At 37.1% G+C, this 243793-nt stretch overlaps 3 protein-coding genes and 3 long non-coding RNA genes across 8 annotated transcripts in view; all 6 read left to right on the top strand.

Annotated features, from left to right (window-relative positions):
- Positions 1–7736: 7736 nt before the first annotated feature.
- Positions 7737–106090, top strand: LOC132157949 (regulating synaptic membrane exocytosis protein 2-like). Its single transcript, XM_059567192.1, has 24 exons — positions 7737–8534; positions 15878–16071; positions 20685–20804; positions 22723–22822; positions 22995–23118; positions 23648–23694; positions 23830–23942; positions 26935–27065; positions 27975–28146; positions 28506–28659; positions 31956–32024; positions 33745–33880; positions 34676–34741; positions 39474–39662; positions 41262–41371; positions 42517–42549; positions 58056–58187; positions 61189–61393; positions 76385–76602; positions 100631–100772; positions 102743–102855; positions 102997–103098; positions 103177–103316; positions 103644–106090. The coding sequence occupies exons 1-24, from the start codon at positions 7811–7813 to the stop codon at positions 103857–103859; spliced, it is 3750 nt and encodes a 1249-aa protein (XP_059423175.1). The 5' UTR covers positions 7737–7810; the 3' UTR covers positions 103860–106090.
- A 413-nt stretch (positions 106091–106503) lies between these two features.
- On the top strand, positions 106504–114512 carry LOC132157842 (dendritic cell-specific transmembrane protein). Its single transcript, XM_059567109.1, has 4 exons — positions 106504–106668; positions 107558–108628; positions 109068–109400; positions 114287–114512. Exons 2-4 carry the CDS (start codon positions 107570–107572, stop codon positions 114344–114346), a joined length of 1452 nt encoding a protein of 483 aa, XP_059423092.1. The 5' UTR covers positions 106504–106668; positions 107558–107569; the 3' UTR covers positions 114347–114512.
- Positions 114513–121390: 6878 nt separating this feature from the next.
- Positions 121391–122477, top strand: LOC132157841 (uncharacterized). Its single transcript, XR_009437630.1, has 4 exons — positions 121391–121492; positions 121595–121738; positions 121922–122035; positions 122146–122477. It is a non-coding gene; the product is annotated as an uncharacterized LOC132157841 (long non-coding RNA).
- A 23712-nt stretch (positions 122478–146189) lies between these two features.
- LOC132157840 (uncharacterized) lies at positions 146190–148892 on the top strand. The gene is made up of 3 exons (XR_009437629.1): positions 146190–146281; positions 147793–148246; positions 148340–148892. It is a non-coding gene; the product is annotated as an uncharacterized LOC132157840 (long non-coding RNA).
- A 12625-nt stretch (positions 148893–161517) lies between these two features.
- Positions 161518–185272, top strand: LOC132157838 (uncharacterized). 2 transcript variants are annotated; one of them, XR_009437628.1, is made up of 5 exons: positions 161518–161862; positions 165233–165772; positions 171971–172055; positions 185092–185117; positions 185210–185272. It is a non-coding gene; the product is annotated as an uncharacterized LOC132157838 (long non-coding RNA). The 2 variants fall into 2 exon arrangements; XR_009437627.1 differs by lacking the exon at positions 161518–161862 and adding an exon at positions 164182–164516.
- Positions 185273–196331: 11059 nt separating this feature from the next.
- The window catches only part of LOC132158829 (zinc finger protein ZFPM2-like), a 152508-nt gene continuing 105046 nt past the window's right edge, over positions 196332–243793 (top strand). The window contains exons 1-3 of one of the 2 annotated variants that reach the window (XM_059568413.1): positions 196332–196560; positions 234633–234791; positions 243558–243659. In XM_059568413.1, the coding sequence (XP_059424396.1) occupies positions 196521–196560; positions 234633–234791; positions 243558–243659 (301 nt within the window). In that variant the 5' untranslated portion in view covers positions 196332–196520. The remainder of the gene's footprint in view (positions 196561–234632; positions 234792–243557; positions 243660–243793) is intronic. The other variant, XM_059568414.1, reaches the window with a different exon arrangement.

Here is a 243793-nt window from a genome sequence, read left to right as displayed (position 1 = left end):
CATTTAATTTGATGTTTTACATCTAATTAAAAATGGAAATCCAGTTATTCTACGACTTCAGCGATTGTTGTCATAGTTGCTCATTTTACTGAAGTTTTATAATAATAATGCTATGCATTTTATTTAATTTTTTAATTTTTATATTATTTTATTTAAATCCTACTTTTATAATACCATGGTTCTAAGGACATTTTATTTTATTCTATTTTTATTTTATAGCATTTTATTTTATTTTAAAACATTTTATTTTAATATTTAATAATGTTATCAAATTATATTTAAAAAATACAAAGTGTTTTTATGTGCATTATTTTATAATTGTTTCCCTCAGAATTGTCAGTTTACTGAAGTAAAACGAGTTGCTAGTGGTTTCATGTTGACTTAAAAATCACATAAATCCAATGAAATCAAAATCCAGTTATTTTAATCCTCCATCTATTAATTTTTGTTTTCCAAGTGTCATAATTGCTTATGTCCATTTTCTAAAAGCTATCAAGTGTGGTTTAACTGGGCTATGACTAAATATTGGTTATTTTAACTTCCTGCTTTAGGAAATACATCAAGAAAAGAAACATATTTCTTAATCCAACTCAAAGGGTCTTTATTGTACTTAGGCCTATGAAACATGTTTTATTTCAGACTTGAACTAGCATGTGTCCTGTTGTGTGTGTGAAAGTGTCTTGTTGGTGAGCTGTGGAAGGAGAGAGGCGTTCCCCAGCCTACACTGATTCTCCTGCTTTATTCTTCAGGGGTTTGGCCTATTTTACACTCAGCTAGAGCTTCACGAGAGCAGGCCTGCTTGGCCTGAATGCTGCTGTTTGAAAGGATATGGGGTAAATGTGGCAGGAACACATGGCTGTCTGCATCGTGTTTGGAGGGGGGCGTCGATGACGTTCACAGGCGGGATGCAGTGCTGTGCTTCTTCCTGTGTCTGCCTGTTCTGAAACGATACACAGCGTGCTGGCCATGAGTGCCAGTGTTCTACCAACTGTTCTGCTGGGAGAATATTATATTTATTATTATATAGGCCTATCTAGTGGAGGTGTACTATGGTATCCTTTCACATACATGTTTACCTGTTATGGTAGTATACCATTTTATTATTTTTAAACAAATTCAATTAATTTCATTTTATTTTTGTTTTGTTTTATTTTATTGAAAATAATACCATGTTTTTTAGATGCATGTATCTTATTTTTATTTGTATTTACAATATTTTATATGCAGTACATTGGAAGCTGCATTTATTGAACTCCAATCATAAAAATACCATGGTTTTAATCATAATACTATGGTTTTCAGATACATTTATTTTATTTTTATCTGTATTTATATTTTATATGATTTGTATATAAACAAATATTTTACTGAAGTCCTACCATAAAACGACTTTGATTTTTAGGGATATTTTTAAAATGTCTATTTAAAGTTTTTATTTCAATCATTTTTTTTTCTCCTTGTTATTTTTAATCATACCATGAAAAAACAATGCTTTTCAATTGATTTGGTACTATGACAATGCCATGTTTGTTTGTTCATTAATTCTTTATACATATTTGGTACGTGTAGAGTACTATGGCAGTATACAATTTTTTTATTATTATTATTATTTTAATTAAAGTCCTTTATTTATTTATTTATTTATTCTTTTTTTAAATCATGTCATGAAAATACAGTGTTCTTTAGTATATTTAGTACTATGACAATACCATGTTGGTTTTATTTATTTACATTCATTTGAAAGCATACTATGATAATAACATGTTTTTGGTGCATGTATCATTCTTACAGTTACCATAGTATGAGATTAAGATAATCATTTAGTACCTGATTACAGTGTATAAAAATACCACGGTATTACTGTGGAGTGCCATCACTGTATTCAATGTAAGTTTGCTTCAGTTTAGAAAGGCTTGAGTGGAGAAGAGCACCTCTGTTTTTGATATTGTTTAGTGTGTCCATAAACAGAAAGACTTTCAGTGTAGTAGTTTCTGTTCGGATGTTGACATTTTCTGGACATGTTTGCCTAAAGCTATTACATGTTCCAGCGGAAATATATTTACAAAGATAATCATCTTTGTCTTAAAAAACAAAACAAAAAAACAATCAGGATGTATGAGCACAAATTGGTGATTTGTTTGGTTAGAGAGTGCTGTTTTGTTCTGGCACACAGTTACACCAGATTAAATAAAAATCCTCTAGCAGAATGTGCACCAATCAGCGGCGATCTGAAGCATGTAATGCTGCCCCTGTCCCATAGAAACATCTCCACCTCTGCTCACAGGTCATCCTCTCAACCTGTTTCAGCCCCGCCCTGGGCTCCGGGCCCCAGCATGCCTTGCGGCTGCTTATAAGTCAGTGGGCGCTATGATATCACTCACATCTGAGAGAAGGGCATTCGTGAAATTCTTCAACACATTTTAGTCAGTGTTATCTGGGATTTACATGAGCGCAGTGAGGGAAGATTTGATTTGTGTACAGACAACGAGAGGATTCTAATGCTGTTAGAGGATTGAATTAGGGTTTTTTTTTTTTTTTGTAGTATCAGTTTGTGTGGCCTCATTTCAGTAAGGTTGTGGCTGACTGTTGAAGGTAGGTATAACAATTCTCTGTTTTCTTTCGTTTAAAGCCGGGAACCCGGAGGCCGTAATTTTGTGTTGATTGCGTCGTTCTCACACTCTTGCTCATTATGGACACTCAAGTTCTTTTGCTCTCACACCACATTAAGGCCTTGGTGTTATTTTTATGTATTTCTTCTGAAATGGCTTAAAATAGTTTCGTGTCATTTAGGGATGGGGATTTTGATCATTTTGCCTATGCAGATAAATCAATCATCAGTACTCGAATAGCCATTGATGCCCTGGACTGAAAATCAGCATGTACAATTTGGAACCCGAACATAATATCTAAATATTATTCAATTGGTATAAAATTTGACAAATAATAAATGCAATTATAAACACTGAATAAATTGAAAAAAAAAGAATAAACACAAGGGAAATATACATTATCGGTAAAAATTCAGCTTTGAAGTTACAGGAATAAATTACATTTTAAAATATATTTTAATAAAAAACAGTTATTTTAAATATTATTTAAACATATTAATATTTCACAATTTTACTGTTTTTGCTGTACTTTGAAACAATTAAATGCAGGCTTGGTGAGCAGAAGAGATTTATATTGTGAATATATATATATATATATATATATATATATATATATATATATATATATATATATATATATATATATATATATATAAATTAAGATATCTAAAAAAAATTCTAAAATAAAATGTACCTAAAATCCATGGTATTAAAAATGAAATGAAAGAAATGTTTATTTATTTATTAATTTACATTTTTATTTTTTACATTATCCACAGTTCACAATCTTCAGTATTTATCTGCATATATTTTACTATTTTACATTTTAATACTTGAATAATGCCACACAGGATGTTTTGTGACTCTACAAGAAGGTTTTGTGACTCAAATGGATCATTTAATCAGAGGTTAATTGAAACGATTAACTGAAGCATTACCATTTGATATGATTCATTGAATTGAATTGAACTAACTCTAGCATGATGGTAATCGTTCATATACAGAAGTACCATACATAGTGCAGAAGATACTCTACATAGTGCTAATCTCCATACCAAAGTACTACCACAGTACTTTTTTAAGGGGAAGCCAGAGATTATATAGTTTTTTTTTTTCTTCTGTGGAGTAGGCTTTGACTTGCCTTAGCAGATATGCTATATTTAAGAGTGTTTTTATTGCAGTGAAGTTTGGTTCCATATTGACTAGACAGTGTTAGCGTGCTGAATAATCTGTCTTTGAAAAATATGTGTGCAGAGCTTTTTCCCAGTATTACACACTAAACTACAGCTAGCATTGTTAAAAATCTCATGTAAGTGGGTCAGTTGGTAGTGACACTTCCTCTAACCCTCTCTTTCTGTATCCGCACAGCTTTCAGATTCTGGAAGAGACACTGGTTAGCTGCAGTACTAATCATGCTAGGGATAAAAATAAAATGCAGTAGGTTAGTGTGCAGATAGGAATAATGCTGTGTGGTATGTGACCTGTGTCTGTCCACCTGCACACTTAACACAGATGCTCTGCCCAGCTGTGCTGCTATCAGTGCTTTAGCATAGAGCAGGTGGCGTTAGCGATTAAATGAGCATCTAGTGCAGTTTATTTCCTAAACTGGTGTGTGATGTAATGCATTGCAAGTATTTTATTTCATTTTAGTTTTCATTTAAACTTTTTTATGGGGTTTTTTTGGTGTTGTGTGTGTGTGTGTGTGTGTAGCTAATCTAAAGTTGGCACTTGTGGTATTGGTTTATATCGGCTGTATTTACTGTCATATATTAGGTTCATACATTTAAAAACTGCTGTTCATAACACAGTCCCAAACACAAACAGGCGTCTGCTGCACTGGATTTGTGAATGGTGCACAACTGTCAGGCTGCTGTTGAATAATGCAACAGGAACACGGCGAATATAGTAACGCGGAAGAGACGATCATTAATCAGTCAGTGCATGTACACGCTCAAATACAGCTCACAGATCGCTCCAGACCCTTGAACAGCACACTACTGACCACAGCACCCTGCAGAATAGAGAGACAGAGAGCTGTTGTTGAACTGGAGCGTTTGTGTTGCAAGTACACTAGCTTCATATGCTATTCAAAAGAACATTCAGTATGTTAAAGTTTGATGTGATATTTGTTGTGATTTGATATTTGCATCACAGGGGAAATATTTTTCTTAGATTTATTGCTCAGAAGTTGCTGTTTTATAGTTGAGCTTTATAGTTATATTTGTTTCATTTCATGCATCAGCATTTTCCTAAAATTGAGAAATAAAAAAAAATTACAATTAAGGACATATAGTAATAGTAGTAATAGTTTAGAAAAAAAAATGAATGTGGAAAGTGTAGCTCAGATTATTTGAAAACAATATGATCACATTGAGACTTTTCTTCCATTATTTAATATTTTATGGATTCATATATTCATTATTTAATTTATAAAAAATATTGATGAGGCAAGTTTGAATTTATCTGATGACAAAGTTTGGGTTTACATTGAGACTGCTCAGATGAATTGTTTTCGAAAGAATTCAATGAGAATTGTTTGAATTCATATTGAGGTTTGAGAAGAATTTGATGAGACATTTTTGAAGTTATATTGAGATTAAGCTCAGATTAATCAATTTAAGAATTTGATGAGGAATGTATAAATTCCTATTGAGACTTTGCTCAGATTATATTTGATTTGAGAAGAACTTGAAACACTTTTGAGTTCATGTTGAGACTTTGCTCAGACTGTTTTCAAAAGGTTTTGATGATAAATGTTTGCGATCATATTGAAATTTTATACTTGGGTACTTTTTGTATTGGACTTTTGCAGACATTAAAGAATGTACATGTTGTTTTTCAACTCTAGGAAATGTCATGTACTGTTGTGTAGGAGAAGCAATTAGAAATAAAAGAAATAAAAGATTTCTCATTTATGATACTGTTTCAGAGAATGGAAGCTCTTGTTGTGGCAGAAGGTGTGTGTAATACAGTACACGTTTGTGTACATGTACACTAACAAGGGAACATCTGTAGTCTAACAATTAACCATCTAATCCACAAACGTGTACTGTATTACACACACCTTCTGCCACATGTGTTAGTGTGCTGTGAAGTCGTATGGACAGAGATCTCAAACACACATATAGGGGAGCAGTGGATGGCTCTAAACTTTACCCTTCAATAAAGACACGATTTTTTCTCCAGCATCTCTCTGGGCTTCCCATGAGCCAAAGCCTCTTATTCTCTCTGAAGATGAAACTCATATGCCAGGGACACTGGTCTCATTTGTCTTCTCCGACACATACAGCCGGCACTGTTGTAACCACATTAGTGGCAGGTTATTTTGGTAAAAACAACACGAGTTTTAAAATGAGATGTTGCTTGTTTTTAAAAAAGAACAGTTTACATTTGTTACAGGGTTTTGATGCTGTTTTTGAAAGATTGAATATTGTTAATAGCTTGAAGTCTATGTAATGACTTTAATGCAAATGTGAAAGCTTGTTTACAAACCATTTTTTATCATGTAATCCAAAGTATTACAAGAAACTGCACACTGAACTTGGAAAAAATTTAGGATGGGTCTTGATTTGTCCATCTGGATTTGGATATTGAATATTGAAAATTTGTGGTGGTCTTAAAAGTGGATTAAAAAAATTTAAGAGAAACTTTTTTTTTTAATACTAGAAATTGTAGATCATTCATTTACTTATGCACAATAAGCCTAGAAATCGGTCAGTTTAAACAAGATTGACCCATGCCTTATTGCTTAAAAGTTGAAGATCCAACTCTGTGCATGTTCTGTACGACCCCCTTTCCATGAAACATGTTTTATTTTACCGTTCCGGTTTTAAATCAAGTAGAAACCTTTTTTTTATTTTTTTTTTATGCTAATTAAAAAATATATATTTTATAACTGCTTTGTTTTTAGTTTGTGTTTATGTAAGTCTTGTATTATTCCAACTCAGTTTTTGCCATGAAGACAGCCTTAGATGCTGACATGGCAATACAAATAAACAACTACTAATGTTTTGATATTCTGGTTATCAGGGTTATTAAAATTAAAACCACAACAAACTTGTTGACCCTAATCTTAAAAAAGGCTGGTTTTAGTTGAACTTGAAATAACTAAGACCGAAATAAAAATTAATAGAAATAATACGCCCATAAAGTCCACTCAGGAAAGTCTTGGAAGTACAGTTGGCAACATGTAATACGAGGATATGCAATGCTAGAGCCTTTATGCAATGGTTTTTTATGTAAGCAAGGTTGAATCATCCAATCAATGACACTGGTTTAGGAATGTACAGTGTGAAACTCTTTTCCCCTACTATGGTAGTCAAAGGCTACCAGCAACTGTTCCACCAAAGATTAAAACGTAAAAACTCTGTCATTAATTACTCACACTCATGTCGTTCTAAAGTGTAAGACCTTTGTTCATCTTTGGAACACAAATTAAGATATTTTTGATGAAATCTGAGAGCTTTCTGACCCTCCATAGGCACCAACGCAACCACCACATTCCAGGCCCAGAAAGGTTGTATTAAAATAGTATTTGGTTCAACCTTAATTTTATGAAGCTATGAGAATACTATGACAGCAGCACCACATACATGGGTGTTACTCTCACGAACATGCAGCGGAGAATGACACAGACGAGAAGAAATGGTTGAATAAAGTTATTATTTTAGTTTTCTTTACTCACAAGAGTATTCTTGTAGCTTCATAAAATTTACGGTTGAACCCCTGATGCCACATGGATTATTTTAACCATGTCCTTACTACCTTTATGTGCCTTGATCGTGGTAAATTGTGTTCCGAAGATAAATGAAAGTCTTACGGATTTGGAACGAAATGAGGGTGAGTAATTAATAACAGAATTTTCATTTTTGGGTGAACTACCCCTTTTAGGGTATGAACATCAAATGTCAATATTTATTTTTGGGTGAAGTGCATTATGAGCAGTTAGAAATGTTAAACAAGATACCAGGATTTTGAATGACCCACGATTAACCATTTCAAGTGTGAAAAGCCCTAAGGTTGATTATATGTGTCATTGTGTTCTGAAATATGTCTGCAATTCATATAGCAATGAAGTATTTCTGTGTTCATGGCTCTACTATTTTTTCTTTCTTTCTGACACAACCAGGGATCCAAACCAAAAATACGACCAAAGGGAGGAGAAGGCGGAGCGTTCGCAGTATGCCCCAGGGGAGGGCGGCATGCCACGATCGCCGTCTGACTACGGGGCCGGAGACCGCCAGTGTCGGGGAGGCTACGGCCGCTCCTATGAGGACGCAGAGGTAGCACGGAGTGCGTTCCGCGCTCGACGGGGCGGTTGGCACTCTCAGGAAGAGTATCCACCCGAACCCGGCTTCCTGGCTGATGGCCCACCCCTCAGCGAGCACGAGCTTCAGCGGCAGCGGCAGGAGGAGTACCAGAACCGCTACCGCAGTGACCCGAACCTGGCCCGCTACCCGGTCAAACCCCAACCTTACGAGGAACAGATGCGCATGCACGCCGAGGTTTCGCGTTTCAGGCATGAACGGCGACACAGCGATGTCTCCCTGGCGTACACAGAGATGGAGGAGCCCTTGGGGCCCCTGCGGGGTCCCCCCTACTCCCCGGGTCCCGGACACACCCACTGGAGGTCCAACCACAGTCCACCCAGCGTGGACTCCCTCTACAGGCAGCAGCACCTGGATCCTGTCTCGGCCGTAAGGAAGAGTAAAAGAGAAAAGATGGAGAGCATGTTGCGGAATGACTCGCTCAGTTCTGACCAATCAGAGTCCGTCAGGCCGCCGCCGCCCAAACCTCACAAGACCAAGAGGGGCGGCAAAATGAGGCAGGTGTCCCTGAGCAGCTCAGAGGAGGAACTGGCCACTACACCGGAGTACACCAGCTGTGAGGACGTGGAGATCGAGAGTGAGTCTGTGAGCGAAAAAGGTAATGCAGCTTTTTCATAATTGATATACTATGTACGTACACTACCATTCAAATGTTTGGGGTTGGTAAGATTTAATAGTGTTTTTGAAAGAAGTCTTTTGTGCTCACAAAGGCTATGTTTATTTGATTCAAAAAATACAGTAAAGCAGTAATATTGTGTTTATATTTTTGATATTTCAAAATCTATTTGAAATATTTTGAAATTAAATTTATTTCTGTGATGGCAAAGGCAAAATTTCAGTAGCCGTTACTCCAGATTTCAGTGTCACACAATCCTTCAGAAATCATACAAATGTGCTAAAGAGACATTTATTATTATTATCAATGTTGTTGCTGACAGTGTGGAAACTGATAGATTTTTTTTAAGGATTTTTTTAATAATTAGAAAGAACAACATTTGTTTGTAACGTTATTTCTTTTGTAACATTATTATTATTTACTGTAACTTTTCATCTTCAATTAATGAAAAGCATTGCTGAATGAAAATATTAATAAAAAAAAATACATTTTACTGACCCCATATGTTTGAACTGTAGTGAATGTTAATGCATTGAAGCTGTATTGCTATCAGTTTGAAGCTTTTGCTAATATTTTTTTATGGAAGTAACAAGATTATGAATACTTTCAGAATAATATTTTTTATGCTGATAACCTCTAATTGATGCTGATGTTTCACAGTGTGCGTGTGTGAATGGCTTGTGTGTGTAGTCAGGGAGTGTTAGTAGAAAGGACTCCTTTCAAAAGGAGTCATTGTGTGTGATTATTGATTATTTTATTGGTTGTTTAAAATAACTTGTTAATTATGCTCCAACAGTGGTGTTCATTTACAGTATGTATGACTTGTGTGAGTTGCTTTCTACTTCTGTATATATGTGTGTGTGTGTGTTGTGTTCTCTCGATTGTCATCCAATGACAGATATTGCTGGGTCTTGGCTCCCTAAGATCAGATGTAATGGGCTGTGTTACATAACAGAGGAATAACGTGTAAAAAAGAGAGACTGAGAGAGGAAAGAGAGAAAATGATAGAGAAGCAAGGAATAGAGATGATTTTGTATTCTGATAAATGTTAAGATAAAGATTAATATTAAAGGTGCACTTATTTATCTAGTTTTAAACCCAAAGAAATTAGTAAGGCAATGAGTATTAAGATCACATGACTAGCCGAATACTACTTTTTGTCACTTAAATGTCAGTAAACCCCCTATTATTACATTATTAGACAATTTCTCTGTTTTTTTTTTCAAATGCACTTTAATGTATGTATATGTGCCTTCTGTTTGGCAGTTTCCTTTCATATAGCGATACAGTTGTTATATCCATTCAACTCTTTTTGTTCTGAATTGCGGGCAAAAATACATTGTAACAAGCTTGGTGTAATGTATCCAAAAAGGCAAGATTAGAAAAATGTTGATTACACGTTTTTCCTGGTACTGCAACGTATTGGACTATTTTATGACATGCATATGATATGCATTTTTGCATATTAGATTGTGAGTTTTGAAGTTGCGTGATTGAGTCTGGATGATGGAGGCGGGATGGAGAACTGCATTGAGAACAAATGCCCGAGCCACTTATATAAGCATCCCGAGGACAAAACCCAGCGTACAGCTCTACATTATTGATGTTCCACTTTTCCAGGTTTCATAGCCACACTTATAACCAGAGGAGAGGAGTAACGCTCTCTCTGAAGGTCAGGTGGGTTTTAGGGAGGAGGGGAGAGCACATCAGGCCAGATAAGACTGCCTTTCCCGTCAGCTTTATCGCACATGAAAGCCGAGCACAGTGGAGATACGGCACAGGGATAGTAGCGTTTCTGCATGATAACAACCAGACAATCAGTCATTGTACTGGATTTCATCATTGTAATATTAGTTCAGCTGATTTAAATACACACAGTTATGGTGTGTGTATTTTTTGTTTGTTGTAATGTTAAAATACTCTCTTCTATTTCAGTGTAATGTGCTAGTTCAATAACCACAAGTAGGCTGATTGCCCTGAAAAGTGTAAACAGTGGTGCTTTCAAAACATTTATTTTGTTTGTTTGATTGGCTAGGTATAGCAACAGTGGATCAGCCAATGGTGCAAATTTGAGGCGGAGCTACCTGTCTGTGTGACCAATAGCAGATGGACAGAGTAATTTTGGTTTAAAATTTGACTTGAAACAAACTATGCCTAACTGATGTGAATTATTATTGATTATATAACCCCCCCCCCCCCCTCCCCCCAATTTTCTAAGGCTTATCCCATTTCTACTGGTCTCCGCTGAACTCATGTAAAAATACACTCCTTTTCAAAAGTTTTTTATTTTTATTTGTTTTTTTATACTTTTATTACAATTATTTCAATTAAATGCTGTCCTTTTGAACTTTCTAATCACCAAAGAATCCTGTAAAAAAAATCTTAATCTTTCTACAAAAATAATAAGCAGCACAACTGTTTTCAACGCTGATAAAAATAAGAAATGTTTCTTGTGCAGCAAATCAGCCTATTAGAAAAATTTCTGAACGATCATGTGACAATGAAGACTGGAGTAATGATGCTGAAAATTCAGCTTTGACATCACAGGACTAAATTATATTTAAAAAAATATTAAACTAGAATACAGCTATTGTAGTAATAGTTCACAATATTACAGGTTTTACTGTAATAAAAAAAAAATGCAGCCTTGGGAAACAAAAAAGCCTTCTTTTAAAAAGGACCTTTTGACCCCTTTTGAACGACACCTTTTGTACAGTAGTGTACAATTTTATGATTATTGCTTATTCAGACATCTCGCTTGATGCACTGTTTTGCATACTGTATAATATAGTATGGAAGTACGCATATTCTGAGGCAGTGAGAGCTGGGTTTGGAAAGTACCACAATGATGCAACCTTCCAGTATAGTATATTAAATTAGGTAGGAAAGAATTTTAACGCTTTTTTAAATAATCACTTTGGACATCTGATGTTTTGGACACTAGTTCAGATCAACTTGAACTGGTTATTCTTTTTTGATTTGTTAAAGCAGACTAGCAGACAGTTTATATTTCAGTCTTCCTTATTGCAGGTTTTGACATTATTTGTTTTGCTGTCTGACTGTGAGGATCAGATGTAATGAGGTGAAAGCAGGTTACCATGGCATCCGCTTGGCTGCAGGCCTGTTTTCGGATCAGGATAAGCCACTGTGATTGGCTCTCGGCTCACTCTGCATTCAGACCTGCTCTCAAAGCAGCCATAAAACCTTGTACGATTCATGGCAAATTATGTAATGGACAAAACATTTGGGGTGGAGCTTTCCCCAATGACACATTACAGATATAATTACTGTCAACTATGCATTTGATTCATGTCTCCTGCTCTTTAAACTGTCAGCAGAAACACCCTGAAATGGGATGGCCTACACTAAAGCTTTGTAAAAACGTTAATGTGCAGTAGGAGACCCTCATGTGATTTAGTGTAGTGTTCTTTCTCTATTTGTTCTTCTCTCTATTGATCAGCAGATGTGCAGACAGAACTGGAGAAAAGGTTTGAAGGAGTCGGTCAGGGTTACATTCATGTTTCAGTACTCTGTGTTCTTAGCAGACCTAGTAATTAAAGAGACATGTGCATCAATATATTACCCATCATTATACAGATTTACAGGATTAACAGGTTTATCTATCATGGGTGTAGAAAGAACTATAATATTTTATTAATGTTTTAATGAAATGAAAAAAGTAAATAATAATATTTTTTAGTAAATAATTATGACTAAAAATTATTTGATTGTAATTATTTGCATAGGAACCATTGTTAAAATTGCACTTTTAAAATGAGCAAAATATAGCACATTAAAATTCATAATTATTAGAAATGTATATATTTTTTTGACTAAAAATGTTGACAGTAGTGAACTGGGTAGGGCATATAGAGCATGCAAATGAATGACATTCATTCATTGTGAATCTCCCATTTCCATGTCATGCCAAAGGGGAACCGATCAGATCGCATCTTCAGTTTTAGGCAATGCTGTCCTGTTTGGAACCTTCATGGAGACAAATATCAATATTCATTTTATGATTGCACGCAATGTCACTCTCTGTGGTCTGTGTCTCTCCCTGTTCTCCTGTCCCCTTCACTTGTAGTAAAAACAGCATCAATAATTAATGATCCAATTAATAGTTTACACTGGGTTTTTATTGAGTTGTCAGAGTGATGGAGAACCATGCGCTAGCGGCCTGGGAGCTGTGCCCAGGCCTGAATCAGCACTTCCGCCTTCTGCCGAGATCGTGAGAGCGAGAGAGAAATAGATCCCAGAACGTAGCCACAAAGACAACTTCGCTTACGCTTTTACTAGAGAAAGAGAGAGAGAGAGAGAGAGAGAGAGAGAGAGAGAGAGAGAGAGAACACAGCAGTGCTCCAGGAGAATAGCGTGGTGATAGTGGACATTTGGGACACAGATAAGTGGAGTGTGAATGTGCACTGGAATAATTGTAGCTGCTGTTATTGTTTGGTCCCAGGTTAATTGGGCCACTTTTGTCATTGAGATACATGGAAAAACATGGCCTAATTCGATTACCTGGTTTCACCAAATAGTTCACCCAAAACTGAACATTCTGTCATCATTTACTCACCCTTATGTTCCAAACCTGTATGTATTTCTTTCTTCTGTTGAACACAAAAGAAAATATTTTGAAGAATTTTGGTAATCAGACAGTTGCTTTTATCTATATTATGGAAGTCAATGGCTATACCAGCAACTGTTTGATTCCAAATTTGTTTCAAAAGAACTTATTTTGTGTTTAACAGAAGAATGAAACTCATGCATGTTTGGAACAACGTAAGGTGAATAAACAATGACATCAGGTTCTAAATAGTCAAATGGGATGAAATACTTTTATTTAACTAATATATGTATATATATATATATATATATATATATATATATATATATATATATATATATATATATATATATATATATATATTAGGGGTGTAACGGTACGTGTATTCGTTTCGGTACAGGGCTTTCGGTACGGTGCACGTGTGTACCGAATGACCGAATGCAATATTTTGTGTGCGGAACATATACATTTTCGTGTTTCCAAACGAACATATTAAGTGGCGGAAGTCCCTGCAGCTGATTCTAAGGCCGGTGTCACACTGGCTGCGTGGCGTGAGCGTGGCGTTTCTGCTCTGTGTCAGTTGCGTGACGGCTGCCTCGCGTTTTCTGTGTCCTTACACACAAGAATCGTGCCTGACGCGGCGCTGCTCCTTTTGTAGGTGACATAGAGGGAGACCACCGACAGACCAGGATCTTGTCTTCACGACAACACTATCTATACTTAATGTTGAGCATAAATGAAAGTGAAAGTGAAAGTGACGTGACATTCAGCCAAGTATGGTGACCCATACTCAGAATTTGTGCTCTGCATTTAACCCATCCGAAGTGCACACACACAGAGCAGTGATAACACACACACATACTGTGAACACACACCCGGAGCAGTGGGCAGCCATTTATGCTGCGGCGCCCGGGGAGCAGTTGGGGGTTCGGTGCCTTGCTCAAGGGCACCTAAGTCATGGTATTGAATGTGGAGAGAGAATGTACTCATACATGTACTCCCCCCACCTACAATTCCTGCCGACTCAAGACTCGAACTCACAACCTTTCGATTGCCAGTCCGACTCTCTAACCATTAGGCCACGACTTCCCCCTTTGTATATAAAGCCTACTGATAAAGGACACCGTCAACAGTATTGACGGCAAAATAGACTATGTTTGACAGGTGCAATATGCCAGTGTGTCACCGGCCTAAGGTTTTCAAAAGGCATCACGCGAGTGTGAACATCACTACAACTAGGAAAAAAACGATTGTAATTCAAACGCAGCTCCTGTTGGCATTTAAAGGGACCTTTGCTCTTAATTCCGATCGGGCCAACGCAATAACGAAATCTGAGTAGGTCTAAAAACTGAAACAGTTGATGCTGCACTTTACACTTTGGAAAAGTTATATTTTTAAAATATGAGCAGGCCTACAAGACTGCTGCATGATTGCTTGCTCTTTTCATCTGATGTTTAAGACTTGTCTAGCTGATCCTATCAGATTTAAACTGAGCACTAGTATAAACTAGAGCAGACAAGATGTTTTCATATACCTATTGCATGGTATTTGATGATGTCATATTTGCTTAATTAAAACTAATTCTATTAAAACAATATTTAAATAAAGCTAAAATAATATAGAGATTTTAAATATTAGCTATTAAAAACTTAAAACCAAAATTAGAAATAATGAAAATTACGAACTGAAATAAAATACAATAAACACACTAACTAATACAAGGACTAAAGCACATAACAAAGTTGCTAAAATTGAAAACCGAAAATATAAAAATACAAGATAAAATATCCAAATATAAATAAAAAATATATCTTTTTTATCTGTTTTCTAAGCTACTAAAATAGCACTGTTGATAATATATCTGTTATTACATTTAGATGTATGCTGTATCCAATCAAGGCATACTGTATGTGATTTTATATTCGGACAATGTCATATTTGATCTGATCAAGCACTTTGTTATATTTAATGGTTTTATATCTGATTATAAAGTCATATCGGTTGGCGTCATATTTGATGATGCCATTTCCAGTGCCATTTAGTGTTATACCAGATGATGTTATATCTGTCCAAATACAGGAACGCAGTTCAGAGATTTTAAACTGAAGCCAAGTCAGGCCGCTCAAACTTGTGTGTGTGTGTGTGTTTCCTTCAAATTAAGCGTATTACAGCCCAGTCCCAATATCTTTTCAGATCTTATTAGTCAGACGTAGAAGATAGCGACTTCAGCCAAGTTTTTCCATTTGACCTCTTCTGTAGTTTTCTTCCAGTTAGCAGGGGCAAGTCGTTGGTTTTCTTGCTCCTTGCCGGAATTGTCATAGTTAAGCCTCATAAATATGGCTATGAGCATAACAATTAGTGTTTAGTAAGTGTGAATGTAAGTATGAGTGTGACTAACGCGTTTAACAGTATGACTGAGTGAATTTAGTGTATCTTTTCCCCACGTCTATGTTTTCTTGTGTCCTCACAAACTACTTCTGCTGTCTGCTGTATGTGTGTGTGCTGTGACTGTGTGTGTGTGGCACTCGCAGGAGATTTGGATGGCCACTGGTGGGATCATACAACGTGGCATAGCAGCGATGCTTCCTCCATGTCTTTGGTGAGACATGCGGAGCCTAATGTCCCACCTCTTTCTCTCTCTTTCTCACTCTTCTCTCTCTCTGTCTCTCTCTCTCTGTCACTCTTTGTCATTTCATGGTTCTTTTGATTTATTTTCACTTCTGCACGTTTTTTTTCTGTTTTTATCCCATGTCTGTAGGGGACAGTCAAAGGGGAAAAAGACAAACTTTTGAGCAGTCACACACCTTATCTGAGGGCCAAAAGAAAATGGTGCGCTTTGGGGGCCACTCTTTGGAAGAAGATGCTGAGTGGTGTGAACCCCAGGTTAAAGACTCGGGGGTTGATACATGCAGTAGCACTACCCTAAACGAGGAGCATAGCCATAGTGAGAAGGTACTGGGACCTCTCTAGCCTGCACTGGTTTGATTTCAATTGATCTTGTTTTGTTTACTTCATTTTGTTCCATTTTCACATGGTCTTTGTTTCGATGTCGCTAATATTAGGTCAGATCTTCTTTTTGAAAGTTACAGGGATAGTTCACCCACCCCGCCCCCCCTCCCCCAAAAAAGAAAAATTCTGTGTAGTTCCAAACCTATTTGACTTTATTTTTTCCTCTGTGGAGTACAACAAGTGATATTTTTGAAGATATCCAAGCTGCTATTTTCCATAAAATAAAAACAGACAGTGACCAAGAGCTGTCAGTTTTCTAAAAAGAAAATAAAAGTTTGACTTTTATGCAATATTTCATTATATGGAAAGAGCTTTATGGACATTCTCCTTTTGTGTTCTGTGGAAGGGAAAAGTTGAACAATTTTGATTGAACTATCCCTTTTTTAAGTTGTAAAAAGTTTTCCTGAGTTTTTCATTTCTGTTCTTCTGTGGCAGTAGCTGGGGAGCCTCTTGCTTGCTCTGTTATAATTTGCTTCTTAGCTGCAGCTGCCGTAGTTGACATACAGTAGCAGCGAATCACTCCACCATGTGACTGTGTGTTCTGTCATGGCACTTAGAGAATGTGGGTTCCCCCGTCAGCTGCATGCCCTCTCAGCCTCGTGTTTTATTGCTGTGTTAGTGGCCCCGTTAGCTGTGGTAGGGCCCCGGGCCCCAGACCCCTCACTGGTTCCCCCCTCTCCCACACACTCACGCTCCAGGAGACTCGCTCCGAAACACACGCTCACTCGCTCAGAGACGGCCAGCTAGAATTCGTTTTGCCACAAAGTTTGTTTTTCTTTTTTCCCTTTCCACTGTCATATTCCTTTGCTCTCCATGTTATGGGTCACTGGTTTCCACTGTTTGTGTTCGTGAGCCTTTCTGTGCTGTTCTCCTCACTTTCAGTTTGAACATCATCTGTTTCTTCTTTCATTACTGTGGCTTGTGTTTGCTGGATGTGGTGCTGGGGTTCGGCTGTGGTGATGGAAGCGGGATCTGTCCGCCGGGGGGGCTTTTCTCTGCATGTGATGGGTGCATGTCACTCCCTCGAGATCACACAAACTCTACACCACCTAGAGCCAAAAAATAATATTTATGAAGCATTTATGAATGCTCTGGATTCAGTACGTGTTAAGCTCTCCTAACCTAATTTTGGCCATTTTGTAAAAATGCGCTAACATTCAAGAAATTCATACTTTTGTTCACCAAGGATGCATTAAATTGATTAAAAGTGACAGTTAGGAGATTTATAAGCTTTCAAGATTTCTATTTCAAATAAACACTGTTCCGAAGATTCCTGAACAATCCCAGATTCCATAAAAACTGAAATATTGCACAGCAGTTGTCAACACTGATAATAATAAAATGTTTCTGGATAAAAAAAAAATAATAATAATAAAAAAAAAAAAAAAAAAAAAATATATATATATATATATATATATATATAGGCATATTAGAATGATTTCTGAAGGAACATGTGACACTGGAGAAGACTGGAGTAACAATGCTGAAAATTCAGCTTTGTCATAGGAATAAATACATTTTTATATATATTAATGCAGAAAATTTCCAAATATGCTAATAAAGACTTATAAAGTACAATTTACCAGAAAATACCATTTCAGTCATTTTACTTACATTTCCACAATTAATTCAATGTGTTACTTGCCTTTTTTAATATTTGTAAAATTTCTTATCAATTTCAGTGTACAACCCGAATTCCGGAAAAGTTGGGACGTTTTTTAAATTTTAATAAAATGAAAACTAAAGGAATTTCAAATCACACGAGCCACTATTTTATTCACAATAGAACATAGATAACGTAGCAAATGTTTAAACTGAGAAATTTTACACTTTTATCCACTTAATTAGCTCATTTGAAATTTAATGCCTGCTACAGGTCTCAAAAAAGTTGGCACGGGGGCAACAAATGGCTAAAAAAGCAAGCAGTTTTGAAAAGATTCAGCTGGGAGAACATCTAGTGATTAATTAAGTTAATTGATATCAGGTCTGTAACATGATTAGCTATAAAAGCTTTGTCTTAGAGAAGCAGAGTCTCTCAGAAGTAAAGATGGGCAGAGGCTCTCCAATCTGTGAAAGACTGCGTAAAAAAATTGTGGAAAACTTTAAAAACAATGTTCCTCAACGTCAAATTGCAAAGGCTTTGCAAATCTCATCATCTACAGTGCATAACATCATCAAAAGATTCAGAGAAACTGGAGAAATCTCTGTGCGTAAGGGACAAGGCCGGAGACCTTTATTGGATGCCCGTGGTCTTCGGGCTCTCAGACGACACTGCATCACTCATCGGCATGATTGTGTCAATGACATTACTAAATGGGCCCAGGAATACTTTCAGAAACCACTGTCGGTAAACACAATCCGCCGTGCCATCAGCAGATGCCAACTAAAGCTCTATCATGCAAAAAGGAAGCCATATGTGAACATGGTCCAGAAGCGCCGTCGTGTCCTGTGGGCCAAGGCTCATTTAAAATGGACTATTTCAAAGTGGAATAGTGTTTTATGGTCAGACGAGTCCAAATTTGACATTCTTGTTGGAAATCACGGACGCCGTGTCCTCCGGGCTAAAGAGGAGGGAGACCTTCCAGCATGTTATCAGCGTTCAGTTCAAAAGCCAGCATCTCTGATGGAATGGGGGTGCATAAGTGCATACGGTATGGGCAGCTTGCATGTTTTGGAAGGCTCTGTGAATGCTGAAAGTTATATAAAGGTTTTAGAGCAAAATATGCTTCCCTCCAAACAACGTCTATTTCAGGGAAGGCCTTGTTTATTTCAGCAGGACAATGCAAAACCACATACTGCAGCTATAACAACAGCATGGCTTCGTCGTAGAAGAGTCCGGGTGCTAACCTGGCCTGCCTGCAGTCCAGATCTTTCACCTATAGAGAACATTTGGCGCATCATTAAACGAAAAATACGTCAAAGATGACCACGAACTCTTCAACAGCTGGAAATCTATATAAGGCAAGAATGGGACCAAATTCCAACAGCAAAACTCCAGCAACTCATAGCCTCAATGCCCAGACGTCTTCAAACTGTTTTGAAAAGAAAAGGAGATGCTACACCATGGTAAACATGCCCCGTCCCAACTATTTTGAGACCTGTAGCAGAAATCAAAATTGAAATGAGCTCATTTTGTGCATAAAATTGTAAACTTTCTCAGTTTAAACATTTGCTATGTTATCTATGTTCTATTGTGAATAAAATATTGGCTCATGTGATTTGAAAGTCTTTTAGTTTTCATTTTATTAAAATTTAAAAAACGTCCCAACTTTTCCGGAATTCGGGTTGTAGTTAATTTCTAATAAATGCAGCCTTGGTGTGCATAAGAAACAAAAACATAAAAAAATTACCCCAAACTGGTGAATGCTACATTAAGTATAAATGACTTCCACATGAAATTTATGGGGCAAGGCATTACACCATTACTGTTTATAAAGTATAACCACTTTGAACATTATATATGTAAAGTGATTGCAATGCGAAAGTCGTTCAGTTTTTTGCATTACAATATAAAACCTTTTTAGCAGTATTTGTTCAACAATTAAGGATTTTGTCACATTTTTACATGAAGCAAACTGTGTCCACAGGAATAACGCCAGTAACATGTAACAGAATTTCATTCATGTAGAAATGTCATCTCACCAATGAAAGGACAATTTAGACAACTTTATAGCTCAGAAAATATAATATAATATAATATATATAATCACTTTAGCAAGAATGCAAGCTTTACGATTTTGCTTTTAAACCATCTGGAATGCCTTGCCCCATAGACCTCCATTATATTTTTTTCTACTGTAAGCATTTTGGTATTTTTGTACCATCTGAAGGACGATTCAAAATTATTTTCTGTAAGTGACAGTATGTCATAGATGTTGTCCGTATAGCTTAACTTTTGAACCCAGATCACTAATATAAATCTGTTTGAGCATTATTATAATTGAGGCATTAATTGAATTTAAAAACATTTAACAATTTTAACTTGCAAAACATGCATTTTAAGACTAAGATTAATAGACATTTTAAACAAAACTAAGAATTTTTAAGAATTTTCAAAAAAGAAAATTCTGTCATCATTTACTCATTTTTAAGATTTGACAGCGGGAGAAATTCAGCTTCTAATAGTGACTGACATTTCAGTTTGTTCCTCATGCTAAGCTATCATATCACTTCAGAAGACTTGGAATAGAGCACATAGTCGCTTGGATATGGACCACTTTGCACTCTAGTTTCCGGTTTGGCCATATGACTCATCAGCAGACTGCCACTATTTTCGATTTAATTTTGTTGTATAGAAAACATCTCCTTACATGATTCACGGAAAGCAGAAATGACATGAGTAAATGATGAGAGAATTTTCATTTTAGGGAGAGCTAATCCCTTAAGCCTCTAAGAAACATTATTTGCTTTGTCCCAGATGTGTGGCTTGAAACACCTGCAATCACAACAGAGTTTGTGCGATAAATCAGATGAAATCATCTCGGCCTTCCCCGCACCAGCACTGGCAGCTTTCTGTGTGTTCTGGAATGATGTTTGTTGTGGTTTTGACCTGACAGCACCCGGTCACATGGCAGCCCTCCAAAGATGGAGATCGACTGATCGGCAGAATCCTGCTCAACAAGCGCATGAAGGACGGCAGCGTTCCCCGCGACTCTGGAGCTCTTCTGGGACTGAAAGTGAGTCGCTTCTCCTTCCTGTGTGGGCATGATCTTTATATGATTTCGCATATGGCTGTTTAGTTGTAATAATGGCAGTAAGTCATTCCTGCTTTAGTAGTTCACCCAAAAATGTAAATTTACAGAAATTTTCAAAGATGTAGATGAGCTTGTTTCATCATTGGAACAGATTTAGAGAAATTTAGCATCACATCACTTGCTCACCAGCAGACCCTCTGCAGTGAATGGGTGCCGTCAGAATGAAAGTCCAAACAGCTGATAAAAGCATCCTAGTAATCCACAAGTTATCCACTACACTCCAGTCCATCAATTACCATCTTGTGTGATTGTTAAAAAAAAAAAGCCCTCTATCCATAATATTGCTTTCTCTGGTGAAATATTTGCCTCATCTGAATCAGGACAGAAATATGCACAAATCAAGCACTGTTTACATGCAAAAACAGCCCAAAGCAGCTCCAATCAAATCTGTTGATGTGTCAGTGAAGACACAGACTCATCTTGGATGGCCTGAGGGTAGGTATATTTTTTAAAGCTTTTTTTCCATTAACTATTCCTTTAATACAAATTCTATTGATAACATTTATGTTAATTACTATAGATTTTTTTTTATAATTTCCTACCATTTTTATAAAGCAGAAATATCCATTGTGGGTCTTCTAGAGAAATTAAACATGGCCATGGATTGTAAAGCGTTAATATCATAAAAGTTAAGTTGATTTTATTTTGTTTTTATTTTTACATAAAACTGAAGTCAATGTGAAGCATGTTCATAACCCATTTTACTTCAGTAATCTGAGTAAAACAATTTTAAAAGTGGATTAAGTTATTTAAAAATTATAAATTATGAACGAACATTTTATTACTTGCCATAATGAGCACTGATAAAATAAGGTCAGAAATATTCCATTCATTTCAGTGATTTATTTTTCCACTATAAAGAACCTTTTGTGCAGTCAGGGTTCTTTGAATGTTAAAAGTTCTTCACAGATCCATCAATGCCAATAAAAAACTTTATTTTTAAGAGTGAATGCATATTACTTTTAACAAATGTGAACCGAGAAAGTATAAAGTTTAATAGTAATTTATTGTTGTCATTAAAAGAGCAAAAAAAAAAAGCTCTTGCACTGGAAGTAAACAGAGCTGTGCACTTCCAGAAATGCAAAGCTTGTATTTGTTGTTAAAGCACTTTCACATGGATTGTTCAGCGGAGTGGAGAGAAACATAGAATCATTACTGATAACAAACTTTCTGAATGGCTGACTGTGTGTCAGCTCAGTGCTACCGTGTGCATTATATTCGTTACCAGCAGCAGTTTGTCAAACACACATACACACACACACACACACACACACACACACACACACACACACACACACACACACACACACTCACAATCACCCTCGGCTCCATTCCACTCATTATGTAAAGCCGTCTTTATCCAGGAGGCAGCTCGTAATCTTCTTTGTATGTTTGCATTGGGCTGCCATTAGTGGGGATTTGATTTGTATGATGCTCACAGAGCGATTGGTCACGTGGTTTATGGAATAGACCTCCAGGCCTTTTCAAACAGTCGTTTCTTTCAAAAGCATGGACAGAAATAACATGCACACCCTCGAAAGTCTCACTTTTTATTGTTCAGTGTAAACTTGTGCAGTTTATTTTGAAACCGATTATTCTTTCTGAACTCTAGGTCCTAAACAAAATCAGACATGAATAAAAAAGCCAAGAACTATTAAATATGTTTGACTTTTGTAGCTTATTTTAACATGAAGCTCTATGGTCGTGATACTTACAATGCCAGTAAAATTTCATTGCCATTTCTTGGTAGAAATGTTGGCACAACAGCAAAAACTAATATGCTGTAGTTTCAGCATGACTAGTTCATTATCTAAACATTTTACTTTTTTTTTTTTTACAGGTGGTTGGAGGAAAGATGACAGAGTCCAGGCGACTTTGTGCATTCATCACCAAAGTAAGGAAAGGGAGTTTAGCGGATACAGTTGGGCATCTCAGACCAGGTACATGCTATGTTTCAGTATTTCATATACTACCATTCAGCAGTTTGGGGTTGGCACATTTTTTTCAAAGGCTTTGGAAAGAAAACAGAATTGGCCCAAATTTTTTCATGGTAGTCTGACAGTTTGTTGAGTGTTTGATAACAGAGTTTTAAGTGATTTTCTTGTTTCATAGGTGACCAAGTCCTTGAGTGGAACGGCCGAAAGTTACAAGGAGCCACATTTAAAGAAGTTTACAATATCATTTTAGAATCAAAGCCAGAGCCTCAGGTGGAACTAGTGGTCTCACGACCCATTGGGTACGGCGTCCTCTACAGTGTTCTTCAGTGTAACGTGAAATGAACAGAAATAACATTTACAAATATTCAGTTACTGTGAATACAAAAGATCCAACAGATGCCTCTAATATAGAAGATTATGCTGATACCGTTAAAAAAGACAAACTTAAAACCTCCTTTTTAATTGAAAAGAAAATATGAAATATAATTGCAAACTTGACATATGGCTTCTGATGAATAACAACAAAGTGATGCAATGTTTTATTGGGTTCATAACATTAATAGTGGACCCCAGGAAAAAAATATAAAACATGTCTGATTTGAACCTTTAGAGTACTTGCTGGCTCAGATGAACAAGCAAACAAAACTGCTGCCCTCAGTTTAGCCCTCCTAATCACCCTAATTGTAATTGTAAAGAGCGTATGACCAAGTGAACTCTCTTTAGATTGTGAATTTGGGCTGCTGCCACAAACTTCACACCAAGACTAATGTGGCGCTCAGGGTCATTGAAGCACATGTCATTGATTTCTCTGTGCCCCTGTCATTGCAGCGATATCCCCAGGATACCAGAAAGCACACACGCACAACTGGAGTCCAGTGAGTACATTTTCTCAGTCTAGCGTGTATAAACGATGAGATTCTGTGAGACATTAATGAGACATTTCAGCAGCTCTTTGAAAGAATCTCTTATTAATTTGGAGTTGTTCTACTTCACGCTGAATCTCTTCTAAGGTTCGAGTTCATTTGAGTCTCAGAAGATGGAGCGCCCCTCCATATCCGTCACGTCTCCCATGAGCCCCGGAGTGCTGCGGGATGCCCCTCAGTACTTATCGGGACAGCTTACAGTAAGTAAACACATCTTTGCAGGGGATAGAAAGTGTTTTGATCAGTATGTATTTGGATGAAGAGTAGCAATAAGTTTCCCAAAAGCTTGTGGAACCAAACCACATTTCCATCATTCATAAAATATATAGATAAAGTGAAGTGACATGACAGGTGGCCAAGTTTGGTGACCCATACTCGGAATTAGTGCTCTGCGGTGGGCAGCCATTTATGCTGCGGCGCCCGGGGAGCAGTTGCTCAAAGGGACCTCAGTCGTGGTACTGAAGGTGGGTGAGAGCGCTGTACATTCATTTGCCCTACTGACAATCCCTGCAGGTATGAGCCTTGAACCCACAACCTTTGGGTTACAAATCCAACTTTCGAACCATTAGGCCACGTTTTCCCCCCAAAAAGGGCTTACATTGCTTACACATATAATTTGCATACCATGTGCTTTAATTTGGTGTACTAACTTCTTATCTTCATCAAATTCTCAGACTTTTCCATTTCATTTCACTTAAATGGCTTTGAACAGAGATGAAGCATTGGATCAGCAATCAGCAGAAGCTGCATAGTCTCCTCAAACCTGATCAGGTTACAGTCAGGCCTCATGTAGCCCATTATGTCTGTGTGTAAAGATACCCAGGATGCTTGTAGAACATGATGAACTCTGGTGTAAAGTGCACAAGCTGGTTGATTTAAGCACAACAAATGAAGTGTGGGTTATTCCCTAGATGAAAAAAATCAATGAATTCCACGAATGGCGGACCAAAATGGGATTTTCCAGTGGCTAATACCGTTATCTAGAAAGCAGGGGTGGCTAATGATAGAGGATATATGTATAGATAGATGGATGGATGGGTAGTTTTGGGTCAATACCACTAATCTCAAAATGAATTGTGTATTATTTATATTAATAAAAAAAAATGTTTTCTCATATTCTTGTTCTATATCTCTCCAAATTTGATAATTTCTAACACTATATGGTGTGTATGTGTTTGTGTGTTAAATAAAAATCTTGTCACTTTGTATTTTGCTGAGCGGGAGATTCAATGTAAACAGCCATGTTGTCCATGAAGAGATGGCCCAATGCGACTTTTTAGAAGAAAAGACATGACATGTCTGTCTGTCTTTTAAAACAATACTAATTTTTTACAACCCTCTACCCTCTAGAACCAAGTTAGAGGGTTGTGGGACGCTCTTTGGGAAACTGCTCTAGACAATGCACAGGAAGTATTCAATCCTAAGAGTCTTGAGCATTGATCACTAATTTCCCAATCTCTGAGCAAGAGATTGTATCCAAGTGAAAATACGAAAAATAAATAAAAATGTTCCAGTGCAGTATGTTCCATAGCCATTGTCTTTGGATTGAATCTCCTTTCGGCTTTCTTAGTGTTGCATTAACAACTGGTATTGTCATTTCAGGTTTTAGTTTTATTGCATTTCTCTTCATTGTTGTTTTTCATTCACTTTACGTACCCAGAGCCAAAGCCTTAGTAGAAGAATTGAGCCTTTTAACCCTAGAGTTCAGGTAATCGTTGCTGTCTATAAATACACTTCTCTTCTATTGCTTTAATTCATTTAATGCACAGTAGAAAAATGACTGCATTTCCAAAACAGTTTATTATCTCAGTTTGAGCATTCAAAGACTTCTTTACCTATTCATTTGGTGTTGCTGTTTTAAGCATATTTTATCTGAATGTAAGGCATAAATCATATGCATGCAATGAATTAGCACAAAAATATTTTAAGAGACACCCGAGTGTTGGCAGATGTGGAGTAATGACTCTAACTCTGTGAGACGTTCACCTGCAGTGTTTGCCCCGGCAGACGAGTACTGTGTCTCTTTAAATGTTTAGTGATTGCTGAGTTTGTCAGGACATAAAATTTGATTCTTTTTCCATGTAACATGAAACTGCATTGAATCCTGATACTCATCCATACCGTTTAGAAAGAAGTGATTCAGAGTACTTTCATTCCTTTGCTGACTGTTTCAAAAACTATTGTTTATTTCACATGTAATTATACTAAATCGGTACTAACATTGCTGGTAGTTTCATGTTGCAGTTAAAAGGATATGTTAAAGGTACTGTAAGTAATTGTACGTTTAAAATATTACTGCTAAGTGAAAAAATATATAATTTTTATACATAAAATATACAGCCTGTCAGAAATCTAGCAAATCAGAAAGTCTCTCTGCCTGTCAGTCATTTTGACATCATGGTGGCTGACATGTTTTTGGAGAGTGGAGTTGGATAAAGGGCTATTTCAGTTGCAATTTCACAGCACCTTTAACAATCCCTGTTTTACTTGTTTTTATTTGTTCTTCAGGGATGTATTAAATAAGCAAATTGTACCTACAGTACTTGTAACAGCAAACATGATGTGAATGATTTTAAGATTGTAGCAAAAAATCAAAAAACAAATGCATTGTAAATGTCAACATTATATCTATAGCTCTTCACATATCCAATGGTTTTCAGACCTTTTCCCTCAGCAATATTGCAGATTTTCTATTTTGGGCAACATTATTTTCCTTAATGCACAGCAACCTCTGGTCCTTTTGGGGATTTTTGTAATGGTACAGTTTGTTTGACTTAGCTCTCCTTGTAACACTTTGCCTTGTTTGCATTTTTACATAAAATATGGAACGTCCTTCATTGCATGTGTTACTCTGCGGCCTGAGACATTTGTAGGCATTTACTTTATAGAAAGAGTTATGTACCTATTACTACAACCAAGTATGGCCTCCGGCTTAGAAGATCTAGCATTTTGTTTGTTGTTTGTGTTGTTTCTGTGTGTGTTTGACTTCTAAGTATTTTTCTGTCTTTTCCATACTTGTCTGACAACCAAGCTTGGTCTGTCACGCATCTTAGCATGTGCAATACTCTATGATACAATGCATATCAAACTCTCTTTTCTTAATGTGTTTAAATGAAGCAGCAGATGATGTGAAGCTTGAGAACACAAGTCCCTCTTCATCTCATGCAGGCTGTGATTTTTGTCCCCCTGCAGGTCAAACTTTGGTATGACAAAGTCGGCCATCAGCTTATCGTCACCATACTGGGGGCAAAGGACCTGCCTTCAAGAGAAGACGGCCGACCACGCAATCCTTACGTGAAGATCTACTTCCTCCCTGACAGAAGGTGAGATTAGGGCAGTAATGCCAATAAGACTCTGTGCAAGACAAAAAAAAAACCATGGTCTTGTCATCAAACAGTTCAATATGGCTGTGTTCAGAATGGCACACCTTAATCACACTATTTTAGCTGTATTTAATATGTATATTGTGCACAGTTTCTATATTATGACCTTTTTGGCAAAATGTGCCGTATACAAAATACACTGAAATATCAATGCAGTTGTAGTATTATTTGTATGTTATTACACTTGTTATTAATAATAATATTTTTAGCTTTTATTTGAATGAGTTTCATTTATATATATATATTATATATATATATATATCAGTTCTAGATTTTTGTTTGTTTTTAATTATAACTATTTAGGTTTTATTTTGTAGGTTTAATTAATTTTTATTTCAGTTTTGGTGTTAGTTTGTATTTATTTCCAGTTAGTAACTTAATGCTTGAGCTTCAATTTTTTGTTGTTTTCCAAGGCAACATTTCTAATATTTATATTTTATTTAATTTCAGTAATATTTAAGTTAATACTTATATATATATATTAATATATAAGTATTAATACTTATTATATATATATATATATTAATATATATATATATATAATTAACAATAATAACCCTGTGGGATGCTATGTCCCACCATGCAATGATAAAAAATGTAACTTTTTTTTTTTTTACTCTCAATATGATTTGACTGCCAAGATAACATTTTAATAAAAAATCGGAGCAGTATGCAGCAAGCACTATGCTAGTATTCCTTTCTGAGAGCAGTCTATAAGTAGATCTTACATGTCTCGCTTAACATTCCCATATTCCCATGGTATTCTTCAGCTTGTTGAGTTCAGTGTTTGTTCACGGGTTCTTTTACCATGATGGTAAATAAAAACAGTTTGAATAATTGTTTCTCCAGTGACAAAAGCAAAAGAAGAACAAAAACTGTAAAGAAATCACTAGAGCCCAAATGGAACCAGACCTTTATGTATTCCCCCGTCCACCGGCGGGAGTTCAGGGAACGCATGCTGGAGATCACGCTGTGGGACCAGGCTCGGGTGCGAGAGGAGGAGAGTGAGTTCTTGGGAGAGGTGAGGACAAAATGAATCATCAGTCAAGTTTATGCTTCTTCTGCCAGTTGATCACTTCTTTTTTTTTTGCGTGCTATTTAGTGACATATAATTCTAAATTGATCTTGCTACAATATTAGATCTAACTAGTGACAGTTAAGTTCACAAAATAGTATGCTTAAATAATTATAATAGTAATACTAATATTATTTATATATATTCTAATGCGTATTGTGTTATTGTTGTAGTTAACTTTTAAATCACACAGTCACGTTAATAATCTTACCTTTAGAGGTTCAGTGACATGCATTGAATTTGTTTTCGGGATAAAGTGGATATGTCGTCATGCATTTAAATGTGAAGCAAATGTTTGTGTGTAGATCCTTATAGAGCTGGAAACAGCACTGCTGGACGATGAGCCACACTGGTATAAGCTACAAACACATGATGTCTCATCGGTACCCCTGCCCAAGAGCTCCCCCTGCCTTCAGAGACGAGCGCTGCATGGAGACAGTCCCACACGCAGACTGCAGAGTATGTCTCTCTCTCTATCTCCCTCTATCTCTCTGTTTTGGGTTTTGGGTGAACGATTCCCTCACTGATTATATTTTTTTGTCTAGTTTTCTTAAAGATGTATGTGATTAGTTTTGCGATTCTTCCTTGTCAGAACTTGTATGACAGCATTTACGCAAAGATATTAAAAAAGTATCTATGATTTGAACTTCAGTAGCCAAAACAGAGGACATTTTCAGAATGAATAAACAAATGAAAACAGCTTATGTTTCATGCTTTCATAGAGTACTGTATGTTTCAGGCCTAAGATCACACACATTCATAAGTGCTCAGTCATCTGAGCTGAAATCTGAAACACTACAGCTGTTGGTTTAAGCAATTGTGTCCTGCATTCATTGTTTTCTATCTTGACCTGGTTATTTCTGCAGCCAAAGGCCCGTTTGTGTACAGCTCAGGTAATGACTGCTGCATGCTCAGGCTGATCCTCTGGGTTTCACCGTGTGTTTTTATACTGGATCCACCCTGCTGTCCCTCTCACTCCCGTCAAACACCGAAACAAACACTGACCAAAGTGGACCATGTCCTCACACTGCCACCCTTTCCCACAGTGCCCTCTGAGTCTCCCCAATGCTGCTGTTTTTCCCTCTTTGTTGCAGATCAGTTCGATCTCTTTATATGAAATGTAGTGAACACAGGCTTCTGTTTACTGTTATCATTACTTCTAGAAGGGCTGGATGGTATGAGGAAAATTCATATACAACATTATTCATTTTACGTTATGTTAATGGTCACAATATAATTATTTTGGATAGAAATTAAACAATTAAAAAATGTCTATAAACTACAGTTCAAAAGCTTGTGCTCGGTGAGATTTATTTTTATTTTGTAATGTTTTTGAAAGAAGTCTCTTATGCTCACCAAGGCTACATTTATTTAATTAAACATTTAGTAAAAACTGTAATATTATGAGACATTATTCTATTTTAAGAGCTGTTTTCTATTTGAGTATATTTTGAAATATAATTTTTTCTTCAGTGTCATATGATCCCTCAGAAATCATTCTAACATGCTGATACTGCTGAAGAAATATTTCTTATTGTAAGAAAATTCTTATTATTATATTGAAAACAGTTATGCTTTTTATTATTTTTATGGAAACCATGATACTTTTTTCAAGATTCCATGATAAATATAAAGAGGAAAGGATAAAGTTTTTCTGTCAGTTTTAATCAATTTAATTTAACCCTCACTGACCTCAGACTTTTGAACAAAAGAGTTAATTAATTTATCATGTGTTAATTTATTTTTTATTTTTTACTATATACTGGAAGTTGATGGCACAAACCAAAATGTATCATTATTCATTACAAATTAACATGAGCTATTTAGTTCTCGTAATTTCAACTTTATTTCTCTTAACTTAATTTATATTTATACATCAGAAATACAAAATGATATCTCACAATGTGACTATTTCCTTTTTTTTACTTTATCTTATAAATGCATAAATACACATACATGCACATAAGACAGTGAAAACGTATTTCTTTCATCACTCCTTTTGTCAACATTTTTTTGTGCAAATATATATTCTGATGCATAAATAATGGTCAGAGAAAACACTACAATTTTCTGTCATTCTAGGGCAACCCAGTCCTAATTTGTAGTTTTCCCTCCATTTGTAGTTACTAATTCTGCATAGCTGTGATAAATAATATAATATCTAATATCCCGCCTTTGTGTGCAATGCCTTTGAATTAGTTTAGTTTCTTCTCTTTTAAGAGTGAGTTTTCTTGGTTTTTGGTTGCTGTGTTGGTTTTGTACTTGCAGCACCTGTTTTTAAGCATTCAAAGAGACAGAAGCAAAGGAAAATCCTCACAAATCATGTTCACTCCGGTAATTTTCTCTTCACTGACAGCAGTTAGCTAATCGTTTTGAAAAGTGTCACTAAAGAGCCATCTTTTTTAATATGTTCCGACATAATTAGGATATTATGAAGACATCCCTTACAAAGATTTAACAGGAACTGGTTCAACTGGATGATGGGTGGTTATTAAAAATGCAGATTTTGCACTTACTTTAAGCTTCTGACATTGATGCATTGCACTACATAAGAAAAGTCTTATGTGTGTAACCCTAACAAATCAGTAAGACAGGTCACAAGAAAACCTCAAGTGATCCTTTCTAAGTTTGTGAATCTCTTTTGACACTTCGGTGTACGTGTGTTTGATTTAGTGATTTAAAGAGACTGATTTATAGACCAGAGAGCTGAAGGAGAAAAGAGGACAGGCGAATGAAATGAGAGCAGGTTTATTGCTGGCTTGTCAAGGGTCTGTTTGGTGGGCGAGCGCAGGCTGGGTGTCCGTTCTGGTTGTAGTTGTGTGAATGGCGCTCGGCAGATTAGCTTTCATTCTTGATCTGAACTGAGTGATGGAGCGGCCGCTTCAGAGTGTCAAACTCGGCAAACGTCAGCGTTTTGTTCCTCGTTCGGTTTGTTCCTCGTGACTGAAGCGAAGGGAGAAGAAGATCCATTTTCTCATGTAATACAAAGCTCAGTCTGGCTCATTCTTGTTTTGTGGGTTTGGAAGAGAGAGAGATGTCTGACTGACATGTTCGTTTATCTGTAAGTAGTCTGAAATAGACTTTTCCAGTGCAGAGAGCTTCTTTACCACTTTTTATGAACGTCACAGAGGAAGATGAATGAACAGCAGTGTTTGTCAGTTGTGGTTAAGCAGTTACGTTGCAGCTGCCTACCTAGACCGCGATTCAGGGCATCAGGAATGTTATACCAGTGTTGTTCTAAAGACATAAAAAACTAAACTATTAAATCCAATTTTAACTAATTGAAGTAATGCTGATGTAAAATAAAAATAAAAAATATTAGGTGGAAAAACAAACAATAATTTGAAGTATACTGAAATTACAAAACAATTACGAAATTAAAAAATATATTAAATGAAAACAGAAAATATAAAAAGAGTAAAAAGAATTAGATTATGACAATTATAATGACAACTAATGTCAACTATAAATATAGTTTTTCTTTCATTCTTTATATTTCATCCATTTCTTGAAAAGAGCTGGTAAAAATAGTTCTGTTTAGTTAAATAATAATTACAAAAACGTTTAAATAGAAATATTAACCAATACTTGGTTACAAAAAATGTATTATTTTATTTATTGATTGTTTGATTTGTCTATTTGTGTAGGCCGTAGATAGAAAGCTCATGAGATTTTGTTAGGTTTATAGTGCAAAACTAATCAAATGCTACACCACATGATCCGGTCATGACACCTGTCTCTCTGTGTGTCTGTAGGGTCTCAGAGGATCAGCGACAGTGAGTTCTCAGACTATGACTGTGAGGATGGTGTTGGCGTCGTGTCAGGTAAGATGTTAGCAGGAACATGGTGAAAGTGCCACCGTCTGACAGAGGTGATGAAGACGTTAACTGCTAAATGAGTTTAAAATAAGTCACTATTTGCCTATGAAAACAAACATTATATACTGTATATATATATATATATATATATATATATATATAAAATAGACATTTTAACATTTTGGTATTAATAAATACTACAATAGTATATAAATAATACAAAAATAAGATTACATATTATATACTTAAAATATATATATAAGAAGATACTGCATACTCTGTACCACACAATATATACTGTATACTTTAAAAAAATATTTTGCAATTTATAAAAAAATATATAGTCCCATTGTGTCCAATTATCATCTCATTGTCATGTCTTACTTGCATTTTTAATCCACTTTTGCAGTTAAATTGATTAAATCAAAATGTAAAACATCTTTCTCATAAATTCAATAATGTCCTGCTGTGCACAGTATGAAGTATGGTAGTATGTTACACGTAGATATCTTCACAACTTAGCCTAATACTGGTGCTAAAATGTTCATCTGTACGGGCATCTCAGATGGGAAGGGAAAGCCTAAACAAACACACACACACACACACACACACACACACACACACACACACACACACACACACACACACACACACACACACACACACACATCCACACACATCCACACACCCTTTTTAAAATTCCAGGCATGCTCTTTGTGATAGAGGGACACCCCCGCCCCCCCCCCACCCCGCCATTTAGACTCTCTCTCTCTCTCTCTCATTGATTTTGGCTCCGTCTCTGGGCCGGTTGTAAAGTGCTGATGCAGTGCTTTCCGCCGGGAGGAGAAGATTAACATTCAGAGGAATTATAGATCGCTGCTTTCCCTTCATGCGCTGTGCCGCTGTTGTTGTTTTCTGGCCCGTGTGTCTAGCAGCCGTTCATTTATTGCAGCATGATGCACCGGTGCTGATGCAGTCTCTGCGCTGGAGCATGCCGAGGTCACATTCAGACACTACAGTATGTGTGTGACAGACCAAACCAATGTTACTTGTACGAAGTAAAATTACAAGGGGTACAGTAAAAAAAAAAATTCAGTAAATTGATCTAAAACGTTCTTTTGAACTTTGCATCTATCAAAGAGTCCTGAAAAATGCGTCATGATTTCCACAAAAATATATTGAGCAGAACAACTGTTTTCAACATTGTTAATAATAATTTCTGTTTCTTGAGTAGCAAATCAGCATATTCAAATAATTTCATGTAACACTGAAGACTGGAGTAATGATGCTTAAAAAATTGCTTCACATGAATAAATTAAATAAAAAATAAATGAAAAACTATTGTTTTGAATTGTAAAATACATTTATTGTACATTGATTAAATACATGCAGCCTTGATATGCTTAATAGACTTAATTCAAATACATTTTTAATGGTAGTGTATCATTATGCTACCTTTCAAGATAACTAGTTATGAGTATATTTTAATAAGAATTTTAGATTTTTATGATCATTTCCATCAGAAGTGTCCATGGTGTTGAATAGATAATCTAGTTTGATTAAATATTTTTGCTTGAAGGACTTTATTAAAGCATGTAAAAAAAAAGGGTTTAGTTAAGTAAAGGGTTTAACAGTTTTGCATTAGTCACTCAAAATGAAGTACACATGTAGTATATATTATTAGTGCACAATTGTTCATTAATTCTTTCCCTTTGGTTCGTTACAGACTATAGAAACGGCAGGGACCTCCAGAGCTCCACCCTCTCTGTGCCTGAGCAGGTCTTATCATCCAATCACTGCTCTCGGTCAGCTGACATCAACCGAGCACGCTCACGGTCTCCCAGCATGCCCCCTTCTCAGAGGTAAGACAGATCTGAACCTTCTCTGTTCGTAAACATCTGAATCACTGTTAAGCAGTTTCGGTTTACCATTCACATTTGATTCAAGAATCCAACAACACACAAGATCTAGTGTAACAACAGCGTGTTTGTATCACTGAATCAACAACAATGATCCTGCAGGTAGTAAAAGGTTATTTAGGTTGTTTGTTTGTTTGTTTGTTTTTTAATAAGCCAGCAAGCATTGCCATTATTATTTTTATTATTTTACTTTTTGTAGCGGTTTTCACCTTCACCGGGCAAGTTCGCTTGTTTATTGTTGTTTGTTTATTGTTTAATATTTTATATTTATTTAAGTTTGTTTGTTTAGTAAAGAGTTTGTTTAGTTCCTAATAAACAATTAGGAGCTTTCTTTCGTTCTTTCTTTCTTTCTTTCTTTCTTTCTTTCTTTCTTTCTTTCTTTCTTTCTTTCTTTCTATCTATCTATCTATCTATCTATCTATCTATCTATCTATCTATCTATCTATCTATCTATCTATCTATCTATCTGATTTATTTGATTGCTTGATTGTTTACCTTGGTTTTAATAAAGTGCAAGGAAATCCTGTTTTATTTATTGGGATTATCATAACACTCGTTTAAAATGATCTTTGTTCTTGATACAGCTAAAACTGTGAGTGTTGTTGTCATTGAACAGTAACCACATTTCTTCCACGTGAAAAGTTTGGGTTCATCCCATCATCAGCATCCTCTCTCTTCCCTCAAATCTCTTCATCTCTCTTTTGAAAATCCACGTCTATTCTCTCCATCTGCCTGCAGTCATTTTCTCACCTTACCTCGAACCCGACACAGTCAGCCTCATGACAGTCAGCTGGAGGAACTCAGGTAGAGCCATTGCTGCCAGTGTCTGTCCTCATTAAAGGGATAGTTAATTTTCAAATTAAATTTTGGTATGTTTTAGCTTACCTCAAGGACATCCAAGATGTAGGTTTCTCTGTTTCCTCAGTATTTCCCATTTTGATATTTTTAGGTCCAACCGTTCTTGTCTGTGACTCACATAATGGATGTCTATGGTCACCACCTCAAAGAGCATGCAAAGAGGAGTCAAAATTAAACAATTCCCCATCGTAAGTACACATTGATGACCTAAGACACGAAACGAGCGGATTGTGTAAGAAAACGAACAGTATTTATATCGTTTTTACCTCTTGTACACAACCACGTCCAACTGATCTGAGTTCGCGAGTGCTTCCCGATGTGACGTGCACGCGCGCTCTGGCTTTAGTCTGCGCAAGCGCGGAAAGCGCCGGAAGCGATCTCTCGCACGTGTACATCACTCATTGTTTACACTTACTGCCTATGGTTTACACAGATTTCGGAAGTATTACCTTTCACTGTGAAGATCTAAACATATTTAGACGTACAGGAAATTGCAATGGAAGACGATTTCAATATATCCATAGACAACGTTGAATTTTTTTCATAACCATATTTATTTGAAACAGAATACACAGATCAAGTACTCAGGAGTGATCCGCTGTAGCAACACGTCTTCAAGCCTCAGAGACAGAGATCTCTTCAAAATTGGTGGTGTTTTAGTAGCAAGTGTTGTGAGATGCCAACAGAAGTAGAGAGCATATGTTGTCACGAATGGAACAACTACAAGATGACGACGAGGACATTAACAGTATAACATCACACGCCTGCCTGACTGAAGATCCTGAGTTTTCTCCGCTGTTGAGACGCAGCGTTTTGCACGTTGTGTTTAGTTTGCCACGTATAAACTGGAGGCGACGTCCAATGCCAGAGGGACCCAATGGCACGCTGTCAATAGAGTGAGTAATGTGTTGTATTTTTATTAGAAACGCAACGATTATAGGGTGCATTATAAACATTAATTTATTACAATTACTGCATTATATTTCAGACAGTGCAGATTGAAAGTGTAGCGTGTGGTAAACAATGAGTGATGTGCATGCGCGAGACATCACATCCGGGGCTTTCCGCGCTTGCGCAGACTAAAGCCAGAGCGCGCGTGCACGTCATATCAGGAAGCACTCGCGAACTCAGATCAGTTGGACGTGGTTGTGTACATAAGGGAAAAAATATATAAATACTGTTCGTTTTCTTACACAAACCGCTCGTTTCTTGTATTAGGTCATCAATGTGTACTTATGATGGGGAATTGTTTAATTTTGACTCCTCTTTGCATGCTCTTTGAGGTGGTGACCATAGACATCCATTATGTGAGTCACAGACAAGAACGGTTGGACCTAAAAATATCAAAATGGGAAATACTGAGGAAACAAAGAAACCTACATCTTGGATGTCCTTGACGTAAGCTAAAACATACCAAAATTTAATTTGAAAGTGAACTATCCCTTTAACCTCCTGCTGAGAGCCTCCACTAACACATCAGTGTTTCTCAAACCCTGACTTCCTCTGAACGAATCCAGGTTTTCAGTACAATACATTTATAAGCATGACATTATAAGATGCAACCAGTTTGATACTATTTTGTTGAAAACCTGAATTCATGAGGGTCTCTGACATTGAGAAACTTGAATCCGCACAACCTCATGTTGGCTTAATGTCAATGCTGGTATAAATGCATAATACAAAATTCGGTGCACAAAATTGTATGTATATTTAAGTTATAAATAAGTTTGTTACTTGACATATTGTGGATGCAGCATCATGCAAAATCAAATATTTTTGTTTGCCAATGCCACTACGAAAATTCTGATTTTTTTTCACGTATTTTATCACTTGTGATTATTAATTTATTCTACAAATTATTTTTTTCACAAGACATGCAATATAAAAATAGCACTCCTCATGGGTGAATCAATTTTATTTATTTCAATATTTTAAATGATAATACTGTTATAATTACTACTTTTCTTAATTGAATGAGTTGTGTCTGTAATTGAAAATAAATTATTATAGCTTAAAGCACACAAAAAAAAACATTTCAGAAATAATTTTATAAAAATGTGAAACATTATTATTATTATTATTATTAAATTAATGTAGTATTATTATTAGTAGTAGTCATATTACTGCTGGATGTTAATAATATAATTGACTTTATTTTAATAATTAATTTTCATTATTAAATGAATTTTAATTACAAATATTTAAAAACTATTTTCCAGACTTTTTTCATGTGTGAAAAAAATAGCTTTGCGCACATCAAATCAACAGGTCATCAGTGACTCATTACTGTCGACACAAGGTTGTCACTGGAATGACTGGAAAGCTAGGAAACACCCTCTCTCCTAATGTACACAGCTCCTGCAAAAAGAGTTGGAAAATATATTCACCATAGATTCTGTCTTTGTAAGAATGGTGAGATACTGTATGCCTTTGACTCATTCTTAAAGCCCCATTTTCATTCTCTCATAAGGTCATCATAAAGAAACTGAGCACTTACTTTTACAGCTAGCTCATGCTTTGTTTTAACAAAGTGAGAAATTATGGAAAATGGAATTCATAAATACAGTACTTCACTACCTTAAGCTTATTAATGGAATCGTAGTTTCGCTTTGTGTGTGTAGTCTCTAACATGGTGTTTAGTGTGAAAAGTTGTTCAGCATGTGTTATTCACTATAATGTACATTGATATGGATTTTTTTTCAATTATTTACTTTTGATAAAACACTATAACAAAGATGTGTTGTGTTGATGTGACGTTTTTAACTTCAAAGAGTTGCCTCTATCTAAAATACGAGTCCTCTATTAGTAATATTGCTTTTCTCCAGCGAAAACGTTTTCTCATCTGAAGCAGGAAAGAAATATGCACAGATCAATCACTGTTTACAAGTGAAAACAGATCAAATTAGTTCTTCAGAAATGACATTAAACAAACATTTCAGTGGATTTTGATGTGGAAGAACATCAGAGGATGGACTTTTTTTCACTGGAAGAAGTATTATTATGGATTATGCATATTTTGTCCACAAGTGACAGCTCAAAGTTAAAATGCCTTATTAATGATGGATTTGTTATAAAAATAGAAAGCTTTTAACTTTACAAGATGTTAATTGTGGGACTGGAATTACTGTGATGTTTTAATCAGCTGTTTGGACTCTCATTCTGACGGCACCCATTCACTGCAGAGGATCTATTGTCGATCAAGTGATACAATGTTAAATTACTCCATATCTGGTCTGAAACAAACTTATCTACATCTTGGTTGGCCTGTGAATGGATTTTCATTGTTGTGTGAATTGTTCCTTTAAACCCTGATGGTGTGTGTACTGCACACTCTGAATGGTTTATGTGGTCAGTTCCAAATATTTGCATCTTTTTGGGATCCGTGGCAGTAGTGTGTGTTCCATCAGTCAGCAGGTGGTGGTCAGGTTACCGCGTCCTGCTAGGATGGCCCATCATAGAGGCGTACAGTGACATGGAGGGGTATACCGTTGCTGCAGCATATTTGGGTCAGCCATTTATGGCCTGTCTAAAATGTCGACAGCCTTTTAGTTTCAAGATGAAGACATTATATGGGATGATATCCAACACCGAGAGCATCCCTGCTGCTGTCATGAGCTGGGCCAATTTCATTACCATAAAAAATAAAAACAAATATGAAAAAAAAAAATATATATATATATATATTACAGGCTTTTTTACAGGGTCACTTTATTTATCTCAATGTATTATTAATAAATCAGTGTTTTGATGCTGGACAACTTTTCAGACACTACACGTCTTTTTGTGTCATCTTGTGTATTAGTATGTTATACTGTGCCAAATGTTTTAAGCAGTGTTGGTTTCCCATTAATTTTCTCCATAGGGATTTAAAACAAACAAACAAACAAAAACTCACATTTCACTGCTGGTTATATATGCTATATATCTGCAGGTCTTTATGTTCCCTAAAAATCCTTATTTTTTCCTTCCACAAATGAAGGCAGACTTCTCATGTTATGTCATTTTGCTTCTTAAGTAAATACCACTTATTTTAAGAATCTTCAAACATTTGCACTGGAAACAAGACAAGAATACCGATGAAGAACATATTTGGAAATCTGTGCTCTGCATTTCATTATTGACATATTGTGCTGCATTCGATTTCTTCCTTAAATGTTCTTTACTTGGCCTTAAAACATCTTAAAAAGTCTTTACTTTACCTTCATAAAACCTGCAGAAATCCTGTGAAATATTTAACATTATCTGTAAAAAAAATAAATAAAAAAATCTCTCTGAGTAAAATGGATGGGATTTTACCTTCTGTAAAAATGTGGGAATAATCTTAGAGTGATCTTTCCTTCCTCAGTTTTTAATAACAATTCATTCATTTCTTCTCTTTCTTTATTTTTATGCTTCCATGATCTGAGTGCTGCAAAATGTGTGATTTTGAATTTCTGAACTTAATTATGCTTTTCTAATGTGTCTTTCAGTCTTATTAAATCATGTAGCATATCACTGTACAGAACCATCGGTTTAGACTCATATATTGGTTGCTTCCAAGTGCCAAAGACGACACAACTTTACCATGAGCTGTTAGAGTCTCTCAGTGCTTTCCCAGAATGCCATGCGGTGTTCTGAGACTCAACCGACCTCACCTACACTAAACATCGCCCTGTTTCCCCGCATCACGTTTCTCCAGGAATTACGGCTCGCCAGACAGGCACGAGTATCACCACAGGTCCCGTTCTGCAGACCAGCGGTCCGCACTGGAGCGGCCCATGTACAGTCGCTCTCGCTCCACGGAGCGGCCACCTGACGGCCCCCACATGAGGTCATCAATGCCCTCCCTGTCAGGACACTCCGCTCCACCCTCCCCTGCCTTATCGAGGTGACCCAGATCAAAGCAGACGCTCACCCCGCAAACCAGACCTGAAACTAATCAAACAAAACATCCTTCATGTGCTAACAAAGACTCCCTGCATCCATCCAACCAACCGACCCTTTGATTTGATTTATTTGTTGTCCTCTTTGCAGCCGTGCTGTTGTATCTGCTCCATCTCATCTCTGTAGATGCACCAGATACTCTTCATTTCTTTTTAATGATTTGTTTTATAGCAAAACGCATACCAGTTGTACTTTCAGTGAGTGGTGTGGAATGTTCATTGGTTGTTATCCCTATACTGTGATATTTAACTCACCCCCCCCCCCCCCTTTTGGTTGTTTTTGTCTCGAATCCTAATGTTTTGTTTGTTTTGGGTGATGGCAGAGAAAAACGCACACTTCTCTTGCAGCATCACTGTGGAAGAGTCACCTTCATGTGCCAAAGCATCAAGCATTTTGTCATATGTAGTAAATGTACATGCTAATGAATATTTGAGCAGTGTTGCAAATTGTTAAACTAAAGAATAAGCCTATATAAACTACATATAACACTACATATAACGTTTGGAATAAAATGGCAGACCAAATGGATTATATCAGATGCTGGTTTTCTATAGTCATTTGAACAATATTACAATACAAATTACAAAAAGTCATTACAGTATCAATTTAGTTTTTATTAAAGGTGTTTTTATTAAAAAAGACTAAATAAAATAAAATAAAATATATATATATATTGTTCGAAATTGTAAGCTTTTTTTTTTTAGAAAGAAAATAATCAGCAAGGACACATTAAATAGATAAAAAGTGACAGTAAAGATATTAATAGTGTTACTAATGATTTTTCTTTTAAATAAATGCAGTTGTTGAGTTGAGTTATGCTGCTAATAAATTACATTTTAAAATATATTTCAATGAAAAAGAGTTATTGTAAATTGTAATTATATTTTATAATATATTTTTGATTAAATAAATCTGGCCTTGATAAGCATAAGAGACTCCTTTAACAAACGTTACCTATCTTAATATTTTGAATAGTGTTAATCTTAGTATCATTACATTATATACTATAATACTGCATATTTTGAGGAATTTACTATTCACTAATTTACTTAATTTACTAAGACAGTGATATTTAATACTTCAATCAAAATCATCTTTATTAATTAACTAACCGTATATATAGTGTTATGTGATTATGAAATCATTTTGTTTTAGTTTATACAAAATGCTGATGGAAATCCATGATGTTTGTTTACTGTTATTTTAATCCTCAGCATCATTCAAATGGAAGTGCATGATATTACAGCACATGTATATGTGAAATATCATATATATGACTGACTAAACCACTCCTTTTCAGCACATGCTTTTTAACCCTATTTATTTATAAAGTATTGTAATATGAGTTATATTTTAGTTTGCTGATTCTTCATAAATCAACTCTGAAGTCTCCTTATGCCTTTTTTTTATGTTCTATTAAGCTACTTTGTGTTGATTAGAAGTTTCTTGCTAGCACTGTCACTGTTTGAATAGCGTTAAGGTACATGTAAATAACAACCATAATAAAGGGGATTTATTTATTTATTTATGTTTTGTCTACTAGGGCACATCCTCGTGGAGGATCGGTTCAGACCAGCCCCACCGGGACCCCCGTGAACAGCAGGAGAGGACGACAGCTCCCACAACTGCCTCCAAAAGGGACGCTGGAAAGAAGTAAGTCTGTTTTTCTGTGCAGCTTCTTTTTTGTTGGCTATTGCTCATGCTGAGATGTTTATTTGAGAGGTGGGATTGCAGAATGACTGACTCTGCAAATGTTGTGCTTTGCTATAGTTACAGTCAGCAATGCATCATATCCCAGTTACAGACTGTTTTAGAAAGAAAAACTTGGCTAAAAAGCACTGATGTATTTTCTGTTGAAGTAAGATAATAATTAAAATATTTACCAATTTTTAGCATTAGGTAACTACTTAGGTTAACATTAACATTAATCTTAAATGAAAGATACGTCTCAGGCATCTTTATTAATGTTAATTTCAGTATTGACTTATATATCATTAAAATCAAAAGGTTCTCTTAATCTCTTAATATTATTTAATGGACCCAAGGTACTTGAACAATAGTTCTTTTTTCTCTCTTTTTTTACATTAAATGAGCTTAATAAATATTTTCAGTTAATGTTAGTTAAAAAACTAACAGTTAATGGTGGCACCTTATTATAAAGTGTAACTTAAACAGTTAAAGTATGCGGACATATTTTTTTGTCAGCAGTTTTACAAATGGTTACAAATAAATAAATCTCTGTTTCATGTACAACTTAAAAAAATCAACAGACAATGACTTCAAGCCAAATAAATAATAATAATTATATAATATAATATATATATATATATATATATATATATATATATATATATATATATATATATATATATATATATATCAACTTTTGATTTAATTTCTGCACAGAAAATCTAATTGTATGAGTTTCTTTCTAATAAATAGGCAAATTTCTTGGAATCAGTGTTGTTAACATTTAAATAAATGGGTAAATATGATGATACATTTTGTTTTCCCCCACGGGTGGGCGGAGCCTCCTTGATGATTGACTGTTGAACTGGTGTGTCAAGTAGGAGTCTACAAATTGTCATTTCACGTGTCAAAAAATTATTATCATTCTTTTTAGGAATCGTTATGCATTATCACAACAGTGCTCTGTTTCATTAGCCCACTGGCTGAATATGACACAGTTTGTGCTGTTGTTATATTTGAGTGCGGACGACACACATGATCATGTAAATGACATGTGTGGTTGAGTTGCATGTGCGCTCTGATGTTTCCCTCTCTCATTCCTCTCTCAGAAGATGGAGATGAAGAACTTGAGCCTTGTCCAGGTGTGTAACACGTCTGTGAAGGTTTAATCTGTCAGAAGGAGCTTCTGATTGAATTAAACATAACTGCAATGGTCTTGAGCAGGCATTTCCTCTATAGACTTGTCTAAAATTTGTCTTTTTAGAAGTGAATTCCATCTCTATTTTGGACACAACAAATGCTCCATCAGAGTTTTCTCTGAGAGGTTATGAAGCCAGGTCCATTGTAAACTCTTCATGTTTAAATGTGAATGTAGACAGGTAGTTTTTGGTTTTTCCTTTGTCTTCCTGTAGCAGTGACTGTGTAATGTTGTGATAAAGGATTTTCAAAATGTGTTTTTGTTTTCCCAGTGACCTTTGTGTTGTTTTAGAAGCAGTCACAGTATCTGTCTTGTCCAATCATTGTTTGATTTTTAAGATGTGCTGTTCTATTTTGCTAATATCATTTTGAATTATTGCTGCAAAACAGGGATTTCCGGAAACATTTATTTTCATCATCAATGTCGAAAACAGTTCCGTTTATTATTTTTGTGGAAACTGTAATACATTTTTTTCATAATGAATTGGTGGCTAGAATGTTAAAAGAACAACTATTTGAAATATAAATCTTTTGTAACATTATAAAAGTCTTTACTGTCACTTTTTATTAGTTTATCGCATCCTTGATGAATAGAAGTATAATGTACTTTTCTTTAAATAAAAAACTGACTCCAAATGGTACTGTATATTATAGAGATCTAGTACAGAAAACCCTAAACCGGCCCATGAGACCTGAGTAATGTTATGTAGTCAGTTTATACATAGCTTTAGATTTGTGTCATATTTAGATTTGCAAATGAAAAATTAGTTGTAGAGACCAACACAAACAGACATGTTTCCAACCGATCGCACTTCCTCCACTCCCATCTGCCACATCCGTCGTATTTCTCACAAGATCTGGTCTGTTAGGAGTGTGTGTGTGTGTGTCTGCCACTTTCCCAGCATCCATCTCTGCTTTCTGTCCAACTGGTGTTTACACTACATCAGCTGTTTGAAGTACTCTCATCTCTCTTTTTTTTCATATGACACTCAGAATGATTTATTAGAAGTCTGACTTGTATTTTGTGCATTTGTGGGAATTTTTGCAGTGTTTTTACTCCACTGATCCTGTTGTTGTGTTAAAGCTTATGAAATGAGGGCGAACGGCCCAGCGGTTAACGGCAGGAAAGGCAAGTCTCTCCAGGCGTGTGTTTGCAGTGTAGCTAAGCAGTATTTTCCTCTTCATCTTCTTTTCCTCACCTTCAGGGCCTCGTATTTATATTATGATATATTTTTTAAATATATCAAATAATCACAATGTGTTTACATTTTAAAGTCTGAAATATGAGAAATCAAAATTGACCACATTTTCTTTCTTAATTTGCAAATCTAGTGCATACCAAAAACAAAAAATGTGAGTTTAGGGGTGGAGTTCATTAATTTCAATTTTTCTGTTATATTGAATAGCAAATGTTTAATAATTGTTCCTCGTGTTAATTTATGGAGTTTTTACCTATCACCCAGTCCTTACATCTTTAAAATGTCTTTTCTTTACTCAAAACTGAAGGATTGACGTGTCACAGATCTTTGCACGAGTTCTGCATGGATGAGTCGGTTTCTAGGTTTTTCTCTGTCTCTTTCTAGGTCAGTCTCTCCCTCTTCACGACTCTCATATATTCTCTCTTGTGTGGGTTGTCATTGTTTTAATGCATTTTGCTGTGAATAATGAGGGATATTTATAGAGAGATTGTGTTGAATTAAATTGATCTAGCTTGTGTCTGGATAAGTGTTGTGCACTATAGCTAGTGACTTATACTCTAAATAAATTTAAAACACTGTTCTGCTTAAAGTCATTTTGCAATGTTTCTTTACTTTAGATGTTATAGAATTATATATTTTAATAAATGTAAATCCGTGGTTCTTCTGACCGCATTGATTTGTAGGACGCAGTTCTGTGGTTTAACCAGCAGATGACGCACAATCATGTGTTGAGAGGAGCTGTTCGCTGCATTAGTGCTGAAATTAGAAAATTACTCTCTCTACCTCTTCATCCTTTTGATTTATTTTACAAAGCCAACTTAATGCAAAAACGAAATACAGAAGAATAACGTCTGCAGACTATATTTCAGGAACAAACATTGATATATGAAAAAATATTTGAATGTTTAATCAGTCTTAATGTATTGCATTAGACACAAAATAAATAAGAAATGTCAGAAACACACTTCTTAATGAAACTAAAGGAATACAAAGTGTCACATTTAGATTTTCAAGCCTGATTTAGCTGTTAGTGTTCAGATATATTTGTCCACTGTAACTGCACAATGGGGGAATTACAATCCTCAGTTTGTCTGGCACACGTCAAGCCATATGCTAAAGCTGCCTGTGTCTCTGTGTCAATGGCCTGCATGGTAAGAGGTGACATGGGAGGACCAGCAGAGCTCAGTGGTCAGTACTGGTCACTCATCTAACGGCCATCAGGAGGAGACGCACATCACTGCTCAGACAGGTTTGACCTCTGACCTCTCTGATCTTGACCCTGTCTGCTCTTTCCGCTCTTTCTCTGAATGATTTTGAGCTTTGGCTTTAAGTCTCTGGATGAATAAGGGCAGTGCACGTGAAGTTAATGAGGAAGGTGAAAGTCAGTTGACCATTTGATGCTCATGGCACACAAACTGACAAGATCTGACTGAAATCCTCAGTTTCAGTCTGATTTTCTTTATCTACACGCAAATTTTAACAAGATTTTCCGTAAAGACACTGACACTGCTGTCTATTTGTTTGAATTCTTCGATTTTTCCACACCAGTCTGTTATTGTAATATCAAGTATTTTTGATAAACTCATTGGAAATGATGCATTAAAGAAAACACACACTGTTTTAATTTAACTAAAGTTAGTCAAGCTATTTATGTTTAGTTTTTTGATCATCTTTAACTATTGAAATTTCTCAATTATATATATTGTTCATTCATAAACATGCAGTCATAAATCATCTTTGAAAGAATCCTTAAATTTCTTAACCAAGTCAGTTTTTATTTGATCAAAATTACATTAAAAACAGTAATATTGTGAAATATTATCATTTTCTGTTTTAATGCATTTTAAAATGTAATTGTAATATGAAAATATTGAAAATATTATGTCCTATTCTGTTAAATTATAAAAAAATCTTTAATGCATTTTTACAAAAAACCTGACCTGGAATGGTAATGTTTCTTTCTAAGAATTAATATATATATATATAGTAAATATAATATATATATACTTTTTTTTTTTAAATGCAGCGATGTGCATTCGATTAGTATACATTTTATGTTCCTTTTGCTCTGAATAAATTGTTATTATTATTGTTAAATTTTTTAAAACGCTTAGCTTGCAATTCACATTTAACCAGTCACAGATAAGTAGACACACGCTCTTTGTGTGAATTTTCATTGTCCATTCACATTGTACAACCCGAATTCCGGAAAAGTTGGGACGTTTTTTAAATTTTAATAAAATGAAAACTAAAAGACTTTCAAATCACATGAGCCAATATTTTATTCACAATAGAACATAGATAACATAGCAAATGTTTAAACTGAGAAAGTTTACAATTTTATGCACAAAATGAGCTCATTTCAATTTTGATTTCTGCTACAGGTCTCAAAATAGTTGGGACGGGGCATGTTTACCATGGTGTAGCATCTCCTTTTCTTTTCAAAACAGTTTGAAGACGTCTGGGCATTGAGGCTATGAGTTGCTGGATTTTTGCTGTTGGAATTTGGTCCCATTCTTACCTTATATAGATTTCCAGCTGCTGAAGAGTTCGTGGTCATCTTTGACGTATTTTTCGTTTAATGATGCACCAAATGTTCTCTATAGGTGAAAGATCTGGACTGCAGGCAGGCCAGGTTAGCACCCGGACTCTTCTACGATGAAGCCATGCTGTTGTTATAGCTGCAGTATGTGGTTTTGCATTGTCCTGCTGAAATAAACAATGCCTTCCCTGAAATAGACGTTGTTTGGAGGGAAGCATATGTTGCTCTAAAACCTTTATATACCTTTCAGCATTCACAGAGCCTTCCAAAACATGCAAGCTGCCCATACCGTATGCACTTATGCACCCCCATACCATCAGAGATGCTGGCTTTTGAACTGAACGCTGATAACATGCTGGAAGGTCTCCCTCCTCTTTAGCCCGGAGGACACGGCGTCCGTGATTTCCAACAAGAATGTCAAATTTGGACTCATCTGACCATAAAACACTATTCCACTTTGAAATAGTCCATTTTAAATGAGCCTTGGCCCACAGGACACGACGGCGCTTCTGGACCATGTTCACATATGGCTTCCTTTTTGCATGATAGAGCTTTAGTTGGCATCTGCTGATGGCACGGCGGATTGTGTTTACCGACAGTGGTTTCTGAAAGTATTCCTTGGCCCATTTAGTAATGTCATTGACACAATCATGCCGATGAGTGATGCAGTGTCGTCTGAGAGCCCGAAGACCACGGGCATCCAATAAAGGTCTCCGGCCTTGTCCCTTACGCACAGAGATTTCTCCAGTTTCTCTGAATCTTTTGATGATGTTATGCACTGTAGATGATGAGATTTGCAAAGCCTTTGCAATTTGACGTTGAGGAACATTGTTTTTAAAGTTTTCCACAATTTTTTTATGCAGTCTTTCACAGATTGGAGAGCCTCTGCCCATCTTTACTTCTGAGAGACTCTGCTTCTCTAAGACAAAGCTTTTATAGCTAATCATGTTACAGACCTGATATCAATTAACTTAATTAATCACTAGATGTTCTCCCAGCTGAATCTTTTCAAAACTGCTTGCTTTTTTAGCCATTTGTTGCCCCCGTGCCAATATTTTTGAGACCTGTAGCAGGCATTAAATTTTAAATGAGCTAATTAAGTGGATAAAAGTGTAAAATTTCTCAGTTTAAACATTTGCTACGTTATCTATGTTCTATTGTGAATAAAATATTAGCTGATGAGATTTGAAATTCCTTTAGTTTTCATTTTATTAAAATTTAAAAAACGTCCCAACTTTTCCGGAATTCGGGTTGTACAATCAGAACATTCAAATAAAAAACTAAAACAATTTAAACAGTGTCTTTTTAAATAGAGATGTTCATCTCCACTTTGTGCACAAAGCTTATGGAAATTATAGAGCTGCGTATGATGAATATAGCTTCAGACAAATGTATTAATGTGTTGAATGTATTACTGAGCTAAACATAAATGAGACGACGGTGATACAAGCATCAGTGACAAAGCAGAACAATGTTATTCTTGCTCTGAGGATCTTGTTCCAGAATAGCTTTCTGATAAGATGGTTGCGTGTGTGTGTGTGTGTTTGGGGAGGTTAATAGGGTCCGGTTAATGAATGTCCCATCAGTGCAGCCGTCTGTGTGGAATGGCATCATCTTGAGGATGATTAATGCATAAGAAATGTGCTTGGGTACACAAGATCATGCACGCAGGGTTGTGGCATGATTAATGTCGCGGCGAATCAAAGCACGGCTCGAGAAAACAATGAAGAACTGAGAAAAAATGAGCCGTATCAGCAGATTGTGTTCCCTGTGAAGAGACAGATAAAGAATTTGAATATTGAGAGGAGGAGGGTGTCCAATTAGTGCAAAAAAGTGGCCTTAGACGCCAGCGCCATTATATAAGATACTACACGCGCACTGAACAAATGATCTAAACGAGGATGCTGGGATATCTGTGATCAGGACCAGACTGAAGGATCATTAGGACACCTTACTCCAGTGCCTGATTCAGAGATGATGTTCTGACTACATTCTTAAAAAAGGTTCCAAAATCAGGTTCCCTTTCAAGGGAACTTCGAACTGCGTCCTCTGAGGGGACACTATGGGGAACACCTCGTCGTGACCCGTGTCTGAAGCATACTTTGAAAAACGCCAACGTGTTGGCCGGCGACAGCCTCTGACGTCACTACCAGCGCGACTATAAATACGCGCCCGTAGGACCCGTCACTATCTTCTTCGTCTTCAGTTGACTGTTTTGTTTGAAGCGTGCATCTGAGAAACGACCAAAACGGTAAGAGCGATCTATTACTGTTTTCATCATGGCTTCCACTAGCAAGGCGTTTAGACAGTGTGTGCATCCGTGTCAGCGTTATCTGACACCCGATGACACGCACACTCTTTGCGTCTCTTGTTTGGGCGAAGAGCACGCGCGCGATGTCCTTGAGGGGGCGGTCTGCGTGCACTGCGAGCGTTTCTCTCTGAGAAAGCTCCACTCTCGTTTGTCTCTCTTTTCGAGGAAAGAGGGACAGCCATCTGGATCCCGCGGCTCAGGTCCCGCCGTTGCCGAGGCACGGAGGAGAATGAGCTCGTGGGGATCACAAATGGATCTCGCTGAGGAGTGTAGAGAGGGACCTTCCTTTTCACACTCTCTGGCGGCGAACGAGAGCGAACTTCGGGAGGCAGATGTGGTATCATTAACCCATTCTGACACTGAAGTTAGTGCTCTGCTGGGTTCTACCCAGGAAGAGCAGGAGATGTCTGAGAGTGGTGAAGAAGCTGAGGCTGAGCCTTCTCAATCCTCCTGTCCCGCGTATGAGGAGCTGTTAGAGGTTATGGATCGCGCCACGGCAAAATTAGATTTGCCATGGAAGCGTGCCAGCAAGGTGGCGCCACGAGGTCGCCTTGCTGAGCGGTACTTGTCTGACCATAGCCCTCCAGCCCAGGTGAGCCTTCCATTCTTGCCTGACTTACATGCAGAAGTCGAAAAGGAATGGAAGAGGCCGTTTTCCTCTCGCATCCACCGGTTTCAGCATACGAGCTATGCTAATATCGAGGGCTTGCATGAGAACGGCTATGAGAGGATGCCCCCTGTAGAAGAGACGCTGGCTTGCTATCTCTCTGTGGGGCAAACATCCTCTCTTAAATCTCCCGCTTTGCCATCTAAGCCCCTCCAAGATACATCCCGCTTAAATGGCAGGTCATACGCGGCAGCCGGTCAGGCTGTGGCTTCACTGCACACGATGGCGGTGCTCCAGGCCTACCAGGCTGACCTGCTGAAGGACCTGGATACAGGTGAGGGCCTTTCACCTGACCAGGTAGCCGAGCTGCGCCGCACCACAGACCTCTCTCTCCGAGCTACCAAGCAGGCCGCCTCCGCCATGGGCAGGTCTATGGCGGCCATGGTGGTGACGGAGAGACATCTGTGGGTGAACCTGGCTGACATCGGGAAGGAAGAAAGGGGGTTTCTTCTCGATGCTTCGGTCTCGCCTTCTGAGCTTTTTGGTACCTCCATCGAGATGGTGGTCGGGAAGTTCAGGGAGGCAAGGGCGCGCTCAGCGGCCTTTAAATCCTTCATTCCACGAAGGTCCAGGTCCGAGCCCGAGCAACTCAGGGGTCCTGGCTCATCTCGATCTGAGGGTCGTAGAGGGGCGCAGAAGGCTAGTGTTGCGGCTCGCGCTCCTCCCCCGCCTAAGGGCAGGGGCAAGAGGAACCGCGGGTCACGGAGCGGTAAGCAGGGTCTGAGGGACGTGATTCGGACGAGGCAGCGTCCTCGCCCGGGTCAGAGCGGTAGTATGACCTAGTAGCTCCGGATGTTTTTAACCTCTGTTTTTAACCTCTGTTTTTTGTCCTCCCCTGCCTAATTCCCCTGTAGCCACCAGCTTCCACCTGATCGAGGTTAGGTGGACGGTGCTGGTGGTTATATGTCTACTAACAATCTCTGTGAGTTTCCTTACAGTAGCTAGGTGGCCAAAGAATTGGCACAGCACTGCAGGGAATTCCATAGATGTCCGGCTAGAGGACGCAGTGTCTCGTTCCCTCTCAGGGAACCATGGTTACATTCGTAACCTGAGACGTTCCCTTTCAAGGGAACTTCGAACTGCGTCCTCTGAGGGGCCGCCTGGCGAGGTGATGCTCCCCTCGCCTAGAAAAGAGGGTTGGAGCTCACCGCTCCCGTGCGATCCAGCGCCTCTGCGATGCTTGGGAACCTCTCTGTACACACGCTTGCCTGTGTACTTTCTCAAAGCCACATAATGGTCAGTGTGCACGTTAACGCTTTGCGCACTGTCTGAAATCCACGTAAAGTGGTAAGTGTGCACGCAAGACTCTGCGCACTTTCTGAAATCCACATAAAGTGGTAAGTGTGCACGCAAGACTCTGCGCACTTTTCTAAAATCCTGTATGGTAAGGGTTACGCGCTCCGCTTCGTTCCCTTTCTTGGGATGATTCGCCCCCGGTGTTCCTTGGGCTTCATCCAACCAGTGTGTATTTGTTATGCACCTCAAGCATCGCTTCCCTCAACATGAGGGGCTGGGTGGTCTCCCTGGAGATTTGGCTCCCACATACTGTGCGTCTCCACTAAATAGCATATTGTGGTTTTCAGATAGTAGGCTTCACCAGGTCTCTCTGAAGGTGAGCTCCCACGTTCGGTGGTCGCCAGGTAGTAGGCCTCACCAGGCCTCCCTGGAGATTTAGCTCCCACATACTATGCGTTTCCACGGAATAGCATGTTGTGGCTTTTTTCAGATAGTAGGCTTCACCAGGTCTCTCTGAAGACGAGCTCCCACATACTGTGGTTGCCAGGTAGTAGGCCTCACCAGGCCTCCCTGGAGATTTAGCTCCCACATATTGTGCGTTCCACTAAATAGCACATTGTGGTTTTCAGATAGTAGGCTTCATCAGGTCTCTCTGAAGACGAGCTCCCACATACTGTGGTTGCCAGGTGGTAGGCCTCACCAGGCCTCCCTGGAGATTTAGCTCCCACATATTGTGCGTTCCACTAAATAGCACATTGTGGTTTTCAGATAGTAGGCTTCATCAGGTCTCTCTGAAGACGAGCTCCCACATACTGTGGTTGCCAGGTGGTAGGCCTCACCAGGCCTCCCTGGAGATTTAGCTCCCACATACTGTGCGTTTCATAAAGAAAATACGAGCTCCCGCGATTTGTGGTTGTCAGGTGGTAGGCCTCACCAAGCCTCCCTGGAGTTGAGTTCCATATTGCTTTCAGTTTCCACTGAGGTGGTTATCTGGTAACAGATAGTAAGCCTCTCTAGGCCTCTCTGTAGATGAACTCCCACATATTGTGGTTATCAGGTAGCAGGCTTCACAGGCCTCTCTGAATGTGAGCTCCCACATACTGTGGTTGTCAGGTAACCTTTCAGTACACACGCTTGCCTGTGTACTTTCTCAAATCCACGTAAAGTGGTAAGTGTGCACGCAAGACTCTGCGCACTTTCTGAAATCCACGTGAAGTGGTAAGTGTGCACGCAAGACTCTGCGCACTTTCTAAAATCCTGTATGGTAAGGGTTACGCGCTCCGCTTCGTTCCCTTTCTCGGGGATGATTCGCCCCGGTGTTCCTTGGGCTTCATCCAACCGGTGTGTACTTATTGTACACCCCAAGCCCCCTCAACTTGGGGGGGCTGTGTGGGCAATTCTCGGGTAGTTCAGCAGCACCCCCCTTTTCTGAAAGGGTCACCTATGAGCATGCTGCTCGGAGCTCGGAGTCTTCCTCTCTTGGGAGACTGATTCCCGGTTCTTCAGAGCGCTCCAGTACCACATACTGTTTGAGACGCTCTGTGAGAGCAGGCATCCTGCTGAGGCAGGGGCTGAGGCCTCCAATTGCTCTGCTCCCGGGCCATTCTTCTACGAGCTGCTCTGACAGAGTCCCACGAGAACCCCTCCTTAGAACAGTATTTTAAATCCATGTTATGGTAAGTGTGCACGGGAGTCTTTGCGCACTTTCTAAAATCCACATTGTGGTAAGTTCGCACGCTAGTCTCTGCGTTCTTTCTAAAATCCCTAGATGGTAAGGGCTTCGCGCTGCTGCTTCGTGCCCTTTTCTTGAGTTGGTTTAAGCCCCGTTCATCTTGGGCACCACTCCACCTAGGTATCCTCGGATACCTATCTAGAACAGGGCGCCGCTACTAGAGTGCTGTAGGGACAGCCCTTTCGGCAGGTTTTTGCGAAAGCTAGCAGTAGCCCCTGTGTGACAGGCAAAGACTTGGTAGAGGGAAGTGCCAGGCTCTTAGCCGTATCCCTTTAAAGGAATCTCCGTGATTCCAAGCCTTTAGCTCTACCCCGGGCCAAGGCCCTACAGGATAAGTTGGGTATGTAGCTTAGGCCTTTGGCCGTAAGGGATAATGTCATAAGGCAGCCGTCAGACCGTCCCAGGGGCGACTCCCGGTGAAGAGAAAAGCGGTAGAGTTGGTACTTAGTGTTTGCCATGATTCTGGTCTGCACTCCCCTCAGCATGGCGGCGTGGGTATACTGTTCCCCATAGTGTCCCCTCAGAGGACGCAGTTCGAAGTTCCCTTGAAAGGGAACGTCTCAGGTTACGAATGTAACCATGGTTCCCTGAGAGGGAACGAGACACTGCGTCCTCTAGCTCCCTGCCATGCTTCGGACGCAAGCTTCACGAAGAAGATAGTGACGGGTCCTACGGGCGCGTATTTATAGTCGCGCTGGTAGTGACGTCAGAGGCTGTCGCCGGCCAACACGTTGGCGTTTTTCAAAGTATGCTTCAGACACGGGTCACGACGAGGTGTTCCCCATAGTGTCCCCTCAGAGGACGCAGTGTCTCGTTCCCTCTCAGGGAACCATGGTTACATTCGTAACCTGAGACGTTTTCCCAGTGTGAAGAATTTCACATTTTTGATTCCTCAAAGAACCTTTCAGAGAGCAGTTCTTAAAAGAACCGTTATTTTCTAAGTGTGAAGAACATTTAAGAATCTTTTTCTACTATAAGAACTTTTTATGTAATGGGAAGTTTCCATGAATGCTAAAGGTTCTTCACTAATATAGAACCTTTTTTTTTGTAGTCCCTTAGTGATAATAACTAAATTACAGTGTCAGATATATATATCATTTTTATCAAAGTGTCTAAAGCAGGGTCAGTAATGGTCCAAGAACTCGTGGCCACCAATGACAAAACTGCTGTGAGGCACAAAAGTTTGGGGTTGATATGATTTTGAAGTCTCTGTTCACCAAGGCTGCATTTATGTGATCAAAAATGCAGCATAAGCAGTAATATTGTGAAATAATATTACAATATTTAAAATAAAATGTTTCTATTTTTATATATTTTCAAATGTAATTTATTCCTGTGATTCAAAATGAATTTTCAGCGTCAGTCTTTAGTGTCACGTGATCCTTCAGAAATTGTTCTAATATGCTGATTTGCTGCTCAGGAAACATTTTTATTATAAGTGTTGAAAGTAGTTATTCCACGTTATATTTCTATGGGAAAATGGTCATGCAAGTCTGTACTGTCAGTGTTGATCAATTTAGTTAGGCCTTGCGGAATAAAAGTTTTAATTCCTTAAAAAAAAAAAAACTCTTACTGACCCCAAAACTAAACCACTCAGGACCATGAGTTACAGCAGTTTTACATTTTTAAAACACTGCCTTAAACAAATTAACTGCCTGAAAATTACTGTGAGACTTGAAATCACCTGGAGTTTGATCATTTTGTGCAATAAGTGGTTGTTGTTCTTTTACTTGGATATACAGTAGTGTATCTGTGAGGGTTATGTTTAGCATCCATATGCTCCTAAAAACACATGTGACTGGTGTCAGGACCTGGTTTTATCAAATGAAGGTTATTTCTCTTCACCACTCCTCTCTCTTCTATCCTCCTTTCTTTCCACAGGTCTTTTTATTCATTCCTGTCTGCATGCTCTATTAACATTCCTCTAGTGTTTCAGGGTTTGTTTTGAAGCAGGACTGGCTGCTCTTTGTGTTTTCCCTCTTTCTTTTCCCTCTTCTTTAATGATCTTTTCTCTTTGTATCGTGAAACTTGAAACTTTTGCTTGTGGTTTTATCTGCTTGTCATGTGTTGTGTTTCCCTGTTTTTTTTTCTTTTTCTGTTTTTGTTGTTGTTGATGATGTTTTCCCTCCCGTGTGTTTTTGCCCCTGATTTCTCGTCCCTTTTTTTTCTGCGCACCTCCTCTCACACCCCTCTCCTCTGTCTGTCTGTCCATTTTTGTGATGTGACCCCCTCACTCCCCCCCTCCCAGAAGGCACGGACTTCCCCAGTCGGAAAAACTCAGGTCTGTCCTTTCTTCTGCTTTGCTTTTCTCGTCTTCCTCCACGTCGTGTCCCAGCTCCTCTCTGTTTGTCGCACTCCCGTTCAGGAACAATTCACCCAAAAATGAAACTTGATATATAAGCTAGAGAATCTTAGACTAGTTAATGACTAGTTTGGACCAGTTAGAAACCATCAGAAACTATTCTGGATGTCCCAGCAGGTCAAGCTACAGTGTGCGCATAAACAATCAATATATGCTTAATCTCACAGAGAGTTTGTTTCTGCCATTGGAAAAAAAATAAAAAATATAAATTTTAACTCACAATTCTGATTTGTGATATTTGTGTGATATATACTTGCAAGTGCACACAATTTAGCATTTTTATTTTACAGTTCTGAGAAAACAAGTCAGATTTGCGGGACATAAACTTGTAGTTGCAAGTTATAATGTCAGAATTATGAGATACAAACTTGCAAATATGATATTTTTTCTTGCAATTATAAGTTTATACCTCACAAATCTTACTTTTTTTTTTGGAATTGTGACTTTATATCCAACAATTCCTACTCATTTTCTCTGAATTTTGAGTCATAAAGACACATTCTGAGGAAAAAAGCTCTCCATTCTGATATTTTCTTTAAGACTCACAGTTCTGACTGTGTAACTTAAAATTGCTAGAATGCATTTCTGAGAAAAAAAAGTCAGAATTGCATGATGCAACCTTGCAATTGCAATTAAAAAAAATTGAATTAATTTAAGTTAATGAGATTTGGGCAATGTCATAGCAGAATAGCTTATCAATTAGAATATACTATTGTATATGTTGTGTATATAGAGCTGGACATTGTGAGACTCGACCTCTACCATTTTGCACTGCAGTACACACAGTTAAATATATTCGTTTTGCACGTAGTAATGAGTGTAAAAACTATAGAGGAGTAAATGCTGGGACTGTGCTTGAAAAGTGAACACCATCTCTTTCTGCTGTTTGGTTGCCAGTAAGGCTTTATAAATCCATCGCTCCTTCTCTCTGCCCTTTTTTATGTGTATTTTATTCAGCTCGTTCCTTTTTTGCAAATCATAGGAATTGCTGTTTGTTGTGAAGCTCATGAGCTTTTTTTATCAGCTTCAGTCATAATCTTGTGCGATTATGATCATGTGTGTGCATTCATATTTTTTCAAAATGGTGATGTTCTTCGAATGAAAAAAATACTTCTTCAGCAACCTTGATTCTGGAATTGTTTCTCCAGTCATGTTCTCCATAGGGTAATTTTTTTTTTTACATCAGATAAAAGGTATAAGACTGTATATGTAATGTCTTTTAAAAGGCACTGAAACATTGTTAATGACATAATTAAATCAAGCATTGTACCCAAAAACAATATATTTGCAAATTATTGCAAAATATCCCTTTATTCTCTACCATTCAAAGGTTTGGGATCAGCAAGATTTTCAATTATTTTTAAAAAGAGGTATTTTATGCTGACTAAAGCTTCATTTGTTTGATCAAAAATATAATAAAAAAGTGAACAATTATTAAAATTTAAAGTAACTGTTTTCTGTTTAATGTATTCTAAAAATGTTATTTATTCCTGTGATCCAAAGCTGCATTTTCAGCATCATTGCTACAGTATTTAGTGTGTACAGTATTTAGTTAGATTTTTTTTTATTAGGCCCCGTCTTTTAAACGGTATTGCAAATAGATGAATGACAGCTGTTTGAGAATTTTTTCATTTGTAATGTTTTATGGCAGTGGATGATGCTTAACTTTTTTCCATAGTAACAGTGCCTTTTTTTGATTGGTGGATCTCTCCTCAGAATGAAAGATTGGTAATTTTGCTATTTAATGTTATTTTATGTAAATGAAATTGAATCACACTATATTATTGTTTAAAATGAATTTCTCTATGGAGAAAAGGAATTGGATTTTGTATCCTGATTGTTGCGTACAGTTCTTGGTTATGGCTTGAGCTAATGAAGCTGGCTTCATGACAGCATAAGTGATGATATATCACATCATGGTTATTTTCAGAAGGTGTTCATGTCAATTTCAGTTTCATTTGCATCCACTTTCATCCTTTTTTATTAGTGTGCTTGTTTTTTTTCTATACCATCTCTCTTTGAACAACTTAGTTTAGATAATGAGGTGTGTTGTATGGTTTAGGCATTGCGGATCTCTAAACTTTTGTATATGGGTTGACTTAGGGCAAGATTTCCCAGGATTCAAAGTGTTCTGAAAGCACTTTCAGCTGTGAAATTGGCATTAAACTTAAAAAAAAAAAACACAGTGCATGTATGAACTTCACTATAGCGCTGCAATTAAATCCAATTAATCTAATGATTCTGAGAGCACTAATCATTGGGTAATTTGCTGAAGAGCACAATTGCTATTGGAAAGAGAAAATTGCTATTGACATTTACTGCACCTGCACTAACAAAGACAGATGCAGTTTACTTCACACGGCTCAAAGCCACAAACTAATTCAGTTCTTTGCTTGTGCAAACAGGCTGCTTAGTTGTAGCTTGTTGCCTTGCGGTCGTAAAGTTTTTTTATGAATAAACATCAAATTGTGCTATTAGTTTTAGTATCACAGAGACTCTGGCAAGTAAGGAACCTCCCTTGAAACTGTATAGTAACATGCAGAAAACCACAAACAGCCTTGTAACAGCTTAGAATACTCTCGTGGCCATAATAACATGCTAAAAACTTGGTATTACGAGCTCTTCCTGTGTCTATTTGCCTCTTTAAGATGAATCACCTGAGGTATTGCCCAAATTGTAAGTCACTTTGGATAAAAGCATCTGCTGAATGAATAAATGTAAAGGTAAAAACAGACCAAACATGCTACAGTCTCCCTAGCCACCACAGAACAATGCTAAAAACATTTAGAACACTATGTGTTTAGTACTAAATTATACTAAACTACAGCATTTGGTTTAATTGGACATTGAACATGCACTTAATTTATTGCTACGATTTACTAATAGTAACTTTAACTTTTTACTATTTAGATGATGTGAAGTGTGTGTCAGGTTTATGACTTTTGTAAGTTCATTACACAATCAAACTTCAGCTCTCATAAAAGTACTAAAAAGATCAGTTAGCTTCTTAATTATTAAACCTCTGTAACTTGCTACAGTTTATACATATATATTTTTTTCTACTCTGTCCTGCATGATTTAGAATATGCCAGTGTGTGAAGAAATTTACACATAATTATTTAAATTTTTGATGGGTAGTTTGGTATTAAACCAACAGATGTCTCATATGTTCACATTTCAGAAACATTTGCTGCATTGTATGAAACTCCTCATGAGAAACGTTAGCTAGCTCTGTTAGTTCAGTGTTGTAGATTATGGGAAAGATTTCTGTATTAAATCATTCCACATTGTTTAAACACTTCATTGGTGAACAGGTTAACAGATCAGATCCCATCTTGCCTCACCAACATCACAAGGCACTTCCAAACACGCAAACTCATTGGCATCTGCTGTGCTCCATAGGTGCTATGGATGTGGAGGAACGAACGCGGCAGATGAAGCTGAAGATGAACAAGTATAAACAGGGAACTGGCTCGGATTCAAGGCTGGAACAGGACTATCACAAGGCAAGTAAAAGATGTCTACCGAAAAACAGTTCAGAACATTTTAAATGAGTAAATATGGTTATCACTCATTTAACAAATTTGTTTGTTTTCATGCTTTATAGTCATAATATTTGTATTTTGAATAAATGTATTAGTTGTATTCACGCTACATGAGATCATCACAGTTAAATAATATTCCTCGTTTCTTGAATAATGTAATATTTAATAATAATATTAATAATAATTTTATTCTATTTTTTTATTTAAATGTTCTATAATAAATTGTAATCTTAATAAAGATGGGGTCATTTTTGTTTCATTTGTTGATTTGTTGATTTTTGATTGAGCACTTTTTCAGCCATTCACATTGCTTATTTGAATTGAAGTGATCATAGATTAAACATGATGTTTGTTTGGCGACCCACTTCCAGCATTTGTGAAATTTTTATACTGTAGACCTATATACTGTAGTCTTCCGGGTTTGTGGTCTCTGCTCAGTATATACATTAGTATTTGTGTACACTGGACATTGTACTGTGATTCAGCTCCATATATTGCTATATCGCCTTCCCTTTGTATCCTTTTAAGCGTGTGGTATGAAAAGCATTGTACAGGCCCATGAGTTCTGCAGAAACTTATTAAAAACAGATTAAGACTTTGTTTGTTTGCTCTGTCTGATAGAGGCACCATTGAGGACATAATGTTTATAATCATCATAGTGAGCAATAGGCACCTTAAATAAATATGTTACATAAGACACTACAATACCTTTCCATGTCTGTCCAAGACAGAATTACCAAGAAAGCCTTAGTATAAACACAGTGGCTTTTCGTTTTAATGATGCTTGTTGTTCTTTTTAGGGTACTTTTTGTACAAAAAATAAATAAATAAATAAAAACCTTATTTGACCCATTTATTCGATGTTTTTATCAAATTATGCTATTAGTATTTAATGCTTTCTCAATGCAACTTAATTTAACTTCAAGGTAAACATTTTATCAGTTCCATGCATTCCCTGGGAATCAAACCCATGCTGTATTTTTTTTTAGCTTAAAGCATGCTCATTATTTATTTTTTGTATTTATTATTAATAATAATAATAATAATAATAATAATAATAATAAATTATTTATGTATTTATTTTTAAAATATATTTTATTATTATTAGTATTATTATTATTATGTATTGTTTTTTGTATCTATTTATATGAATTTGTTTTTCATTTAATGTTTATTTTTTTTATTTAATCAAAATTTATATTTGTTTGTTTTTATTTATATTATTTGAATTTTATTTATTTACAATGTATTATTATTATTATTTTATTATTATTAATTGACATAACATCATTATTGTTTATTCATTATTATTGTTTTTGTTATTATTGTCTAAGTTATTTCTTTGTATGAATTTTCAGTTCAACTTGCATGGAAGTAATGCATAAAAAATAATGATAGCTTCAATATACCAAACAAAAATCCTACCATCATTCTTCCCATTTGCCAGATAATTGAAAACAGAGATGTATAAAGTACTAGAGACCCAGACTTGAGTAAAAGTACAAGTGCTCTATCAAAAAAATTACTTGAGTAGAAGTTGAAGTGCTCTTTAAGCACCACACTTAAGTAGAAGTACTAAAGTATTCAACATTTTTTGTACTTAAGTATTGCAAGTAGTCTATTTGAAAATTTACTACTCAAGTACTTAAAGTAAAAGTACAAGTATTGTGTTATGTAGTTATTAAAGAAAGTAGTCAAAAGTTTGAACATATTGTTTTTACTATTTCAAATTATTAACCTAAAGGACAATCACAATTCCTTTGACTGTAACTTTTTGTAAACAAAAAACAGATTAAAGGGTTAGTTCGCCCAATTTGCAAAATTGTGTCATTAATAACTTACCCTCATGTTGTTTCAAACCCGTAAGACCTCCGTTTATTTTTGGAACACAGTTTAAGATATTTTAGATTTAGTCCGAGAGCTCTCAGTCCCTCCATGTAACCGGATCTTTTTGAAACAGTTCACCAAATCGAACTGAATCGTTTTAAACGGTTCGCGTCTCCAATACGCATTAATCCACAAATGACTTCAGCTGTTAACTTGTTTAATGTGGCTGACACTCCCTCTGAGTTAAAACAAACCAATATCCCAGAGTAATGCATGCACTCAAACAGTACACTGACTGAACTGCTGTGAAGAGAGAACTGAAGATGAACACTGAGCCGAGCCAGATAACGAACAACAGACTGACTCGTTCACGAGTCAAGAACACTGATCTATATATATAACTTATATTATAGATCAGTGGTCAAGAACTGTTTCTGTCAGACGTGTCCGATTCGAGAACCGAGGAGCTGATGATACTGCGCATGTGTGATTCAGCGTGAAGCAGACCGACACACAGAGCGTCTGAACTGAACTGATTCTTTTGGTGATTGATTCTGAACTGATTCTGTGCTAATGTTATGAGCGCTGGTAAACCGAAGGCTTGCAGTCAACGCCAATGACGCCATTACGTCGAGCGCAAAAGAACCGGTGAACTGTTTTCTTCAACCGGTTTATTGAAGCAAACTGTCAGAAAGAACTACTGGTGATTCGAAAACCGATGCAACCGGTTCTTGACACGTGAACGAGTCATTATCTGGCTCGGCTCGGTGTTCATCTCTCAATTCACAGCAGTTCAGTCAGCAGGCGTAGTGTTCTTAATCGCTTGATTCGCTCGACAATGATGTGCCAGCTTCATCAAACCTGCCATCTACAGTTCTGTTTGTAATGGAATGATTCGTAAAATTTTTATAATTGTAACGAGTAACGATGCGGCACATTAAAAAAATATCGGAGTAAAAGTATTAAACTCATCGAAAATATGTACTGAAGTAAAAGTGGAAGTAGGAGAAAAAATTAATACTCTAGTAAAGTACAGATACCGCCTTTTAGTACTTAAGTACAGTAGTGAAGTAGTTCTACTTCGTTACTATACATCTCTGATTTAAAATGAAAGCGCCACTTGGCCTATAACACCTTTGTGTTTTCTGTTTGTTGTCTGTAAGCATCTGACGGCATGTGTTGTGTTGTGTTTGCTCTGCAGTGTTCAGGCAGGGATCCTCAGCGGGGAGAAAACCTCTCGGCCAAGTCTTCGGACAGTGATGTTAGCGACGTGTCCGCTGTGTCGAGAACCAGCAGTGCGTCTCGATTCAGCAGCATGAGCTACATCTCTGTCCAATCCGAACGGCCGCGAGGCAGCCACAAGATCAGGTGAGACGGCCTCTTCTCAAGTCAGGATCACTGTCAAACCTATGTGTCACAGTTCAGTCCGGGATCAGTTCACAGCAAGGGCTCCAAAACGGTGTTCTTTGAGGCCACGTACATACTGCTACGTTTTTGGAGTGACAACCGCAGTTTTTTGCAGTAGTGAATTCCTCATGTTTTGGCTTCTCCTGACTGTAAACAAGAAACATGGATGTTAATAGTTTAGCTTGTTTGGTGTTCTGGACCAAACTATTGTCAAAGTCTGGAAAACAGTGTTTTTTCTGCACTATTTATTACATATTATAGTATTTCTTAATATTCTGAATTAGCTTTTATCTTATATTTTCAGTTTTTATTTTCATTTTAGTTTTGTTTATGTGATTTTCTCCTTTTTATTATTATTTTTTTATATATAGATGCTTCTATTTAGCTTTAATTTATTTTTATTTCAGTTCTAGTTTTAGTAATTTTAGCTCTTACTACTTTATTTAGGTGACATTTCTATTTAGTTAAAGTTTCCACTTTAGTTGAATATTGAAAATCATATTTTATTATTATTATTCTGTAATTAATTACTCACCCTGATGAAGCTTTCTAATCCTGTATAGACAGTAATGCAACAACCATGTTCAAGGCCCAGAAAGGTAGTAAATTGTTGAATAAATTCGTTATTTGTGTTTTCTTTGTGCAAAAAAAGTTTTCTCATAGCTTCATAAAATTACAGTTGAACTCCTGATCTCATATTGAATATTTTAAGCATGTCCGTTCTACCTTCCTGAGCCTTGAACGTGTTAGTTGCATAGCTGTCTATAGAGGGCCAGAAAGCTCTTGGATTTCATAAAAAAAAAATTTGGAATTACATGAGGGTTAGTATTTAATGACAGAATTTTATTTTTTGGGTGAATTATCCCTATAACTTATAAATGAGAATGCAAACAGGATGGAGAATTTAAATGTAAGGAAGTTAAGTAATTCATATTGCATGTAATATTGAATGTACGTTTGCCAGCAAAGTTTGAAGGTTCATAAAATCATGTTTGTGAAGTAATCAGAATTTATTTCTAGATAACAAATACTTAAAGATTATAACACAAAACAGTTTTTTCTATCATTCAGACAGCCTCTTTCAATTTAAGTGGGCACTTCTTGTCCAGAATATTAGTCAGGCTACACGAATATTGAATACTGCATACAGATATTGTTGGCTCTGTAATGAATTGCTTATTATTTTCTTCATTTGTAATTCACTTGATATACAGTAAGCTTCTGCTAAATTGGTATCCAAAATTGCATTTGGATCAAGATGCATCTCATATCTGAATCATCCAGCTGTATATTTGGTTATAAAATGAGGTTATCACTCCTATAAATACCTGCTGTGTGCAGAACAGGATTAAGCACTCATTAAAGGAGTGTGGATCAAATTCAGCAGCAAGTGTGTACATGGCCTGAGAGAAACAGCAGCTCTGTAGGCTTCATCATTATTTGGGTCTGAGGGCGTTCAGGATTGGGTTCAGTTTAGGACAGTTTGGCACCAAATCAGTGTAGGCTGTCTGAAATTATCTATACTTTTTAAATGTAATATGTACTTCCTTTCAAATGTTTGGGGTCAGTACATGTTTTATTTAAAGAAATTAATACTTTTATTAAGCAAGCATGCATTAAATTTATCAAAATTGACAGGAAAGACATTGTTAAATTGTTACAGAAGATTTTTTTAATATTGTTTTCTATTTCCACAAATATATTAAGCAGCCATTGTTTTAAACATTGAGCAGGAAACTAGCATATTCGAATGATTTCTGAAGGACCCTGCGAAACTGAAGACTGGAGTAATGATGTTGAAAATGTAGATTTGCATCACAGGAATAAATTAAATGTTAAAATATATTGTTATTTTAAATTGTAATAATATTTCACGTTATTATTGTTTTTACTGTATTTTTGACCAAAAAAAAATTAAGCCTTGGTAAGCATAACAGTTTTCTTAAAAACACATTGTACTGACATCAAACGTTTGCACGGTAGTGTACTTTCATATCATTTCTGTCTGTCGTTCAACATTTTCATAATTCGCTCCATGTCAATAAACACAGTTACTTTTACTGAAATACTAGCAAATAATCACCAGCAAACTAGAGGTGAATATTTCAGTTCTGCAAGCTTTAAAACATATTTTTGTTCTGTTTTATGTGCATACTGTCTGACTTCTGTTGTTTTTACTGTTTGCATTGCGTTATTTTGTTGTGTTTTCATTCATTCATTTTGACTTTACAGTTTACATTCAGGTAGTGTTGACACTTGTTTTCACTGTGCTTCATTTTTGTTCTGCATGCTGCTTACGCGTCTGCTTCTGTCGGCCACGCCCACAGCAATGCAGTGCAGGGGCGGAGCCTCTCCAGGGAGGGGGAGGAGTCAGTTGGGGAGGCAGTACAGGAAGAAGCAAGATTAAAGGAGGACAAAGGGAGGAAGAGAGCAGGGGGGAGGGAGGGAAAACTGAGGAGACAGACAGAGAGTGTAGACAGAGAGGATGCAGAGCTGGAGGAGGAGTCTGAAGAGGGCGTGGCCCAGAGGACGGTCTCAGAGACGGACCTCAGGTAAACTATAGACATGGCAACCAGCTGTATCTTATACCATAACTACAAGATATTCCATTAGTATACACATTTCAAGTTTTACCCTTAAAGTGATAGAAATATATATATATTTAACATATTTGTCAAAGTACTATTACTTTTATTCATTTAAGTATTAGTTTTTTTATTCATTTATTTATTTATTTTTCATTTATTTATTTATTAAGTCATTAGTTTAAAAACTGGTAAATGAAAAAAACAAAATATTTACAAACATTACATCCAGTGTTATTTTAGTGTCATTGTAGTACTATTATAGTTTTTACTAATATTTGAGTTATTTTTATTTTTCAATATTATATTTTAATTTTAAATGTTTAGTAACTCTAACTGTTTAGTCATTTTATTAGTGTGTGTTTTTTTATTAGGTCACTATAGTTTTTTTTTTTTTTTTTGGTTATTTTAGTTCATCAATTTAAACTAAATAAAAATTTGAAATGTTGCATTGGCTAATTGTAGCTATTTTTATTTATTCCTTATTTACTTTATCTCAAAGAAAGAAATGTTTTTCTTAAGGTTTTAGTTTTAGTTCTCATCGATCCACAACCAATCCTTTGAATATAATAGTATTCAGAACAGAACAGGAAGTATAACATGAACATAATTTGTAATGGCATTCATCATAAACAACATTTATTATAAATTAATGAATTTATTTAAAGCAAAACTGAAACCGAAAACTTTAAAACAACAACATTATTATTATTATTATTATTATTATTATTATTATTATAAAGAAGAGATCTTTATCTATATTTGTATTAAAAAAAAATACTTCAGGGCATATTTAGGATGAGAACCAAACATAAAATAGTTCAGTGCTGTCATGCAGTGTTGGGAATAGGGAATTGGACAGTTGTAGAGTTGGGAATTGGGTAATTAAGTCAAGGATACCTTTTTCATTGGAGGATGACCTAAATAATAATAATGTATTCCAGATATAACCTGGACTAAAGCTGCCAACTCCAGTCCAGTGAAATGAGTGTATAGATACAGTAGGTGGCAAGCCATGGTGATCTGCTCATGATGAATGAATCAGTCCTGTGCTAGTGCTGCTTATGTGTGTTTAATGTCTGTATGGCATTTTTATGTGCTGCTGTCTGATTTGTGATGGCTTTATTTAAGGTTTATTAAGAACATAAAATGTTTTATTTCAATGTCCCCAGACCTTCTAAAAGCCCTTTTACCAATATAAAGGCCTCCATTCAGAGACAGCTTCACACTCTTTTGACACTATTACGAATGACAATGACCTTATATCATGACAATCAAGCAGTTCTTGATTCTATAAGTTATTCAGTTACATTTTGTATTTGATTTGATTTGAATTGATTTTATAGCCATTCTCATTAAAAACAAAAACAGTATTTTGATATACTATGATTTTTAGTGTGTAATGGATAAACCTTAATAATCATCGGGAAGAAGGAGGTGGGAACCGGCAGACAATCAACTGATATTTAAGAATGACAAAAAATACAAAACAGCACATCAGCCCCTCACGGACGACTTACGCGCACAAATAAAAAGCAAAACACAAACTAAAACACAGGCCTGGTCCTCTCTCATCCTTCACTGTCGTCGCTCCAGTTTTATATCCTTCCATCTCCTGCGTGGGACCCGAGACCGGTGGGTCGAACAGGTGTCGTTCATCTCCAATCACTCCACCGGCCTCGCTCCTGTTCCCTGTTCCTTCTCTCGGCCCCGCCCCACTCGTCACATAGTGTTATTATTATATTACAGTAAAAATGCTATATTGTATATGCTGTAAAATGCTTTTTAATTGCTTTTTGCAGTGCTGTTTTAGTATTGAGAAACTATTGTAATTTGTAGTTTTTTTTGTATTTTGTATTTTTGTATATAGATAAAGCTATTTTAAAGTTTAGTTGTAGTATATTATAAATTTAGTTGTTTTTGTATATATTTTAAGTTTAGTAAAAATTTAATAAATTCTGGTGTTTTTGTAAATTTAAGAAGTTTCTGTTTGTTATATATACAAATATATTATACAATAATTTTTTATTTAATTTTTAGTTGTTTTAGTACATCAAGGTAAACTAAATAAAATAAATAGAAAGAAATGCTGCCTTTTATAAAATACAAAAGTTTGTCTCATAGTTCACATCCTTCTCTTCACTCTCTGATGCAGAAGTCTCCAAACTCGTCCTTTCTAATCATCCTACTACTTGTCCGCTTGATCCTATTCCATCTCATCTCCTTCAAGCCATTTCTCCTGCAGTTGTACCTGCACTCACTCACATCTTTAACATATCCCTCCACACTGAGGGAAAAACTTCCCTCATCATTTAGACAGACTTGTATAACTCCACTACTTAAGAAACCTAGCCTCAAACCATCTCTTTTAGAGAACTACAGACCAAAAAAAACACTTGAACGAGCTGTGTTCAACCAAGTCTCTGCCTTTCTCAAACAACAACCTCCTTGACCGCAACCAATCTGGATTCAGAAGTGGACATTCAACTGAGACTTGCTCTCAGTTGTTGAAGCTCTAAGACTAGCAAGAGCGGAATCCAAATCTTCAAAACTTATCTTGCTTGATCTATCCGCTGCTTTTGACACTGTTAACCACCAGATCCTATGGTCAACCCTATTTACAAAGAGCATCTCAGGAACTGCACTCCAGTGGTTTGAGTCTTACCTATCAGATAGGTCCTTCAAAGTATCTTGGAGAGGCGAGGTGTCCAAGTTGCAACATCTAACTACCGGGGTGCCTCAGGGCTCAGTTCTTGGACAACTTCGATTGTGAATTGGTTTTGGTAGTTACTGGGGGTAGGTCTTGATAAGCCTAGGGCTTCTACCTATTCCTTTTCAAACATGTTGATTTTTATGCTATAATTTATTTATTTATTTAATTTAGGTTTTTATTTGGATATTTCTTACGCATTGCTGTCATTTTTTAATTGTTTGAAATAAAAATGTCATTCCTTCATTCACATGGCTCTGCACCCCTTTACCTAAATTCATTACTTCAGACTCCTGTGCTCTCTAGAAGTTTGTGTTCTGCAAGTGAACGTTGCTTGATTGTGCCATCCCAAAGAAGCACAAAGTCGGACTTTTAAATTAAATGTTCCCTCCTGGTGGAATGACCTCCCTGAGTCCTTAGCCATCTTCAAGAATCGGCTTAAAACACAGCTCTTCCATCTTTATTTGACCCTCTAACTTTAACACTCACTATTCTAACTCTATTCTTAAAAAAAAAAAAAAATCTAACTACCTTTCTAATATTTTTGTATTCTATCTATTTTCTTTTCATTTATTATGCAATTATAAAAAAGACTTCTAACACTAGTTCACTCTATACTTTTTCTATTCTATCTGTTTTCTTTTTATTTATTATATTATGTAAAAGCCCTTGCTATGTGTACTGCGTTTAAGCTAACTTTGTTATAGAACTTATATATCATTGCTCTTTTGTTGTTTTTGATTGCTTCTGTTGTCCTCATTTGTAAGTCGCTTTGGATAAAAGCGTCTGCTAAATGAATAAATGTAATGTAGTTCATGTTTATTTGATTTCAAGTAAGTTTTCATTTTTGGTACTCTAATGTAAATTATTTTTTTACTTAATTATAAACAAAATAAAGGTAATAGAATACATATTTAAATATTCAAATAATGTATATATATATATATATATATATATATATATATATATATTTTTTTTGCATTTACATAATCAATAAAATAAGCTTAATTTTAATGAAATAATATCAATAATGCCACAGCTTCATTTACTTCATACAGAATATAATATCCGCTTTTTTTATTTCAGGTCTTGTTAGAGTCACTCATGTATGTAGCAGGGCTCAATCAGTCCAGCTCTTTGTGTTCATGTTTAACTTCTCTCTCAGGCCGTATTTGTGGTATTTCTGAGCTCATGTTCATCATCTCTCAGTGTTTACACTGCACTTGTCATCTGGGCCTCTGAGCGATGCATTAGACTCTGATCGAGTTTGTAATGAGGGAGGTAGGAACACAATTTTCTTTGTTAATAAGTGACTGGAAGTGTACACAGACCTTTGAAGCATATCGTTAATCATATTGCATTAAATGAACACAGACCGGACACAGATTGTGTATAAGGAACAGTGATTTAGCTGAAGAGGCAAAAAGTGTTTGCCTTTGATGTCATGCGTTCTTCAGGTGATCTTTCTATCTGTCCGTGTCTATTGAGGCGTGATGGATAAGGCAATACGTGCTTTGAGAAAACAGGAAGTGATGTAAACAGCTTTGCATTGATGATGTTGGAAGAGCCACAGGCATTGTCTGCCTCATTAGGTGACTTGTGTAATATATAAGAGACATGTGTTCTGGTGCCTGTGGTTTTCTGTGGGCTAGTTATGCAATTTCATGACTAATATACACATATGAAACTTGAAGGTGGAAAAAAAGAAGGAAAACAAAGCCATAAAGAGGTTACTTAGCATTGCCTTACAAGGCATCAAGAGCCTTTGAGGTTTGTGAGCAGTCGCTGAAGCATGAGTTCACAGCACACAGACGGTCATGAGATCTCTTATTGGTTTCCATTGTTTTTTGTGGTATTATTAGACTTTAGTCAGACAATTTCAAATCAGCGATTTCAGTGTCAAAAGCAGAAGCCCTTTATTGCAAAAATCATTTTCAGAATCAGTTACTTAGTCGTGTTTACAGTAAAAATGTTCAGTATAAGCATCCTTTAAATTAGATAAATGCACTTGATTAGCAAAAATGTCTGGCATAAACTTGTTTTCAGATAATATATGAAGAGTTAATTTGCAAAAACAGCTAACTGTTTTTTAACCATTTTCAAAAATCATGTTTTTTTTTTGTGCATTCCAATTAATCTCAATCAAACTACTTTTGGGTTATTTTGATTTGATAAAAAAAAATAATAATTAAATTAGCTAACTAACACAATATAGATTTTTGAACATTAAAAAAATTGAATTATCTGTATATATACAATTATCTGTATTAATCCTCCTTAATTTAATACCTTCATCCACTAATAAAATAATTAATTATTAAACGTGGAAAAAAACTAATTAACAAGCATTTTATGCATTTAACATTTCAAATATGAAGATTATTTAAGACATGGGTAACACTTTACACTAGGGTCTATCAGTTAAATTTAGTTACCAAGCAATGCATTTGTTACAGTATTTATTAATATTTGTTAACATTAGTTAATAAAAATACAACTGTTAATTTCAATAAGGTTAAAATGCAACTTTTGATTTTAATAATGTTAAATGTTGAAATTTACATGGACAATGAAAAATGTAAAACTTACAATGTATTTATTAATCTTAGTTCATTAGTTTGTTTGCTAATGTAGTTCAATAATGTTATCATTGTGGCCGAACTGAATGCACACATTGGTTTTAAATATTCTATCTTGAATATTCAAAGCCAGTGTCTGCATTCAATTCTGCCATTTTTTGTTTTCTTTCCATATAGCCTACAGTTTGCAATAATTGGATATTTAAAAAGCCAGTTTTTCAGTTACTTTGTAATTTTTCAACTCGACTCAAAGTTGATGAGGTGAGTGGGCTGTAGTTGCTTTGATGGAAGAAAAATTATAGGATTTATATCTGGTCAGATGGCATAATTATGTGTTATTTTAAATGTTTTTTATATACTTAATTGCTGCATTAAACTAACTCTAACTCTTTTTTTAATGAATGTATGTTAATGATAAAGTTAACATCCCATTGCTATTTCACATTCAACACCATCATTAATGTGAAACTGAAGCTTCTGTGATAATGTGATCAGATAATGCTGACTTTCTGCTCTGTATTAAATCATTAGCATCTCATTTTCAGAAATGTCAAGTAGAAAGTGTCTGAATAAGCTTTGAGAGGATGCTGTAGACACTTTCCATCTAAGAAAGTCCAGCATGAGAAAAGACAAATACTGTAGTCTCTACCACACTTTCAGAATTTGCCATTTTTGATTGGGACTGGAAGTTGATGATGGGACTAAATTTCATTAGCATCGCCTACAGCGGTTTAGCACTGCGTCACATTTCATTTAAAGGTCAGCTCTCTTATAGCGCTGTTCTGAAAACTTCTGAGCTTCTAAGGGAGCATCTTAACATAAACATGTAGATATTTTCTTTGTCTTCTGAGAAACATCAAAGTATCTTCTGTAGCTTCTAAAGGATAATACTAACTGAAAAAAGATATATTTAAAATAAGAGAAATTTACACATCTTCAACTTGTGCAAAAGTTTTTTGCTATTAGAGCAATATGTTTCCCTCTGGCATTGGGTTAAAATATGTAAATGTTTATTAGTACCTTTCATTAGGCTTTTTTGTTGTTGTTGTTATTTGTTTGTTTTTGTTGTTTTTTTTCTTCTTCCCCTGAGCTTGTAATTTTTTTATTCTAATTTTTTTTATGATGTATAGAGAATAGTATGTATGTAGCTTTTGTGTCAATTACACCAACATAAGGCCTTAATATACTACTTATGTTGGAAAGCTTACATTTTAGAATTAAACTTAGAACCTTATATTTGTGTTATTTACTTGACTTTTTAGAATTTTAATCTTCATAATCGTGAACTGGGTTTGCTGACAGATCAGACCTTTATACATTTTCTATGTAGGCTATCCTTTAGGAGAGGGTATGTGATAGTTAACACAACTTTTACTAGATTTTGTGTATAATAAAACAAGGTTTTTTCCCCACTGTTTGTAAGATGAAGACTACTTGTCAACATCTTTACAACCATCACGTTTCCACCATGTCAGTGTCAAAAATAACTATAGTGTGTTGATAGAATACTGTATTAGTGCACAGCTCAAAGGCAGATTTTATGTTATTAAGGCCATCTGAGCTCTTGAGTATTCATTTTGAAAAGAGTATGTATTAATAGTGGTGACGGTTGAATTTGATGCCATAACTGAATTTGGAGTTCTTAATAGGCCACATTAATTTAGACACAATTAATTGAACCGCCAAGGACCCAGGGCATCGTTTCCATAGAAACTGATTTTCTGCATCACCTCCTCTATATAAATTCAAGGACAGTGATGGTGACCACATTCTTTTGTCTTTTTGTAATCATATCTGTTGTGTTATTATTATGCGTTCACACAGGTCGCACGCTTCAGACATTGTGCGAGTACCATCTCAAATTAAAATATGAAATGAAAATGAAAATATGAAAGTATGTTGCGAATTTAAAGACATGGTTGCATTTTCTTAAAGTTACGCAGTGCATAGCTATCATAGAAAAGTGATGCAATGCCATGAACCTGTAAAAATAAATCCTAAAACTATGCACATTCCTTCAAAGAGAGAGGAGGTTTTATGCTTACTCGGGTTTAGCACTTTAGAGGTCCAAATCTGAGGCGTAGAATGGCTCTAATTCAAGAAAATGGACCCGAGCCACCGCATGCACACAAAAAAATAGCGCACAGGTTTTGTTTGGTGTAAAGGAACATCAAGGCCTAGATGAAAATGCATTTAGCAAAATCTGCATGAATAAAAGGAACAGTCTGTTCAGCTGTGGGAGCAAAAACATCCCCGGAGAGACACTGCGACGCTCCAAGTTCATTTGCCTGAGGGATGGTCTTATCTGCCAAGACCTCCTGATAGACCATCAGGAGAAGCTTTGGATGGAGACTTTGGCCTTTGGTAGAGAGATGTCCAGTTTGGCTGAAGCTGTGATGTCCTTTTGTGACCATCATATGATCCTGGTGTAATTCAGTGGCAAATGGTCTCACTGACAGTGATGCTCATCTGACCTTCTGAGTTAAATGAGTTGAGCTGATATTGTCACCAGGCTGTAGTTGAAAAGCTATGGCTCTGTTCCAAATCCTAGTAAGCTACCTTGCTGCTGTACTGTTTACACAGGCATTTTTGACATTTTTATTTTTTTCTTTAATTTAATTTAATTAACCAACCAGGTAAGGCCAACATTTCAATATAGTTATGCTCAAGAATTCAGAGATTCAAATCAAAGCACTTATATCTTCTATCACATCCATTCACATACAGTATACTGTACACTGTTGCATCTGGAAGTGTGAATGACCATTCTTCAAAATATCACCTCAGGTACTGCTCTGGACTGACCAGCTTTTCAGAAGGCCTCTTAATCGCAGAGAGAGTTTTCTAGAGCAGACCAGATTCAAACACACCAAAGTGCCTGAAGCCATCAAGGCATTAGTAGTCCTCCAGTAAACGACCTGCACAGACCTGCACAATGATCTGGTACAGATAGTGTGTGACTTCTCTTTACACTGCCACAGACCATGTGACCCATTTGTTCCTCTGGTCACAGCGGGTTTAAGTTTAGAAGCATTTAAAAAAAAAAGAGATGAAATTCCAGTTAAATCTATGATCTACAGTTGTGATGAAATGCAAAATGGAGAAATGCTTATTTTTTTTTGTTTGTTTTTTTGCTTCTAGAAACTCTCTACACAATTAATAAAAATGAACTTCTGAAACATGTCTGGAGCAATGCCTAGGCAATTATTATGAAGTATAATCATTCAAGAAGACTTGGCCGTTTATATCCAGATGGATGTGCAGCTTTAAGAAGTTACTGTTAGGAGACACATTCTCTTTCTCAGACTTTGGTGCTTTTGACCTGTGGTCTGGTTTTCAAACTGCAGATAAAGTATTACCACATAATGTTCTGATCGTCTTTGTGAATTTGTTTACAAACATTTGCAAGGATAATTCCCCGGCCAATCTGTCAATCATATGGTGAGACATAATCCAGAAAGACAGATGTGTATTGTCATCACAGCAGCATGAAGGATTTTGTAAATTGGCGTCCAGCGTTAATCTCCAGCTGGGTTTTGTGTTGGTCACAGCTCTCTATGAGCCGTTCTCATTACAGTGATGAGAGGAAGGTAATGGCCATCTGAAGCCCTGTGGCAGCACGGCGCTTCTCTCCGTGACAATGTGAGAGCCTGCCAACCTCTCACGAGCGGCACTGCTGGAGGGAGCTGTGTGCATGATAAATATAGTGTCTGGCAGCATCAATCAGTCAATACAACAGTATCTCTTCGAGCCGTGATTAACTCTTAGACTGTTGTGTTGGGTTGTGATTTTCCCTAGAGACTCGTATCAGCCAGAAACATACACATTTGACAACAGCTGACCTCAGATTGAAAACTGACTCTACAAAATAAATTTTTTGGGCTATAGTTTGCTATTACGACTTAGTAGCAGCTTTGTCGATGTAGCTCGTACATGCATTTTGTAATGAAGTCTCTGTCCTAAAACCTTTGAATGATACAAATGATAATTTTAGAGTATCTTTGGGAGGCTGTTCTGTGTCTGTGCTCTGTTTCTATGTACAACACCAGCGGTGTTACTTGTAACTAAAACTGTTATTTTGTATTATTATTATTATTATTATTGAAATAAATTTGAAATTATAAATGTATGATGAGGAACTTGAAAATTAGAAATGTTGGCAACTAATTAAAATACAATTCATTTAAGTACTAAAATTAAGATAAACTGAATGAAATAAAAAGGTCAGTTAAATTAAAATATATTAAATATAAAATATAAAAACTGAAAATATAAAACTAACAGCTAATTAAAAATATTAATAAATTCTATAACAGTATGTATCTGTTACTAAAAATGTAATTGTAAAAACTAATTGTAAAATTAATAAAAGAAAACTTAAACATAATGAGAAATTTTGAATCGGTAACTAACTGAAATAAAATGTTTAAGTACTAAAAACAAACTGAAATAAAAAAGCTACAAAGAAACGTTTTATAGAAAAGTACATAAAATTACTATAACTAAAAATATAAAACTGACAGAAAGAAATGCAAAACGTAATGTAATGCGTTACGTTCCATAAAAAGTAACTAAGTAACACAATTGGTTACTATTCTATGGAGTAACACATTATTGTAATGCATTATTTTTAAAAATAATTTTCCCCAGCTAGCATGCTAGACACTAAATTTTTGACTGTTGCAAATCATATCACAGTTTTTCAGCATCTCATACTGTAAGCATCACATTTTTAAAACGCTGTATCACATTAAAAGAAGTTCCATTTTTTAAATGTCAAAGAGAAGAAGGATAACTACTTTCTTAAAGAAGGAATTGAGATATGAAATAGATTTCATATGTGTTTTATTTGGTGTGATTTCTCAATGTATTGATGGGGTTAAATGGGAGCTCAGCTCACTGTTGTAGAGAGTGTAGTGATGATCTATACAAATACTATTTCTCATGAAATATATCGGTGCCAAATATTACAGGATCCAAGATGACTAGATTACAGACAGCTCGATGTGGCTCGGCTGTATTTGAGCAGAATGGGTTGTTGGATAGGGCTGTATTTTGAAAAGGCTAATTGCAGTAATTAAAGAACATGTCGTCAGAGCTCATCGATTTGTTGCATGTTTCTATGGCTGTAATTGCATTGATGATGAAGAAGAAGAGCAGACCTACGGCTGCACGTGTATCATTTAAACACATTTATAACCATTAAGATTTCATTAGGATCCTTTGCCCAGGAAGTCATTTGTCTTTTCGCTTCATGACTCGCTCACAGCCACGCGAGATGCTAATTTAATCTTTTTACACGTGTCCTAATTTTTTATTATTTTGTCCTGCTGAAAAATGAAGTAGACTAGCCTAGTAGCTATAAATGTATTTTCAACATGGAAAATTTTTATTTTATTTATTTGTTTGTTTATTTTTGTAAAATTACATCTATACCTGTGCATACTACAGTATGTATTTCTAATGCTGCTTATTCCATAAATATTACTTTGTTAGCAACATGCTAACGTCAGACTCTTGTGCAGCAAGAGTGATTATTAATTATTTTTTAATTGAGAAATTCAATGTAGTAATCTACTGTATAAACCACTCCATTTTCCATTTTTTATATATATATATACACACACAGTACAGACCAAAAGTTTGGACATACCTTCTCATTCAAAGAGTTTTCTTTATTTTCATGACTATGAAAATTGTAGATTCACACTGAAGGCATCAAGGGCTATTTGACCAAGAAGGAGAGTGATGGGGTGCTGCGCCAGATGACCTGGCCTCCACAGTCACCGGACCTGAACCCAATCCAGATGGTTTAGGGGTGAGCTTGACCGCAGACTGAAGGCAAAAGGGCCAACAAGTGCTAAGCATCTCTCTGGGAACTCCTTCAAGACTGTTGGAAGACCATTTCAGGTGACTACCTCTTGAAGCTCATCAAGAGAATGCCAAGAGTGTGCAAAGCAGTAATCAAAGCAAAAGGTGGCTACTTTGAAGAACCTAGAATATGACATATTTTCAGTTGTTTCACACTTTTTTGTTATGTATATAATTCCATATATAATTCCACATGTGTTAATTCATAGTTTTGATGCCTTCAGTGTGAATCTACAATTTTCATAGTCATGAAAATAAAGAAAACTCTTTGAATGAGAAGCTGTGTCCAAACTTTTGGTCTGTACTATATATATATATATATATATTTATATTTATTTTTTTGTCAGTCATGTAAAGTAGTTTTGATGGCCTGATTGTATGTACCTAGTGTACTGTTTACTGCATACTATTATAAAATCCTTGAAACAAAATACACTTTAGAACTTTAGATACATTTTTTTAGAAGTAGCTCTGCAGATTCTGATAAAGAAGTCTTATGCATTGTCGATATGCTTATCGATATTTATTTTAACTGCATTTAAACTGGGAAAATAATATAAAATACTCATGACATTATAATTTTTGGTGTGTATGTTTTTAAGTAGTGTGAATAATAGTATGTGGACCATGGGAGATGTAATTTCTTTAACTTTTAACTAGTTGTTTTTGTGCGTTTTGTTGTTGTTGTTGTTGTTTTATTCTTGGTGTTCTCTTTGGCTTTTAAGCTCCAAGGCCTTGCAATCCACTTTTCACTTTATGTTCGATTTCAAAGGACAGTAAGTTTGCGTCATGACTCATGAGCACAAACACTATTGAGAGAACTAGCGACAGTTGTTTAACTTTGTAGATAGATGCCCTGTTATTAGTTGAATATACCCTGTTCTATATTTTACTCAGTTTACCTTTGTTAGACTACTAAAACAGAACATGTAAAACATCAGGCCAATCCCCAAATTTTACTGTGAAGCACCTTAATCTGATTGGAGGCCTAAACCCTTTAACCTTTGACCTTATTCTGACCTGAATCTCTGCTCCCCTTCACCCTCCACTTTCCTAACTCTCTCCTTTCTCTCCTCCATCATTCATCCATCCATCCATCCACCCATCCATCCTCTACTCTTCCCCTCCGCTGCTCCTCCTCCTCTCTTCACATCTGTCCTCCACGGGCCACCACTGACAGTGAATTTACGTCTAAAATGAAAAACAGGCAAGTGGGAACGGAGGCCGGGGGCAACATGACCAAGAGCACCAGCATCGGCGGGGACATGTGCAGTCTGGAGAAGACCGATGGCAGCCAGTCGGACACGGCCGTGAGCCTGGTGGGAACCGTTGACAAGAAACGGCGCTCCAGCATCGGCGCCAAGATGGCAGCAGTCGTGGGGTTGAGCCGAAAGAGCCGCAGTGCCTCGCAGCTCGGCCATACAGGTAGGAGTCCAATAATCTCTGTCCGTTTCATGTTTGTCTCGAACTCAGCGTCCTTTATGTTCCTTTATGTTCTTCTCGACCCTTTAATGAACGTACTTTTCTTTCGTCAGCTCTAACAACCTAACAACTTTTATTTAAACAGCCTGTTTCTCAAAAGTGTAAATCGGGTCGGACCAAGACAGAGGACCGTCGAGTATTTGAGACCCTCTGTTTCACACCCTTCTTTCTTTCTGTTGCCATTGCTCTGAAGTGACAGAAGTTTTTTATTTCAGTCGAGTGTAAAAATTAATGAATATCCAGCTGCTTAAAGTTTGCATCGTTGTTTTATTTGGGCTAAAGTAACATGGTATTACCATATTTTTTGGACATGTACTTTTGTAATATCATGTCTTTGGACATTTATCATTGCAATACTTTGTTATTCTTTAAATACATAAAATATAATAATTTAGTATTATGGGATATTTCAAAATGCTATGATATTACTGTAGTACATGTCCAAAGACATGGTATTTGTACATTTTATTAAAGTTATACCAGTTATACCAGTTAAAGTTATTGATGATGTACATAAAGTTTGAATATTTTTTTTAGCTGTGGTAGAGGGTTGTTTTATTATGATTGCTTTATTTGAAAAGGCTGGTTGTTGGTGCATGGTTTTTGATTGGAAACAGATTTAAGGTGTTCATGTTGCTCACACATTTTTCATTGCTGGTTGAAGCTGGTACTTTTTAGGTTCAAACCCTTGAAGGAGCCATCAATGAAGCATCACTGCTGCACTCTTGATGATTTTTTTATTCTCAGGTACTGCAGTCTGAAGCGTATCACTCAGCAAACACATCCTCAACCCTTCTAGCACAGCATGCATTTACCCTTACAAAAGTAACTGAATACAATGATACATTGACATATATACCATGGTACTGAATTCCACTTATGTGGCACTCTAATAGACTTCCAAAAATACCATAATACTATTGTGGTGCACGTCCATGTTTTAATACTTTTTTGGAATATTTATTCTCTTTTCACTATATACACTGTTCACACAAAAAGTACTATGGTATTACCTTGTGCTCTGGAAATACTATAGTATACTTTGAAGTACCTTGATCTACAATGTAAATTCCATGTTGTATGAATATGATCATGCAGTCTCATGTTCATCTTAAACTTTTATTCATCAGTGATGCATTAAATTGGTTTAAAGTGGCAAGTTACCATGGTATCACCAGAGGGCTTTTTTTTAGGAAATAAAGGGTTCATTCAATTTTGGTAGTTCACAGAGGTTCTTAGGGACCATTAGATTTATTTTATAGATTACTGATTTCTCTTTACAGCAAAGACTTTATTTTGTCCCATATTCTGTCTGTCTAGAGTTTGCATGGTTTTCTATAATTGAGGAGTGTGAGCACATTTATCTCATCTGTCGCAATCAATGAGCGGCTGATAAAAACACTCTTTTTAAAATGTGGCTCTGTTTATCCAGAGGTCAGTGGTTTTCTCTAGCCTCTAATCATCTCATTGGCCAGCACTGGCTATCTGAAGTCTGAATGGTGGCGTGCAGGTAGATCACATGCCATGAAGAAATGAACACAGCCCATCAGGCAGCTCGTGCTCAGCGTGCACATGGCAGGTGGTCGCAGTGTGTTTATAATAAGTTGGGCTGGTTGCCAGGGGCCGTAGCACTTTGTCGTGTCTCAGGGGGGGTGTTGTGTCTTCTGCTTGTCTGTGATGTCTTTGAGCATCCTTCCATCAGCAGTCTCTGCTTGCAAAAAATGAGGACGAAAACACAGACCACAGTTGGTCTTTTTTTATCTGGAGGAAATTTGGCAACCTAGTATTTGTTTTTTTGTTTTGTTCCAAAGCTGATATGTGCTATATTTTTCAATGCTAAAATGCTTTTTTTCAAAATCTCTAAAATGAGTAAAAGTCCTTATTGTTCATTACCATTAGACCTGTTCCCTTTCAAGGGAACTTCGAACTGCGTCCTCTGAGGGGACACTATGGGGAACACCTCGTCGTGACCCGTGTCTGAAGCATACTTTGAAAAAAGCCAACGTGTTGGCCGGCGACAGCCTCTGACGTCACTACCAGCGCGACTATAAATACGCACCCGTAGGACCCGTCACTATCTTCTTCGTCTTCAGTTGACTGTTTTGTTTGAAGCGTGCATCTGAGAAACGACCAAAACGGTAAGAGCGATCTATTACTGTTTTCATCATGGCTTCCACTAGCAAGGCGTTTAGACAGTGTGTGCATCCGTGTCAGCTTTATCTGACACCCGATGACACACACACTCTTTGCGTCTCTTGTTTGAGCTAAGAGCACGCGCGCGATGTCCTTGAGGGGGCGGTCTGCGTGCACTGCGAGCGTTTCTCTCTGAGAAAGCTCCACTCTCGTTTGTCTCTCTTTTCGAGGAAAGAGGGACAGCCATCTGGATCCTGCGGCTCAGGTCCCGCCGTTGCCGAGGCACGGAGGAGAATGAGCTCGTGGGGATCACAAATGGATCTCGCTGAGGAGTGTACAGAGGGACCTTCCCTTTCACACTCTCCGGCGGCGAACGAGAGCGAACTTCGGGAGGCAGATGGGGTATCATTAACCCATTCTGACACTGAAGTTAGTGCTCTGCTGGGTTCTACCCAGGAAGAGCAGGAGATGTCTGAGAGTGGTGAAGAAGCTGAGGCTGAGCCTTCTCAATCCTCCTGTCCCGCGTATGAGGAGCTGTTAGAGGTTATGGATCGCGCCACGGCAAAATTAGATTTGCCATGGAAGCGTGCCAGTATGGTGGCGCCACGAGGTCGCCTCGCTGAGCGGTACTTGTCTGACCATAGCCCTCCAGCCCAGGTGAGCCTTCCATTCTTGCCTGACTTACATGCAGAAGTCGAAAAGGAATGGAAGAGGCCGTTTTCCTCTCGCATCCACCGGTTTCAGCATACGAGCTATGCTGATATCGAGGGCTTGCATGAGAACGGCTATGAGAGGATGCCCCCTGTAGAAGAGAGGCTTGCTATCTCTCTGTGGGGCAAACGTCCTCTCTTAAATCTCCCGCTTTGCCATCTAAGCCCCTCCAAGATACATCCCGCTTAAATGGCAGGTCATACGCGGCAGCTGGTCAGGCTGTGGCTTCACTGCACACAATGGCGGTGCTCCAGGCCTACCAGGCTGACCTGCTGAAGGACCTGGATACAGGTGAGGGCCTTTCACCTGACCAGGTAGCCGAGCTGCGCCGCACCACAGACCTCTCTCTCCGAGCTACCAAGCAGGCCGCCTCCGCCATGGGCAGGTCTATGGCGGCCATGGTGGTGACGGAGAGACATCTGTGGGTGAACCTGGCTGACATCGGGGAGGAAGAAAGGGGGTTTCTTCTCGATGCTCCGGTCTCACCTTCTGAGCTTTTTGGTACCTCCGTCGAGATGGTGGTCGGGAAGTTCAGGGAGGCAAGGGCGCGCTCAGCGGCCTTTAAATCCTTCATTCCACGAAGGTCCAGGTCAGAGCCCGAGCAACTCAGGGGTCCTGGCCCATCTCGATCTGAGGGTCTTAGAGGGGCGCAGAAGGCTAGTGTTGCGGCTCGCGCTCCTCCCCCGCCTAAGGGCAGGGGCAAGAGGAACCGCGGGTCACGGAGCGGTAAGCAGGGTCTGAGGGACGTGATTCGGACGAGGCAGCGTCCTCGCCCGGGTCAGAGCAATAGGATGACCTAGTAGCTCCGGATGTTTTTAACCTCTGTTTTTAACCTCTGTTTTTTGTCCTCCCCTGCCTAATTCCCCTGTAGCCACCAGCTTTCCACCTGATCGAGGTTTGGTGGACGGTCTGCTTGTGGTTATATGTCTACTAACAATCTCTGTGAGTTTCCTTTACAGTAGCTAGGTGGCCAAAGAATTGGCACAGCACTGCAGGGAATTCCATAGATGTCCGGCCAGGCCACCTTGAGGGGCCGCCTGGCCGCTTGGCGCATTCGGGGAGGTGGTGGTTATGGCAAGAAGCTCTGTATTTACTGCCTCAGGTGATGCTCCCCTCGCCTAGAAAAGAGGGTTGGAGCTCACCGCTCCCGTGCGATCCAGCGCATCTGCGATGCTTGGGAACCTCTCTGTACACACGCTTGCCTGTGTACTTTCTCAAAGCCACATAGTGGTCAGTGTGCGCGTTAACGCTTTGCGCACTGTCTGAAATCCACGTAAAGTGGTAAGTGTGCACGCAAGACTCTGCGCACTTTCTGAAATCCACGTAAAGTGGTAAGTGTGCACGCAAGACTCTGCGCACTTTCTAAAATCCTGTATAGTAAGGGTTACGCGCTCCGCTTCGTTCCCTTTCTTGGGATGATTCGCCCCCGGTGTTCCTTGGGCTTCATCCAACCAGTGTGCATTTGTTATGCACCTCAAGCATCGCTTCCCTCAACATGAGGGGCTGGGTGGACTCCCACATATTGTGGTTATCAGGTGGTAGGCTTCATCAGGCCTCCCTGATGGTGAGCTCCCACATACGGTGGTTGCCAGGTAGTAGGCCTCACCAGGCCTCCCTGGAGATTTGGCTCCCACATATTGTGCGTCTCCACTAAATAGCATATTGTGGTCCTTTCAGATAGTAGGCTTCACCAGGTCTCTCTGAAGGTGAGCTCCCACGTTCTGTGGTTGCCAGGTAGTAGGCCTCACCAGGCCTCCCTGGAGATTTAGCTCCCACATACTATGCGTTTCCACGGGGTAGCATATTGTGTTTTTTTCAGATAGTAGGCTTCATCAGGTCTCTCTGAAGATGAGCTCCCACTTACAGCGGTTGCCAGGTAGTAGGCCTCACCAGGCCTCCCTGGAGATTTAGCTCCCACATACTGTGCGTCTCCTCTCTATAGCATATTGTGGTTTTCAGATAGTAGGCTTCACCAGGTCTCTCTGAAGGTGAGCTCCCATGTTCGGTGGTCGCCAGGTAGTAGGCCTCACAAGGCCTCCGTGGAGATTTAGCTCCCACATACTATGCATTTCCACGGAATAGCATGTTGTGGCTTTTTCAGATAGTAGGCTTCACCAGGTCTCTCTGAAGACGAGCTCCCACATACTGTGGTTGCCAGGTAGTAGGCCTCACCAGGCCTCCCTGGAGATTTAGCTCCCACAGGCTATGCGTTTCCACGGAATAGCATATTGTGGCTTTTTCAGATAGTAGGCTTCACCAGGTCTCTCTGAAGACGAGCTCCCACATACTGTGGTTGCCAGGTAGTAGGCCTCACCAGGCCTCCCTGGAGATTTAGCTCCCACATACTATGCGTTTCTACGGAATAGCACATTGTGGTTTTCAGATAGTAGGCTTCATCAGGTCTCTCTGAAGACGAGCTCCCACATACTGTGGTTGCCAGGTAGTAGGCCTCACCAGGCCTCCCTGGAGATTTAGCTCCCACATATTGTGCGTTCCACTAAATAGCACATTGTGGTTTTCAGATAGTAGGCTTCATCAGGTCTCTCTGAAGACGAGCTCCCACATACTGTGGTTGCCAGGTAGTAGGCCTCACCAGGCCTCCCTGGAGATTTAGCTCCCACATACTGTGCGCTTCCTAAAAAACGAGCTCCCACAATTTGTGGTTGTCAGGTAGTAGGCCTCACCAGGCCTCCCTGGAGTCGAGTTCCATATTGCTTTCAGTTTCCACTGAGGTGGTTATCTGGTGACAGATAGTAGGCCTCTCTAGGCCTCTCTGTAGGTGAACTCCCACATATTGTGGTTATCAGGTAGCAGGCTTCACAGGCCTCTCTGCATGTGAGCTCCCATATACTGTGGTTGTCAGGTAACCTTTCAGTACACACGCTTGCCTGTGTACTTTCTCAAATCCACATGGTGGTCAGTGTGCACGTTAACGCTTTGCGCACTGTCTGAAATCCACGTAAAGTGGTAAGTGTGCACGCAAGTCTCTGCGCACTTTCTGAAATCCACGTAAAGTGGTAAGTGTGCACGCAAGACTCTGCGCACTTTCTAAAATCATGTATGGTAAGGGTTACGTGCTCCGCTTCGTTCCCTTTCTTGGGATGATTCGCCCCGCTGTTCCTTGGGCTTCATCCAACCGGTGTGTACTTATTGTACACCCCAAGCCCCCTCAACTTGGGGGGGGCTGTGTGGGCAATTCTCGGGTAGTTCAGCAGCGCTCCCCTTTTCTGAAAGGGTCACCTATGAGCATGCTGCTCGGAGCTCGGAGTCTTCCTCTCTTGGGAGACTGATTCCCGGTTCTTCAGAGCGCTCCAGTACCACATACTGTTTGAGACGCTCTGTGAGAGCAGGCATCCTGCTGAGGCAGGGGCTGAGGCCTCCAATTGCTCTGCTCCCGGGCCATTCTTCTACGAGCTGCTCTGACAGAGTTCCACGAGAACCCCTCCTTAGAACAGTATTTGTAAATCCATGTTATGGTAAGTGTGCACGGGAGTCTTTGCGCACTTTCTGAAATCCACATTGTGGTAAGTTCGCACGCTAGTCTCTGCGTTCTTTCTAAAATCCCTAGATGGTAAGGGCTTCGCGCTGCTGCTTCGTGCCCTTTCTTGAGTTGGTTTAAGCCCCGTTCATCTTGGGCACCACTCCACCTAGGTATCCTCGGATACCTATCTAGAACAGGGCGCCGCTACTAGAGTGCTGTGGGGACAGCCCTTTCGGCAGGTTTTGCGAAAGCTAGCAGTAGCCCCTGTGTGACAGGCAAAGACTTGGTAGAGGAAAGTGCCAGGCTCTTAGCCGTATCCCTTTAAAGGAATCTCTGTGATTCCAAGCCTTTAGCTCTACCCCGGGCCAGGGCCCTACAGGATAAGTTGGGTATGTAGCTTAGGCCTTTGGCCGTAAGGGATAATGTCATAAGGCAGCCGTCAGACCGTCCCAGGGGCGACTCCCGGTGAAGAGAAAAGCAGTAGAGTTGGTACTTAGTGTTTGCCATGATTCTGGTCTGCACTCCCCTCAGCATGGCGGCGTGGGTATACTGTTCCCCATAGTGTCCCCTCAGAGGACGCAGTTCGAAGTTCCCTTGAAAGGGAACGTCTCAGGTTACGAATGTAACCATGGTTCCCTCAGAGGGAACGAGACACTGCGTCCTCTAGCTCCCTGCCATGCTTCGGACGCAAGCTTCACGAAGAAGATAGTGACGGGTCCTACGGGCGCGTATTTATAGTCACGCTGGTAGTGACGTCAGAGGCTGTCGCTGGCCAACACGTTGGCGTTTTTCAAAGTATGCTTCAGACACGGGTCACGACGAGGTGTTCCCCATAGTGTCCCCTCAGAGGACGCAGTGTCTCGTTCCCTCTCAGGGAACCATGGTTACATTCGTAACCTGAGACGTTCTTCTTCTGGTTAACCAGAAAAATTTTAAATAAGGCTTCATGCCCAAAAGGTTGCTGATCCCTGGTATTTAGTATCCAAATTGTAAATTAAATTCTTACGGAAAACCGGAATATCAGAAAAAATCTGCGAAAACAGTTTTAATAATTTTTGTGTCAGTTTTAGTTAAAAAATTATAATTGAGCATCGGAGCATTATTTGAGATCTTACGATGATACTGATACGATGATGATACTTACGATTTCTTCTGTGTGTGTGCACATATATACCATTTTTTTATACCATTATTTAATTCATATCTTGTTTGCATCTATAATTTTTTATGCAATGTGATATAATTTATTAAACAGCTATTCACAACTAAGTATATGTAACAAAGCTAGAGACAATACAGATCAGACAGATTTTCTTCTGTTTTGGAGTCGATACTGAGAATTCTAACCGACCATGTGAGAAATGGATGTTCATTTTGAAGTCCGGTGTGCTGTTTTATTTGGTGCTTTAGAGAGCCTCCTGTTCAGTGTCACACTCAATACAGTGGCACGCTTTCACCAACTACAGGAAATCAGTTCTGGCTGAGATGTGCAGCTCTGAACAACACCGGCTCACGAGATGTGAATCATAGAACATATCAATTTTTCAGGCAGAGCTTTTAGGCGGTTTGTGTGTGCAGGCGATTGAAATCCCTGGCCTGTTTCTCAAAGAGAATCTGACTCTCCGGCTGCTTCCTGCTCCACTTTGTTGTGCTTAATTCAGAAAGCCTGACAGCATCCTTGAGAGGACATACTGCACAGATACACGCTTTAAAAAGAGGTTATTCTAGGCTTTCACTGGGTAAAAAAAAGAAAAGGATTTTGTGTGTTTGAAATGCGGTTGCACACACTGGACAACTAAATATGTCTTTACTGTTGTCTTCTATACATAGTTTAATTCTTTTTCACTATGAAGAGTTATTTCATGGTGCATGCAGATTTAGACACACTGTAGAAAATGCATGTGTCCATTTTTATCTGGAGTTATACTATTTTTACTACTGGCTTAATAATGCAATCATGTTTGCTGGGTTTTGTTTTGTTTTGTTTTGTTTTGTTTTGTTTTGTTTTGTTTTGTTTTGTTTTGTTTTGTTTTGTTTTGTTTTGTTTTGTTTTGTTTTGTTTTGTTTTGTTTTGTTTTGTTTTGTTTTGTTTTGTTTTGTGGGACACCAGGGTCAGTAATAACTTGATACCCAACTTGAAAAAAAAAAAATCAGTGCTTATATTCAGAAATAGTGCAGTAAATTGACCAGTGGTCTTTCTTTGAACTTTCTATTAATCAAATAATCCTGTATCACTGTATCACAAAAATAACTAAACAGCTCAACTGTTTTTAACATTGATAATAATAATAAGATATGTTTCTTGAGCAGCAAATCACCATATTAGAAGGATTTCTGTAGGATCTGACACTGAAGATTCAGCTTTGCCATAACTAATAATAAAAATATACATTTTAATTACATTTTAAAATATATTCAAATAGCAAAGTTATTTTAAATTGTAATAATATTTCACAATAATTAAGTTTTTAATGTATTTTTGATTAAATAAATACAGCTTCTGTGAGCACAAGACTTCTTTCTTCTTTTAAAAAACACAAACAAAAACTTACTGACCCCAAACATTTGAATGGCAGTCTATATATACATTAAATTATTGTTGTCTAACAGTCCAGCTAAAATATCTCAAAATCCACAGGACAGTCACTGTTGATTTAGTGTTGAGCTTGTCTCTAATGGTGCTGTGCAGTGACATTCACATTAGTTATAGTTGTTTTCCATCATACTAGCTGTTCCTGTTTTTTAGTGTATCAGCATCCATGTCCATTTAGTATTTACATGGAAGATTTTTCAGGTTATATTACTGTATCTCAGCACTGTGAGTGTCCATGAGAGACCGCTGAAGTCCTGCAGACCTTTCTAATTAATCTTTGATGACAAGTTCTGCAGGAGAGAGCTTCATGGAGCTAAAGCCTTGTGATTTTATTCATGACCAAGGTGAATCATCACTCTGATTTATGGTGCCCGATTGTTCCTCTGCGTTTAGGAAGTCTGGATTCTCTTGTAATTATACCCAGCGCTCCATGGAGAACCATCTCACATCTAACCTCTGCTGATCTTCCCCTGCCTCCAGATCTGTGTCAGCAAAGAGGCCAGAGCTGCAAGTGCAGATGGAAACACCTGTTGTTCGGTGCTCTCTGAGGATTTTTAAATGGCAAAACACATGCACAAGACTGTTTTTGCTCAGATACGGCTCTTTTATGGCTCATGAGGTCCTAGGGCTGCGTGATAATAGTTCAGCTGATTTTTTGATGTCTTCCGAATTCTTGCACTTTCACATAAGCACAAATCAAAAATGTAATCTTGCATGGTTTATTTAACCTCATTTGGTTTCCTCAAGCTTTATATTCAAACTCCTCGCATAAAATCTGGTACAACAATACGTTTCATTTAAAAGAAAAAACGATGAAATTTCTAGTATTATTATGTTAATTTGTATATTAAAACAACAGCTTGAAACAGTGCAATAATTTGTGTTAATGAACTGAGAGACAGGACTGGCTCTTACCATTTTATTTGAACATAGAATTGCTGTGGAGATTGCTAAACTCCAAATTATGTGATTGCAGGTGTTTTAAGCTCATTGCTTTTTTTCTCAGTGTAGAAAGAGCGTGTGCATATTGCCATATTAAGAAAAAAACATCCATTTAAAAGAAAAGTTCTGGCTGGGTGGATTAAACTCTTAAAATCTGGCAACCACATGCATGAAAGCTTATGAAGGCTTGTTATCAATACAAGATAATGCAAATAAAAAAGAAAGTAGTTTTCAGGATAAATAACCAGCAGGCAAATATTACAGATGATTATGCTTAATGAATCAAGAGCAGCATAAATTGTGAACACAATTAAAATATGATCAATCATGCAGCCCTAGTTCTTAGGTATGTTTAATTTAAGTAAGTCAAGTTTGTTTCAATATAACATTATTGTGGATAGGTCAGCTCTGATTATTTGGTCCTGTAGAAGAAGATAGTAAAAATCTACAGCGGATAAAGCATCTCTTTCTTTCTCTCTTTCTGTCTGTCTGTTTCTCTCTCTCTCTGCAGTGTTATAATAGATTTTCAAAAATCCCACAGGCTCATAATGCATCCTGGGAAAGTTGAAACTGCTGGTGTGCCCATCAGTGTAATCGATGTAATCTCATCCGCATGCCCTCAGCGTTCAGTCCTGGAGCCATTTGAGCTTCCGCGATTCTCATGGAGGGCTCATATGCTACAGGAACTACACATCAGAATATGTTTCCTGGAAAATGATGTGTTTTTTCAATCTAGGTGCCATTGAGGCTAGCGCACACTACAGAATCTCTTTTAATGTTTTTAAGTATACTGCACTCTTATTGCATGCTGTATTACTTATCTATATTCACTCTTAAAAATAAAGGTTATTTTTTGGAATCCATGGTTCCATGAAGAACCCTTAATATCCAATGCACACAAGGTTTTTAAGAACCTTTCATTTTTAACAGTTTCATAACTGTTCACTGAAAGGCTCTTTGGGGGAACAAAAATGGTTTTATTGCATCGCTACAAAATGTTGGAATGTAAAATCTTGAGCATTCCTGATAGGGTATTTGCACTGAAAAATAACAAGGTAACACAACTGTTGTGAATTCGTCCCATTGTCCTTAAATGCGCAGAGGGTTTGGCTTTTAAAGTATTCAAGAGGCATTCGCTTTTCACTGTTTCCAAACACGCACACACGTGCCTGTTTAAAATGACTTTCTTTGAATTACAGCCAGCCTCTTTTTATAGATGATTTTCCATGCTGCATATTTTGCTGAGGATTAATGCGGTGTTGATTTGTAAACAATGTGGTTTGGGAAACAGTCAGTCTGGAAAAATATTGCGCCCACTTGAAAAGCTTCATTGAGTGGACCTTGAAAACCTTTCCCCAGTCTGATTCCAGAGAAATGAGTTTGAGGCAGAGCAGAAGGGACATCTGAAGTAGACGCCATGTAGTCGGCACGGGCAGATGGCGGGTAATGCGGCGTCTTGGCGGCCTGCTTGTTCAAATGAACCAGATTAGGAGCAGATACTACTCTACTTCCCATGAATACAGTCTGCTTTGGTGTCGCATTTTTCGGAAGCATTTGGTAACTTTAGAGGTGGATTTTTGTGTCCTGGCAAAGGTTGTTAATAAACTGTTATCTAAAATAAAATTAAACTAGTATTAATGTTAGAAAAATGCTATTTCTGCTCTTTCAATGGTGAATTCTGGCCTGTCCAATTGAATTGAATTGAATTGAATTTCTTATTAAATTTTATTTGTTATTTATTTGTTATTATTTCTTCAATGTTTCGTTCAAATGGATATAAAATAAATGAGTAAAAGATCAAATGAAATTTACTTCGCCCTTCTGAGGTGACCTGGCTAACAATATTGTTAATGCTAAGCACCTTATTGTTTGTTAAAAAGATCAAATATTAATTGCTTATAAGATATCGTATTTTCGCATTCGGAGCTAGCAGACCTCTGGCACTGTTGAGAGTTGAGAGGAAGTGTGTTTACAAGTCATAAGTAGCGTGAGGTTAAACAGACAAAGAGTTTCAGAAAGACCAGTTTCAGCTTGTAACTTTTGGAGCTCGTCCCCAGCAAAGGGCACTCAAAACTTGACATGGTCAGAACTTTTCAGACTGAGCTGACAGTACAGCACATGAAGCCCGCTGTTTGGTAGAACAAACATTCTGTACTCACAGTGAACATCACAGCAGCTGCTTCTTGACAGCTCCTTCAGAAAGTGTCTCCATATAATCACACACCTCTGACCTTCACATATCTAAAACTGCTGAATGTCATTTTAGATGAGAAATACCTTGTTCTATTTATATTATAGAACATTTTTGTAAGTAAATCATTTATTAATCATGTGGTACATGCAAATATTTCTATTTTGAACCTCTAAAACCAAAGATAGTTTTAGACACAGAACTGGCCTCAAAAACTTAGTTAATCTAATATTTTCAATTGTCATCAGTTACTTACTTTTTTTTACCTTTAATTTAGTTTTATTTGTTTTATTTTTTAATTTATCTTTTAATTTGTATTGTCTCTTTATTTGTTTGGTAGCTTTTTATGTTGACAATAGTATTTTAGTTATTAGTTGGCATACAATATGCCTCAACTAATCAGAACACAAGAAGCAGCCCAAAATATCACAGTAACAAACTTATATTTGCATATCTATTTTCCCGAATACTCTTTTACTGTATTTTGTTACTCATGCCCTCATTTACTGACAGGAATCCATCTACATGATAGTTGTTCATGTTGAACACGGATACAGTATATGGTCTATTTAAAACTGTCCTAAATTGCCGTTAACTTGATTAGACATTTATTAATCACACGAGTTAATACGTTTAATTTTGCAGAAGGCATGTATGGTGAAATGCAGTTGTAGAAAGTAGCACATGAGTATCTTCCTCTGTGACAAACTCGGTTACCTGACACAAAACAGAGTAAGTCACATTCTCTGTAGCCATGGTGATCTGTGCGAACTGCAGCTTTTCCTCTGATCCGATTTTCCACGGCCCCCTCTCACCCCCTCGCTAGATCGTATGCAAATGTACGGCTCTCAGATGGTGGAATGTCGCCCGGCCGCGTTCCGTCGATCCTGGAAATGAGCAAAACTATGTGAAGATGAAGCGGTATTTCATCTTATTCTGAGCTCTGATCTCAGCACTGTGCTTTGGCTTGAGGAGGGTGTAATTGGTCTCAGTGGGGTTTTGTGAGTATGTGTGGCCAGAGATAAGCCGGATCAGTTCTCTTGTAGATCTTGTCTGCTGGACTCGCTGGATGCGCACATTGTTACGTCTCTTCTGCGGACATCATGTTCGCCAGACCCTAAATTTAGTGTGTGGAGAAGGAAAGTTTTATTCAGACTTTGAGAAGTTCTTCCTAAGCAGTTTAATAATGCCGTGTTGTTCTAAATCGGTGGGATCAGGTTAAATGTTTAAAAAAGGGGCAACTATTTTAGTGAGTTCTGAGTTTTGAATTTTATTTGGCACAAAAAAAGACAAAAAGGTTACAGTTTATTTGTCAAGGATAACACAAAGTAATAAAAACCTTTGTAGTCCTTGACTGCAAAATATTACTGTACAAAAAATAACTAAAATAGTTTGAAAATGTTTTTGCTACTTGAAATAAAGCTGAAATAAAATAGAAACATTTTAAAGAAAAAAAAAATTCAAACTAAAAAAAAAATTACATTACTAATATCTACAAAATCGAATATAAGTCCAAAGGTTCAAAAAATTACCAAAATATAAACTAAAATATAAAATAAAAGAAGATAAAGCCAATTCAAAACATGAATCAATACTGTAAACATATTAACATATTAGTAACATATTAGTATAAATAAACATTACATAAACTTTCCATTTCAAAACACAAAACTTGTACTGAACATTGATTTTTTTTTCTCCCTTGCTGGCTTGTTTATTTATTGTATATTTGCATCTTTCTACAGTTCATGAAGAATCACATTTTACATACTGCATGAATGTGTGTTACAGTAACAAAAAAAGTCTGTTTAAATATCAGAGAGATGGTGTAAATGTATCATAAATTTTAAATGATGTTATTAGTGCAAAAATAAACAAAATATAACCACTTTAAATGAATATTAGCACATTTGAAACTAGGAAGGTGTATATGAAGTGCCTGTCATAGGATAAATCCATGTCATGAATAATAATGAGAGAGTGCCTTCTCATAGGATTAGAGTCTCATGAATAATTACGAGACACTGCAGACTCATCGTTGAGTTCAGAATCAGAATAACTAGGATGTGTTATAGTGTTTTGTGGCACTTTAAAGAACCCTTGCCATGGTAACACACTTTTACCAAGACTTAAACAAATAATATTGAGATTTCCAGGTCACACACAATCACACAAGACATTTGAACAATCTAGAAAACTAGTTGTGTGAATGTAATTAGGCCCATTTTCTTTCAATTCATATGGCATATGTTATTTTAGCTTTTTAAGGTCAGCTTATGATTACCGTCATGGTTTATCAGTGATCATTGGTTATAAAGATAAAGATAATGCATATCCGCCAGAGTGTCACCATGGTGACAGAGATGATCAGATGCTGTGCTGCTGTATGAACCAGATCCACAAAGACACAATGTTGACACAATTATGGTCTGACTTATTAAATGAGACATTTTCTTTTGCTGTTTTAGCTCCTGTCAGTTACACATTCTTTTCTATAAGAAATATAAGCTAGATTGTATTGTAACACTGCATATTGTTACATTTTGAAGTTATTATGAAGTCTACTTATAATCTTATTCAAGGTATCTAGCACCAAAAATTTTCATAACCATTTTCAGTCTTTCACTGTACCTTTAAAGAAAATAGTTTGCCCAAAAATGAAAATTAGCTCAAACTTGACTCACCTTCAGACCATCCAAGATGTGAGATGTTTCTTCACCAGAACAGATTTGGAGAAATATAGCATTATATCACTTGCTCACCAATGGATCTACTGCAGTGAATGGGTGCTGTCAGAATGAGAGTCCAAACAGATGATAAAAACATCACAATAATCCAAACCATCACAATCATTTTTGACTGTTTTCACTTGTAAACAGTGCTTGATCTGTGCATATTTGTCTCCTGATTCAGACGAGCCAACTTTTCACTAAAAGTTAATATTATGCAGTATGAAAGCAATATTATAGATAGAGGATTAAATTTAAATCTAAAAGCATGTTAATGATAAATGTTAATGATGCTTTTCATGTCATAAGACCTTAATTAATGGACTGGAGTGGTGTGGATTATTTGTGGATTACTGTGACGTTTTTATAATCTTTTTTTGGACTTATTTTGACGGCACCCATTCACTGCATAGGATCCATAGGTGAGCAAGTGATGCAATGTTAGATTGATCCAAATCTGATCGCATGAAGAAACAAACTCATCTACATCTTATGTATTTAGGGTGATAAAATGTTCTCTTTTTTTTTCTTTTTTTTTGTGAACTGTTCCTTTAAGAATTATGACTGTACTGGTACACTTCTGTCATTCATCGGAAAAGACTGAATTGCTAAAAACGGAAAATACCTTGAAATGTAAATATTAATGTGCTTATGGTGTCAGCTTCCAGAAATGGTCATGGTGGACGTTGAAGAGAAGTTAAATTGATTATTCAGTGAGCATTGCATGTAATAATTTGAGTAATTGAGTAAATGTAATAATTTGAGCATGTAATAGTTAGACTTTTAATAAATTGATTAACATCAGTATGGTGCAACAGTTTTACAAAGGAGGTCCTATTGTGACTCATTGCATTTGGAAATGGAATATTTTTGTAATATGTTCATATATTTTCTGCTCGTGTTGCATCACCTCTGAAATATTTAAGTGCTGCTGTTTTCTCCGTTTTATTTGATGAAATTGTTAAAGAACTTGACGCACACGTCTTAAAGTGAGTCTTTGTTTATTGGGCCTGTTGGCCTTGAGAGAATGTCTCAAGAATGTCTCTGTGTTCAAAGACTCAGCCATAGATGGACTTCCTTATTTCAAAAACAAGCTCATGAGAAATAGTCCAGTGATCCTGTTCCCCATTGACACTCGAGTTACTAAGCAGTTGAGGGGGAAAACCAAACTATCTTCAGCTCTCCTTTCGCACCAGTTCTGGTGATGACCATGTATAGACAATATTATTTTCAATCTCAGCCCTGATTAATCTTTTTACACCTGCATATTCTTTTCCTACATGCTTTCAAACAATTATCTGGATCACAGTCTCAAAGTTGTTTATACAGGCATCCAGTTAGCTGCACAGATGCCAGTTCTTTCGATCTGAGCTGTTAGTAAAGCACTAAAGAGTTTATTCTGTCTCTCTTTCTTTCTCCATCTGTCCACACACTAACAGAGGAAGTGGTCAGCCCTCCATCTGTATCGCCTGTCTCTTGTTTAAACATGTTAAGAGAATGAAAGTGTGAGGTTTATCACTTCTCAGCTGACCGAAAGACATTATATCTATTAAATGTTACTTGATGGTGTTTTCTTGAAATGAAAGTGTTTCCAAAAAAATCTTTGCGACATTTGAAATATGGATATAGAATTTATGTGGTAAAGTTAAACGGAAAAAGAAAATTAAATAAATGTAAAAACTAAACTTTATCAAAATTTTATCGATAAATGGCATTTCTATCAACTATATTAGTAAAAAAAAATTACATTTAAATGTAAAAAAATGTATATCACTTAATATTTTTTCATTAAAAAAAATCCTTGGATGGAAACCTGGCTATATTCTGATCATCAGTGTTGATATTCTGCATAATTTAGTTGGATTTCGGCAGATTTCCAAATCTGCAGTGCTTTCTGAAGAGTTCCTGTGTTAATGATTTTTACATTCTCTGGTGTTGTGTTGGTGATTCTGAGCTGGTGTGGCATGACACAGTCCAGAGATGAAGCCAGGTCTGAGAGCATGTAAACATGCTGTTCAGTAGAAATGTCTATGCGCACACACACTCTGCCTGAGCTGGTCAAAACATCATCAGTCTCACACGCTGTTGCCCCATTTCACGGCCCACCGCCAGGTCATTACATTTTCGTGTTTTTCTTACACTTAAATTCCCGTAATATGAGATGTTTTTATCTCTGAGGCATGAGCGGACTGTTTGTGCTTTCATGGGTTTGTTTTCGTGCGCAAAGTTGAGTGCCAGTTAATTTGAGGTCTTTAAGACTGTATTGATGACCTCAGTTCATCTGAAATTTGTTTTTTTTCAGGTGTTTCGTATGACAATATGTATTGTACATTGTTTTTGATATAAAGATGATTTATACAAACAAATAATCTCATAATATGGGAATGTAAAGAACATTGTAAAAAAATGTCCTTTAAGTTTTTATTTTTATTACATTTTGTTTACTTAAATCACATTTATTATTTTGTTGTCAAAATTCCTGTAATGTGAGAGCTCTCATCTCTCATCATGCATAAGTTTTTTTTTTTTTTTTTTCATGATCAAGTTTAGCAGCAATTAAAAAATGTAAAAAAAATAAAAATAATAACATTTACAATAATATATATATATATATATATATATATATATATATATATATATATATATATATATATATGTATATATATATATATATATATATATATATATATATATGTATATATATATATATATATATATATATATATATATATATATATATATATGTATATATATATATATATATACATGTGTGTGTGTGTGTGTGTACAGATAAATTGTTACCATTTTAGATGTAATTCTATTATCATATTTATTTTCTTACTTTTTTGACAAAATTCAGTGGACAAAAGTTTAGTGCCATTAGAAGAGAATGAAGAATAAAGAGCACAGTTTGGGTATAATGCATGTTTTATGCATTTTATTATGCCACAAAGAATCGTGTGAAATGTAGTTATGCATGACTGTCACAAAATAAATCAACAAAACAAATATTATTTTCTACATTCACAGTTGCAGCTTAGCAAGATCAATACCAGCTTGCTTACGCATCATTCTTTTATTGATAAAGTCATTAACAACAACAGCAAAAAAACTGTATTCTTATGGAAAAAGTGAGTCTGTGTGTGAGCACATGGAAGGTTTCTGCTGTTATCATTTAAAGGACATTGAGTAAACTATTTGGTTGCTTCAAATTCTGAAATTTGTGGTGTAGATAAACTAGTCCCGAGTAACATTTGCTCTTCACCTCAAAGTGGCATTTTAAAAGACAGTGTTTTAAAACCATAGTGCTACACAATTGACATTTGTCCAAATAATAGGACTGTAGGCCAATTGAAGCTCTTGAACCATTTACTGAATGACTGTGACCAACTTCCACAGATGAATAGTTTTTTACAATGGATATTACAGGGGAAAACATTCTGAAGAGGTTTGTTCATTTTAAATGCAATCAATGGAGAGGTTGTTGCACAAAGGACGCTTTGGTACAGCCTGTCCAGAGATATCATCTGGGTTTTTAGTAGTAGTCACTATATTGTAGTTATTGATTGATTGAATACACTGATTCATAAAGTTTTTAGTCTAATCTTTGCTTATTTGAAACCTTATGACTGATTGAGTTGACTTTATTTGGTTTATATTGTAGTTCCTTGCTTTTGGTCTCAGACTGCAGCAATTATTAAGTCATGTTCAGTATTAGCTAAAGTGCTTGCAATAGGGGAGTTTTAGAGATTTATCAGATGTTGGCATGGTTTTCTATGAAGAAACTAGTGGTGGGCCGTTATCGGCGTTAACGTGCTGCGTTCGCCGTTAATCTATTCTCAAAGTTGGGTTGGGAATATTTTAGCGCGGATGTATACCTAGCCGAATCTGTAGGGGGCGAGAACGAGTCTTTAAACATGTGTGTATGCCTACTGTGAAATTACCTCATCAAACGTGACGTGCTAACATGGATGCAGCTAAGATGCCGCCGGGTTTGCTTCAGGGAATTTTTTTTTTTTTTTAAAGAAGCTTCACAATGGAAACCTAGACAAGACGCACGCATGTTTCACACATAATCTGTCTGCAGTGCGTATGCAGTCCGTGTGCGTTACGTATGTGGTGCAGAAGCAGCAAGGACTCATACTCATTGTGCTTTCACACAGGACGCGTTTGCAGTGCGCTACTCTGTACGTGAACGATCGCTGCACTGCTGCAGACGCACAGCTCCTGGAACGCACTGACAGACCGCAACTGCATGTACGCAGGAATCCGTTAACATGGGTGCGTAAAAAAAATACGCAACGCATACACACTGTAGACGGAGTATGTGTGAAACAGGTGTAAGGTTGTTTGCACCTTGTGCAATGTGGAATTCCTTTACAGCTTTCTCAAGCAGTTTGTGATGCATTTTGGAAACAGGAGATGTGTCCCTGGTCTAATGCACCACCTGTCTTGAGAAACCCATTCTCAAAGACTTAACGTTACTTTTAGTCATTATTTTATTTGGGTAGCACACATATTATGAATGCCTTCGACAGAATTCAAATGAGCCATTTTATTCTAGATTAATTCCAAGATTACAGTGAGATTAATCTAGATTAAAAAAAATAATCTATGCCCACCACTAGAAGCAACCCAGGGAAAGTTTTATTTCGTTAGCATACCTCAGGAGAGTTATTTTAGTTTGCTTGTGCTTCATTTAAGTCTCAGATTGTCCCGTTTGTACAGTACATGTGGTTCAATAGAATTGTTGTGTTTGACTTTAGCATTTCAAATGTTGAGAGTTTAAAAAAAAACTATTTCATTCTCTGGCTTTCAATCCTGGTGAGTTTCACAGTCAAAGTCTAGTTTAGACTAGTTCATTCACTGTGCCGTAAATGTCTGCTTCCTTCCTTTTGCTGTATTGTGTTATGAGGATGTTGAGACATCACCTCTGCCCCCTGTGCTGTTTCACGGCTCTAGAAGACTCGTATTTGACAGTGAATCAGTTTAAGAGTGTGTTCTGGCAGGTTTGGGAGTAACGGTACACAGTGTTATGTTCCTTCATGTCTCTTAGAAGAAATTCAGACCTCACAATAAGAGCCATAAACCAATTAAAATGATTCATAATGGACCTGAGTAGTACAAGATACCAGATCACAATAGTGATAGTCAGATATGGAAGACATGGTGTATATATAGTATGTGTGTGTGTATAGAAATATTATGATTTTAAAATGTTTTTAATGTTTTTAAAGTCTCTTATGTCTTAATATCACCAAGGCTGTAAAAACATTGTGAAATATTACAATGTAAAACAACTATAATTTAAAATGCCTTTTATAAAAATGTAATTTATTCCTGTGATGCAATTCTCAGCATCATTACTACTACTTTAGTAGTGTCACATGATCCTTCAGAAATCTATATATATAGAATATATAGAGAGAGAGTTGTTGTTTTTTTTTTTTTAGCAACACCCATTTTATATATTTATAAATCTAGAACAGACTGAAAATCCTGTCATAGAGACTTTGGGTGATTTTGACTTTCAGAACACTACTGAAACCACATAGTGTTGTCCTAGAATACACCCTGGTATCATGGTTGTAAATTTTGCATAATAAAAAAATCTACTATTTTAGCCCCGGTTAGACACCCAGATTCTTGTTTCTCTCTGAACGTGACACCTTAAGTGGCTGTTGGATATGGCTGCTATTCCTGTTTTAACTACGCAAATATTTGCAATTCATTTTGCGGGGATATTTTTCTGGGATAGCAGTGATTCAGCTGTTTCTGTGGCCGGACATCTTCTGTGGTAAACATTTACACTGGGAGATAGTGAAGAGAGAGGTGGAGGCCAGAGATAAAAGATGCACGTCAGCACGGCGAAATAAATCTCGGCTTTTTAAGAGCCGAAAAGAAAGGAGGAATTATCAGCCTGTGTGTGTATGTGTTTAGCACGTGAACTGTGGGTGACTGGCATGTGGACAGTCAGGGCAAGAGATGCTCAGGTTCCTAATGGCCCCTCACACACACACACACACACACACACACATTTGCAGTATCTCTGGGTAAAGCTCATGCGCCTGGAGGAGCATTTGAAGACCTGAGCCACACCGCTGCCTCTGATTGGCCGGGGGAGGATGTAAGAAAGGGAGCCAGGCTCCGCCTCCTCCCCCCTCCTGCACGTGTTAGAAAGGAGATAGCTTGAAGAGAGCCGACAGCTTCACTGCACCGAACGCACACTAATGCTGCATACTCCAGGGAGATCAGTTCATGCAGAACAATCTCCAGCTGAAGAACCCAAAACAAAGCCAGACTTTAAATGTTGTTTAAGAGCGCTCTGCACTCTGAATTCAGCCCATTGTCCGCAGTTTCAGCACCACAGCATCCTCTCCGATCGTACCAGCTGTAAACATGGGCAGGCAAAGCCACGATGCCACATCCACCACGAGCACGGGTGCAGGCAGCACCGGCGGCCGCATGCAGCGCTCCCAGAGCCGCATGAGTCTGTCGGCTTCCTTCGAAGCGCTGGCCGTCTACTTCCCCTGCATGAATTCTTTTGATGAGGAAGATGGAGGTAAGATGTGTCAAATGAGCATCGTGCATGTCAAAGTTGATGCGTTTTGCAGGATATTTGGTGTTATAGAGCATACTAAATGTTTTTAATTCATATTTAATTAGGGTTGTGGTCATTTATGGTTTTGGGTGGAGTTTGCATAAGTAATAGGCAGAACTGTGCATGGCTGTCAGTAGAATATTTATTTATGTGCATAAATTGCTGTATCAGATTTATAGCATTTAATAATCATGCAGTGTGTTTTGATGGTTTAGCAGGAATCAAACATCATTGTGACCTTGAAGGTGTTTGATTTCCTTTCGCAACAGCATCTCTCTCTCTTTCTCCCCCTTCAGTCGCTCTAGAGATTAATATCATTGGAAATATCATGTGACTTTTCATATCTGCTGATCAAATACCTTTTGTGTGATGTGTAGGTGCAACTAGATTTTAGATAATACATAAAAAAATATATAAAAATTATATATATATATAATTTTATTACAATTAAGTACATTTCTCCTAAAATTCTTAGTACCTTAATCAACAAATTGTACTCAAGGTCAATAATTGTAACTTCACTACAGGAATAAATACTGTAATACAGTGTTTTTTTTATATATATAAATCTGCATAAATTAAAGGCAGTATATCATGATGTATAAATTATTTACAAATTAAATTAATGAATTATTATTAAATTTATGTATTTATAATGACTATTTTGAGGGGAAAATTGTTTTATTGTCATGAAGATAGTGTCACATAATTTAATAGAGATTTTTAAAGACATGATCAGAAAACGCGGCTTAATAAATTGACAGTCTAAGCAAAAATAAAAATTATTTCATTATTTGCTCACCTCTCATGTTGTTTTGAACCAGTATGACTGAATTTCTGCTGTGGAACACAAATGAAGATATTTTGAAGAATATTGGTAAACAAACAGATTTTGTTCCCACTGACTTTTATTATATTATATATAATATTTTATTATATTATTATGGAAAAAATGTACAATGCAAGTCAATGGGAACCGAAATCCTTTGGTTACAAACATTCTTCAAAATATCTTCTTTTGTGTTCTGCATAAAAAAGAAGGTCATACAGGTTTTGAACAATGACATGAGATTTGAGTAAATTACATTTTTGGGTGCACTATCGATTTAAGGGTTGTTTGAATTGCATCCTCTGACATTGAGCATCATTGTTTCTCAGATTTACTGTCTCTCGGACAAATTCAACAAGAGCACAACTATGTTTTTGATTGTTATATACTACTGTGCCGTTAATGCAGAAAAGGACAGTCACATCTGCCACTGTTCGTCATCCTCTTGTGATACGTTGCAGAGCCGAAAGCAGAGGCGGATGACATTGAATGAAAAGAAAATCAAGCCTGCCGTATGTGACCTGCAATTGAATGGTTTAATCTCAGCAGCTCAGCCATGTCTGCTTCCTGTAGCCTTCCTTCTCTCTCCTACATATTGAAAATGAGCAGCCCTCACATTACTGCATCATCCTTGTTATTTTTGCATTTGTATTTGGCAGTAAAAAATAACAGGATGTGCATCAATTTTGGATGTCAAGTGAAATAAAGCAAGGATGAGAGGACGTGTTTAACAGAGATTTTAGTCTCAGGTGACTCATGCTTTTATAAAGTGGCACCAACAGCAATACGAGTAAGGGTGAAATTGTAAAATGAATCATAATAATGAGAATAAACTACTGTTTTGCCAAGTAATATAGTCATTACTCTAACTGTAGGGGGTTTATGGGTGGCAGGAAACTTAGGGCATTAATAAAGAAGGAAACTTGGGGCATTAATAAAAAAGGAAACTTAGGGCATTAATAATAAATCTATTGTGTGCTTTCTTTTTCTGCATATATAATATGTGTTTTGTTATAGTCAGCTGTCCAATCTATACTAGGCATAAAGCAACCTTATAAAATGAAAAATGCAAACATGATTAAATAGTGCTTTTCTCCTTTTTGTTATGGTAACTTACAACCATTAATCATACATAAACCGTATATCGTTAAAAGAAAAATGAATAAATAATTAGAATAGTCTCTTGGACAAAATGGCAGAAAGAAATAATGACTGTTTCCGAACAGGTAGTCCTGCTTCAAAATCATACTATTGATTGAACTGAAATGCCATTTTGCCTGTGTTTGCAATCTTTAGGAAGTCAACCAACGGATGTCTTTCTCCTACTTATAGCATGTTAAACTGATAAAGAAAGTATTTTAACATTAAAAACATTATTAGGGTTTTTGCATTTAACATGCACTTCTTTCTTTGTGACGGTTGTGAATTGTTCGGCCCAGAGGATGCAGACACAGGCTGAGGAGTTTGGTCATGTCATGCCTAATACTGGTTCAGTTCACCTGCGTAACCCGTCATGTCAGTTCACCCTGCATCATGATGTCTGAAGGCCAGATATAGATGCAGTGCATCTAAAACAAGAAATTGTTGAATTCATTCCATCCTGTGGGAGCAGAATCACTCGTGTATGGACCTTCATATCAAACCATCTCGATCAACAGCACATCAGCTGTCACATCTGAACCACGTGTCCTTCATCACTCTGCTTGAGAGGTCTTGATATCCTTACTGACAAACTGTCTCTCTTTCTCTCTGTCGCTGTAGAAGCAGGAGGAAAGAAGCTGCGCAGCACCATCCAGAGGAGCACAGAGACGGGACTGGCTGTAGAGATGAGGAGCAGGATGACCAGGCAGGCCAGCCGCGAATCCAATGATGGAAGCATGAACAGCTACAGCTCAGAGGGAAAGTAAGTAAAATAGAACCCTGCCGACAAATGTAATATATATACAGTACAGACCAAAAGTTTGGAAACATTACTATTTTTAAAGTTTTTGAAAGATGTTTCTTCTGCTCATCAAGCCTGCATTTATTTGATCAAAAATACAGAAAAAAACTGTAATATTGTGATATATTATTACAATTTAAAATAATTGTTTTTAAATTTATTATACTTTAAATTATCATTTATTTCTGTGATGCAAAGCTGAATTTTTAGGATCATTTTCACATGATCCTTTAGAAATCATTCTAATATGATGATTCATTATCAAAGTTGGAAACAGTTCTGCTGCTTAATATTTTTTCAAAACGTGATACTTTTTTAGGATACTTTGATGAATAAAAAGTAAAAAAAAAAAAAAAAAAAAAGAAGCTATGTTTTTAAAATATAAATATTTAGTAATAACAATATACACTACTGGTCAGTAATTTGGGGTCAGTAATTTTTTTTTCTTTCTTGTTTTTTAAATAAAATCAATACTTTTATTCAGCAAGGATGTGTTAAATTGATAAAAAGTTATAGTAAAGAAAATATATTATTAGAATATATATTATTAGATTTTTTTTTTTGAATAAATGCAGTTATTTTTAACCTTTTATTCATCAAATATATTAGACAGCAGAACTGTTTCCAACACTCATAATAAATCAGAATATTAGAATGATTTCTAAATGATCATGTGATCGACTGGATGTTATATGTGACACTGAAGGCTGGAGTAATGATGCTGAAAATTCAGCTTTGCATCACAGGAATAAATTATTTTTTTAAAGTATATTCAAATAGAAAACTATTATTTTAAGTTGTAATAATATTTCACAATATTAATGTTTTTTCTGTATTTTTGATCAAATAAATGCAGGCTTGATGAGCAGAAGAAACTTCTTTCAAAAACATTAAAAATAGTAATGTTTCCAAACCTTTGGTCTGTACTGTATATTTAATTTATTATTATTTATTATTTAGTGGCAAATATGTGTATTCATATGTCTGTATGAACTGTATAAAATATTATTAGTATCATTAAAATACATTAATTATATTAATAATTATTATTTTTATTAATTATATTATTAATAATTAATAATGACTTTATGAATATTGTAAAATAATTTACAAATAGTAATAATAATAAATATTGTATATTGTACATATGCTTATTTAAAAAAATGTTAAAATAAATTATCAATAATAATAATAATAATAATAACAATAAATAATTTATTATTATTTGCATGCTATAATTTATATATTAAAATAAATAAATAAATTTCATACTAAAAATGTATACATGTTATAATGTATATATGCATATTTTAAATAATAGTAATGATTATACATTCAACAACATTAGTGACCTGTTGTCATTTACTACAGAAAATAAATTATTTTGAATTCTAACAAAAGTGGCATTGACAGTAACGTCAATTTACAGTGAAAGTCTATGGGTCAGAGCATTGCACCAAATGTTAATAATAATAATAATAATAATAATAATAAACACTGTCACAAAGTATACTGCCACCATAGGACTTAAAAATTCAAATGTGTCAATCCAATCTTTCACCTGCTGCCATATCCATTTAGTAAGCCTATTTCGTAAGCCTGGTAACTTTTACACAAACAAGCAAAAACACCTGTTTACTCTGAAAAGCACCCACTTTACAGGTAGTAATCAGAAGTTAATCTGCTAACAATAGCAGTTCTACTGCAAAAAGAGCAATTTTATAGGTCAAATAAACATTTTTGTAGAGTTGAACAAATAAAACTCCTTTATCGAGCATATAATCTGCACATTTCTGCTTTTCCCATAGATTTCCACTGTTAGTGCTTCACTATTATGCAGAATGTTTTTCTGTGATTATCCACAGCCTGTCACCTGTAACATCATACAATCAAGCTCTACTGTTTATCTAATCAGAACCTTTTCTTCTCAGCCTCATCTTTCCCGGAGTGAGACTTTCTTCTGACAGTCAGTTCAGTGATTTTCTGGATGGACTTGGCCCCGCCCAGCTTGTGGGAAGACAGACTTTAGCCACGCCCCCTATGGGTGAGTTCGTGTTTATTATTGACTTTCTATATACTTCACTCAAGTGCTTGTGTCTCCAGTCACACTCAAGCATTATCCAATATTAAAACGGCAATATTACCCATGTGTGGCTCATATATCCTTGATTTGTTCCATGACTAGGTGACATTCAGATCGGGATGGTGGAAAAGAAAGGAGCCCTAGAGGTAGAGGTCATCCGAGCCAGAGGCCTTGTGGGAAAACCAGGTTCTAAGGCACTGCCAGGTAAGTGCGGTTAAGCTTTCTGATGGTGATTTCTTAGGCACCTGAAAAGTCATCACTCACGATTGAACTCTTCTCCAGCCCCTTATGTAAAGGTGTATCTACTGGAGAACGGCGCCTGCATAGCCAAAAAGAAAACAAAAGTAGCACGAAAAACACTGGACCCTCTTTACCAGCAGCAGCTGTCGTTTGAAGAGACCCCAGGAGGAAAGGTTTTACAGGTGAAATCTCATACTTTTATTTACCAGATTTAGGTCGTTATCTCAAGCTCATTTTGCCAATCTAAAACCTTTATCAATTAGCGGACAAATACTTTTTAATGGCCAATACCAATTTAAAAAGAAAAGATTCCTAATGTCCCTAATTATAATATAAATAAATGATATATATTTTTATATTTAATATATATATATATATATATATATATATATATATATATATATATATATATATATATAAATTTCTGGCCTCTGTCTGTCACTAGTTTCCCAATTATTATTATTAGTGTGACTTGATATTGATGGCTGTTTATTTTCTTTCCATCGTAGATCATTGTGTGGGGAGACTACGGACGTATGGACCACAAATCCTTCATGGGAGCTGCACAGATACTTTTAGATGATCTGGACTTGTCCAACATGGTTATTGGCTGGTTCAAGCTGTTTCCTCCCTCTTCATTGGTCGACCCAACCCTGGCCCCGTTGACCAGAAGAGCTTCCCAGTCGTCCCTCGACAGCGGTTCCGGGCCCTTCGGTCGCTCGTAGCAGTTTCCTGAATTCTAGCGTTATTGTAGCAGCCATTGGGTGGAGTTTGAGATTTGCGACAGGTCCCGCCCCCCCGGTAACACTGCATGCTTGATGTTGTGTGTTCAGAACTCTTCAGAGCTTGTTTCTTAGGGGTGAAAAAAAGCGGTCCTGTTTTTGCTCGCAAAAAAATGGCGCACAAAGAGCAACACCTAGAGGGCAGGGACGAGACGAAGCTGGAAAATGGCCTCCTTAGCCTGAGGAACGTCACCATTCCTGCTTATAGAACCTATTTGAAGCCATTGGAGATGAGTCTGAACTGAGAACTGACACGTCGAGTTCTTCAAAAGCCCTTTTTGAAATGGGGTGAAACCTTCTCTTCGACTTTTGCTTTCCATTTATGTTTCTTTTAATGTTGATGTATTTGTATCTACATGGGCTAACAGTGTTCCTTGGGTCAAGCCATGCCAACAGACCCAGAAATGTACACACAAAACAAGAATATGACGTGGGAATGAGCACCTCACTCCCCAGATATGATTCTGCTAGATCATTACAGAGATGAAATGTAGGTTTGAACATCTTTTTAGATCAAATTGAAGTACTTCTCTTGATACCGTATGAAACCTAAAGAAGAAATAATGAGTTTTCTGTTGCATGGACACAACTTTAGCTGAACTTGAAAAAAGTGAATAGGAAATAATTTTCTCAGACTGCTACTTGCAAAAAAAGACAACAAGATAAAAGAAAAAATGAACCGGATCAGCCATTTTCAACAATTTCTATTATTTTTAAAGATAAATTTCACTAGTGCATGATTTTCAGGGGGAGTGAATGCTACAGCGTGATTAAAAAAACAAAACATGAAACCTGTTTTTTTTTTTGTCCTGTAGACCGTTTATTGGTCTCTCTACTGTATTTTTACAGACAAGCAGATAAATGACAAGCTTAACATTTTATTTACAGTGAAAAATCTGTTCACGTGACAAAGATGAAAAAAATAAATGTCTAGGATTTATTATTGTAAAGGTGTAAGCCTTATGAAGATGTGCAAATTGTACGTTTCTCTACTTCTCCCTTGTCCCAGGGTGAACTCTCTGTACTTCTTGCTTCCGTTGTCAGATTTCCCCCCTGATATTGTTCCAGTTCTCCTTAAAAATTTCATTTTCAGGGCTGTTGGTTTCCCACAGCTCTTGTAGTTTTAGTCTGTATATTGTTTGAAGTTCTTTAGTTTAACAAGCATGTTGAAAAGGGTTTTTGGCAACATGGCTTTGGCACATCTTACAGTAACTCAGCATGTTTTGATAAAGACGATATTTGGAGAGAAAAAAAAGCAGTTTCTTGTACAGTGCATGTCGATGACGATCCTCTCCCCCTCTTCACCCTGAATTGAATTTTAGTGAAAATTAGGCAGTGGTCTCACACGGACCAGAAGGGCAGAATTCTGAATGAACATTCCACCTTGTAAAATCATACTTTGTTGACATATTTAAGGGGAAACCGTGACCAGGGATTTTTATATCTTTACGGAAATATGAGCTGCAGTATTCCTGACAAAAGAGCCCAAAATTTCATGAGATCTTTTTACCGGAGACGGCTGCAGCTCACTGACTTTCGCAGTATTGTGCTGTACAGTTTTCTGAGCATGATGCTGTCTGCAGAGAAATGCACATCGGGACGATGATATTGCCACACAATATAACTTTGGTTTTTATTTCTTCGTTTCAAGAAAGTAGAGGTCATTTAATATATTTTTGTTAGTTTATTTACAAGCCAAGACCTATTTATTTTCTATTTTTTAGTAATAATCGGAGCTTCTTGTATCTGAGAAGTGTTAATAGTTTTAATGCCTGAATGGAAATATACACGGAGACATTATACCTCTTCCTTTGAAAATAAACTTTTCTGATTAATCGTTTTCTCAAGCTTTCAGTCTGTTAATGATTTCTGTGTACGTCTGTCACAATCCACAGAATTTTAATAGCAAACTCTCTAGATATTGTCAAATTTTATGGAAGTGGGATAATGTCTCACGATGTCATTGGTATGTTCTGTTCTAATGCAAATGCCTTCTCTGTAGGTTTTTTTTTTTGTTTCTTTTTTTTCTTTTTTTTTTTTGGTGCAATGTGTTCATGCCAAGGCTATATGTCTTGGTCAAGTATGGTTGAGTACAGAGATTTATGTAAGTTATTTTTCAAATAAAAAAATAAAAAATGGATATTACACTGGAAAATGAGCATTCGCAAACAAAAGCAATGCGTCTCTAATGTTTCTTGACATGACATGAAAAACATACAGTACACACACTCATACACATGCATGCAATACAGCTTTTTACAACTTAAAAAGTGAATAGAAAAAAAATTTGAGAAGGAAAAACTCTTATGTGTTGCAGCATATGTCGATGGTAATTGGTAATGTACAGTGTTTATACAAACATATATACATATATGTGTAATAATAACAATACATTTAAGTTTTTTTATTCAGTTATAGTTGTATTGTAAATGTAATGCTAATTTTGTTCTATTGTTTTGTTTTCCTGTGTTATCAAAATGATCAAGATACTTAGAAAGCAAGCATGCAGCTTTCCACAAACAACTAAATGACATTGTTTATTTGTTTGTTTTTGTTTTCCTGAAAACACATTAATCATAGGGTGGATTTTGCCAGTGCTTTTTCTGTGGTTATGAGTAAGTGCTGAGATGGTGGCTAAAAAGGAAGTGAACAACTGAGGGATAAAATCAGCTTCCTCTTGTTTTACTTTAAAAAGATGAATGCTAGACTGTCACAACACTCGTGAGCTGACAAGACTGCTGACAAATAGAAGGTAGGTTAAACATATATATGTTAAATATATATGAAAAATATGTTATATACCTGCATGAATGTTCAAATCAGAAGATAGGGTGTTTAAGTCATCACAAAGTCAAGCATTATAAGATAGACTAAATTGTATTAACAGTTTCATTGCTGCTTTAGTCAATATAATATCAAATTTAAGTATTGGTGTTTAGTGCTGTCAAATGATTAACCATAATTAATCCATCCAAAATAAAAGTTTTTGTTTACATAATATATGAGTGTGTACTGTGTATATTCTTTTTGCAGGCTAAATATAAATACAAACACATGCATGCATACATTTAAGAAAAATATGCTGTTTATATATTAAATATATATCATATAAATGTATATACATGTGAATATTTTCAAATATATATACTGTATGTGTGTGTATTTATATATGCATAATATATAAACACAGTGCATATATAATGTAAACAAATACTTTGTATTTTGGACGCAATTAATCATTTGATGGCACTATTGGTGTTATATATCTTAAGCCACACTAACAAATAAGATAATAAAACAATTACGTGACATCTGCAAAAACGGAATCCACTTTTTTTGAGCCATTTATTGCAATTGAACTTAGTCTCATCTTGCTGTTTAAACCATAAAATGTCCGTATATTACAATATATCTATTGTTTTATCATCTAAAACCCAACAAATTGATTTTTGTTAAAGATTTTACTTATATGCTTGTGCATAAATCACTTGATATTTTGTCATCTAATGAAATTACATTCAGTTGTTGTTGTTTTTTAGTGTCTAAATACAGTATGTTTGGAGGCCACTATATATCAAAATAATGCAGACATTCTAGGGATAATTAATAATATAGTTATGAAACCCTTTGTGTAATTCTAGGTTAGTGGGACAATGATGATTCAAGCTAAACTGCATCAACTGGCAGAAAGACTACGACGGCTCTGGTCCAGAATATGTGGTCTCTACACAAAAAATGTCACAAAAAGCTGGAAGGAAAAACTTCTCCTCCTGCTGACCTGTTTCACCACCAGTCTCATTCTGAGCATCTTCCTCTTTCTCATCCTCCACTTTTCCTTCAAATGCGTTCAGGAGGTTTCGCTTCCCTTTACTTGTGTTTTTTGTTTAAGCTTAACACCAGCCATGTATTTCTCAGAAAGGATTCGCTGTTTTGGAGCCTTGATTTTGATCTCCCTGGGTATGAAACAAGTGAAGAGCCTTCTTCTCACTTTGGGAACCAGTTCAGTGATTTTCTTCAACATCCAGAACACGTTGCAGAACATGACACTGCTTGCAAAAGGCCTCATCTGCAACTTGGAGGAAAAGTTATTGGATATTAATACAGAACCCCTCGGGAATTATATTAAAATGCTGAAATGGGTGGGAAAGCAACTTAAAAATTACTTTACGAGCTTTCAGTTGGGGAGTTACCATGCAGATTTCAAACTTAAAGCAAAGGTTGACTCCCAAGATTTCAAAATTCACCTCACTGAGGCAGAACAGACTTTAAACCAGACCACGCAAGATGTGTTAGCACTGACCAACGCTTTGTCCTCAATAGGAAAGATACTGTCTCCAACATTAGGTCTTTTATTTCTTGTACTTCTCACTGCTCTATACCTGAGAAGATTCCACGTAGACAAAAAGTACAACAACCAATTCATCACAAAAACTTTCCGTTGTTTTGACGAGAAGCAAAAAGAAGAGGGAAAACAGTATGTCCTTCCACTGACCAAAAGCGAATCGGAACTTTACATAGTGACTCCGTCCATTCGGCCGACGGGTCGGCGGTGGAAAGCCATGCTCAAGTTCAGTCTTCCCATATTCACTCACTGTCTCACCTGGCTGGTGTTTATCAGTCTAGATGCCCTGATTTACTGGCTTATTGTAGTTCTGAGCAAGCGGCTCGGGGAGATGGAGCCACTTCGTGTTCCTGTGGGAATAAAAGTTCAGGTAAACAAAGAAGTTACAGTGTTGTTTTACGGATTCCTGGATATGTTTTTACTTTAATCCTTCGTTTTATCTATATCTAAACTGAATGTGAACAGAACTGTAGCACTTGTTTACGTAATCTGGTTATAGATTACAGAATATAGATATTCTGCAGCAGTGTGAACACAAATATCTCAATTTCTGTAGGTTTAAAGGAATTATTCATGCAGAAATGAAAATGCTGTCTAATTTACTCACCCTCATGTTGTTTTAACAATGTATGAATTTCTTTCTTTGGAACCAAAAAAAAAAAAAAAGGCAATGTTGTTTGGACCACAGCGTTCTGCATTCTGTGTCTTTTGTTGTTGTATTCTACAGAAGGAAGAAAGTCATAGGGTTAGTAATTGATGTCTGAATTTCATCTTATTATTTCCTTTCCATTTATCCTTTGTTTTTAAAGGAGGCCACATTGTTTCTAGGATTACCTGTTGATGAAAATGCAAAAGGGGCAAACTTTTCCTACACGGTGTCTCTGTTTGAGAAGAAGTGTTTGCCTGAACCGGAACTGTGGCTCTATCAGTCTCTGGTTCCTCTGTCTGTCGTCCTGGCCTTGCTGGTTGTTCTGATTCTTCTTTCATCACAGATGGTCCAGCTCAGAGTTGTGCTATCTGAGCAGTTTTTCTCAGATGTCGCAGAGAAAAGAGCTTCCTATCTACATGCAAAAATTTTAAGAAAGCGGTGCAAGTCTAAAGCAGAAGAGCATGATGGAGCTCTGAAGACTTTAGCCATGCAGGTTGGTCACGTGTTTTTTACTAAATATATTCAAACATCCTTAAAACAGAATATATTTTATTGAGTATGCAAGATCTAAAGACTTGTTTTAGGAGAAAATATCATAAATTAAGTTTAAATGTATTTGTGACGAGTGGGGCAGGGCCGAGAGCCGTGAGAACGGAGCGAGGCCGGTGGAGTGATTTGGAAATGAGCGACACCTGCTCCACTCACCGGTCTCAAGTCCCACGGAGGAGATCGGAAGGATACAAAAGAGGAGCGACGGCAGTAAAGGATGAGAGAGGAGCAGGCCTGGTCTTTATTTTGTGTTTGGTTTCTGTTTGTGCACGGCAGTCGTCCGCGAGGGGCTGTCGCGCTGTTTTGGGTTCCCTGTCAAGGGAACTTCGAACTGCGTCCTCTGAGGGGACACTATGGGGAACACCTCGTCGTGACCCGTGTCTGAAGCATACTTTGGAAAACGCCAACGTGTTGGCCGGCGACAGCCTCTGACGTCACTACCAGCGCGACTATAAATACGTGCCTGTAGGACCCGTCAATTATCTTCTTCGTCTTCATTGACTGTTTTGTTTGAAGCATGCATCTGAGAAACGACCAAAACGGTAAGAGCGATCTATTATTATTATCATCATGGCTTCCACTAGAAAGGCGTTTAGACAGTGTGTGCATCCGTGTCAGCGTTATCTGACACCCGATGACACACACACTCTTTGCGTCTCTTGTATGGGCGAAGAGCACGCGCGCGATGTCCTTGAGGGGGCGATCTGCGTGCACTGCGAGCGTTTTTCTGTGGGAAAGCTCCGCTCTCGTTTGTCTCTCTTTTCGAGGAAAGAGGGACAGCCATCTGGATCCCGCGGCTCAGGACCCGCCATTGCTGAGGCACGAAGGAGAATGAGCTTGTGGGGATCACAGGTGGATCTCGCTGAGGAGTGTAGAGAGGGACTTTCCCTCTCACACTCTCCGGCGGCGAACGAGAGTGAACTTCGGGAGGAAGATGCGTTATCATTAACCCATTCTGACACTGAAGTTAGTGCTCTGCTGGGTTCTACCCAGAAAGAGCAGGAGATGTCTGAGAGTGGCGAAGAAGTTGAGGCTGAGCCTTCTCAATCCTCCTGCCCTGCGTATGAGGAGCTGTTAGAGGTTATGGATAGCGCCACGGCAAAATTAGACTTGCCATGGAAGCGTGCCAGAAAAGTGACGCGGCGAGGTCACCTCGATGAGCGTTATTTGTCTGACCATAGCCCTCCAGCCCAGATGAGCCTTCCATTCTTGCCTGACTTGCATGCAGAAGTCGAAAAGGAATGGAAGAGGCCGTTTTCCTCTTGCATCCACCGGTTTCAGCATACGAGCTATGCTAATATCGAGGGCATGCATGAAAACGGCTATGAGAGGATGCCCCCTGTAGAAGAGACGCTGGCTAGCTATTTCTCTGTGGGGGAAACGTCCTCTCTTAAATCTCCCTCTTTGCAATCTAAGCCCCTCCAGGATACATCCCGCTTAAATGGCAGGTCATACGCGGCAGCAGGTCAGGCTGTGGCTTTGTTGCACATGATGGCGGTGCTTCAGGCCTACCAGGCTGACCTGCTGAAGGACCTGGATACAGGCAAGGGCCTTTCACCTGACTAGGTAGCCGAGCTGCGCCGCACCACAGACCTCTCTCTCTGGGCTACCAAGCAGGCCGCCTCCGCCATGGGCAGGTCTATGGCGGCCATGGTGGTAACGGAGAGACATCTGTGGGTGAACCTGGCAGACTTTGGGAGGGAAGAAAGGGGGTTTCTTCTCGATGCTCTGGTCTGGCCTTCTGAGCTTTTCGGTACCTCCGTCGAGATGGTGGTCAAAAAGTTCAGGGAGGCAAGGGCGCGCTCAGCTGCTTTTAAATCTAATTCCCCTGTAGCCACCAGCTCTCCACCCGATCGAGGTTAGGTGGACAGTCTCTCACATAACAGTCTCCTTTCCTGGACCTATGATGTTTTGGTTGGTTCTATGTTCATAGTAACCGCCTTACTGACGGTCCAGACCAGAATAGGGCACCCCGCAAGCGGGACTCCAGTACAGGAGGGTGGGTGAGTACGTAACCCTTGCTTTACCTGTTTATGGATGTTATGTTGCTGGTGGTTATATGTCTACTAACAAACTCTGTTAGTTTCCTTTACAGTGCTCTGGAAATAGCTAGGTGGCCAAGATCACAGGCTTTCGGTAGGCGGCCGCACCGCGTGGGTTCCGCCCCCCCGGGGCGCGACACCCACCGCGGAGTGAGACCCGCGCGTGGGAGGCAAGCGCTCTGTGGTTGTCCATCCCACACCCCCTCCCGAGGAGCCTGGCTGATCATCAGAATTGGCACAGCACTGCTGGGAATTCCATAGATGTCCGGCCAGGTCACGCTGAGGGGCCGCCTGGCCGCTTGGCGCATCCGGGGAGGTGGTGGTTATGGAGTCCTCTGTATGTACTGCCTCAGGTGATGCTCCCCTCGCTTGAGGGTTGGAGCTCACCTCTCCCGTGCGATCCAGCGCCTCTGCGATGCTTGGGAATCTTTCTGTACACACGCTAAGCCTGTGTACTTTCTCAAAACCACATGGTGGTCAGTGTGCACGTGAACACTTTGCACACTGTCTGAAATCCACGTAAGTGGTAAGTGTGCACGCAAGACTTTGCACACTTTCTAAAATCCTGTACGGTAGGGGTTACGCGCTCCACTTCGTTCCCTTTCTTAAGATGATTAGCCCTGGGTTCCATGGGCTTCATTCAACCGGTGTGTATTTGTTATACACCTCAAGCATCACTTCCCTCAACATGAGGGGCTGGGCGGACTCCCCCATATTGTGGTTATCAGGTAGTAGGCTTCATCAGGCCTCTCTGATGGTGAGCTCCCACATACTGTGGTTGCCAGGTAGTAGGCCTCACCAGGCCTCCCTGGAGATTTCAGGTAACCTTTCAGTACACACGCTAAGCCTGTGTACTTTCTCAAAACCACATGGTGGTCAGTGTGCACGTTAACGCTTTGCGCACTGTCTGAAATCCACGTAAAGTGGTAAGTGTGCACGCAAGACTCTGCGCACTTTCTGAAATCCACGTAAAGTGGTAAGTGTGCACGCAAGATTCTGCGCACTTTCTAAAATCCTGTACGGTAAGGGTTACGCGCTCCGCTTCGTTCCCTTTCTTGAGATGATTAGCCCCGGTGTTCCTTGGGCTTCATCCAACCGGTGTGTACTTATTGTACACCTCAAGCCCCCTCAACATGGGGGGCTGTGTGGGCAATTCTCGCGGTAGTTTAGCAGCGCTCCCCTTTTTTTGAAAGGGTCACCTATGAGCATGCTGCTCGGAGCTCGGAGTCCTCCTCTCTTGGGAGGCTGATTCTCGGTTCTTTCAGAGCGTTCCAGTACTACATACTGTTTTGAGACGCACGGTGAGAGCTGACATCCTGCTGAGGCAGGGGCTGAGGCTCGGGGAATGGCGCCTTCGCACCAAGGTGTTGAAGCAGAGTTGGAGAGGTTGGCCAGACTTGGGTGGATCGGTTTTGCGGCACGAGAGAGCATCGCACTATCCCCTCTAGCTTCCTCTGACTCATCCAGCTCCATTGGGGGCTGGACGCCATGGTACAGGCGTGGCCGAGGCTTCATCTGTCCTCCAATTGCTCTGCTCCCGGGCCATTCCATCTACGAGCTGCTCTATCAGAGTTCCACGAGAGCCCCTCCTTAGAACAGTATTTGTAAATCCATGTTATGGTAAGTGTGCACGTGAAGTCTTTGCACACTTTCTGAAATCCACACTGTGGTAAGTTCGCACGCTAGTACTCTGCGTTCTTTCTAAAATCCTATATGGTAAGGGCTTCGCACGGCTGCTTCGTGCCCTTTCTTGAGTCGGTTAAAGCCCCGTTCATCTTGGGCACCACTCCACCTAGGTATCCTCTGATACCTATCTAGAACAGGGCGCCTGCTACTAGAGTACTGTTGGGACAGCTCTTTCGGCAAGTTTTTGCTAAAGCTAGCAGTAGCCCCTGTGTGACAGGCAAAGACTTGGTAGAGGAAAGTGCTAGGCTCTTAGCCGTATCCCTTTAAAGGAATCTTTTGTGATTCCAAGCCTTCAGCTCTACCCCGGGCCAGGGCCCTTCAGGTAAGTTGGGTATGTAGCTTAGGCCTTTGGCCGTAAGGGATAATGTCATAGACAGCCGTCGAACCGTCCCAGGGGTGACTCCCGGTGAAGCGGTAGAGTTGGTACTTAGTGTTTGCCATGATTCTGGTCTGCACTCCCCTCAGCATGGCGGCGTGGGTATACTGTTCCCCATAGTGTCCCCTCAGAGGACGCAGTTCGAAGTTCCCTTGACAGGGAACGTCTCAGGTTACGAATGTAACCATGGTTCCCTGAGAGGGAACGAGACACTGCGTCCTCTAGCTCCCTGCTATGCTTCGGACGCAAGCTTCACGAAGAAGATAAGTGATGGGTCCTACAGGCGCGTATTTATAGTCGCACTGGTAGTGATGTCAGAGGCTGTCACCGGCCAACACGGACATTTATTTTTATCATTAAAGGTTTCATTTGAATGTCCGCAAGGTTCCCGCCTCCTTCTTCCCGTGATTATGAAGTTTGTAAAAAGTTACAGTATTACTCCATTTTCAAATAGTTATTCTTTCTTGAAGAATAAACCTCACTCAGTATTTGAAGATATATTCTCTGAAAACAAGTCTTCAGTTATAAATGCAGCATTGTGAATTGTGTTGTGATATATTACACAAAAATTACTATCTGTGAAATCAAACATAAGTAGCTGTAAGCATCTGTATTCAAATTCTTGCAGATGATGTTTTGGCCTTGAGTGTTATAATGTAAATTGTATAAGCAAAATCATTTCTTTAAATATTGTTTATTATTTAATTATTTTTGTTTTTATTGCAGCCGAGTTTTTGGTGCCCCTTACTCTTCCATAAGCACAGGACAAACCTTGATGCTGTTTAAATAGGATTGAAGTTGAAGCAACACATCAGTCAGTTGATCAGCTATAACTGTAGGTTTGACATGTTGACAACACAACATTCACTCTCCTTTTTATCAAAAAGTGCCCCCTGGGATTGCACTGTATACAGAAAGTAGGTGTTCTGTCATTGAACAATGAGCATATGCATGTTTTAAACCTGTATCCTACAGAATACAAAGCATGTAGACATCCGTTCAAAAGTGTACAATTTTTTAATGATTTTGAAAAATCTTCTGCTCAACAAGGCTCTAAACAGTACTATTGTGAAATATTAAATAACTATTTTCTATTTTAATATATATTTACGTAATTTATTCCTTTGATAGTAAAGTTGAATTTCCAAGAAACATTTCTTATGAGCATTGGTGTAAACAGTTAATACTTATATTGTATATATTTGTATATACGTATGTATTTAGCATTTATCTTTTGTAATATATATACCTTTTGTTTCACTTTTTATCAATTTACTCTATCCTATTTATATTATCCTGAATAAAAATATTTTTTCTCATGAAAAACATTCATGTCTTCTCAGAGTCTGATCATGACCATATAAAATGTATTAAAACATTTTGTAGCTAAACAAATGTTTTTGACAATACTGTACGGGTGATTCAAAACACAAAACAGGAGAATATCAGAACTGATCATTGTTCATCACTAATGCATAAGTGGTCCTTCAGTCATTCCTTGCAGCACTTTTTTTTTTTTCTCTGTAGATGGTTCTTGAGTTGTGTGTATAGATTTTGGGGTTCTCCAGAGCAGTGCATTGGTTTTCTGGGTTCTTTAAAGAACTAAAAGATTTTTCAGTGAGGTCATTAACCTCAGTTCCTATAGTACACAATGACCACACTTCTAAATTTTAGAGGATGCTAGGTAGTCTTAGAACAGAAACCAAACTTGTCCTACCTTTTCCCGCTGATTAATTATTTTATACACAAATTCAGAAAAGGGTTTCTGTGGGATGTATCGTCCCATGCCCAGTTTTGTGTACAGTTGCCCGTTTTCATAAACCACCTTCCCCCTGGAGATTGTGACCACTGGCTGCCCATCACACAGCATTCCCTCAAAAATTTTATAGTCTGCTGAAATCTCCCTAAAAACAACATAAGGTTAGGTTATACAAGATTATGCAAATTGACTTACTAACTATAATTTATATAGAAAGTATAAGTTTGTGTGTAAATAAAAAAATACATTTGTTATAATAATAATAAAATATAATAAATACATTATTATTAGCATGCACTGTAGGCTATTGACCATCACTTATCATAATATATTAAAACAAATGACTTTAATAAATCAGCAGAAGGACCTCTGAGCCCATTTACAGTGTGTAAAACTGAGTGGCCATCTGTCTCCAGCACTGAGACAAACCAGCAAAAACAAAGTTTTAAAATTAACATGACAGCTATAATCTTAAAAAGCTAATTTAGAAAGATTAGAAGTTATGCATTCCATCGACTGACACTGTGCAAAGGATAACAGAAAAACACAGATTCCTTGGTTTGTAAAATGAGTATAAAGTTGACCACACATTCTGTATTGCTCTGTGAACTTCGGTAAAGCTGAAATATGTAACATTTTCAATGATAAAAAAAACCTTGTCTTGAAAACTTGAAATTTTTTGAACACTGTGTGGAGCTATGAAAATGTCCCTAACCTGTGCTCTGGCTTTGTTAATCAATGCCTGATGAGGGGCATGTGCAGAATTCCATTTTGAAAATTGTTATGCAGTTTCAAAGTTAGAGATCACATTGTTTAGCTGGTGGATGAATTATTCAATTTATTAATATTGATAATTGTAATAACTTATTGGACAATGGTGTTTTGGAGCCTAGGAATAGGCTAACCAATTCAGGAGGTAAAATCACAACACTTTAACCTAATAATTAGTCCTATCTGAAGGATGGATAATCATGACATTTCACAATTGAATGAACTGTCAGTACAATCAAATGTGAGGTACAGTTAGGAGAAGCTTTAAATCTAAACTTAAAGTGTAGGTTTATGCAAGTATTGTGGACAACTGTCTTGCTCTTCATGATTTTTCGCTAAGAATATGCATCCAGTTGACCCTAATTGTCTAATATGGACCCAGAAACGTCACCGGTCTCGTATTAGCACATCTTACACAAGAGCTCAGTTCTTATTAATGCAACGCTGCTATGTACTAAATTTCAGCACATTGCTCTTCGCTGCTTAACTCACATCGGCGGTTGGTTATTTGCCTAAAGGGAGCTAGCCCAGATTCATGGGGAAAAGGAGCAGCAATGTGGCCCAATTACATAAGACCTACGGCCGTCTGCTGTTTCCGTCCTCTCCTCTCATGCATGAGCTTTACAAACGACATGTTCGAGCAGGAAAAACGCCAGAAAAACGTTTCTCCATTTATGGTCACATGTTTGCAGCCAATCTGCTGTGTTAATGCTTTGTCATGGCAACATCTGCCTCAGTACTTCCAGCACCTATAGAACCTGTATGACCCCATTCATGCAGAAACATGCTTAACATGATCCCAGGTATTTGAACCTACACACATTACATTTCAACAAATTTTTAGCTTTTAAAGCAAACTTTGCCCATTTATTTTACTATTTATGTCAGGTCTTAATATGTGACTAAGGAGAACCCCCGAAAAAAATGAAGTATATGGATACAAATGTAAAACAATATGTCAACTAATTGGCTCATTTCAGCTGAATAACAAAAAAAACGTATTTAAAGTGATGTAAAAAGCTCAAACATTGCTGACTTGTTCAACTACAAATAAACTCAAGCACTCATGAAATGAAGATTTGTAAAAGCTGAAGCCCATGAAATGAGAAGGCTGGATTTTGAATTATAGAGTCAAAACTTTATGCCACATTGGTGTGTAACAATAAGGCATTGATTTTGAAAATGTTGTGTTAGTGTAAGTAACTACATGTGTGCAGTTTATATTGTACAACAAAATGTCTCATCTAGGCACGTTTACCATGGACCTTATTTTAGAATTGAAATGGTGAATTCGTTTTCTGGGTTTTGATGTCACAGCTGCAGCAGTAGACTCTGTCTTCATGTTGACTGTCTGGCTTTTAAGAATGTCTGTGTATTGAAACAGGGCTCATTATTCATTAGAGCATGTAAATGAGGTCACATGTATTCTAGGCTACTGTGAGTTACCTGGTGGCCTCTGGGTCCCATGTGACCAGGTCTGCATCAGAACCTTTAGCAATTCTCCCTTTTCGAGAATAAAGGTTGGAGATTTTGTCTGTACAAGAAAAACACCTTTATATATTCATTTATACTCTGTGTCAACCTCCTCTGGTGCTGTTTGGAATGTAAAAGCCAGATTAATAGGTTCAATCATTTGCATTTGGATAATTAGTGAAGGCAGGTGCTATAGTTTACTAAGAGGCTTTAAAAACCCTTAGTTTGTTGGTTTTTAGGGAAGGGAATAGAGAAAGGAGACTGTGTGGATGCTGAGAGGCTATAGTTAGTCTTTAAGAATTTAATTTAAGCTTAATTCTCATTTAAGAGGAAGAGAGAGGTATTAGTGTTTTGTTCTTTTGGGTTTTGGATCTTTCATTCTCTTTTTTGATTAACCAGTAGTCTAGTACCTAAAGGAGAGGGGTATTAAAAGTTGTGGTTTAAGATATGTGTTTTAGTATTTGTCAAGTCTGGTCTTGATGTGTTCTATCCCACCTGAGGCTCTCACTGACCGATTTGTTATACCTTTTCTCCCTGTGCGTGATTTATACCATAGTCTTTCTGAAACTAGTGAAAAACATAGGCAGCCTAAAATACAGCTTCATTAACTTATTTATGTATGTGCTGCCCTCCAGTGGAATTATATTTCACATGTTTGTAATCGTCTGTAATTTGTTCTTAGAATGTCAAGATTGTAAAATGTATTTTAGTGAAACATTTGTTATAAATTGCCTAAATATGTACTTTTAGTGGCATATCATAATAAACTCTGACCATTCTAAGACACATCTGGCTTTCTAGGGCTCTTGTTATATATTGGGCAATTTACCATCTAAAAATAAATGAGGTCATGTCATAAAAATAGCTGGTTATTATTAGTCTCTTAACACAATCACATGAAAAATAATTTATGACACACTTATGCAGAGCCCTTGGTCTTTTGACCAGATATAATTTGTAAAAATGTCACTTCACATTGGTAGTTTAAAGGCACAGGCCAGTTCTTGTGTAACATGGCCTGTTTGCTCAGGGCTTGATCAGTTTTGCATTCAAAGAATGATTTACAAGAAACACCTGCACACTGGTTTACTCTTCTTACAGTAAATCATGGTGAAGTTTTACTCGGGGGTGAAAGAAAAGAGCGCCTTGGGGAAAAATCCTAAAAAAATCCTTTACAGACCTATGCTGATACAAAGTCCAGGATCATGGTGGTGTCTCCTGCGACTGCTGTACTGTTATAAAGATCCCACTGATGCACATTAAAGTTATCAATATTTCATATTGTATTTTGCCCATATATATATATATATATATATATATATAAACCTGAAGTTGGGACACTGTACAAATTGTAAATAAAAACAGAATGCAATGATGTGGAAGTTTCAAATTTCAATATTTTATTCAGAATACAACATAGATGACATATCAAATGTTTAAACTGAGAAAATGTATAATTTTAATGGAAAAATAAGTTGATTTTAAATTTCATGGCATCAACACATCTCAAAAAAGTTGGGACAAGGTCATGTTTACCACTGTGTGGCATCCCCTCTTCTTTTTATAACAGTCTGCAAACATCTTGGGACTTTGGAGACAAGTTGCTCAAGTTTAGGAATAGGAATGTTGTCCCATACTTGTCTAATACAGGCTTCAGGTTGCTTAACTGTCTTAGGTGTTCTTTGTCCCATCTTCCTCTTTATGATGCACCAAATGTTTTCTATGGGTGAAAGATCTGTTTCTGTTCTGGATCATGTTTAGATATGGCTTCTTTTTTGACTTATAGAGTTTTAGCCAGCAATGGCGAATGGCACGGTGGATTGTTTTTACCGACACAGTTTTCTGTAAGTATTCCTGAGCCCATGTTGTGATTTCCATTACAGTAGCATTCCTGTATATATATATATATATATATATATATACAGTATCTATATCTATCTATCTATCTATCTATCTATCTATCTATCTATCTATCTATCTATCTATCTATCTATCTATATATCTAGCTATATATATATATATATATATATATATATATATATGCAACAAAATGCATATATATTTTTGCTCAGTTTCATTCTCTGATTAATACTGATGTGCATTTTTACCATTAAGTATGAGCTCCATATTTCACTGTATCAATATATGGTACATAAAAAGCTGATTTTATGCTTAAAATATTAAAAAAAAATTCTTTAATATTTTCTACAGTTCTGTTATTAGTTAGTGCATCAGATGGCATTTTAAGTGACTGTAAGACATTTAAGTGACTATGTCAATATGCTGCAGGTGAAATTTGCATTGTGTGCAAAAACACTGTAAATTCATCACAGTAAAGAGGGGAAACTATGAATGGAACAATGAGTAACCCATTCGAGTAGGTAGAACAAAGTTTTAAATATACAACCTTCAATAATGGATTTCCCAAATGAACTGCTAACAAACATGGCATCAGTTAAAATCATGAGACTAATGAGTTTTATAGGGGCTCCAGACAGTAATTGTGTTTAGTTTAAATGTTTATATTTTATTTCAAAACTTAAAATGATTAATTCAAATAGGTTTATGAATAATAATGGATGCACAAAACGGTACCGATATGAAAGTCATCCACAGCTGTGGTGCCCATGAATGACAGCTCCATGTGTGTGTGTGTCTATTCCACTCAGCAGCACGATTCAGTCTGTGGCATCGATGACCCGTGTGCCAGCTGCTACCTGCAGATCTGAGCCAACTGCACTGAGAACTCCATCTTCAATATACACATCTGTCATCTCTGAGAAATCCTCATTTACCACCTTCCCTCCTTTAATCAAAATCCGACTTTGAGTTGTCATATTATTGACTGACTACTGAACAAACGATGATTAATAAGAGTCCAAATTATGTTCTGTAAATGAATTCGTTTTTTTCAGTAAACGTACAAACTCTAAAAGCATGAACCACTGTGTCTGTCAGTGTTGGGTTAGAAGTGTGATCTTTTTAATCATCGTTTGTGCATTCGTTAGTCATTTTAAGAGAAACTATGCAACATATGAATAATCATAATCAATTATTTTGTTTCTGGTACAGTGTCATTGATAAGATGTGCAATGTGCAATGCATCCTTGTAGGAACAATAAAGTGCTTGATTGAACATCTTGATTTCAGCAGTTTTGAAAGGCAAATTTGCCTCAGCAGGCTGTTCATCAGATCATCACTCAACGTCTCAACTCAAAGTTGAAAGTGCATAAAAGTTCAAATGCAGCAATCAAACTAGAGCTGCTTATAAAAGGCCTAGGGTGTCTTTGCTGATGTTCTGATGTTGGAGTAATGATAACCTGACCTGAACCAGTTCCAGTAAATACATCCATTTGAATATTCAGTTTTTCTTTCTTTTTCTACCATATGTGTCTAATTTGAATTAGATTTGCCTTAGATTTCAGCATAATTATGCTGCTGCCTACTTGCGTAGCTACAATTTGGAAAAGATACCATTCAAAAACCACAGTACACCTCTGTAAATCAGACACGTACTGATTTGACCCTGTTATTTGGTTTTCTTGGAATCTTCCAGCCATGAAACTGTTCATCACTCTGGTTCTCATTACTGTTTGGTTCTCCACAGGTATGCTATGATTTAGTTGTGTATCTATTTATGGTTACCATTCAACATTTCATGATGCTTATATATACATTGTTGTTGCTGTTGTTGATAATATTCAATATGAAAAAACTTATGAACTTTGGTAGCCTATGTAATTTTAATGAAAGTAAAAACTGATTTGTGAAATGAATGTATTTTATGTGTGTTATATGACATTCTCTTTATATTTCAGTGCTCGCACTGAGATGTTACCAGTGCAAATACAAATACAGTTCATCTGAAGAATGCAAGCAAAATCGAACAAAATGTCCTCTGGAGTGTGGCTCTGTCACCATATACAGCGGTAAGCATTACATGATTATGAAAAATTCTGATTTTTTATTATTATTATTATTTTTTTTTTTTTTACACAATCTTAATATAGTTTTTTTAATTGTCTGTGCAGATGGCGGTACATTATATAACAGTAAGAAGAACTGCACAGATCCTGCCTTGTGTGTTATTGACAGTATAAACTTTGAACAAAACGAAACAGTCTTTAATCCCCAATGCTGTGACACTGACCTCTGCAACACTGAAGAGGCACCAGGTACATAGATATATGAGAACAGACATTTTACAATGTTTGTATTCCATATTTTATTTTTGTAGTGTACAAATTTAGCATTAATTTAATTGTAATATTTCTCAGATTAGTTCTGTTCTGATTCATCTCTGCATTGCACTAACTAGCCTATATGCTCTTTTTCATTCTTTCTTATAATATGTGTAGCAATGCCACGATATTCCAATGGGATGATGTGTTACACTTGTGACTTATTTAGTAGAGACTGCTCAAAAATTGTGACCTGCTCAGGTGATGAGAACAAGTGCTTCAGTATAAAAGGTTATTACAGTCTCCATTCAAAATATTCCACATAAACAGAACTGAATGTTTACTTTAATTTTTCTCTCATGTATACCATAACAATCTAGTTTTTTTTCTTCCTTTCCCAGAAAGTATAACTGGCATAAAAACAAAAGGATGTGGGAACAATGTAATCTGTGAGAATAGTGTATTAAATACTCTGGGGTCTATGGCTGGTGCTCAGACGACGTGCTGTGCAGGAATTCTCTGTAACAGCGGTCAGTGCTTGAAACAGAGTCTCTTCCTACTGCTGGTGCCGCTTCTTTCTCTCTTTTCCCTCTGATATGTTTTTGGATCTCTAGAATTTTTCTGTGATTTATAGACATCCAGTAAGAATTTTTTTTTTAGTAGTAGTAGTAGTGGTAAATTAAGAATATTTATATATAATCATGATGGTGCTTCTTCTTCTTCTTTTTTTTTTTACTTTCTCTCTACTGGTTTTGGTAAAGGAAAACGTACTTGGTTATTTAAAGATAATTCTTTATTTTATTTTGTAGATGTAGATAAGGTATACAGTACAATTACTATGCACTGTCTATCTTTCATTTTTATTTATCATGTCTCCACCAGCTTGCTGTCCACACTGGATTTGAAAAAATAATGACCTAAATATAACTCCACCATAAAAAAATGAATTATAAAAATTAAGCAAAGAGTGAAATAAAGCATTTTGAAACCATTGAAACTGTATCAATTTAAACAGTGTAATTTCATTTGCATCCACTTAAGGTTTTTTTTTCTTTTTCTTTTTTTACATAACAGTCCTTTGTTTTTTTTCTTTTCTTTTCTTTTCCCAAGTGTTAATGCACTTGGCTCTTAAGGAGACATCATCAGGGTCAGTGAAAAGCATGCTTGAAATGAGATGTGCCCAAAACAAAGACAAATCAAGGCAAATATCAGTTGTGAACAGACTACATTTACTACACAAATTTTACAAGCCAACCAATCAGAATCAGTATTCAAATGATGCAATGTCCTTTGCTTGGGTATGAGACTGAAGAGGAAGGACAAGGCATACTAACCATTCAGGCCAATCAACCTTAAAATATTAGTTTATCATCAAAGCTGCTTTTTGACAACAGGCAAACATAAACTTAAAGATGCTGTATGTAAGATTTTGACTCTACTAAAGCATAAAAATACCATAAGATATTTGAGAAACATGCTAAGTTATCATACTTGTTTATCTTGGAAAAAAAATGCTACAGTCAGTTATTCTCCTAATAAAATGTGCGTTCCAGCCCGGGAGGTCCATGTTTGTTTTGGTTTGTGAAACCCGCCCAATGCCAGTTTACCCAATTGTATTTCGGCACACCATGATGCCAGTTGGCGGAAAACACAGTATTTCATTTTATTCATCGTCAAGTGTGCTCATTCATGTTTGGTTCGTCAATCTGGCAACCTGCGTGTGCGTCAAGTCTGAGGAGGAGGTGCCGAGTGAAAAAACCCTTTCCAATATTTTGAATTTGGACTGCAATACCTAGTTCAACCGCTCTGTGTCAATTCTGCACAGCACCTTTAATATCGATAAAATACCTATTAATCAAGGGTCTGACAACAAACGGGATTGATGGCAGTGTCATTTATAAATTCATCTTCACACATGTGAGTGCTAGATGGAATGACTCGCTGCATAAATGAGTATAATTAATGGTTGTATAATTAATCTTATGACACTGAGTGATTTGTGCCATTGTTTTACTGTATTGACACGTATTCTTTTGGCGATCGAAGAGATTTTTATTATTATTATTATGATATCGAGCTGTACATAAGCATATCACAATTTCAGAAAATATGTTTGAAAAAAAAAAGCCTGCTGTATGTTTATTTATTTTATTTTAGATTCGATCAATATTAGGCTTAATTGACATATTTGCCTTTGAGAACAAAAAACAACAACAACAAAAACGGCCATCAGTGATTATAAACTCAAATTGATGAAAAAATATCAACTGCAGACCCCACACTTGGACAGATTTACTGTGGGTTATTTGAAGTAGTTATTTGTATGACCACACGGGGGTGCTGTTTGTCAATGTAGGTTAATAAAGTATAGTCAATTCAGATGTTGTTTTCAGCTCTCACTTATTGAAGAGTCATCCCAGCTGGGCAGTTCCCTTTAAACTCACGTAAACTTTAAGACACAGTTATTTACACAATGGCAAGAAAATGAACAGGATGGTGGTGGTGGGGCGGGGTTAAAGTCATTGATCAGTGATGTATTAGGGTTACATGGGGGTGTCAATTTGACAATATAGTTTTTAAAGGAAAAGGAGATAGGAAAACCTATTTTAAAACATATATGAACTGTTAACATATTAAAACAGTTTGTTTGTTTGATTATTTATTTTATCTGTGGATTTATTTATTTTTTTATGATTTTTTTTTTACTGCAGAATATTTAGTAAAAAAAAGTAAAAATAAAAATAAATAAAAGCTCATAGCCAACATCACTAAAAGATAACTATGACTAATAATGATTTTCATATTTAAAATGTGTGTTTAATATTACATCCTATGCGTTAAGACATAAATGCATAGTAAGGAAGACCCAAGAACAGTTTTCTTATGCTCAGTCAGGAAATTCTTAATGTACTCGTGTATCTTTAGGTTATAGTGGCACCAAAAAGTTGTGCTGTTGTTGTGCTTATTGGTTAATTTGCATTGGCAACATTGTTTTTTTATTTGCAGTGATTTGACGGAGTGAATGAATAATGGCTATAATGATTTATTTTGTTGTTGTTGTTTTTGTTGATGGTTCCGTTGGGTCTTTTTGTTGTTGCACAGGAATATCCTCAGAGCTGTGAATTGCATCAGCCGGTTCAGAGAAAGTCTTTTCACTGTCACAGCATCTTGTGCAGCTTACTTTGTCTTTGCTGCGTTAAAAAATAGAAAACTGACATGCACGAGAGACACAAAGATGCATGTGCCGGAAAGATAAGCAAGCCTTTAGGGTTTATAAGTACCTAACCTCTCTCTGTCTCTCTCTTTATCTTTATTTTTTCTCTCACTCATTTTCTCCCTCACACACATACACACGCTGAACAATTCTGTATGCCCTAAGAGGATTTACAGGGTGATTTGAAGTGTAATCAGAGTATGAAATATTAAGAAAGCCAGAGCATCTACACTGCGCCTCTGCAGACAGGGATAAGAATTTACTTTCGCTCTTCAAGTCTGGGAGAGTTCAGAAAGTGTTGTTTGTTTATCGAAGCGCTTGCATTCGTATAACATGATCATCAGCTGCCAGACGAGACTGACGCCTCTGCCGCTTACAAAGTAGCTTTTATATTATGACCATAGCATGCACTGTAGTCGTTTGAATGGTACAGTATGCTGCGGTTAAAAAGTTCCCTTACTATATAAGGCGAAAATCTAATAAATCTAGCATTTTACTGTGAATTACCGTTATTTGTCATCTTAATCTTTTGTTATTCCCAGTTTGACACTAAACGTGATTTATTTTTTCCTTATGAGTTATTTATATTAGGGTTTTATGTAACATTCTTTTTTTTTCAGTTTTAGTTATTTTTTAATACATCAAGTTAAGAAATAAAGTTACGTTTTTATTTTAGTTAACATTTATTTTATCATAAGTAACAGAATTGAATGGTTTCAGATTTAAATATAATAGCCTTGGTGCATGACACGTGTGTACCTTAAATGTATTTACCACAGCTTGTATAAAAGTCAGATTTTACTACCATGTTTAGTTTACGGTAAATATCTGGCAACCATTACTGAATTTAAATAGTTTTTTTTTTTTTTTGGTAGTATCCTACTATTCTAACTATTTTCATACATTTATGCTTTTGGATAGAGCAAGATATAGTGGTTGAAATATTGATTTTTAATGAATCACTATGAATAAATTTAATAGTCTAACTAGTAGTAGTAATTAAAAGTAGTATGCAGTAAATTCCGTAAATCTCAATAATGCAGTAAATCCCATAGAATCCTGTCAAACCTGATCTTTAGTGATATGAAATAGCACTTTTATGGAATAATACGGAAAAATAAAATTTTTTGCTTTTAAAATCTCTAATACTCTGTGTAATTCCACATATTTCACCACTCGTTTATGTATATATATATATTTTTTTTTACAACCTGAGAGACAGTTAAAAACATTTTCTGTGTCTTACATGAAACACTGTTTCCAAACCATTTTACTTTCATAATCTGTTTAGCATAAAAGAAAAAAAGCTATTAGGTCAGTTTCATTCTATGTATCAGGAATTGACTGAATTCTAAGAAATTGGTATTATATAGTGTAGCTGGCTGGTTGAAAAATAAGTCCTGAGGCTGAAAAGGAAGGTGGAGCAAGTTATATTTTGATAAAACAAAGGCATTTTTCACAATAAAACCAGGAATACACATTAAGAAATTTAGATTTCATGTTGACTTTGCGTTTAACTGTATACTCCTTACTAGTGTGAATACATGCATGGATGCCAGCAGATGGCAATATTTATCTGTATTACAGAGGACTGAGAGAGAGAGGCTCAATCAGAACCATCCTAAATTACACAAAAGACTCAAATGACAAAAAAAAAAAAAAAAAAAATGTCATATCTGATTTTAATTGTACAATTGCTATTTTAGATTTAACTCATTTCCTGTGTTGTTAAAACATGAGCAAGTGAAAAAGAAGCGTCTGTGAGTAGGTCTAGGAAAATTACATGTTTCAGTATCTTTCTAAAAGCAATTTTATTTTCATTGGATCTTGATTGCTGGGTTTGTAGAGTAAATCACAACAACACAGCATGCATTTCTGTGCCGCGGTATAGATTGAAGCATGTTTGTGCTGTAAAGCATCTTGAATGTCACAGGGTTTGAATGTGTCACAAAGTGGCATGTCAAGCACCAGTGCAGAGACTCAAAATGTAAGGCTTCCAACAATGGGAGGCGGAAAATGTGAAGGGGAACAATTAAATTACGCCTTGCATGAAGTTTGCTTTTCATTTTGTGAGGCAAATTTAGTGCCATGCTTAATCATTATGCTGTCGAACACGATTTGCAAAAATATTCAAGAGCTTTGCGTGCCTCACTGCCCTTTCTGTATTGAAAAATAATGGGGCTCTATCCAATTAAAAACTGCATTTAAATCAAGAAAGTATTACATGCTCTTTAACAGTATCTCTCTGCTGAAGCTCTTTTTTAGATGCTGACTGTGTGCACAAGGAGGACTCCAGCAGACCTGTTCCTCTCAGGGTGTGTTATTGTGTTGAATTTTGTTTTATGTTTGAGAACCAAGCTATGGGGATCTTTATAATGAACTGTTTTCTCTTGCACTTGCACCAGTGGCTTTTATAGGAGTGGTTTTCGACTGGTAATTTGTTTTTACTTCAGGAGCCAGATTTTACTCATATTTATAATTATGAACAAAATTTTTAATAATTTTTTTATGAACTGCATAGTATTATTTGTATTTTTTTATAACTTGCACAGATTTATTCATGGTTTTTGAGAATTTTGAGAAGACACACAACCTGTTAATGCAGCTTTTACAGTGACCGATGAAATGCATAATGCTGCATAATACTGTACAGTTCGATTGGATGCACAGCCTTTGACGTTAACAATGTCTAATATTATGGGAAGATATGGAAAGCATTTTCTCTTCCTTTTTAAACATTTTGCAATTAAACTTATATAACGTATATGGCTAATTGCATTTTAGCATTTGCATTTTAGCATTTTTTTTCCAGAACAGACATATAAACCATGAGTTGAGAACCACTGCTTCAGTTTACACATATTTATTTCAGGACCTTATTTCAGGATTGTCAGTTTATATCATCTTGGATATTCATTGCAATTTGATATGGCATGCTTCAGTTTTTCACGGTTGCACACCTGCCAGAATATTGAGTAGTCTTTAGTATGAAGAATATTGCTGCTTAACATTACTGCTAAAATTACAGGACACTGAATTACTGTACATTTCATTCTGAAATGCATTTTTTAAAATGCTTATGCTGTGAAATGCATTAAATGTATTGCATTCATTGCATTTCCTTTAATTGATTTGCTCACTTACATAATCTACCTACTATTAGTACTTTGTTTTTGTTTTTTCACATGCAAGTGTATTGCATGTAGAGAGTATTACATTGTGAACATTTGAAATGACATGTTTACTGGTGCAAACCTCCAAGCTTAGTTCCCTGTAAATGTAAATTGCTTGGCTAATACTATAACTATATGAATTCTTATTATGTTTCATCTCAGGAAGGAAGTATTTAGAGATTTTGCTATGAATATTTTCCTTGTCTGTTTGGTGATTTTGTCTTGAAATGTATTTGAAGATTGTGGGGTGAATGTAAATCATAAAACACATGGTTTTAGATTCCACCAGTTACAGTACGTCCTATGAACCTTCTGAATCCACTGCTCGTCGGTGTAATTAAAAGATTTGCAAACACATGTCAGCCGATAATCACACACAAACTGCTTTCTGCCGTCCCCAGCTGCATTACGTTCCAGAAATCATTTGCTGCAGCAATCTGATGTTTATTTCGAATGAATAAATCTACTTAGCACTGAAGGCATTAATTGATATTTTAATGCTATTCTTATAATTGAAGTTGGAGAAATCCAAGAACAAAAGACAGAGTGAATACAAATACTGATCACTGTAATGCACACATTTATTTCTATTATTGTCTCTCTGGTGAAATGAGCATCTCCAGTTGCGTCTGCATGCTGAACAGCTAGATGGCATCATTGAGCAACTGAGTAAGCGCTTTCTTTCTCTCCCTCTCTCTGTGCAAGTAATTTGAATTGTGCAGTTTTCCTTCAATCGAGATCTGTACATTTTATTCACAAAGACAGATATTTGCTGGACCCTTGTGACATCCTCGCTTACAGATGCATTTCTGAAATACTTTAAATGGCAATGTTATAAAAGTAGAAGAGGATTGTGGGTCAATGGTCTTGTGAAATCAGAGAGCAGAGCAATAACATCCTGTTTAGAACAGAAAGGCTGATATTTGCTCTTATCGGCTGGGAATCAAAAAGGACATTTTCCATGTCTCAAGTTCTTCGTGATGTTAATATTCTCCTTTCACAGGAGGTAAAACTTGACCTGGGCCAGCTCTTCCTCAAATGTCACTGAGTTCAAGAAAAAGGATAAAAGCTGGAAGAGCTATTCTACGCTAGGAACAAGAGTTCTCATGCATTCAGTTTTACAACAAATCTGCATTTTTATTTCATGAGTCAGTTATTTATATATTTTTTGCAAGGTAAACATGCTCAAATGTATTTTAATCTGATCTGAATTAAACATTAGGAGGATCTAAAAGTATGAAACCACAAGTAAAAATGCTTTTATTTTGCATTCTAATTTATTATTTAAATTTAATGCAAAAAAATAAATACAAATTATACTATATGCATAGCCATTTTAAGTAGCAGATAAGTGATTGTAGTTAGACACTTTATTAAATATGCCACTGCATTGTATAAAATGTCAAAGCAAGTGGCATTTATTTAGAAATATTGCACATGCTCTTCAGTCGACACTGATTATGAAATGCAATACATTTAGTGCATTTTTAAGTGTGTTTTTGGATTGGCAATGCCTTATGCAAACCCACTGATCCATGTTATTCTGTCATGTTGTGCTTCAGTGGAAGCAACAAAATCTGACCTTTTGTTCACATGGTCAGTGACACTAATTTGCCTGCATTTCATTAGTGACCTAGAAATCGTTCTTTATTTTACCCTATAGTGTTTCTTTGTTTTAAATGATTCAGTCTTTCTGCTTATTTTATAGTTTAAAAGAATAGTTCACCCCCCCCCCCAAAAAAAGGCTGAAATTTTTATCAACATCAGGCCATCCAGGATGTAGATGCATTTGTTTCTTCATTAAATTTGGAGAAATGTTGCATTATGTCACTTGCTCACCAGTGGATCCTCTGCAGTGAATGGTTGCCGCCAGAGTCCAAACAGCTGATAAAAACATCACAATAATCCACAAGCAATCCACACCATTCCAGTCCATCAAGTAATGTCTTGTGAAGCGGAAAACTGCAAGTTTATAATCAGCCCAAAAAATTATAAACATGCAGTTAAAATCTTAATTTTTAAATTTTAAATTTTTTTTCAAACCAGGTCCTCTATAATAATGCTTTCACTAGTGAAAAAGTCACTCCATCTGAATCGGGAGAGAAAAATGCACCAAACAAGCACAGTTTCAAGTGAAAACAGTTATACACAATTATGCTGGTGGATTTTCATTGTGAGAGGACAACAGTAGATTAACTATTTCACTGAATGAACCATTATTATGACTATGGACTGATATTTTAGCTAGAAGCAATAGTTTACAGTTAAAACAACACCTTAATGATGGACTTGTTTGTTACCAACACGTAGCTTTTTACTGCGCAAGACATTAATTGATGGACTGGAGTGGTGTGGATTATTGTGATGTTTTTATCAGCTGTTTGGACTCTAATTCTGACGGCTATATAATATCTTATATGACACTGAAAACTTAATTTCACTGTCACAATGATCTGAAATGTTTACTATCTCTATTCCTTATAAGCCCAGGAACTCACAGGCATCATGGCAGCCAGCCGTTATCAGAGAGAACAATTACTGCTTCATCCGCTCTGACTATCAGCCCTGATGATCTGCACAGATTCACATGACAGCTAAATAAATATGTAAAGGTGCTGCGCTGGAGATCCTGCAGATACCTGTACTTACAAGCTCTCTGAGGAAAACTACAGCACCAGAGGAGATGATAATGATTGTGAGAACGCACACTAAATTAATCTCTCCTTTATCGCTCCATCTTCAAGCAGATAAATGTGTTACGAGCATGTGATTTTGTGTGCCATTGTTTTGATAGCAAAAAAAATGCTACCGGGTTAGATGATATCTTTTAATATACACTTGCTGAAAAAATAATTAATTTTGCATTTATTTTTATTTTTGAGTTACATGGAAAAAGGAAACATGAAAGTAATAAAGATGAGTAAATAATGACAAAATATCAAATTTTTGGGTGAACTGTTCCTTTAATAATAATAAAAAAAAACATTAATGTATACTTTCCAATATCAGCTTTACCAAAAATACTATAGTTCAGCCAAAGCAAAGACCTCAGAGGTTTTCTATGAAGTGCCATAAAGCATGCAGACATGTCTAGAAAGCTCTAATGCTTTTGGCTGACGCCTGCTCCCCGTTTCCCAGCATGCTTTGAAACGTGTAAGACCCTTCTCAATCACTTTTCAGCCCGGCGTTGATATTGGCTGTGCTGTGGCGACACAATAAGGGAGTGAGAGGCGGTCATAGGAGGGATCAGCTTTATTCCACCCAAATAAAAGCAATGGAAACAAAGCATCATTGCTATATTTAACCAAATCTGCAGCTTACTGCGACAAGCACATGATAATGATATCCTCTTAACAAGCGTCGCCACTGTATGACAGCCAATGGCATTGATGCAGCCAGCACAAATGGTGTAAGAAAACGTTTTCATCCGCAGCGATGCTACCAGACCTATGGGACCAGACCTATATATAAATATTTTGAATGAGGTTTAATTTTTATACTTTTGAGTGTTTGCTTTTTATAATATATATATACCCAATATTTGTGTGCATGGATGTTATCACATCTTTTGCTTAGTAACATGTTAATTACAAAATATTAAAATCAACTTAGTTAATTTTTTTAATGCATTCCTTCTGATGAGATTACTCAGCAAGGACCAACTGATCAAACATGACAGTAAAAACATTCACAAAAGATTTCTATTTTGAGTAAATGTACTCCCCTCCCCACCCCCCCCCCACCCCCAAAAAAATACTTAGACAGAAAGTCTTCACTTCCGCGGCTGCCATAACAAACTTTTGTTCAACATTACCTGAATCCCATTTCTCCATCTCTAAAAATAGACTCGTCTTTCATAAGTGTCTTTTTGTTGTTCTGCCAAATCTTAATTAGCGATTAGTCAGAATTATTCTCAAACTCCCTGATTCTTGTGCAGAGCTGTAGATAGTGTGGTGTTTTAATTAAGGAGAGGTCAGATGTTAACTCAGCAGGAGATGTGCGGAGTGACGCCACGGTTGGCAGGAAGGGGAAGTGACTTCACTGTCCCACATCAGTGCCCAGAATCTGCATCTGTTATTCCAAACAGTGTTTGGGAAGGAAAAGAATAATGAGATGGGGATCAGAGAGAATAAAATACAGGCGAGCTGGTAGCTGGTATAGCGAACATATAAAAAAAAAAACAGTTTGGATTCGCATGGTGGTCTACGATGGTTTATCATGGTTAATGCTGGTCAAGTTGGTGGAAAACTGGCTTGTCAAGTGTTATTTTATATTTTTCGATATTAAAGCATGCTTTACCTTTCGTAAAATCCAGAAACAAAATCCAGCATGACACTTCAGGTTTTAAAAGGTTGGACTTGTACAAAGTTAGATGTCATTTACTATATATTTCATATCTGACAACTGTTTTGCAATATTCAGTGATGCAAACAGTTTTTTTGACGCAAACGTCTTTTTGTCAAATATCAACTGTAATGAATTGAAAATACTATATAGGTTGTCATTTATGTAATTCATATATTATAACTGAATGTGTCAAGATGACAAGCATTTTTCCATTTAGCATTTTCAGCAACGGTATATGAAAATGACTGAATGTGTGCATATAAAATTAAAACATTATTTGGAACCAGTACAAATTAATTGCTTAAAGTAAATTCTTGTTCTTTTACCTATTGTTTTTTCTTTATTCCCCTGAAACTATTTAAAATCCTTTACTTATTTATTTGGTTTAAATTATAAGGTTACAACTTAGTTTTGATTAACGCTAACAACACTAATGGAAAAACATAAACGTGCTGTTTAACTGCAAAAATAATCAGCTGGTTAAGCTAGCTGAGAAGCCCAGTTGGATGCACATTAGCATCTCAAGGCACAGACAAGCGTCCAAATTCATGCTATTAATTAGAAACTAAAGAAGCTACTACATTTCTATGCAGAATCAGTGCACTAACTAATATATTATCAAACTTAAGGTCTGTTGATAATAAAATTGCTTGCTTTCATATCTTAGCAGTTCATTAGGACTAATAGAAAAGTATGAAAAGGACATTTTACTCAGGATTGGATTTACATGCATGATTTGAGTCCATCATTAAGTCTTCAATCTCTAACTCTGATGAAAAAAGTTTTCTTTCTTCGATGTGCAATAAGGCTCACACGTCCGTAGCACCTGCTCTCCACAAGCTGTCTGGAAAGAATGCACTTCAAATTCACATTCACTTATATAGGCTACCATCAGTGTTATAGATTCCCTCTCTGCTTTGCACGATCGTAATCGCAAAATCTCCCCTACGAATTTAAACTAGTCCCCCCGGATGTTGAAAGACAAGACCGGTCTGATATTAAACCGACTGTCAGGCCTCAACGCTGACTGACACTGTCCCAACGATAGCGAAATCTAGCAGGTGCATTCACGTGCTCTCCTCTGATCTGTACACCGACCCACTTGTCTTCTTTGTGTACTCTGTAATAAGCTGCTTCAAAGATCACTATGTATGCTAGCGAACGATAAGATCTGCAGTATGGAGTTCTCCTTTCCTTTCACGACGTCGTCTGTCTCTATTCACACTGTGTCTCTCCCCCTCTCAATCTTTTGGTTTTCTTAAGAAAATGTCAGTGTAATCATATCTTAATGCTTTGATAACGGGGTTTTTTTTCCATGGGAGAAGAACAGATATTCTAGTGTCTTAAAGGCCGAGGACGGGAATGGAAATGAAAGAAAACACCCTTAAATTAGATTTTTCTCCAAGCGCGTGGGTGTAGCGGCCGCGGCGTTTGACCTTATGCACAATTACTTAATTGTTTCATTTAAAGACGTTGAAAGATCACACAAACACGTGATAAACAGAAGAAATGTGCTGTGAAGTGTAAATGTGACATTGTAGTGTACTTTTGTTGTTGAAGTCTCTTCCTGCAGTCAGACGTGTAAAGGAAAACAAACTGGCATGTCATAACCGCATGATTCAATTAGTGTGATATTTCATTTATGCCAGCATCAAAGGACGTTCATTGTGATTGATGGCTGTTTATCAGCAGCAGAGAATAGATACAGTTTAATTGATTGTTTTAGGGAGGAACTGTGTAAAACGCTGTTATAGGTACATAAAGACAAAGTATAGAAAATGTTCTCTCCTTTATCTTCATAATCCCGAGAGCTCCGGCGCTTCATATACTTCCCACAATGCCCATATAGGCTCTTTGAAGTAAAACTTTGTGCAGTGTTGTATTTGGCCAAGTTAAAATGAGCTAGAATGTAAAATGTGAGGGTTTCCATTGTAAATGTAAAAGTGTTAGATGATGTATTTTATAACACATTTTTCTGTTGAGCTTTATTTTCTATTTAATTTATGAATTAAGTTATTCATTGCCAAGTTAGTTCCCTGTGAAGGGATTAACTGCGTCCTCTTGGGGTCGCTTTGGGGAACACCTCGTCGTGACCCGTGTATGAAGCATACTTTGAAAAACGCCAACGTGTTGGCCGGCGACAGCCTCTGACGTCACTACCGGCGCAACTATAAATACACGCCCGTAGGACCCGTCACTTATCTTCTTCGTCTTCATTGACTGTTTTTTTTTAAGCGTGCATCTGAGAAACGACCAAAACGGTAAGAGCGATCTATCATTGTTATCATGGCATCCACTAGCAAGGCGTTTAAACAGTGTGTGCATCTGAACCTGGCAGACATCGGGAGGGAAGAAAGCGGGTTTCTTCTCGATGCTCCTGTCTCGCCTTCTGAGCTTTTCGGTACCTCCGTCGAGATGGTGGTCGAAGAATTCAGGGAGGCAAGGGCGCGCTCAGCTGCCTTTAAATCCTTCATTCCACGAAGGTCCAGGTCTGAGCCCGAACAACAAAGGGGTCCTGGCCCATCTCGATCTGAGGATCAAAGACGGGCACAGAAGGCTAGTGTCGCGGCTCGCGCTCCTCCCCCGCCTAAGGGCAGGGGCAAGAGGAATCGTGGGTCACGAAGAGGTAAGCAGGACCTGAGGGATGTGATTCAGACGAGGCAGCATTCTCGTCCGGATCGGAGCGATACCTAAGTAGTTACTAACTTCCTTTGGATGATTTTAACTTCTAATTTTATCCTCCCCTGCCTAATTCCCCTGTAACCACCAGCTCTCCACCTGATCGAGGTTAGGTGGAAAATTTCTCACATAACAGTCTCCTATGCTGGACCTATGATGTTTTTGGTTGGTCCTATATTCATAGTAACCAACTTACTGATGGTCCGGACCAAAAGGGGGCACCCCGTAAGCGGGACTCCGGTACAGGAGGGTGGGTGAGTATGTAACCCTTTCTTTATCTGCTTATGGGTGTTATATTGCTGGTGGTTATATGTCTACTAACAAACTCTGTAAGTTTCCTTGTAGCACTGCAGGGAATTTCATGGATGTCCGGCCAGGTCACCCTGAGGGGCTGCCTGGCTGCTTGGCACATCCGGCAGGATGTCCGGCCAGGTCACCCTGAGGGGCCTCCTGGCCGCTTAGTGATGTCCAATGGGAAGGTGGAGGTGGTAGTTACGGAAGTCTTTCTTTATGTACTGCCTCAGGTGATGCTCCCCTCACTTGAGGTTTGGAAAATTGGAGCTGGCCTCTCCCGTGCGATCCAGCGCCTCTGCGTTGCTCTAAGTTGGGTATGTAGCTTAGGCCTTTGGCCGTAAGGGATAATGTCATGGACAGTCGTCTAACCGCCCCAGGGGCGACTCGCAGTGAAATGGTAGAGTTGGTACTTAGTGTTTGCCATGATTCTGGCCTGCACTCCCCTCAGCATGGCGGCGTGGGTATACTGTTCCCCAAAGCAACCCCTAGAGGACACAGTTCGAAGTTCCCTTGACAGGGAACGTCTCAGGTTACCAATGTAACCATGGTTCCCTGAGAGGGAACGAGACACTGCGTCCTCTAGCTCCCTGCCATGCTTCGGACGCAAGCTTCACGAAGAAGATAAGTGACGGGTCCTATGGGCACGTATTTATAGTCGCGCCGGTAGTGACATCAGAGGCTGTCGCCGGCCAACACGTTGGCATTTTTCAAAGTATGCTTCAGAAACAGGTTACGACGAGGTGTTCCCCAAAGCGACCCCTAGAGGACGCAGTGTCTCGTTCCCTCTCAGGGAACCATGGTTACATTCGTAACCTGAGACGTTTTTAATTATTATAAAAAAAAATGATGTAATATATATTTTTTTTTATTTCAACTAATAAAAATGATTTTTTTGTTAACAATAACACTGGTGACAGATTGTCAGACCACTGAGGTTTTTAAGATATCCTGAGTGGTCTGTAGCATGCTGCTTATATACATTATGCTTCATAAGAACAGATTTTGAGAAATTTAGCATTACATTACTTGCTCACAAATGGATCTTCTGCAGTGAATGGGTGCCGTCAGAATTAGAGTCCATCCCATGTTGTCAGGTCACATTGAAATCCTCCAACATATTTGTTTCTGAACTGTTTTGAAGTGTTTTCACTTATATATTGATCTGTGCATAGTTCTCTTCTGATTCGGACAGGACAACTTTTTGACTGGAGAAAGCAATAATATGGATAGAGGAGTCACACTTTTAATCGGAGGTAATGGTTTGAAGTTCTTAACATCTTAATGATGGATTTGTTTTTTACAAACATGCAATTTTTCACTTTACAAGACATTAAGTGATGAACCGGAGTGTTGTGAATTACTTGTGAATTATTATGATGTTTTCATCAGCTGTTTATACTCTGACTAGGGTTGCCATATGCGCCGTTCATACGGGACACATCCCGGCCAGGATTTTAATATTGCCTAAAACATCCAGAGCAGTTTGACCAATAACATGCAAGTATTGTACATAATCAACCAACCGTGGGGCTGCGTGTGAGAAGGTGCAATCTAGAAGGAGCGATCAAAGCGATGCAAATATGCACACGTGTTTGTTCGTTCGATTGACTTGAAGCGTCGCTATGCACAAATCCCCCCCAAAAAACTAAGTGCGCCAGAATGCTTGAAGTCAAACGAACGAACAAACACGTAAAAGTGATTCGAAAGCATAAGGAGCCGTCTGCTCTGCTCTTTATAGCTCTCATGAATGTTACACAACGATCAACCTGCACAGTGCATATAGCCAAAACCTGGATATTTTAGGCATTATTAAAATCCTGGCTGGGACGTGTCCCGTATGAACGGCGCATATGGTCACCATAATTCTGACGGCACCCATTCACTGCAGAGGATCCATTGGTTGAGCAAGTGATGCAATGATACGTTTCTCCAAATCTGTTCTGATAAAGAAACAAACTAATCTACATCTTGGATGGGACGAGGGTGAGTAAAATTTCAGTGGATTTTCATTTTTGGGTGAACTATTCATTTAAGTACAATTTGTTACAAACTAGCAGTTATTAGTGTGAACTTTACGACCCAATTTACAGGCGGCTGGCGCAATTCTACACTGGTGAATAAAGCAGGGTGGATATTTCTGGTATTTGCTCCATTAGGTGTGACAGAAATGTTCCTGTCATATGGCTCCATGGTGCCTTGAGTTCATGTCAGGATACTGATTGTGCTCTTGTTGTTACAGTAAAACCCTGCAGGCTGTCGGCCTGCATCTCTCACACGGCTTTACCGTGTCCCAATACAGAAACAGCACTGCACATTGGTTAAAATTACAATTATGTCAAATCTCCTCATTACTGCCCCAAAGTTTCTGTATAGCATTTCACTGAATTGCTCTCCCCGGTGAGTGTCAGACGCACACACCTCCATCGTTAAAGAGGGTGATGGTGATGGTGGATGACAGCAGCCTCTGTGCATCTCCAGCCGCAGCTGCCCATCATCTTGAGTGACAGCTGAGAAAAGGACAAAAAAAATTAACTCCTCCCAAAGGTCTGGCAGCTGCTTGTGCACCTGCAATCTCAAAACAGAGGCCTGTACCTACAGAAGCACTTGTTCGCTTTAAACTGGGCCAAACAAAGCACTGCGTCTATACAGATATGAGGTTTGCTGAATGCATTGCTTGCTATTTTTCTGCGTAAGCTTAGCTTTTAAAACTTTTTGAACCCTAAATATTCAACTTCAAAATATAACTTGTCCTGCATCACTTGAGCTGAATGAGGATGAATAATACTGTGCCTTTAATTCTATATCTTGTTGATGAGAAGTGATTTGAGGTATATTTATTTATTTGCTAGGAAGATGCTAAAAGTGGCACATAAGCGACAAAAATCCCATCTACATTGACGGAAGGCATATTTTTTTAAGACTTGCTGGTGAACTTCTTTGACTTGGGTAAGTAAGCAACAACCACACCAAACACTATTTCAATATCATTATGAAGATAGCAGCATTTTTATCAATGTTGAGAAATGCCTATTTATTTTTTTATCAGATCTGTGAAACACTACCATTGAAAAGTGATTATATAAAAAAAGAAATTATATTAATTCTTTTGTTCAAAAAGGATGCACTAAGTTGATGAAAAGAGACAATCAGTTTTTTTACAAAATAATTGTATTTAAATAAAAATGTTGTTCAATTTTAATGAATACAAAAAAAAGCATTTTGGTTTCTCAACAAAACTATTAAACATTTTCTACATTGACAAAAATAAGAACCATCATTAATACTTTAGCAACAATAATAAGCAGCAAATCGGCATATTAGAATGATTTGGATCATGTGACATTGAAGACTAGAGTAATGCTGCTGAAAATACAGCTTGGCATCACAGGAAAATATGACATTTAAAAAAAAAAAAAATAGTAATAGTTTTTAATAATATTATAATAGTTGTAATATTGCATAATTGTATACTGTTTTAACTGTATTGAATGTGTGAGCATAAGAGACTTCTTTCAAAAACATGAATATTTATTCAGTGTCACATGATCCTTCTGAAATCATTCTAATATGCTGATTTGCTGCTCAAGTAATAAATGTTAAAAACAGTTGTGCTGCTTAATAGTTTTGTGTAAACTCAATCTCTTTTTCAGGATTCTTTGATGAATAGAAGTCTTTTTTTGGATTTTGTGGTGTTTTGCTCATCTCTTCTAAACAGGCACGTTGCTGTAAGGTTTAACACATGTGATTAGAGCAGTGCTCTGAGGACTCCAGCTTACAGCTTCTTCCAGTGCCTTGTTTTCCGCTCTTAATTTCACTTGCATAATACCAAATTGCTTGGGAGGATGCTGTCGGCTTCATCTTTTAATGAGTTGGATTGCATAGTCTGTAGAAAGCACAGTACGAGGCGGATTTTGGTCGTCTTTTGTGAAACGCAGCTAGCCGTGGTATTGTGTAACTATGTGACGGCATCCACTTTGATTTGGGCTAATGGAACCCCACCAAGATATACAATTAGAGGGTTGGATGTGTTAGGATCTAATTCCATCTCATCTCAAAGAGCCATACACATGCTGTGAGAGAAAATAGACACAACAACACACCAAAGAAGCCAAATAAAGCTGTTATTAGTTGATCACAAACCCAGAACAGATTCAGAATCAATGCTTAGCTGGCACATTGACCGCCTTGACAAACTATTTACAAAATAAAAACTCATACGAAAATTAATTCCTCTGTTTGATCGGGTAAAGGGAAAATGAGACTACTTTCTGCATTTCCTTTGTTCTGTAGTTTGTAAACCACTTGGATGGAGTTTAGAGGAAAACAACTAAAACTGCAACAATAGAAACAACAGATTCATTCTGGCTTGTAAAGAATTTATCATGCATTACAGATTCAGGTCAGCCCAGTTTTAATTCATCTGTGCATTAATATATACAAATGTGCAGTGTTTTTAGAGGTGCAACATAATTTCTCTTCATTGCATGTATATGTGTTCTGACATTCAGTATATGGAAGCAGGTAACAGCTCTTGATGGCATCTATCAATCAGGATTTTATAAAATTATGTATTAGCTTCCTTTTAGTTCAGATGGATGCAGAATTGGAATATGAATTACCTGTAGAATGACAGGAAGAGGGTTTTGCTGCATTTAAAATATATAATAATCCAATAAAATATATAAAATCTTTCTCTATAAATATATGTGTATTAATTCTAATATTAATTCAGTTTCCTTAAATTCAAATTATGCAAGCAGTTTGTGGCTGTTTTCCAAATGCATAATTCTCAATTCAGTTCTGACTAGCAATCAAACCTGCTGTCAGCAGGGGCGTCATGCATTCATGATTTTTGAGGGGGCACATTTGGGGGGGGGGGGGGGGGGGTCGGGAGTATAAGTCATTCTACGAAAGCACTGTATAACTGATATAGGCTTATTTTTTTTATAATTTTTTTTCCTTTTTATTCAAAACAATTCCAAACATGCTTAATATATCAGGAAATATCTCGTTTCTCAAATATGTGTAGGTAAACGCGTTTTGCACCTTTATAGATTGTTATTTGATCAATATATGGAAATGTAGTGTAATCTATTAACTACACATAAAAACCTGACTTTTTACTTAAGTGCCATATCATGCCATAAAATATTTTTAATACGACTGAATTTGCATTTAATGTAAATTTTAATAACAATATTGTAAGATACTTATTTTAACACTTTCATTTTACAGAGAGTAAAGAACATTTACATTATCAAAAAACATTTTCATTCAGTCTAGCCAGAGTTCAGGCACTCTCAAAAACTCCCATTAAAATCACTGAAGCACTTTACATTATGAAACGAATATCTTACTTACATTCGTACGCACATCTGCACTTTTTGTTGTTTCTGATGAGAGAATTCGCTAAATAATTCAGTCAGCGAGCAAGTGAACAAAACACCGCGTTTCAGTGATGACTCTTCTGGACGTCTCTCATTGGCCATTGCATCCATAAGTGCAACAGAATAGTTTCTGATTGGTTATCATGAAGCGTTGTACGAATGCGTCTGTCTCTGGCTCAGCGCCAGCCAGCGAACGCAGATTTGAATTTAGCAGCTGATGCTGTGCACTGAACGATCTAATCACACCGCTGTGATTGTATCAAATATATAAAAAATATTATTCTGAATTTTTTATTTTTTTTTTCGTTTGGAAGCTGCATTTAAAATCCACTTGGCTCAGAAATCTCACTTTGAATGGGCACGACGCCTCTGGCTGTCAGTGATGTTATATGATGGCCAGGGGTCAAAGGAATGCCTGAAATATTTCTGAGATTGGACAGTGTGTTATTTTTAGAGTTGTGGAATGAGAGGGGAAAAAGTTGAGAGCTTTACAAGTAGGTCAGCTGCAGGATTGCTTCATATCGCTTTCAGTATTATTACCGTCCTGCAGCCTAACTTTTAATCCAGCTTGAGCTGCACCAATTGCACTTTCACGGACATCTTTTATTGTAGTCAAAACTGCTTACAGAACCAAAACTGAGCTTCGGCAAATACCTGAAAGAATTTCAGAGGGGAACGATGGCCAACGGGTTCTATTTATTGTGCAGATTTTGTCATCAGTGTTGGGTGACATTATTTTGAAAGTAAAGTATTATATTACAGTATCATTGTTCTAGAACTGTACAGTAATGCTATGTTTGGCTTGCAGGTGTTTATTTTTTTACATTCAGATTTTTGTATCATTCAGAAACTTAAAAAAAGTGTCCAAATACAGCTTGAGAAATGATTTTTGTTGTTGTTGTTGTTGTAATTGTGGTGTTGTGCATATTTTTCACTTTCAGTGTGCACAAATACACTTATGTAAACGTGTGGTCACATTTGCCATTGCTCTGTGAAATTTCAATAGGAATCTTCATTTTTGGGAGTTTTGCATGATTATGCACACAGATTTTGCTCATGTTAAATGTGTTCATGGGAATTAACTACACTAACCAAACAGAAAGCTGCTTGGATTGAAAATGAAATCACTACACTAGTTACAATTGATTGTCTGGAGACTGAAGTCATTATAAGTTGTTCTTGCATGGTTTAGGCTATATCTTTGAAAGATAACCTATGGAAGCCTGTTTCAGCCACAGGGTTAATAAAGAGGGAACATTGATGTTTTACCTCACAGTCTCAGAATTCCGAGATATAAACTATACCTAATCTCACAATTCACAAGAAAAAAAGTCACAATTTTGAGAAATAAACTCAGAATTGTGAGATATAAACTCCAGTTTGTGAGAATAACTAACTTTCAATTAAGCCTCAATTTTGAGATATGATCTCAGAATTGTGAGATATAAACTTATATAGCCTACTTCTAAGAAAAGTTTCAAAATAGTGACAGAATTTAGATTTCCTTTTCCTTACAATTTCAAGCTCATATCTGGCAATTCTCAGTATATGCCTTTCAATGCAGAATTGTTTTTCTCTGAATTATAAGTTCACATTTAACTTATTTTCTATAAAAATTAAAATTAAAAATAGAAAATGTAATTGTGACTTTTTATCTAAAACAATTATTTCAATTCTGAGTTTATATTTTCTTCTCAGAATTGTGAATTCTGCATTGATAACTCACAGTTTTGACTTTGTCTTGCATTTCTGAGTCTGAATTACCTTTTGTAATTGTTTTTAATCCCATGGTGAACGGGCTTCCATAATAACTTAAGTATTATGGTGTAATATAAAAACAGAAGCATGGTACTTTTTTTTTACACCCAAAAACATGACTTGTAAAACTCTTTTTAGTTCTGCAAGGGCCAAAACGGCTATATCAGACGCAATAGTACTGCATGAGAGCGATGCCGGTTTGATTCTTTGATGTTTTCGGCTTTTATTTATTTCGTTTCAGTTAGCAGTGTGAAATTGTCTGGTGTTATGTGTTCAGACTGAATCGGGTCCTCAGGAAGCTGCGGCGTCTCTCCGAGAGCAGAAACACACCAGGTGTCCTTGCAATTAGCTGCTGTGAGATTGATGAGATCTGGCTGGGCTGATGGAATCACTCTTATTACATTACATCTGGACCGATGTCCATTTATTTACGAAGCACCGGCGGAGCAGGTGACTGCGCCGTGATGGAAATGATGAGGTTTATGGTAGCAAGGCCCTCGTTTGAACTGTGACAGGTAAACAAACTAATTGATTTCAGAGGCCCCACGGAAACAGGAGCTGCCACATTTCCCACTTTTCTGTTTGCCGAACAGACGAAGCTGTCATCCGCAGCGGCTAGAACACGTCAAACGTGGAGCCGGTAATTTGAGCTGATGAATGACAAGCCGAGACTCTTGTTAGGTAGACGGCACGCTCATTAGAAAACACATTTTCAGATGTCAGCATGCCCCCATCTTCCATTTTCCTCCGTTCTTTGGATGGAGAAAAGGACGAAATAAACGCTGCTTGAATATTGCGATGTCATAGAATCAAGCAGAAGGGACTCAAACCTCAATTGACACGTCTGGTGTATCCGAGCGTGTTTTGAACGCTGACAGCCATCTGCGAGGGGTTCCTTTCACTCCTGCTAATGAGCGCTGTGTCACCGCGGCCCGATCTCCTCTGGACCATCCCGGGAGACACGTTACAGCTGTCGGGCCCCTCGGCTCGTTCCTGCGGCTTGCAGCGAAGAGCCTCAAACGACATCGACTTCCGCCGCCAGAGAAAACACAAAGCCTCTGCTGACTCGCTTTCATGAGCGTGTTTGTGCACTTGAAGGGTTGTCAGAATGAGTTGAAATGTAAACTAGCGTGTGAACGCTGCTTCTGCTGGTGGTGCGTTTAAGTTCTTCAAGTAATGCTGTTATAGTGAGTCTTGAGACAAGATCAAGTTGAATTAGTATTATTCAGTTGTGTGTGTGTCACTGAACTTACATAATTTAGTCAGAATGTCCATTGACTACAGACACATTTTGTAATAAACATGGTTTAAATGTAGGCTATACTCTAAATTAATCTACTAAATATACAACAAGAACTGCAAGGACTTGTGGGGGAGACCGGGGCTAGTTGTCACCCACTGTAAGGTTAGGCTGTAGCTCACTAATTGATTTCGAGTCAAAAGTCCTGTCACACATATGCATGCTTTTGTCTAGGTGATTTGTATGTTGGTTTGCAAATCTCTTCAAAGATATTCAGATCTTCAAACTAAAATTGCAATATCATAATGTTTTTGTAATAGCTACCAGATTCTCAGTACCATTTTCTCAGGACAGAGATGTCAGTTGTCACTTGCTTATGTAAATTTGCACAATTTGTTTCAATATTTTTGGCCAAAAAGATAGTTTGATATTTATGTTTATATGTAACAATGTAAATTTAGTTGTTTTTTAATTTTTTGAGTTCTGATTCTTGACTAATTCTACAATATAATATAATATAGTATAGACTATTTGTTTAGCCAAGAACAAACAAGAAATGAATTTCAACCTTTCATTCCTGAGGAGGAGTATAGGAACATGAATAAAAGAAGTAAGATTATCTATGGAACTAGAAGAATAATGGCCAATTGGAAATAAAGTCAAATGTTCTCTGGTTTCACTCTGAAAATCCCAGACAACAATTTCATCCATGAGACGGCAAAGTAAACTGAATAAGCTAGATGATAATTTCCCATAGCTGGGGATCATTTCACTGAAATACAAATTTGTAATAATACCAGAAGAGAAGAAAAACACATTCTGCTCTCTCTAATTCTAGTCTGTATCAACTGGTTTGCAAGGCTTTTTATGTAAAAAGCAAATATCTTTGTTTCTGCTTCCAACTGACTGCTGTCTAGGATTTACTGCATTTGAATCTAATCACGAAATCTAAGTATTCACAAAGCACAAAGATATCTCACAGAAGCAGCCAGCCGTTCATTTTGAAATTTGTCTACTTTATTAGGGCTGAAAATCGTTTCCTGTGCAAGAAAAAGAATCAAAATCAGTGAGAAGCACAGAGAATAATTTATCATGGGATGAGTGTCATTGGAACCTGCGATTCAATTAAACTGTATGTTTAATTTTGCCTCAAGATCAAGAGTTAAAAAGCCTATTAAAGTGGCTCTCTTGATGCCGAATCTATCTGTTATCAGCATGTCGAGGAAATTCGAGAGGCTCTCTGGTGTGCATCTCTATCTGTGACACACTGTCAGTATTGTTGAGGGGTTTGTGCTGTCGATGACATTATTCATGGCTTCATACGACAGGTTGGGAAGAACAGGGAATATTATTACAATAATAACCAGCTCCATGTTCACAACAATAATAATAAGAACCGTAATGGTTTTAAAGAATTGCAAGCAGCATTATCACTGTCCTCTCCACAGAAACACGAGACATCACCTGCTGTTAACACCCTTCACCTTTGTAAGTAATAATTTGTTAAATGATGTTTTAATTATGAACTCATGGGTTTAGACTAACAATGTCTTTATCCTTTTGTTTTTGTGGTGTGTTAAATGAGCTGCAATATTTATATGGTTTAACATTTATGTCACAGATAAAAATCTATGAATGTCACTGCATTCAATTACAAAATATAGCATTCATTTTAAAGAAAGATGGCACACGGTCAAGCGAAATCAAGTCCATCAAATCCGTTTATAAAACTTTTTTCTTACTAGAAATTATGTCACTTCATTTCTTACAATTGCAATATATATATATATATATATATATATTTTTTTTTTTTAAGATTTATTATTAATTAATTTATTTATTTATTTATTTATCATTATTTTATTTTTTTTTCTAGTAAAAGCTCTAGCATTATTTGGTTTTGGTTTGGTTTTGTTTTCGCACCTAATGCAGAGACATTCCAGCTTTTTTTTTTTTATTGCTCAAATGCATTTCAGGACCACTATATATGCTAATGATCATAATAAGGCTTGCGAATTAAAAGCACATTAGTTCTTCACAGTGTGACTCCTGCAGTGATCTGTGCAGCAGTCTTTGTCAGTGATTGTGAACCTGAGTTGGATGAAACGTGGCGCTCTGATTGCAGGCTGATAACCAAAATGGATCAATATGTGTGTTGTAAAGGTTAAATGATGCTCTGTACTGTGTTGTCATGGTGCAGCGTGAGTCAGAATGAATGATAAGAGCGGCTCGAAACTACAAGCCACTAACATGGCCTTATATCACGCTATAAGTAAATCAGAAGAAGGATTCAGCCATCAAAATTTCTGTGTGTTGAAATGAGAAATGTGTTGAAATTTGCAGTGCTCTGTGGGCTTGTGCTGCATTCCCAGGCTGCGTGTTGCTGACGGCGCTCCTGATGCTGTTGCGTTCTTCTCCAGGAGGATTAGACACTTCCTGAGTTATGTAAGTGAGCTAATGAGCTGTACACACTCCTACACACACTCACGCTCATACACACTCCAGTCCCTGTGGGGACCTCAGACAGACAGCCTGTCCTCTCTCCCCCGGGCCTTCTCACTGCCTGCTATATACACCAGAGACAGAGAGAGAGAGAGAAAGAGCAATAAATGAACTGTACCGTGTATTCAAGGACACAGAGACAGTGTAAAAATGTTTGTGACTATCACTGTTCATCTGTAATTACTCTGATTTGAAAAGTTTACTGCCATGTTATTCGAACTCCTCCTGTATACGGTATGTGTATTGAGGTGTAGTATGCACATTTGTGAAATACTTTTTGTTTGTTTTAAAAAAAACATTTCAGTGATTAATGAATTGGATGTAATCACATCCATTGTTTTCTTTGACTTGATTTCCTAATTTTTTTTATATATATAATATATATATATGTAAAAACAAACAAACAAACCAAAAAGTACAAAATTGAGGCAGAGATTGTGTGTGTGTGTGTGTGTGCTCTTGTTTTTGTGACATATCAGGACACAACTCTGTATAATGACATGGGTATGACACAGGTATTACAAGGAGAGACTTATGAGGACATAACCCATGTCCCCATTTTCCAAAACGCTTATAAATCATACAGAATGAGGTTTTTTTTTTTTGAGAAAGTAAAAATGCACAAAGTTTCCTGTGAGGTTTAGGTGTAGGGTTGGTGTAGGGCCATAGAATATACAGTTTCTACAGTATAAAAACCATTATGCCTATGGGATGTCCCCACTTTTCACAAAAACAAATTTGTGTGTGTGTGTGTGTGTGTGTGAGTGGCGTTATAAAGCTTTCATTATTATTTAAAAATATTAAATACTGTAATAAATATTGTTTAACCATTTCACATAGATGGTTGAATTCTCTATATAACTATATATACAGGGTAATAAATTATATGTAAACACATTTTGTGAGATTTTTCTTTTCTATTTCTACTTTATCTTCGGTTCTTTTCAAACTTATGTTTTATATTAAATGTTTGTATAATATATTTCTGTGCGTTTTCGTATATATATATATATATATATATATATATATATATATATATATATATATATTTCAAAGGGCATATATATGAATGCATGTGTTTGTGTGTAGTAAGTTAGCTTTGAGGCAATACAGTATATAAATATAGATTACCTCTTTCATTTAGACTATATACTACCTTGACAAGCTTTATTATAACCAATACTGTACCAATTTGTTTTCACAATGATTTTTAAATGACACACACAGACAGACACACACACACACACACACAGATTTGTAATGTCATTCATGTTTGTTCAGCTTGTGAAGAGCATTCTGAAACTAGTAGAATGCGTTATATGAGAGCATTGTGTGTATGTGGTGTCTTTTCTCAAGGTCAGCAATGTTTCCTTACACTTCATCATATGATGTCATGCAAATACCCGTTGTTAATCAATCAAAGTGTAAATTAATTTGTCTGATTCATTCCACAGATGTTGTCGGCCATGAGGAGGGTTGTTTGCATCTGAATACTCTCATGTTCAGAATGAGCAATAAGATGGTGAGTATTATTTCCTTCATTCAGATAACGGCACAAAAGGACAAATCAGTCGTCCTTGGATCTGCCCCTCCACACAAAAAAATATCAACTATTGTGAGTGTTTCAACTGCGGGAACATGATGAATTGTTTTCATTGTAGCAATGAGCTTAGTAATTGTAATGAGTACGTATTAATTCCCCAATGAACGTCAAATATTTAGATTTACCCCTTAATTAAAATGTGTACTTGAATGCTTATCTCCTCTGCTATATTACCTCTACTGTGAACAATTAGGAACTGTTTTAAAGACACTGGCTTCCATAAGCTAATTGTTTTCTCTTTTTTTCAGGGAGACTCTATCAGAACTGGCCACTAATTAACAGAAATCACAGTAACTATTGCATAGGTAGCTTGTTAATTAATGGTCTAAGATGCAATTAAATTACAAATGCACATCCTGATTTACTAACCAACTTCTCTTAATCCTGTGTAATTTCAGAGGGATCTTGTTAAATCGAAAAGCGGAGTTATCAGGGTGGCAAAGTGCTAATTAAGCTTTGAAGGGGGGGGGGGCTGCATCAACAGAGCACAGGGATGATCTTTCTCTGTCTGTTTACATCGCTGCAGTGCATTCTGGGAGGTCACCCCACAACCTGGGGCAGGCATACTGTTATGCTGCTCCGAAAAAAAAATGTGTAAGACAGATAGAAACAGCACTTCTAAATCCCTTCGGCTCTACGTTTACGGATGCAGATGCCTTTATCTGTACTAATGCCGTCAACATTTAAAACAGGAAACTTTATTTCCAAGAACTGAAGCCTTGCCACAATAAAATATGTGGATGGTGAGTTATTTGTTGCTGCACCAGAAGCACAGATTTTCTGTTACATGATGGAGGTTTCTTATTGGTAAGAAAAGTCTCTTTAATGTCCCATTTGTTTCAGAAATATGATAACTGAGTTTCTGATTTTTCTGCTCCTCTAGTCGTTCAAAAGAGATCTCAAAAATGACTCAAACGGTACTCAGATTTGACAAGATGCCAAAGATAAAAGAAAAAAGCTCAGCATTTCTCAACAAATCCTTAATTAGGCCTTCTTTGTAGACATTTCTTGAGAAGAAAAAAAAGTAATCTCTTGTCATCTCAGAAGTTTCAGAGGAGATCTCAAAAATGTCTCTAATTTTCCAACAGGCTCCGAATTAACGTCTCAACAGATTCTTGTTGTTTTTCTCTTGAGAAAACAACTTTGGTCATCTTGCATGTGATCCAAACTTAAAGTGAGAAGTTTTTATTTTGAAATCAAACAATTGTCATCGAATAATCTTATAATCTGTCTATCCACATTCATACTCTTACTGTATGTGAGCAATCATTTTCATTTTTAAGAAAAACATCTGAAAGTTGACACTTAAATGAAACATAATGGAGGGACGCATTAGCCAAATTCAATCGAGACTATACGAGACGTTTCTTACCACAGGGAATTAAATGACAAAGTCCTAATCAAATCTGAAAAATGAGGTATTGCGGTAAAACAACTTTGCAACTCTGTAACTGCAAGTCAAATATTTTATTTGTTTCATGCTTGTTGATCACAATTTCCCTAATTTTTAAGTGTCTCCTGTAAAAAACGTGGCCCGTCATATACGGTTAAGATGCCTTCCTCTGGGCTTTAGGGAATCAGACAGACAACATGGCTTCCTCTGATTAAGAGTGTAAGAAATCCTGTTACACACTTGCAGCTGAACGCCTGAGAATATCACCACTCTCATTATTGGGCTGGGATTTGAAGAAGGGCTTGTAGCGTTCCTCATTGGGAAAATGTCTACAAACATCTTTTCATCCTTTTTCCTCTATATTTTACTCCCTCAGTCCATTGCGTTTCATCAGTCTTGTAAAACAATGAGTAGTCATGTTTGTTTTCTGCATGCCATCGTATGGTCAAGGTGACTCTTTGCTAATGCGTGTAATAAAAGAATTGTGTAGCGGGAAATGCTTACAGCTGTCTGTAGCGCTCTGCTTCCACAACGAGATCTTTTAGTTTTCCTACATGTTGCATCATAAAGAACAGACAAAAGGAAAGTTGCATGGTCAGTAAAACATTACGATTGACTATGCTTAAGGTTAGTCCATCATGTAGGAGTTAATTTTTAATTTTTAATTTGCAGCTGATTGGTTTGAGAAGAAGTAGAGAACAATTGAATGAAACAAAAATAAATGTATGAGAAGGTAAGACTGATCTTTCAACTGCTACTAAATGAGTCTATGAATGATTCTTTTAGTGTCATTAATAGAATTATTTCAAAAATAATAAAATAAAAAATACAATTATTAAAATTATAAAATAAAAAATAATATTATTTTTTATTAAATTATTTTGAAAAACTTTTTTTAAGAAATTAAAATATATATTTTACATTTAAACATTTGTATTACAACATACATTTTTACGCAACAAATCAGAAATTATGCCAACTTAAATCTAATTTTAAAGCCTTAAAATACAGATCGATAACTTATAAAATTGAGACTGATTTGAAAGTTTAAAAAAAGATGGAAAAAAAGCATGATGAGTCACTATTTAAAAATAACAGGTTCATAGGAGTCATTTGTTTGTTGTGTTAGTGTATACAACCAAATTGCAAACTCTTCTTTTAAAGTTTCAGTCATGGTGCAAATATGTTCTGTCCACATGGACGGAAGTGTATAGACATTTGTGAACCGTTAACAGAACTTGAACACCAAGTAAAAGAAAAACAGGTTCTTCTAATATTCAAAAGCTAGGTTCTCTCCATTCAAAAGCTTAGCTGTGTTGTGCATTTATTGTGCATTTGACACAACAGCTTGTGTGGGTTCAAACTCCCAATTTTAGAGCGTTCGTTTATGAAATACTCTTTAAAGCCTTAAAGTACAATGAGTTTGAGAACACGTCTGCAACACAGAGACTTTGCTCTGTAATTACAGTCGTGCCGGGACCAGCAATTTGTTCCTTGACACAAAGCATAAAAGTCTTTCCTAAACCCAGACCATACATGCGCATATCAACTTTTCGCGGCCATTTTGATCCTTCTAGACTTCCTATCACTAACACGTCCCCCGATCAGTCGAGGCGGCAATTAGTGCAAATTAACCGACATTTTCAAAACCGTCTTTGCTCAGAAAATGGCCGCTTTGTAGTTCAAAAGCATCCCATTCTGGCCCTCATGTGGGAGTTCTTCCAGCATTTGCTTAAATCCTAAAATAAGTACTGCAATCTCCAGGCACAGACCCACTGTAATGCTTTAAAAACAATTTAGAAACTGTCATCGTTGTAATTACAGTAACTAATTACCGTCCTGGGCAAACAAATAGCTTAACATAATATGGGCCCAATCAATTTTGAAAATAAATAAATAAATAAATGCAAATTCCGAGCTCGAGGGGGAGGGTGGGGGATATTTTGGCAAACCTGAAAAGGAATTCCGGAAATAATGCACTTTGTTTTATCCACACATAATTCCCAGGGAATATCATATCATAAATATTTGCATTCAGTTCTTATCAGGACATTTGCATTTGCCTCTTATCAGCCGGCAAACCAGGCACCGGCAGATAGCGCGAGCTGCTTCCACGCCATACACACATTTCTAATGAGACACGTCCCAGGCTGATATCATATTTTGGCTAGAACTTTATCGCCAAAACGAGGAGGTCATTTTCTCCTAGAGTTGGCTCATCTTGGAGCTGTCTTTGAGTTGTTGCTTTTTTCTCTCATTTGATGTGATTCAACTCAGATTCATTTTTTAAAAGCCCGCAAAAAAGGATTATTCCTTTTCTTCTCGCGACCGCGACTGCCTGCTATCAGTGGCACGTATGCTAGCGGTGATTATCACCACGTCACAAAATATTTCAGTTTTATCTGTGTATTATTTTATTTGCCACTGCATCATCCCTTGAAACAGGGCGGGAGGAAGAGGAGGAGAAGGAGGAGAGAGAGAGAGAGAGAGAGAGAGGGAGGGAAGGAGAACCGTCGTCCTCGCAGCACAGACAACTTGCCGCCATGCCCATCTTCTTCAATTAGTACACGTATGCAACAGTTAGCGGGGAAAAAATGAAAATAATTGTTTGATAACGTTTTCAAAATGGCATTCCACAATAACAATTTCATGGCGCATTGCGGAGTGTAATTATAAATCAGGCGTTTTTCTCGGACAGCCAGAAAAACACTGGAGGTCAAGTGAAGTGTCCTAGTCAAATACTGCTCTCATTAGCACAATCTGCTATTATCTGCTAATTATTTCTCTGTTGCTCCAAACCGCTGTGCCGGGCGCTGGGCGTCCGTCTACCCACGCGCCTCTCAAATCAGTCACCTCTCCAGAGCCGTGCTTGTGCGAATGCGTTCGTTTGCATAAATTACAAAAATCATTCGACAAAATGCTGTTTTCTTTTGATGTAACCATAATCAAGAGAAAAGAAAAAAAAAAAAACACAAATATATGTTGACTCAAACTGTTTTCCTACTTATTTTCCTGGCGTCTATCCTTATCGCTTTTCTACAATTAAAGGCATTGCTAAGCTGAAAAAGTAAACAGGAAATTATAAAATCCATATGCGACCTACCATAACATGTACAGAATCTGGTGCAGAAACAAAACTATCAAGAACTACAATAAAAAAGAATACTAAAAAAAATAAAAAGCAGGTCAGTATTTTTTTTGTAGTGTAATAAAAGTTTACCATTTCAAATAAATGCTGTAACTGTATAAAAAAAAAAAAAAAAAAAAAAACTTCTATTCATCAAAGAATAGTGGAAAAAATGTGTCTCGGTTTCCACCAAAGACTGTTTTCCACAAAAATATTAAACTGTTTTCAACATGCTTGAACAGAAAATCAGCTTCTTATTTAGAATGATTTCTGAGCGATCATGCGACACTGAAAACTTGAGTAATGATGCAGAAATCCAGCTTTGTATTCACAGGAATAAATAACATTTTAAAATGTTAAAATGCAAAACGGTTATATCAAATAGTATTTTTTATTATATACTGTTTTTACTGTATTTTCAATCAACAATAAAGCAGCTTTGGTGAGAATAAGAGACTTATACTAACCCCAAACTTTATGTGGAAATAATTTTTTTTAAAGTTACTAAATTTCTAATTTCTGCTCTGAAAATTTTTGTTGTTCAAAGAGTTGTTCACGACTATAGCCTACTTATTGTTGTCCAAGTATATTTAACTGGGTTGGGAGAACATATTGTAACATGACACGCATCACCTTGAAATCTATGGGAATGTGTAATGTGCTGAAATAAACATTTAGGTCAATGCTACCACATCAATGCTAACACAATCTCTGTTTACTGCTATCTCTGCTCTGGGCTCGTTCTGATTCTGAAAGAACACAGATACAGAGGAGTGAACTGATATGTGTATCTCGAGCAGACTGATCTCTCATTTTTGGAGCATATTAAATGTCTTGCATCTCCCTGTCTGCTAACGCTAGCTTTGGCTGAGTTATCTCACCTCTGTTATTGTCTTGAAATCTTATCATCATCTTTGTTTAAACAGAGAGGCCAGCACATTCCTATTCTGTTCCTGCTGCTTTCCCTTCATCCAGAGCACCTCCAAAATGTTGGTTTCTTTCTCAACTTCATTTAGACCACAAACTGAAACACACACACACACACACACACACACACACACACACACACACACACACACACACACAGATTTATCATTGTGATTCAAGTGATTCATTAAGCTTAGAAGTCAGTCATAATGTACTGCTATCTCATTGTGTGTTTCTTTGAAAAGAAGGTAATATGGGTTTTGAATGAAATGAGGGTGAGAAATTTATATTATTATTATTATTGATGTAGTTGTTGATGTTATATGGTTGTAAATATAAATATGATAAATATTATATGATAAAATCATATAAGCATATAAAGTATAGTAATAATATGTGACATAATTTATTAATAAATTATATAATAATGAATTATATCACTACATAACTAATTATTATTATTAATATAAAAGGCACACATATTCAGTCACATATTCATAATATAACGATAATTAAATAATTAGCATTTATATACACTGAGTATACAATCACACACACATACACACACACACACACAATGATTTATTTATATAAGTGATATCTTCGTTCCAAGAATCATTCTTGGATATCTTCCCAAGAAGTGCTTATTGTAACATCCTTAAACTTGTAAACTGGTGAACTGATAAAATCCAGTGCAGTAACTCCCTGAAATTTTGTAAAGCCAGCTAATCAGATTTCAGCTTGTGATTACAGCCAGCTTTTGACATTTTTGTGTGTATTATGCATCAGATGGTTTGTAGGCAGTCTGTGAGAGTGCCGTCTGAAGCTCAGACTAGAATCGAGATGAAGATCTGTGAGATAACCCTTCCAATCTTTAATGGATTCAGTTGACAATGACTCTATCAAAAGCTGCTGATGACATTTAAGTTGTAGTGGATTTTAGGGATTAACGTTTCGTTCTCTCGCCTCTCACAGGTGGGGGGGCAGAGGATCAGACAGACAGGAGGAACCAAGACTATTTTACACAGATCAACATCTGGACAAAAGTCAGGTAGAAACCATCACAGTGTACACAGCGAGATTTAACAGTAACAAGTTACATACAGATTTATTAATGTAAAATAAATAAATAAATGTTGCATTAAGGTAATGTTTTGCCTTGTTTTAAAGAGTTCTGTAAAGCTTTGGTTGTTTATAGATGTTATGACATGTTTTAAGAACAAAGGTAACGTTGAGATTTTTCAGTACTATATTGGTTTTCGGCTGTTATTAGCTTGTTTTATATACAGTATTCATGTATTTATTTACTTTTTTCATTGTGAACCGACATTGAATATGTTAATTTGTCCTATTTTTACAATTCAACTACATTTACTGTCATCTGATCATTTGTCATCTAAGGTGCTGTTCACAAAGAATGCATTTTTCCATTCCAGTACGCAACTTTTACATAGTTTGTCAATGTAAACACACTAGATGGACGCATTATCTATGCGCTCACGTCTTTTGTAGTGAGCACCATGTTTTCAAGACGCTGTGTTTAAGTTAAAAGATTTACAACTTTTACATGCAGTGCCACTCATTAATGTCAGTTCCAAAACAATGGACCAATCAGAAGACCCCGGAGCTGGGACAGGTGTTGAAAGCTTGTGTTTACAGTACCAAGTTGGCATGGCAACTATTTTATTTGATAGCAAAAGGGATGTAAGAGGAAATCTGTGCTGAGATGTTTTTGTTTGTTTTTTCTTTTTTTTTTCATTCCTGAGCACTGCTTCCCACATTTTTAGGCTATACTTACACTAGTGTGTTTTCATTTTAAAACGCATAACTTTTGCTACGGTTACACCTATCGTTTACACTACCCCGGCATTTTCAAACCCTCAAAAACTGAGACTTTCGAAAACGCTGCAGACCCTGTTTTAGTTTGAAAACTCCGGGTTGTGTTTCAATGTAAATTGACCAAAACGTAGACTTTTGAAAACAATGGCATGGCTGCTCACAATCGCTTTGTGTATCCTTGACGATCGTGTAAACAATAACATCATGCTCATTGTTGTACCCTTCGATATGTGTAGGTATTCCCCATTCGACCTCTCCAAGCACACAGACACATCCACAATCTAAATAATAGGGAATCTACCTATACTGTACATATCTATGGTTGTACCTGCATGAATGGTCATGTGACATGCGATTTCAATTGTTTAGTGTAACAGAGATCATTTCTGAAACACAGTGATAATGGCAGTGTAGACTAGGATCGTTTTCATTTTAATACACCATTTTAAAACAAAAACGCACTAGTGTAAACAGGGCCTTAGACGCAAAGACGGGGTTTTGTGTGAATGGCCCCTAACACTCTTAAAGTTAAAATGAAAGTCAAAACTATAAATGTTAAATTTAATACCCAATTTTCATATCATTTTTATTTTTTGATATCTAATTTCAATTGCAGTACTTTTAGTTTTGAGTGTTTTTTTTTATTATTATTTAGACAAAATAGCATAGAATATTCTTTCTTTCTAAAAAATAATTTTCTAAATTTTTGTATCAACATATTGAACAACATAGATTGTAATAAGTATTATTATTCAAGTTTAATTTTTACTGTGTCCCTGTAAGGGGACTTTGACCTGAGAGAACATTTCTCTCAATCTCTCTAACAAACACTGAAAATGGCCTGTTTGGGGTTTGGAAATGGCATACGAGGGAGGACAGGACGGGGTTGGGTGGAGTCGTGCTGATTAAGTGATTGGAAGCATTCGGCCGCTGAAATGCTTTTCTTCAATCCTGCAGATAACATCGTCCCTGCGCTCTTTATCTTTCTTCTTGAACTTCTTTTAAACATCCCTCCCTCACTCTCTCTTCATTACATACTGTCCACTTCTTCTGGCGTCCACTTTCATTACCGAGACTTATCTCATTCACCCTTCCGCTGTCACTCCCGTTATTGTGTGGCAATGATTTTCAGATTAGCCGTTCCCACAAACTCTTCACACTGTGCTCTGTGAGATCGGCCCAAGGAGCTAAAACATTTATTTATAAGTGAGGTGAATTAATTAGGCTGTGATTGAGAAATGGGCTAAGCAGGTGTTTGCATGGTTGATGGTGCTTTGATTGGTGTGGAAAAGTTTGTTTTGAGTGAAGCGATGCTTTGTGGCCTTAATAGACCCGACTGACCCCTGATTCATGGGATTTAAAGTGAACAGCTTAACTCAGCTCTGCAATAGCAGTCTGACGCTCGCTCTTCTATCAGTCCTGCTGTATGCTAAATTAAATTAAGCAGGACAGACAGAGAGGAACCCTCGTGAGACAGCTCTCTAATGTATAAAGAGAATCATTGTGTGATGATCATGTGTTGCTCATAAATAATATTCATGCATTATTACTTCAGCAGAACATGGTCAGGTCAATGTGACTGAATAATTTTTTAACTAAACACATAAAACACAAAAGCTTATCTATCTATCTATCTATCTATCTATCTATCTATCTATCTATCTATCTATCTATCTATCTATCTATCTATCTATCTATCTATCTATCTATCTATCTATCTATCTATCTATCTATCTATCTATCTATCTATCTATCTATCTATCTATTATTAACTAAACATAACATAACATTATATTATATTGCATTAAGTTAGGTTAGATTAGTTTAGATTTAAACAGCACTTCTTAGTAATGAATTCTTTTTATGGAGTTTTAAATTCCTTTAGCATGAAGGTGGGTCTTATTAATATTCCGCCTTGTCCTGAGACACTTCCTCAAAATTGTATTTTGTGCTTCAATTTCCATTTACTGCATTACGCCACCCGTGTAAATCCATAATCAGTTGTGCATTAATCAGTGAATTAATCTATATAGTCTTTTTGGTTAACAGATTCAAAAGAGTCAGGTCACCGAGTTAAATCAAATAACTCTAGAACTCTCATTCACACACCAAAGTGTTTTAGATCTGATAAGTTATTTCCTGTGGTCTCTGTGCATGATGTAATTTCATCATTCAGCACACAGGTTAAGAGAGGTAAGAACATTAACACGCTCTTTTTTTAATACGCACATATTCGCACAAAGCACATTTCCCTGCTGTTTTAATAACTCATCTAAGACCTGCGATCTAATCGGCATGTACAGCAAGTAATTAAAGTTGAAATTAATTACTGTCTGTGCTGATATTCTAATCGAACAGCTTTGGAGTATTTTGTAGCAGAAAGTTGATATTTTGTCATCCGTGTTTTATCTCCAGCTGCGGCGTGCGATCGTCTGTACTTGCAGATTATTCCTCGCCAGGAAAAGCTCAGGAAGCGACAGATAAAGAGGGAGAGAACTTCCACGCTTTTTTCCCGCTCTGACCTCTTGACAGTTCTCATCCTTCGTTCTGCTTCTCCATCTCTCCCTCTTTCTCTTAACATTCCTTTATCATGACAGTGTTTGGAGAGAGATAGGGCCAAGGCTTTGTGACTGCGTTTGATGGAAATTAGATGATCGTTCATTAGTGAGTTAGATAAAGTCCCTCCCTTCCTCCCACCCAGCTGACAGTTGTCTCCTTGTGTCTCTTCGGGGAGCTCATTTCACACCGAGAGCTTGCAGTGGTGCACGCATCACTGCTGTGGAAGTGACTCCGACTCGCTCTGGTCCCATCTGAGTTTGTCTCCGCAGACAGTGCCACTGGAAATGTCAGCAGGAGCAGAGAGGAGCCATGTTGAGTAGCTCACTCTAACAAGCTGAAGGCTTCTCCCCGCGGGGCCCGCTTATGCAGAGCCACACCTATTTCTCTGCTTTGTCTCCAGTCAGGCTCGTCACAAAGCTCGCTCCATCTACAGAGGTTGCTTTTATAAAGGAGACTTGGGTTCTGTGCCACTAGCATTAGTTGCAAAAATAATGACTGTTTCCAGACAGGTTTTGGAAATGCTTCCCATGTCTGCCATTGGTCAATGGCAAGAAATAGTTTCTTTGAATGCATCTATTTGTATACTGCAAAATACAGCATCTATTTGAAATAGAAGTCTACATTTAAAATAACATTTTAAATGCCCTCTACTCTCAGTTTGGATCATTTTATTGTATCATTGTGAAGTAAAAGTATTCATTAATAAAAAATAAAAAATTTAATTAAATTAAACCTAACTGACCACAAATTTTTGAACGATTGTGTCATTACTATATAAACACTTTCAAATTCAGAAGCAGTTATATTACTTAAATACTTAAGGATATATATAATATATCCATACACATTTTATATACATAGACTCGCTTGTACAAGAAAGAAATAATGCATTTATTTGACAAGTTTTATTAAATATCACGGGTTTAATATCTATGACTAACAAATAATTAGTTTAAGGGCAATTCATTGTTTGATCGTTTTAAGATTAATGTGTCAGTTTGGCAAGGATATTTTGTGTAAAATGAAAAATTATTATTTTATTTTTTATGTGAGATTTATTTTTGGCAATTTTTGCTTTTCAAAACTTTTTAGTTTTGTGTTATTTGCAAGCAGAATGCTCACAGGACATATTTTCGTTACATTTTTATTTTCCTAATGATGAACAGAAGCTATTTTTGAAATGATTATCTAAGTGGAGTCGAATGTAAACAGTGTTTGAGATGGACACAAAGGAGAAGTTAGAGTCTCACTCCGCAAACTTCCAGACAAAAGTTTTAGACAAACACTTTCTTTCATTGTCTTCAAGGCGATTTTGATGTGCAGAAGATCAAGCGTTTGAGAAAGCGTCTGGAATGCGGTCTACATCAGGGTCAGATGAACACATAATCACAGGCAACTTCATGCAAGGCAAGCTTGCCCTCTCTCTCTCACTCCCTCGCTTTTCTCTCTCTTTTAGTCTGTCAGATATGGAGAACTGTCCCTCGTCTCGGCTCACAGATCAGAGGCTTCTGTTCTGGCCTACAACAACTTTTCCTGCATTAAAACTCTCTGGTCTGACAGAACTTTGCAAAGCTTTCTAATGGCATTCAGCATTCACCTCAGGGGAAAATAACAAGCTGGTTGCTTACTTTGTGACCTGCTGTATGAGATAAATCAATATAGACTTACCAGGAAGACAATTCTAATTTTAAATCAAAATAAAACTTGTTTTACTTTTGTTATATGATGTATTTCTCAATGAAACATGATGTTCAATAAGAAAAATTTAGAGTGAGACTAAAATGAGAAGAGTGGATATAAAATTGACAGGCAATTGGTGACATCATCCAAAACGGAAAGTCATTTCAGAGGACGTGCAAGATTTCGACCAACATCATTTATTTAGAATAATGTGTACCAATGATTTATGAAGGATGAGATTATGGAAGGTTAACTTGTAATACTTGTTGAGTTTAAAACTGCTTGTTGTGGTTTTTTGGGTCATTTATAGTTCTAAAGATCTTGGAAAGGAGCTCTTAAATGACTATTAAATGATAAAAGACATTCGACGATTAAGACGAAATTAAAATGGTGATGTTTATAATTTATGCAAACATAGCTACAAAAAACAATGTATGAAAATATTAGTTAAATGTATTGACCAAGGGTCACTGTATGCTTTTATTGCACATATTGTGTATAAAAAAGTCACCAGTATATATGCCTATATTGGTTATTCTATTTAGCAAGGATACATTTCATTGACATTTAAAGAAATGTTTTATTTTACAAAAGGTTTTTGTTTCAAATGCATCAGTTTCCAACTAAATATTTTTAACATTTATAGCAGTAAGAAATGTTTCAGCAAATCAGGAATTTGCATTATAGGAATAAAACACATTTTAAAATAATATTAAATCACAAAGTTGTTTTCTAAAATTCTGATAATATGAATGTTTTACTGCATTTATCATTTATTGTAAATAAATGGGTGACAGGTTTAGGGACTAACACTATTAACTCGTCGCTTATTAGCAAAAAATTTACTATTATTTTGGCCGTTTAGTCATACTTTTTAAGCAAATAAAATATACCTATGGTCAGCTGTTCCTTCATTTTGGCTGAGCTTTCAATGTTGTTACGGGAAAGGATGAAGCTGGTTGGTTCTTGTCACATGACCCGCGGTCCGCTTGCGGCATTCTGAAAAGTTGAAATGTTTTTATCTCGAAGTGGCTTCCATTATGAGCACGCCTGCTGCGCGTCTACATTTGAACTAACGAACTTGAGCACGTAAAAGATGCGATATGTGAACGACCCCTTAGGGCCGTATGTAGAATTTACTCAGAGTGGTTGAACTAGGTATTTCAGTCTAAATAAAAAAAATTATAATTTTCACCCGGCACCTCCTCCTTAGACTTGATGCACACGCAGGTTGCCAGATTGATGACACCAACAAGAACGAGCACAATTGATGATGAATTAAATTAAATAAGTAATGTGTTCTGCCAAACTGGCAACCCAGGGTGCCGAAATGCAATTGGGTAAACTGGCAGTGTGTGGGTTTCATAAACCAAAACAGAGACTGACATTTCGGCCCGGAACGCACTTTTGCAAGGTGAATAACTGACTAGCATTGTTTTCAGATAATCAAGTATGTTAACTTAGCATGTTTCTTAAATATCTGCAAACTTTAATAGTTTAAAACTTATAAAAATATTACGGTATTTTTAAGTCAAGTCACCTTTATTTATATAGTGCTTTTAACAATACAGATTGTGTCAAAGCAAATGTACAGCATTAATTAGGATAATAGTGTGTCAATAATGCAAAATGAAACACAGCGCTCGTGTGAGGCACTGCAAAAGATGCGAGACGTGAGCGTAATGGTCATGACATCCGTCAAGCATGTTTACATAGAAAAACACGGAAAAACTGTTCTGTGTGAATGGCCCCTTATTCTGCATGACCATATTTTAGTTCCTTTAAAACTACACCATACCGACTCTTAACAACTACCTTATTAACTATCAATAAGCAGCAAATTAAGAGTTTAGTTGTAGTTAATAGTTAGTTAACTATGAGAATTGGTCCTCAACTTAAGAGTTAGCTTAAGAGTCTTCTTTCAAAGACATTAACAAATCTTACCGACCCCAAACTTTTAACAGTATAGTGTAAGCCTTTCTGAACTTTTTTTTAATGTCTTGATTTTGCTTTTGATGGTTCTAGGTGGTTCCAGGTGCACCTGTATAGGCCTACTCTTCCTCCAGGCTGGGAACATTGCCCCCTTGTAGTGCCTGAACCTCAGCTGAGTCGGGTGGCAGCCTCCCATTTGTTAAATGCTACATGAGGTGACTGGAGCTTCTCTGCCCGTCGCTGAGAGGACAGATGGAGAGGCCATGGAATGTTCTGGAGAGCCGATGGTAATTACAAGCCAGTAGCAGAGCCGGTGGCTTCCGGAGGGAACAAGCCTGAGCGGAAGCGCTCGAGTGGCATGGGGGGTTGTTTGCCCTTTGGCTGCTCAGCATGCTGTTGCTCTGCGCTGAGCTCATGTTGGGACTGCCGCCGCGGCACATTTCTCCGCTCTTCACGTCAGTGAGGTGAGTGTGGGAACATGGTGACATTTGTGAGCTTTTGTCATTTACAAGGAGTTTAGCTCTTAAGATGGGTTTCGGTTCTATTCATTTCAATAGATAACTGTTGGAAGTTGCAGATGTGTACAAAAGCATTTTATGGATCAGTCCATCCAAAAATGACAATTGTCATCATTTACTCATGTCATATTTACAGTAAGTTTGCTTCATGCATCATATCTTGTCTCCTTGGTAACCAAATACACTACTTCTAAAAACTTATTTAATGACATTATTGTTGTTTGTGTATACCAAATATATATAAATCATAAACTTGTTGATTAATTTATTTCACTCTTTGTTTAGATCATTATAGTATCAGTAAGATTTTTTTTTTCTATTGGATTTTCTTCGGTAGTTTAAGATTAATTCAGATTTTTTTAATGGATTTTTCATATTTAATCATTTAATAATGTTTCTATTCATTGGATTTTATAATTCATAATTGTAACCTTGTACTTCACAACTGCAACCTAATATTTTAAACTTTCTCACAATTACTAATATTTCTCACAATTTTATCTTCATATCTCACAACTCTGGCTTTTTTTTTTAAATATTTTTTTATTCAATTATTCAATATTTCCATATCATCAAAGTTTTTTACTCAATTTGTTTTATAATATAAAAGAGATTTTAAATGTAGCAACAATAAATGAAGGCATACTAAGAGTTTCTGTGCTATATAAACGTTTAATCATGAATCCATCATTACTGCCCATGTACAGTATACATGTTTATTCAAAAATTTGAATTAATAAATGTTTAAAAATATGATTTGAACAAAGAGTTAAGTAAAAATAATCAATTTCGATGTTTGTGTAAAAATTATTTAGAATTTTTTTTTTTTTTACACACAAATTATAACTGTACCTCATTTGTGGTGTCCACAAGTATATTTTGTAGTTACTGTACATTGCTACAATAGAGACAAAATTGTTTCAGTGTAACCTTTATATAGGGGGGGGGGGGTTAAATCTCAAGATCTGTTAGAGATATAAAATGTACATGAAACTGAAGAAACACCCTTAAATCTTTTCAGATCTGATCAGTCATCTGCTCAAGAGCTTCCTGTCTGCAGGTGATTAATTACTTTGTCACCCGTCGGTCTCAGAAAATGAGAGGTGAGGAGAAAAAAAGGAGGAAAAGGGAGGAGTATGAGGGAAAGTGAGCAGGCACAGCTTTGCAGGATGCTGAAATGTAGCTCTGCAATCCCCATAGGGCTCACATTAATGAGGGTGCAGAGAAAGTTAACAACTTGCATTAAGCACTAATGCATACTTTAATTAATTAAGTGCTCATTTATAAATATCCATCACATCCTGTACACGTTCAATCTGACTTAACAATAACATATTAGCGATTCCTGTTCCAGGCATAACATATTTAAATGTCACTGATACTCCAACGGCTAGATAAACATACTCTGAAACTCTATTAGCAGCATTAGGTGATGTCTGGAGCAGCGCGAATTCCCCTGCAATTCTCTCATAATTGCAAATTAATTTCACATTTAATATGAACACAGCCATGGTGAAATTTAGTTAATTAGTTGATTAAAATGCATAGTTCAAAGTAAAAACGGAGTAATTTTGGGCCATTTAGTGAATCATTTTATAGTTATTGGACAGCTTTAACACTCTTCTTTTCATTATTTTTAAAGCAGGTTCTTAGACCTGGATGATGCAGTTAAGACTCAAAAGTGTTCAATACCATAGAAAATGCCTTTATTATCATTACTGATTGATAAAGCGGCAACTTAAATGTAGATGCCACATCCAGTTTTGGCATCATGTGACACGTTCAGCTCAAACAGAACTGCCAGCATAAATATAAGTAGCCTATCACACACACACACACTGAGCTTTGAGGTGAGTGTGTTAATCTCTGAGGTGTGTTAGGAAAGCACAGAAGGAAGGAGATATCAAATAAAGCTCATGTAAAAATATTCTAGAGAAATTATTTACTAAAAAGCATCCTAGTAAAATTTAGATAAGCAAAAACTCCATATGCCATTCCAGTTTTAGCCCAATGCGATGGGATTCATGAGAAGGATAACATGATAAAGACGTGTTTGAACATATAATCTCTGAGGAAAGATTCCTCTGGGTTAAATTCAAAAGAATCACTTTAAGAATCACCTAACATGCCGCTAAAAATAAAAAAATAAAAATAAATTGGCATGCATAGTCAGAATGTTGACAATAAAACCAAAAAACAACCCTCGGGATGTCGACAATCCCGACACTCGAAAATAAAAGCGGCCCTGTTAATAAAACGCTTCGTTTCCAGACAAAATGCTTAACAAGCGTCTCTCAGAGTTGGTTTCAACATGTTTGAAATCAATCAGAATATTTACGCCCGTGGAAGCAGGCAATCTGTGTAGAGCTGCGCACCTCCTCAGTGGAGAGGAACTCCACTTTTGGCACGGTGTGTTTCAGTATTTCATGGAGCTGCACCTCCTTTTTCCCTGCAGACATCTCCTGCTGAATGTGTGTGTGCTGAACAAAAGCCTAGGTTGATTACAACAGGGAAATTGGTCATGAACGGGTCATTACCTGCACCAAGAAAAAAAGAGGAAATGAAAAGTGTACAACAAGAATCCGCAAGAATCTTATCTGGTAATCAGGTGTATACATATATACACAAGTATGTATTTGTATTTGTGTGTATATCATTTTAAAATAAATATTATAAAAAAACTGAAATGGATAATTATTTACTCACCATTTTGACAAAAAGGGCAAAAAAGTACTTCAACTAGTAATAAAACAGCTTGTGATAGGAACAAGCTAAATTTAAGCCATTTCTGACTAAATGACTTTGCAAGATAGTGACATTTATTTTTTCCAATGTGACAAACAGACTGTATTTGATTTGAAATCTGCAGTAGATATAATAAAAAATAATGGGTAAAAAATGATTTAAATTAACCAGAAAGCTTCCATGGCTTGAAATAACTTGAAGTATATAATGTAATACTTTTATGGTTATCTTGTTGTTGTTTTTGTTATTTTTATTTATTTAGGAACAGGAGAAAAAAAAAGAATATATTGTATGGATGAACTATTGTTTTAATTTTAAATGATAAATTTATAAATAATAAAAAAAAGTGTAAAATAATAAATATGGAATTTAAAATGTAAAATCTTAAATTGAAATCCATTTCTTTTAAAAAATTTGAATTGATTTAAAATCAATTATAAAAATATTATTTTTATATTAAAAAATAGATATGTTTCCAGCAGGGGTAGATGCTCATTGAAGTCTTTATCAATTATGAATCACAATTTTTATGAAGTTATACCCAGAAATCTACTCTGTTTGGTGCTGATAGGTATTTCCATGCGGTTGGGTGATGAAGAGCAGGTGGCCTCATTTGCAGAGAGCATTTCCTCAGAAGCAGCACCTTCACTGCCTCCTCTTCCTCCACGTGGCTGTTGGGCAGGCGAGGGCGATTGCGTTCCCCTCCCGCGCCGTGCCGCCTGTCCGCCTGTGGGACCTGCTCCGTGGGCTTTTCATCAGCTGCCATTTTCACCAGCATGCAGTAATTTCATGGCTCATTGCAAGCGCTGAAAACCTTTGAAACTGCAAATGTTAACTTTTGCCTGGCCCGGAGCCATTTAGAAAGCGATTAATTCGGCAAACAGACGTGAGCCACTTTCTCCTCCCAAGTTTTCGCATAATTTTCCAACCCTTTCTATCTGGGATTTGCATTGCAGGGAACTTGCAGGACAAGGATAATAACCATTCCTGTTAATTGTGGTTTGGTGAAGAAACAAGGCCAGTCGCTCGCCAGTCTGATCTGCCCGGCTGTCCCAATCCAGTCCAAGCTGGAAGAATGAACAGAGAAAACTGTGTACAAAACATTCTGAAGGTGAAGTGCAGTCTTTTAGATATTAAATCAACATGATATATTGTTTGCAGTCCATTTAGCATCCGTAACATGATGTATTTTTGAGTGAACAAGAAATTTCAACAAAAAATGGTGGGGCTTGTTTTCATCCATGGATTGTGAATTAGGTATTTCCAACAGCTTTGAATGGTTCTCATTCATTCACAAATATGCATTTCATAATACTCTATACATTTTTTACGTTTTTATACTTTTATATGCAGTGTTCCATAATGTGAAGTCCTAAAAGAGTACTTTTTGTAAAATATTTTTTAGATTATTTTGAAATGCAAACTAACATTTAATTCAGAAGATTATTTAAAAATACAGCCTTTTTTGTTGAATTACTTGGAAAATAAATAAATGCTGCATTTTGTTATGTATGTGTGTGTACGTGTGTGTGTGTGTGTGTGTGTGTGTGTGTGTGTGTGTGTGTGTGTGTGTGTTTGTGTGTATAGCACACATCAAATTAAAGCCAAAAGATTCACTTTCATTTAGAAGTACATTTCATATTTAATAATTATGATGATAGAATTCTGCAAATTATTTAACATAAATTCAAATTTTCAGCCAAAAGAAAAAAAAACTATCACAATTTTATCATTGTGTATTTCAAATTAATGGTCTATTTAGTGAACAAATAAAATGATAAATAAATCTTATTAAATATATAATGTATATAATAAAATCATGTTTTTTTTACAGCTTTTACTTTTGTTGTAAATTTAACAAAAAAGGTCTTTACATAAAAGAATCTACTGAATTAAACTGTATCTATGATGTTTATATATATATGATTATATATAAAATCTTGATATAAACTTTTATACATACCACTCCTGTGATAAAAGGACTCATAGCATGATGTAATATTGCTGCCCACCCCTAATTCAGATGCATTAGGATCACATTGAAATACTGAATTGAAACACAATTATCAGTGCTTCCAAACATCTGGAGTTACAGATTCACACTTTAATCTGTCAACACAATCAATCAGAGCGCTGCATATGAATGTTAAAGCTGCAGGTACAGCGTATATTCTGTGTGTGCTATGAGAGAGAAAGAGAGAGTCCTGTGCAGTAAAGCGTGAGAGACGCAGCCGTCCCCTACAGCTGTCCACCTGCGCTCTGGCACCTACAGACGCTTACCAAACACAAGAACTAATTCTGCCGCCTGAACTCCATTAATTTCCCTTTGCTGGGGCATCCAACACTTGACAGTCACATATTGTATAGCTTGTGTCTGGGAAAAGCTGGACTTGCTCAAAATAGTACATAACCCAAAAGTGGCAGAGAGGATTTTTTTTTTTTTTATGAGATCTGATGTAAAACTAAAATGTTCTTCAGTTGATTCACATCTTAATGGGCAAAATGTTAAAACATCCCTTAAAAGAAATTGGTATTTTCTGGGCATCTAGGGTCAGTATAGAATACAGAAACCTCTAGGGATGAGAACTGTAAAAAAAAATTAAGTGGTTTTACTAAAACAACCAAGTTTTTTGCTTATGATTTGATCAATATTTAAGTTTTGATTCACTGAAAAGAATCATTAGTTCAAGAATAAAATTTCACTGATTGCACCGTATGGTTTGATTACTCATGTGAGTCATTAGGTCAGATATCAGACTTCACTTCAAACTGTATGTTTTATATTCACCAAAATTGTTTTTTTTATGTTTGAAAAATGTTTGTAAAAATGTGTTTCTGATTAACCAATAATGTGTATCATGAGAATCACTTGCTTGGGCATAGAGGGTTCACTGGTCGTGCTGTATGTTTTTGTCATACTAAATAGAACAGATTAAAAATATTAATTTGTTCAAGAATCTAATTTCACTAATTGCTCAGTATGTTTTGAATCGCTTATAAAAGAAAGGGCTCAAAAGTGTCATTAAAGTGATAGTTCACCAAAAATTAGCATTAGTGAAACTTATACATAAGGGCGCGGTATATTTTTGATTGTAAATCAGACCTTACTGGTCATATTATATGTTTTGATTCACAAAAAAGAAATGTTTGACTCTCAGGAGTTGAACTGGTCATGCTGTACAGTAGAAAAGTGTTTAGAACAGTATTCAGTCAAATCGCATTTTTGTAAATGGAGCAGGATTTGAATTAAAAAAAACAACAACAATGAAAGAATGAAGAACATGGCTAAATCAATCAAGCAATATTCATTTTAGGTTATTTTAGATCTAGACTATGCACTTCTGCAATGTTATCTGGGAAAGTGATAATGTCATACATGGTGAGTTTTAAAACGCTATAAACCTTGCAGTAATGCTGTCCTCTTTACAGACAATTTTGTCAGTCACAGTCACTTTCCCTTTCCACTAAAAATGCATCAGCAAAATCATGCAGTTCCTGTTAACCATGAGCAATGGACTGGGTTGCTTCATGAAGCCGTGTGAAGTTTGTAGGAGACCTCTTTTATTCACGCATACAGATTTTAATGGGAGACAAATTTGCATCTCAACACCTTAACTACACAGGAGTCTGACAAATAAAAGAGGCCACCTGGGATTTGTGGAAACTTCCCGAATGGCTCTAATGAGAATGAATTCAGCTGTTGGGATGCAACAACCTAGTTTTAGCGTGGATGTTTTCTTCTAAATCATCCTCTACTTGTCAGTGAAATGCCCTTCTGCTCCCTTTATCAGCTGACGTTGAAAGAAGATCTGACAGCATTGCTGTTAGTGTTTTCCCTGCTAACAAATTTGGCAAATTTTATACAAAATTTTCTGTCAAGAACAATTAAAAAAATAGTATAAAGGTACCATCATTTTCTTTTTGGACATTTATAATGCATTTTTTGGTATTTGTTGAAGTACCTCAGAGTATTGCTATATGAATGCTATATTATATGAATAATAAATATGAATATGGGAAGAGAAGTAGGCTTTTATTTATTTATTTATTTAATATACTATTTATTTTTGAAGGGTTCAACATGTCCCTGTTCCAAAATGTACACAATGTCCCCGAGACAATGTTTTTTGTTTACTTTTTTTTTTTTTTTTTTTTTTTTATGTACCATGTGAATCTGTATTAATTTATTTAGTTTGTCTGTTTTTTTACCCGTTTTTTTATGAATTTGCTTTTATTTTAACATAGTTATAACATTTTCAAATACCATAATACATGAATACAGTCATTTTATACAATACAAAGTATATTGTATATTACAGTATATACAAAGTGCATGTACTATGGTAATACAATGTTTTTGGATATATACAATTCCAATATTATTAAAGAAAAAATTTGGGGAGTGGATTGGATGAAATGCTGTTAAAGGACCGACACTGAGAAACATGTAAGCTGAGTATCTAATTCCCCGGGGGTCTGTGGTTTTACACAGGGATCGTGGTGTTTAGGAAACGGCTGCTTCCTTACCTGGCTTGCCGACAATCACATCTGCATCCTGCGTTAACGGGGCAGTCCAGCAATCTCCACACGGCCAATGCACCGTTAATTGCGCTGGAAGCCACTGAAGTCACCGTTTCAGATAGCAGCCAGTTTTATTTCACTGCTTATCATAAAGGTTCCACATGTCCCAGTTCCAACACTAAAATAAAAACAGATAATATTGTCTTAATTGCATCCCTTTAACAATGATGTTCGACAGCCAAACACATCAAATTAAATTTTGTTTTTGTCCTGCGAAAGGCTAGTCAAGGTCTTATATTTCCATTGCAGGTACATTGTCTGATAAACAGGGGAACGAAAAGAGTAATTACAGGGAGGAAATTACATCAGAAATGAAGGAAGTCGTGAAAGGATTGTAGCTTAAATGGGTTTGAGCAGAGCGTTAAAAAGGCCATTAGCGTGACTCCACACAGGTGTTACTTACTCCTACCAAAACAAACACAAAATACTCAATAAAACAGACTTTTAAGTTAACATTTACTGTATCACATCATTCAAAATAAGTTCTCGTTTCACACTTGGACCAATTGCCAAAGCAATGAGAAGATTCTCATTCTGACTAAAGGCCAAATGCAGATATAGTGGATATCCAGAAAGTTGTGTTGTCTACTTCTTTAAGTGGGTTGAGTTTTTTATACTGGCTGATAGCCAATGCAATTTGATCTTTTCAAATTAATATTATCATTATTATTATTACTATTATGATCACTTTATTTCACTTAATTGACCGTTCATCTGCAATGTTTTTTTTTTTTGAGTCTTTATGTGAAAAAATTAGTTTACAGAAGGCTGTATTAATTTAGCAATAGAACTACATATTAAACACCCCCAAGGCATTTCACTTTATTTTTTTCATTCATTAAAGGTGAGGTGCAGTATAATCTAAAGGCCAGAAAAAAAGGGAAAAAAAACATAACAAAAGTGCAATAGCAATTAAGCACATTATCAAGGTGAAGGTAATTAAAGCGTCTGGTGCTGGTAGACTGATGGCTTTGGAGTCTGGGTTAAGTCTTGGATTTCTCTCGCTCTCTTTTTTCTTCTCTCTTTTTTTAGTTAAAACATGCTTCCTTCCTGACAGAGAACTTAAGAAATCTCTGTATCATTGCCTAGGATTCTGAAGCTGATTAAATGTTTCATTATGGAAATTAATTAAGCAATACCAGAGACCAGAACATTTGAATAAAGAACCTGTGATTAGAGCATTAGCTTGGGATTCTGACCTTTGTGAGGGAGAAAAAAAATCCCATATTTAATATCTCAGGAATATCTAAATACTTAGTTATAGATTTTTTTTTACCCTACAGATTAATACAGAATTAACTTTATAGTGACTAAAATTAAATCTCTGTATTCTAATTAAAGTCTGGCACAGTTAGCAGCGGAGACTACTATCTTGTCTGAACTATCATGAATTTGTCCTACTATGTGTTTTTATTAAACTTGCTTTTTATACTCTCTAAAATTCTCAGACATTGATCCTCTTTTCAGATTGCCAAAACCAAACCTTCAGGGTTTCTCTTTCACTAACTTCAGTGAGTCAATTCGTTTTTGCATGGGTTTCCTTCGAGTGTTCTCAGTGTTTTAGTTCTTCGGCAGAAACACATAATTGTTGAGTGTTCACTCTTTCCACAGGTGTCCTGCCGTGATAAGATAAATGAGAGCAGTGAGTCGGAGCTCTCTATATTACACTACTACAGGCCTCCAGGGCTGATCATCTTATAGAGAGAGAAACACTGGGGAAAATGCAGAATTTACTTAATGGAACACACTTTGAGAATTAAAAACATACCTTATAACATGTTTTGGTTTTTGAAGTTGATAGAACAGTGGCCTATAAATGAATACAACATAAAGCTAATGTAAGGGGAAATAGATCATGGGGTCAAAATGAGTTTAGTAAGTGTCACATACAGACAGGGGAGGGGGGTTAATGTTCAGGTCATAGTTCACCCCAAAACAAAAACTAAAATGCATTTAAAGCTACATATTTCTTATAATGCCTGTGTATAATTAGTTGCAGTATACTATAGCATTAATCTTCCTTAAAATAGGATTCATTGTCTGTATAAAAATGTATTATTGTGATTTTCAGGTGAAATATGTTGTGTGAAATTCACCTATTCACCAAATATAAAGAACTCCTCTTTCCGCAGACAAATAATATATTTATTTAGTGAAATAAAAACCAAAAGAAAATCAGTCAGGCTCAAAATCAAAATAATCATAATAGTAATAAATGTGTAGGGCTTTTGCATAATAATAACATGAATAATAATTTAAATAAATTTAATTAACTTTTATGTACCCATTTTATAATAATTAAATAGTAATAATGAATTATAGAATAATAAATTAAGAATATGAAAGAGAGAGAGATCGAGAGAGTAGATTAATGGTCTATTTAGTGAAATAAAGTTGTAAATGAGTTATGAAATAATAATGTCCAGGTATTTTTTTTATATCAGTTACAATTTTCATCAGATTCTCATCAGTGTAATACTTTCTTACTTTTTAAAAATATTTTATTTTTATTTAGTAATAGATTTACAAAATGAGAGTTTAAGTGTTTAGATATTAGATTTTAATGTTCCTTAAAATAAAGTATGACTCATTTCCTTTGCATTCAAACATTTTTTTATGGTGGATCTAACAGCCTCATCGTACCCAACTTTAAAAAATAGAACTAGAATGAACACAGTGTTTATAAATGACATCCATTCACCTATTCCCTTTGTCTCTTTTCCTCTAGTTCTGGATGGCATGAAGGTTAATGTGGCTGGGTTCCAAAATCATCGTGCCTGAGACCACACAGATGGGGATGAGATAAAACTTCTGTGAGTCTCTCTCTCTCACACACACACACACAATGCGTGCTCAGTGAGGCTGACAGGATATGTTGTAAGCCTGTGATTGGTTGTTTGAAGGTTAGGGGCGGGGTTAGTGAGCCACCTGTGGCAGTGACATCAGCACAGCAGAGATCAGCGGCCCCGTGGTCTCTATCCCCCACATCCACCTCATGTCCTTTTATCTGTGATCATGTATCACCTGCAGTTACATGTCCAGCCGGAGGAGACAGATTTCATCTGTCATCTGTGAGTGGATCTCAATACCCAGAACTAAGTCAGTCCAGAAGTCCATGTCCAGCGGCCGGCCTGCCAGAGCTAATCACACAGATGAAGCATCTCCTTTTCTGCTCAGTCATGTACCTGTGTGGGAGGGGGGAAGAGACAAGGAGGCCTTGCAATCAGATTCATCTCCTATTAGAACATGCGTCTGGGGTTAAAGGGATAGTTATATTATATATATATATATATTATTATATATTATTATATATAAAAATATAAATTCTGGGATTATTTTACTCAACCTCAAGTCATTTAAACGCGTATGAATGTCTTTCTTAGGCAGAGAAGACTCTCTCTTTGCAATTGCTGTTAATGGTTAATCAAGTGTTCAAGCTTCCAAAGAACACAAAGCACCATAAAAGTGATCCAATATACCAAAATATAGGTTATTGATAAACGTTAAAGAAGTATTTCACCTCAAAATGTAAATGTACTCACCCTCAGATGTAGATGAGTTTTTTACATTGGTAAAGATTTGAAGAAATGTAGCATTATGTCACACCACGGTCTGTCCAGCAGAGGGAAACCGAGAGCACAAGACCTTCCACAACTTCTTCCTGATTACCTGTTAATTATTAGCTCAATGATATCACCTGTGCCTGGCTTGTTAGTGTGTATGTGTGGGCATATATAAGACCTGCATTTATTTGTATCTTTGCTCAGTCTTGAAGTTCTTTTGTTCAGACAGGTCCTTTGGCTCTATGTTTTGATTTCTTCGAGAGACTTTTTACTCAGAACTTTGACCTGCTTAGTTGGAAGCTTTAATTTCCCTTTCATAGGTCACTTCGATGCTGCGGTGACGTCACCACGTATGGGAACACCTTCGGTGTGACGAATGTCTGAAGCCCTATACCATCCCGCCAATCCTATTGGCCAAATAGCGCGTGGCACCGCCCAGCATGCGTAGGCATATATATACCTGGTGCCGCGCGCCACTTACCTCAGATTTCATTCCTTCAGTACGAAGCGAATCTTCTGTGCCCTATTGTCTCGCGTTCTCAGCGATCGTCACGAGCAGTATACTCCTCTCCGCGGACGCGATGAGTTTCAAGAAGTGCAAGGACCCGTGTACCAGGTACATCGTTCAGGGGGACACTCATGACAGGTGCGTAGTCTGCCTGGGCTTACACCACGCACAGGAGGCGCTTAGCGGCCTTTCTTCATGCCCCCATTGCGATGGCCTGCGACTCAGGGTCCTTCGCTCGAGGGTAGATGTGTTCTCCGATGTCGCCGTGTCTAACCCCCGCCACACCACTTCTGCGACTGCCGAGGCACCGCACGAGGTGATAGCTTGGGGTGACACGTGTGACATGGAGCTCGAGGACAGTTCAGCGATGGAAAATTACTCTCCACATCGCTCGCTCTCCCCTACCCTAATACACAGGAAAACTTTTGAACCTGTCGTCTTTTCCTGTGAGGATTTACGGCCCACACCGGGGGCATGTAGTGCCATCTCCTTCGGTTGTGACCGCCATGATGACGACGTTCTTTCCACTGCGGCCTCGGGGTCCGAGGACTTCGCGGCCGACACGAGCCCTCTCCCTCCTAGTGGACAGGAGAGGCGTGTTTCCCCCTCCTACAGTGAGCTGTTGGATGTGGTTTCCCATGCAGTGGGTACATTGGGGCTGGAATGGGAGGTTGAGAAGGCCGAGGCCCAACCTTCTTCGAAGCTGGACGACCGTTTTCTAACTAGTCGGACACCTGCGCAGCCCCGGAGGCCTTTACCCTTTTTCCCGGACCTCCACCAGGAGGTTTCGAGGTCCTGGAAACAGCCGTTTGCAGCGCGCATCACGAACGCTGCGGCCGCGGATTTCGCCACCATTTCGGGCATGGCGAGTCACGGCTATACAGCGATACCGCCGATGGAGGAGACTCTCGCCGAACATCTTGCGCCTAATTCGGCCGCGGCGTGGAAGTCCCGCCCCCTCCTCCCCTCGAAGGCGTGTCGAGTCACGTCTAGTTTAGTGGGAAAATCCTATATGGCCGCTGGTCAAGCAGCTGCTTCGCTTCATTCCATGGCGGTCCTTCAGGCCTACCAAGCGGAGCTGTTAAAAGGATTGGACGAGGGGGACGGCATTACACCTGAGGCGGTCAAGGAACTACGGCGAGCAACTGATTTGGCGCTTCGTGCTACCAAACATACTGCTCGAGCAGTGGGCCGTTCCATGGCTGGATTAATTACGGTTGAGCGCCACCTCTGGCTTAATCTCACCGATATAAAGGAAAAGGATAAATCTTTCCTCATGGATGCCCCTGTGTCTAAGGACGGTTTATTTGGAGAGGCGGTCACTTCAGTGGTGGAGAAGTTCACAGCAGCGAAACAACAATCAGCCGCTTTCCGCCAGCTGATTCCCCGCAGACCCAGAGAGGTTGAACGCCGTCAGGCGCCCGCGCGTTCTCGCTCAACCTCCTCTCACCGCCAGCGAGTGCCCTCTCGGGAAGAGCCTTCACCTATGGCGCCCCCTCGCAAGGACTGGGGCCCTAGGGTTGTTCCACCGGCTCAACAACGCCAGCGAAAAAGGTTGAACCTGAGTTCGACGGCCAAGGCCTCTCGTTCTCGGGCACATAACAGCAGCTCCTGATTTTTTTCGCTGCCTGCCAGGGACTATGCCCTCCGCTAGAGAGCGCTGTTGGACCGCTTTCGCGCATCCAACACTCTGATTGCAGTCCCCACGCTCAAACCCTGACTGTTTCGCCGCAAACAGCGCCTCGAACAGCATTGGAGCGAACTGTAACACCAATCGCTTCCTCAGACACTATGCACGATCCAGTTTTCAGAGCTCGAGGAGCGCTTCAAAGGGTCTTCATCGAACGGCCCGTCATGACGGCTCGCTCAGCCGCCGCTGTTTCGCTAGCGGCAGAGCCCGATGCTCAATCTGTTGGCCTAATTCCTGCCGTGGACACGTTTCAGGATTACGTACAACGAGATACAACGCCTGCTCTGCATATACTTCCCCTGTGCACGAACACCGTGAGTCTTTCGTGCCCGGACATTTCTATGTGTGCAACAGCGTTGCAGGAAACGAACATGTTGAAACCGCTAATATTGTTTCGGGCCGCGTGGGAACGCTTGCCCGGCATTTCTCAATGGGTGTTACGCACAATTTGTCACGGATACACCATTCAGTTTCGGAAAGGCCCGCCCCCTTTCCGCGGAATTCTCTCCACGGTGATGAAACCGATGGACATGGCGGTGCTGAGACAGGAAATGTTAGCTCTACTGAGCAAAGGGGCTATAGAAGAAGTACACCCCTCTCAGATGGAGTCAGGGTTTTACAGCCGTTATTTTGTGGTACCAAAAAAGGACGGCGGATTACGACCCATTCTGGATTTACGCCGTCTAAATCTTGCACTCAGGTCGAGCAAATTCAAGATGTTGACGGTAAAATCTATTTTGTCTCAGATTCAACCAAACGACTGGTTTGTCACGATCGATCTGAAGGATGCTTATTTTCATATTCAGATCATCGAGAGACACCGGAAGTTCCTCAGATTCGCTTTGGAGGGCAAAGCGTATCAGTACCGCGTTCTTCCCTTTGGCTTAGCGCTAGCTCCCCGTACATTCTCAAAATGCATGGACGCAGCTCTGGCCCCGTTGCGGCTCCGGGGCGTCCGTGTGTTAAACTATCTGGACGACTGGCTGGTGTTAGCGCAATCTCAGACTCAAGCACACTCTCATCGAGATATTGTGCTAAATCATTTACACAGCCTGGGTTTACGCACAAACTTCCAGAAAAGTGTATTAATCCCCTCTCAACGGATTACCTTTCTGGGAGTAGATTTGGACTCTCGCGCGATGACAGCAAAGCTTTCTGTCCCGCGCGCTCAGTCGATTACGTCATGCGTTCAGCACTTCAGGGCGGGTCACACAGTGACAGTGAGACTGTGCCTCAGACTACTAGGTCTAATGGCGGCGGCGCTTCCCGTGATTCATCTGGGTTTGCTTTACATGCGCCCGTTTCAGTGGTGGACGAAACGACAGAATATTTCACCCCGTTGTTCTCCGCATCGAACGATCTCGGTGACGCGGAGGTGTGTGATGTCGTTAAAACAATGGACATCAGCCGAATTTCTCCTCACCGGGGTTCGGCTGGGAATTTGTGCTTCCCGAGAGACTGTCACGACAGACGCGTCTTTGACCGGGTGGGGAGCTGTTTGTCAGGGGCGCCCAGCCCACGGAGTGTGGACAGCGGCACAACGCAGCTGGCACATAAACAAATTGGAATTACTGGCGGTTTTTCTGGCTCTCCAGTATTTTTCGAGTCTACTGACCGGCCGTCATGTGCTTCTCAGAACGGACAACACTGCGGTCGTGGCTTATCTGAACCATCAGGGAGGATTACGTTCTCGCCCTCTGTGCAGACTGGCGAGGCGGATTCTTCTTTGGTCTCACGACAAATTTCTGTCGATCCGGGCTGTTCACATCCCCGGACGACTGAACTTCGGAGCGGATTTATTATCCAGGCAGACTCTGGAACAAGGGGAATGGAGATTACACCCCCAAACGGTGAATCACCTATGGCATATTTTCGGGGAAGCGGAAGTGGATTTATTCGCGTCGAGCACGACTACGCATTGCCCGCTATGGTTCTCCCTAAGCCCTCCATCACCCCTGGGTCTGGATGCGCTAGCTCACAGCTGGCCCAGGACCAGCTTGTATGCGTTTCCTCCGATTCGGCTGGTCCCAGCGGTATTATGCAGAATACGGCGGGACAGAGTGGGACAGCTGTTGCTGGTGGCTCCGCGATGGCACACACAGCCGTGGTTTGCGGATCTCATCAATCTGTTAGCGGGCTCTCCGGTGGAGATTCCCCTCAGACGGGATTTATTATCGCAAGCACAGGGACGGATCTGGCATCCGAGGCCAGATCTGTGGAACCTGTGGGCGTGGCCTCTGAGCGGAGTGAGTTGATATGTCCCGGTCTTTCTGCTGAAACTACCGAGACTATACTGAACTCTAGAGCAGTTTCTACGAGACGCTTATATGCTTTCAAGTGGAAACTGTTTATGACATGGTGTGAAACTCATGATGTGGATCCAGTTTACTGCCCTGTGGCTTCAGTACTGGAGTTTCTTCAAGACCGTTTTTCGGAGGGATTGACACCAGCCACCCTGAAGGTTTATGTGGCAGCTATCTCAGCTCACCATGAGCATATAGGTGGTGTTTCAGTGGGTCGTCATCCACTGGTTTCTCGCTTTATACAGGGTGCGCGACGGTTGAGGCCTTTCCGCCCTGTGCGAGTTCCTTCATGGGATTTATCCATTGTGTTACTGGGTTTGTCAGGGCATCCGTTTGAGCCCCTGGAAACTGTATCGGATAAGCTCCTGTCTCTGAAGACACTTCTTCTCATGGCTTTATCCTCCCTTAAAAGAGTTGGGGATTTACAGGCTCTCTCTGTCTCACCCTCGTGCATAGAGTTTGCACCAGGCTCTGTGAAAGTGTTGTTGCGACCTAGGCCTAATTATGTTCCTAAGGTCGCGTCTAATCCTTTTCATTTTCAGCAGGTGGTCCTGGAGGCCTTTTCTCCTGCTGCGACAGAGTCTGGAGATCTAAGTCTTTGCCCTGTGAGGGCATTGAAGACTTATGTGGATCGCACTGCCCCATGGCGTGAGTCTGACCAGCTGTTTGTCTGTTTTGGACATAAGAATAAGGGCCATGCAGTTACGAAACAGCGCATGTCCCATTGGCTGGTGGAGGCTATTTCCTTGGCCTATGAGGCGCGCGGGCTCGCTTCGCCCTTAGGAGTAAAAGGTCATTCCACGAGAGCAGTGGCTTCTTCTCAAGCCTTTCTCAGTGGATCTTCTATGGATGATATCTGTGCTGCGGCAGGCTGGTCCTCACCGAGCACTTTTATCAGGTCTTACAGTCTGGATGTGAGGATGGCTCCTGGCTCCCGGGTTCTCTCCGCTTGAGCAGATGCTTCCTTGGATCCAAGCTATCAGGTACGTCAGGCGTGATGGTATAGCGTTCCCATACGTGGTGACGTCACCGCAGCATCGAAGTGACCTATGAAAGGGAACATCTCGGTTACGTATGTAACCTTGGTTCCCTGAATAGGGAACGAGATGCTGCGGTTCTGGCCGTGCCGTACCTTGATAGCTTTCTTCTCTTCTCGTCATGAAATCTGAGGTAAGTGGCGCGCGGCACCAGGTATATATATGCCTACGCATGCTGGGCGGTGCCACGCTCTATTTGGCCAATAGGATTGGCGGGATGGTATAGGGCTTCAGACATTCGTCACACCGAAGGTGTTCCCATACGTGGTGACGTCACCGCAGCATCTCGTTCCCTATTCAGGGAACCAAGGTTACATACGTAACCGAGATGTTATGTTTATTCAAGAAGGACACTAAGTAAAGACTGTTTGTTTTTTTTCAATCCTGCCTTGTGTGGTTCTCTGCAACTTGGGTCTATACTGCTCTGTGGTGTAGTGGCTAGAGCATTGGGCTACCAACAACGCATTCTGGGTTCTAGCCCTGGTTGTGACATTATATCACTTGCTCACTAATGGATCCTCTGCAGTGAATGGGTTCCATCAGAATGAGAGTCCAAACAGCTGATAAAAACATCACAATAATCCACACCCTGTGAAGTGAAAAGCTGTGTGTTCGTAAGAATCATTTGAACTTTAACCTGCCTATGCTTTCTCCAGTTGTTCTCTCACATCAAAATCCAGCAATATATTTGGTTGGAACTGTTTTAGATTATTTTTGCTTGTAAACAGTGCTTGATCTGTGAATATTTCTCACCTGATTCAGACAAGATGACTTTTTTGACGTTTGGATTGACGATGACTCATTTTAAGTAAAAAAATAATAATGATAGATTTGTTTATAATTAAAAGCTTTTTGCTTTACATTAACATCCATGGCAGATTATGTGGTCAACAATATCCCCTCTGCGCTGCGAGCATTTAATAATCACTCCGCTCCAGCTTCGCTCCGGGTTCATCTTTTCCCACTCCACTCCACGCTCACTGATATCAGAAACACCACTCTGCCTTCGCTCCGTGAAAAAGCATTTCAGTATGTTTGAAATACCACGGTTTAACTTCTGTTCATAACCTATATTTAAAAATAAATAAAATAATAGGAGAGTTTCAAAGTGGCTTATGAACACTAGTGTGCAAACTTTTTTCCTACCACATGACAAATAACATATGTCAGCATGAAAAGGTATAATTGCTGCTTTTTGCGGTGCATATTTCGATTGTGATGAAACGTTTTCGTCAGTTATGCATTTCTTACAGATTTCTGCTCGGATACAGATAAATTAGCACTGTAAGATTAAATTTATTTTAAAGATTAAAATAACTTCCCGCTCATGCCCATATAGCCATCATCATAGCCTTCTCATTCTTTCTGATTTGAGGGATCCTTATTGAACAAGCTAGCAGTTTATTTGCAGTTATATTATGGGCTGTTTGCATGAATTGCACTCGTGATGGAGCAGTGGTGGAGCGCTCTTGGAGCGAATGAAAACCACGACAGTCTCGCTCCAGTAAAAAACACTGCTCCAGTCTGCGCTCCGCTCACAAACTCTGAACCATGGATCTTTTCCACTGAACAGAAGGTTCTTTATAGTGAAAAAAGTTAGCTTTAGATTAGTAAAATGCTCTTCATACTAAGAATAATTGGTTCTTTTGATATATGTTCACTAAAATGTTCTTTGGGGGATACTTTTAAGTGTCTATTTGTATAAGGGATCTTAGGTGCAAAACTTTAGACAAAGATGTTTGGCCGTTACATTTACACGCAAACTATGAATAGAGTTTGAGCACCGCCACACAAACACTATGCGTCATCTTAATATAGGGCTGCAGTTCGACATCTTTCATACAAACACACCCCCACACGACTGCATGCAAGCCTTGAGTTCATGTATCTGTGGTGTCAGGGGAGCATGCTTTAATTAGAGAGACTAATCAACGTTAATGTTTTCATATTGCAGACAGGAGACTGACACGTCTAAGACTCAGACTCGCTCTAAACTCATCTACAGTCATTGTGTTAACGTGCTTCGATGCAGTCGGAGATGCCCACCCACATATCTGCTAATTGCAGGGCTTTGCCCCTGAGCGTCCTCATAGACACAGAGACAACAGGAAAATTTGGTAGTTTTAGCTCTGCCGCTTAGAATGAAAAATTGATGACACTTTTGCCTCTTCCACCCTCCGGTGGCTTTGCAGAAGGAACAGTCTTTTCCCTTTTCTTTATATATATATATATATATATATATATATATTTGTGTTTAGTTAAATATTTGGGAGTTTTATTTTATTTTATGTTTTTAAGAAAATGTGTGGGGTGCAAAAATCACTGCCATGATGCTGCTTTCAACAGAGTTTGGCATTAGCATGTTTCTAAACAAATGTTTGGTAAAACAGTCCAGTTTTATTAGATTAAAAATGTTAATTTTTTATTGAATATTTTAATATTTGGCATTAGTATGTTGCTAAGCTAATGGTATTATACTCAAGCAATTTTTAATTAGACTGAACAGTTGTAAAATGTTTATTTTTATTAGTATATATTTCCATATTTAAACATATTTCTATATATGTTTTAATTATACAGAGTAAAAATATATTACCCATATATAAATATGTATTTCTTCACCATTTTATATTGATTGAATTTTATCTATCTATCTGTCTGTCTGTCCGTCCGTCCGTCTGTCTGTCTATACAGTGGCATGCAGAAGTTTAGGAACCCCTTGCAGAATATGTGAAAATGTGAATAATTAAAAAAACAAATAACAGAGATCATACTAAATGCATGTTATTTTTTATTTAGTACTGTCCTGAGTAAGATATTTTACATAAAAGATGTTTGCATATAGTCCAAAAGACAAAAAAAAAAATTGCTAAAATTATTACAGTTTTTCTCAGTCACTTTGCATGGTGCATTTCTCAAATCAGAAATGAAATTCTCAAAACTACTTGTACAACCTCCACACCATCTAGTCATTTATACACATCACAAAACCAGTTTCTCATTCTTTTGAACAAGTTGCGATTGCTTTTGAACATTCATGCAATTGATTATGCACATTTATCTGCGGTTTCCTACATTATCAGTTGCTAATGTCACGTTGCTCAAAATGTATTATACAGTTTTCTGTGCAATAGTCTTACCCCTCAAAACATCTAGTCTTTAGTTCATCGTATAAGTAATTAAATGCAAAATGGTTAATCTAGTTTTCACAAACTGCCAAGCACACTTTTTATTTTTATTTTTACACATTATTATTAGACTTTTTGTCAATTTGGTATGAATTGTGCAAGTGAATCTTGACTAATGAAGATAATGTAGATGATAAACCAATGATAAACCATTTCTCTGAAATAGCTCAAAGGTTCATCTCATGAATCTCCAGTTGGAAAGCTTATACTGTATAGGCAGAGGACAAGAGTTACACATTTTGAAAATGTACTTATTTTCATCTTTGTGCCCATATTTCTTTTTCATTTTCTATATCACAATGTCATTGTAAAAGTTTTTATATTGTTATTTTTTTGGGTCAGACCACTTGTAAAAGTGTAACTGGGAATTCAATCCAGTCTCTTTCAATCAATATCCCACATACAGTAATGTGTAAATGTGTACTTTTGAAATGGCATACATAAGCATATGGCATACTGTTCAATACAGTAACTGTCATCCAAAATGTTGCCATAGTTTATATCAGAACATCCCTCCAGAGTACACTGTTATATAATATGGGGAAGTTGTGGCCTTATGGTTAGAGAGTCGGACTCGCAACCGAAGGGTTGTGAGTTCGAGTCTCGGGCCGGCAGGAATTGTGGGTGGGGGGAGTGCATGTACAGGGCTCTCAATACCACGATTTAGGTGCCCTTGAGCAAGGCATCAAACCCCCAACTGCTCCCTGCAGCATAAATGGCCGCCCACTGCTCCGGGTGTGTGTTCACAGTGTGTGTGTGTGTGTGCACTTCGGATGGGTTAAATGCAGAGCACGAATTCTGAGTATGGGTCACCATACTTGGCTGAATGTCACGTCACACACTTATATTGACGAAATGACTAAGCGATTTGACTGTCTTATCCATAAACTATGACACAAGGACTTGTCATTCTGATGGCACTGACATGTTCATTGACACACATATCTATTTTTGAGAGATGCACTAAGGATTTTGAGCAAGAGACTGGCTTTTGCAGGTAATCCATTGTGTTTTGCTATTTGTAAGAGTTGTTTTGAGAAATGCACTTACTGTTTTGCAAATCTCAAGGATGATTAGAGAAATGTACCAAGCAACTGAGAAAAACTGTAAAATAACCCCATTCAAAAGTTTTGGAACACTTGGTTCTTAATACTGTGTGTGGTTACCTGGATGATCCACGACTGTCTTTCTGTTTTGTGATGGTTGTGCATGAGTCCCTTGTTTGTTCTGAACAGTTAAACAGAGAACTGTTCTTTAGAAAAATCTTTAAGGTCCTGCAGATTCTTCAGTTTTCCAGCATCTTTGCATATTTGAACCCTTTCCAGCAGTGAGTGTATGATTTTGAGATCAATTTTTTTTTACACTGAGGACAATTGAGGGACTCAAACACAACTATTAAAAAAGGTTCAAACATTCACTGATGCTCCAGAAGGAAACAAGATGCATTAAGAACTGGGGGGTGAAAACTTTTGGAATTTGAAGATCAAGGTAAATTGTACTTAATTTGTGTTCCGGGAAACATACAGTACAAGTATCTTCTGTTGCTTACGAAGGACAGAACTAAATGGAAAAAAATTATATTTCAACAAAATAAGAAAAATTTGGACATCTTCATCGGGTTCAAAACTTTTAGTATGATCTCTCTTATCTATCGATCTATCGATCTATCGATCTATCTATCTATCTATCTATCTATCTATCTATCTATCTATCTATCTATCTATCTATCTGTCTATCTGTCTGTCTGTCTGTCTGTCTGTCTGTCTGTCTGTCTATCTGTCTGTCTGTCTGTCTGTCTGTCTGTCTGTCTGTCTATCTATCTATCTATCTATCTATCTATCTATCTAGGGAAGTCGTGGCCTAGTGGTTAGAGAGTTTGACTCCTAACCCTAGGGTTGTGGGTTTGAATCTCGGGCTGGCAATACCATGACTGAGGTGTCCTTGAGCAAGGCACCAAACCCCAACTGCTCCCTGGGAGCCACAGGATAAATGATGCCCACTGCTCTAGGTGTGTGTTCACTGCTGTGTGTGTGCACTTTGGAATGGGTATAATGTAGAGCACGAATTCTGAGTATGTGTCACCATACTTGGCTGAATGTCACTTTCACTTTCCATATCTATCCGTCTGTCCAGAATTGAAAGATCCACTCAAACTATACAGAATTGAAAGATTTAGAAAAATGTTTGATTTTGGTGTTATGGTACATTATGCACAAAACTAATCAGAAACTACCTATTATTAATCATTGTGACACTGAAAGGAGCCATTTTACACGCTCTTAAGTGAACCATCATACTTCCAGTCAAGGGGAACCAAGCAAAGCTTCATCACTTCATTTATTTTCTCATTTTATCAGACTCTGATGAATATTTTTAAATGGCTAAATGCCATTTCCACCCTGAAGCCTATGCCGTAGGGTCAAAACAGACGCTTGATTTTCCCTTCTGACTTTCCTGAGCAGCAGAAAGAGGTCTTCAGATAGTAGACAAACAGAAAGCCATGAGCTGATGAGTGGAAATCCCTCTGCTTTCTAATTAATGGAGGTACACAGGGCCAGAGGATGAGGCGGATCAGGGAAATGACATCAGGAAAGAGATAGCATCACTCATTTCTCCGGTCTATTGTCACCCCACAGGATCGGCTGAAATGAACCGCTCAAGCATTCGCCGATACATTTGAATGGTGGAGAAAAATTCATTGTCCAGTGGAGAGTTTTCGATAAGGATCTCATCCACTCTCTCTTTTCTATCCTGCCTCCACTTCTGCTCTTTGTCAGAGAGCGTCCTGATCAAAAAACGGAATCGAGGCATCGGCAACAGGTGCGGTGCATCCCTCAAAGCTGCAGGAATCTTGCAAATGAACTGAGGAGATTTGGTCTCGCCTAACCCTGGTTTCATTCATCCATTGGTCTGTGTCAAAAGGGGCAGACGTGAGGTGTTTCAGGAAGGTGGAAGAGGCACATCTTAGCAGGCGAGAGAATTCAATGCAGGTCAAAAAACTGAGATTTGCAGCCGGTGACTGAATAGTGTTGCTATACGAGAGTAAACACCAGTTAGATGAATGCAGATGAACTCTGATAAAGAAACACTGAAGATAAACTGGAATTAGGGTTTTGGAAAGTAGTCTGAACACACAAGACAGTTGAAAATGGTCAGAAAAAAGTAAAGGGATTAGTGTGCATGACAGGATGCTATTTTCCAAGACTTATGTATTTCAATATATTCTAAAATGAGTTACATTTTTGGGTTGTTCATTACAAAAAAAAAAAAGTATGACCCCCTTTGCTAAAATGTCTTTTAAATTAACATATCAATGGGGGAAAAGGCATATGTTGCGGTGCTTTTATTGTAAAAAAAAAAAAAAAAAAAGAAAAACAAAAGATTTTAAAATACATCAATAACTAAATCAACAGACAAATACACATGAAGTCTAATTTATGACTAATATAAATTCATTCAAAATATGATACTAACGACAATAAAAATGTCTCTACAATGTCATGTGGCTGATGTTGAATATGATTTCTTTTATCTTTAAAAAAATGTTTTGTGTTTCACAGAAACCTAACAGCATGGGTGGATGAGGGTGAGTAACTACTGAAAGAATTGTCCTTTGAATTCCTTTAAATGCATGTCCTTCAGCTTTACAGTATGTCTGTTTTGTCCATTATTTCACAGTGTTGTGCAGAGAAGAAAGACATGGAGAAGAAACCACAACCAAACTTCATCAGTTCTCGCATGTATCGCCAACATAGCAGGTGAATGAAATTTCAGACTTTCAGAATTTGTTTGAACTATTGGGTCAAAGGAACTCACAAAGCATGCTTTGTTCCACCATTTAATTCAGTCGATTTGCTAAAATGTAAAAGTTTGGAAGGCTCACGAGCAAGAAATGTATTTGCAAGGAGTCTCTTTTGAAAGCTACTGGTGTTTGCTGGTGAATGGACAGTGAGTGAAGAATTGAAACTTCCATGATCCTTGCATTTGTAGTCATAATAGTTATTCCAGCACAAACGGCGGTTCTGATAGGACAGCAAAACTGGAAACAGAGGTAACAGAACGAAAGAAACACAGCAGAAATCAGGGTCTGTGTTGGATTAAGCTTTGCCACCTTATTCCTGTTTCTTGCAACACCAAACATATCAGAAACAAAGAGCTTTGCAAAACGTTTCTGCAAAATCCCAATTTTCTAAACTCAAAAGTGGAAATGACCCATCATTCAGCATTATTCGACATATCGCTTTAGCGAAACACCGCCAAAGGTCCGCGTGGCAGAATCACACATGCTCTGTTGGGATTTGTGCAGCCTATCCATTGACGCTCCCTTCAAAGTTTCCTGTGATAAGTGAAAACTGAATGCAGCAGAGCATATATTCCCTCCCCGCTTGCCTGCGGTAAATAAGAGGGTGTCTCTGAGATCCGCTAGCTTTGTCTTTCCTGGCTTTTAAATGATAATTGAAGTTTTCCCAGGCTAAGTAGTTCCGTCCATCCCAAGAGACCTTCATCCCCATGTAAGACGATGTTTTTTATATATATATATATATCCCCACCTCAGCCCTTATACCCCTTGCTGATATTTAACACATAACCACTCATAGTCTGCCTATGAGATATGAATATAATTGTGTGTTAGTTTTTAATTACAGGAAGAATCTAACTTGTAAGACGATGAGCTGGAAGGTGCCACCGCATTGTTATATTTTTTCATCCTGGTTTTTCTGATTATGTGAGCTGGGCTCCTTTGCTAAGCGTTGATAAGCAGAATTTCCATGTTCCCTGCATAATTAATCCATCTCTGCCTGCCTTCCATGCCAACTCCTCCGTTATCGCCCGCACATGCCTGAATTGCAAAAGAATTCTCTCTTCAATTGGAACTTATTGATATTCCAAAAAACTGGAAATCCTTAAATTTTAAGCCACAGATTGTTAAATGGATTAATTTCGCGGCAATCTCGGGCATCTAACGCTGGAAGACAGGCAAGGCGAATCCAAAGTGTCACCCGTTTGTGGACTTTTAGTCCCAAATGATAGGGTTTATTGGCATCTTCCCCCCCACCGCTTCTCCTCCATAGTCAAAAAATTACCATTCATTTGCATCGTATAAAACACTTTTATATGATCTGAAATTCAGAGGAATGTCTTTCAATGCCTGTCGTTTGGCCACCCGATAACAACTCCAGCCCGGCACATCTGGAGCCTTTTGATACTGGGTGAAAGGGATGCCTGAATATTTAATATTTTTATCTGTTTTTCATCGAAGGTTTCACTATTAAGGGTGGCGGCGCTATTTGCATGGAGGCTGGCAGATGTAGATTCACTTCTCAGAGCTGTCTACACCCAACCTCTCTGTGAAAAAACACACAGATTTGTTTTTCTTCTCTTTCTTGTCACACTGCTGCCTCTGCGGCTGTACTGATCAAAACCATCACGCCGCAAAACAACCCTAGCACCAAATCCAAACATCCTAGTTCAGATGTTTTAGATGAAATGGCATGGATCGGACAATTATATTAGGCGCATTAGAATAAGGGTCTCTGATTAACTGGCAGCTCTGCTCAGAAATTTGATATTATGCGGTTATTGTTGCATCTGTCATGGGCGCAAGTGCTCCCTGCAAGCATGTAATTAACCGCAACTGTTGTGGACTGTGCCCGGCCGTTTGTAATCTAATAATTATAGATTAATCAACTGGATATTCTGTGTATTTTCCTCCCTTGGCAGCCTTTAATGAAGGTATTGCAGAAATTGTGTGCAGCTGTATTTCAATGCAGTTATTCCGTCAGAGCGAACAGCCAGTTCATATGCTGTTTGTGACTGATATCCACTGAATATTATCCTCGCAAACCTAAACGGAAGGGAAGAATGCAAATAAATCTCCTCGGGAGGATATTATACTCAAGGCTGGACATAATAATAGGATTTGGATAAAAATTAAGATGTTGATCATTTGGTTGTAAGATACAATAAAAATGATTTGGACTATAGTATGTTAAAAAGCTCTAAAACACCAGTGATCTGCTGGTAATTCATTAAAAATGATTCTCTCTAATGGTAAGGATGCATTTAGAATTCGACTTATAATTGACTTCTTAAAAAGTAACTCTTTCAAACATTTAGTCCATGCAATTCACACATTTACTTGATCATCAGCAAAAAGAAGTCTTATGAGAAGTGCTGATTAGATGAATTAAGAGTGCAGAGCAATTGTTGTTGTCCTTGAAAACTGTCAGTTACTTAGCTGTAGAAGATCTGGTTCTCTCTTAATGTGTCTAGATGCTGTTTCAAAAGCTGTACAGTGTTTAAATGTTGCAATATTTCACAGCTCTTGCTGTCATTTCTTTGAGTCTGCACTGTAAAAAATGTTTTGTTCAGGTAACCTAAAATGATCCACTTCATCCAAAATAACCAGTCAAAATCAGAAATTTTATTTAATATGACTGAATCAACCTGACAGCAACAAAAGTCTTTTTATGGGTCAGCGCAGGTATAAATAACTCATTATTGTAACGATAGCGTGTTTTTACTTTTACTTTTTATAGTATGTGTGAAGAGGTTATTCGATTAAAATTAATCCAATTTGCATTTTGTGTCATTTTCACTGCTTTGAATAATAAAAGATGGATTACATGTAATAGTTGATCAGCATTGTCTGTCTGTGCATATTCAATGCTTAGTGTTAAATAACATATTTTCTATTTCCTTTTAATATAATTTTATAGTTATGACAACAGGAACAAACTATGTTTAATGTAATATTTGAGTTAATTCTTAAAAGTAGAGTAAATACTGGGTTTCTTTTATAATTAATATAGTATTTCGCCTAGAATAACTTTTATGATTTATTTATTAACATTATTATTGTTTATTATTTTATCTTGATCATTTCCCTATAATTCTCTTAACCGTTTAAGTGCATATGTAAGAGATATTTTTAAAAAAATCATGAAATTAGGAAGGAATTGTTAAGAAATAAAATAAATAATTCTTGAAGAATCAGTAAAATATTCAATTTATCATCGATTGATTATTTAAGTTTCAGTGAAAATCTGAGAGTGGTGTCTATGAATATCTTAAACAGTGATAATATAAATAAAATCAATATTTAGGGGGAGGGGAAGGTTAAGAGAAATCATCAAGGAATAGAAATAAAAAAAAATCTCCTTTTACGTTGTAGAACACGGGTTGCATTAGCATTTGCAAAACACTCACAATAAATGTCAAATAATTTTTAACCTTCATCCTAGACAGCAAAACACAAACCGAGCTTCAAAATGGAGGGATCGAAAAGAGGAGAGGACGAGTGCAGAGAAAACAAAGAAACAGAGGAAGAAGGGAAGAAAAAAAGCAGAGAGAAGAAGGTGTGGAGCAGAAGTGTGGAAGTGTGTTGCTGGGCAGAGGGCTGGCGCTGAACACGGGGTTGGCAGACGGGGTGGAGAAGCGGGCACGCTCACAGACATCTGTTGGCAGGCTGCGGATGCTGGAGGGGGCACACTGCCATGACCAGCGGGAACATGGCACACTGATAATGCTGTAGCTATACTCAGATTCACACTGCGTCTCTATAGAACGCCACACACACAAGCACTAATGATAAAATAATCTCACACTATCGACACGAGCGACACAGGACACACATGTTGCGGATCAAAATATCTTAATTGGCAGCTTGCAGTTTTTAGTCTGGGCAAAATACTTTTTGAGAAATTATCCTGTAGAATAAAAAGTGAATTAACACTACTAAAAATAAAAGTTCTTCATTGGGATTGATGGTTCCATGAAGAACCTTTAACATACTTTCCACTGCATAAAAGGTTCTTTATAGAGGAAAAAGGTTCTTTAGATTTTTAAAATAAAAATAAAAAAACTGAAAGAAACTGTTCACCGAAAAGTTCTTTTGAAATTTTTTTCTCGTGGCATTCACATTCTTAAAAAAATAATGGGTGTTTTTTTTTTTTTTTTTTTTTTTTTAAAGAACATTTCAGAAAAAAATACAGAAAAAGCTATTATGATTCATTCAAACATTAAGACATTCTGAGTAGAAAGAGCAGGTTAAATGTAAATACATTTCCAGTTTTTCCACGTTAGAAGTAGAAGATTAAAAAATTATCACATCCTTCAAGGATTTTAAAGTTCAGCCATGATTTTTTTTCATGCTATTATTGTAAAATATTATATTCAAAACATTAAAATATTATATATAATATTTTACCAGACATATTTAAAAACATGATGGAAACATGAAAATGTAGTGCAAAGTAGGAATTTAAATAAAAATATTTTTCTCAAATCTATGGAAGCTTTCTATTTTACAAAAAGGTTCTCAATAATAAAAAATAGTCTTTATATAATTAAAATGTTCTTCACACCAAGAAAATGTTTATTATTATTATTATTATTATTTATTATTATTATTATTATTATTATAGTCTAAAAATTTAAAATTTTAAAAATCTAAAGTGCATGTTATATTGCAGTATAAGGAGCCTTTTGTGGAATGGAAAGATTCTATTGATATTAACATTTCTTTAGTAGTGTAAAGTACTGTAGTAGTGTAAAAATATTCTTTAATAGTCTAATTTGATAACTGTAAATGACTTTCTTTGGTGCAATCTGTTTGATTCTGTCATAAAAATCTTACTAATATATTTGACTTCAATAAAACCAGTTGATTTATATGCCATCTCCTTTTAAGGTTACCTGACAACACATTTTTTACTCTGTGCGTCATAGCAATTTTATTCCCTGTATCTTTTGGCCTTTATTAATTTCATCAACACTAGACCTTCCATCTCTTTTTAAGCAGATGGACATGAATGCATGGCCTTGATGCTCGTCCACTCCTCCAGCTGTCTAACAGCGCCCACACACACACACACACACACACAGTCACCTCCTCTGGATAGCAGCCAGTCCCATAATGCCAGTTGGTGTGGCATCATACAGCAGAAAATCAGCCTTGCGACTTCAAGAGCTGCCGTCGATGCTGATGCTGAAGTTCAGACGGCAGTAAATCATATTTAAATGTGCTGGAGGCAGACGTGGATATATTTAGCTGCACACACACACACACACACACACCTAGTTTACAGTGATTTTGAAATGTGATTTTTGAAAATGCCATTGTTAGCGTTTTTACTCGACTCGATTCATTATAAATGACTTTCATGAGCGTAACTTGTGTAGTCAGGTTGATATTTTTTTAGGTTCCCAGGCAAAGATTTTTTGACTGGACAAATATCTGCTTGATCTTCACCAGTGAAATACGTCTATGACTGTGCATTTTTTTATCATCACAGCACAATCCCATATGTCTTCTAAATCCCTTCATTTAACGTTACCATTAAACTCCTCACTGTATGTGTGTTAAAGCAGCAGCGGCATGATCTCCATGCCACTGATTTCCCCTGCGATGAGAACAGCATCATGTTAATTATTTCAACCATCTGCTGCAGCCCGTGATGGAAGCGCCCTCCACCTCACATAGATTTGTACCTGTCAGTCAAATTGCGGGACCAACACGAGGCGCCGTGGCGGCGAAAATAAGATCCAACGCATGCCAAGGTCCTGAGGGATTGAGCTGTGGTGTGAAATTAATCTGGAGTTCACAATTTAGCTGGACTCCCTGAATTTATGCTCAAAGAAGCCTCAATATCTGGCTATTTTTGGATTGTTTTGGGATGAGAAGTGTCAAAATTTCTTTTTAGGAATTTCTGCAGCTCATGATGTTTCATTATAGACATTTCTGTATTATCATGAAACATCACAGAATTCTTTGAATTCATTGTTAAAACTAACCCATGTTTCTGCTGTTGTTTTCTCCCCCACCAAGCATGATGACACTTCTAAGATTTTACAATTTTTTCAGCTGTTAAAAACAACAACAACAACAACAACAACAACAAAAAAACACCTGGCAAAAATTATGACAATTTCTGGAAGGTGATGTCATTAAGAAACTGCATGGTTTTTTTTTACAGGATTTAGAGAGGAAAAAAAATCATGATGGAAAATATTTTGAAGATAAAGGAAAAAATACAGGATCTTATGAATTTTTAAAATATTAAATTAAAAAGAGAAAGAAAGAAAGAAAGAAAGAAAGAAAGAAAGAAAGAAAGAAAGAAAGAAAGAAAGAAAGAAAGAAAGAAAGAAAACTTCCTGGAGAATGAAGTGACTAAGAAACTGGATTTTGAAAGAAAGAAAAATATAACATAGTATAAATTGCATTAACTTTCTGCTGTTTTTTTTTTCCAGCTGTTGAAAAAGAAAAACGGCAAAAATTATGACACTTTTTGGAAGGTTATGCCATTAAGAAACTGGCTTTTGTTCAATTTAACAGGATTTAGAGAAAAAGGAAAAATAAATGATGGAAAAGATTTTGAAAATAAAGGAAAAAATACAGGATCGTATGAAGTTTAAAAATGAAAAAAAAAAAAACTTTCTGGAGAATGAAATCATTAAGAAACTGGAATTCGAAAGAAAGAAAGAAAGAAAGAAAGAAAGAAAGAAAGAAAGAAAGAAAGAAACAAAGAAACAAAGAAGGAAAGAAAGAAAGTTAATTAACTTAATTATTAATACTAGCCGATGTTTGTGCTGCTGTTTTTCCTACCACCGAACACCAAACATGTCACTTCCCGGAGGATGCTGTCATTAAGAAACTTTTTTAAGAGATTTGAAAAAGAAATAAAAAGAAAGATTAAAAAGAACCTGAAGAAACAGTGGAAAAGAATGGTTTTGTTTGTTTGAAAAATCGATTATATAAAGTAAAGAAAACACTTAAAAACAATTTAAAAAATTTATTGAATAAAGTTTTTCTATGTAAAATTAAAAGACAAAAAAAGCATACTTCAGCTATGTTTTTATTGTGATATTGTGGCAAAATATATGATTTCCATCTTTAAAAATGACATTGAATATTTTGTGAAAACAATAGACAGAATCACCACTGTTAATCAGGCAGCCAAGCAGATTAATAACCTCATAATTATATAATCTGGTAAATCAGTGTAGAATTAGAATTGTTTTGGTCTGTCTGTAAATGGAAACAATAACGTTCAATAATGCATTGCTACTAAATGCAACTATATTTGATGACATACATGCAGCAGTGGCTGTCTCTGTGTGCTTTGAATTTGGGATGAACAACACCTTAGCAATCATTATTATACAGCGCATTATTATACAGTATTTTTCAGCTATACTTATTATATGACCCGGTGTGCCTGGATTAATTTAATCTGGCCCTGAAACAAAATACAAGGTTAAATTAAGAAAGAGAAGCGTTTCCTTATCATTGTGACTGATTTTGTGTCGCATTTATACACGCCGTCCTCCTGCAGTTATATCTCCTGCAGCAAAACACTTTGATTCAATTATTGATTGGTAAAAACGACCTCTAATTCCTTGCATATGTGCATACAGCGTTTTGAAGAAATGAAACATGTTTCCAAATGTAATCTAACCTTGAACGATATGAAAAGAGGTTGCCCTGCTCTTGCCTGGGGTCAGTTAATTAATTTGTAGGTACTCGTTAATACAAACCACACGCACTGCCGATGACCTGCCACAGGAGCTCAAAGAGGGTCAGAGAAGTCATACTCAGCCCTATTCAGAATTACACAAAACAACAGACTGTGACACCTGTGGCCTTCAAATTATGTGAAAACCATGTGAGCGCACAATAGAAATGAGCATATATGCAACATATTACTCTTATTGGAGTGCAGGGTTCAAGAGAACAGCTGTGAATGAATTGAGAATTATGAGCTTTTTAACACGGAAATTAATAGCTTTTTACGGAAGTGTCAGAATGAGTGTAGGCCCAGACTGCGAGCCTTAAGTTTGCTGGAAGTCTCATGCACAAACTGGGCTTCTGTAGAAATCTGGAATTCTCAAACAGGCATGTTTTATTGAGGAAAACAAATAGTAATATTTTCTGGTAAGATAATTTAATCTAGATTTACAAATGCTGTTTTATATTTGGAGTGATGAATAAACTGATCACACATTTATTACAATAGGAAACAGGAGATGAGCTTATAAAATATTGCATGAGAAAATGTAACAATATAGAAAAATATTCAGAAATGATCCTTTAACATTGAACAATTTATAAACAAGCATAAAATATTCACTGAATCAACTATAATATCAAGAGAGGCATGGTGTGCTAAAGTACATTAACTGTTTATTACAAGCACACAGCTTCATTTGAGAATCATGTTAATTAAGTGGTGTGGATTACTGATGTTTTTATCAGCTGTTTGGACTCTCATTCTGATGGCACCCATTCATTGCAGAGGATCCATTGTTGAGCAAGTCATATAAGGCTAAATTTCTCCAAACCTGTTCTGTTGAAGAAGCAAACTAATTTACATATTGAACTGCCTGAGGGTAAGTACATTTTAAGCAAATTTTCTTTTATGGACAAACTATTCCTTTAAAAACTGGTATTCCATGAGAAATTGTATGGTATTATTATTATTATTTATTTTATATAAAATATTAACTTATTATTATTTGGAATACTATGTACAAGGAACCTGCTTTAAGAAGGTAAAAAGCCTCAGTTTTGGTTTCATGTTGGCATGAGCCTCAGCGTGCCACTGATAGCACCAAGTAGAACTGGAAAAATAATGACGGCCTGCCATTGGTTCAGCCAAATGTTTAGTTCCACCCCAAACTCAAGCCATTGGTTCAGCAGGAAGGCTCCTCAAACAACAGAGCAATGCTTGAACGTGTCTCAAAAATGATACGAAGAAGCCTCAATCTGGTTGTAGTTTATAGACAATGAACATGAGCTTTAAAACATTACACATAATAATTGATAAAAATTTGATATAGATTTCCACCATCATTTAGATCTGAAGCAGAACTAGAACTCAGCTATGAATCACTAACTTTATTCTTCATGGCTGGAGCTCACAGCCCGCCAGCGCTGGAGCAGAGGATGCTGGGAAGAGCACACTTCTTGCCAGAGTGTAATGGCTGGTGAAAGCAGAAGCAAACTGCACAGAGACAGATAAAGGTTTCCTCAAGGTGCAGCTCCATTGACTAGTTAACCCCTTGAAATTATGCCGTAGTTTCAGACTCCGTTCCAAAGTCCCGGAATTGGGTTACAAGATAATTTCACAGGCGACTTGCTTGTCTTACTTGGCAGTTCAACTGGCTAATTGAAGAAGGCGATTTCCGGGCCCTGAAACTGTTTAAGAAATGATACTTCAAATTTTTAGTAAAGGGATTTTCTGTGATGTGGAAGTTGCATGATTTTTTTAATATATATGAACATATTTTTCACCAAATGCATGCTGAAAGTAGCACATTGAAAGTCCTGAGTTGAAAATCACTTTTAATTAAAACATATGGATTTTTTATCATTTGTGTTTGTTTAAGTTGATTTCAAATTTAGGACTGAAAAGGTCAGGGAAATTTGTATGTAGTTTTCCATTAAATTATTTTTAAAAATCCTCACCCACTAATCACAAAAGACAAAATTAATTTGAGCCACTTAACATCTGTTTTCTTATATCTGCTTTTTATACAATATCTTTTTTGATTGTTTTATTTGATAAAAACAAAAAACAAAACAAAAGATAATTCTGAATAGGACATATGCTCATAACTATATTTGTTCAGCAGCTTAAGAGTTTTTTTTTTTTATTGGGCTCTATAAATACATTGAACTACACTGAACCTATAACATTTAAAATGTTAAATGTGCTATCAAAGAAGATTCACCCACACAGATCAGATGTGTTGGTATAATAAAAAGATCAGTCATATCATCAAAGATCATATGAATCAGTGGACAAACTAAAACAATTATAGAATTGTAGCCTAATTTCTCTATTATTTTAGACATCAAAGTATAAAACTATTAAATAACATAGTATAGGCCTATGTTTAATATATTAAAAATAAAAACATTAGATTTGTAAAAAATTATCGAGTGTAGGCTATATATAATTTACTTTTTATGTAAAAATAAAATAAATAAAAGATTGATCTAAAAAATGAATTAAAATGTAAGCTCAACAAAATTAATTTCAAGCATTTAAACACAATTATTTTTCAAGTTTATCAACACTTGTCAAGTTTATAAAATATAGCTACAGTAAACAGGTCACAGAACGTCACGACGCGCTCGTAAAAAGGAGTTTGCTGTTTTTGTCGGCTGAGCCTCTATATAAATTGTTTATGAGTAATCAAGGATATTTAAAACAATGCTTAAACGTGGTAGTTTCAGTGGATGTCTTTAAAGGCGTTATTATCTGTCTTTCTAACTTCAACCACACCTGTTCCAAAACCCCGCCCTCCAAAGAATGGCAGCCAACCAGACTTTACAAAACCTGAACACGGATGATGACTGTCAGGTAGCCTAATTTACATTTTTGATTGGCTAAGAAAAACGTCAGCAGATCTCTCAGCTCTGCTGAAGACACATATTTTGGTAATATCTATGCGATAATAGAAACGCTTTATACTCGATAAATTGAGTCATTAATACATGAATAAGAATATTTTATTAGGGATTTCCAGCTATCAAACCTTAAAAATAACTTTTATGCAAAAAGAATGAACACATGGACACAGAAGCGCTTTGAGTGTGGCGCTTTTCGGAACAATAGTCCTCACATGAACAATGAAGTTTAACAGCATTATATGTGAGAGATTGTATGTATACGGCGACCGCGGTGGATCAAAATTCATGTTCAAACAAAAGCGCGAAACGCCTTCCCCTCCGTCTTCAGTCCGAGCGGACCGCAGCTCCGCGCACACACACACACACACACACACACACACACACACACACACACACACACACACACACACTCGTGCGCACGCACTGAGCGAGGGGGACGCGTGTGTGAGAGCAAGAGCCTGTGAATAATCCTCATTCCTTCTGCGACCCGTTCGGCTCTTGGATGATCCATAATAACCTCTCATAATAATATATACTAATAGTTAATAATCAATAATCATCCGGATCAACATGTCCCGCAGAAAGCAGAGCAACCCCCGGCAAATCAAGCGTAAGTTACTCTGTTTATTATGATTACTACTATTTGTTTCAAAGCCAAGCGGAGTAAAGCTGGATGAAAGGGAGACAGAGATAGATCAGTTTATTATGACAACTGATAGTAGCAGCAGGTGCAAATGTTCTTCTTTTAGTTCTTCTTTAAATCTTGTTTGATGTTCGGTGTTTTTGTATTTAACGAGGCTTGTTTTTCGCGTGATACGGTGAATGTAACATTTTTAAGACTTGTTTGATGTGCTTTCATTTTGCGTTTACTAATTCTTAGTGCATATTTTAGTTTTGTTGTGTTGTAGGCTATAAAATGTATTTAATTCTTAAATTTTCATATAGTGACGATCACAGAAACTGCATAAATTAGTTGTTTTAGATGATGTTAAGCTGATTCTTTCAAAGCCCCAGGAGTGTCTGTTTACAGTCAGTTCTTTTTTAGCATTTGTTAAGGCATGTGGAGTTGTTTTTCATAATAGTGACATTTGAAGTCTTGCCTATTTTTTTTTTCATTTTAGCTTTCATTTAGTATTTATGCATATTGCAAGTTTATTATTGGCTATCAAACAGAATTAAAAATAAATAAATAAAATGCAGCTGTTTTTCTAGAAGTGCTTTTGTATTTAGTTATGCATGTTTGTTTAATGCTGAAAATGTTATATTCCGTAGTGAGAATCTCATAAACTGATTCAGTGTTTTAGTTTAAAGTAGTTTCAGATTTGAAGACTTTCAGCTGATTCTTAAAAGGGTGTAAATAGTGTTTTGCGTCTGTTCATCTTTCAGACTTTTTATATTTGACCATGTTAAGATGTTTTCCATGAATAACAGGCAATACATTGGTAATCACATTTTTATGTCATGTTTTTATTTTTGACATTTTATTTTAGCGTTATTTTTGTTTGGCAAGATGTATAAAATTATGATAGCTGAATTGTCATTCAGTTTTTAGGTCACTGTAGATTTACGTCCAGCGATACTTGTGAAATGGGTTTAAGGGTCTGTTAACAGTCAGCTGTGGATGTCAGAAAAAAATCGCCCAGAATCCCTCATGCATGCTAATAATGACTGAAATATAGTTTGTGCACTTATGATAAAGCATATAGAAAAAAGAATGAATTAATTAAAACAAATTGTTTTTTTTTAGGGAATGTCTAAATGTGTAAAAACAAAACCTATTTAGTTGTTGCATTCCTTAAATGCATTCTTTCAAAAAAGTATTTATGTGATCTAAAATAAATTTAATATTTAATAAATATGACAAAGAATAATCTGCAGAGCTCTACAGAGTTAAATAACTAATGTGTTTCATAAAATATACACCATCAGCTTGAGCATTTCCATTTTTCAGGGCCTATTTTTAGGACACTGTTATGATATAGTACCTGAATATTTTCAACACCTCACGAAGTGAAAAGTTCAGACAGTAAAATTGCAGTTCTGTCTTTTATATAATAATTAAATAGGCTGGCTTTTGTTGCATTCATCTTTTGTGAATGAAAGAGCCAAGTGCGATCGCTGTTCAAGGCCTTTAGAAGCAGCCTGTTTGTGTGTTTGGACCGTAGGGAGGAAGAATGAAGAATCTTCTTCCTCTGTTGAGAAATGTTGATTTTTTTTAGGAACAGGTTAAACTGAGCCATGGAGAAGGGATCAAGCGAGATTGCACACTTTTAAAAGCCATATGTCTTTTTATCGGCACTTCAATATTTTTATGTGTTTGTTTTAGTGAAATGAAATGTTTCTGTTTGAGTGTGTGTGTGTGTGTGTGTGTGTGTGTGAGAATGATATCATTCATGCTTCTGTTGAGCTCATGTACATAAAGTTAAATTTAACTTAAAAAACTGTATTCTTTGAAAATGTTTTATTTTGAACGTCCTGTCATTTGCGTGACACATTGAGATGTATTCTGTCAGAGCAAATATTGTTTGACTGTACTAGTATGCAGTACAGTAAACACAAATATGTTTGAAGGCTTTCAGTCAGTGCAAAGCAATCTTTGCATATTTTGTTTGATGTGGTACTTTCTGTTATCTCATTCGACAAGCGTGACAGCTTCTGAATACCCGAAATGAGCTTGAGTCATTAAACTGTTGACCGAGGCGTTTGCATGCAAATCGTTCTGCGTCGATTTCCTTCTGAAATGCATCCGAGATGTCCAGGAACTGAGTTATCTAATGGCTCTCACAGCTCCGTTACTAGAGTATTCATAATATCAGGGTATTGTCTCTGGCTCCGAAAGGTCACGCGGAGCCCGTAGTTCCTCTTTCCGGCACTTCAGGAAGAGGAAGAGAGAAGAGACCGTCTGATCCAGTGCACAGAGAGACCGAGAGTCATTCTAAAGGACAAAAAGGTTGTTGGGCACCATAGCCCCCCTCCACCGCCATACGTTGGTCGGTTATCTAAAATAGAGATTTATGCAGTATTTTAATATTTAGCTTATTCTCTCCCCTTGGGTGCTCTCTGAGCAATGATAAAAACACTGTGCTGAAAAAGCACCATTAATTTGCACCGATGCCTGTGAGATAGGGCCAGATAATGGGAATGATAAGGCAGGGAGATATACCATCAGAGCTACTATTATTACCATTAAAATTCCAACCCAGCAATCTGCAGCCGGCTGATAATTCCCTCTCCGTTTCCACCACTTTGGATGATAAGGCAAAAAAATAGTCATCCACTGCTCCTTGATTAGGCTGCCTGGATTTCCCGATAATGCAGTGATAAATTATGTATTTCTTCTCCTTGTTTTTTGGCCCTGAACGTTACATCTGATTCCATTTTTTATTCATATTTATTTTGTGTTGGTTTTGGTTCCCGCCCCCACCGGTGATTTGAAGACCCCTCTCACCCTCTCCTCTTTCAGTTCTTCTCATCGTAATAAGAGTTTGATAGAGAGGTGATGGAGGGTGAGATGTTTTGTATGGGAGCTCATACCTGTGTTATCAGCTCATCTCCACGAGCGGCTGCTCGCCGCTGTTGTTTTTAGCCCTTATCACCTCATGCCAATATGCCAATAAATTGGCCCGATTGTTAACCAGGCCAAGCCAGGGCCAGTGAAAATTTATGACAGGAAGAGATGAAAATATCGCTGATGTGTTAGGGATGAAGCACGTTTAGCTTCACAGGAGAGCGTGATGTCTCAGTCTGTGCTGAGGAATGCCTGGTGGCGCTTTAATAGGCAAGGCAGATACAAGGGTTGGCGAATGGAAAGCGTGCCCCGTGGTGTAATTTGTCTGTAAAATAGCCCCTGGAGTTGCATGTGTGGGCTTGGAGAGCAGGCGAGTTGATGGGTAAGGCCTCTCTCCGTCTGTTTTTGCTCGCTGCATGTCTGTGCGCTTCTAAACGTCACTTTGCTTTGTGGGATGCTAAACGGCGGTTTTTCTTTCAGCTCTCTTTCAAAAGCTCGTGAGCTGCCTTGCTGTCTATTGCCTGCATAGGAATCATCATTAAAACATTTACGTTTACCTCATGCTCTTTCTCAAGACCACCATCTATAATTTGATTGGCCATCTCAATAATTTTGACATTGATGAGCACTGTGAGATCGCTGAGGCAGACTAGCCTAAAAATGTAACCTTTAAAACTTGATTTGGATTTATGAATTCGGCAGATGCTTTTATTCAATCCGGCTTTGAATGTATTTAGGGTATGTATTTTAGCACTTCATCCACTCCCTTGGAATCAAACCCATGACCTTGGCCAAATTGCTCCCCCAGATATTTTATATTCTCTCCTACAGTTCCACCCTTTATGTTATTTGGATGACTGAAAGTTACAACTTCCTCAGCGATCTCACAGTGCATGTCAGTGTCAAAATTATTGAGATGGCTAATCAAAGAAGGTGGTCATTACTGTTCAGAGAAACAGCAGTTTGTAGCAAACTAAAGTCAATCAAACTACTGGTGATGTCACCTTATACAAATGAGCAGTAGTAACATGCTGTTTAGGTAGGATGTTTGCTAGATAAACTAATTCTAACCACTAGGGATTCAACAACACAGTCAAGTGCATTTTTGTTTCAAACCACTCAGTTTTCAGCTGACAGTTGACAAAGGAAACACATCTGACTGAAATAGCTACTTTTAAAGTGTATTTTTTTTAGTTCCAGAGCTGATCCAAATGATTAGTATGCTCAAACTGAAGTATATGGAGGATTTGCCAGCATTCGGTGCTGGAAAATGGTAGTCAGAGATCTCGGGTGGAGGTTTGCTGTTGCTCTTTGTGAATGTGTGTATAATCGACTTTCAGTATGACTTCATAATAAGTGTGTGATTATCATCTCGGCTCCTCCCAATGGATGATGATGACATACGAGACCTCCGTGAGGCCTATCAGGTGACACGTCTATCTCTGGACGGGGTTTATCACAGTCTCAACTTATAATGGTGCAGTGAGAGTGTTTGCTGACTTGGCTGCCAACATGTCAGTGTGTGTGTGTGTGTGTGTGTGCGTGAGTGCATGGATATGTTTATGTTGGAGATGAAACGGATGGTGTGTGTGGTTTGAATTCTGTGGTTTACCAGGCAGTCGGTTTACTATATGGTGTTCTATTTTTATGCCTTTTTATTTGATCAAATTATTGAATGTATATTATGGAGCTTACATATTTATGCTGCGATCTGCTCAGTGTGTTTCACCAGGGAAATTTTTGACACTGCAAGTCTGTGTGTGTGTATCAGCTTAAGCATCCAAGCATCCAATGGTTTTGGAGGAGAACATGTTTTTGGTAATAATGAAATTCCTCTGAGATGACTTTCTCATACTTGAGACCTTTCTTTGGTAGATTCCACTGATGAAAGCATGCAGATTTTTTGTGTTCCTCATAGATTTGTCTCATGACGAATGGCTGCTGAATGCCAACTTTCCTTTTCAACATCTGTTGGCTGCCAATTACAGCTTGCGTTGTTTCGCCTTGTCTAAGCTGAAGGAGCCATTTGACTTCGCACACTTATAGAAATCAAATTTTCTGATGGATAGACAAAATTTGAATCATCTGCTTTTATCAAGTATATGCAAATGCTTGACCAATGTCTGCATATGCTCGGTTGCATTCTGAATACTTTCTTGCATTACTATGCTATACCATTTAAACGCTCGTTATTTAAATAATTTTAGCATTTTTTTTAATCATGTGGACTAAACGTAAACATATTTTATGTAAAATATCTTACTCAGGACGGAACTAAATAAAAAATAACATGCAATTTGTATGATCTCCCTTATTTTGTTAAAATTATTCACATTTTCACAGATTCTGCAAGGGGTTCACAAACTTTTGCATGCATCTGTGTGTGTGTGTGTATATATATATATATATATATATATATATATACAGTTGACCTGAAAGACAGTACTGGCTATAAAAGAACAGTTGCTTGGGTTGTAATATGATTTACAGTAAGATCCATTTCCAAATGCAAAAATACACACAATTGAGCTTGTGCAGCTAGAAGCATTTGCATTTTTGTATTTATGTAGTGTATTTTTCCAGTCTTGTTATTATCACTGTTTACCAGAGAAATGAATTGATGTTGTGTTTTTATCTAAACATCACAGTTGTAGTTCCACTAAGTGAGTGTGCATGTAGATGTAGAGTGTCCGTTTCCAGAGAGGAAAATACAGATGTGTGTGAAGAGTTTGCACATCAATTATTAGAGTAGAGGAATGCTGTAATTTCTGTCTCTGGTCCATCCTTTCTCCCAAACATTCTCCTTTTTCCTTTCCTCTCTCACTGTCCGATTGTCTGTCTGTTTCTCTCGCTGTGTTGGAAAACAGTCTATGGTGCATCAGGGTTAGTGGTTTCAAAAGGTGGAGGCCATTTCCTGCCGAAGTTTCCTCTTTATCTTCCTCTTCCTGAATTCCTCACAGATTCCTCCAGAGCTGACAGATTGCCTTTTTTTTGCTCTGATATTTGTGCAGAAAGAAACACTGTAAACAATATGTTCATCTCAAGAGAGCAACTCATCAGTGTATGGTTGTCACTTCAGATTCACATTAGTTTCAATTCTGAATTAATTAATTTTCACAAGTCTGGTAGTTGTTAATCATTCAGTAATTTCTTCACAGTTAGTTTACATTGAAATGAAGATTGTGTCTATAATAATAATAAAAAAAAAAAATATTATAAAAATTAAAAACTTATTCAATGGATCAAAAGGCATAGCAAAGACTTTTATATTGCTACAAAAGTATTTCAAATAATTGCTGTTCTTTTTGAGCCCTGTGTTCATCAAAGCATCATGTATAAAATATGTCAAAGGTTCCTCAAAAATATTAAGCAGCACAACTGTTTTCAACACTGATGGTATGAAGAAATCTTTCATGAGCAGCAAATAAGCATGAATGATTTCTGATGGATCATGTGACATTGGAGACTGGAGTAATGGAAAATCCAGCTGTCCATCACTGGAATAAATAGCATTTTAAAATATATTCATTTAGAAAACCGCTATTTTAAATTGTAATAATATTTCACAACATTAATATTTTTACCATATCTTTGATCAAATAAATACAGCTTTGGTGAGCATTTTTCAAAAAACTTTTGAGGAGTAGTCTATTATATAGTCTGAATGACTCATTTGAGTTATTTTAAATTGCTTTCATAGTAATTTTTGATTGGTTTCCTCTTTTTGTTCAACTTGAGGGTGAGTAAATGATTTTTGTGCGAATTGTCCCTTTTTTGTCAACTTTTTCCTTTGACTCTGTCTTGAAGGACCTAACAAGATCAAATCGCAGAAATTGTACTTGACTAATCTGCGTCGTCTGTTGTTTAGTTTATTTGGCTGCGATATCAGTGATCAGTCTATTGAGCTCCAGGTAACAATTGACTTTCAGCCTTAGAGTTAATAGCCTTGTGTCTTGCTTGTACAGATCAATATTGGTATTAATTAATCAGCGCTATCGGCCACGCGATCTGGTTCTATTTGTTGCTACATCAGTGCAATATCAATAGGGAAAGTGTTCTCCCTGATCGCCATGGCAACTTTATCGCTCAGGTCAAAGAAAGTTTATCTTATCTTGCTGCAGAGAGTGGCAAACTGCTTCAAAATCTAGTTTAGACTCTCAGATTATCGATTTGACCCTTTCTGCTCTGTCTGTCTGCTTACTCTCTTTGGCTTGCATTCTGATCAAGACAGAAAAGGAAGGACGGATCATCAGTATTTAAAGTCTGATACTGCCCTCAGGAAAGAAAAAAATCACAAATGAGATCTCTTTTACATCTCAATTGTTTCTTCAAGACACCAATGAGATTAAACAGCAGGGTTTTTTTTTTCCTCTTGAGAAAAAGACCCAGTAATCTTCTCATGTGTGTCCTCTACAATTTCCTCAATAGAAAAGATCTCAAACTTTTTTGATAAAGTTTATTATTAAGAGTTTTTCCTCAGATCATTCCAATAACAAATGATCTGATATATGCTTTCAATGTTTCTATGTCTATCCTCTTCCTGTATATGTCAATGATTGTCTCAATTTGTGTGTAATTTTAATTTATTTTTTAGGGACTTTTTAAGGAATTTCTAAGTTTATTTTTTTTTTGCTCTTTGTTTTTGTTTTTTAACCTCCGACCAATACAATTGTTTTCTTTGGAACGGTATTAAAACTTAAAATAGGGGCTTTTATAACTAAAATAATGCTATGATTATCAAATAAAAATATATTTACTGTATATCACAAAATATTCGTATAAAATAATTTTTTATATTGCATTGTATTATATATTCATTTATTAGTATTAACATTTTACATAAATTGTAATTAATATAAAATCTTTTTTTAAATTAATTTTATATTTTCTATAAATATTTTAAATGTTTATATAAATATATAAAATATTTATTTATTGATTTTTATAAATTACATTCTTATAATTGTTTTTAAAGTCAGACCATGTATTTGCAAAAAAAAAAAAAAAAAAAAAAAAAATTAGATTGACAGTGTTACCAGCATCAAATATATATAAAAAAATGTATACTAATGAGACTTTAATCACTCAGTTGAAAACATGATGAAGGAAAATTAGTTGTTAATGTAGTTAACTTTTAGTTAGTTACGCCGCAGTACTATTACTGTCTGCAGAGTACAGCAACTTCTCTGTCTTTCCCACTTGTTTTCCCAGAGGTCCCAGTTGCAGCCCAGTTTGCGGTTTGGTTTCCAGCATGGTTATATACCTCATCAGGCTCAGAATAGCCCCCGGGGAGCCTAACACACAGATGCTTGCGTTTTATCCCCCCTACTCCTGCCTGGGGGACACAATCGCTTCATTTACCATTCTCTATTTGGCCCCTGCCAAAAGGAGAATCAGAGAGAGAGAGAGAGAGAGAGAGAGAGAGTGAAGGGGCCACATCATGAATTCACTCATTTCACTCTCACGTCTCCTTCACCTTGGCTCCGAACATCACCGCCATGGAGATACGGCTCAATTAAGTGTGTTTTACGGGTTAGACCGCCAATCTGCCTACCAGAATTTTATCAGCGGAAATCTTAGCATGTAATGAATATGGATATTGACTTGTGTTAAGCGTGTTTGTGTGTGTGAGAGACATGGAAATGAACACAAACACACACTCCAGTGCTATCCAGAATGAATGAGACTTTAGCCAGTATGAGCTTCAGAAAGAGATTCACGAGCCCAGAGGATGGCTGCTGTTTTTTTCAGAGGTCATGAGACAAAATTAAGTTCTTTGTTTTGTTTTAATATAAACTTATAACTATAAAAATATATTTTTATTTAATGCACCCTCTCAGTTTTGTTGAATTGAAGTTTCAGATTTGTCTCAGACTTTCATTGGGGAATTTTATGAGAAATGTTTGCATTCATATTGAGAGATATTTGACTTTCAATTGCAGACTTGATATTTTGTCATAAATGTTTATGTCACTGCTGTCTTAAAGAAAACAACTGAGATGTTATATTTACATTTTGTTTGTTTTTACTTCTTTTCATTTGTGTATTTTCCATTTATTTTTCATTTGCCTTTTTATTTTCTTACTAATTTCATTTGTTTGTTTATGTATTTATTTATTTACCAATTTCTGCCTTGATTGGATTTGAGATCTCATTTGAAACTCTCAATAGAAAAGTCTTTTATTTGAATTCCGTTTAATTTCATTTTTGTCTAGGAGAAATAAATGAGATTTTAAGATCTCATTTCTGTGATTTCCTGTTCCTTTGCGATAGGAAATGTTGACTCACTTCATGAGCTCATGATGATAATGATGATATTAGTTTTTTGCTCGTGTTAAGATCCTTTACAGGAAATATATTTTTCATACACACTGACCTTAAGCTGATGACAGAAATATTGAAGTGTGAGTTTCTGGCAGGAATTAGTGTAGCTCGTTTATATATCTGATGGAGGGGTCTGGGCATTTCTCTGGCATTTCTTGGGAAACATCATTAAGGAAAAGGTGCTGGCGAGGATTAAACATCAGGCCTTTCACTTCAATTTGTACATCAGCATTTCCTCAAGTTTGTAATATTAAGCGGACATCATGTTTTAGACTGGCTGGAAAATCACTGCAGACAAAGCTCTGGAAAATAAACAGATCAACAATTTACGTCAGATAAGTAAGAAATAAGAAGTAAACCTCCAGAACATGCTAAGGCTTTAAGGGTAAAGCTGTGCATTGATTTGACAGGGCTGCATCTGAGGTTTGTCATGATATGGACTTTCAGTTAAAACTCGGTTTTATCCTCTGATTCACGCATATCTGTCCTTTTGCATTCATATGTGTCAGTACACACAGAATGTGAGCCGGGATTTGACTTTAAATGGAAAATTCACACAAAAATGATAATTTTGTCATCATTTAGGCTGCTCACCCTCATGTTGTTATAAACCTGTATGACATTTTATTCTTAATTCTGTATTCTTTTATTCTAAATCAGTTCAGTTAGAGATCAGAGAAAATTTAAAAAACTCAACATTTTGTTGAATACTAGTTCAAAAATGGATTGAGTGTTACTCTATTATTGCTTATGCATATGAGTGTGTTTTTGTGTATAAGTGTGTGTAGGATTTGCAGAGGCACACATTTGACCATCATCAACTTTCTTAAGCCACTGAAACAGAATGACGCATGGGTCAAATGATAAGAGAGTCCAAAAAATAAGAAAGTGCTGATTGATTGATGTCTGGCTCTGCGTTTGACAGTGAGTTTCGGATCAGTGTGTGTTTGATTCCCTCTCTTAGATTGAAACTCGGCAAATGTGAAGGACAAAAAGGTCACAGATATTTGTCGTCTTCTCTCTCATCTCCCACTGGTCTCCTAAAGCTAGTCATTGCACATTGGTCAAGTGTGGCAGCTTCATCTGAGGTGATTTTACATTTTTCATTTTTACATGAGTTTTGTCCATGTCTGTTAGCTTTGACGATAGTATATGCTGCTTTAAAGTTGATTTCAATTAACTTGAAACTGATATAAAATATGCAAATTGTCTTTCTTAGTCAGGTTTAGAAACAACTCAAAATGACTCACAAATCCGTGTTGACTCAGTTTAAATTTGTCTAATTGAATGAATCACTGAAAGCCAAATCATTACTTTTGTCATATTCAAATAGAAATGAACCATGTTGCTGTGTTTGTGTACGTATTGCTTGAGATTGACACAAGAAAGTAGGTATGCAAATGTTAAGGACCCCATGTCTTTCCCTTTTGTGCTAAAGGAACTATTTATGGAACCACAAGTGTGGAATCAGTTCCAGAATTGTATCTCTCCTTAGAAATCTTTTTAGAAATAAGAAAAAATTAGTGTGTCAGTGAAGAGAAACTCCAGCTGAATTTATAATGTATAATAACCAACATTCATTGAGCATCAACATGAACCATTGCACTTTAAATGGAGTACAGAAACCCTGTCTGATCGTGATACGGGAGGGTTGAGTGTGCAGTAATGTGTGAATGTAATGCACCACCGATTGTTTGAAAGGATTGAAATCAAGGACATGTCCTGCCCGGTTCATAGATGGTTTAATCATAATGATCTCCATGTCTATTCATTTCTCATGCTTTCCTAAAGATTAGCTCCTGGTGGTGGTCAGAAATGTACATTTGAAAGGACTTTAATGAATGTAGTAAAATTACTTTCACCACATTCTCTCCAAACAAAACGGCCCTTGTTAGATAACAGCTCAACTGAGAAGATTGCACACGTCTATCTGTGTTAAAAGAGTTTTTTTCTTACCTATACCTTTTTGTTTCTTTCTCTCTGACTGTGACTTCTGATAGAAACATGGGAAACCCTTATTTCACTATCCTTACCCCAGTTACCTATAATGATATGGCCTGACTGCAAGTCAAGTAGTCAAGGTTTGGCTGGTTCTCTATTGATGGCCATTTATGTGTAACCATGTATTTTTACAATATTTTCCACAATATATTACTTATTATACAGAATTGAGTGATGCACAAATAAGGACATTTGGCAAATGGTCTACAAAAATTGTTATTCAGAAATCGCTAGTAAAATTATGGTAAGTAGCACATTATCTTAAACATGATGTAGAAAGATTGTAAAACATATTCCAATATTTTCAATAAACAGGATTGATAACCTGAATGTTCCATAAATATATTTTAAAGGAGCATTGCGTAGGTTCTGAAATTTCTAACCGTTACTGACACCAGTGGCCGTTAGAGGAACTGCAGCCAGTCTCATGCTCGTTCTCAGTGCGCACGCTCCTTTTTTTTTTTTAACTTACGAGGAGTGTCCGTGGGTGTCTGAATTGTGCTGGAGGCTGGTCACGTCTTTCCATCCGCAGAGTCCATTTGAAAACACTATTGCCGCTGCTTACTATAATGGCTGGCGTGCCGTACGGTTGTAAGCCCAAGTAGACGAGAATGCGCATGACGTCACATTTTGTGAATTTTCGCGCCAATTCGGGCCCGACTCCTCCACACACAATTGAGCCTACAGGCTGATAGAGGCAACCGTGGTGGACAGTCGAGGTTTCATTCTTTTTTTTACATCATGGTTGGCTCATACATGTACAAATGAAAACTCTATCTTAAAGATTTTTTTTAAGCAAAAACCTCCACATAGCTCCTTTAATATTATATTTTGAAGCAAATGAAACAAACAAAAAAATTTATTTTATTGCAGTTACATAAAAATATAACATTCACAAATGTAATTGAGAATTAAGAAAAACAAACTTACATTTTTATTTTATTTGTGTTTTCAATATGTAGGCCAAATATATAAACTGTAGGATTTTTATCGGCTTAAAATATCACTTATCAACTGATATGACCACTGATATATTGTACATCCCTAATAATGTAATATAATGATCTGGAAGGACCAAGTGACTGTCATGGAGATAAATGGGAATGCTTTCTCCAGGTATCATAGACGTCCCAGGTGTGGTCATAACTCCTCAAGACTTTAAAACCTGAAGTGAATATGGAAACATACAAGCCCCTCACTAACAGCTATCCTGATCTGTGAGGTAACAACAGACAGAAACAAACAACAGACTGAAACAAAACAACAGACTGAAAAAAATAGTCCATATGCTTCTGAATTCGCATGCATTTGAATGGTAGTGTGAGCAGGCCTTTAGCATGGAAGTGTGCTGATCTGGATCAGAGGTGTGAATGGGTCAGTGGCCATGTGTTCACATACAATAGGCATCAGCATGTGATTGCATGTGTCTCTGGTGTTCAGGCCTGTGTGGGTCTGTGCGGTTCCCACTGGACTCTTTGTTCAGCACCTATCGGCATATCAGCAGAGAGTCCTTCAGCCTGGGCCTCTAATGCACCATGTATGGCTTTGTAGAAGCAGCCAGGATTGTGGGCAGTGCTGGGCAGCAGGATAGCTGCAGGCCTTCTCTGCAATCAGTGGATTAGAGGTGGCCTGCTTTCACACACACACACATACACACACACACACACACACACACACACTTACACCGGTGTGAAATCGGGCTTCGCTCCCCTCTCCTCAAATGCTAAAGCCTCTTCCCGACCATCTGTAAAATCCCCCAACTCTGTGTCTAAGTTGAGTTCAGAGTCCAATCTCTACTGCCAAAGCCTGAGAGAGAGAGAGATAGTTGAGTGACAGAGGATAGAAAGGAAACGGAAAGAGTGATTGAGGTTATGTTTGGAATGGTATACTAGCCCTTGCTACACACAGTGTGTACGGTATACTGCCTAGTTTAGATATCAGAAGTGCCTGAATTTGCTACCAAATGTAACAATATCAGCGTTTGTATCAGTATCAGCAGGAATGGAGAAATGCTTGAGGGCTACATGACATTTGATACATTTTATTTGTTAATACTCATGAAATGTTTAACTTTTATGTTTCATTTGTTAATTAGTCTGTTCAGTAACTTACTGGGATTTGATGTCAACCCTTTTGTCCAATATTTAAAAATTTGTTTTAGCAAGGTGTATCTCGTGATTGCTGTTTAATTCTAATTCAGCAAGATTATTTATTATTTAATTTAATTCATCACTGATTTAATTAATCTTTTGTTCTTGTAATAAAATTAATTAATAGTAAAAATCTTAAATTTTAAGCAGTCTGAGCAAATGAGATTAAAACAAGTTCAAGAATTTTTTAGGCCTTATGTAGCTCCGCCTCTTTTTAGCACTGTGGTAGTTGTGTTCTGTCTTCTGGATTGGATCTCCACAGCGTGAAGGAAGGGTTGTACGAATTTATGAATGGAATGTTCATTTTTGAAATCTGCCCAGTCTACTGACATTTGTTATGAAATCTGCTCTGTTATGTACTGCACACTTTGATGTCACTTTATAGTTTGGACTGTGTACTGCATAATGCAAAAATAGTTGTTGCAATATTAAGTTTATCTCGCAATTCTGACTTTTTTTCTCATAATTGTTCATGTCTCACAATGCATAAACTTACAATACTTAGTTTATATCTGGCAATTCTGACTTTATATCTCACACTCAGTGTTATGGTGGAAATAAGACTGGAATTTTGAGATAAAATGTTGCAATTATTATTATTATAATTTTTTTTTTTTTGTGTGTGACTTCCATACTTTTCTCTAGAAACTCTACTGTGACCCCCATAGGACTTCATAATTTCTGACTTTTCATAATAACTAACTAACTAACTAATAACTAAGCCAGAATGGTTTAAAGTGCTTGCTGTTTAATTGTACAGTTTAAAAAAATGCCAAAAATGTATTTTGTTTTCCTTATGCACAAACTCACTGATTTGTTTGTAATGTTGTTCATAATGGTGTTGTAGTGCTTAATCATCTAAAAATCTAGATCTGAGCTTGAAAGCACAATGAGACGAGTAACTAGATCGAGTACGATGTCTCTTCAGACTCTCGCATCCATTTCATGGTGCTTTGGCAGTCACTCTTATTCTGTGGTTAAGCTGGGTGCATTTTTTCCATATTTTGACATTTGTAAGTCAATGGTTACACTCCTCAACGTCAGCTCTCTCTGCAGCTGTGTCGAGAAGAGGAATAAAAGAGTCTATCTTAATCAGGACACAAATTATATATTAGGGTTTTTTGTTGTTTTTTTTTTGTTCTGTGGCTTTGGAGTTGAGATGCATGTCTAATCTTTTGTGATTGTGTGGCATTTCGGAAGGGGGCTGGGGAGAGGAGGGGGTCGACAGGGAACATTGGCCTTCGCCTCGGCCAGCTCATCAGCTTTCCATCTTCGATGTGAATCACGCTGTCGTCGGACTCATCAGAGATGGAACGTTGATTGCTTTTTGACGCCCCTCCAGCATGGACTCAATTCCGCATACATCATCCAATTTGAACACACCCAAAGTTGTGTGTGTGTGTGTGTGTGTTTGGATGTGTTACTTTGTCTCTCTCTCTTTCTCCTCAAAGACACTGATTCTGAGTGCTCTGACAGTCTGTATGTGTGTGTGTCTTAGGTGGTGAGGCTGATATTACTGTGTTGGTTTTTTGTTTCTCAATAAATTGCAAGAAATTTTAATGCCACATTTGTCCTTTTTGTAAGTGAAAGCAGAATGTGTTTGTCACATCTATCATCTGTCAAACAGCTGAGGAAAAATATATCTGTTTTGAATTTAGTGGCACAGAGTGTTTTCTTTTCATGAAAACATTTTTAAGTCACATATGAAACAAGTTATGTAATGCTTAGTGCTCTCTCACTGAAAGTGTTGACTCATTGGTGTTTTTTTAGACTGATGTCACATTTCCAATGCATTTACTTATAAAATGAAATTTTATTACATTTTGTTTACATAATTCAAGTCAAAAGTATGAACATTTTTCACCATGGTAAATAAATAAATACCATAGTTATATATAATCTCAGAATTGCAAGATATAAACTTGCAACAAACAATTGTGATATGTAAAATCAGAAATCATAGAAAAAAGAAAGATCCGTCAAACAAAAAACATGCATTTCAAGATTTTTACTGAGAACTGTAGGATGTACACTCAAATCGCAAATGAAAACAGGCAGAATTTTGAGTTTATATCTTGAAATTGTGGCTTTATCTCAGATTTGCAAGAAATTCAATTTAAAGGCAACATGCATGTTTAGTATTACATACTGAACTACTATGCACTAAACAGTAAGCACACTGTTCATTGTGAAGATCTAAGATACCCAGAAGATCTGCTATATTTCCAAAAATCTACAGTACACAGAGCCCACTTTATGAGAAATGAATGTACCTCTCAGTATACTGCACTAAACTTGACTTTCCATTTCCAGTGTGATGAATAAACCAGATTTATCAGCTGTAGTTTTAACATTTTATCTGTTTGTTAAATCATTATTTGATCAGGCTGCAAAAAAAAAGAAGACATTTCTGTGTTCTAAAACTGAATTAGAAATCCAAACCCATATTTTATTCATTGAATTAGACATAAAACCATCATGGTCATGTGACTCTTTATGTTTCATCCTGCTGTTTGAAGCATTTATCAATGCATGAGGAAAACATAGAAAGCGGTACACTAGTTTCCATTCTGAAAGCAGTCTACGTTTGTCACTTCCTATTGAAAGCATGTGTCATGTCTGATTCGGATGGGTTTTAAAGGAGTTCAATTAGGAGAAGTGCAGAATTAGGTTAATACCACAGGGCTTAACAACAAACATCCGTTTTATTTTAAGCATTGACCAACGGGACATTGAGCTTTGAATGAGTTGGAGAGCTTAATTTGAGTTTCCTCCTACACATTTCCCCCAGGTATGCAAATGAGCTCTTTGTAATTGGTGGGCGTAACAAAGGGGAGGAGAGTCGCTTAATTAGGCAGCACAAATGAGTGCATGTTATCCAGCCTGCTTTAATAAAATTACTGCAGACAGACAGCATGTCACGCCTCGCTCATGCAAAGAACACGAGCAGGACGGTTTGTATTTTTAATTCTCCACAAAAATTGTACTCCGTATCTGTGCATTTAATTAGCTTTTATTCATTTAGCGAATGGTTATATCCAAAGTCATTTTTTAGATGAAAAATGCTACAACACCTGTGATTTATAATGAGACTAAAGAGCTGCAATACAAGCCTTGCTCTGCAAAGCTAAAGCAGGTCAATTTGATTTATTTATTTATTTTGTATTTTTTTTCATGTTTAAATTCACCTGATAAAGGTCATGAGACCCAAAAGTTGTCAATAAGTTTTAAATTTTTGATACTTTTGCAAGTATTGGTATAGTGTGTGGGATTTTCAGTTGTTTCTTAGTTAGTTTGTTTTTTTCCACACCTATCTATTACCTGCAAGTGTGTGACAATGTTTGTTAATTGACTTAAATATAAAAAAGCTAAATATTATATTATATAATATTTAACAGAAGTATTATTATTTTACTTAAAATGTCATCAAATTAGATAAAATATGAAAGTAGAATTTGTTTTATAGAAAGACTACACATTTCACCAAAATAAGTACAATAAATACACAAAATGAAAAAATAAAAATGACGACAAAATACTTTTTTTGGGGTTGTCAGACATGGCATTGTGCACTGAAAAATACTGCTATAGAAACCATTTTCACTCAGATATTGCTAATTGTCAAGAAAATGCTATAATTAAAAATAAATTAATATTGAATTAAACACATTTTGAAGAAGAAAACTTTTTTTTGTACTCCAATAATCTTTGTTTTATTTACAACTTTGAAAAGACATTTTTTACAGCGTGTGATATTAAAGTATGGCTGCACAGTTCAGAATCCCAGCGGATGTTGCAGGTCATCCGGGTATTGTTCACCTCCAGTATCATGAATACTAAGGATCCTTAGACATTTGACACACTGCTTTTTGCATACTTTGTAGCAGGTACACAGATTCTGATGCAGGGCTTGACACCAACTGGTTAAAAGTCATTACAGAAATGGCTCAGAAAAGTGAAGTTAGTTCAGAGTTCGGTTTATGCAGATGCCACTTGGTTTGATGTTTTGTTATCTAATGCAATGAGATTCAATCATTTTTAAGCGTGGCATAAGTGTCCAAGGAGTTTTTTTAAAGGGCGCTTATCTGTACATCTCAGGTCTGTTACTAAAAGCTTTTGCAGGAGCACGGGTGCTGTTCTCTGAGCCAGAGCCCTGTTTTTGTTACTCTACATGTTAGAAACCAGAAAAAAATAATAACACAAAGTGCAATATCGGCTTCAACAGGAATCATACTGCTGTTTCTCCTCTTAATCTCGACACTGATCTTAATTCCAATAAAACGTTTCCTTTTCTCCGGACCAGGAGGCACTCCAGTCGTGTTTCTGTGGTCATACTTTATTGAATATCATTTTAGATAAGAATATAATCCTTTCAGCCAGATGATGTATATTGACCAGCTTTTTTTATCAATAGTGTACAAGGCTAGAGACCTTTAAAGTGGAGTGTGAGTTTGTATCGGTGTGTACTTGTGTGTCATTTCATACTCTTGATTTCTGATCTATTGCAATAAACCCACATGATCTGTTAAGGAGGGTCTTGTATCAACCTGAAGGGATTATTTGATGATAATGACACACTGATTGTACATTTGCCCTGCTTATTATGTGGCTATTTACCAAATAAGTCAATGATTTCTTCTTTTAAGTATTATTACTATATTATGAATAGTATTGATTTGTATGTTTTTTTAACGTAGTCTCTTATGCTCATTAAGGCTGTATTTATTGGATCAAAAATATATATATATATATATATTTTTTTTTTTTATAAAAAGAATTACAATTACTAATATTGGTTTCCTATTTTAATAAACTTTAAAATATAATTTAGCCTGTTTCTAAAAAGTAAAAGTTAAAAAGTTAAAAAAGAACAGGATTTATTAAAAATAGAAATCTATTCTAACAATATAAGTCTTTACTTTCACTTTTGATCCATTTAACACACTGCTGAATAAAAGTATTAATTTCGTTTTAAAAAATTAATTAAAAAAAATAAATAAATACTGACACTAGGGCTGCACGATTATGGCAAAAAATCATAATTGTCAATTATTCCCTTGAAATTGTAATTGCAACTGCGATCACAATTTACATTGAATGATGTTTATATTATTGTTTGATGCAACTGCATGTCATATTTTTATATGAAAATAAACAAGCTGTAAACACTCTTAACTGGAAAACTTGTATGCTTTTCTATAGTACTAAGCCTCACATTTCAATTATACATCAAATTGGTTTCTTCTTTAAATTATAAAAAAGTAAAAATATGAATGGTATTATAATGTCATACTGAAACTAATATTAAAATAATGGGAAAACCCTTAAGATTACATGTAAAAAAAAAAAAAAAACGCATCTTAAGCACACAGATTAACATAAGTGGACTTTGGACAATTAATTGCCGTTTTGAACGATTACGTAATTGTGGCATCCATAATTGTAAGCGCGATTAGAAATTTGATTAATTGTGCAGCCCTAACTGACACCAAACTTTTGAATAAAAGTGTATGTATATTTTTTGTTGGCACTAAAATCTTTGTGGTTAGAGCGTCAACATACAGTACAGACCAAAATTACAATTTTTTATGTTTTTGAAAGAGGTTTCTTCTGCTCATCAAGCCTGCATTTATTTGATCAAAAATACAGAAAAAAAATTAATATTGTAATATATTATTACAATTTAAAATATTTGTTTTTAAATTTATTATACTTTAAATTATCATTTATTTCTGTGATGCAAAGCTGAATTTTTAGGATCATTATCACATGATCCTTTAGAAATCATTCTAATATGATGATTCATTATCAAAGTTGGAAACAGTTCTGCTGCTTAATTTTTTTTCAGAACATGTGAAACTTTTTTAGGATACTTTGATGAATAAAAAGTAAAAAAAAAAGAAAAAAAAAAAGAAGCTATGTTTTTAAAATATAAATATTTTGTAATAACAATATACACTACTGGTCAGTAATTTTCTTTTTTTTTTTAAATAAAATCAATACTTTTATTCAGCAAGGGTGTGTTAAATTGATAACAAGTGATAGTAAAGAAAATATATTATTAGAATATATGTTATTATAATTTCTTTTTCTTTTTAATAAATGCAGTTCTTTTTAACCTTTTATTCATCAAATATATTAGACAGCAGAACTGTTTCCAACACTCATAATAAATCAGAATATTAGAATGATTTCTAAATGATCATGGGATAGACTGGATGTTACATGTGACACTGAAGGCTGGAGTAATGATGCTGAAAATTCAGCTTTGCTTCACAGGAATAAATAATTTTTTTAAAGTATATTCAAATAGAAAACTATTATTTTAAGTTCTAATTATATTTCACAATATTACAGTTTTTTCTGTATTTTTGATTAAATAAATGCAGGCTTGATGAGCAGAAGAAACTTCTTTCAAAAACATTACAAATAGTAATCTTTCCAAACTTTTGGTCTGTACTGTATATCGCAACTGCACTTACGGCCCCCAAGGTCTTGAGGTCCCTTGTCGATCCCACTCCCCTTTCTCCTCTAAGTAATTTCTTGTTGTCTTTTTACTGTCTCCTAACAAAAAACCCATAAAAATAACAACAACAACAACAAAACTGTATGTAAATTGTAACACAAAATGTCTTTCTTTGAATAAACTCTTTAACTAATCGCTGTCCTTTTATCAGACTCTGGGGAGGATATAAAGCTTGATCGACTCTTGTTTGATCGAAAACCATCAGGTTTGTTGTCCTAAGGGATTGCAACATGTCTGAAGTGTTACTGTTGATGTGACTGCACAAAGTTGAGCATGGTCTTGTTGGATGTGACTGCAGGGCCTCGTCTTATCATCCAGTGATTTTGTTGACTCATAGGAAAGAAAGAAAAAATACTTAATATCTCAATTGTATCTCCTGGACAGAAATAAGATGAGATGGATAAAAACTTGAGTGAATGTTGATTGTGATGGTGTTGATCAGTTCTTGTAGTTGGCGTGAGAGAGATCCAGATTGGAGAAGTTCTTGGTGGCAGATGTCCACATGAGAGCCCACACTGAGGTGACATCTCACCCCAAAACTTCACCCAGGAGGAGGTTTTCCTCCAATTTACATTGAAATCTGTTCACCTGTTATCTGTAGTTGTCACCTAACCCTGCTTACACCTGCTCATATTCTCTTACTGTATCTATCCTGCTCTGTTTTCCTCTTTTATGCCACTATTTGATCCGTGAGACCTGCCTGGCATTAAGCGGTGCAACCTGAAATTCCCAGTATTGGCGTCTAGGCTGTGCATCTTTGTGGATTTGGGGCAGAGAGAGCTTTTTCTAATGCCGTTATCCTGTGTTTCGGAGCACTGCCGTTCTCTACCCTCAGACGACTGAGGCTTGTAGACCCGGCGTGTTATCAGCACCAGATGAGCATTGACTCCAGCCTTTTAATGTACGGTAGAAAGAGAGCGAGAAACTAATGAGAGCCATAAAGCACCTACTGGATAAATAATTAGGCTGCTTCACAAAAATCCTGCCTTAAAAAAAAAAATTTATTTTTCTTCTGAAGTCAACAGTCTCAGTGATTTCTGAGGTGTTTTTCTTCTTTCATTTCTACTGTGGAGGATATTCTTCAGTGTATTTGCGTCTAAAGACTCTGAAGGTTGACTGCACTGAATAATGAATGTGTATCTCTAACAAAAGCACATTTAATCTGAATATCTCCAGCTCTGAATAATCACGCAGGGAAATATTTTCCTTTGACATGCCACTTATTAGCTAATCCTTCAGAAAGGTGGTTATTAAACATTTAGATTAAAGATGTTTGGGACATGTCTGTATATTCTGTTGCAGTTGTTCGGATGATAAATATTATATCTTTATTTCTCAAACTTGCATGCCCTAAAGGAAATACATTATCAGTAGTTGCAAGGCAGTAAAGAATTAATGTTAAAGTTTCAGATATGTAAAGCATCATGTATTTTTAAAAAGTATTTTAGACACATTTTCGAAACAACATGATTTTTAAAATAATTTTTCAATAATAAAAAAAATAGAGATGCACAGTAAAATAGTTAAAGATAGTTAAATTAAGATAGTTAAAGAAAGTTAAAGAGCAGAGAGACACGCTTTATAAAAGTTTGATCATTCTAGCAAGTCTTAAATACATAAGGCATGTAGGATTTGTCATTGTTGAGTTCACTGTTTTATGCTGTTCCCATTCTCTGAGTTCACTGTTCCCATTGTTCTAATACTCTTGGTCAACATTAATGATAACAGTAAAGTCAAAAGCAGTTCTAATGCTCCATTGCATTCATACAGAAAAGACCAATCAGTATGCAAATATTTCTGAGATGTCATTAATTTTAGATGGAGTTCTAGAATTCTAAAATTGTTTATCTTAAATATCCTGAAAGAATGAGTTCTCCGAATGAAATGGTCTGTTTGGAGTCCGTAGATTAAGCAGTTCAAGCTGAATTAATTGGTGGAAAATAAAAGAATAAGGAGTGCAGTGCAGTCCTGATTTGCAAGCACTATAACGAGCTACTGTATACATTGCTCACAAATACAAGAGAGGATAAATGAGATTGTTTTGATCAAAAGACTTCTAACTGTTAACATGTGATCTGTACAAGCTTAATATGCATCATGTACAAAGTGTTCTTTTTTTTTTTTATGTGTGCCGGGTCCCTCAGGATGGGCTGCTATTGTTGTCACGCTCTATGGAGCGTTCGCATCCCCATTGTTCTAATACTCTTCCAATGTCTTCTGAAGCAGGGGATAGAAGGGAGAGAAAGAGTGACATTATCCACACTGTCTTTGATGGCGACTTGTGCTTCGGCACTAGCTAATCTGCCGCTTTAATCTCCCCGGCAGATAGAAATAAACAAGCAGGTCTATGAACGAGGCACCGCACATGGGTAAACCGCAGGAGGATTATGGTAATTTTTAAGGGATAAGTAGAAGTATTTGAAACTTGGCCGTTCTAATAGGGAACTTGCGAGAATTTTCTTGCATGGAATTTTTTTTTTTTGCAGATTTTCAAATGCTTTTCGATATCCTTTGGCCTCCACGATGCCTGTTGGCCAGTCGAAGGACAGGAAAACATGTTCAAAATTTGGAAAGTGGGAAATCAATTACGAGTTACAGCTCAAATGAAAGGCAAAGCACCGTTCGACCTAAAAGTAAGGCTGGCTCGCCTTTAACCAGGTCCATTACAAAGGGAAAAGGAAATCACACTGCATACCTTATCCACCAAAAAAGCCCTTTTGAAATGGGTTGCTGGGTGACATCCAGTCTGGCAAACGCGGCGGGCATCGATGGCGCAGCCCCTGGGCGCGAGGATGCTTGGCCCGAACGCGGCGGTCCTGGGCACGTATCAATGGGCACTGGCCCATCCTCTGGGAGCTCCTAAGCCATGCTGTCTGAAGGAGAACCGATGGGCTTGGCAGCACATGTGGGCATGCGGCGCCTGCCTGCGTGGGCACCCGATGTTATCGCCTTGAGCCACTGAACATGCTGCCCACCTCTCTGAGCCCAGCCCAGCTGACCTCCCTGACTGCGCCTCCTCAGAACTTTGCAAACAAGCTCTGCTTTCGTGCGTTTATTTCAGTATACTTTTCCTTTTGGTGCATGAATAAACACAAAATGCAAAACAGTCCAAACGGCCTTTAAATTCAAAACTAAGTGTGTCATGTGTCACGCTAGCTATGCGCTTTCGAAGTGACTGTGAATGTTGACTTTCAATGAAAATATATAACCTTTGCTGAGAAGCCAACTGTTTTTTTGAACAGCACAAAAACCTGGATGGAGAGCGAGTTGATGAAAGCATCAGGCAGTGGGCGGGTGAAAGCGCGGCCCCGTGCTCGCTTTAAAAGAAACTCTGGGCGGAGGTGAGGGGCGCGCTCTCTCCGCTCAACTGTCTCTGGAAGACTGCTGCCAGGACATATCTTTTGTCTTCCATTATCTTTATTTTCTTATTATTTAAAATGGCCGGATTTTTCCCTCTCCTTTGCTCCAGCGGTCTTTTTTGATATCCATTTAGATTGGAGCTTCATTAAAAAAGCTCAGACAATAGAGTGACTTCTAATTAAGAGCAGCAGCATCTGGCCTCTGGCACTGTATCCCAGTGTTCCATCTCTTTTGCTGGGGAGAATTCATTTGTTTCTTAATTAAGAAAAACACCAATAGCGTGAAAAATCTGCTTATGTTACCTGAATCCTAATTAGTTAAATAGTGAGTGGAAAAACACATTCCAGTAGCCCTAGAAATGAACTCGGCGCTGATAAAAATGAACTAGCCTCGCATAAATCGAAGCCGGATGGAAAGTGTGCCGTCATTACGGCTAAGACAATATGCAAACTATCTTCAAAGAAATCAAATTGCCGGAATGTTTTCATTTGCATGCATTAACCATTAACATAATGAGGGGAAGTGACACCGGACCCGGATCGCGCGTCTGCTCGGATTGATAACTCCTATATCGGCAAATAGTCTTTTCTTCCGAGCGCGAGCAGCCAGATCAGCTCTGAACTGTGAGCGTGCGTGTGCAAATGAATAAACTCACATGCCTCTGTCTACAGGAAGAAAGCGAAGGTCTGCGGACATGTCGCGCAGAGCACTTATCAATCCCGTGGTGGGCTGGCAGCCAAAGCTGGCACCGTGTGCGCAGAACGCCACCGTTTTCAAATCCAAAACCATTTTTCCTGCTTGCTACATGCTATTGCGGGCGATCAGCCTCTCAGGTCAAATGATTCAATTAAGTGTCTGTTTATGGCTGATACCAAAGCTGGGTGTCGTCTTCACTTATCACCTTTTTTGCAAATCAGTGTTCTCCCAGAATGCCACAGGAGAGATTGCTGGGGCTGTAATTAAAATGGCACGGAGACAAATTTGACGTAGGGGCTAACAAGCGGGAGATGGAGCTGACGCGGAGGGGGGAAGGAAGGAGGAAGCTTTTAGAAATGCTGTTAGCCAATTAGGAAAAAGAGCTGGTTTGGAAGAGCTGGCGCAGTTGAACCATGGACCCGACAGGCTTATTGGCTCTTTGCGATGTTGACATGTGATCGGTCCTTTAGTTTAACTAGTTTAATACCTATTAAAGAGGGTCAGAGACTTTTGATAGCGCTTAACTGGGTGTCTAGCTTAATGCCCGGTCTTGGGCGGTTGATGTGTACGGCCCCGTTCGGATGTGGCCGAGTCCCCGCTGTGCCTCTACTGATGCTCAATTGGCAGGAAACAGACACACGTGTTCCCTGTGTCTCGTGGCAGCCATACCTTTCACCATGTGACTTCTTTGGGGAAACTAAAAGAAGAATTCAAATGCACCAATAAGGGGCAGAAATGTGAGATGAAAAAGAGACAGAATAACTAGAAAAAGCTGTTACAAAAAGTGACTTTGGATTTCTGGCCCAAAATCTGCCGTGGGCTTTTGACAATTTGCATTGTTATCGCTGATAAGGCTGATGTTTTTCCTCGGCTGTACATTTTGGTGTGAAATATTTCAAGTGTAAACCGAGCAAGCGTTCCCTTAATGAGCAGGGGAACCGGTCTCTTGCCGGGATGGAGTCTTAAGTAGCGGCTTGCTGCTTTGGATGTCTGATATCTGAATATTTAAAAGAGTTTCAAGCTCATCTGCAAATGTGATTTGCACATATCACATTTCTGCAGTCGTCAGGCTGCCACATCGGGCGGCTTCTGAGCAAAGACGAGGAGAGAGAGAGTCGAGGGGGAGATGTTGCACATATGGGTTGCTATTGATGTATTCCAGTCCTGACCTAATTTAACTCCTGCCAGCGAGCTCATATGCATACTGTACATTTGCTAAATTAGAGAGTGCAAACCTCGCCTTTCTCCCAGAGACAGGTGTAAACAGCATTGTTGTCATAATGCGGCTGCAGTAAATATGATAATTGTGTCGCGATGCAACGGAGCACAAAATAATTTGGCCATCATTTTGATGCCCGGGGGCCCAGGGGATCGCCCTCCGGAAGACGGCCCATTGACATGCGGCACACGCTGCAATATAATTATGGCTGCCCATCTTTGTTCCTCGCTGGCATCTTCTCACTGCACTAGTAATTTGCTTGTAATATGGAAGCATTTAGTAAAAAAGGAGGCTGTGATATTTAGGTTGGAGGATTCTCAGCATGCCGGAGATTGACGGCATTATAATGCAATGGCTCTGTCTAACAATGCTCAAAGCTGTTATATAAGAACACTGTTACATGCAAATGTAGATTCTATCATTGTTACAGCAATAATCATTTTAAATAATACCTATTTATTAGTTATTATAATAACAATAATAATAATAATATTTTATTGATTTATTGATTTTAATGTTATATAGATTATAATGTTAGTTTTGCTTTTAATTTCATACATATAATTTAATAACATTATAAAATTAGAAAAAATGAAGTATGCATTACTTAATTTGTATCATTTTAGGAAATATAATATTATATTTAATAAAAAAATAATGTACAATATATATAACATTTCTAACAATGTTATTGAGAACAACAACAACAATAATAATATAAAAATTATAACAACTATTATTATTATTAATTTTATTATTACTTAATTGAATATTAAGTAATATTGACTATATTAGTTTCTATTCTATTAGTAAATATATTATAACAATACATTAATATAATGTTTTATATAAAAAATATCTGCAATATAATAATAATAATAATAATAATAATAATAATAATAATAATAATAAATAATAATAACATGCATAATTACTATATACTATTAATATTATGTTTTCAAATTAAGTTTAGAGAACTATAATACGATACAATACAAAAATATATAGGATAGAATAGAATAGAAATGGAATAGAATAGAATAGAAATGGAATAGAATAGAATAGAAATGGAATATAGAGTAGATGTTAGTACAGCGGTGAAATGAGACCGTTTCTAATGTGATGTAGTGAGAGTGATATGTAAACATGATTATACAGTGTGCAGTGCTGCAAAGCTACACTAAGACATTAATTGCAAAGATTCATCAGGCACATCTTTTGCTTTCTTATGAATCTGTTGAGTAGGCTGCAGTAAAGAGCTTCTGTTAGTGTGTATGTGTGTGTGTGCCCTGTCAGGAGGGGTGTCTCTCATGAGGTCTTTTGACAGAGGTCTCTCTCCCAGCTTTAGTTAAAGGTCAATGCCCTGTCTTCTGTGTGTTACTGTGGGAGTGTCTGTTTCTCCCTCTGGAGGTGATGTCCCTCTCCCTTCACATTCGCTTTTGCTGCCAGCTGTAACTGTAAGTGAAGCTGCATGCTGTTCCACATGGGTTTGCAGTTTAACTATAGGGTTCTGGACATGCGGATTTATATTTAATGATCTGTTTCATCTGACAGTGTTTTTCATTTCCCCAAAATATTAATTAGCCAGTAATACTATAGACTGACCATTAGGATTTAATCCAATCTTGATTGCTACCTTCTTGTTCACTAAAGATTCTGTTTCAATATTGCACATTGATGTATAGTGTGTGTAGTGCAACATGCAGCCCAGCATTGTTTTAGCATTATATTTCTACAGTATATATCAGAGTTCAATCCTCTGAGAAAAATAATATTCAGCTGAGTCATTTAGAAGAGTGATGTAATTACTCACGGTTAAACAATGACTCTGTTTTTCCGTGGTTATTACACATCACACATGCATTGGCATTTATTGAGCTATTATGGAGCTTTTCTAAAACCTAGTATACTGCCTACATAGACTGCATTTTAAGCCATTATAAACCAAAGATAAGCAAAGAAAACTCAATATTTCTTTAATATTTTTTTATATATTTATTTTTTTCAACATTGTTTTAGATATATCTATTAAAAAATGTTTAATTATTTTTTCTTGTTTAAATTGTTCAGAAATTAAATGGATCTTGATTTAATTTTTTGCTGTCTGTGTTTAGAGTATTTGGTAGCACTTTACTTAAAGCCTTTATATATAATGCATTGTAAAGGGTTATTAAAGGGTATAATGCATTATAATTAGTCATAATTTGCATTGTAATACATTATATCTTGTCGTAAATAATTATAACTGAATTTAATATGCATAGTGTAACACTGAATTGATAAATGTTATAATGTATTAACTTTATTTACAATTATTCATGAGATTCTACAGTGCATTATGAGATGCATTACAAGACATAATGAATGCATTACAGCTACTTTTATAATGGATTATAGATGAAGGCTTAAAGTAAAGTGTTACCAAGTGTTCTTAATTGGTCACTTCTGAGATTCCATGAAAGTCATGATGCTGCCTTAGTAGCCTGCAGCCTATGTAGGCAGTAGAAAGCCTGGCAGCTCACTAGGTTTTGGAACAGAGCCGATGCATTTCTAACTCTCTGACGACATTAAATGAGTAACATTGTAATACAGGATGATGCAGGATCATTATGGTGACACTGCTGCTGCTCTATAAAATCTGAGTGTAAATACCCTCTGGAGATGCTTTGGAGACAGTAAGTGAGGCCTCCAAGGGCCCCTGACTCCACTGTTTGAGAAAAATTAGGCTGTGACACTGCAGGAGCGTCTCCAAGTGCTCTGATACATGATGAAATCAACACGAAACCTGAGACTTCATCTTAGGCAAGCAGCTCGCGTAAGTGTCTAGCCATAGGAAAGGCATTAATATCACAGTTGTTTCACCTAGAAAATTAAATGGAGACATTGCTTCTCATGCTTTTGTCCTGAGAGAAAGAAACCCCATTAATCTCATAAGTTCCCTTGAGACTCTCAACAGTGTCTCCAACTGAACTTGAACATTTCTCAGATGATCTGAGCTTTAGTATCATACATTTATTTAATTCCTCTAAATGCTATCTGTATGTCAACAGTTGCCTCATTTGTGCCCATTTTTAATTTTTCTCAGGGATTTTAACGCTGAAGTGTGTAAATCCAGGGTGAATGGAGTCACTCATCTTTCATTAGTCTGAAAAAAGGTAGTCCCTCCCCAAGCACATACCACTGCACTGGATTGGTATACTCAAACAAACAGCAAGGTTCTGGCATATGGTTAACAGTACCCCCCCCCCCCCCCCCGCCCCACAAAAAAAAATCTTCTGAAGAATATATTTTGAAGAATCTTACAGTCCAAAAAGTGAGTGAATGATGACAGAATTTAAATGTTTGGGTTAACTATGAGTCATATGGTTGATACTGAAAAATTCATACACTTCACTTAGTGTGTTAGTTCACCCAAAAATGAAAATTCTGACCTTCGTTCATCTTCGGAACGCAAATTAAGATATTTTTAATCAAATCTGAGAGCTCTCTGACCCTCCGTAGACAGCAATGCAACTGCAATGTTCCCAGCTCCAGAAACATAGCAAGGACATCAGTAAAATAATACATGTTATGTACATGTTATGATAATAATTTTTGTGCGCAAAGAAAACAGAAATAACATAATTTATTCAACAATTCTTCTCCCTAAGTTACCGTCTTCTGCCATTTTGGATCCCTGACCCCTGTACCCCTGAACGTAATCAACGTAATCAGCTTTGTTTACATTCAGTAGAAAGGACGGGCATGCTAAACTTAAACAACGCTGCGTTTATTACATTGCAGTTGCATTGCTATATGGAGGGACAGAGAGCAAAAAAATATCTTAATTTGTGTTTCGAAGATGAACGAGGGTCTTACGGGTTTTGGACGACATGAGGGTGAGTAATTAATGACAGAATTTTAATTTGGGTGAACTAACCCTTTAAGAGAAACACCTGAGACAAAGTTGATACTTTAATGAAAGTGCAACCTCAATATAATTTATTTCTAGGTTAGAAACAGAGCAGCCCAGATGAATTCACTGAGATGTTCCTCCGGTGTGTTATCATAGAAATAGAAAATGTATTTCACACTTGACCCACACGTTAAACAGTTAGACCATCAGTGCGATCAAATAATGATCCAGGAGGACTCCACAGATATGGCCGCCCAATAGAGGCCTTGTTCCCCAGTGCAGAGCGTCTCCAGGAGGCAAAATGGGCCCTTCTGCCTCGGCTTCTGATGGATTTTTAATCTCTCTCCATAAGCTTCACACAACCACATCAAGACTTAAGAGCCGGCAAGAAAAAAACCCGCCCTCTGTCTGTTTTAAAGGACAGCACTTTGAATGTCATTTGACAATTTCCTTTTAATTAGAACTAATTTACAGAAAGATGCCCACCAGCTAATCTTTACAGGATAATTAGCTTCTATTTTCTTTACTTTTAATTAAAAAGTGGAAAAGATTTAGCTGATCCATAAATAATTGTTCTTTTGAAATGTTCATCAGACTTCACACTTCTCTTTGGCATGAGTAATATTTAGATCTTATCGTGGATTCTGTCTCCTTAGAGTTAGAGTTATTTTTTTTGTATTATTATTTTTATCTTGGGTATTAAGAAGTGGAACTATCAATAATAGAAATAGGAACCAGAGGCAAATTAGAATTGAATTAATGAGGAATTTATTGCTTATTGAGTGAAATTGGAATCGCGGGTATATCCGTTTCAGAAATGGTTCCTTGATGGAGAAAAATTGTTTTATCTCCAAGTATTTAAGACTCCAATCACTTTCCTCTGAAAGCGCCTCATTTATTTCCTTGATATAAAATGGTCTTGATTTAAAACTAAAGCATTGAGAGCTCTAGAGCGTTCATTCTCATTTACCTCAGAAGTCAACAGCTTTTAGCAAATATTGTCCTAACCAGGAACGAGACAACAACAATGTATTTTCACAGTGAAAGACAGAATGCTGGACCCGACAACCAGTCAGAACATATTTGATGAATAATGTTACAGTTATATGGACCAGAATTTTAAACCGCAAAACTTCTAAAATGTAAATATAATTAAAAATATTTGAATGATTTAGTCTACTGTATTTAAAGTGCCATTTACATCTCATTTTTTCTGCTGTGTTTTCTTCAAAACTTAATATATAGCATACTGTGGTATATTTAGAAGATTTTCAGAAAAAATGGGAGAGGACTTGCTTTTATCCATCGAGAATTGATTTGGATTGTGAAAAATGAGTGTTACATACAACAGTTGAGCCAACTGGTTGGAAAGGAGGGACTGAAAAGTCAGAAAATTGTTGCGTACTGTATATAAAGGAAGACAGATATCACAAAGACAAACAATTATTTTACTTAAAATATTGTCCAAAAATAAATTGTTTGCAATAAGACCAAAAATGTTCATTTAAAAAGAAAAATGTGTCAATTTGAAACATTTTCACTCTGCTGTTATTAGTTCTTAATAATGCATTTTATCTTTAAAACAGAAGCCCAAAAGTGCAACATTCTGTTCGCCCTTATTTGTTGCCGGGCTGAAGTGATTTTGCGTGATTAAAGAGTAGTGATCTCACCACTCAGAAATCCAGTGCAGGCCATTCACTTGTAAATGCCTCTCTCTGGAGCTCACTGGAGTTGATGTGGAGCAATCGGAGAGAGTGTTTCTGAAAGACGGCCCAGTCCAAATTGGGACAGAGCACAGGAGCTATTGAGAACTCACACCTGAGCTTCAGAGAGTAGGGTCTGTGTGATTGGTGTTGAACATTTGGAGGACGACCCTCAGCCTTTAATAGGTGAGTGGCACTGCCAGTTTGGTGCAGAGAGAGAGAGAGAGAGAGAGAAGTAGAGGCTCTGAGATTCTGGCATCTGTTGAAGCCCATCAGCTCGCTCAGAAACGCCTCCAGCATTTTAATGGCCTTGTCAAATGCCAGTCCTGTTTTTATGCCACTCCAATTCCGGTCTACTAGATGCTGAACGCAGGATGTCTCACTTTCATATGCACACAATCCAGTAACTCTGCAAGCTCAACAGCTGAGAGAGAGCCTTTGCTGTTTGTTAGCATGTACATGTGTGATTTTTCACAGTGATTATGAAACGCTCTCTTCTGATTTGATCTTTATGGACTTTAGCTGCTATAGTAATTGAATCTTTTAATCACGGATCTGTGAGTTTAAACACATTAAGCATGCAACCCAGAAAACATGCCCTAATGTAGATATAACCAGATGTTTTGGCCTCATTAAACTATGAATATATTCAGCTTTGAAAAACACTATATAGTGATTTTATGTTAAAATCGTAAAAAAAAAAAAATTAGTTTTAAACTTAAAAAGTTGGGAAAAGGTTCCCATGAGCATGTAAATTCTAAGATCGTATTAATTTCTGTAATGTAAAGGTGCACTTTAATGTCATTAGTTATATTTCATTTCAGTATCAACTTTGTTACATTACATTTTTTAATAGAAATATAAAAAGACAAAATAAATATAAGAGATAGCTATAAAAGTTATTTCCATAGCACAATACACTTATTTCGGTCTTGGAATAATTTAACAAGAAATTATTTGAGGTCATTTTCATCTCTGTGGTATCTTGATAAATCTGAGCACAGTCTGAGAAACTGCTGAGATCTCTTCTCAAATTGAAGGAGAAATATCCAAAAAAGTCTCCATTTGGTGTACATTTGTTCTCATTGATGTCTTGGATAAAAACATTCTGTGGTTATATTAGTTCCCTCTCTTTATGTTTTGGTAAAGATGTTCTACCAACTGTTTTACCTGGAGTAGTTCAATCCAAATATGTCACAAATCCTGCATTTGTGAATCCAATGGAGGTTAACCGAACGATTTAACAGTTTCAGAGGAATTGCGCTAAGATGTGTGTGTGTGTGTGTGTGTGCGTGTGTGTGCATGTGCGCATATACTTTCAAACCAGAATGTCCCAACATCACACCAGAATCTGTCTTTGGCCCACAAAAGGCAGGTTTCCATCCAAGTCTGGCAGGGTTTGGGCCGGTCTGGACGTCCCTATAGGCCTTTACGCGGCATTATGTATTCGTGTTGGGTCTCAGGTGCTCGCTGTGTGTTTTATCCTCGAGCCAAGCTCTGTCCCGTTTTCAATGGCGCAGCCAGATGAAAAAAAGACTGCTGTAGGTGCGAGCAGAATGATTTCCACGCTTGTAGAGATCTGCTGCTTTGTTCTATGCGATTCAATTACCTCTAGCCTAATTAGGAGCCATAGAGAAGACCCAGACTGTGATGGGACTCCACACTGTGGCTCCGCTGATAAAGTGTGCTATCACCATCAGAGGCCCCAGACGAGCCCCGGCCTGCCTCCAAATGCACGCACGCAGCCCCACCATTGGCCAATCCCCAGCAAAACCTGTTTGTTTTGAAGTTTAGAATTCAATTTCAAAATAATTTCATTTTTCTCCTCTTACTTGTTAAGACTCGTCAGGGTTAGCCAGAGTTTAGATTTGAAGTACGGTGACACGTTATGAATGATCAATTTAGCAATGAATTTTTGACTCGTGGTTTCCCTTGTACATATTTCCAGCACGTGTCTTGTTTAGTGTCTGATGTTTATCTCGCAGGGGTCGCTGGGTGAACAGAGGATCGTGTGGATGTGAGGTAGCGCTGCGCTACTTAAGTATACACTGCTGCAGCGTGAGTTGTGGAGTTTTATGAAGACATCTCAAAGCAGGGATTCCAAGACTTTTCTTTGTCAGCCGAATACCTTGGACCTAAAAGAAGGTCCCCTAAGATTCTAAGTTAACCCATATTTCTTAGGGATAGAGAAAAAACTGTTGTAAACAATCTGATAGATGCCTTCTATCACGAGTTTTATAGTTTAGATTTGTTTTAATAAGTAATAAATGACATTTTTAGTATATTTGTAAAAATGTCCACCATCAGGTTGTGGTAGAGGTGTCTTTTTTTCAATTTAAGATTAACTTTTATGTTATTGGTAATATTTCAAGATAACTGAAGGAGCTTAGGCTTGATTATACAATGCAATGCAATGCATATGTCATTTTTTAGGAAAATCATGTTTAAATGTCATACATATGATACATTACTCTTTTGAGGAATGTTTATTTCTCTCAGTAATTATTCTATTGCGTTGCATTAAAATGTTTTAGATATACAGTACAAGGTATTGAGTGACCTGATATTTATTTTACCTTAAGTATATTCAAAGCCTGATTTATCAAGTATGTTACTCAACAAAAAAACACAGTGATTTATTGATTTAATTAATTTATCAACTGTGTTTATCAACTCACAAACCCTAGTTTGGGAAACCCTGTCTTACAGTACTTTCATTTTTGAAAATATCTTCAAAATATCTTCCAAAAGCAGATGTTTAGAAGAATGTTCAAGCAACTCTTTTTCACACAGTGAAAGTGAATGGTGATTAAGGGCTTTCAAGCTCAAAAAGGACCATAAAAGCAGCCCACATGACCTTAAGCCCTATATTTCAAGTCCCTGAGATGAGGGTGAATAAATGATGACAGAATTGTCATGTTTGGACTCGCTATGCCCTGCAACATGCGCTGAATATTTTGCATTCATAAACAGTAGTTCAAATATTTTGCCTATGCAGTCAATTTAATTCACTGTAGTATTTGTGCATACACCCAACAGTTTTGTCAGCATATGACTAACACAGAGACAAATTTCTGTTAGCTTAACAACACAGATCAATTTTCCACCGCTAGCTGAAAAGCTGCAGTTCGTCAATAGACCATCAAAAAGCGTTTTGTGTAAAATGGATCACAAAGTCTGCTGTTTTCACATGATTTTCATTTTCTCAGATTCTTCATCTAACGAGAGTCTCTCTATCTTTTAATATATCTGCTCTCATTGATTTTCTCTCTCGGGTTCAAGCGATTCTCTGATGGTGTCAGAGGGCGGTGTCCGGCGCATTTGGCCCCTCCGAGCATCTGCAAACCGCAGCCAGCGTTCAGTCGTCAGGAGATTGATTGTGACAGACTTTTAAACAGTACACAACTAAATATAGCGGGCTACAGCACTATCAGAAAATGAGCTAGGAGTGTGGGCCTAGTCGTTTAGAAAGTCATTATTCTTATCGTTTTGCTGTCTCTGAAATTATTTCAGGTCTCTTCATGCAATGAATGCAGTATAATAAGCCCAAACATGTGCAGCGAGCTTGAACTTTGGTAATCGAAGCAGGTCGGTGAGGTGAAGTAGCCTTTTAAAACATGATTTCGATGCAAGTGAATGGTAATCATACAGTATCCTAAAACGTATGTTTCTCAGAGATCTGATCCTTAAACATGACTCATGTAATCGCCTTTGATTCAGACAAAGAAAATATTTTTTTTTTTATATTTGCGATGAAACCAGGGCATTCAGTTATTACTGTACCTCAAGGTTTGGATAGATACCAGCATATGATTCCAGTCTCTGATACCATGTAATACTACTAAATACTAAATTGAGATATCAGTATTTTTAATTCAATGTCACTCATTAGTGATGAATCATAATTCTTTCTCATTAATGCATTAAAAAAACAAACTGTAACTGCAGGTCTGGTAAGAAATTTACTTTTGTTAAATATTCTATCTGATTTATAACCAGTTACCGTTATAATGTGAAGTTAGTTAGTACTGAACTGAAATAAAGAAATTGATACTTTTATTCAGCAAAGATGCATTCAATTGATTAAAAGTGACATTTGTAATATTACAAAAGATGTCTATTTAAAATATTCTATTTTTTCTGTTCATTAAAGAAAAGTATACAAACAAAAATATGAAGCATCACAATGGTTTTCAACATCGATAATAATAATATATCTTTATTCAGCACCAAATCAGCGTATTAGAATGATTTCTGAAGGACCACGTGACACTGAAGACTGGAATAATGATGCTGAAAATTCAGCTTAAACAGAATAAATTACAGTTTTAAATGCATTTAAAGAGAGAAAACAGATATTTTAAGTTGTAATAACATTTCACAATATTGCTGCTTTTACTGCATTTTCAATCAAATAAACGCAGCCTTGGTGAGCATAAGAGACTTCTTTCAAAAACATTTTAAAAAATGGTACCATTTGCAAACTTTTGAATGGTAGTATAATTTTTACACTTTTTTTTAGTTTTTCTAGAGAAATGTAAAGGTACCTCCACTCAGCTTTTGTTTAAATAGTATTTTCAGAAACCCTTCTCCCGGACGTTCCTCATCCTCTCAGAGAGAAGGCCTCAGCGGTTCAGAGTGGCTGATATCGATCTGCTTTTAGCATATTGAGATGTATTGAGAGAACGTGAGGCACCACTTCCCCCCGTGAGCCGGTGAAAGGCCCGAGTGCGATTAGATCATAAAACTGTAGCCTAATTTTAAAGCTGGCTCTCCAGCACTTCACAACGTGTCTATTAGAGATCTGTGCGCTAATTCTTTTCATGTAGCATGAGTCCTGCAGATGTAGCACACTATAAAGGAGTCATTAAGCAGTCTTAATGAACAGAGATGGCTGTTTGGGAAGATCAGGCAGTTCTCGACGGTGCTCTGTGCAGGAAGAAAGGGCCCTTCACCAAATGTATTGCTTTATTAAAGTGAGCGCTTCAACTGTGCAAATGAACAAAATGACACATTAAGTGGTGTACTTAGGATGTCAACTTCCCTAACTTGAGAATATATGGGAATTTTGACGTGCAAAAGGTCATTTGTGCTTATTATGATGATTTGATGTAGAAACTGAAAGTCAATAAGCTACACTTTTTACATTTCCAGAATATCTTTTTGGGCGGGGGGGGGGGGGGGGGCATTTTGAATGGTTGCAAAAGTGTGGCTGCCAAGATGTTCTGAGTGGTTAGCATGTAACTATACAGTTGCTATGTTTTTCTGGGTAGTTGCATTACTAGGTATTATTATAATGTATTTTTAAAAAATCTCTAACATTAGGTATGATCGATAGATAGTACAAGTAGTATGTGCTGTTTAATGCTGAGATACACTACTATTTTGTTTATATTTTTGAAAGTCAAAATATAATTTATTCTTCCGATGGCATTTTTCACAATTCTTTAAATAGACAGTTCAAAATGTTTTAAAATTTCAAATATTTTTAAAATAAATGTATTTACTGTAAAATTTGATCAATTTAATGCAGCCTTATTGAATAAAAGTCAATGAAAAAAAAACTTTGAAAATAAGTGTACAAAAAAACATCTGTGTGAACTGCATTGATTATTAAATAAATATTTATTTGACATTTTTAGGGTGGAGTTGCAGAGAGAAAGAAAAAATCAAAAATTCTAATGCGGTCTAACCCCAACCCCATGATACAATTTTAGGTGCAAAAAGCAATTCCGCCAATGCCCTTGATTGTAGCAAAATCATAATAAGCAAATACACCAACGGAAAAAAAAGTACAGCTACAAGCTAAAGTCAAGAAATCATTTAGATTTAAAGAAATAACATTGCACAGAGCAGAAAAAAAAATTAATCATTGGGAGAAAATGTCTCCTTTAAGCTTGCACTGGTGTGTAACCTGGAGGCATGAAATGTAAATGGAAAATCAACATTGTATCCTGTGATAAGGCGGACAAATTAATAAAGGCATTTTCTGTCAACCGCTCCTGCTGACGCTGGTGTTAAAAGTCAGTAGGTTGTGCGAGAGGAACTTTTCTTGCAGATGAAGAGGGTTTCACAGATTTGACATCGGCTGAGAAGCGGCAACGCTCCACACGTGCAGCAGCGGTCAGGAAGATACTCAGTCAAGTGGGCCACAGGAAACACTTTCCTGAGGAGAGATTATGTTATGAATACTAGTGTACAGCATACGGTGCAGCATGTATTGTATGCTCCCTACAATTTCACAAAAATATTATAGGAAACGGTATTCAGTATGCAGCAATGCTGCTACATTGCTACATTGTTGCATGTGCAATTCAGGGAATGCCAGCCAGTTGTCATCTAGGAAATAATTATCATTATTTTGCATTTCATTACAGTTTTGTGAAAAAAAAAAAAAAGTTATTTGGTCGTCTGATCAAATAATTAGTCTAATAAAATACAGTATTGCTGTCAGTTCAGTTAGCAGGTCATATTGAGTGCTTTGCATTGTGGAATACAGTTTATATATAATTTAGTTAACAAACTGCATTCTGGAAAACTACTTTTAGTAGCATGGTACTATTTTATTTTGAGCACACAGGCATTGTTTGATGTAGAAAAATGAGTGCAAATGCATTTTTGTATAGCGACATTGTTTCAAAACCTAGTAAGCTGGCTTTCTAGTAAGAATCCTAACAGAACCTCAGCAGTGACTTGGATTTGTAATGTGTGTGTCAAAGGAATAGTGGTTAAAGGGTTAGTTCACCACAAAAATGAAAATTCATTCAATTCTACACAAATTAAGATATTTTTAATCAAATCTGAGAGCTCTCTGACCCTCCGTAGACAGCAATGCAACTGCAATGTTCCCAGCTCCAGAAACATAGCAAGGACAAATGTAAAATAGTCCATCCTTCTCCCTGAGGTGGAGAGTACCCCAGAACGTAATCAACACAATCAGCATTATGTTCAGCATGTGCACGCTTTCGCAGAACGTAATCTGCTTTGTTTGCGTTCAGTAGACAGTGCGTGAATGCTAAACGTAATTATGGGATCGCCTTCTCCACAAAGGATACATGCTGTTCTGTATCAAAATGTGGTTGATTTAAAAAAATAAATAATAATTTTACTTAAAAAGTAAGTAACATTGGATTAAACGTGAATTTATTTTCAAGAAAAGAGTCTGAAATTGTCTTTTCGTGGAAAACATACTCAACATAATCAACTTCGAAAGTTCCTAACACGTGCTGTACAAGTGTAAGTCTTCCTGCTTGACAGCGTCTCACTTAAACAGTCTGATTGTGCTGTGTTCTGTGTGTAGGTCCACTAGATGGAGGTCTGGAGGAGGAAGAGGAGGAGTGCATAACAGACGCAAATGAGCTCACTGGTAAAGAGGAGTTTTCAGTGGAGGAAAACTTTCCTGCTGACTTTGAGCCAGAGAACCTCACCTGTGAGGACATGGAATACTTCTGCAGCAAAGGTCAGATATTCCTGGCGCTTCTATCATATATAGCACAACCTCTCATGTAGAAGATCTATTATCCAAGGAACTGTTTAGATATTCATCACAGAGCATATCCTAGTGAAATGAAGTGTAACATTCGAAGAATTCAGATTTGCTAATTGATTCCCAGCTGAAGTCTGACTGGGAGGCGTCTCTGATCACCGGTTTGATGGTTTGATGACAGTTTTAAACCAAAGCTTGAACACACTGTTTTGGCTGGGCTCATAGAGAAGCGTGGGAAACTCTCCAGAAACCTCTGTGTCCAGGTTTGGATAGGCTAACCTTTGATATCCGATTCTCACTATGTACCTGAAAACTGGAGTTAGATCTAGGAAATGGCAACCAGTGTGTTGGCTAACTGTTAGTCATGTTCTAGCCAGGATTTACCATGGGAAATGAAACACACTTGAGCTTTTATGGCTTAAAGGCATAGCTCATCCAAAAATTATCATTCTGTTCTCATTTGCTCACCTTTATGTTGTTCCAAACCTGTATGCCTTTATACATACACATAATGAGATGTTTAGCAGAATGTTGACACTGCTCTTTTTCATACTAAAAAAAGGATTGGTACAAAATGAAAAGAAGAAAACATGACTTATATGCTATAAGTCTTTTGAAGGCATACTCGTTGGTTCCTGTCTGTCTCATGATCAGTATTAATGTTAAACATGATATGATGCATCTTGAGACTTTATAGTTGTAGTGGAGGGGTCAATTTTCAGGACTTTATTTATGGTGTTCAAATGATGAGATAATTCAGACTGCAATGTACTGCCATTCAAATGTCTAAGCATTTTTACATATAATGTAGTATTTGTTCAACAAAGATGCATTAAAATGATCAGAAATGACATTAAAGCAATTTATAATGTTACAAAATATTTAAATTTGAGCAAATTATGTTCTGAAGTTTGTATTCATCAAAAAGAATGTAACACAGTTTCCACAAAAATTAATAAGCTGAACTATTATAAAACTTTAAAACATTTTTAGCAGCAAAGCAGCATATTAGATGATTTCTGAAGGATCATGTGACACTGAAAACTTAAGTAATGATGCTGAAATTCAGCTTTGCATCACAGGAATTAATTACATCTTTATTAAAAAAACAAAACAGTTATTTTAAATTGTAATAATATTTCACAGTATTACTGTTTACTGTAGGTTTGACAAATAAATGCAGCCTTGGTGAGACTTCTTTAAAAACCAAACTTTTGAACAGTAGCGTACACATGTTGATAGTTAGCATTTGATTAAATAGCACATTATTTGTTAAGTATGTACAATAGGACAGCATGCTTGAAATGTGTATGTTAAGCATTTGCATCTGTGTTTGGCTGGGAGTTTTGGGCCTGATTTCTGTCTTATGCCAGTTCAGTAAGTTTGTGCCTATGATCTTTCTATTCATTTTATGTATTGGTCACACCTTACTGATTTACAGTGTGTTTTAGTTCAAAGTTGTGAGTATGTCTGGACCCCCAGCACACCCCTCAAGAAACATTTCCCAGGTTTCCCAGTTCTTCTTTTACTGTACATTGAGAGGAATCTGATTGAGTTGGTGCTTTGAATGTCCCTCTGCCTCAAACAGAAATGTTTTTAAATTACATTTATTTTAAAACCCACTTTGCCCAGAGGGATTTCATACAAGCTTTGTCTTTGAGGAGCAGAATCTTTTCATGTCTTGCACAAGGTGGGCTCCGTTTTAATGATTTTCCTTTTGTATACCCCTAAAGGTATTACAGGCGTGATATGTGTGAACCTTAGAACTATATTTTGTTTCAGTGTCAAATTAAAATCTTCATATGTGCTTTTGTTTCCTGCTGCTTGATTGAATGTGCTTGAAGAAGGCCTGCTGATGAATACAGTTTTACTTTGTTTTGTTTGTGGAGCTTTAATTCAGATTCTCAAGGGATAAAATAGTGTATTGAGATGCTAAATTCAGTAACTATTACTAAAAGATCCCAAGGTCATTTCTTCTATTTAGAAATTAATTAGTAAAAATGTAAAGAATTCACATATAGTAGATGTCTTTATAAATGTGATGTTTTCAAGTGAACTGGTGGGATTCATAATAGAATCGCTTTGGAATCTAGAGATTCAATGTAAGTATTCAAATGAGCTCTTAAATTACAAAAATAATTAGTAGGTTTTGACATATTATAAACTTTTGCCTTTTTTGTTTCTTTTTATTTGTTTATTTACTGTATGTTTCTTATTTTATTTTTATCTTATTTACTTACTGCATACTAAAATACGAAAAAGTACTATGTTTTTTGGACATGGTATTATTTTAAGTATTTCATAGTATTTTGGGATATCCATCATTCCCATGGTAAACATTTAAGTACCATGGTAACATTTTGTAAGGCTTGGACCAAAGGAGTTTCTGAATATGTACTGTACTTGTATCAAAGCCATTCGGTGGCCTCTTTTGTCTCACGCGCCACCAAGTTTTAGCAAATCTCCTCTCTTAAGATTCCTTTGAATTTTTTTGATGGCTTTGCTAAAATGAAGACTAACAGTGGTCCAAACTTTCAACTCTTTAACTTCCGAGTTGCTTAAATAATCTTCTCGTCGCCATATGCGAGGGGTTTGCGTCAGATTTCTCAAGCTCCCTATCAGCTGCAATTCGGCTCTAAGTCTTCCGTGTCCTCGAATTCTTCGGACAAGATCCCATGCTCTTCCTGTTAATGCACAGTACAAGCTCATCAGGTGCATTCATTTCCCCCTGATCCTCTGCTCAATTAGATCTCTTTAAAGCGCATTTAGCCTAGCGTCTGAGTGGCTTAAATTCACTCCACTTACGCAGAAGTGCTATGAATTGAAGGCGAACGCAATCCTGGTGGCATTAAACGGTTTATGTGTGTTATTCCTCAGCTATAAAATGGCAGGGAGGGTTCTCTTGATTAAGTAAACCCTCTCAAATGAGATGGCGGGCTGTAATTAGCCCAAGCGGAGTCAAACGTCGGAGCTTTAAAAAGCAGTCACTCATCCCTGGGCCTTTATCTGTTCTGGAGAATAAGGTCTCCTGTGTGAAGTTTCTTGCTGGCAGGCAGTTGCTCCATGGCTGGCTCGTAATTCATTGGTCGTGTATCTTTGACGGCATTTTCAGACAACTAGCTTGTCAAGAGAACCTAAAACCTCCATTAAAAGTTTCATCCTATAATAGGTATTAAAAAGCTGTCTGAACAAAAAGAGGAATCGCCCGTCTTCATTAACTCACCAAGCCCTTATTAACTTTGATCGGACGACGGTGAAGGAGCAAAGAAGCTTAAATTCACAGAGGTCAGGCGGTTGGATGCCAACAAAGTCTCACCCATTTGCTTGAGTCTGAATCTGTTGCACCTTAAAGCTCATGGTTTGAAATGGAATTAACCGGAATGGTTAAAAGTAATCAGAATTGGTAAATGCCTCACGATTCCCACATGGGCTGAAGATCCAGACATGCTCAGCTCATCACCTTATCATAAAGTATTATTTTTAATGTTTAGGACCCTTTAACGTTTTCATTAACAATTCTTTTGAGAAATATAAAAAAATAAAATAAAAACCTTAAAAAGCCCTCACAAGTCTGTTGACACTTCAACTGATTTGTAATCATTGATTCACTAAAAAGAATCGGTTCAAAAGAATCATTCACCTGGAATTGGATAACACTGGTCACACTGTATGTTTCTACAGCAGGAACACTCTTAAAAATAAAGGTGATTCACGATGCCATAGAAGAACGGTTCTTTGTGCGAAAGAAGGTTCTTCAGATTACAAAAAGGTATAAAAGAGATGGTTCTTTAAAGAACCTTTGACTGAATGGTTTATTGTGGAACCAATAATGGTTCTTCTATGGCATCCATTGAAGAACCTTTTGAGGCACCTTTATTTTTTAGAGTGTGCAACAAGAACAGACATGTAATGAAAGTATTATTTTTCTTTTTTTTTCTTTTTTTTTATTGAACAAGATAAGAAATTCTTTTTATTCACAAATATTTGATTCACTTAAAAGAAGTGGCTCATACGAGTACTTTTTTTAGTAATCGGATTACACTTGTTGCACTGTACTGTATGTTTTATGATGTTCCTTTTGCATTAGCAGTGTATTGCACAATCAAGCAGCATTACAGTACATCATAAAAGTATGTTAATGTCTTTATTTTATTTAATCTAACTGGATAAGAACCTGTGTTTTTATTCTTACTGTACGTGTTTAATTCGCTATAAAGAAGTGGCACATAAGTGGCACATTTTTTCAGTAATCGATGTTCCTTCTGCATTAGCAGTTTATTATACATTATACATTAATTTCTGTGTTTTTTTAAATCAAACTGTCTTATAAAGTGTTATATTTACTATGCTGTAAAGAAGTGGTTCGTAAGTCATTTATTCAGTAATGGGATTGCACTTGATGCACTGTCCTGTATGTCTCCACAATGTTCTGTGTGCCTTGATATATTCAAGAACTATTAATTTTATTTCTGTATATGTTTATTTCATTGAATATATGTACTTACAGTATCTATGACTCTTCAGCACACTGTACCTTGAATGTTCAATGTCCAGCACCAATATCTGTACACTGATACACTCTGATGACATCATTCATAACACTGTGAAAAACCACACACAAAAACACATCATGCATTATGATCAGTAAATCTTTTTGAAGCGTCGACTCTTTGCACATCACTCAATCCAATTCCCAGCAGCCTATGTGGAACCAAATACCCTGAAACAGCAGAGGGGTTCCTCTCTATGCCGACCCTAAACTGTTTGGAGAGGGTCTCGGCTTCAGTGGCATCGTTGCGCACTCATGTACCATGAAATGATTGAGACGCTTCCGTCAATGGCTTCATACGAAATGGTTTCGAAACAGCAGAGCGCACTGTGAAATGAAGTCCCTTCCGATGAATAGAGTGAGTCTAGCGCACAAACGTGAATAAACATGAAACCTGAGGCCTGTCAGAAAAAGATGGACCTCCTTATTTGAAATGGAAGATGGAGGGAAATAAAGAGGAAGAAAGCACCCCTGATAGTCCAGAGAGACAACCTTGTTGTCTCCTTGACAGCTGAAGCAGCCCCCCTCCAAAAAACTTCCTTTTCACGGTCAATTTCACATTTATGGGCGCTGCGCTTGTGAACAAGTTTCAAACTGAAATTTACAAGACCGCTGTCACACTTGCTGCTATAATTGTGAGAATGCTGGTGTTTTATATATATATATATATGTTTTTGTAGTTTTACAGAAATTGTGAAATTTGACCTTGCTTCCGTGTTTTTCCATTCTTGTAAATGTTTCTTTTTGGGAGCTGTTGAGTTGGTCTGCTTTTTTAAACCAATAGAGAATGTTGGCTTCAAGAAATCTAAAAGAAAGCTGCAGAATAAACATGTTCAATATGAATTAATTGATCTTAATGACAGCATTGAGATTCCATTCTGCTCTGATCGTATCACAGCGGAGAAAGACTTGAATAATTATGAGTCATTTTAGCCCGTAGCAAGGTGCCACTTCCGAACAAATCCTTTGAGTTCAGGCGGCCAGAAAACGGTGCGCAGTAGAATTAATTACGCTCTTCTTTGTGCCGATTCCTCGCTAATCGGGATCTTCAGCTGCAAAAAGATCTATTCAATACATTTCTCCCGCCACTGATGGTAAAGCGAGGAGAATATGGGAAAATGCTCATTTGCGCAGCGATAAAATGAAAGACACATCCCTTTAGCCCTGTTTGACTCTGTGCAGGAAATCATTCATTAATGTTTGTTAAGTATGACAATCTAGGCAGGCCAGATCTACATACTCCAGACGGCATCGCATGGAGAGATAACGCAGGCCAGCAGCAGCCAGAAGAGAGCACAGCCAGTTCCTGTAATGATGGGGAATTTATGGGCCTTTAAAGAGATAGTGCCGATGCCTTCCACTAATCACAGACTCCACCGGGGTGCTGGGTGGGATTTTTTGCTGGGTTATTTTCCTTTTTTCTTGTCCGTACTGGAGGCATTTGAATTTTTTTGTAATCAGCTTCCGAGAGCTGCATGCCACTGCAGATTATTGTGCGGAAAAGCGAATCTGCGGACTTTGTTTGAGTATTTGTTGTACAGCTGTCTGTAGTTTTTACAGGGAAATCTGTTTATTTAACAGCAGTTCACTTTATAAAGTCCTCAATTACCACTGCTTTAAATGGAGGGGAAATATTGGCTTCCTAAGTGGCCACCCATCACCAAGCATAACAAAATTAGCACTTTATCTTCAAAACACACAGGATACATAATTCAAAAGTTCCCATTATTAGAAAACAATTCAACGAGGCAATTTTGGTCATGTAATAGCTAGAGCCGTTTTATTCCTTTTGCTCACACTAAGAAAGTCTTTTCACATACAATGCACACAGAGCAAACAGAAATGGGTAAATTGCTAACAACATACACATTCAGCTTTAATGAAAAATTATTTTTGTACTCTTGATAAATGGATACCCAAAACCTTTACAACAAAATGTACTGTGGTGGTTACATGGTACATTAATAGCATCAGATACTTTTAATTATTTATTTAAATTAATGTGTACTGCAAATTTGATGTAATGCTTATTATTATTATTATTATTATTAATAGATGGGTGAAAAAATAAAATACTATCACTAATATAAAACACTATCACAGTAAAAAAAATAAAAATTACCATGGTAGCGTGTCAAAATGATGAAAAAAAAACATAGTACCATATGGTGCAAAATAGTATATGCAGGGATATGACTGTTGAAATTATTTTATATATTTTATATATTATTTTATATTTTATTTATTTATTTATTTTATCTTATCTTTTGCATACTGAATGTTTTTTTTTACTTTATTTTTTTATCAGCACATATATTGTGTTTATAGGTGAATCTTTTTGGGGACGTCTGTTCATGTGTGGTCATTCACAATCTATAGTATTTGTCTATTTGATCTTTCTGTTAGTCTCTTTCAGTTTGTTGGGATAAGAAAGCTCAGATCTCCTTAAAATCACCCTCACCAGATTGACATTTTCAAGGGCTTCCTTGGTAGAACAATGCTGAGAGGAAGAGAAAAGCCAATATGACTTTGTGTCTACCTTGCTGCAGGAGCTGTTTGTGTAAATCGCCTATAAGCTTATTGACCCGCATGCATGTCACTGCCATTAGACAGAACAGAGGAGCTGCGATCTGACTGGCTGATTTCTCACTAAATCTATCCTAATGTCTGACATATGCATGCATGGTTGAACGCACGCATGCAAACAACATCTTGGCGCCCCCAGATCAACCTCTTACTCTTTTTCTTTTTTAGATCAGTGAGCAGAAGGGCTGTAAACCTCACGTCTATCCCACCTCTGTTTCGAACCCTAGCGAACTGATTCTACAAAGACAGCTACCTTCCTAAGCAGCAGCCTAATTGTCAGAAGTGACTGATTTGAAACGCTTTTCACAAGCAGCAATTTATTCAACGGTCACTCACACACGTCACACAAAAGTCTGTGATTCTAATGATTCAATGCTCTAATTAACATAAAAACACCCAGCACACATAAATATTGGATTAAAGGCTGTATCTAAATTAGTACTTCCATCCATTAAAAGTAGTTTTAGAAAGAAAGAATATACTTTTTATGTGTTTTTAAAATAATCTGAATAGTGCCTTTCTCCTTCTGATCTAGTTTATTTAATGTTCCTCCATGTTCCTGAAAGAAACTTCATCAAGCGGCTGTGACACTTGTTCCCTGCGAGGTTGCCTGGGCGATTGTGTTTAAAATGCATTGCAAACGTGTTAGATAGAAGGCAGAAAATCCTTAATCACTGCTTAATTAACGAATCATCTTGTAGCTTCATTTCCTGAGCAGTAATTAAACAGTTCCAAGACGTTTCGTTACAGGGCTTAACATGTTTGCCGGAGATCAAGGTAGAGCCTTTAATGTTATCTCGCTGCCTTCCCAAACTCGCTACACTGGAAAGGAACTGTTGATATTGCCCTTTGTTATCCTTATGGTAATGCTCAATGAGTATGCTAAGGAGCTTCTCAAGACCTGACAATACAAATAGGGAGGCACTTTTTAGCAGGAGAGTGAGGAGGACAGAATGGATAAAAAAAAAGCTGAGCCCTAGCAGGAACTTGCATGCAGGAAAATAGGTCAGAATGACCTTATGTGCAGTAAGTAGGGCAGCGTGGCCCTCTCCTCTCGCCCGGGTGTGCAGAGGCAAGCAAGAAGCTGCGATCCTTTTGGCCATGTTTACTGCCTGCCTTTGAAGTGAACCACGTCTTAACTGGCTTAAACACACCGTGGCGAGAGAATTTGATCTTTAGATTAACCCATCCGGATGGACCAGTGTGTGTTGAGGACCATGGTGAAGGCCGTTCCGCCGCGTTAGAGGGTCGCAGAGACACTGCCACAAAGTATCTGTACTCAGACTGTGACTCCAGTGTGCTTTGTGGGACAAAATGATCATCTATCTATCTATCTATCTATCTATCTATCTATCTATCTATCTATCTATCTATCTATCTATCTATCTATCTATCTATCTATCTATCTATCTATCTATCTATCTATCTATCTATCTATCTATCTATCTACTATCTATCTATCTATCTATCTATCTATCTATCTATCTATGAAAACAAATGGAAATGAATGAAATACCAAGTGTAAATATAAAGTGTAGACAACACGTTACAGCTACTGTTAAATGTACAATCACAAATATGTGATTTATTTATTGTGTTTGTAGGGGAAGAGAATGGCAACAGAGAAACAGGAGAGACAGAGATGGAAACAGACAGTGAGAAGACCAGACACCCCCCTCTCGAGCCAGAGGAATGGGACGGTCCACGTAAGTGCATCATCTGATCATGTTCACACAGTGTTTGTTATTTAACCATGAATTTTGACTGTGTGTTTCATAATTGTGACTTTATATCTCCAGTTCTCACTTTACATTAAGTATCTGAACAAACAATATGCTGA

The sequence above is a fragment of the Carassius carassius genome, chromosome 15, assembly GCF_963082965.1.
Source record: "Carassius carassius chromosome 15, fCarCar2.1, whole genome shotgun sequence".
Taxonomy (NCBI): Eukaryota; Metazoa; Chordata; class Actinopteri; order Cypriniformes; family Cyprinidae; genus Carassius; species Carassius carassius.
This window is presented reverse-complemented; position numbering and strand designations above follow the sequence as displayed.

Bases quoted from the DNA above. Each gene is read 5' to 3' on its own strand.
- LOC132157842 (XM_059567109.1), top strand. From the start codon at position 107,570: ATGATGATTCAAGCTAAACTGCATCAACTGGCAGAAAGACTACGACGG. The intron at 108,629-109,067 runs GTAAACAAAGAA...TTGTTTTTAAAG, and splicing joins CTGTGGGAATAAAAGTTCAG to GAGGCCACATTGTTTCTAGG. The intron at 109,401-114,286 runs GTTGGTCACGTG...TTTTTATTGCAG, and splicing joins TGAAGACTTTAGCCATGCAG to CCGAGTTTTTGGTGCCCCTT.
- LOC132157949 (XM_059567192.1), top strand. From the start codon at position 7,811: ATGCCACGATCGCCGTCTGACTACGGGGCCGGAGACCGCCAGTGTCGG. The intron at 23,119-23,647 runs GTACGGCGTCCT...CTGTCATTGCAG, and splicing joins GTGGTCTCACGACCCATTGG to CGATATCCCCAGGATACCAG. The intron at 33,881-34,675 runs GTAAGACAGATC...ATCTGCCTGCAG, and splicing joins AGCATGCCCCCTTCTCAGAG to TCATTTTCTCACCTTACCTC.